This window comes from Aotus nancymaae, unplaced genomic scaffold (assembly GCF_030222135.1).
Source record: "Aotus nancymaae isolate 86718 unplaced genomic scaffold, 86718_ANA_hifiasm-v0.15.2.pri h1tg000095l, whole genome shotgun sequence".
In the NCBI taxonomy this organism is placed as follows: Eukaryota; Metazoa; Chordata; class Mammalia; order Primates; family Aotidae; genus Aotus; species Aotus nancymaae.
Window position 1 is genome coordinate 2,654,841 of NW_026988510.1, and position 285,783 is coordinate 2,940,623.

Genomic DNA, 285,783 nt, shown 5'->3' on the forward strand with positions numbered 1-285,783 from the left:
AAAATAAATAGATTGCAAAATATGGAGTAGTAGCCTATTTTTGTGTTATACACTATTTTTTTGTAAAAGTATGTGTGCCTAAATATATTTGAATACAAAAGTGTCTAGAAGAGAATCTTTTGGAGTTGGTTATGGCTGAGAAGTAAGATTATTTGTGGTCTTTTGTATTGTTTTTTAGCGAGGTATAATCTGTTCACGAGGAACATGCATTGCATCATAATCAGACAAAACAACACAGTCATTTACATGTTTTTTTAAAATCCTCTATTTGCTTGAAAATACTCCAGAAAGAACACGTGTGTATGTCAGGGGTGGGGTGAGAGAAATGGATGAAACAAGGACGGCAAAATGTCATCTTTGCTGAAGTCGGCCAAAGGGGACTATGAGGAATCACCATACGATTCTCCCGACTTTTCAGTATCTTTGCACATTTTCACAATAAAAGGTGAGAACAAACAAATAAAACCAAGGTCGGCAGTGAATTCATCCTTGGCTTTCAGAGGATATCACAACTGCAGTGCCAGAAACACAGAAATGTCAGAAACAAAAATCCAACAGAAATAAGGCTGCAAAACTTTATGCTAAGCACCAACACAGGAGCCAACAACTGTGTGACCTCAGGTCAGTAACGGCCTTATGAGGCCTCAGGTTTCCCATCTGTAAAACGGGAGGAAACCCGTGTTGGGCAGCAGGCATGTGTTTCAGACTGAAAACTCTAATAACTACTGTGGTTGCTGTTGTTCAATCCACAGGCCCGGGAAGCAAGAACTCCACACCCCAACAGTAATTTCAAACTTTGGTGTGTGCTGGGATGACCAGCGTTACTGGCAAAAATGCAAATTCCTGGCCAGGCACCGTGGCTCACACCTGTAATCCCAGCACTTTGGGAGGCCAAGGCGGGCGTATGGCTTGAGGTCAGGAGTTCGAGACCAGCCTGGCCAACACAGTGAAACCCCATCTCTACTAAATATACAAAAAATTAGCCGGGCGTGGTGGTGCATGCCTGTAATCCCAGCTACTCGAGAGGCCAAAGCAAGAGAATCATTTAAACTCAGGAGATAGAGGTTGCAGGGAGCCGAGATCGCATCACTGCACTCTATCCTGGGCAACAGAGTGAGACCCTGTCTCAAAAAAGAAAAAAAATGCAGATTCCAAGGTCCTACCCCCAGGGATCTTGGCTCCATATGTGGGGCTAGGCCTAGGATCCTCCACTTTTGTTTTGTTTTATTTTATTTTATTTTTTAAAGACAGGGTTTCACCATATTGGTCAGGCTGGTCTTGAATTCCTGACCCCAGGTGATCCACCTGCCTCCCAAACTGCTGAGATTACAGGTGTGAGCCACCGCGCCCGGCTAGGACCCTCCACTTTAAATGAGACCTCAGGCCATTCCCACTGGGGAAATACGCATCTAGCCCCACACCAAAGATAGCCGGGTAAGCAGGTCTGCCACGGACAAAAACGTCTGGCTGTGCAGAAACCGGGGCTGGACGTTGCTCGGGGCTGATTGCCCATTTATGACTCTAGGTGGACTTTGCAGTCATGGCAGGAAAAGCTGGCAAGCAACAGACACCTCTGCAAAAATAGTGAATCAACAGTATGTCACATTTGTGGTTTCTTCCTGGGAGGGGCAGAGTCTATGGGCAATTGACTTAGGTCAGAATCCAATTCCAACGTGAACCCACTGTGTGGCCCAGGCTGATGCCCTCGCCCATTCAGTACCTGTATAATGGGATGTTGACAGCAATATCAGAAACAGCCCCACGGGGTTTCAGCAATTCCATGAGGCTGTCTGGGAACCGGTCCTGGAGCCAGGACCCCGTCAGGAAGTGGAGGGACCCACTGGATTTACGGCCTCCGTGCTCAGAGTGTCGGGTCCCAAACCTTCTCAATCACAGGTTAGCAGAACTCGGGCCAAGGGAAGGAAGTGCACATCCCAGCTGGAGACCGCACACACCCTGGCAACTCCCCAGAGAGACAATTCCCTGCCATGCCAGGCTTCTCTGTGCACCTGCAGCCCCGATCACTTAAGGAGCCCTGTCCCAGTCAGAGTCTTCTGAGTTTTCTGTTTGTGTTGTTCTGCTCCCGGCCTGGCCTCCAGATCCCTCCTCTCGGTGGGGGGTTCCGAGGTCTTCAGGAAAAGCAAGATGGTGACAGTATGGTGGAAGAGCATGTGCTTGGGGTCCCTGTGGCCCATTTCTGGGCTCGGCCTAGTCACCTGCTATAGTCAGTATCACTAATTCAGACCTAAGCAGTAACCCCAGGCATGTTATGTTCTCCTCGTAAAATTGTTTGTTTGGGGAATTTGTGGTGAACTCCAAGTCTCTCTCTCTCTCTTAAAAATAATACTATTAGAGTCATTTGTGCTTGATTGCAGCCCCGTGGAAGGGACAGTCCCCACTTCTCCCCTCGACTCTTTGTGGTTATTTCTAGGGCAGTCACAGGAAACCAATACAACGGCATTTCCCTCTAAACATCAGTGTGGCTCTCAGTGCAATCCACCTCACAACAAATATTCAATCCCTGACCTACAGGACCAGGCCTCAGGACGAGCTTGGGGGCCTTAGAGGCAAATGACAATCAGCCCTTCAGCCCTGCAGAACTACGGCTCTCACACCCAGTGGTAACCAATCGGGCTGAACAACACCCTAGACTGTGAGCTCCCCCAGTTCTGGGCCCCCTCACAAGGAGGCACAGCCTATCTCCTGACCTGGCCTGAGCCCCCGAGTCCTCTCCCAACCTCCTCCCAGGGATCCTGGCCCCTCCAGCAAGGCTTGGGGCCTGTGTCCTTCAGCTGCCTCACTCTCCAGAGGAGGAGAGGGTGACAGATGTCGAGGCAGAAGTGGAGAAAAGCTCCAGGCATGCTTGCAGCCGGGGTCACCTTGTGCATGGGCAGAGTCTAGGAAGCGGGAGACAGTAGGTGCCCAGGGTGGAAAACCAGAATCTCAGGGCCAGGACCCAGAGAATGCTGGCGGGCCCGGGAGGTCAGCGTCTGCCCTCTCCCCAGGAGTTAGGCCCCCTCCCTCAGGCAGCCTGCCTGCTTCAGAGTGGGGAGTCCAGGCTGTCAGTTCTGCAGGGCTGAAGGGCTGAGTCTCATTTGCCTCTGAGGCCTCCAAGCCCTTCCTGAGGCTTGGTGCTGCAGGGCAGGGATTCAATATTTGCTGTGAACTGGATTGAGCTGAGCCACACTGATGTCTAGGGGGAAACAACATTGTTTCGGTTTCCCTGGCTGCCCTACAAATAACCACAAGGCATGGGAGCGTGTGTGTGGGGGAGGCGGGTGGGACGGCTGAAAACAATAGCAACTTGCCCTGTCTCAGTTCTGGAGGCCAGGAGTCCAAAGTCAAGGTGTGGACAGGGCGCTGCTCCCTCTGGAGGCTCTAGGGGAGGGTCCTTTCTGTGTCCTGCAGTCTGGCGGGCCCAGGCGTTCCTAGGCTCCAATCTCTGCCATCCTCGCACTTACTCTCCTCTCCCCCCAATGTCTCCGTGTGTTCTTTTCTGTTTCTTATAAGGACAGTCTCATTGCACTTAGGGCCCACTCTAATTCAGTATAATTTTATCTTGACTATTATTATATCTGCAAACACCCTTTTTCCAAATAAGGTCACATTCTGATATTTGGGGTGGAGATGAACTTTGAGGGGACACGACTCAACCTACTAAGCCGTTAAAACGCAAAGAGTATGGCAAGAAGGACCGAAAAGGCAGCGGGAAGTGGGGAGGACCTTGATCGAGGGACTTCCACAGCTCAGGCCTCCCTTGTTCCAGCCAGCAAGGGCTTTCCATGAGCATCTTTGACCTCCACTGCCAGCCAGGATGACGGGTTCCTGGCTCCCTTCTACAGATGAGAAAACTGAGGCTCAGAGGCCTTTGAATGCACAGCCAAGCTCGCACAGTCAGCCAGACCTGGGACTGGAGCTCCCTCGGCATTGGAGCCTGGGGATTTCACTGACAACTCCGGCTGGATTGGAGAAGCACCCCTAGCACTGATGAGGTTCCAAGATCTTTCTCCAGGGATCTTGCTTTATCAATCAGAAATGAAGGTATTGAACTATCTTTTTTATTTTTTATTTTTTTTGAGACAGAGGGTCATTCTGTCGCCCAGGCTGGAGTGCAGTGGCGAGATCCCATTCACTGCAACCTCCATCTCCTGGGCTAGGCCGATCCTTCCACCGCAGTCTCCCAAGTAACTGGGACTACAGGCATATGCCACCACACTCGGCTAATTTTCCTATTTTTTTGTAGAGATGGGGTTTTGCAATTTGCCCAGGCTGGTCTCGATCCCAGGCTAAAGGGATCTGCCCACCTTGGCCTCCCAAGGTGTTGGAATTACAGATGTGAGCCACTGAGCCCAGCCAAACTGTCTTGATGTTCATGTTCTTTCACTACGTCAGATTATGGATTTTGGAATGTAGCCAGTTCCTTGGAATCCCATTAAGAAGTGAGGGCCAGGAGAACAATGATTAATTTAATTCCTAATAGAAATCAGCCTAGACCTGGGAAATAAGATGAGGAGACCCAACTGTCCCCAGCCTCGCCCTGTGCCCACGTGGCTTCATTTAGATTTTTTCTTCTTCCTACACTGACCGAGAACACTAGGGTGGCTTCAGGGAAACGTGCCCAAGGTGTGGAGGGGGCTGTGGGAGGGGACAGCAAATCTTTTTGTTCCCAACCGCGCCTTTCTGCAATGTCTGCTCATCCTTGAAGATCTAAGACTGGAGAATGTGGGTTTGTTTGTTTTGGAGAGACTGGGGGTGGGGTCTCACTGTGTTGACAGGCTAGCCTTGAACTCCTGGCCTCAAGTGATCCTCCTGCCTTGGTCTCCACAGTAGCTGGGACTACAGGCAGGCCAGGTTCAGCCAGAGAGTTTTGTTAGAAAGTTTTCAGCACCTTGGACCATATCCTGCAGATGTTCATTCATTGAGTCAACCAATCTCTATTGCGCACTGCCCAGAACCAGAGTGTAAGCTCCACAGGGTAGGGAGGGTGCCAGTTTTGCTCTCAGCTGCCCCTGGGCGCTTGGGACCTGGAACCCATGAATGAACAGATCCCGTTCTAGATCCACATACGTCCAAAGCAGCGATTTAGGGGAAGGGGAGGGGAGGAATGAACGAGTAGTCCCCATGTCTCTGCTTCTTCGCCTGAGTGGAAGTGGTGGGGATTTAAAGGTGGTTCGGTGCACGGGCCCTTCCCCCACCTGCAATCCGGTGCCAATGCAAATGCCAGGGGAAGGTGGCGTTTCTGTTTACTTCCAGCCAGGTCAGCTCCTTTGCCGCCACCCCCACCACCCGTGTTTGCATTTTCTCGGTTTGGCAAGCTGGGGAAGTAGCCGCGGAAACAAGGCGGATTTAAAGGCTCCATTTGGACGAGGCTTTTGGAGAAAGCTTGCACCTCCCATCACACCCCCAGACCAGGCCAGTCGCCTCGAGTGCGGGTGCCCGCCCTCTGAGCTCATCACCTTCTCACAAGCCCCCGGGGAGGTTATTATTACCCTCATTTTTCCGGGGAGGCGCCTGGGGCTCAGAGATGCCAAGTGACTCGCCCAAGGTCACACAGCTTAACAGTGGCCGACCCGGGATTGGAACCCGGGGCTCTGGACCCCGCGGCGGCTGTTTCCCGAAGACACCCGCTACCTGCCTCTTACACCGCTCAGGAATAAAGCAGGAAGGCCGAACGCCCCGCTTTCGCCCAAAAACAATGCTCCACGCAAATTTGCGGGAACAAAAGCAACCAGAAATCCAGAAATCCAGCCCTGGTTTTCCGCCTCTCTGATCTTCGCGAACCAATCGCGTCCCGACGGCCGCCGAAGGACGGGAAGCGGGGGCTCTACCGTGATCGACAGCTCCCGGGGAGGCGTGGCCGCGGCATGGGCGAATGGGATTGGGGACCCGGAACAATCACGGGGAGAGAACAGGCCGCCAGAGCCAATCAGCGCAGTGGGGGCGGGCCCGGCCTGTCCGGACTGTCGCGAGAGGCGGCCACCCCGCCCACTTCGCTGGTCCGGGCCGCCCGTCAGCCGTGAGCGCGACGATCCCTCCGCTCCTCGGACGGCACCGCCACCACCGCCGCCGCCACCACCGTCGCCACCACCGCCGCCGCTGCGCTCGGACCCGGATCCGTCCGCCGCGCGAGAGCTGCAAGGCCGGCGAGTCCCGGCCGGATCCCTCCGCGCCGTCCGCCGCGCGTCCCTCCCCCGCCAGCGCCCGTTCCGCCGCCGCGGCCCCCAGCGCTCCCCAGGCGGCGACGCCGCGCCCGCGGCCCGGGGTAACGGCCGGCCTGGGTGGAGGCGCGGGCGGCGGCGACGGCATGGCCGGGGCGGCTCCGTCGGGGGGCGGCCCGCAGTGACAGACCCTGCGGCGCGGGGGGAGATGGGGGCGGCCGCCTCCCGGGCGACGACGACGACGACGAGGAGCAGCCGCCGCCGCCGCCGCGCACCGGCCGCCGCTGGGCACGGGCGCGGGGAAGGCGCCTCCCCGTGAGCGGGGGGCCCGAGGCCGCTCGCCGCCCCCGGCCGCCCCGGCCGCCCCGGGCCCCCCCGGCGCCCAGCGCGCGCCCGCCCGCCGGCCCCTGACGGGAGCCTTGTCCGGTCCCGGTCCCCGCCCCCGCCCCGGCGCCCGCCCGGCCCGCGGCGCCCGCGCGCCGTCGCCCGGCCCCGGCCCCGGCCCGCGCGCCCCCGGCCCCGGCGCGCCCCGGTCGCGGCCCCCGGCGCCCCCCGGCCGCCCCCGCGCGGCCTCCGGCCCCGGGTCGCGGCGCGGCGCGGGCGGCAGCATGGTGGAGAAGCGCTGCCCGCTGCAGAGGGACGGCGTGTACCGCTGGTTCTCGGAGCTGCCGTCGCCGCAGCGCGTGGAGTTCCTGTGCGGCCTGCTGGACCTGTGCATCCCGCTCGAGCTGCGCTTTCTCGGCTCGTGCCTGGAGGACCTGGCCCGCAAGGACTACCACTCGCTGCGCGACTCGGAGATCAAGGCCAACAACCCGGCCGACCTGGGCAGCCTCACCAACCTGACGGACGAGGTGGTGCGCAGCAAGCTGCTGGTGTCGCTGGCGCTGCTGGGCTCGGAGCAGCGCGAGGCGGCCGGCGTGCTCTACCGCACGCTCACGCACATCGACTCCATCATCCACAACTACGGGCTGCAGCTCAACGAGGGCCGCACGGGCGATGAGTTCCTGCTGCTGTTCACCATGGCCTCCAATCACCCGGCCTTCAGCTTCCACCAGAAGCAGGTGCTGCGCCAGGAGCTCACGCAGATCCAGAGCAGCCTGAACGGCGGCGGGGGCCACGGCGGCAAGGGCGCGCCCGGGCCTGGCGGCGTGCTGCCCACCTGCCCGGCCTGCCACAAGGTGCGTGCCTGCCCCGAGCTCTGCCCCGCACCCCAGCTCTGCGCCCCCGTCTCTGTACGCCAAACTTCCATCCTGCACCGCGAGCCCCCAGCTCGTGTCCCAAGCCAGTACCACGCACCCGAAATGTGTACCCCACCTCTCCACTCCAAGCCTCTACCCTATACCCCAAGTCCCCACCCCGTGTCCCAAAGCCCCACCCCAAGCTTCCACCCCTTGTCCCAAGCCCCCATTCCAAGCCTTCACTCCGCACCTCAAGTCTGCATCCTAAGACCGGGGCGCTGAGCCCACACTCAGTCACCTCCCCGTGTCCCTAAGCCTCCACCTCGCTCCCTTCGGGCAGGAGTGGCTGCGGGGGCTCTGGGTCGGAGGTTCCGCGGGAGCGGTGCGGGAGACGTCGGTGGTCAGAGCTCATGGCCCCAGGTGTTTTCACTTCCCGGCTGGAAACGCGATAAGGCTTTTGTTCCCTTAATGGATGACCGATAACACACATTGCGTCGTTTTGGTTTCTCCAAATCTGGTATTTACTACCAGAAAAGGAAGGAGCCGGGGCCACAGAAGCCGCCAGTGAGGTGAACATTCGGAGGCGCTGGGCTTCGCGGTCCTGGCCACTCCCTCAGCACAGGTGTCTGGGGCACCGCGTGGGGCCTGTGTCGCTGGGGACCTGCACGCGGGACGTGGCTGTCCGTGTGAGCGCATTTATGGACACGTGTATGCTGTATGATGTACGCGTGTGTCGCATGTGGGCATATGTGTGCACACGTGTGTGTATAAATGTTCATATGCTTGTGAACGTTGTGTGTGTGTGTGATCGTTTTTAAGAGCCAGGCCACCTGTAACAGAAAAAGACTCAGAGCCTTAAATGCCCGTGAAACAGCTGTCTATTGACGACCCTTAGAGACAAAACCCAGGCTGACTGAGTGGGAGGGAGGGCACTGGTGCCTTGAGGAATGTTAGGTTAAGTTAAAGATCTCCAGTCTCCTAACTGAACTGGAAGGGCATCGTGGCCATCCACTTAGCGATGTGAACTTTTGTCTAAGTGTTTCAGAACTGAAAACGCAAAGTGTTTGGGGCTCAAGTTATTTTTAACAGCCCCCTGCAATCCAGGGCCAAAAGTTTGCTGTGAGAAGAGATTATTTTGACCGGATGTGGTGTGTATTTAGATTACAAACCGATTTTCTTTGGGAGAGAATAGGTTGCAGTCAGGACTAGTCCTGCTGAGTGCCTCTTTGCAGTGTCTTTAAACTCTTTGAAGTTAAAACTTTGATAAGATTTTGCTTTCGTGAGTGGCTGAGAAGGTTTGCTAGGTTTTGTGTCTGTGTTTTAAAGCTATCTTTCAATCCTAGATTGTGGCTTTTCTTTTTTAATGTCTTCCTCTAAGAAGTGGTTGCGGTACATACATTGGTTTTTTTGATTGATTTGTGTGTGTGTGTATGTGTGACATTTGCCTCCCAGACTATGGTTTTCTTTTTAAGGTCAGTTCCCACCCTAGATTCCAGGTTGTGTGCTGCGCAGAGGGTCCTAGGAAGTGTAGTTGCTTGTAGTAATCTATGTAAGCCTTGACATGCCAGCAAATTGTCATCTGTTCAGTCATTTATGGTCAGTTTCATGTGCCGTTACTCCTCTGTGTAGATTCCACCCACTAATAATTTCTATGACTGTTGCTACAGTAACGTCAGCTCTTTAACAGGATTCTTAATGTGTGAGCACGGGTGCATCACTTTATGCAGACAGTGGTGATGATTATTTTGGTTGGGCAGTGAGCTAAATCTAGAACAAAAATGCCTTTTATAGGAGAGCCTTTCTGTCAAGCAGAAATCCCTTTGATGAGATGAAGGGGCTGATCTCTTCCTCCCAGTTTACCCCTGCACCCACCTCCCAGCCCCAAGGCCATGGGCGCTGAATTTACCGGGCGTGCAACCTTGGCCAGAATCCTCCTTCCTCTCAGTGCGTCCCTATTGCAACAGGAGGGATGTGACCTCCCTCATAGGCTTGTTTTGAGGATTCCATAGGTAATATACGTGAGTCTCCAGCAGATGTGCAGTAGATGCTGCTTTCTCCTTTATGGCCTCTCTGGCTTTTAACATTTATTTTTATAGAGGTATGCAAACTTAAAGCAAGGCATGTTTTACAGAATGAATTATTTACATCTTGGCCATGAGTGTTTATGTGTTCTAAATTGGTTTTTTGTATAGTTACTTGGAGCTGACGTGTTTTTTGTTTCATCTTTGGAAAACTGGAAAATTCTGTGACCCTTAATGAGAGGATTATTATAAGGAGTAACCTTGGGCTGTCGTTTGCATTTTTCAAAACAACCATGGTTTCTAGTTTTCCCTACATTCTCAGTGTCACTGCTAAGCTAATTTCAGCCCCATTCATTTAACTTTCTTTCTGTTTCTGCTTCAAAGCTAAGCCTGACATTGATGAACCCTTTGTTGCTTGGAGCAGGCAATTCAGATGAAATTTAGCACTTAAGTATTTTGCCTTCTTAGTTTCTAAATGTAATGTTTGGTGTAATCCTGAAAAAGCAGCCCCTTTAAAGCAGTTTGCATTCTCTTGTAAGCTGTTGTATTTTGTTTTGAACTCTTTTAGCATAGAGACTTTGTATTTTTCTTTTAAAGATACAAATGTCAATTGCTTTTTAAATTCTTTATCGAATTTAAATTTTTATTTCTTGGCCCAGTGAGGTGGCTCACGCCTGTAGTCCCAAAAGTTTGGGAGGCCAAGGTAGGCAGATCGATTGAGGCCAGAAATTCAGCACCAGCATGGGCAACACAGCAGAATCCTGTCTCTACAAAAAAATACAAACATTAGCCAGGAGTAGTGGTACACACCCATAGTCCCTGCTACTTGGGAGGCCAAGGTGGGAGGATTGCCTGGTCCTAGAAGATAGAGTCCGTAGGTGAGCTATGATTGTGCCTCGCACTCCAGCCTGGGTGACAGAGTGAGACTCTGTCTCAAAAATTTTAAAAAAAATTTGTTTTAACTGTATTTTCTGAAATAGTCATTATTTGCAATTGCTTGTCCAAACCCTGTGTTTTTATTTAAAAATTCTTATTATTCTGAGGACTTCCAGAGGTGTAAAAATGTGGAGAGTATAAGGTAGACATACCTGTATTTTACTTTCAGAAAGAAAAATCCTCGCAGTAGCCACACTAACGGTAGACTGAATGAGTTTTTCTCTGCCTGGTAGCCTGTCAGGCAGCTGCTTGCTGTGCCTGCAGTCGCCTGTTCCAGGGTGCCAACCGCGGGGAGAGTTGGCTTAGACTTTCCGCTGTCTGTTTATTTTACTTTACGTAAATATAAAACCATAGTTTTGGAAATAGTTAAATCCTTTGCAGTCTTTTTCTTTATGTCAGTGATAATATGCTATGGTATATGCACTTGTTTATTCTTGTCTTAAAAATAACAGCTTTATTGAAAGAGAATTTATATACTGTATATATTTCACCTGTTTAAAGGGTAGAAGTCAGTGGTTTTGGTATAGTCATACAGCTGTGCAAGCACGACCACCACTACCACTAATTTCATAATGTTTTCATCACCCCCAAAAAACCACTGTTAGCAGTCGCTGCCCGTTCCCCCTCCCCTCCAACCCTTGACCACCACCCGTTTTTTTCTATGGTTGTTGTTTTTGGACATTGCATGTAAGGGGACCACACAGCTTTTGTGGCCTTTTGTGACTGCTTTCCTTCACTCGCTGTCGTGTTCTCAGGGCTGTGGGTGTGTCAGCATTTCCTCCTTTTTCACGACCGAGTGGCATTCCCCTGTGTGAAGAGTCCAAGTTGTGTTCACCTGTTCCTCAGCGGGTGGATCCTGGGGTTGCTTCACATGCTTGCTTTTAGACCTTGTTCTTCGTGGCTTATGGCTCTTTGTCTTCACCCCGTACGCTGTGCCTAACACTTATCGCATCCTCCGTGGGCCACTGGCACCTGTGTCTGCACAGGGCTGTCTTGAGGGCTCCTGTTCCACCTAGTGGATGGCCAGGTGCTGTGTGCAGAGCTGTGTGGGTGTGGCCTTGGCCGGCCTGGGGAACTGCCGCTGGAAGTGGCAGGGAACACTGCTATAGGGACAGAGCCTTTGGGCTGGTGCATTAGGTCACCTACAGGTGTGGAGGAGCAGGGCCTGATGGGCTGGGGCAGGGCCCCACTTGAGGCTTTGAGAGTCCTGCCCTTTGTGTTTCAGCATTCTTGGGGTATGGATAATGAACTGCTTCATGGGCCTCATTTTTTTAAGGGGGTGCTAAAATGATGTTTTTAAAGTGCTTGGAGCAGGGGTACGGTGGGGTAGTGGTCTTCCTAATTAGGAGTATGTTGTGTGGAACAGTTCTGGAACTCTCCTCTGTGGCTTGCATCATAAGTGCCAGAGGATCAGCACCGTAGAAACTTTATACAGATACTGTGAATAAACCTGCTGGAAATCTCTGCCCAAAGATAAGCAACAACTTTGCTTCCTTGGTTTTCATAAGCTGTTGAAAATCATTGCATTCAGAGGTGAACCGTGGGCTACTTCATCCTCTGGTTATCAGGCAAAGTGTAAGTGGCTTCTTTTGGTTTCTCCTTTAGCCCTAAACTCTGGGCCTGTTGCCGCGAAGAGTCATCTAGCATTCCACTAGAATGGACTCTCTGGAGCAGCTGGTGTCACTGCTGGTTAAAGGAATAACTGTGACCTAAAGACACTGTTTTGTCTCTTTAACATTTAACAAATCTTTAACATTTGTTTTGGGCAGCTGGGAACCGCCTTATCTGTGAACTAAGTCTTCTGGCTGTCTTTGTATACATTGCTTTGCTTTTTACACTGAAGGAGATAATATCCTAACACATAGTGGTTTTTTTTCTGGCCAGCTGTTATAAAGTACAGTACATGATATAGGAATCGAGACATACAGTCTTGTGCTGCCTAAAGATACAGATACATTCTGAGAAAAGCGTCATGAGCCGATCTTGTTGTGTGAACATCGCAGAGTGCACTTACAGAAACCTAGGTGGCAGAACCCGCTACCCCGAGGCCACATTGTAGAGCCTGTTGCCTCTCAGCTGTAACCCTGTACAACATGCTGCTGTGCTGAATACTATAGCTGTAACCCATTGGTATTTGTGTATCCAAACACAGAATAGGTACAGTAGACATGCAGGATTACAATCTTCCAGGGCCGCTGTGGGCTGTGCGGTCTGTCCGTGATGGAAGCGTCGTTGCGCGGCGCGCGACTGTGCCGGGATGCAGTTGTGATTGCTTTGTCGGTGGTGGCATTTTTGTTGATGCTGTGATGGAGCTGCAGTAGCGCTGCCATCTACTGTGTAATGGCTTGGATTATATGGTACTTTAATTACTGTCCTTTGTCCTCTCATTAAGTTAAGGCCATTTACTTTGACATGAGCTAGTTCACATTTGCCTTGTTCAATTCAACACACATTTGAATTCCTGTTTTATACTATGTTCCAGAGTACAGTTGTAGAAACTGGAAATTCTGTGTCATATTTGGGTGTGATGAGTAATATGATGGTGTCATTTGTCCAAGTTAGAAAAGCATTGGAGATAACCATCCACGTTCATCTTGTTGCTGCAGGTTCAAAGCATGTTGTTTACTTAGGCTTGATTTTGCCCGTTTTCTCTTTAGTCCTATAAACGTCATTTGCCTTTTAGATTAGAGCATTTTTAGATGCTCTAATCTGCTTTTCCAACAAATCTACATGAGTCTTAAAACTTCACAGTCGAGCTAGTACCATAGAATAGTAAAAGGTACTCGTGCTGGGGCATTTTTGTTTGTTGAATTGATGACAAAGAAATTTTTGTTATGCTGGAAAAATGTCTCCTTTAGTATCCCCCCACCTCCCACCTTAGAGGGATTCGATTTTAGAAAAAGATCCTTCGGTTTTTTTTTTTTTTTTTTTTTAAACTGCCAGTTGGAACAGTAGTTATCTCATCAGCTTAAGTAAGAACTGTTGCTGCAAGTTACCTAATTAGAGAACATTATTGAAGAGTTTTTGGTTTTGGACTTTAGTCTTGACATACGCAGTTTAGAAATTAGTTTTAGCAAGGTAATTTTTTTTTCAGTCTCTTTAGATGTTTTTATTGTAGAGAGACCTGACACATTGTAGAAACATTTCCTAACAAAGGTAAAAAGAGATAATCCAGAACTAAGAAAATAGGTTAATTCTTAGCAGTTTGTTTTGTTGTGGGTTAAAAGACCTGAAGCTACTTAAAGTGAGGAGAAGATGAAGCAAGACAGAGTATCTTTCGAATAACTGCTCTTCTAACAGCTGTGGGCCGTGTATGATCAGGGCATGCTTAAGCAGGACAGGACTTCATATGCAGGCCACAAAGCCCTGGACCTGGCTGCTCACCCACGTACAGGGGCGCTGCGGACTCCGCCTGCCGTTCACCACCCAGCCTGCCAGTGGGCTGGGTGCTTTGCAGGCTCTCAGAAAAATCACTCACCCTTGAAATGTCTTATCTGGGCCTGGATGCCCTAGTTAAGGCTGGCCCCTCACCTAGCTAAGGTGGGTCCCTCACTGCTGATTTAGTCACACCTCTCTGTTTCCTCTGGGTCACTGGTAGGTCAGCGTTTGGACTTGGTAATTTCTGTCTCCCTCCGTCAGTATTTGACCTCCAGTATTTTCCCACCTGACCCATAAACAGAACCATAATTTGTGTTTTAAACAAAACCCCACCTTTAACACCGCTCACCTCTACCAGCCCCACTTCTCTTGGTTGCTTCAGCCCTGAGGTCTCCCCAGAGCAGCCAGCAGAAAAGCCCTCCCATCCTGGTGGCCAGCCCTGGTCCACGTGAATAGGTTGGCATGTGTCTTTCTAGACATGTTTGTGCACGTGTATGTTCACACATCAGATGTGCACAAACACATTAAGCATGTGTGTATGATGTGCTTTCAAGACATCATACACACATGCTTCAATGCACGTAGGATCTTACATACATGCTATTCTTGATACTCTATCTCTAACATAGCTACACTTCCTGAAGTCATTCCTGCTGTCTCTAGTTCCTCACCTTCAGTTATTCCTCGCTTCCTGTGACCTGCCTTTTGCCTTGAACCTCTTTGACAAAAACAATTTTTATGGAAGAGTATTAAGCAATCTCTTCAGTGAAGGAAAATTTTAAAAAGATAATGTAACCAGAGGTAAGAAATGGAAAAGTGCCAAAGGCTGCTGCATGGAAAGTCCCTTCCACAGATGGCAGCAAAGGGCACCCAGGACGTTTAAAGGATCAGGCAAGGTTCTGTTCCTTTCCCTGGGTGTTGATAACTTTTATTTCACGTGTAAAAAACATGTTTCTTACCCTCTTCCCAGCCGTCCAGTTCCCCTCTTTGCAGATAGCACACTTCCTCGTAGAACCTTCCAGAGAAACTGTATGTATTTACGAGTAGATACCTGATGTTCCGCTGTACACACAGGTGCCTCCTCTTCTTGGCAGTCTTTCCAGATGACGCTTTTCTGTCCGTAAAGAGCAGGTTTAGTGGCACGAATGTGTCATTTAATCAGGCCCTATTGATGACATTTTGTTCCCGTCTTATTATTACAAACCAGTGCCGTGTCATTTACATATTATACACATATCACCTACGTATTACAGACTGCAGATGGGACGTTTCACATTCAAGTAAGTACACCTGTGGAGGAGAAATCTGGAAGTAGAGTTCGGTCAAATGGTCTGTGCTTTTGTAATTATTTTGCAAAATCTGTTGCCAGTATCTGCTTTTGGAATTCCCACAGCCATGTACAAGACCTGTATCCCTGACCTTTAACGAGGCTGATCAGTTAGCCACTTGCTGGTCTCTGCTGTTCGGTTAGGTGGAGACTTACCCTGGTGTGGTGTGGTTTCAGGAATGAGGTTGAACATTGTTTCAAATAAACTATTTCACTGATTTTTGGTGAGCTGTTTGTCTCCTTTGCTCATCTCTGTTGGATTGGTGGTCTTTTCTTTTTTAAATTTTTACTTTATTTGAGATGGAGTCTCACTCTGTCACTCAGGCGGGAGTGCAGTGGTGTGATCTCGGTTCACTGCAACCTCTGCCTCCCACGTTCCAGCAATTCTCCTACCTCAGCCACCAAGCCCGGCTAATTTATTTTTATTTGTATTTTTAGTAGAGATGGAGTTTCACCATGTTGGCCAGGCTGGTCTCAAGCTCCTAACCTCAAGTGATCCATCCACCTTGGCCTCCCAAAGTGCTAGGATTTACAGGCATGAGCCACCACGCCTGGCTAGGTTATTAGTTTTTAGAAACTCTTTTAAGTTTCAGGGAAATCATCTTTAGTAGGAATTGCATGTATTTGTTTTCTGGTTTTTTAATCTTGTTTTTTGACTTTGCCATGCAATTTTCTTTTCTTTTTTTTTTTGATGCTATATTTATCAGTCCTTTTTGGTATGGCTTCTGGGTTTTGTGTCATAATGCATAATGTGTAATGAGTTTTTTAGAATACATATTATACACATGTGTATATTGTGCATACATCCACATGATGCCCCGTACATTGTAAAGTCCCCTGCAGTGTTGCCTGGCATGGAACTTGTGTCATTCTCTTTTTATATCAAAATGATCCATCTGGAATTTATTTGGTATAAGTTACAAAGTTAGTTTTATATTTTCCAGATGACAGCCCGTTTGTCCCAGTGCCATCTGTTAGTAGTCTCTGCTCTCCCTCCCAGATCTGAGCTGTCACCATCATATACTCCCACATCTATTTGGGTTCACTTCTGGACCCTGCAGTCTGCCTCATGGATGTCTCCATCCAGATGACCTCATGTTGGCCAGGGTCATGGGGTACTCTCGGTTATGTTTGTTACCTTTTGTTCGTTTTTTGTGGGTTTCCTACACAGAGCAATCCCTAGGGAAGGGTTTTTTGGGGGTTTTGTTTGAAATAAATATGGCTGTGAGGCGCTTCCCCCAATGGTGGCTTCTGCAGCCTGGGTGTGCCGGGCCAGCTGGGATCTGCGTTGCCTCCACCAGTTCTGGCACTCCTGGTTTTCCTCTTCTGTGGATATTTGTTTTCAGTATCTCCTCTGCTTTCCTGCACTTTGAGGATGCCATCTCTCATATAATTCGTGAGCTTTACAGCTGTGGTTTTTCCAGTTTCACTGATGAATCCAAAAAACCTAAAGGCTTAACCAGACCTCCAGCTCCCAGTGAAGGTTCCCAATAGGTTAGAGTGTGCAAAAGGGGTTTTCTCTCTTCCTACCTGCCATGGTTCCAATGTTTCCCCCAAAGTTTGCATCTTAGAAACTTAATCCTCAATGTAGCAATGTTGGGAGGTGCGTAGGTCACGAGGGCTCTGCCACTGCCATTACAATGGGGTAATATCCTTGTCACCTGACAGTGCTGTTGTCAAGGCCAGTGTGGGACTCCTCTTGCTGGCTTGCTCTGGGGCGCTCTCGCCTGTCCTGCTTCTGCCTTCCACCAAGGGATGTTCCAGCAGGAAGGGCCTCAGCACATGCAGGCTCTTGCTGTTGGACTCTGCAGCCTCCAGAACTGTAAGAAATAACATTTCTTTTTTTCATAGATAACCTACTCTGTGGTATTCTGTTACAGGAATACAAAACAGACCAAGATACCATCCCCTGACCTGCTCTGTCCTTCCTTCTAATTCCCCTCCAGTCAGAGGCCCGTGCCTGTTGTAGATATGCCCTTTTTGATCCCCTCCAACTGGTTGATGACCAAGTCCTAAATATCTGCAGATTTGTCTCCAGTGACACTGTCACAGCCCCGGTTCATTGTTTCCTCAGGGTCTCCCTTTCTTCCCACCTGTACTTTCCTTTCTTCCTCTCCTTTCTTTCTCCTCCATTTCTCTCTTGATCACTTGTCATGGTGGTCACATACATGGCACACTTCTCAGGAGCCAGGCTTAGGTTGGAGGCAGTATGCCAGGGAGACGGGACACAGATTGAGTAGTCTTGAGGAAACCAGGTTTCTCATGGCCCCAGCCTAGTCCAGCTCCACTTTGCCTCCAGTCAGAAATACGTGTTAAAATGCAAGTCAGCGATGATCTCCTTTTAAAATTAAGCTGATGTCATTGTTTAAAGTCTACAAGAAACAACTTCATAGCTGCTCCATTTTATTTTCTAATTAAATAGTTCAGAAACGTTGGTACCTTAGCTCTTTTAAGAAATAACAGTGATGTACCCAGCTCTGACCTTGACCTAGATCTAGCCTCATTAACATTCTAGTCTCCTTGGCCTGGGTCTGCCTCCGTAACCCCCTCTGGTCTCACTGGCCCCCTCTTAGTCTCTAGCACTAGTTTCCTTGTGTCAATGGAATGGTCTGGGTAAAATGCATGCAGGAGCCTCATTTCTGGCGTACGGGTCTTAGCGTGCTGTGCCATGCGATCTGTCCCCTGCCTGTCCACATGCACCTCTGACTGTGGGTGCAGTTCCTCTTGTTCACTGTGCTTTCTCTCTCCTGCGTCCTTGGAGAGGCTGTTCTCTCAGACTGGATACTTGTTACCTGTGGAACCCCCATCCCCACTCAATAATGGGGATAAGGTCTCCTTATCCTAGACCTTACGTGTTTTGTTCTACTTCTGCCCAAGACTTTGACTTTGGCAGAAACTGACTTTTTAAATCACTAGAGCCTAGCAATTCCTACCACCTACTATGGGCTCACCTGCGGAGCATCTCTTAAACCTAGGGGCAGGAGGGGTGCTGGATGGATGAAAAACCGCTATAGTACAAGTGCTTTTTTCCCTTCAGGTTTTTCAATGGCCACAGTAGTAACTCTTGTTACCAATTGATAATTGTTAGGTTTTTAATTTTTGCCTTTATCCAGTGACTACCTCTCATATATTATGTAGCTGTAGATTCTAGTGAAACTTGAATTTTAACATCTGCATTCTACTTTCTTAATTTTTAACATCTGCATTCTACTTTCTTAATTTTTAACTTTATATTTTTCAAAAGCAAGCGCACCTACAAGGCCAGGTGTGCTGGCTCACACCTGTAATCCCAGCACTTAGGGAGGCCCAGGCAGGTGGATCAGTTGAGGCCAGGAGTTCAAGACCAGCCTGGCCAACATGATAAAACCCCGTCTCTATGAAAAAAAAGAAAGCTGGCATGCAAAAGATTTCATCCAGAGAAACTTTGACAGGAGAGTTGGGCTTGAGGTTATCTGGGTTGCATGCACACAAGGTTTATCAATGCGTCAGCTGAGAGTAGGAAGAAACCACGTGGCATCATGATGCTTTGCTGGACTCGTCCCCTATGGAGGTGTGTATATGGATTAGTTCATTTCCATGGAGTAACGTTTTTAGTTCTGCAAGTAAGTTTGTCTGGATTGTATTTTCTTTAATGCCTTTAAAACTTTAAATCATGCTAAGCCTAGATGTTTTAGTTTGCTATATAATGTCAATAAATTGTTATTCTAATTAAAGTTTCATTTGTATTTCTTTTATACTTTCAACATTGACATCCCATTAAGAAGGGAGCATTATATAATCATTTGTCTAATTATTTGAGACATTTACATAAAAGCATCAATAGAATTATTGGAAGGAAATTATGTATCCTTAGATTTCTTACTGATTCCAGTTAAAACATGTATATATAGGAACTAGTTCTAGAAATATTGTAGTCTAGACTTGAAAAAGAAGATTCAACTGTTTGAAATAGGAGAAGATTGAATGTTTGGAGAAGAGGAATAACCCTCACCCCTGCTCTATTTTGGGTATTTTAATAAAACGTAAAAGCTTGAGAATAATGCTAACAACCTAGTTATAGTAGAATCAGTAAAATCAGTGAGATGCTTTGAAAGCAGGGAGTATTGAGGCTGTGTGGGAAGCGCTGTGTGGTGTGTAGCCTCCACCCGGCCACAGATAGATACTCACAGAACTCGTACGCCACCTCTGGGAGGTTGTCTGGCTCCAGGCTTCTGGTAGAGTATCTTTCAAATGTGAGAACTTACGCCATTTCCAGTCGGTTCCACCTTCAACCCACCTGGACTCCCAGGCCTTTTTTCTGATCTTTTCCTGGATTCTGTTTCTTTTCCACCACTGATCATTTTTAATGCCTTTTAAGCAGAATCATGGAATTCCGTTTTATCTGTTGGCTTCCTTTGCCGCATGATTTTAGTGGCCAGTCTAGGGATGATAGTGTCCCCATTTTAGCAGTAAGAAAACAGAGGTTAAGTCTAAATAATTTGACAAAGGTGACATTAGTAAGTGGCTATTTTTATTATGTGAAGTTAACATTGTGTGTTGGAAGGAAGGCCGGGCGCGGTGGCTCACGCCTGTAATCCCAGCACTTTGGGAGGCCAAGACGGGTGGATCATGAGGTCAAGAGATCGAGACCATCCTGGTCAACATGGTGAAACCCCGTCTTTTCTAAAAATACAAAAATTAGCTAGGCATGGTGGTGCACGCCTGTAGTCCCAGCTACTCAGGAGGCTGAGGCAGGAGAATTGCTTGAACCCAGGAGGCGGAGGTTGCGGTGAGCCGAGATCGCACCATTGCACTCCAGCCTGGGTAACGAGCAAAACTCTGTCTAAAAAAAAAAAAAAAGTGAGAGGAGAAACCTGAAGAATATGAAATGAGATAAGAAAAAGAGTCCCAGACTCTGCGGCTGGTAGAAATAGGGAGTGTGATGTCATCCCGGGCTTCCTCCAGCTCTGCCGATGCCCAGGGCTGCTCCAGGCGTGTGGCTGACCCTGGGTGGGATCCATGGTCTTGGTGACAAAGTTCCTCCCCCTGCCTTCATCCCAGCGCTCATTTCTATTCATTCAGCACAGAATATCTAACTGATAGTACTCAGTACTGCAGTCCAATATTTTGTCGGGGTTCCTTTTTTTTTTTCATTTAAAGGTAAAACCTGGATTTAGTGAAATGCTTGTATTTTAAGTGTGTCATCTGAATGTTTTCACCATTTCAGGTTTGTTTTGTTTTGTTTTTGAGACAGAGCCTTGTTCTGTCACCAAAGCTGGAGTGCAATGGCATGACCTTGACTCATTGCAATGTCCACCTCCCAGGTTCAAGCGATTCTCTTGCCTCAGCCTCCTGAGTAGGTGGGATTACAGGCATGTGCCACCACACCTGGCTAATTTTTGTATTTTTAGTAGAGATGGGGTTTCACCATGTTGGTCAGGCTGAATTCCAGACCTTGTGATCCGCCCACCCTGGCCTCTCAAAGTGCTGGGATTACAGGTGTGAGCCACCATGCCCGGCCCACCACCTCTTCAGTTTTGACAGATGCTTAAGCCTTGATGGGGGTTTGTGCAGTATCTCTGTCAGCCCAGAGAATTCCCGCATGCCATTTTCCAGTCAGTTCCCAGCCCCTACCTCCGGCCTTAACAAATCTTTTCCCCCTCTATTCTGTTTCTTTGCCACCATTGATTAGTTTTGCCATTTCTAAAACTTCATTTAAGCAGATTCATGGTATTCCGTTTTATCTGTTAGCTTCCTGTGTGGCATGATTTTAGTGGCTGGTCTAGGGATGACAGTGTAGATTCTGACCTTTCCACCGTCTGGTTAGAGTTAATATCATAACACGCCTCGTGCAGTGTGAGAAGCTGGCCGCCGTCTGCCTAGAGTTAATACCGTGCTGCGCCTTGTGCAGCGTGAGAAGCCGGCCACTGTCTTGCAGCCAGGTCCTTCCTGTGGCAAGTGTACATATTGTCTCTCTGCTTAGACCTCATGATATATACAGTATTGTTTTCAATATGAATGTACCTTTTAAAAATTACAAGGAAAATACTGTCTTTTCTGTTTACTCACATACTTATCTTTTTATCCCCAGGCCCTAGGTGGAACCAGGCCTGTCTACCATTTGGGTGCTTTTCATTCCTTCCTGAGGATCCAGTTTGTTACCACATCCTTTCAGTCTGGGAAACTCGCTTTAGTATTTTCTGGAGTGTAGGTGTGCTGGCAGAAAGTCTCCAAGTTTTCTTTTATCAGAACGTGTTTGGCTTTTGAAAGTACTATTGAAGGATATTTTCACTGGACGTGAGATTCTTTGTTGGCAGCTTTCTTCTTCTGGTACTTTGAGAAAAGTGGAGACCCTGTCTCTCCTCCAGGGCTCCGCTGGTGGTTGCTCCCTTCTGTCCACGTGTTGTTTTCTCTAGCTGGCTTTAAAATTGTCTATGTCTTTGGGCTTTGAGCAGCCTGACTATGATGTGTCCAAGTGTTTCATTGAATTTATCTTATTTGGTGTCCTGAACTTCCTGGATCTGTAAATTTACTCCTTCTACCAAACGTGGGAAATTTTCAGCCGTAATTTCTCTAAAATGTTTTTCTGCCTCAGTCTCTCTCTCCTTTTGGGACTCTAGCTCTGGGTATGTTAGACTGTGTGATATTGTCCCTGGAGCTTTGTTTATTTGTTTTTCTTTCATATCTTTTTTCTCTCTCTGTTCTTGAGGTTGGATACTTTTTATTGATCCATCTTCAGATTCACCGAGTCTTCTGTTATCTCCGGTCTGCTGATAAATCTCGTCCACAGGATTTTTCTTAGTTTAAAGTAGCATTTTTTAGTTCTGGAATTAACTTTTTTTTTTTTTTTTTTTTTGAGACAGAGTCTCACACTGTCACCAAGGCTGGAGTACAGTGACACACTCCTGGCTCACTGCAACCCTCACCTTCTGGGTTCAAGTGATTCTCCTGTCTCAGCCTCCCAAGTAGCTAGGATCATAGGCACCCACAGCCACACTCAGCTAATTTTTGTATGTTTTGTAGAGACGGAGTTTCACCATGTTGGCCAGGCTGGTCTTGAACTCCTGACCCCAGGTAATCTGCCTGCCTTGGCCTACCGAAGTACTGGGATTACAGGCGTGAGCCACCACGCCTGGCCCTGGAATTTCCATTTTTAAAAAAATGTTTCTTTCTTGAGACCCATTTAGCTGGTCCAGCCCGAGTCCCTTATCCTTTCTGTTCCTGAGCCCTGTTGTAAGGGCTGCTGAGTTCCCACCTGCTGCTGCTGCCAGCATGGGACTGTCCTGTGCTTGTTCTCCAGAGCTTACAGGTTATGTTTTTGTTTCTTTCCATGTCTAATAATTGTGGATAGCTTCTTGGATTTTGTGAGGGATGCATTGTAGAAACTCTGGACTTCATTCTATTCTCCTGAAGAATATTGATGATGTTTTGTTTCAGCAGGCAGTACCTTTGGCTGGACTAAAACTCCAGATTCTCTTCCTCTGCAGTCAGCAGCTAAAACCTCTGCTCAGTTGCCATAGTGTGACCTTGATGTCCCAGACCTGCCTGTTTCAGGGCTCACAGAGAGCCAGAGGTGGAGTTTATGTGCAGAGCAAGGTGTTCCCTCCCAGGGTGCTCTCCCTTCTGGGGTTTCCCCCATCACTTTCCAGCTGCGATCGTCTACCAGAATTCTCCTCTTTGGTTTTTCAAGTCAGACTGGGGGGTTCTCTCTGAGCTTTAGCTGCCCCTCCTCTCTGATGAGGACCAGGTTCTGCCCCAGGACAGGAAACCCATGCAGTGCTCAGCTCACTTTGGCCACAGGCCCCCTCCAGTTTCTGCTTGTTCTTGGTCCTGTTCAGTTTGTTGTTTTTTTTGCTTTGTCCAGAGTTTATAGTTATCAGAAGAGGAGTGGTCCAATGTCTCAGCCATTACTGAAAGTAGAACCACCTGCTTTTTATATTCTAAGGGTTGTGGTAATAAATGTGAACCATGTGTTCTAGGAAGGATTCATTGTCTCTGAGGAAGAGTGGCTCTGAAGTGGGGGTTTTATACTAACTCGAACATGTGCTGTTATAAAGGATGAGGTACTGTGCAGAGAAAAGGCTAGGATGGCCCAGTGCCTTGAAGTTCATGGGTCCATTTGGAGGATGTCAGTGAAATGGTTGTCTACATGCTCTGGCTTTGGTGGTGGTCAGCCATGGGAAGGAGAGTTGGGTGCGTGGTGAACTCACTAGAGAAGCGTGCCTAGGCCAGGCTTTACCAAATTAACTTCAAATGAAGTTCATTTGGGCAGATACCAGGTGCCTGGGGGATGAGGGTCTGGTCAAGCTGCAGTGGGAGGCAAATCTGAAACTTTTTGGCCTAAATGTCTTCTGTGATCAATTCACCTGAGCCCTTTCTGGTCTGATTTTTGTTACATGGCTGACAGTAAGAGATTGGGCCTCTTGCTCTGAAGCAGGGATGCCTTGTTTATAGTAGAGTGTCCCGAGAAGATTTATAGTAGGGTGTCCCGAGAAGACTTATGGAATAGAGTTTGTGGCACGTGCAGATACAAAGCCCGCAAGCTGATTTTACTGACACTTTCTGGACCTTGGATGCGCTCTTGTTTTCAACCAGGTGCTTCTCGTTCCTTATAGGTTCTTCAAGTCCAGTTCTTTCTTGTCCTAGATGCCTGAATGTTCGGAAACTGAACTTACACTGTGGCTAGTATCCCCAAAGGACTATAACGCGGCCACGTTAACATGCTCACTGCTTTGAATGGTCCATCTCAGGGAGTTGAATATTATATTGGGAACCAAAATGGTCATTATAGTGTGGTTTATTTACTGTGATTAGACATTTAGCCAGCTTCTCTAAGAAAACCCTAGTATTTAAGCATATTTCTGGCCAAATATTCACAATAACAATATTGTGTGTAGTATGTACTTAATGTAAAAAGTCCTGAAGATAGGCCGGGCGTGGTGGTTCATGCCTGTAATCCCAGCACTTTGGGAGACGGAGGCAGGTGGATCACCTGAGGGCAGGAGTTCGAGACCAGCCTGGCCAACATGGTGAAACCCTGTCTCTAGTAATAATACAAACATTAGCTGGGCATGGTGGCACCTGCCTATAATCCCAGCTACTTGGGAGGCTGGGACAGGAGAATCGCTTTAATCTAGGAGGCAGAGGTGTTGCAGTGAGCCGAGATTGCGCCATTGCACTCCACCCTGGGGGACAAGAGCGAAACTTGGTCTCAAAAAAAAAAAAAAGTTCTGAAGGTAAAGGTAACCTGCAGGGAATGTCTCATCTGCTGCCCTCTTGGATGTGGCGTCAGTGGAATTAGATGATACATATACCTGCAATGTACAGGATGCTAGTGGCAGCCTCTGCACCTGAAGCTGTTGCAACTCACTGTTTCTAACATTATAAGTGTCACGTAATTTAAACGTCTTATGCCGGGTGTGGTGGTTCATGCCTGTCATCCCTCTCAGCACTTTGGGAGGCCAAGTTGGGAGGATCTCTTAAGGCCAGTAGTTCAAGATTAGCTTGGGCAACCCCCTTCCATACAAAAAATAAAAAATTAGCCAGGCACAGTGGTACCCGGCTGTAGTTGCAGCTACTCAGGAGGTTGAGGTGGAAGATTGCACTGAGCCGTGATTGTGCCACTGTGCTCCAGCCTGGGTGACAGAGCAAGACCCTATTTCAAAAATAAAAAGTACATTTGTCTTGAGGGGAAAGGGAGCATCATGGTGACTGTATTGCTTCACTTTCTGCTGGTGTTGTCACGAGAGGTGATTAAGATGGAGTTTTTGTTCCCACATGGTCCTGCCCTGTCTGTGTTGCTTCTGTGTGTTCCCTTGATGTCACGTATTGCTCCTAACTGCTGACACTGGACCTTTCTCAAGCAGCCTCTGATTGGTTTCTGCCCTTTCCTTGCCATATCAGTGCTGCTGGTGGTCTGCTCTGTGGGGCCATGTGGAGAGGGAGGCTCTGAGGGAGAGACTTTGCATGCGTGCGTCCGTGCACTGTGCCAACCTGGATCCTGTGACTGCGGTTTGGGTGCTCACTGTGTGCCAGGCTCCACTCTGAGAGCCACACTTGGTGGGGCTGGCCAGTTCAGTCCTTGCACCAACCCTGGGAAGTCAATATGGTGACTGTCCCCACTTTACAGATGGGGACATAAGCCGGGAAAGGTCACATCACTTGTGTCGCACGGCTAGTGGTAGAGGCCTGTCCTCCCGAGGGGCTGACTCTAGGGCGAGCATTTTGCATCACTACAGGAAGTTGACACTTTTTCACTGTTATACTCCTCCTAGTTCAGTTCCCCCCACCCCGACCTCAGTTTTATTGGCACTTGTACTTGTCATTGCAAGTATTTTCTCTCCTGTTGCATGAAGTCATTTTAATAGTGGAGGATAGTAGTTGCTTGGAAACACTAGAAGACAGAAGTGGTCAGAGCCTGGTCATCAGTGAAGGTCAGCATTATTGCCAGTCTCCCACTGTAGTGGTGAGTAGGTCGCTGCTAGACAGGAAGGTGAGGAGGGGCCGGGAAGACAGAAATGAGTTGTTCATGAGTACAAGCAAGATGCTGGTGCTCTCTCTGAATTCAGTAAATCTGTTAAGATGCCCGTTTGACCCTGTTTTACAGGACTACAGGACTAGGAAGTATGTCTCAAGCCCACCTAGGGCTCTCGACTTCAGATTCTGTGCCGTTTCTACACGGAAGTCTCTGGAGCAGGGATTCGGAGTGTGTTGGAGGCCAGCTGTAGGCAAGCCCTACCCCAGAGGTCCAATGTGGTTGGCCCCTGGTGGGGTGTCTTGGCACCTGGAGGTCTGCGGGCAGTTAGGGTGGGTGTTCCTGTTGGAGGCTTTACTGCCCTGTGGCTATTTGTGGGAGAGATTTGCATCTGGGCACTCTGGGGCCCTGTCTGGTTAAGTACTGGTTCCCTGTGCTGAGATTTTGAGCAGTAATCTTTTTTCTTTCTCTTTTTAATGAGTAGAGCTCTGGGGTAAGACATATTAAAAGGAATGTTTTTACATGGAAAATGTTTTTTTGGTTAGCGTTGGCTTTCACTTGGCCTAAGTCAGCAAATAGCTTTTACTCTTAAACTATCTTCTTGTTCTGGTTTTTAGGAGACACGTAATGACTATTTTAGTAAAATGCTTACAAATCAGTTTTCTTTTTATGTTTTATGTTTTTTACATTGACTTAAAGGTATTTAACAGACATTATTTTCTGTATAGAGGAAGGTAATTGGAAAGCAAACTGAAGATAAACTGTTTTTCCTAGTCATGTTTACTATGCTTTGTTTGTGGGGGTAGACATGTTGGAGTTCATGTTGGCCCCTGATGTGCCAGGCCCTCGAGATATGTGTGGAAGGAAAAGTGCAGTTATGGTTTTAGAAGCTTGCTTTTTTATATTCTTCATATCATTCATAGCTTGCAGGGAGGTATTTATATTTACGCTTAATATCTGTTAACTTTTTTAAATTCTGAAAGTAGTGACTGCTCCTCACAGAAAAATTGGAAAACAAAAAAATAAAAATCACCCAGAGATAAATACTATTAATATTTCGGTGTACCTGTCTTTTTTCAGTGCCTGTTTGTGTACACACAAGTGATGTATGTTCTGCCCGTTTTCACATTATCTGTGAGCATCCTGCATGCCTTTTAAGACTGCGTAATATTCAGTCATATGGACATACACATTTAGTGACTAAATAATAATCTGTTGTTGGATGTTTATGTTTGTTGTACTTTTTTTGCTCAAGCTGAGATAAATCTCTTTATACACAAACCTTTCACTATGTCACTGATTGCCTATATCCTTCAGATTCCTCCACGTGGGATTAGTGAGTGAAAAGGTACAGATGGAAAAAAAGTTCATCACATCCTGCCTTGTTGCTGTCCAGACAGTGGCCCCAGTTTACACTCAGCTGAGGATGAGGCCACTCCTAAGGATGAGGCCACTCCCCTGCAGCTTTCTGAGCATTTGACTCCTGAGAGCATTTTGTTTCACTTTAGTCCAGGTTTTTAAGTATTTATTCAAGCTGTCATGCGCTTGTTTTCATTATTTATTTTTATTTTTTCGAGTTGGGGTCTCTCACTGTCTCCCAGGTTGGAGTGCAGTGATGCAATCACAGCTCATTGCAGCCTCAACTTCCCAGGTTCAAGTGATCCTCCTGCCTCAGCCTCCTGAGTAGCTACGTATAGGCACATACCACCATGCCCAGGTAATCTGTAAATTTTTGTAGAGAAGAGGTCTCACTGTGTTGCCCAGGCTGGTCTTGAACTCCTAACCTCAGGTGATCCACCTGCCTCAGCCTCCCAAAATGCTGGGACTACAGGTGTGAGCTTCCGTATCCAGCCCCAGGCTGGTTTTGAACTCCTGGCTCAAGTGCTTCTCCTGCCTCAGCCCCACAAAATGCTGGGATCGCAGGCGTGATCCACTGTGCCTGGCAAAGCGCGCTGGTTTTAGAACAGATAATCACGTGTCATGGTAGAATCTGTTTTTAAGTGGAATCTCTATTTGAAGGAGAAGATGGGCCCTGGCCCCCAGTGCAGGGAACACAGAACTGGGGTGGCTGTGGGTGGCTCTGTCCTCATACCCAGTGCTTCTAGGGGTGTGCTGCCCACAGGGGTGCAGCAGATGCTGCAGACACAGGGAGTCCCGCCCTCGGGGAGGCCCAGTTCCCAGTGCCCCTCCTGGATCCTCCCGGAGCTTTGAGTCTCTGTCACAGCAGTGAGGCAATTTAATTGCCCTCCAGCTACACTGTGAGCACCACAGTAATAATAATGGCAACTAACATTTTGAATGCTAACATTTTTCCAGTTCGCTAAGTACTGTGAATGCATTTTACTTAATTCTCACGTAAGCATTATGAGGTAGGTGCCATTATTTCCATCCCTGGTGGAGGAAACGGGGGCTGCCCTGTGTGGATCCAGCACTGCCGCCACCTGGATGGCTCCTGACCGCCGTGCTCCGCTCGCCTCCTTGGATTTAATCTGTACAAATCACAGACCTCTGTAATTTACAGGACCTGAAGTCTGCACTTGATTCTGCTCCCTACTGGCCAGATGACCTTGGAGAAGGCATTTGGGAACTGACATTCCTTTTTTCTTTTTTTGACATGGAGATAATTTGATCTGTATACCTCACACTGACTGCAAGGATCAGATAGATGATCACATATGCCTGCATAATGGATACATGGGAAGAACTGTATAAAACGTGGTTATAGCCAGGTGCATTGCCTCACGCCTATGTTCCCAGCTACTCGGGAGGCTGAGGCAGGAGGATGACTTGAGGCTGGCAGTCTGAGACCAGCATGGGCAACATAGAACATGATACCAAAAAAAAAAAAAAAAAACACGAGTACTTTTCGTTCTCTTATTTTCTGTGGCCTCTTGCAGTGTGTCTTTACATCTGAGGTATTCCATTGGCACCTGGCTTTTGAAACTGACCGTATTCTTTTTAAACATTTCGAGACCTGGCTTTCTCAGCCTGTGTGGTTTGCCTGCTCCTGGGCATTCCACATGCAGACGCAGTATTCAGTATTAGGGAAAATAAATTGTATCAAGGAGGGCCTCTCAGCCTCACTACTGAGGCCTGGGGACGGGTACTTCCTTGCTCTGGAGCTGCCCTGGGCGCTGCAGGATGTTTCACATCATCGCTGGTCTTCATCAGCTACAAAAATTTACAGATTACCTGGGCATGGTGGTATGTGCCTATACCTAGCTACTTAGGAGGCTGAGGCAGGAGGATCACTTGAACCTGGGAAGTTGAGGCTGCAATGAGCTGTGATTGCATCACTGCACTCCAACCTGGGAGACAGTGCGAGACCCCAACAAGAATCCCCACCCCGGTTCACAGAAAATGTTTTCAGAAATGGTCAGATGTTCCCCGGGGATAAAACTGCCCCCAATTGAGAACCCCTAGGTTAGAGAAATAAGACTTTATAAGTTAGGAAAAATAGCCGACAGTGTCCTAAAAAATGGGGAAAGGGATTTGAAGTTGATGCAGTAAATGGTAAGGAGCTGTTTGTAGGTTAAGCCTGACATGGCGGCACGTGCCTCCCGTAGTCCCAGCTTCTCTGGAGGCTGAAGTGGAGGACCACTTTTGAGGCCAGGAGAGGTCAGACTGGGCAACATAGCGAGACCCTGTCTCTTTAGTAAAAAACACACACACAATTTTTATTTTCATGAAAAACACCTGACCTCTAAAGTAATTGTGAGGATTTTCCAGGGCTTGTTTTTATGTGGCATGCTTATATTAATCTGTTCAGGTCCTTCGTGAAAGTGAGGAGGGCGGTGGCCAGCTGCACCTCTGGTGGGCACAGTTAGATGGGACTGTCCCAGTAGGGGCTCCTAGCCATGGGAGAATGGGAGCCGTCACAGCTTTACTTTCTCCAGCTTCTAACTGGAGTGCAATGATGCAGTCATAGCTCATTGCAGCCTCAACTTCCCAGGTTCAAGTGATTTTCCTGCCTCAGCCAACTGAGTAGCTAGTTACAGGCACTGAGGATTGCCTGGGAATTAAGCATTCCCTGCCTTATGGAAATAGGCGGGAATCCACAGTAATAGGAATAGTACCTGTGACTTGGTCACAAATGGAGCCACAGATAACTTTCATTTCGCAGTTGTAGAAAGCATCTTAAAGTCTCCTTCATGCTCAGCACTCCTGTGAAGTGATCTCAGACCCACCTACTTTGTTGGAGAAGCCCATTTGTCGACTAACACTTCGGTAACGGTTTTCAATATAATTGGCATTGTTTGCAGTCTGTGTATTTTATGCATTTAAAATATGTTTTCTTAGAAGGGCTCAGTAGGTGTCAGCAAACTGCCAGAGAGATGGCTGGCACAAAGAAAAGGTTAAAACCTGCTCTAGAAGCTCACTGCTGCTTTTCTGATCAGTTTTTTTTTCTTTTTTTTTTTTCTAGTCTAAGGTATTTTGTTATCTGAGCAGTTTTCAAATGCCAGCTATTGGGGTGCAGCAAGCCTTCTGGAGACCCAGTGTTGGGGGGAGCTCTGCTTCCATCCTACGGCGTCAGCACGTCCTATATGCATGACTTTGAAGGAGCTTTCAGGAAATAGATTTTTAGAAATTAATTCTCTTCTAAAGAAAATTATGGTCTGGTCTATGAGCATTAAAGTGAGTTTTAGGCACAAAGCTTTAAAGAAGCCTGTGTAATGTTAGGCTTTTTCTGTTAGGTGCAATGAACTGAGGAAAAACTCTTTAAAAAAAAAAGCGTAAATACTTGAGGAGGACAGTTAGCAGGAGTCATGACCCACAGCCAGCGTCAACTCTTCATGCAGTCTGCAGGTGTAGGTCTTCACCCTTGCCTGGAAGGGCCTTTGAGTTCCTCTGGTCTAATTGCGCAGTGCAGGGATTCCTTTTTCCATCCCATCTAAAGGAACGTTGCGTAGGCTGGGCTCGGTAGTTCACACCTGTAATCCCAGCCAAGGCGGGAGGATGGCTTGAGCCCAGGAGTTTCAAATCCACCTGGGTAACATAGTGAGACCCCATCTCTGTTTATTTTCTTAAATAAAATAAGAGGAGGCTGTTGAGCCTTTTACTGTTTTGATCAGGGTGAAGATTTCTTTTGAAATACTCGTGCAGCATCATCATCATCTGGGAGCTGGTTAGAAATGCAAGATTCTCAGGCCCACCCGAGACCTTATGAATCAAACTTCCGTTTCAGCCAGATCCGGAGGCATTTTGTACATGGGAGTTTGGAAGCAGAGGCCTCGTCTATTTAAACCAGAATAATAAGGCGAATTGCATAAGACCCGGATGTGAGCTGCCTGAGTCTAGGTGCCCCTAGATGTGCAGCCAGTGTGGAGCCTCAGTCAGCTTTCCTGGAAGAGCCACAGAGCCGGGTGTGCCCCATGACTACCCGTAGTTTGCTTCAGAGTCGTATTTCATTCCTGGGTTAGCGCTTTGTAGAGCTGGTGGAACACTCTGATTGTTACGTAATGTAGATGGCAGAAATTTTTCTTTGAAACAGAAGTATTTTTCAATGTGTGTGATTCTGAATGTCATTAAAATTTGGTGATATAATGATGCATTTTACAGAGCCTTATTAAGGGCCTACTTCATGCCACGCCCGGTTAGAATCACAAAGGAACATTGGTGAACAAAGCAGACCAGAAACACCCCTGCCTTGCTGAGCATTGAGGAGTCTTGCTAAGGAAGACATTTGAGGATAGATGGGAAGGCGCAGGGGTCACTTCCCGGCAGAGGGGACAGCCAGTGCAAGGGCCGCAGGCCAGTGTGACTGCACTGCCCAGGGCGGCAGGGCATGGAGTGAAGGGTTGGGGTAGGACTGGACATCAGGCTGCAGGGGCCGGGCAGAGGGTCTTTATGGGTCACGGGAAGGGGCTGGCTGTGGAGGAGAGCGAGCAGTGTCTCTTCCCCTTCCTAGCAGTAGCAGAAGGCAGCATTTGCAGTCGGTCAGTCTTCCCTCTCGTGCACATCAGGGCAGATGACAAGTCCTGTGGGTGAGCCTGAGTCAGAGAGCATTTGAGTCAAACATAGGTCACGTGGAGCAAATTAACTTCACCAAAAATAACCCCAAAACAGCATTTCTGGGAAACACAAGTAAAGACAGCTTTCAATGTAAACAAAGGAGCAAAGTTATGATAAAGGCTCGGTTGGAAAAAGTGAACATTTGGAAAACTAAGAAGAAATGCCTTGGGAAAATATACCGAGGAAAACAGGTCTTTCTTTTCCAGCAGTTGCCATTTTAAGGAGTTTTCCTTCCTGTCTCGATGTCAGATGCAGTGGTGCCTGTGTTTTGCTAGGATGGCTCATGGGCTTTCCCCATCCACTTGTGGTTGTGGCAGACAGACCTACAGCCTTTAGCTTTCCTGCCTGTGTGGGGAAAGGACTTCCTGTTTTCTCTGGGTCTCCTCTTTGTCCTTGCCAGGAATTGACCGGATGATGGGTGCAGTATAAAACCTGGACTTGGGGTCATGGCTAGTTCTCAGCCTGGCTGCAAATTAGAATCACCAGAGAGCTTCAGGCACATAACCAAAGGAGCCCTGTTTCCAGAAACTGTGATTTTGAGGGGAGTGTGGCATGTTGTCTTCTCAGGGCTTGGGGTTCCAGTGTGCTGTTGAGGCTGAGAAGCACTAATCAGTACCGCTCTCTTCCTCTCCAAGGCTGTGCTCTCCTCTGCTCAGCCCTCCTCTCCCCCTCCACCCGAGCAGGCTGAGAGTTGCGAGGCTGGCTTTCCTTTGGAACTCTTTGGAGTCTTTCAGGGCGGGCAGGCGGTATCTGTGTGCGAGAACGCACTAATCACACACGTTTCTTTTGGGGCAAGGAGGTTCACTGCTAGCTAGCAAAGTTGGAACTGCTAATGATGGTTGTCAAGACAGCTTACTCTCAGCTGTGCGTGGTGGTATGCCCCTGTGGTCCCAGTTACTCAGGAGGCTGAGGTAGGTCACTTGAGCCCAGGAGGTCCTAGCTGCTGTGAGCTATGATTGTGCCAATGCATTCCAGCCTGAGTGACAGAAGAGACTCTGTCTCTCTTTTTTTGCCATTTCCCCCCCCCGAGATGGAGTCTCTCACCCAGGCTGGAGTTGCAGTGACACGATCTTGGCTCACTTTAACTTCTGCCTCCCCGGTTCAAGCAATTCTCCTGCCTCAGCCTACCGAGTACCTGGGATTACAGGTGCACGCCTCTATACCCGGCTAATTTTTGTATTTTTAGTAGAGATGGGGTTTCACTATTTTGGCCAGGCTCGTCTCAAATTCCTGACCTCGTGATCCGCCCACCTTTGCCTCCCAAAGTGCTGGGATTACAGGCCTGAGCCACTGTGCCCAGCCAAGACAAGTCTCTTAAAAAAAAGAAAAGGCAGCTCATTTTTCCTTCTTAGAACTAGGACTTAGAATAGGTACTAAAGCAGCTAAGCGAATGTGGAGGTTCGTGCATCAGGCATCAGACAAAATCGAATGGGCTCTGCTGTGGTCCTGTTACTTTTGTTTCTTTGAGGCAGGGTCTCACTGTCTCCCAGGCTGGAGTGCAGTGGTGCGATCATACCTCACTGCAGCTTCAAACTCCTGGGCTCAAGCAGTTCTCCCACCTTAGCCTCCCAAGTAGCTGGGATTGCAGGCGCACGCCACGACACACAGCTAACTTTTGTGTTTTTGTAGAGATGGGGTCTCGATATGTTGCCCAGGCTGATCTTGAACTCCTTGCCTCAAGTGATCCTCCTGCTTTGGCCTCCCAAAGTGCTGGAGTTACAGGTGTGAACCACTGTACCCAGCTGTGTGTGTGTGTGTTTCCTTCCTTCTCTTCTCTCCTCCCCTTGTCTCCTGCTTTTTGATGGAGTTTGGCTCTTGTTGCCCAGGCTAAAGTGCAGTGGCGTAGTCTGGGCTCACTGCAACCTCTACCTCCTGGGTTCAAGCGATTCTCCTGCCTCAGCCTCCTGAGTAGCTGGGATTACAGGCATGCACCACCACGTCTGGCTAATTTTGCATTTTTAATAGAGAGGAGATTTCACCATGTTGGTCAGGCTGGTCTGGAACTCCTGACCTCAGGTGATCCACCCTCCTTGGCCTCCCAAAGTACTGGGATTATAGGTGTGAGCCACTGTGCCCAGTCTCAGCTGTGTTTCTTATGTAGTTAACGTGTTACCCTCCTGGGTTGTCTCTCAAAGTAATATTTACTATTTGGGACTAAAAATCTCCTTGTGTAAGATTTATATTTTGTATCAGTTCTATTATCTTTAATGGGAAAGGAGTTCATTTCTGGGATCTCCTACCATTGAATAATGAAAGAGACTTTGTTAAATCAGAAGGACATCAACCAATATAAGTTACAAATATAAATATTCTCAAAAGTTTAATTTTCTTGATAACATGTAATGTTATCCAAAGAATTGACTTTCTGGAGCAGTTACTGGATGGCTAGGTTTTTTTTTTTCTTTTCTAAAAATTTAAATAGAGACAGGGTCTCACTGTGTTACCCAGGACAATGTTAAACTCCTAGCCTCAAGCAGTCCTCCTGCCTCAGCCTCCCAAAGTGCTGGGATTACAGCCGTGAGCCGTTGTGCCCGGCCTTATTTTCTCGAGTTATATAAACTTCCCAATTATGTAGCCTTGTGACGAGTTGCTTTTCTTGGAAGGCATCTGTTGAGTTGCGTGGGATCTGTTAGTCCCTCTCCCTACATGAACAGCCCAGGAGGGCTTCCTGCTGGGGGGCAGGGATCTTGCTGTGGACTTGGGTGTGGCTCCTGCAGCTCGCTGTCTGTGGGATACAGCAGGTGCTGGTCCTGCTGGAGTGGCGGCAGTCTCCATCCTTTCCTCCCAACTCGGCCCTCACCTCTGCTTTCATCACGTCTGAGGGTGCTGCCCCGCCTGCCGGCCAGGCCTCTGCGAAGCGGGTGCCGGGATCTGTACTTGCAGGTGAACTTAGGGGATGTCTTTGTCAACTGCCACCTACCGTCCAGGTATGAGATGAAAGAACAAGTGGAGGCTGGAGAGGTCAGGCCGTTTTTGAGGCTGCTTGTCTGTCCTGTACACTTTCCTGTACTGCGAATGAAGCAATGCTTATTGTCTCTTCTGACGGACTTTAAAATCTTACACCCCTCTCTCATATCCTCTGAAATTGTGCAATACATCCAGACTGCAAAGAAGTTCCAGCAATGGCCATTTTTATTCTTCTAAACCCTGTAAGTTATAACTGTATTTTGGCTGTGAAATTGTAAAATACTGATGGAGGGATTAAAGTTACTGCTGCCCTCCTCATCTCACCCCCCTGGGCCCCTTCCAGCTTATTCACACACTCACATCGTCACTCACCCAGGAAACGGGAGGGGTGGGACAAGCCTGGCCAGCCCTCAGGTTGTTTCAGCACTTGGTGTGTGTTGGAAGCGCTGGTGGTCAGGAGGGCCTCCCCCACCTACAGCTTGCGGGTGGCCTCATCTGCAGGTGCACTGTCTGTGCTTAGTGGGTCTCTGTCAGTGGGGACTGAAGGTGTGCCCTGCTTTCCCTATCACAGGCACTACAGCAGTGGGCACACCCCATCAGATCTTTTTCTCATGTGTGAGGACTTTGTATGATGAATTTCTAGAAATGGAATTGTGATGTAATTTTAAGATACACTTTTTCAAACTGTACCCCAAATAGATGCAGTTGTATTCTGTTCTTTGCAGTTGTTTTTAGAGCATTTTATGATTTAGTCAAGATTTATAGGAGGAAAGTGTTAAGTCCTGCTGTATAAGTTTTATAGGTAATATTTGATTTGAAGAAATATGAAAATAAGTTTTTGTCTCAAATAGAAATACATAATTCCACACCACCTTGGTTAACATAGTTTTTTTTTTTTTTTTCTTGGAGTCAAATCTCACTCTGTTGCCCAGGCTGGAGTGCAGTGTCGCCATCTCAGCTCACTGCAACCTCCACCTCCTGGGTTCTAGTGATCTTCCATCTCCGCCTCCCGAGGAGCTGGGACTGCAGGCACTTGCCACCACACCCGTTGTATTTTTAGTAGAGATGGGGTTTCACCGTGTTGGCCAGGCTGGTCTCGAACTCTTGAACTCAAGAGATCTACCCACCTCAGCCTCCCCAAGTGCTGGGATTACAGATGTGAGGCACCACACCAGGCCTCTTTGGCTAACATAGTTTCTCTGCACCCCAGTGAATCCCAGCCACAAGACATATGCTCCTGTGTCTGGCTCAAGTTATCTGAGCTCTTTTACACTTTCAGTGGAGAGTAGTAGGTAAAATTTTCTTGTGGAATGCTTATTATTACACTAGTAATATGTGTCTTGTAGAAAAATTGAAACCGAAGTAATTACGAAAGACTTAATTAACAAATAAAATTGTCCCCTATTAACTCTGTGGGAGAAAATAAGATGATTCTGCTTCTGTTCCCGCAGATCACTCCAAGAACCGAGGCCCCTGTCAGCAGCGTCAGTAATAGTTTGGAGAATGCCCTGCACACATCAGCACATTCCACGGAGGAGTCGCTGCCCAAGAGGCCCTTGGGAAAACACAGCAAAGGTGAGTGCGCACATGTGCTTCGGGAGGACACTCGACGGATGGAGGGTGGGCACTCCCCAGATCCCCGGGAGGACATTGTTAAAGGCTTTCAGATCCTTCGTAAATGCTAATCTTATGTGTATTTTTCTAAATTCTACAAGCAATACATGAATATACTTTGGCTTTAAAAATCTCAACTATTGATGTTTATTAGGGAGAAATCCAGGTGTGGTGGCTCACGCCTGTAATTCCAGCACTTTGGGAGGCTGAGGTGGGCAGATCACTTGAGGTCAGGAGTTCTAGACCTGCCTGGACAACATGGTGAAACCCTGTCTCTACTAAAAATACAAAAATTAGCAGGGTGTGGTGGCGGATGCCTGTAATTTCAGCACTTTGGGAGGCCAAGGCGGGTGGATCACCTGTGGTTGGGAGTTCGAGAGCAGCATGACCAACTAGTAGAGATGGGGTATATCCATCTCTACTAAAAATACAAAATTAGCCAGGCATGGTGGTACATGCCTGTAATCCCAGCTACTCGGGAGGCTGAGGCAGGCAAATTGCTTGAACCCAGGAGATGGAGTTTGCAGTGAACCAAGGTCATGCCATTGCATTCCAGCCTGGGTGACAGAGCCAGACTCTATCTCAAAAAAAAAAAAAAGTTAGATGGGCCTGGTGGCGCACACCTGTAATCCCAGCTACTTGGGAGGCTGAGGCAGGAGAATCTCTTGAACCCAGGAGGTGGAGGTTGCAGTGAGCCAAGATTGTGCCGTTACATTTCGGTCTGGGCAGTGAGACTCCATCTCAAAAAAAAAAAAAAAAAAAAGGGTGGGAGGAATACGTTTTACACCCTCATCCCCACCCCACATGGAAATCAGCCTCAATCACTAGAGTGATGTTGTCGTGAAAAGTTCTCTGCAGTGACAGAGTGTTTTCGGTCTGCACTGACTTGGTCGTCACCAGCCACACCTGCCTTCTGCGCACTTGAAACTTGGCTAATGTGCCTGAGGACCCGAGTCTTTATTTTTCTCTAATGTAAAATGTGGACAGCTCACTGTGGGTGGTGAGGCATGACCTTGAGCCCCTGTGACTCTGCATGTCAGCCTCTGCAGTGTTGTGATCAGCTTCAAAGTTGCTAACCATGCCATGGTAGAGGAGGCTTTGGGGAAGGGAGAGCAAGGTGGTTTTAAGACTAGATGGACTAGATAATGCATTCCCAGTGAAATCAATGCTGGTGAGGTTTGCAGAGTCGTCAGTAGTGGGGAGAGAGAGACTAGGGTGCTGCTTTTCAGCGGGGTCACTTGCCCTGAGGCCCAATGGTATGGAGGCACCGAGGCCGGCTGTGTCCACATCTACTGGCCTCTTCTCTCTCCGTGTTATTTACAAAGAAATTTGTCTCCTAGCAGGTGCCTCACGTGAGGCCTAGAGCCATACTCACCTCACCTGTGCGCTTGCCCCGTCCCCTGTCTCTGGCACGACGCTTCATGCCTTCCACAGGCCTGATAACTGCTTCATTTCTAAAGTCCCATTCTCACAAAGCCATCGAGAGCCACTTGTCTCTACTTTAGATCGTAACTCAGGAAGGACCCATTTCCCCAGCAGCTGCGGCCTGTGTTCATGTGTGTAAGCACAGTATGGTATGGAGACAGTAACTTGTACTGCCGCCCTGCGAGGGCTCCTGTCCCCGCTTGACCCTCGCAGCAACCCGCTGAGGTCGCACCAGTTCTTTATTTTATCCGCCTCTCTTGGGAGAGTCTGTGGCTCTTGGTTCAACATCTTTACCTCATCCTGAAGACGCTGACACCGCGGTCCTGTGACTCCAGAGTGGACACTTGGCACCGGAATTACAGGGAGTCCATCCGCTGCAGGAAGGCTCCTCCTCTTCCTTCCCCACGCCATCCCAGGAGAAGGGCCTCCCCTGGAAGGCCACTTCCTTTGTCCCCAGGCAGTCCAGCCTAGGAACCTGGGCCCTGCACACCCTGTGAATCTTAAGGGACCAACTGTTGCTTTTTCTTCAAGACATAATTATTGACACCCCCATTCTTTTTTTTTTTTTCCTGTATAATTTCAAAATAGTGCATATCTGTCATTGTCTTGTCTGCATGCTTTGGTCCCCAGAGAGACAGAGGATGAGCTGACTCTCATGTGAGCTGTGGCAAAGCTGGCATAGGCCGGTGGGTCGGCTGTGAGGCCACGAGTAGCCATTCTCATTTGAAGTGCCACAGTGCTTCAGATACCACCGCAAGCAGATGCCCATAATTCCATAATTATCTGCAGCATTCTCCATTGATTGGTCATAGTCATGGTTTCTTTGTTCAGAAATTGGCAAGCAAGTTAACTTGGTTTTATTAGTCACTTTCCTTGCGAATCCTTTTAATATTCTGTTGGGTATAGGTTATTGCTCTTCAGAAAGTCTAAAGTCCCTCTAAGTTGTATACTTGTATTACTATAAAATTTTTCATCTGTCTTTTCTGTATCCTGCTTCTGTTTTGGTTTTTCTCTGCTTCTTCAGAAGTTTTACAGTGATACAATTTAGTTTATAGAGTGGTCAGACATTTAAAAAATTTCTTAGTATGTGAAAGCTCAGGGAATAGCCGTCCAAGCACATGGCAGATACTAACTTCTATAATCCTCAGAACAGCCCTGCAAGGGTTTGGTTATACCTGTTTAACTCTAACTGACCTTGGTGATGATTTTCACCCCATTTTACAGATGGGAGAAATGAGTCACAGATAAGAAACTTTCCTGAGGTCAGCGGGGATTCAAAGCCAGAGCTGATGCTCTTATCCCTGTGACTGGCAGAAGAAAATAGCAAAGGAAAATAAAGATGGGACTGTGCTGAAGTGGAAAACACAGCAGTGGTATGGGCAGTGCCTAAAAGGACACGCTAAGGAGTGAAATCATCCCTCTTTTTCCTCTCCTGTTTATTGCGAAATGTTTCCAGTTCAGGAGTAGAGATTGTAGCCCAGTAAACCCCCTGTACCTGGTGTCTGGCTGCAGCTCCCGGTTACTATGTGTGAAAATTTTCTTTTTTGAGACAATGAAGGAGCTTTAGTTTCATTAAACTTGTTTATATACCAGCAGTTCTCAACCTTTTTGGTCTTAGGACCCCTTTGCACTCTTAAAATTTATAGATTCCAAAGAATCCATGTTTATGTGGGTCATATCTATAGGTGTTCACCATATTATCAATTAAAACTCAGCCTTTTTTTTTAACTGTGTGCCCCTAGGGTTGTGGTTGCCATGCAGCGTTGTTATAACTGAAGAGAGCTAAAAATCAAACCCCGAAGTCTTGTACTTTTTGTAAAAATAAAAATGTATCCCAAACAATTAGAACATGAATTCGAAGAAGATGAGAATTTACATAAAATGTAAATTCTAAATTGCCCACAGTCTCTGTCGTTTTCCTGGGTTGTGCTGGGATGCCAGTGTGCAGCTGGAGTTGAGAAGCATTGACGGTTTTAATTTCTTTATTGGCTCTTTGTCCAGCATTTTATTATGAGGACTTTCAAACACACAGTAGAGTTTAAAAGATTTCACAGTGAGTGAGTATCCTCTACCTAGATTAGACAGTTTCATTTTACTGTATAGATGCTTTTTGACATACAGTGGCGGTTGCAAGTTGAAAATGCCATAAGTTGCAATGCATTGAATATACCTTAACCCGCTAAACATCATGGCCTAGCCTACCTTAAGTGTGCTCCGAACACCTGCATGAGCCTACAGGTGGGCAGAATTGTCTAACATAAAGCCTACTTTATAATAAAGTGCTGAATCTCTCATGCAATCTATTGAATCTGTACTGAAGGTGAGAAGCAGAATGGTTGTATGGGCACTCAGAGCAGTTTCTACTGAATGTGTGTTGCTTTTGCACTGTTGTAAAGTCAAAAAATCATGAAGTCCAGCCATCTTCAGTCAGGGACCATCTGTGCTTATTATTTTTAAGCTGGTTGCCTGTAGCATTCCTCAGCCAGGGATTCTGATTTGAACCTCAGGGCACAGAGAGTCATTTGAGTGACTGTTTTCTCAATTTCCCTAAAGAAAATACGATTAGAGACTTAGGAGTGACTGTTCTCTGGCTGCTTTGAAGATTTGCTCTTTATTTTTGGTTTGGAATGGTTTGCCTATGATGTGCCTTGGTGTAGTTTTCTTGTATTTATTTCACTTCTTGTTTACTGAACTACTGCTTTTTTGCCTTTTTTCTGAGATGGAGTCTAGCTCTGTCGTCCATTTCTTCATTGTATAAGAGCTTCCGTAGGACAATAATACTTTGCTCTCTCTATGAGCCCTCCAGTTAAGAGAGGCAACAGAAATGCAATGCACATGTTTACCTTTTCAGGCTCTACTCTGAGTTAATGTTGAGCCACTGCATGTGATACAGAAGCCTCTTGTCACTGTGTCATTCAGTGGGGTGCCGAGACCAGCTCATGGCATCTCCTGAGAGCCCGTTATGCAGTTTCCAGGAATTCTTAAAACCCACTGATGTTGCATTGGTGGCTGATGGTGGCATGTCGTCAGCCTTGTGGATTGGCAGATGCCCCAGAGCAGGGGTTGCCCCATCCTCACCAGTTGCAGCCATTGAGCAGGCATTGTTGGTGCCATTCTGCCCCGTCCTGTAGGGGTCACATGGGTCCAGCTACAACGTAAGACAAGGTTAGGATTTTTATCCATTTTATTTACTATTTGCACTGCTCTTCATTTTATCCTGAAAATTGGAATTTCCATCTTGTCTCATTTTCCATCAGCCTAAAGAACTTCCTTTCACATTTCTTTCAGGATAGTTCTGCTGACAGTGGATTTCAGTTTTCATTTATCTGAAAATATCTTTGTTTCGCCTTCATTCTGGCTAATCATGGAATTCTTCATTGAGTGTTTTTGTTTTAACTTTAACAATGTCATTCTGCTATATTCTGGCTCTTGTTTTTCTAATGGAAAGTCCTCTAGCATTTGTATCGTTGTATGCCATGGGCCATTTTTCTCTGGCTGCTTTGAGGATTTTCTCTTTATCTTTGGTTTAGAATGATTTGTCTATGATGTGCCTTGGTGTAATTTTCTTGTATTTATTTCACTTCTTGTTTACTGAGCTACTGCTTTTTTTTGTTGATGTTTTTTTGAGATGGAATCTTTCTCTGTTGCCCAAGCTGGAGTGCAGTGGTGCCATCACGGCTCACTGCAACCTCTGCCTCCCAGATTCAAGCAATTCTCCTGCCTCAGCCTCCTAAGTATCTGGGATTGTAGGCATGCCACCATGCCTGGATAATTTTTTTGTATTTTTGGTAGAGACGGGGTTTCATCATGTTGACCAGGCTGGTCTTGAACTCCCGACCTCATGATCCGCCCGTCTTGGCCTCTCAGAGTGCTGGGGGTGTGAGCCACTGTGCCTGGCCTGTTTTTTTTTAATCTTTTAATTTTTTTTAAATGTTGTGGGTCGGGCGCGGTGGCTCACGCCTGTAATCCCAGCACTTTGGGAGGCCAAGGCGGGTGGATCACGAGGTCAAGAGATCGAGACTGTCCCAGTCAACATGGTGAAACCCCGTCTCTACTAAAAATACAAAAAATTAGCTGGGCACAGTGGCGCGTGCCTGTAATCCCAGCTACTCAGGAGGCTGAGGCAGGAGAATTGCCTGAACCCAGGAGGCGGAGGTTGCGGTAAGCCAAGATTGCGCCATTGCACTCCAGCCTGGGTAACAAGAGCGAAACTCCGTCTCAAAAAAAAAAAAAATGTTGTCTGGGCTTGTCTAAGCTTATGTTTTTCACTACAACATAAAACATAAACTTTTCAGCCAGTTTTGAAGTATTCTTTCTTCCTCATTCTCCCTCTCTTCTCCATCTGAGACTGCAGTTTTCACGTATGAGAAACTTGTGGTCTTGTCCCACAGATCTGAGCTGAAGCTCAGTTTATTTTTCAGATTCTGTTCTCTCCTTCAGATGGGACACTTTCTTTTGATCTGTCTTCAAGCTTTCATACCCTTCTGTCATTTTAAGTCTGCTGGTACGGCAGGCTAACTGATGTTTTCATACCAGAAATATTTTATCTGCATTTTTAGTTTTAGATTTTCTATGTGGTTCTTTTCTATAATTTCTTTATCTCTGCTGAGATTCTGTCCATTCATTTATTGTGAGCATTTTTGTTTTTACATCTTTGAACATCGTGATAATAGCTACTTTCAGATCCTGGTCTGCCAGTTTCAGCATCTGGGTCTCTTAGGGCTGGTGTCCATTCATAACCTTTTCTCTTGAGTATTCCTCACATTTCCCTATTTTTATGAATGTCTAATTTTAGATTGTGTCATTGTGCGTGAGTATAGAGATTCCAGCTTTTCTCGTATTCAGAAGAGTGTTGTTTCTCTCCTGCAATAGGGAATATTGTCTGAACAAGGTTGAGGCTTCTGCTGGTGGGGCGGGCAGCAGATGGAGGCACTCTGGTGCCTTAGTACACCAGCTGCGTGGAGGTGGCCTCCACCCATGGCTGGGGCAGCAGGTGTGTGGGGCACGTGCAGAGCCCGGGCTTTGTCTGGGACCCTCAGTTTGGTGCACAGCTGCCCTCAACCCAGCGCTGTGCCCGTTCCCAGGGCTGGGCACTGACAGGGGCACTGACTGGGCCTGCCCTGAGGTGAAAAGCACGAACCGGCACCCTCTCCTGTTCTACAGCCTTCCTCCAGGTTCTGCCTGCCCTCGCTGCTCTGCAGGGACTTCAGAGGCGTGTTTTGTTCTGTAAATACATTTTTTCCCAGGGTTCTTAAGTATGGCATGATATGTCCTAAAAAGATGTAGGGAAGAAGGAGCAGTTTAATCAGTGTGATAGTGAATATTCAGGTTCTAACAATAGCTAAAAGAAATAATGCTTCTAAAAGTTAGCCCATTAACACAGACAAGTAAACGAAATTGAGAAAGTTGATATTTTAGGAAAATTATTACTCAACTATGACTTAAGAATACAGTTTTCCAATTTTTAAATGAAAACTGGCTTTTGGTAATAAAATTTTAAAGCAGGAAGTATCTGCGGTGTGATTGTGGTACAGCTGTTAGTTCAAGTGTGAGGCCATTGAGTTGTATAGGACTTAGAAGGGGTGTCTGCTAGAAAACAATCCTGTTTTTTAAATTTGTTTTTTTTGTTTTTGTTTTTTGAGACAGAGTCTCACTCTGTTGCCCAGGCTGGAGTGCAGTGGGTCAATCTTAGCTCACTGCAGCCTCCACCTCTGGGGCTTAAACAATCCTCCTGCCTCAGCCTCCTGAGTAACTGAGTAACAGACACACACCACCACACCCAGCTAATTTTCTTACTTTTCATAGAGACGGGGTTTTGCCATATTGCTCACGCTGGTCCTGAACTCCTGGGCTCAAGCCATCTGCCCAAAGTGCTGGGATCATAAGTGTGAGCCCCCATGTCCAGCTTATCCTGGGTCATTTTTTAAACTCTCCCCTGTGTCATAAATGATATTCCCTTTACTGTGATTTTTTAAGCATGATTTTGGTAATTATTGAAATGGTTTCTTGTTTGGAATGTAGATTAAATCACTTGATAGAGATAACTTGAAAGCAAATTAAAGACATTTGGCAGAAAAGAACTCTTTTTCTTCTCTAGGTCTCTGTCCACCTAAAGAGAGGGGGTTTGAGGTTTTCTCTCCTCTTGGTGGTGCTGCTGAGTGGAGGCAGGTCTGTCACTGCTCCCTCTGCGCCTGTGTGGTGGCTTGCTGCATGCTCTTCTCTCCTCCCTTGTGATCATGGACAGACAGCCAAGGAGCCCAGGAACTGTGGTGCCCTTCCCCCTCACACTCTCTTCCCTGCATCCATCCCTTCCTACTTCTCTTTGGAGTTTTAAGCATATGAACAGTAAAGTGTGCCCAGTTATTTTTATGAGGTTTTGTTCTAGAGAAGGGATTTAAGGAAGCTTGTAAAGACACTCAGACCACAACAGGGTTAAGGAGATGCCTGGGATGTGTTGGTCAGCTACAGCTGTGTAACAGCCCAGCAGCAGCGCTCAGGAGCACCTGAGATGAGCACCTTCCTTACAGATCCGTGGGCTGGCTGGTGTCAGCTGGGCTCTGCTGGGTGACTGTTAAGGCTGTAGTGGCTGGGGAGTCTCTGCCTCATACTCCTTGAACTGGTGACCAAGGGCATATGGGAGCCATGAGGACGTGTAAGGCTAAGCTTGGGCCGGTACATGGTCACTTCTGCCTTTTTGTGATGTCCACAGCGAGTCTCATGACACACCGCCGAATTCAGGGATAGGAAAATCTCCACCACCATGCTGAGCCAGCTACAGCATGGGTTTCAATGTGATGAAGGGTTAAGAACTGTGGCAGAGAATTTAGACCACTGCAATGTACACAGATAATTCAGGGAACTGAGGCTGATCTTTTTGATTAAGCATCCTTCTTAGGGAAACTCCAATTAACATTCTCTGGAAGGCTGAGGGGATATTGCGTTTGTAAAATGAAAGCTGAGGGCCACGGAAAAAGAAAAAAATGAAGACCAAGTAAGAGTTGTTGGGATGTAAAAGTGAGCACCAGAACAAAACATTAAGTAGTGTTTGAGGATTGACAGGTCTTCCAGAACATGGAGGAACAAGGTAGAGAGAAGGTGAGTTGTGCAGACCGGCAGCTAAGCTCAGCCTCTGAGACGCAGGGTGTTTGGAAGAGAAGATGAAAGGAAGGAGCACTTTCAGTGCGCATGGGAAGAAAACGGCCTTGTGAGTCTTCACACAAAAGGGCAGACTGAATACTGAGAGAGGTGAATTCAAAACACCCATGTCGAGACGCACTGTTGTCTTTTTTGATAAGGGATCAAGAAATGATCTTACACGTTTTCAAAGGAGAACAACAAAACAGACTTTACCTGCGAAGAGACCAGAGTCACGCTAACTCTGGACTTGCCATTTGCAACAGTGGGTGCCAGAGGACTGTGGAAAGCCAGGTTGTTTTCATTAAAAATAACTCAAAATGTTTCAGATCTGAGAGCATTTTGGATTTCACATTTTTGGATTATGATTACAACCTGTATATGGAAATGGAAGAAGTTAATGACTCTTAAGAAGATGATCTTCCTGTAGAAGAATGGTATGCATTCCAAGCAGTAGATTACAGATAATATTAGTGCAATTAGGGTTTTTCTACCAACAGAAAAAAGAAAGGCAATTAACTCCAGAGAAACACATACCTGCATGCTTATACACACAGATTGTCCAGGGATGCCATGATTCAAGTCATTAGTCATCAGGGAAATGCACATCAAAGCCACAGTCGAGTGTCATTTATATTCACCAAGGTGATGAAAGACAAAAGGACAGAATAGCAAGTGTTAGGATCAGAAGCAGCTGGAGCTTTCATCCACAGCTGATAGGAGAATAAAATGGTACATCCATTAAGAAAACAATTTGGCATTTTTTATGAAGTTATAAATGTATCTTATTATTCCTGCAGTTCTCGTCCTAGGGAATTTATCCCAAAGAAATGAAAGCATACATCCACAACAGTGCTTATGGATGAAGGCTTATGGCAGCTTATGCAGAATAGCCCTAAACTGGAAACAACCCAGATGTCCATGAGTAGGAGAATGGATAAACAAACTATGGTGTATTTATACAATGGAAGATAACTCAGTCATTTCAAAACTAATACATGTAACCACGTAGTTGAATCTCAAAAATACAGCGTTGAATGAAAACAGGACCCATGTATGGTCCTGTTTATATGATGTTCAAGACTTTTTAGAGAATTAAAAGCACTCCATATTGATTCAAGGATTAGTGATCACATGGGCATATAAATTTACCCAAACTCATTGAATTACACACTTCAGATCGCTGCATTTTGCTCTATGTAAATTTTGCCTCAAATTAAAGCAAAACACCTGACCCCCTCGCAGTTTTCACACAGGCCTTTTGCATTTTGGCAGGTCTCCAGGCTGCCTGCTTTGTTCCCCCCGCCCAAAATATGTGTGGGTGGAGGGGTGAGGTCTGTTTCTTCTCATATGTATGTTTCTTATAAGGCTCCACCCCAAAAGAGCTTTACTGGAATGTCTTTTCCTTGTCTACTAGCAGAATTCTGTCTTCCTCTTGAGTCTTAGATAACATTCAGTGTATTTTGAATGTGAAAATTCTTCCCATATAGAATGTCGGTTTGCTGGCCAGGCACGGTGGCTCACGCCTGTAATCCCAGCACTTCAGGAGGCTGAGGCAGGTGGATTACCCGAGGTCAGGAGTTCGAGACCAGCCTGACCAACATAGCAAAACCCCATCTCTACTAAAAATACAAAAAAACTAGCCAGGCATGGGAGACAGGAGAATTGCTTGAACCTGGGAGGTGAAGATTGCAGTGAGCCGAGATCACACCACTGCACTCCAGTCTGGGCAACAGAGTGAGACTCCATCTCAAAAAAAAAAAAAAAAAAAGGTTGGTTTACTGACCTCGGCTGTAAACCAAGGAAAACAAAGCCACTTTTTCATCATCTCATTTTCTCAAAAGGTAGAGTTTGTTGTCAGCATTTCCACTGATACTCTGATTCAGAAGCTGGCAAAGTATTTCTGTAAAGGGCCAGGTAATTCATGTTTTTGTATTTGTGGGTCACGTATAGTCTCTGTCTCATAATTTTTTTTTTTGAGATGGAGTCTCCCTCCATCGCCCAGGATGGAGTGCAGTGGCACAACTCGGCTCACTGTAACCTCCACCTCCTGGGTTCAAGCAATTCTCTTACCTCAGTCTCCTGAATAGCTGAGATTACAGGCACATGCCACCACACCCAGCTAATATTTGTATTTTTAGTAGAGACAGGGTTTTGCCATGTTGGCCAGGCTGGTCTCAAGCTTCTGACCTCAAGTGGTCCACCTGCCTCGGCCTCCCAAAGTGCTGGGATTATAGGCGTGAGCCACTGCAACTGTCCAGTTTTTCTTTCTTTTTTTTTTGAAATGGAGTTTCACCAGTCTTGTTGCCCAGGCTGGAGTGCAGTGGCACAACCTCAGCTCACTGCAACTTCCGCCTCCCAGGTTCGTGATTATTCTACCTCAGCCACCAAAGTAGCTGGGACTACAGGCACACGCCACCAGTCTTGGCTAATTTTGTATTTTTAGTAGATATGGGGTTTCATCATGTTGCCCAGGCTGGTCTTGAAATCCTGACCTCAGATGATCCTCCCACCTTGGCCTCCCAAAGTTCTGGGATTATGGGTGTCAGCCACCCCGCCTGGCCTTAAAATAACTCTTTAAGAATGTACAAGCCAAAACAGGCCAGTTTGGTCTGGGGAATAATAGTTTGACAACCTCTCTTATTTACATTGGTTTTGTTTGTTTTTGGGATGGAGTTTTGCTCTTGTTGTCCAGGCTGGAATGCAATGGAGTGATCTCAGCTCACTGCAGCCTCTGTCTCCTGAGTTCAAACGATTTTCCTGCCTCAGCCTCCCAAGTAGCCCGGCTAATTTTTGCATTTTTAGTAGAGACAGGGTTTCACCATGTTGGTCAGGCTGTTCTCGACCTCCTGATCTCGGTGATCCACCATACCCAGCCTTGTTTGTTTTGAGACAGTCTCCCTCTGTTGCTCAGGCTGGTTGAGTGCAGTGGTGCAATCTCAGCTCACTGCAACCTCCACCTCCTGGGTTCAAGGGATTCTCTTGCCTCAGCTGCCCCAGTAGCTGGGAATACAGGCGTGCACCACCACACCCTGTTAATTTTTTTATTTTTAATAGAGACAGAGTTTCACCATGTTGGCCAGGCTGGTCTCGAACTCCTGACCTCAGGTGATCCACTCACCTCAGCCTCCCAAAGTGCTGGGATTACAGACGTGAGCCACCGTGCCTGGCCAAAATTGTTTGAAATTTAAGAAAAATACTGTTGATGTTTAGATTAAGCAGTACGTAAACCTATTTTTAATATCAATTGATGAGGAAGATGATAGGACCTAGAAAAATAAGGTAAAATAGGTTGATTTCCAATCAGTATCAGTAATTAGATAGCACGTTTTTTAATGAGAAATAATGTTTTCTTCAGCAATCATTATTTAGTTTGCTTTAAGATTTGACATCACGCCTGTAATCCCAGCACTTTGGGAGGCCAAGGCGGATGGATCACGAGGTCAGGAGTTCAAGACCAGACTGGCCAACATGGTGAAACCCCATCTCTACTAAAAAATACAAACATTAGCTGGGCGTGGTGGCTCATGCCTGTAACCCCAGCTACTTGGGAGACTGAGGTAGGAGAATTGCTTGAACCAGGACCTGGGAGGCGGAGGTTGCAGTGAGCCAAAATCGCACCACTGCACTCCAGCTTGGGCTACAGAGTGAGATTCTATCTGAAAAAAAAAAAAAAAAAAAGATTTGACATCAAAAGAGATGGTACAACTCTGTCCTGGAAGAATGTTTGTGATGTGCTCTGATTTTGCCCTGGTCTTCAGTTTTTGGCCAGATGGTCAGCATGTGTGTTTCTCAGGTCAGCATGTCATCACATAGTCGTAGTGGCAGAGCCCACACGCCGTGGCTTGAAGGACTATCTGGTAATAAAATATCAAAGAACACTTCAAAGGAATGTTTGATCACATGGTGGCCTGTTGGAACCTATACCAACTAATTCCTGACAATTTGGAAGAATGGATTATGATCTTTCAGAGTAAAAACAAAATACAGGAAGATGACACAGCAATCATAATTCACTTGAAAAAAAATAAAAATAAATTCACATATAAATACACATATAAAGGAACAGCCAGTATCAGCCTTTCCAAAAATATATCAAAAAGTAAAGAGCATCAACATAATGAAGAATTTACAACTAATGGGCAAAACAGCCAGCTAGCATCAAATGGCAGTATTAAACTCATATATATTATTATTCAAATTGGATAAAAAGCCAAAACCCTTCGATATGCTGCATCCAGACCCATCTCACATGCAACGATACACAAAGACTCAAAACAAAGGGATGGAGGAAAAATTACCAACCAACCAGAGAGCAAAAATAAATAAATAAATAAATAAAAAGCAGGAGTTGCAATTCTCACCTCTGATAAAATAGACTTTAAAGCAACAAAGATCAAAAGAGGCAAAGAAGGACATTACATAATGGTAAAAGGATCAATGCAACAAGAAGAGCTAACCATCCTAAATATACACTTACCCAATACAGGAGCACCCAGATACATAAGACAAGTTACTTATAAAGAGACTTAGCCTCCCACACAATAATAGTGGGAGACTGTAACATCACATTGTCAATATTAGACAGATCAACGAGACAGAAAATTAACAAGGATATCCAGGACTTGAACTCAGACCCGGAACAAGTAGATTTAATAAACATTTATAGAACTCTCCACTTCAAATACACAAAACATACATTCTTATCAGTACCACATCACACCTATTCCAAAAGTGACTACATAATTGGAAGTAAATCACTCCTCAGGAATTGCATACCATTTCATAGGCTTAAATGAAATATTGGTTGGCTGCTTGTTTGTTATTTTCTTCCCTTATTCCTTCCTGTCTCCAATGTTAAGCACGATTATTGGCATAAAAGAGGTTTTCAAATCCCATTTCTAGACTGCATTCTAGCCTGGGCAATAAAGCAATACTCCCGTTCTCTCTCCCTCTTTCTCTTCCTTTTTCTTCCTCTCCTTCATTCTTTTTTTTTTCTTTCTCTCTTTCTTTCTTACAAAAAAAAAAAAAAAGACATACATATTGTGACCTAGGTCCCAAATGACACGGCCATGGAGGTACAAAAAAAAAGAAAGAAAATAAATAAATTCAACCTCTCTAACCAAAACAAAAATAAGAAGCACGGGCAGACGATGCCTTTCTACTAACGGTACATGCTGAGGGAATGAGGGAATATATCTCTGTCTTTAAAAATAGTTCATTTTGAAAAACAAAATAACATGTTGACGGAAAAGTTTTAACTACAATAAAAAGAACTTTTCCTGAAACATTGGGAGCAAATTGTGGATCTGATCCCCCAGTACCCCCAAATCTTGACCATGCATTTTCTGCAAACAGTGGCTTTCTTGTACATCACTACAGCACTGCCATCAGGATCAGGAGGTTGGTGTTGACATGTCACCGCCCTCTAATTCTCAGGCTTATTCCTGTTCAATCCATTGTCTCAGTAATGCCTTTTATAGCCAGATGATCAAGTTCTGAATCCCAGGGTGCTCTGGCCTGCTTCATACCCTTCAGTGGCATCTCCTCCATCTTTCCTTGTCTTTCATGACCCAGATACTCTAGAAAAGTATGAACCACTGGTCTGTCGACCGTCCCTCAATCTGGGTTTGTTTGATGCTTCTCATGACTAGATTCAGGCTGTACATCTTTGCCAGGAACATGCTACGCTGCTCTCACTGCGTCCTGTCGGGTGGTACAAGCTCTCAATTTGTTCCATTACCGATGACAGTCACTTTATTAATTTTCATGCTATCTTCCAGGATTCTGCTGTGTAAAAATTACTTTCTAACTAGATAAGTAGGCTGTTTCTTATCAGACTTTCAGCTTAATCATTTATTTAAGTGTGTATTGAATCATTGTTTCTGGTTTTATTCAGTGAGTTATAATCCATTACTGTTATTTATTCTGATGTTAAAGCTGTACTAAATTTGGCTGGTGGGAGCCCCTGAAAACAGGTATTTTGTGTCTTTTTAATATGTCCCGTCATTCTGTGAGCACATCTTTGCTTTCTGGCATAACAAGATGTTCAAGGCTTGGCTTTCTCTTCCCTAGCCCTTAAATCAACAGTTTAATGGAAAATGGGTTTTAGAAAACAAAATCTGATGCTGTATGTGCACCCTGCTAATGGAGTGGGCTGCTCCCAGGCCTTCTCAGTGACGGTCTAGCACCACAGGGCCCTTTCTAGTTTTTTTCCTTCTCTCTCTTTTTTTTTTTTTTGGTGACATAGAATTTTACTCTGTCACCCAGGCTGGAGTGCACTGATGCAATCTCAGTTCACTGCAATCTCTGCTTCCCAGGTTCAAGCTATTCTCATGCCTCCACCTCCTGAGGAGCTGGGACTACAGGCATGAGCCACCACACCCAGTTAATTTTTGTATTTTTGTAGAGATCAGGTTTTGCCATGTTGGCCAGGCTGGTCTTAAACTCCTGGCCTCAAGTGGGTGGTCTGCCTGTCTCAGCCTCCCGAAGTGCTGGGATTACAGGCATGAATTACAGCTCCCGGCTTTTTTGTTTTTGAGACAATATCACTCTTTCAGCCAGGCTAGAGTGCAGTGGTATGATCACTGCTCAAAACCCTAACAGCTTTATCTAAGAATGCCTTTTTAATGCATTAGAATACATGGTTATTTATTGACGAATTATTTTTAATCTCAGAGTTGTCAGTTATACCTTTAAGAAAAATGTCTTTTTCTATCATAGGGCCTCTAACTTTATTTGCTAAACTCAGAGTTCTAGTTCAGATTTTGTTTTATGTTCTTCCTCTGGAGGCACAAATGGAGTAACACCGGTATGTTTATGTTGGAGAGGAGTTTTGTGTTGCCTTTCAAAGTTGAATCCAATAGAACAAATCAGAGTTAAACAACAAATGTGAGTGGGAGGCTGGGCGCAGTGGCACATGCCTGTAGTCCCAGCCACTTGGGAGGCTGATGCTGGAGGATCGCTTGAGCCCAGGAGTTCTGGGCTGTAGTGCACTATGCTGATCAGGTGTCTACACTACGTGCAGCATCAATATGGTGACCTCCCGGGAGCGGGAGACCACCAGGTTGCCTAAGGAGGGGTGAACCCACCCAGGTCAGAAATGGAGCAGGTGAAAACTGCCATGCTGATCAGTAGTGGGATCTCGCCTGTGAATAGCTACTTCACTCTAGCCTGGGTAACATAGTGAGACCCCGTCTCTAAGGAAAAAAAACTATGCATGGGAAATGAGAAAAATCAAAGACAAAAAAAAGAAATGGACTTAATAAAAGATTTTTTTACATAAATCTTCTGACCCCCAAGACAAAAACCAGGAAAAGATGAAGCATATTTTCTGTTATTTGAAATTAAGATAATAAAGGTGACTAAGTAATCAGCTTGAGCATTTATATGAAAGTGTATAGGAACAGTCACATATATATCATAGCTGATAGAAGACTGACTTTAGAGAGTATTTCTGTTCTTTCATTTGAAACTGAAGGGCAGGGCCGGGCATGAAGGTGCAGGCCTGTAATCCCAGCACTTTGGGAGGCCAAGACAGGCAGATCACTTGAGCCCAGGAGTTCCAGACCAGCCTGGGTGACATGGCAAAACCCCATCTTTATAAAAACACACACAAAAATTGACTGGGCATGGTGGTGCATGCCTGTAGATGCCACTACTCAGGAGGCTGAGGTGGGTGGATCACTTGAGCCCAGGAGATCGAGACTGCAGTGAGCCAACATCATGCGTCTGCACTTCAGCCTGGGTGACAGAGTGAGACTCTGTCAAAAAGAAAATGATGGGCGTTCCCTGGAATCTTCCCTCACTGCTATCCTTCTGTACTTCCAGTTCCCAAGGGCTCCTGTTTTTGGTTCTCCAGCCAGAAAGCTGGCCGGAGGAATCAGTTTACATGTAGTCCGGGATGTAGCCAGTGTCCTCTGGATACTTGCCTGTTTAGTGCCTTCCTGAAACATTGCAAATTCTGTTTTATAAAACGTCTCATCTCTTTGTCTAAAACTTTAAAATTGGCTGGGCACGGTAGCTTATGCCTCTAATCCCAGCACTTTAGGAGCCAAGATGGGTGGGTCACTTGAGGTCAGAAGTTCAAGACCAGCCTGGCCAACATGGTGAAACCCTTTGTCTACTAAAAATACAAAAATTAGCCAGGCATGGTGGTGGGCGCCTGTAATCCCAGCTACTTAGGAGGCTGAGGCACAAAAATCACTTGAACTCAGGAGATGGAGGTTGCAGTGAGCTGAGATTGTGCCACTTCACTCCAGCCTGGGTATTGTCAATTTAAAAGCATAGTGCTACATGCATTTCAGTCAGTGAATTTAAAGTGTTTGTTAGGCTGGGCACAGTGGCTTTCGCCTGTAGTCTTGGCTACATGGAAGGCTGAGGCAGGAGGATTGCTGGAGCCCTGGAGTTGGAGTGCAGCCTGGTTAATGTAGCCAAGCCCCATCTCTAAAATAAATAAAATTTTAAAAATGCTTGTTAGTAGGATAAAACTGTGTGGGAAAATGTTTGGTTCCTTTTAATTAAAGGATGTAGAGAGCTGCTGGTAGACAGCAAAATAATCTACAACTATTGTGCAGATTGTCCTGTGGTTTGATTTACCAAACTAGTCGTTGTAGAATTAGATATGTAAGATACAGTATTGATGTGGCTTCCTGTATTTTGACTTTGGGACACGTTAATCATGCTCTAAGATCTTGTTTGTTTAAGTTATATGTTGGTTTTTAATCTAACTTGTAAGATGTATTTATTTTATATGGATATCTCATAGTTGTACATATATCTTTTGGAGGTACATGTGATATTTGATATATGTATATAATGTGTAGTGGTCAAATCAGAGTAACTGAGGTGTCTGTCTCAAGCTTTAATCTTTTTATTTTTATTTTTTAATTTATAGGAATACCATAGGTTTTTCCTTCAGTTTTGCTTTACTTGGGAAATCACACTTGGTCATTAAGGCAGAATTCCAAGTGGGAGACTGTTTAGCAAAGTTAGGAGTAAGAACTTGTGGCCGGGGCCAGGCGTGGTGGCTCACGCCTGTAATCCCAGCACTTTGGGAGGCCGAGGCGGGTGAATCACGAGGTCAGGAGTTTGAGACCAGCCTGGCCAATATGGTGAAACCTCGTCTCTAGTGAAATACAAAAATTAGCTGGGTGTGGTGGTGCACACCTGTGATCCCAGCTGCTTGGGAGGCTGCGGCAGGAGAATCGCTTGAACTTGGGAGGCGGAGGTTGCAGTGAGCTGAGATCGTACCACACTGCACTGCAGCCTGGTGACAGAGCGAGACTCCATCTCAAAAAAAAGAACATGTATGTGGGTCGTCCTTTCTCCCAGGCCGTTTGGAGTCCTGTAAAGAGGTTCCATACCCAGGGCACTCCAGAAGGGAAACTTAGTCATATCCATGGCTTGTCTTAGCTTGTTTAAATAGCAGGATGGTGGGAGATTTAGCTGCTAGGTTTTTGAGTCCCCTACAAACCAGAAATACATCTTAACTAAATAATATAATTTACTCGTTAGTGACAAAGGGAAGGCAGGACACAGGCTCTGGAGCCATCGGCTCCTTGGAGATAAATCCGTCGCATTTCAGGGACTCCACTATAGGGCCCTTTGCTGTTCCTCACTGGCAGGAAGATGACCAGCGCAGTGCTGACAGTGGTCCTGGGCCCTGTGTGAACGCCCGGCACAGCCCTTCATTTCTTGGGGATTTTATATCTTTATACTTAGCGGGGCCATTTCCTGTTCTTATTCATATTTGGTCACAAACTACTGGCCCTTTTAAGCTACTATCCCCATTAAACAAATGAGGAAGCAGATGCAAAATTGACCATAGTTACTGAATGAATATTCGAACTCAGCTCTTGGGAGGCATAATTTAGTCTCCTTCCCTTGTGTCATTAACTGTGACATTAACTGTGAGATGCTGCTGGTCGGAAGACTCTCTGTATCTGAAAAAGGCAACGTGCTGTACCTGCTTTGTGGGTGGGTTGCTGGCTCTTTCCTCATTTTCTGCATAGGTTGCAGGCTGTCATAACCTTCTTATTCCTGCCACCTGGGCAGCAGCAGGGGCGAGATGCCCTTGGCATCTGATTGTACAGGTATTGAAGTGTAAAAGGAGAAAACCAGAAACCGCACTTTGGGATGGAAACGCCGTGGTGTGGTGCAGTCTCGCCAAATGGAAGCCTGAGTTCTGACATCACCTTCTTATTCCAGCTTCCCCGCTTTTTCAGTTACATTAGGGTACTGGTTTCTAAGTGTAGGTATTGATTCAATTATAAAATGATAGTCTGTGCGATCATACGTTTTATCAAAGGCTACGTGATCTAACTTGTAATATTTGAGGAAAATGCCTGTTGTGTACCTGGAATGACAAAAGAAGAAAGGTTTGAACAGACAAACATTACAAAGGGAAAAGTGTATCATCCTTTGTGTTCTCATTTCAGAAGGAGGGCGCAGGCCCGGCCCCGCCTCGGCTCTCTCTGTCCCAGCCCTGTTTGTCCCTACACAGGCCTGCCTGGGCGTGGCGCTGACTGGCCTCTGCGCTCCAGGAGAGCCTCCTCATGGCCTTGGCTGCCACGTGCTGTGGCCGCATTGCCATGCGTGTCGGACAGTTTCCTCACGGAGGCTCTCTGGCCAGTGTGGATTCTGTCTTCATAGTCCCTCTGGCTCTGGTCTGTCCTGTCAGGTGATGGGGTGATGTTTGCCTCTGAATTTATCTAGGCATTTGCTTACGCTCCACTGAAGGCCGTGGGGCTGACCACGGAGGGAGGGAAGGTGGCCGTGCTGGGAGCAGGATGGAAGTGGGTTGTAACGGGTGTCTGCATGCAGATAGGTATTCACTTTGAGATGGCGAAACCACATTACAGCAATGTGGGGGAAAGCTACCCTTTCACTTCGCCAGCGAACACAGCTGTTCCCATCACTTTCCATCATTTAGTTTGAGTGTTTTTCATTTCCATTTTAAACAAAACTGTTCTCATGTTATGCATAGAATTTGTAATTTTCTAGTTAATGTCTAAGCCTTTTTTCTTTGAAGTTCTGGGATACACGTGCAGGATGTGCTGGTTTGTTACATAGGTAAATGTGTGCCGTGGTGGTTTGCTGCACCTGTCAACCCACCACCTAGGTATTAAGCCTGGCATGCGTAAGCTGTTTATCCCAATGCTCTATACACCTTTTTTCTTGTTGTGGTTTTTAGAATTATGATGTCTAATGGCTCCAGAGTTGAGAGCGTGCTTAAATCCTTCCTGACCTAACTGAGGCCTGTCACCCAGCCCCTGCACTCGCCCGGCCCCTCACTCCTTGTGCCTGGCCTTCCCTCTCTCTCAGGCTCCTCTCAGCCTTCAGACCGCAGAGCGTACAAGGTAGGAGTAGAGGCGTCCTAGATAGAAGTAGAGGGAGCCTCGCTGTGTCCCTCCTGGGCCCACGACTGCCCTGGCTGGGGTGGCCACTGCCCAGGCTGGTCATTCTGCAGAGGGATGTGCCAGCATTTTGGGCCTAGAGTTGAAAATGCCTCTTTAATTTGAAAACAGCTGAATACCATTCATCCGCTTTTCCCTTTTCCTGTCCAGATATGAGATATGAGTGAGTCACTTCCTACTCTCAGTCCAGATGGGGTTTGTTCTTTTTACTTTTTTCATAAACCCTAATATTATCCAGCCCTGGGACATGAGGTACACATTGGTGTTTGTGGCCAGGGAGAATGCTGACTACATGTTTCTGTATTTATTGACATTATATGTTGCTTAAAAAAGTAAGAGATATGGATTGGAGTGATGTCATTGTGGGGAAGTTTTAGAAATACTGCTTTGGAAAAACATAAAAGCTATGTATTTGCTGACGATCTGACTGAGGAAGTCAGGCAGGAACAGCGCGTAGCTAACTGAGTGAACATCAGCAGGACTGTGCAGCCTCTACATGTGCTGTGCTGCTTGTTTTGCCAGAAAGGAAATAAACATTTGTATTTTTTGGAGTAATTCCTTCCTGTGAGATGCTATTTTAAGCTTACAGAACTCTAAACCGAGTGGACTCCCGCATCCCCAAGAGGCATGAGGGTCCCTGGCAGAGCGGGTGGTGCTGCTGGAAGCGCAGCACCCGCTGCCTCGTTCTCCACCACACTCGCAGCACCTGGAGGGTGACCCGAGTGGCCGGCTGTCGATGGCACATGCTGGGGAGCGAACGCAGGGGCCAGCTGACTCATTCTGCAGAGACACAGAGAGTGAATATCACTGGCTCCGGGAGCAGGGTGGTGTCTGACACAACTCCTCAGCCGTGCCGTCATGGGGTGGCCACAGAGGATGTGCAGATGAGGGGTGTGGTGGGGACCCACAGAGCTGCGCGTGGATGGGCAGGTGTTGGTTTAGACAGCACTGGCCGGGAGCGCTCAGCTCCGTGTCCGCACAGCCCAGCGTGGCAGCCACTAGCCTCCTGTGGCCTCAGAACCCTCAGCGTGGTTCTTCAGGACAACTGGGGTTGGTGGGGAGGGTTGCATGTTTAATTTTATTCCATCTTAATTAACTTGTCATGGGTGATTCGGGCAGTGCAGGCTTAGAACCGTCCCCAGGTCTGTGCACAGAGCAGGTCCTCCGTCTAGGGGAGGTTCGTGTGTTTGGAGGAGAAAGTTGTGTGGATAAAAAATGTGGGGAATCATTTAAAAAATTATTACGTACTGCAGGACTTCTCAGAGCCCTTAATATTCTAATGTACATTAACAGCTTACAAGGAGTATCTGAGATTTTTTTTTCACAAAAACTTTTTTTTTTTTTTTGAGACAGAGTCTTACTCTTGCCCAGGCTGGGGTGCAATGGCGCGATCTTGGCTCACTGCAACCTCCACCTCCCAGGTTCAAGCAATTTTCCTGCCTCAGCCTCCCAAGTAGCTGGAATTACAGGTGCCTGCCACTATGCCCAGCTAATTTTTTGTATTTTTAGTAGAGACCGGTATTCACCATGTTGGCCAGGCTGGTCTTGACCTCCTGACCTCATGATTCGCCTACCTCGGCTTTCCAAAGTGCTGGGATTACAAGCATGAGCCACCGTGCCCGGCTGCCGCCAGAAGCTTTTTGACCATACAGTTTTTTTGAGGTTGCCCTGATCCTGTGGAAGCACTGGCGTCCGTGGAGAGGGCTCTGGAGAAGGTTAGTGCAGGAGACCAGGAGGTCTTTGGGTGCCTGCAGGAAGTGTCACATTCATAGTTCTGAAAAGTTATGTTGAGTATTTCACATTGGACAGAGTTAGATTCTACAAATTAGCAGACATCCCCATCGCAGACAGCCAGGTGACCTCTAGACCCAGAGAAGGCTGGTGGAGGAAGGCGGGAGAATGCCTTGAAGTGTCTCTCCCAGTTGTGCATGAGGCTGCGGCGGCGTGTGGCTGTGGGCGCCTGGGAGGTGTGAAAGCTGGCAGAGCCAGGTGTGTCGGGCAGCGAGAAACATCAGCGCTGGATCAGCAGGGCAGGCCTGCCTTGACGCAGCTGAGTCAGAAACCACAGTGTTTGATACGCAGCTGTTATATGTTGAACAGATATTTGGGCTTATTTAAAAACAGTGCTTAAAACCTAATTGTATCATCTTATTTTTGAGGAGAAAAACACCCACCAATTTATGTGGAAAACTGGGGACAAGTAAGTAGGCTGATGGCTCCTGGGCCTCCTGGTGAGGTCCCTCGTCCCCATCTCTCTCCATCCTGTGCTCTCCATCTTCCTGATTCCCCTAGTACTGCTGTTCTGGTCTCCTTAACCTTGCCCTGGCAGAGAAGGATGAGAGTGAATTCTGGTGAAAAGAAAGGCCGGGCATGGTGGCTCACGTCTGTAATCCTAGCACTTTGGGAGGCTGAGATGGGTGGATCGCCTGAGGTCAGGAGTTTGAGACCACTTTGGCCAACATGGAGAAACCCTGTGTCTTCTAAAATTACAAAAATCAGCTGGGCATTGTGGTGCACTCCTATAACCCCAGCTACTTGGGAGGCTGGGTCACGAGAATCGCTTGAACCTGGGAGGCAGAGGCTGCATCGAGCCACCGAGACAGAGTAAGACTCTGTCTCAAAAAAAAGAAGAAAAAGAAACAGGAGACGCTCCCCAGGTGACCACGTCCTTGGAGAAATACTGTCTAAAACAGTCACCGTTGAAAATACTGAGCGTTAGCTTGGGACAGATTGGTCACAGTTTTGAGGGTTAACCCGGGAGGCTGCACAGATACTCAGTCGTAGCTACAGCTGGGCTTTTGCTCGGTCGGTAAGCGCGTGTCTGTGCTCTAGCGCTGTTTCCTGCGCTTCCATTTCCACGTGTGGCTTTGCTTTAATCTCCTTTCTGTTGCAAATGTGCCCTGCGTCTGTGCTGCCACCCGCCTTCCTCTCTGGGCTCCGGTTCTAGGTGAGACAGGATAGCGCTGGGCGCTGAGAGCCTCGTTTGGAAAATGCTAAATATCAAATGCTAAATAATTGTGTATATACTTCAAGCCCTTATTTCATTTTTGTTTTTTGTTTTACTTTTACAGTGAGTGTTGAAAAGATAGACCTGAAGGGATTATCACACACAAAAAATGACAGAAATGTTGAATGTTCCTTTGAGGTAAGATGCTAAGTTTTTTCCCCTCTCTCCTGTAAGGGTAGGAAGAAAACACTCACCCTGGAGACTCTTTTCTTTACCTAGACAAGGCTGTGCCTTGTACAAAGTCCTGTGCCAGTGCTGTATAGGAAGCTGGCCCTAGGCCTGGGTGGGCCATCTCGGGGGTGGAAGGTTATTGTCTGCGGGGCCTCTACAGGCGGGAGGGGTGAGGGCTCGGGCAGGGCTGGGGTTGTCAGTTCGGGTGTGAAAGGTTCATATCTCAGGGGTCTCCGGCAGGGTCTGGGGCTGTCAGTTCAGGTGTGAATGGCGCATACCTCAGGGGTCTCCGGCAGGGCTTGGAGTTGTCAGTTCTGGTGTGAATGGCGCATACCTCAGGGGGCTCAGGCAGGGCTTGGAGTTGTCAGTTCAGGTGAGAATGGTGCATTCCTCAGGGGGCTCGGGCAGGGCTTGGAGTTGTCAGTTCTGGTGTGAATGGTGCATTCCTCAGGGGAGCTCGGGCAGGGCTTGGAGTTGTCAGTTCTGGTGTGAATGGTACATTCCTCAGGGGGCTCGGGCAGGGCTTGGAGTTGTCAGTTCTGGTGTGAATGGTGCATTCCTCAGGGGGGCTCGGGCAGGGCTTGGAGTTGTCAGTTCTGGTGTGAATGGTGCATTCCTCAGGGGGGCTCAGGCAGGGCTTGGAGTTGTCAGTTCAGGTGTGAATGGTGCATTCCTCAGGGGGCTTGGGCAGGGCTTGGAGTTGTCAGTTCTGGTGTGAATGGCGCATTCCTCAGGGGGGCTCCGGCAGGGCTTGGAGTTGTCAGTTCAGGTGTGAATGGTGCATTCCTCAGGGGGCTCGGGCAGGGCTTGGAGTTGTCAGTTCAGGTGTGAATGGTGCATTCCTCAGGGGGCTGGGGCAGAACTGGATGAGGCAGCCCGCAGAGCAGCACACAGACAACCCGGGTGGGTGCGCGGTGCCTGCAGGGACGAGCTGCTCCTCTTACGCACCACCTGGTGAGGAAAGCTCCTTGGTCTGGGCAGGGAACGCTCCCTGAACTGACACGCTCAGGTGCTGGGAGCTGGTCACCAAAGTTGGGTACCATGAAGACTCTGGAGAGTTGAGCAATGTTGTGTTTCTGGGTTTGAGACCCATGGTGACCAGGAACGAGATGGCCGGAAGCCCATTTCCGTCTCATAGCAGGGCAAGCGGGAGGCCGCCCCGCTCCCTGGTCGCTGTGCCCCATCAGAACCTGAGGGTGCCCTTAGGGTTACAGGCGCCCTCTGGCTACTCGGTGACATCCCTAGGATGTGGCCTCCTGCTCCCGGCCCAAGGTGGCAGGCAGGATGCCAGTCCTCACGTGTTCATCCTGGGCAGCAGGCTGCAGGAGGAAGAAAGGGAGGCTCTAAATCTTTCTCTTAAGGAACATTCCTGAAAGCAACCTCTAGACACTTCACTTCTATTTGGTTGGCCAGATTTAGTTTCTTGGTCCCACCTGAATGCCAGAGAAGTTGGGAAATGTATCCTGGCTGGCAGTGCGGAGCTCCCAGTCAGGGCTCTGTTACAAACCCTGGCGGGGGGACATTCTCCCTGAACCACCTGTGTCAAGTGCTGACTGCTTGTGGAGGTCGGCTTCCAGCGTCGTTGGAGAGTGCTCTCTGGACAAAACTTGTGTGAGCACCTGGCATTACTAATTTGTGCAGCTTACTAGTTTTTTGAAGAGTGTAGCTACACCAAAATACTTTAAGTCCTTTTTCCACTAAAGGGACAAGCCTCCCCTTTGGGGAGACTGTTGAGATAGGCAGTTGCCACGCTATGCATTTTTCTTTTAAAAATGTAAGGAAAATCCTCAGCTGCTGAGGTGTGGAGGTTGCTGGTGCTTGTGGTGGGAGTGCCGGAGTCTCGGCACCCATGGAGTTCCTGGGGCCCACGTTGTGCAGCCCTGACAGAGCCCAGGGAGAGACCACATGGGCCCTCCAAGTGCCCTGGAACCCAGCAGTGGTCCCAGTGACCCTGGGTGTTTGCTGACATTTTGCAGTGGTCCTTCCTTCATTCCCTGCATTGCGGTGTCAGGCCTCCTCAGACACCGGTGGGGACTGTGCCCTGAGAAGGTGCTGTGCACAGAGGAGTCTTTGAGTGTGGTCACAGCACAGTGGGCTTTGATTTGCTTCCAATCCTTAGTCCAGTTATTTGTGGTGAGGAAATTGGAAGTCAGGTCCACCCGGTGTAAGGTGTGGGAACTTCATACAACCTGACCACCCATAGCTTTTCTTTTCTTTTTTTAAGACATTGTCTTGCTCTGTCACCAGGCTGGAGTGTAGTGGCGTGATCTTGGCTCACTACAGCCTTGACTTCCCGGTCTTAAGTAATCCCCCCACTGTAGCCTCCCAGTAGTAGGAACCACAGGCACATGCCACCACACGCAGCTAATTTTTGTACTTTTGTGGAGATGGGGTTTCACCATGTTGCTCAGGCTGATCTCGTATTCCTGAGCTCAAGCGATCTGCCCCTCTCAGCCTTCCAGAGTGCTGGGATTACAGGCATGAGCCATCACACCTGGCCAGATTTTTCTATTTTAGAAATCAAGTTGATTCTGAAAGTTAGGGCGGCATGGTGGCTCATGCCTGTAATCCCAGCACTTTGGGAGGCAGAGGTAGATGGATCACTTGGGGTCAGGAGTTCAAGATCAGCCTGACCAACATGGTGAAACCCCATCTTTACTAAAAATACAAAAATTAGCCAGATGTGGTGGCAGGCACCTGTAGTCCCAGCTACTCAGGAGGCTGTGGTGGTGGAATCCTTGAACCCGGGAGGCAGAGGTTGCAGTGCTGAGATCACAGCACTGCACTGCAGCCTGGGCAACAGAGTGAGACTCTGTCTCAAAAAAAAAAAAAAAGTTGTTTCTGAAAGTTATATAAAAGAAATAGAGTAATTAAAATAACTTTGAAAAGAAAAAAATTGGAAGACTGGCAGTACCTGATTTCAAGACTTCCCAAACAGAAGGATCACGACACTGTGGGGCAGCTGAAGGGAGAGTAGCACAGGTGAGTGGGACAGAATAGGCTGCAAACAGACACATACACACACACACACACACACACACACACACACACACACAGTAGTGTGAAGGAGGGCCATGAGGAAAGGATGCTCTTCAGCAGACACCCGGACCCGACATCCATCTGCAGAAAAAGGGAGCCTTAACTCCATCTGCAGCCCTTACACCAAATTAACTCAAAAGTGATCGGAGACCTAAATGTAAACACAAAACAAAAACTTCTAGGAGAAAACAAACTTTGTGATTTAAATCAGTTAAAGATTTCTGAGACACAGTGCCAAAAACGTCCGTAAAAGACAAAATTAATTAGAATATATTAAAACTTAAAATTTTCTCTTTAAGAGACATTGAAGAGAATGAAAAAGCACAGATTAGGAGAAAATATTTGCAAGTCATGTAGCTGTTGAAGGATTTATATATTCAAAATGTATAAAGAATTCTCAAAACTAGCCAGGCACGGTGGCTCACCCCTGTAATCCCAGAACTTTGGGAAGCTGAGGCAGGTGGATCACAAGGTTAGGATTTCAAGACTAGTCTGGCTAACATAGTGAAACCCCATCTCTATTAAAAATACAAAAAATTAGCCAGGTGTGGTGGTGGGTGCCTGTAATCCCAGCTACTTGGGAGGCTGAGGCAGGAGAATTGCTTGAACCTGGGAGGTGGAGGTTGCATTGAGCTGAGATTGTGCCATTGCACTCCAGCCCGAGTGACTGTCCAAGACTCCATCTCAAAAAAAAAAAAAAAAATTATCAAAACTTTTTTTAAGAGATGGGGTCTCTGGCTGGGCACGGTGGTTCATGCCTGTAATCCCACAACTTTGAGAGGCCGAGGAGGGCGATCACCTGAGGTCAGGAGTTTGAGACCAGCCTGCCCAAGATGGCAAAACCCTGTCTCTACTAAAAATACAAAAAATTAGCTGGGTGTGGTGGCGGGCACCTATAATCCCAGCTACTCAGGAGGCTGAGGCAGGAGAATCGCTTAAAACCAGGAGGTGGAGGTTGCAGTGAGTCAGGATCATGCCACTGCACTCCAGCCTGGACGACAAGAGTGAAACTCTGTCTCAATTTTTAAAAAAAGAGAGAGGGGGTCTCTTTCTGTCACCCAGGCTGGTCTTGAGCTCTTGCCTCAAGGGATCCTCCTATCTTGGCCTCCTAGGTTGCTGGGATCACAGGCGTGAGCCACCATGCCCAACAAGTTGCTTCTTACTAAGTTCTGAGAGTTCTGCCAGGTGCAGTGGCACATGTCTGCAGTTGCAGCTACTTGGGAGGCCGAGACAAGTATATCCCTTGAGGCCAGGAGTTCAAGACCAGCCTGAGCAACAGTGAGACCCTGTTTTCACAAAGAAGAAAAAGAAAACAACCCATTAAAAAATGGATGAAAGATTTGAAAAGATGATTTGCCAAGGAAGATAGGAAGGTCCATGGGTGGCAAATAAACGCATGTGAAAAGATATTCACCATTGCTTAACATTAGGAAAATGCCAGTTAAACCACAGTGAGAGAGCACTGCACACCTCTTAAAATACTCAAGTGAAAACCAGCGACCCCACCCACCTCAGGCTGCAGTGTGGAGGAGCTGGAATCTCATGCATTGAAGGTGGGATGTGAAATGGTGCCACCACTTTGGAAAACAGTTTGGCAGTTTTTTAAAAAATATGACCTGTAAGTTCCAGCCTAGGTTTACCCAGGAGGGATTAAGCACATGTTCATAAAAGATTCGCACATGAGTGTTTATAGCAGCTTTGTTTGTAACATTCTAAGACTGTGAACAGCCGAGATACCGTTCACAGGAGCGTGGATAGGCCAACCCTGGTGTTAACGTCCACGCAGTGGAATTCCACTTGGCAGTAATGGTGAATGGTCTCAGAATGGACGACTGAGATACTCAGCCATATGCATGAATCTCATGTTGTGTGAAAGAAACTAGACAACTCCTTCAAAAAAAAAGAGTATATACTCAATAAGTCCATTTATGAGTCTAGTTACATAAAATTCTAGAAAACGCAAACTCATCTGTAGCGGTGGAAGCAGTCAGTGGTTCCCTGAGGAGGGGCTGGAGGACACCTCAGGGGTGATGCTCACTGTCATGGTAGGACGTGGCTCACAGGTGCTCTGGGGTCAGCACAGCAGATGCAGCCCCTAAATATATGCAGGTCATTGTCAGTTATAATTCATTCAGACTCCTTTTGTTAAAAAAAAAACTGGAAGATTCAAGCTTTTCCTTTTGTCCATAGAACCTTGACTAATGAAAATCAAATTGTCCTTTAAATTTTTAAAGTTGTCCTTTGTAAGTGGAAATAAATATTGATTATACTGTGACCAGAGCATAGAACAGCACTCTTAGGAGTGTCTGCCATACTTCAGTGAGGCAGAACAGTCTGTTGCTAACAGTATGGCAAGATTCAAATAAATATTTTCTTCTGAAAACTTTCAGGGAGAAATAAATAACTTCTCCCTGCCTCACTGATTTTCTCAGTCTTGTTTCTTGTTTTAATTTGTATGTATCGTTGTGCTCCAGGATACAGATGAAAGGTTACTGTTTTATAGGGTGATATAAGTCACTGGATTAAGATGACTTCAGGATGTACAAGCTTTTTATCTGTGGAGTTAGTTTTGGTTTTGCCGAAATTGTTAGTTCCTAGTTTCTGAGGAAATCAAGTCAATACACAGGACGCAAATGGTGGAACCTTTTTGATATAAAAGCAGCATTTCAGAGGCTGAGGCAGGAACATCACCAGAGGCAAGGAGATTGTGACCAGCCTGGGCGACAACGAGACCTGTCTCTTAAAAAAAAAAATTATAGGGGCCAGGCACAGTGGCACGTGCCTGTAATCCCAGCACTTTGGGATGCCGAGGCAGGCGGATCGCTTGAGCTAGCCTGGGCAATATGGTGATCCTGTCACTACAAAAAAAAATAAAAAATTAGTTGGTCATAGTGGCACTCACCTGTCGTCCTAGCTACTGACGAGGCTGAAGTGGGAGGATCACTTGAGCCTGGGAGGTCAAGGTTGCAGTGAGTCAAGATCACGCCACTGCACTCCAACTTGGGCAACAGACTGACACGTTGTCTCAAAAAAGAAAAAATTATAAAACAATACTAATAAACAACTCTTACTAAACCATTCTTTAAAGCTACCCAGAGATTATTTTAGTGTTGTATCTTTTCTTTAAAAGTTTATTTTTCACTTGGGTGGCTGAGGCACGAGGATCGCTTGAACCTGATAGGTGGAGGTTGCAGTGAGCCGAAATTGCGCCACTGTGCTCCAGCCTGGGCGACAGAGCAAGACTCTGTCTTAAAAAAAAAAAAAAAAGAAAAGAAAAGAAAAAAATTGTTTTTCATTCTCCAAACAACATTAACTGTTCTGAGTTTGCTGTCACTATTAGCAAAGAGAGAGTCCTGGCGAGTGAGGTTTCCCTGAGTCTTTGTTTCTATCACGTGTACGTGTGTACAGTAGAAGGCCCGAGATGCCACAGGCGTTGCCAGAGCAGCAGGCACTGGGGAGACCCTGCCCTCCGAGGTTGGGGATCCTGTGGTGATGAGCGTGGCTGCAGAAGGTGAGCCCTGGCGGAGCCGAGTCCTGGTGGAGCCGAATGGTACATTCTGGGTGTCTTCATGTCTCACCCAGTGTCCAACACTGTGTTTCTCCTCGAGATGTTTTGTGTTTGTTTGCTTGTTTTTTGACAAGGGTTTAGAAAACTGTTCCTTCCCCCACACCTTTCTCCATTGGCTGGAAACCATCTGGCGTGCACGAGAACCCACAGCCTGCCGGGTGTTTGCTCCGCTCTGTAGAATGCTGCCTCATCTTCCTGTCTTTAGTTGAGTGTTTCATTCCTACTGGACTAGTTTTCATTTAAGAGAACTCTTGTGCTCTGATAGTTCTTTTTCCTTTTTTTTTTTTTTGAGACGGAGTTTCGCTCTTGTTACCCAGGCTGGAGTGCAATGGCGCGATCTCGGCTCACCGCAACCTCCGCCTCCTGGGTTCAGGCGATTCTCCTGCCTCAGCCTCCTGAGTAGCTGGGATTACAGGCATGTGCCACCATGCCCAGCTAAAGTTTTGTATTTTTAGTAGAGATGGGGTTTCACCATGTTGACCAGGATGGTCTCGATCTCTTGACCTCGTGATCCACCTGCCTCGGCCTCCCAAAGTGCTGGGATTACAGGTGTGAGCCACAGCGCCCGGCCTCTTTTTTCTTTTTTAAGACAAAGTTTCGCTCTTGTTGCCCAGGCTGGAGTGTAATGGCGTGATCTCAGGTCACTGTAACCTCTGCCTCCCAGGTTCACATGATTCTCCTGCCTCAGCCTCCCCAGTAGCTGGGATTACAGGTGTGTCCCACCACGCCTGGCTAATTTTTTGTTTTTGTAGTAGAAACGGGGTTTCTCCTTGTTGGCCAGGCTGGTCTGGAACTCCTGACCTTGGTGATCTGCCCACCTCGGCCTCCCAAAGTGCTGGGCTTACAGGTGTGAGCCACCACACCCGACCCCGTTCTTTTTTCTTAACATCCTGTTCTCGGATATGCTTTCTTCTCTTAGCTTAGTAACAGTACTGTTGAAAGTTTTTTAGTTTTCTTAAAATCAGTCTGTGCTTTCCCTTGGCTGCTGTGTTCTTGCTGGCTTTGCCTGTCTCTGTGCTGGGCCTTGGTTCGTTCCTGGGCTGCCTGTCCCCTCAGGGGTGTGGCTGGGCCCGCCCCCAGGGATGCCTGGTTGGGCCTTTTCTTGTGCACGATGGGGCTGTGTAGCTCCAGGAGCTCTGGAGGGAGGCTGTATGGAGAAATTGGGACGTTCCGAGCCAGTCCACAGTGAGTCAGAGGAGCTGGACTCCGCATGTGAAGCCGTCCTGAGCGTGCACGGGCTCTGTGCACATTTGGCTTTGGGGCATGATTAAGATGCCTGAAAATTTGTCCAGATAAGTCTAAGTAGCTCTTTGAAGACATAGTAGAAAATACTGTGCCAGAATCTTATTGGCAGCTCTTTTTCTTGGTGAAATGTAAAGTAATGGGGTAGCAGGCTGTGGATACTTGTGGGCTTGGTCGGACACATGTCCCCATAGCATGGGGCAGGCAGGCATGACAAGAGGACGTTGCTCCCACTCCCATGACCCTCCGGCAGCCAGTTCCCCTCCTGGTGCTGCAGGGCAAGTGGGCAGGTGAGATAGAGGGCTTGGCCAGCTCTGTATCGAAGCTCCTGCAGCTTAGAAGTCAGCCAGCATCACCTGCAGAGGGAGACGGGCTGGTCTCTGCCTGCCCTTGTGGTCTGTTTCCAGTGCTCACTTTCTGACAGTCTTAGAGAGAAATGTGAGCTGCACCTGTGAGAGAAGAGTGTATCCGAACACAAAGTAGAAGACTCATGCATAAAGTGGATAACTGTTGGAAAAGTGAGTTGTCTGTTGCAACATAAGATGATCAGTCCACGCCATGTTTTATCTTTGGGCCATTGGATTTCACATCTTTCTTGGGTTAGGGCACAGTAGGAAAGATCATCCTAGAAGCAGGTGTGAGAGCTGTGCAGAGGAGAAGTTCTCTATGACACGCTTTACCTCCAAAGGTACACCCTGCCAGCAGCGCAGGGGGTCAGGCATCTTCATGGCAGGAGTTTGCACCTGTTGTCTGTGGTGGTCTTGGAGTTCTGTGTGGGGAAGCAGCTTTGGAGCCTCTCCCAAAGCTTTTTAGTGTTAGCAGATTTTGATATTTCAGGCACAGATCTAGCTCAACTTTTTTTTTTTCCGAGATGTAGTTTCACTCTTATCACCTAGGCTGGAGTGCAGGGGCGCAGTCTCAGCTCACCGCAACCTTTGCCTACTGATTTCAAGCGATTCTTCTGCCTCAGCCTCCCAAGTAGCTGGGATTACAGGCACGTGCCACCACTCCCAGCTAATTTTGTATTTTTAGTAGAAACGGGGTTTCTCCATGTTAGTCAGGCTGGTCTTGAACTCCTGACCTCAGGTGATCCACCTACCTTGACCTCCCAAAGTGCTGGGATTATGGGCGTGAGCCACCATGCCTAGCCTCAAGTATTTTCATTTTAGATGTGGAAGATTCTAGGTGGCAAGGTGAGCTCCTTGCAGCCGCTAGTTCCAAGGACACCGGTGCTTCCTTGATGTAGGCACTAGGCTTCAAGTGAAGAGGTGGCCCCTTGCCTTGACTGGCCTGTGTGTTATGAGAGCGTGATGAAACAGACCCAGGAGTGGCTGCTGCGTAGTGTGACAATGACTGAAGACAGAGACTGGCCTGAGTTTCAGCAGACAGGAGGGCGGACGCTGAGGGCTAGACTCTGCAGGTGCATGTGTGTGGGTCGGGGAGCAGAGGTGGTTTGGGTGCCGCTGAGCTCTCTTTGCTCTAAATCAGTGTTAATACCACTTTTTCTTACACAATGTATTTGGTCATTTTATTTGCCAACTTGAAATCCCCTGGCTTCCTGAGGACTTGAGTGCAGTTTGCATTTGGTGCTTGTCCCTTCCTGACCTGGTCTCCTCCCTGTCATCTCAGGCCATCCCCTCTGTCCATCTCATTCCTGTAGCTAACTTCTTATTTGTCTTTCAGAAGTCATCCCAAGCGCCTCTCCATGCAGAAACTCCCTCTAACTCTAATGTGCAAAAGCCCACTCTCTTTCCCCCTCAGTCGGGTTTAGTTAGCACCTCATGTGACGACCATTGTGATACCTGGGGGAAGCTGAGCAAAAAGACAGCGACCCTTTGCCCCTGGAGCTTAGCGTGCATCTGGGGAGATGGACATCCCTAAAGCTCTGCAGTGACACTGCCCGCTGCTGCCTGCGGGGAAGGAAACGACATGCTCCTGCTGGGGCTGGGCATGCCAGGCGTTGAAGAACCTCCGGAAAACCCTTGCCATGCCCTTTCCCGGGTCCCTCTTCTGCGGCTCTGGTGTTCACTGCCCTGTCGTGTGGCTGTTGATGGACTCACGCTGCCCCAACAGCTCTGCGGTGTCCTGAGAGCAGGGCCTGGGCTCACTGTGTGCCCACAGTGCCTGGCGCACCACGGGCCCTCACTGCGGGTTGAAGAGCTGCTCTCTGGGAATGTGTCGGTCCTGCCTCTGAGGCACACAGGCTCACCTAAGAATAGGAGGTTCCCTGAGGAAAGTGCATAGGGCACACACAAGCAATTAAGATTGTCAGGGATTTTCTAGAACTTAGAATTGGCAGCTGTAGACCCTACACTGGAGTAGTTTGGTGATAATCTGAGTAACTGCACAAAACAGGTTCAACTTGAGAGGACTGGAGCTGTGTGACTGTTGTTTCTGTAACAAGTCAAGGAATGCATAGGTGCTTCCCACAGCAGCTGCATAGCCCACCGGGCTCAGCTGCCAACTGAACCTGTGCCCCAGTCGCACCAGGACTCGTGTGCTGAGAACCAAGTATGTGGCGTCTGTTTCTAAGGTTTGTTTATTTGTTTTTAAGGTCTTATGGTCTGATTCTTCAATAACATCAGTAACCAAATCTTCCTCTGAAGTGACTGAATTTATTTCAAAGGTAAGGTGATCAAGGGCTCTTATAAAAATGAAAAGAATCTCATTCCCCAGTGGCTGATGACACCACAGAGTAATTTCACTGGTCACTCCCTTTAGCCAGTGAGCGAGCGCAGGGCCAGGTCTCCTGCCCATCCACAGTGGGTTCCCCGGCCCGCTGCTAACATGAGTGCAGCCGTGAGCACAGGATCCTGACATCGCGGGTCCCCTCCTTCAGCTGTTGAGACTCAGAGGAGGCTCCCCTCCTCCCCTCCCCTCCTTTCTTTTGGTCTCAGCTATGTTCTCCCCTCCCCTCCCCTGCCTCTTTTTTCTTTTCTGCCATCGAAGCTCACTGCAGCCTTGACCTCCTGGGCTCAGGTAATCCTCCCACCTCAGCCTCCCCAGTAGCTGAGGCCATAGGCATACACCACCCTTATCTTTACAAATACCTGGTTCAGATGTTTAGGGCCCACTGGCCTGTGCTGTAGCGTGAACCACTGTCTCAGCAAGATGAGGCATCTCAGACAGTCACCTCTGTGAATGGGATAGCACATGTAAATGTCTCCAAAGAGAGTCTTACGTTTCATTATAAAGCCAAGAGCCCCGTCCTGCAGGAGAACGTGGAGTGAGGACAATCTCTGATCACACTTACCTTTTTGGCCTCTCAGGCATTGAAGAACAGTACAGGCCATGCCTTCGAGGGTAACAGACATCCCTCTGAGAATCTGCTTTTCCCTCTGCAGTGTTTAAAATACTCAGTTTCCTCACCTCTGTGTGTAGTTTCTCATTTTGTTAAACACATCGTCCCTGGACTCCACTAATGCTGGCTGGAACTTCAGCCTTTCATTGGGCTTTTGTCTCAGTGTTTTTGTTGTCTTTTTTTTTTTCTTTTTGAGACAGAGACTCACTCTGTTGCCCAGGCTGGAGTACAGTGACAGGATCTTGGCTCACTGCAGCCTCCGCCTCCCAGGTTCAAGTGATTCTTCTGCCTCAGCCTCCCGAGTAGCTGGGATTACAGGCATGTGCCACTGTGCCTGGCTAATTTTGTAGTTTTAGTAGAGTCGGGGTTTCTCCACATTGGTCAGGCTGATCTTGAACTCCCGACGTCAGGTGATCTGCCTGCCTCAGCCTCCCAAAGTGCTGGGATTACAGGCATGAGCCACCGCGCCTGGCACCATTTTATCCTCAAGTATTTCTTCTGCCCCATCCTCCCCTCTCCTGGGACTCCGGGTACTGCCACCCCACCACTCTCTATGCTTGTGCGTTTCTCGGTGTGTGTGTCTAGGTGCTTCCTGTGCCCGTCTCCATACCAGCTGATTCCCTCAGCTCTGCCCAGGCTGTTGTGGAGCCCGTGCATGTACTCGAGTCCTCATCTCTGGTGCTAGGGGTTTCTTTTGTCCTCACTCTGCTGCCAGGGGTTTCTTTTGTGTCTTCTCTCCCTGGTTTTTCCATTTGACATGTCTTATGAAGTTTCCGTCTCGTCCCCGGGCGTGGTGGCTCACGCCTGTAATCCCAGCACTTTAGGAAGCTGAGGAGGGTGGATCATGAGGTCAGGAGTTTGAGACCAGCCTGACCAACGTGGTGAAACTCAGTCTCTACTAAAAATACAAAAATTAGCCTGGCGTGGTAGCGTGAGGCAGGAGAATTGCTTGAACTTGGAAGGCGGAGGTTGCAGTAAGCCAAGATTGCACCACTGCACTCCAGCCTGGGCAACAGAGCAAGGCTCTATCTCAAGAAAGAAGCATTTTCCATCTCTCTGCTGAAAGTTCTCATTTGTTCGTGCATGCTGTCGTTTTCTCTAGCTTCTTTAGCATGTCCATCGTAGCTGTTGGAAGCCCCTGTCAGATAGGTCCCACATCTGGGTTATTTCTGAATCTGGTTCTAATGATGCCCTTATCTCTTGACAATAGTTTTTCCCTCCCCTTTATTTATTTATTTTTTTTTGGTATGTCTTGCAAATGTTGACTGAATGGCAGACATGTTTAGATGCCCGTAGAGCCAGAGGAGAGTAGTATTTATGCCTGGAAGGGGTCAACACCTCTTCTGCCAGGCCCTTAGTGGGGTTCTGGAGGCCATCTGGGCAGGACGGAACTGGCGCTGGGCTCTCTTGCTGCCAATTACCTGCAGGGCCTCTCCAGTGGAGGCAGCTGCTGCCTGAGCCTGGAGGGTTCTTGTTCAGCATCCTGCTTTGCTCCCAGCTTTCAGCCATCCCTGCAGGCCTGTGGTACGCAGCGGGGTACTCTCTACCCTCTGAACCCTTTTTTGGGGGTAGACTGCTACTGTTTGTTTGCTACCTGGTGCTGGGTTTGTGGGGGCGAGGGGCTTCTCCACTCCTCAGCCCAGCCTGGTCCCAGGCAGGCCCATGGGCTTTGGGGCGGCTCTTCCTCAGCGTCTTGCCTCCCCAGCGGGAGCTGACCTCCTCCATCGCCAGAGCGTTTGTGCTTTTCCGTCTTCCAGGAGCAGTGGGTCTTCTTGTGACTGGTGGCAGAGGAAGGGAAGCATTGCCCCTGCCCCACCCCTAGAAATGGGGCTTTTGCTTGGGCTCTGGGGCCAGGAGCAGTTTTTGTCCCTCCTCCAACGTCTTAAGGGCTTTGCCTCAGATCCAGTGAGTGGTCCCGGGAATGGCACAAGGCCTGGTGCCCGGTCCCCAGGTGTCACCCATGGGGCTCTCTCTGGCTCCTCCTGAAGAAGAGAACTTGCAGAGAAGGGCCCACTTGTCCCTCCTGGGACTCCAGCACTTCTCTTGGCTGCGTCAGCCTGTGGCCGTGTGTCCTTCTCTCTCCAGGCCTGCTGGTGTGGTGGCCACCTGGGCCTTATGCCCTTCTGGCTCCTCACGGGGGCAGGTTGTGTTTGAAAGTAAGTTCACCTGGTGGCCCAGCAACTCTCACATGAGCTCAGGGAATGTTGTGATTACGTAGATTGTCAAGCTTTTCCTGATGCTGCTGTGAGAGCGATGTTCTTTTGTGGCTTTCTATACCCTACATGAATGCGGGCACCAGAATAGCTCTGACTGGTGGTGTAAATCACAGCAGACCAGCAGGCGGCACCATGAACCACCTGCCCTGGGTTTTCCTGCAGTGGCGGAATTCTGCTTATGTAGGATGGATCTGACACACCTCCTATGCTTTGTCCTCTCTTTCAGCTGTCTCAGCTCTACCCTGAGGAGAACTTGGAGAAACTCATTCCTTGCTTAGCTGGTCCGGATGCATTTTACATGGAGCGAAACCACGTGGATCTGGACTCAGGCCTGAGGTGAGTCCCTCACCGGGGCAGTGCTGTCCGGCATGTCTGCAGTTTGCAGGGACAGGCTGGTCCCATCGTCAACATCACGGTCCACCGAGGACCTCCGGGAGGACGCGCAGACACCTGGACCTGAGTCTCTACTTGGCCTGTAGGATTTCCATCAGTTGTGGAGGATTTGGGAGCCCTCAGTGAGCTGAGGGTGGTTCTGAGCATGTGAAGAAGGGAATTCCACATGATCCAACCATGTCATGGGCTTTGGCAGTCCTGTGAAATAATCCTGTGCTGCTGTTTCCATCCTGTGGTCCAAGGTTGAGACTCTTCCCAGATAAAACTGGCATCTCTTAAACCCTTTCTCTGGACCTTAGATTGTTTCTTGGCTCACGTGGCATGTGCAGTAATATGGCCTACCATTTCCGTAAACGTGCTCAGCCAGGGCCATGGGGACTGATGTCCGAGTCCCTTTCTGGCTAATGGTGGGTGGCACTGATGTCACGCATGTCATGGGGCATGACTCCTGTCATCGGCCTTGATGAGACCATGAACACAGTGTGGAAGGGAATGGCTCGAAGAAGCATGGCAATTGGGCAAGAACTCAGTTGACTTACGCAGGAAGAATATGAGGCTGTGACGCTTCTGGGTTTTTTCCTCTAATACATATTTCTCTTGATTAAAAATTAAATTTTTTCTTCCAGTTTGTCAGCAGGAATGCCATTTTAATGCTGATAAGACCACTTGTTTGCTTTTTAGGTACCTGGCCTCATTACCTTCTCATGTGTTGAAAAATGACCACGTCAGGAGGTTTCTCAGCACTTCCTCTCCGCCCCAGCAGCTTCAGAGTCCAAGTGAGTTTGTAAAATATGATTAAATGAAAGTATATATGTATATGTGTGTGTATGTATATGTGTGTGTGTGTGTGTGTGTGTAAAATCCCTGGTACTCTAGTGGTTAGGATTTAAAAACAAAAAAAAAGTCCGGGCATGGTAACTCACGCTTATAATCCCAGCACTTTGGGAGGCCAAGGTGGGCAGATTACCTGAGGTTGGGAGTTCGAGACCAGCCTGACCAACATGGAGAAACCCCATCTCTACTAAAAATACAAAATTAGCCTGTAATCCCAGCTACTCAGGAGGCTGAGGTAGGAGAATCGCTTGAGCCAGGAGGCAGAGGTTGTGGTGAGCCGAGATTGCACCACTGTATTCCAGCCTGGGCAACGAGAGCAAAACTCTGAAAAATAAGAAGAAGGAGAAGAAGAAGAAGAAATAAATTGCATAAATAAAAGTATTTTCATTGTCTGTAAATTTTTATGGTATTTATTTTTAAATTCATAGGTCCTGGCAACCCCTCCCTTTCTAAAGTAGGTACAGTGATGGGCGTGTCTGGAAGGTAAGAAATCTTCTGGGTAACCAGCACATTCCAGTTAAGCATGTTACATTTACTTTGAGTCCTGTGTAAAGTTGTTTCTAGAGTGAAGTCATTCTCAAGTTGAGTCTTGGATGATATTGAGAAGAATTGGGGAGAGATATTTGAATTTATGATTTCCAAAAAAAGTTCTCTGAGCTACTGGAACCAGAATTCCCAGGGACTCCTCCCCAGTGTAAGCTCCCAGGACCCATCCCAGACCTAGGAAACTAGAATTTTTGAGAATCCGGCTGTGAGAAGCCTGCTTCCGGAAACACAGGGTCGTGCTGCTGACGAGCGTCCTGTCTTAGTGTAAGCCCTGGGTAGCTGCAGTTGTGCTCCGGCAACACAGAGGCTCCCCTTCTTCGCTCCAGTGAGGTGGGCTGTCACAGATCAATGCACACACACCCCTACGGGGAGCCTCATGGAGATGTAGTCTGGGCGTGAGGCCTCAAGGAGCGGACTGGTGTCCTCCTGGTGTCGGGCCGGGTGAGCACTCAGTCAGTGGGTGTGACTTTGCAGTTAAGGAGCAAGGCCAGAGTGGAGTGCTGGTCACACCTTCTAGCCTTCTACATTTTATTTTACTAAAAAAATTGTATTCGAATATTCAAGACGTAGTAGTCTATTTTAATTTATGATTTATCAGTGTCGTTCTTTGACTTAGAAGTAACAGAAATATTTATCAGAGGAGCATGTTTTTAAAAAATATAAGTAACAGAAACTTAGCATATAAACCAGAAATCTGGCTGTGACAGATACGTACACATACATAATACACGTGTGTACACACAAGTAGGTACATACTCCTAAGCACGGCAGAGGCATGTGAGAGTATCTGCACAGCCACCTGTATGCACATGTGTGCACAGGCGTGCACTACAGAAATCTTAGCTGCAGAAGGGTGGTTGGGGAGGGAGGGCAGTAATCCACGCTTGTGTTGGCAGTTCAGAGTAGCCCGTGATACTAGGGCAGGCCAGAAGGCAGAGGCTGGCACAGGAAGGCCTAGAAGGGAGGTCTGTAGTGGAATCTGTGGTTGTGGAAACTGCAGTTTCTCTGTGCTCCTTCTGCTCCTGTCCCACAGGCCTGTGTGTGGAGTGGCTGGCATTCCATCCTCGCAGAGCGGAGCCCAGCACCATGGGCAGCACCCGGCTGGCTCAGCTGCCCCCTTGCCCCACTGCTCCCACACGGGCGGCGCGGGCTCAGCCCTGGCCTACCGGACCCAGATGGACACATCGCCCGCCATCCTCATGCCTTCCAGTCTGCAGACCCCTCAGACCCAGGAGCAGAATGGGATTCTAGACTGGCTTAGGAAACTGCGTTTGCACAAGTATTACCCCGTCTTTAAGCAGCTCACCATGGAGAAGGTATGTCGGTTGCCTAGCTGGCCAGACAAAATTGCTGGACTGTTTTCTCAAGACCTCCCTGGGGAAATTGAGTTCAGTTTCCAAAATAAACACAAGGTGGAAGAAGTAGGGAGGCTGAGGCATACCGCCTGTTCTTACAGGGGACAGTGGGCTTTGCAGAGGCCACGTGCAGCTGAAGCCAGACAGAAACAGGGTATGTTATAGACAAACAGCTTTTCTAGGTGCTTCCAGATCTTTACAAACTAGACACTGCATGATGGGAGGGACAGTGTGTCCCCAGAGCCCTACTGTGGACAGAAACGGTGAGCTCTGGTGCCTCACCTTGTTTTAGACATCTCTCCATGTAGTTAGTGCAGACAACTGAGGTGGGTCAGATCTCGAGGAATGTGGGGGGATTTTACATCTTCCGAGAAGTCATACCTAGAGGATTTTTATGAGGAACACTTTTTTATTGTTAAAAAAATTCTGAAATTTCTTAAGTCTCGATGTCACTGATAAAAGTAGATGAAACCTATACAATGTATTTGAGCTGTGGGCTCCCTCTGCTGGGCAAACCAGCTTGGTGGCTTTTATCTATGTAAAAATTTAATTTCTGGAAAAATCTACAATTGAATCTAGAAATAAAGCTTTTTTTTTTTTTTTTGAGACGGAGTTTCACTCTTGTTACCCAGGCTGGAGTGCAATGGCACAATCTCAGCTCACCGCAACCTCCACCTCCTGGGTTCAGGCAATTCTCCCGCCTCAGCCTCCTGAGTAGCTGGGATTACAGGCACGTGCCACCATGCCCAGCTAATTTTTTTTGTATTTTTAGTAGAGATGGGGTTTCACCGTATTGACCAGGATGGTCTCGATCTCTTGACCTCATGATCCACCCGCCTCGGCCTCCCAAAGTGCTGGGATTACAGGCGTGAGCCACAGCGCCCGGCCGAAATAAAGCTTTTACTACATAGTTAAGTCAAAATTCTAAGTCTATTTGTAACACCCTCTGTTTAGGATTTGTGAATCTTAAAAAGTTTTAAATATTTTATTCTTATATTTTCACTGAGATGGCCTAAATCACAAATTGTGTTAGGAAATAACGTGAAAACTAGAGGCTGCTGTGTGTGCATAGCACCAGCCGACACAGTGCAGTAGCCACACACCATTCAGTGTGGATGGCGTCTGCTTTTCTGGATCACTTGCTACCTGACAGAGTTGCTGTCATCTTTGAAGTGATGGTGATTTTGTAAGCAAAGAGCCATTATAAGAAGACCATTCCAGCTGGGCACGGTGGCTCATGCCTGTTATCCCAGCACTTTGGGAGGCCGAGGCGGGTGGATCACTTGAGGTCAGTAGTTCTAGACCAGCCTGGCCAACATGGTGAAACCCCATCTCTACTAAAAATACAAAAACTAGCTGGGCATGGTGGTGGGTACCTGTAGTCCCAGCTACTTGGGAGGCTGAGGTAGGAGAATCACTTGAACCTGGGAAGCGGGGGTTGCAGTGAGCTGAGATCCTGCCACTGTGCTCCTGTGCAACAAGAGCAAGACTTCATCTCAAAAAAAAATACCGTCCAGCAGAGGGTGGCGAGTTCTAAAGGAATTGCATTCTGATGGGGCTGTCCTGGGGAGGGTGGGGCACTATCATAAATCCCATCTCCATGGCGGTTGAAACTGTGACTTACACAGATGTTTTCTTTAGTCACCTGCCCCACAGCATTTAACTGCTGTGACTTACAGAGCAGAGAGCAAGTGGGTACCTTTGACAGTGGTGCGCTCATCCACTCAGCCTCCACGGAAGGTGCCACGGAGGGGCCGGGGACTTTCCTGCTCAGAACCGCGTCTCAGAGTTGAACCGTTGACACCAAGTCATTTAGCAAGCAAGGGCTCTGGTACTCCCCAGCCTGTAATTGCCTAGTTCAGTTGGGTCTGTTTGCTTATCCCAGAGGTGGAATAAATTTATCCTAAATTCAACTCCAACTTCTTTGTTCTCAGAATCCTAACTACTGTCTCAGTAACTTTGTCATTTGTTTTTTCTGTGAAAGTTTTTGAGCCTTACTGAAGAAGATCTGAATAAATTCGAGTCCCTCACCATGGGCGCAAAGAAGAAGCTCAAGACCCAGCTGGAGCTGGAGAAGTGAGTTTGAAACTGGGTTTGTTTCTGTTCCTCATGTGCTGAATGGAGTGCTGGGGCTTCCAGTGTAAATACCAGTGACTGGACCACTTTCTGTTGCTTCTCCAGTCCTTAGTCATGCTTGCATTCATTCATTCAGTTGGAGTCTTGCTCTGTGTCTTCCAGGCTGGAGTGCAGTGGCACATCTCAGCTCACTACAATCTCTGCCTCCCAGTTCAAGCGATTCTCCTGCCTCAGTCTCCCAAGTAGCTGGGATTATAGGTGCCCGCCACCACACCCAGCTCATTTTTTGTATTTTTACTAGAAACAAAGTTTTGTCATGTTGGCCACACTGGTTTCCAATCCCGACCTCAGGTGATCCACGTGCCTTGGCCTCCCAAAGTACTGGGATTACAGGTGTGAGCCACTGCACCCGGCCGAGTCATTCTTTTAAAGTTCTACAAATGTGGCTTTGGTTTGACAGGAAGGGCCCTTTATAGTGAATGTGAGCAATCAGAATTACTTCCTGCCTGGATGATCTGGGGGAGCACCCTGTGGAGTAGATGCATCTGGAAGCCACGTGTGAGGCAGCCCACGGAGGCAGGGCTCACTTGTTCCTGTGCTTGATGGTTTCACAGGGAGAAGTCAGAGAGACGGTGCCTGAACCCCTCGGCCCCGTCGCTGGTCACCAGCAGTGGTGTGGCTCGAGTGCCCCCCACCAGCCACGTCGGGCCCGTGCAGTCGGGGCGGGGCAGCCACGCAGCAGGTGAGCGAGGGTGTGTCGGGCAGACGGGTTACTCGCTCGCAGAGAGGACCGGTGTGTCGGGCAGGCAGGTTACTTGTATGCAGAGAGGACCTTGTGTTCTTTTGGATGATCATTATACTTCAGATCACAGTCATTAGATTTTTACATTTTTAAATCTTTATACTCATTTTTCATTATTTTAACTGTTACAGTCTCCGCTGTAAGAAAATAGAATGGACAGTTGGCTTAGGAGCTAGAGGGCAGCCACTTCCCTGAAGTTGCTGGGGCAACACGGTCAGGATCAGGTCCAGAAACTGCCACGGTGAGAGCGAGCGCGTGAGGGTGAGCAGAAATGAGATGGGAGCACCTTCCTCCCCAGGACTGGTGCCCAGAGGCATGTCTCAGTCAGTGCCTTTAATGCTGGCCCATCAGTGATGGCGGCTCTCCGTGGACCTTCCTGCTCTGGGGGACCTGCAGTCTCAGTAATTTGCTTTTCATCCTCTCCCCGTCTCAGAAAGGGTAGGACACCTAGTGCTCTTGCTCCATGATGTCACAAGATGAGCCAGGTTTTCTTCACAGTAGAAATGGTAGGAGGAGCAGTGGCTCAGGAAGAAAAAATCCTGCCAGGATGGATTTTAAGTGGTGATTTAACTGGAAAGATCCATGTGACTTGGCCAGCCTCTGGATGGGGCGCTGCGCAGTGTTGTGATGGTTTCTGGTGGTGCCGGGGGTTCCACCCTTCACGGCAGTGTTCTGGAGTTGGTGGTGGAGGCGGGCAGGGCCCTGGCAGAAGGGGTGTTGACTAGCGCTGCCATTTGAACCTGCCATATCCATCACCATGAGGCCTGGGCCGGCGTGTTTTGTTTTCTGACTCTGAGAGCCCTGCCTGCCCCTGGAAGGAGCACCTGCGGATGATGTGATGCAGGTGCATGGGGCGGGGCTGAGCCTTTGGGGGCGCTAGCTGATGGCCACTCCTCTGTGCCTCTTCTGCAGAGCTTCGGGTGGAAGTGGAGCAGCCCCATCACCAGCTGCCCCGGGAAGGCAGCTCCTCAGAGTACTCTAGCTCCTCCTCCAGCCCCATGGGGGTGCAGGCCCGGGAAGAGAGCTCAGACAGCGCCGAGGAGAACGACAGACGTAAGGGCATGTGCATGGCGCTGGCTCAACCTGGCCCAGCTGTGAGACGGCCCTGACCACTCTATTTTCCTCTCTAGGTGTGGAGATTCACTTGGAGAGCACCGACAAGGAGAAGCCGGTGATGCTACTGAACCACTTCACTTCCAGTTCCGCCAGACCCACAGCCCAGGTTCTCCCTGTGCAGAATGAGGCCAGCTCCAGCCCGTCGGGCCACCACCCCTTGCCCCCGCAGATGATGTCCGCAGCCTCACACATAGCACCCATCCGCATGCTGAATTCTGTGCACAAGTCGGAACGGGGAGGCGCGGACATGAAGCTCCTCTCATCTTCTGTGCACTCACTTTTGTCTCTAGAAGAAAGGAATAAAGGATCTGGACCAAGAAGCAGCATGAAAGTGGACAAGAGCTTTGCCAGTGCCATGATGGATGTGCTGCCCACGTCCGCACCCCACCAGCCTGTGCAGGTTCTCTCTGGGCTTTCGGAGAGCAGCTCCATGTCACCCACGGTCTCCTTCGGTCCCCGGGCCAAAGTCGTGCATGCGTCCACGCTGGACAGGGTGCTGAAGACGGCACAGCAGCCGGCCCTGGTTGTGGAGACCAGCACAGCCGCCGCGGGCACGCCCAGCACAGTCCTCCACGCCGCCCGCCCGCCCATCAAACTGCTACTGTCATCATCTGTTCCTGCTGATTCTGCCATTTCTGGGCAAACTTCCTGTCCTAATAATGTGCAAATGAGTGTGCCCCCTGCAATAATAAATCCCCGGACTGCTCTGTACACAGCCAACACCAAAGTTGCCTTTTCTGCAATGAGCAGTATGCCAGTGGGCCCCCTGCAGGGTGGCTTCTGTGCGAACAGCAACACTGCCTCTCCCAGCAGCCACCCCTCCACATCCTTTGCAAACATGGCCACGTTGCCCAGCTGCCCAGCCCCCAGCTCCAGCCCGGCGCTGTCCTCCGTCCCTGAAAGCAGTTTCTATAGCAGCAGTGGCGGTGGCGGCTCCACAGGAAACATTCCTGCCTCGAATCCAAACCACCACCACCACCACCACCATCAGCAGCCCCCGGCACCTCCACAGCCCGCACCCCCGCCGCCGGGCTGCATCGTCTGCACGTCCTGCGGCTGCAGCGGCAGCTGCGGCTCGAGTGGCCTGACCGTAAGCTACGCCAACTACTTCCAGCACCCGTTCTCCGGGCCGTCCATGTTCACCTTCCCGTTCTTGCCCTTCAGTCCCATGTGCAGCAGCGGCTACGTCAGCGCCCAGCAGTATGGCGGCGGCTCCACCTTCCCCGTCGTGCACGCCCCCTACAGCAGCAGTGGGACCCCAGACCCCGTCCTGAGTGGGCAGTCCACGTTTGCAGTGCCACCCATGCAGAACTTCATGACGGGGACGGCTGGGGTGTACCAGACCCAGGGGCTGGTGGGCAGTAGCAATGGTTCCAGTCACAAAAAGAGCGGGAACCTATCTTGTTACAACTGTGGGGCCACTGGGCACCGTGCTCAGGACTGCAAACAGCCGTCCATGGACTTCAACCGGCCAGGTAAGCGCGCGCCATGGCCGCGCCAGCCAGCCTCCCGTGGGACCAAGGCACACAAAGGCTTGGCTTTTATGAAGAGTAAACTTATTTCTTTGTAAAGCAAATGATTTTTCGAATGCTCTTTGAAAGCGCGTGGAAATCTTACTGATAGGTTATGAGGTCCCCGGAAGGGCTGCAGTTGGGTCTAAAACTGGCATCATGAGTGCAGACAACCTCTGGGTCTAGAAGGCGCTTAGCAGGTGTGGACAGGGCTTCCCTCGCTGTCAGGTCTTGCTTCGAGCCCAGAGCGGCCAGTGTGAGGGGTTCAGTGCTGCCCCCTGGCTTACAGTGGGGCCCTCAGGCTGTGGCGCATGTCAGTCTGGACCCTCCGGGGTAGGGCTCGCCGTCCCCTCTGCACCCCTCCCGCCAGTGTGGCTGTGGGTGTGGTGGCTGTTGTCCCTCGGCTGTGCGGCATCTTACATTCCCTCGTGTTTGAGCTCCACGCTTCTTTTTATCTCCTTTAGTCAAATCCCAGTGGATGTCTGATGTATTTATAATAGGTTTCTTGTTTGTTTTGAAAACTGGGGACTGGGAAAGTGAGTCCCAACTCTCACAACTCACTGTGCTACCTTACAAAAGTCACTTGATCTCTACAGACTTCCAGTCGCTTCTAAGGGTTGCACTAGATCTGTGATTCTCAGACCTGTCTGTACATCACTGTCACCTGGAGAGTTTTTAGAAATAAACACCCCCTGACTCAGCAGGTCTGCAGGTGAGGTGGGCTGATGGCGCTCTGCCATGCGAGCTCGGGTGGGTCTGTGCCTCCCTTCATAGAGTTGGCTGCATCTCCAGAGGCACGGGCACTCGCCAGCCCTCACCTGCCCTCACCCAGTGCCAGGACACACGTTAGAGCAGCCCGCTTACCGTGTGCAAAGCCTGACTCCCGAGAAAACTCAAGAAAAAGATTGGTAACTTTTCCTGAGTCTTCACCCCAGTCTGATTTTATAAACTTGTAAAATTAGGTCCCGTTTTGCAGGGGCAGGAAGGGAGTGGAAACAGGATGGGTGGTCTAGGTTTCCAGCACCAGAATCTTGCCCAGTGGCTCTGGAAATGACTGGACAGATTGGTGGTTGGTGGTGATTCTACACTCATTCAAATTTGACCTCTTTTTCCCCCTCTCTCTAGGTACTTTTAGGTTGAAATACGCCCCTCCAGCAGAAAGTCTGGACTCCACAGATTGATATTTTTCTCTGGCAACAGAACATTATTAAGCCATGGAGACATAAGGAAAATTAAATACACAACTGAGAAGTCTAGTTGCTGTTGAGCTTAATATTTTTAATCCAAAGGTGCTTTACTTTTCCTAGACTGGATAGAAAATCTAGCGTAGACGTGCATCATACTCGATTTATTGCCAAAACCCTAGATTGGAGCTTGGTGTCAGACTTGCCTAGTGGGCATTTCTGTGGCCGGCGCAATCCGCCACCGACACTTTTGGTTGCAGTGCAGAGACCCCGTGTCTCCCGAAGAGCATTGCCGTCATTGGCCCTCCTAGGCTCACACGTCAATTCCAGGGCAGCTACACGTGGTCTGAATCGAGAACTGAGCTTGGGGTTCTCCAAGTGGAGTTCCACCCGTCGGACTCTTGACACCCCTGGGCTAGGGAAAATGTCGACTTTGTTTTGTTTTGTTCCTAAAGTGATTAGGCACTAATCTCTGGGATTTTTAAGGATTGCACTACAGAAGAATGTACCCTGATGTAAATCTCTGCAGTTCTGGGAGACAAACTCCTCTGAGAACAGTCAGTGCAAGAGACTCCAATAATCCAGATTAAAGAGTCAGCACCAGCAGGCTACTGGACTTAGGACACAACAGAGATTTTAGTATTCCTTCCCTCCTCCAAGCACTTGTAGCAGTTTCAGGTTTTTAAATTTTTCTGCAAATAAATTTAAACTACATTATTAAATAGAAATAGTTTACTCGCAACAACTTAATTTCTAAGGGTCCAAGTCCCAGAGAATCCATAGCCGTCAGAGCTTTGAGAGTACCTTCCTTCCCAGCCGGTCAGGGGCTCTGAGCCCTGTCTTCCACTGCAGATGACCTCTTTCGGGGGCACGGTGACAGCGCGGCTCTGTGAGTGGCTGTGAGGATGCTGCATGTCCTTAGCAGAGTTTGCAAGTTGCTTTCTCTCCCACGGGCTCCCCAAGAACCTCCAACCCCGAGGCTTACTGCTAGCGGATTCACACCTGAGACAGACATTTCAACAGTGATACAGTCCTGTCACTTATCAGCAAAAGATTGGGAATTTTCTCCTGTCAACTTCTTTTGTATTAGGCTGTGTATTGGTAGTTAATTCCGTTAAAAATTACTTGGAAAACAGTGGAAAGTGGTAGGACTCTGGAAGCGGCCACACACCCGAGAGCGACGGGATCTGTACAAGTCTGGTTTTTGTAAGGTAGGAATAAAAGTCCTCACTGTAGGTCTCTCAGTTTCAACCCACGGAAACGAAAACCTTTTGTCTGAAATTTACAGACTTAAATCTTCACGGTTAAAGGGAATTTTCTGCTAAAATACTACTATGATCTAAAATGCAGAAGTCTTCAGTGTTAAAATGTTGATTGGTAAGATCGTGCCAGGGATTTTGCAGTCGAATACTTTTTTTAAAAATTGACAATATTCAGACCATTCTTAAAATGGGACAATCAGCCTCATGAAAAATTGATGTAAATCAAAAGAATACCCTAGAGTGAGGCATGACGTGAGGGTTGAATTGTAAGAGCAGTTCCTAACTTCATAGAAACTAAAGCAGAAAGATGTTACATTTTTTTATGACAGGCTTTTAGAATTTTTTAGTTTTAGTTGAATTTTATTTCTATGCAATGCAGAATTAACAGACCTCTGTATTCTCTCTCCTCATGGTACACAGTATTACAGTGTTGAAGTAATGGTGATGCTTATTACAACAGCTATTTAGGGGAATGTTACGTTGATCTCTTAAATTATAAACACTACAAAATGTCAAAATAATGAGAACTGACACAACTTTGCCTTAAAGAGTACTAGACTGGACCTTGTCATATTACGTTAAAGGAAGACTTAGAGTGTTCATTGATGTTTACGATTTTAATATTTCTGAAGGCCATTACAGTGGCCTGGATATGTGCTGAAAGCCAAACTTAAATTTTTTGGTTTTTTTAAACAAAGAAATATTTTAAATAAATCCTATTTCAACACTGAAATTGTTGAAAACTGTCTCATAACAAAAGGAAAAAAAATTTACATTTTTGTTTTAGTGGTCAGTATAGGGGAATGAAAGCATCTGTTGTTACCCTTGTAACTATTTTGATAAGTATTAGAGGTGTTTAAACTTAAATACAGCAAAGCATTAAAACCGAAAGTTTTCAACTCGAAGCCTGGCATTCAGCGCTAAGGTAAACGAGTTCCGACACCGTCACAGCTACGTTCCCGGCAGCGAAGGTCTCTGCGGAGCTTCCAGTCATTTTGAACGTGCGTGGGCAGCAGTACGACATCTCCGGGGAGGCTGTCCGAAGTCGAGACTCGTGAGATGTAAATAGGACCTACACAGTGCAGAGAAAATGGAACCACCAGTCCGTGAGGCCTCTCCCTGAGGGAGTCGCAGGCTTGGACTTGAGAGTATTTGCCAGCCAGCAGTGAGCGCTGATGAATCTCTCCAGAGGCAGCCAAGGTCGGCGCACTTCAAGAGCATTTTGCATTCATCGGAAGACTTCCTCATCTGAAAACACAGAACATACTGACCCTTTCGAGTACTTAGTCATTTTCCTGAAATTGTGATCTGTATCAGAGTGCTGTGGCAACCAGGTAGGTGTGGCACTGGCCACGCGCCATGTCTTTGCCCTTTGTAGTCTGTCAGATACTAAAGTTTCTAACCCTGTTTTTTAATCTCCAAGAATGGGGAAAGTGGAATGTAGAGATGGAAGTAGAATGTGATGTTGGGATACAACAGCTATTTAATCCTACGTTTTATTTTTTAAGCAAAACACTCAGTTTTCTACCTTATTTTCTAATGTTGATTTCATGGTAATCTTGACAGTTGGAAGTGTTTAACATAACTCATTGCTAAAGAGCACTGAGGAAATGGGAGCTATTAGCACTTGTAATAAAAATAAACACAAGAAACTTTCTCGAATGCATATATGTGATTGGGTATTTCAGAAACCAGCATCATATGTCATCTCCAGGTTATTACAGGAGTCAGCTTGTTAATACAGTAGTGTTAGCCGGTTCCGTATTTTTAATTCAGTACTTAGAATTCTAGGTCCTGTATTGCCCGAAGTCAGCACAGTTAGTTTCTACCACAGACTGTCTTGGGGCACAGTGGTGGCGGTAGTGACTTTGCCTAAACATCACCCAGCTGGACAGAGGCTGAGCGGGGCTGCACCTCACTGTAGGCACTTGGCCAGTGGGAACTGGGTTGCACCCTCCTCGCTCCCTGTCATTTTCTCGTCACTCTCCTGCTTCCCAGCATTTTGTTTTATGCCTTGCTCGTTGTACATCCTGATGACTGATAGTACCGCATGCCGAGGTCTTCAGATTGTGAGGAAAGCCGTCTCCCTGCTTGACTCAACTGCTGTCCCAGAGGAGACTCCTGTGTGAACTGAGCAGGGTTGGCTGTGATTTCCAGCATGGAGGTGACTCCCAAAGAATGAGTCAGGTAACACTGAAAGCCATGGGTTCTGAAGAGGCTAATTTGTTGAAAAGTCCCAAGGGTCTGAATGAAAGCATCTTTAATTAACACTCAACACTTGCAATATTCTAGAAAACCATATACTGTGCTGGTTGAGGCCAAAGGTCAACATTGCTCCACTGTTCACCAATGAGGGGGAGCTGTGGCCATGAGCCACGGCCTCTCGTGTCTTGTAACAAGCCCTCATCACATGTATGAGTCTTACATGCACAAAAAAGAGAAGGCTTTGGTCCTGAAACTGAACACCTTGTGTACTCAATCTTCACAGCTTCTATTGGACATATTTTCTTTTTAGGAATGAAGGAAAATTCTCCCATTTTTGAGCCATTCTTTTGTCAATTCTACGAAATTGCATGTAACTTTATAAATATTTTTAAAAGATATAGTTTTGTAAATATTTAATATTCCGCTAATTTGATTTTGAATTGTAAATGTCAAGTATTCTGTTTTTGGGGTTTTTATGTTTTATTATACTTTGTTAAAAAGGACAAATTGTACATTTTTAGAATGTTTTTATGAGTAAATTTAATGTACTGAAAATAAAAATTTTAAAAAAGGCTCTGTGTTTTATTTCACTAGCTATCTGTCTCAGAATATGAAGCACACACCTTTTCAAGTCAGTCTGAATCTCCAAACTAGGGATTCCATCCTTTCTACCTTCTCAGAGAAATAAAAAGGATAACTGATTTTAAACCCATTCATTCTCTAACAAGGTACCAAGTTTTTTTTTCTTTTTTTGAGGCAACATAGTTTGGCTCTTGTTGCCCAGGCTGGAGTGCAGTGGCACGATTCCTGCTCACTGCCATCTCTACCTCCCAGGTTCAAGTGATTCTCCTGCCTCAGCCTCCTGAGTAGCTGGGATTACAGGCATGCACCACCATGCCCGGTGAATTTTTTATTTTTTAGTAGAGACGGGGTTTCTCTATGTTGGGTCAGGCTGGTCTCAAACTCTTGACCTCAGGTGATCCACCCACCTTGGCCACTCAGAGTCCTGGGATTATAGGCATGAGCCACCATGCCCAGCCAAGTTTTGTACTTTTTTTTTTTAAGTGTCCCTGGAATTGGTGGCTCAAGCCTGTAATCCCAGCACTCTGGGAGGCCGAGGCAGGTGGATCACAAAGTCAAGAGATCGAGACCATCCTGGTCAACATGGTGAAACCCCGTCTCTACTAAAACTACAAAAAAATAAGCTGGGCATGGTGGTGCGTGCCTGTAATCCCAGCTACTCAGGAGGCTGAGGCAGGAGAATTGCCTGAACCCAGGAGGCGGAGGTTGTGGTGAGCCAAGATCGCGCCATTGCACTCCAGCCTGGGTAACAAGAGCGAAACTCCGTCTCAAAAAAAAAAAAAGTTCTAGCACGAGTTTCCATAAAAATCAAAGTTGGCAGGAATGAATCAGATACCTAGGGATGTGGCCCTATTCTGAAGTGGCTCTTACCCAGGGAGGGAGCGGGCCTGCTGTGGAGGGGGTGACACAGTGACAAGCCACCAGCTGCCACACCAGCCTGTGACTAACGTATAGGATCATGCTCCCATGGCATCTAAGACCACACCCTTCTGGATTGGGGAGGTGGCAACATACTGAGCGTGTGCTCTCGGAAGTGAGTAGGGACACAGCACCCATGGGGAGCTTTGAAGTCAGGACAAAGGGGACACAGGTGCTTTTGCTGAGCGGCTGGCCTGGGAAGGCAGTTTTATCAGCTGACTTCCTTGTATTTTTCAACAGACTTTTAGGTGCCTACTTAAACCGGAGCTGGGCTCAGAGTTCCCTAGATAATGAGGCTGACCACTGGTCTGATTGCTGAAGTGTGTTTATGCTGCATCTGTACAGTGCCAGCAGCTCCCCACTGGGTCTCCCGAGGTTACCCTTTCTTGACCACATACACCTAACTTTGGTGGTTAGTTTACAGCAGATTATTGGGTATTTATTCCCAGAAATCACGTGGGTCTCACCATCCATCCATCATATCCTGTGGCATGTGAGTTCTCAAGAGAACTTTGAAAGTCCAGACTTGGTGGCAGGGCCTTGGCCAAGGCGAGAAGGGCGACCTTGACAAGGCAGAAGCCGTCAGAGAGCAGAGTCCCTCTATGTGAGTGCCCCCTCAGCACAACACAACCAGCCTGGATGCCCCTCTTGGGAATACAAGGACCCGCTTGGCTTTGGCAAGTACAAACAGTGTGGGATCCAAGTCTCAAATACTGATCCCATTAAACTGAGCTTTAATGACTGTTTTTAATTGTGCCTTTATTCAACTTAGTTCATTAAAAACGTACGTTTTAAAGATCCTACAAATAAAGTGACCACTCGTGGAATATAGGTCACCCCTCAGCATGTTATTTTTTTTAAAAAGCAGTATTTCTTATAGGAATCTTAGTGATCACACAGTAGTTACAATAATGTCAGATATGATGTATACAGTCTAAACGAGACAGGCCAGTTAAGAATTTACATAATGTAAAAATATACATACTAAAAGGTAGCCAAGTGGACAAACGCATGCAGCGGGAAAGCAGGTGACAGGAACTCCTTTAACATCAGTAGAGGGCCCAGATGGAAGGAATCTAGTTTCCCCACTGCAGTAAACAGCTTTCACTAACATACACAGGTTTTCCATACACATCTAAACACACAAGGTTAAGTTGTGACCTGCTACACGGACGGTCTAAAGTGGTGTAACTGTGACCTTCCTATGATACTCCCAAGAAAACTGTAAATACTGAACCCCATGCAGGTAATGGGAAGCACTGGTCTTTTATCATAGGTTGAACCTGAAGAGATTTAACTTCTGACATTAACATTTAAAAGCGTATGGCTCCTTTTGCTGTTTTCTCCACAACTGACATGCACATAGTGTGGGAGAATTCTGATGACTGACCTAACAGTGATAACTACTATTAAAAATGTGGAAACCTTTTCAGTAATATTGAGTTACACATTTAAACATTTAAAAAAAACAAAATGAAAACAAGGATCATCTATAGCTTTAAGCCAGATGATGGAAGGGAGTGTCTGAATTTGAATGCTTTTAGTTACACTATCCTGTGGTTTCTACCGCTGTCCTGAAGAATGACACAGGCGCACTGCTCCTTTCCATACCAACACAGGCACTAGTTTGAAGTCAGACAAAACCTGAAATAATAGAAAAAATGTCACTCTTTCTCCTAGGTCTTTTAAGAAACTAGACCAAAATTATATTCAAATTTCCTTTTGAGGAGTCTTTATGTGTGTAACTCTCTAGAGCACAAACCAAATAGGAAATGTCTACCCCTGCAAGAGTGTGGACTTTGGGTATAGTTCTGTTAGGAGTCAGGCACCATGAGCAGCAGTTGTCAGGGCTGTTTTCTTGCACCCCATTTACCCTGCATTTGTGCCAACTAGCATGGCAAATGTGTTTTGTGGGGGTTATGCTTCACAACTCAGGCCTAAAGATCCTCTTAGGGAGATCTCTCTAGCTGAGTAGAAAACTTCTACCCGAAAAGTCGGTGGGTTCTGTGAACCTGAAGAGAAGACTCAGAGTCTCTGAGAGCCTTTCAATTACTGCTGGAATTGCAAGTTCCTATTAGTGAGAAAAGAGCATTAAAATAACTTGAAGGTCTATTTTATTGGCAACTTAGAATGCAAAGTATTTTATTTTTAAACTTTTAGAATTCGAAAACAAGCTAGCCTACATTAAATAATATAGTTTCCAAAGCTGAACTTGCTCACTTGGAGCTCAGTTTTTCTGCTTCAAATACAAACAACTTCCTAACACTCCTAGGTGGAAACACTACTGTTTGATGATCTGTGATTAGATGAACTGATCGATCTCAGTTGGTAACATCCCTTTTTCTCCCTTGGTAAGGGTTTAAAAAAATTCTAGAATAGATGCATTTTTCTAGTTTTACACTGCCAGTTTCATCCCAAACGTCTCCTGGGAGGCATAGACCATGTACAGGAACCCATCTTCATCCTTCTCACTCTCATACACCTCTGAGATCGGTGTGGAGACGCTCACCATGCTGTGTCCATTCACCAACAGGAAGAAGGCTTGATTAGCATTGAGCTGTAAGCGCCTTCTATTGAAAGAAAAGGTGAAGAAATACTGACAATAATACAAGAAGTGTGAAGCATGTGTTAAAATATCACCCACTCTGATCAATAAAATGAGAATTTTCTAAATGCTTTTGAATCCAATACTTAACAAAAGCACAGGACATTTCCTTTGATTACACTGGTATGAGCGATAATCACTGAAAGATTATACATTACGCTAATTTTAAACTAGTATGCTGTCTGAATAGCCGTTAAGTGTCTAATGTGAGAAACAGTTCTAAACAGTTTTCAAACTCTTCTAAGATCTAAGCCTGTGCCATTTATTGCCACTCACTAAGTCTACATTCTCTTTAACTAAATAGCTTTGTTGTACAAAACCTTAATAACTTGTAACATTTATTTTACAGAGGAAATACCTACACTACGATGTCGATGTTTCTATTTCTTACTTGCTAGACTTCAGATCCCTCTGTTTCTTACGATGAAAGAACGGATCTGAGGTCTAGCAAGTAAGAAATATAAAACCTCAGGCCAGGCACGGTGGCTCACGCCTGTAATCCCAGCACTTTGAGAGGCCAAGACGGGTGGTTCACGAGGTCAGGAGATTGAGACCATCCTGGCTAATGTGGTGAAACCCCATCTCTACTATAAATACAAAAAATTAGCTGAGCATGGTGGCATGTGCCTGTAGTCCTAGCTACTCGGGAAGCTGAGGCAGGAGAATCGCTTCAACCCAGGAGGCGCAGGTTGCAGTGAGCTGAGATCGTGCCACTGCACTCCAGCTTGGGTGACAGCAAGACTCTGTCTCAAAAAAAAAAAAAAAAAAATACATATATATATATATACATATATACACACAAAATCTCAAAAAAAGAAACAGTTTACAGTTTTATTAAGTTGAAATGGTTTTAATCAGAACTGAATCTTAAATTCGGCTGAAAAAGATTTTTTTTTTTTTTGAGACGGAGTTTCGCTCTTGTTACCCAGGCTGGAATGCAATGGCACGATCTCGGCTCACCACAACCTCCGCCTCCTGGGTTCAGGCAATTCTCCTGCCTCAGCCTCCTGAGTAGCTGGGATTACAGGCACGCGCCACCATGCCCAGCTAATTTTTTGTATTAGTAGAGACGGGGTTTCACCATGTTGACCAGGATGGTCTTGATCTCTTGACCTCGTGATCCACCCGCCTCAGCCTCCCAAAGTGCTGGGATTACAGGCTTGAGCCACCGTGCCCGGCCCTGAAAAAGATTTTTTTAAGGATTTCAACCAGAACTAAAGATTTATCTGTAAGTTTCATAAAGAATGAGAAGTGCTCCCTTCAGCAGCACATATACTAAAATTGGAACGATACAGAGAAGATTAGCAAATTTAAACAGAAAAAAAAGAATGAGAAGTTACTCAAAGGAAATATAAAACAAAGGTGACTGAATACCTAATTATCTTGATGAGCTCACTCATGTTGACATGGTCAGGTACAAGGAACTTCGTTTTATCCAGGACAGGAAGCTGCTTCTCACCCTTGTATCGTTCTATTATCACCTAGAAAAGAAGGCAGAAGTGAATTTTAAAATAGTCATCAGGCCAGGCACAGTGGCACACATCTGTAATCCCAGCACTTTGAGAGGCTGAGTGAGGCGAACAGACGACCTGAGGTCAGTAGTTTGAGACCAGCCTGGTCAACATGGTGAAACCCTGTGTCTACTAAAAATACAAAAATTAGCCAGGTGTGGCAGCAGCTGCCTGTAATTCTAGCTACTCCAGATGCTGAGACAGGAGAATCGCTTGAACCTGGGAGATCGCACCACTGCACTCCAGCCTGGGGGATAGAGTGAGACTGTCTTCAAAAAATAAAATAGTCATCAACAATGAAAAATATAGATAAAATGCCTCCTATGTTCTAACTGGCACATGCCAAAATGGGCTTTTTTTTTTTTTTGAGACGAAGTCTCGCTCTATTGCCCAGGGTGGAGTGCAGTGGCGTGATCTCGGCTCACTGCAACCTCGGCCTCCCAGGTTCAAGTGATTCTCCTGCCTCATCCTCCTGAGTAACTGGAACTACAGGTATGTGCCACCACGCCCAGCTAATTTTTGTATTTTTAGTAGAGAGGGGGTTTCACCATATTGGTCAAGCTGGTCTTGAACTCCTGACCTTGTGATCCACCCGCCTCAGCATCCCAAAGTGCGGGATTACAGGCATGAGCCACCATGCCCGGCCCAAAATGGGCTTTAAAACAGCATTCATTAGTTTCCTCAAAGCTCTCCTGTGAAGAGCAACCATTTGCTAGCTTAGACATTTACCATTTACAAAATATGGAAGAGAGATGATATGGCTGCCACCAGGTAGGAAGAGGGGGAAGATACTTTGCTATGTATCCTTTCATTGTGTTTGATTTTGGAACCATGAAAAATATATACCTAGTCAGAAAAAGACCTCAAGCTTTACAGAGGCAGAGAGGCTGGGGGCCAGGTTCAAGCACAAAACATCTGAAACTCTGTCAATTCCAGTACTACCATTTCCTGAGACGTGGCTGACGTTCTAAGGAAAGTAAATGCCTGTGTTTTAATAAATGTGTAAGTTGTTAATGACGGTAATATGCTTAATGTTTTTCAAAACTAGAGACTTGTCTACTTGACATGAAAAAAATTTTAAGTATTTGACAAGGCAAGCAGAGATCATTATTAGCTGGTTCTAGGGACAAAGTTTGTGCATAATGACCTGGTACTTTCATTTTGATACAATATTTCTTTAAATCAGGTTAAAAATACAAGTATTTGAACTATACAGGGAACGAAAATAGTTCCATATTATGAATTTTAAAAAATCCATTAGCTCCTCACCATACTTCCTTTCCATGGAGCAAAATTTTTTGTTTTTTCAGTTCTAAGCTGCTGTAATAACTGACCACAGATGGGCCTTTGAGTCTCATTAGCTTCTGTGTTTACTGAGCACTGTAGACACCTTTATATACAGTAATTCTACCCTGTCACAACAAAGAGAAGTTGAATGCCAGGAATGAGAAATCTTTACATGCTTCTTTGGGAAATAAAAATCTGTATCTGTACATTGTTCCATTGTGTGAGACCTACATAAGGTTCTGTGTAAGGCTGAATCAAGCTGTCATCACCTTCCCTGCTAAGTTTGAGAGCTTTATCTAGTGGGCATGTTCAGAAGTGTGATATCCACAAGGAAATATCAGTGTGTATACTCCACCTACTTGAATTTAAGTGGCAGCAGAAATTAGATGCAGTATGGGAAATCTTGGATCCTGAGGCCAGCCAGTGGCGCATCCTAGAATCCCAACAGTCTGAGAGACCAAGGTGGAGGATCACTTGAGCCCAGGAGTTTGAGATCAGCCTGGGTAACATAGCAAGACCCTGTCTCTACAAAAAAAATTAGCCATGTGTGGTGACCTGCGCCTCTAGTCCCAGCTACTTAAGGGGCTGAGGAAGGAGGATTGCTTAAGTACAAGGTGGCTGAGACTGCAGTGAGCTATGATCTCACCACTGTACTCCAGCCTCGGAAACAGAGCGAGGCCCTGTCTCTTAAAACAAGGATACCTCCCTCTAGGTTGCGAAACTTACACCCTGAGTTTGACTGCCTGAGTTTGACGGGGGTAGAAACCCCCGTCAAGTGGATGTACTTACGCAGTGCTCTCCTCTGCGTACATTCTTGACTAAAACCAAGGCCTGAGTACCTACCGGGATTTTGGTTGGATGCTGCTCTCGAATAAGTCGGACATCTTCTACTCTTTGTTCTGCAATGAAAGGAAGAGATAGAAGCCATTAATTATTAAGGGCCAGACAGCTTCTTACCAGCGCTACTGCTGGCCTTACATCCGAGTTCAGCTGTCCTTAGCTGTGGCATAGCAGAACAGTGAAGACACCTTTCCTAGAACTTAAAGAAACACAAACACTTCACATCTGATAAAGGTTTGTATCTAAGGCCAAAAGCAACATAACAAACACAGCTCTATCAGGTGATAGGACAGAGACCAGGAATATGGGACTAGTTTAAAGGAACTGGGAGCCCAAGTTTGCAGTCATACAAGGCAGATTCATGCATAAGATTCCCAATCCTTCCTCCAAAGACCAAATACCACCTGTAATAGTCACTTCAATTTGTGTTAATTTTCCATAGTTTAAGTTGGAAATGGAAGCTATTATATCCATTACAAACCAGGAAATGCAATTTTCTCTTATAACTTCCAGCTTTTTAATGATATGGGCCTAAGAGAGAAGAAACTGCTCAAGACAATGGAATATGAGGCTGGGCACAATGACTCACACCTGTAATCCCAGCACTTTGGGAGGTTGAGGTGGGCAGAGTCAGGAATTCAATACCAGCCTGGCCAACACTGGCCATCTCTACTAAAAAAAAAAACAAAAATTAAGCTGGGTACAATGGCACATGCCTGTAATCCCAGCTACTTGGGAGGCTGAGGCAGAAGAATTGCTTGATCCTGGGACACGGAGGTTGCAGTGAGCAGAGATCATGCCACTGCACTCCAGCCTGGTGACAAAGCAAGACTCCGTCTCAAAAAAAAAAAAAAAAAAAAAAAAAAAAAAAATATATATATATATATATATATATATATATATATATATATATATATATGGAAAGAAAAAATACTCTGAGTTTTAGTTTTGCTCAGTACTTAAATCAGGGCTTAAGGCACAAAGTCTATTGCTGAATACTTTTCTAAGAATATATATATCTAATTCTCCCTTTTAACAGAATCACTTGTTGATAATTTCAACAACTGTACTTGACTCTGGGCAATATAGGAAAAAAAACAAGCCAAGTCCAGTTCTCAAAAACCCAAACATATAGTTGGAGAGATGTCATTTACAAAGCAATATATGCATATAAAAAAGAAAGGCAGCCAAGCGCGGTGACTCACGCCTGTAATCCCAGGACTTGGGAGGCCGAGGCGGGTAGATCACCTGAGGTCAGGAGTTCGAGGTCAGCCTGACCAAAAGAGAAAAACCCCGTCTCTACTAAAAATACAAAAAATTAGCCGAGTGTGGTGGCGGATGCCTGTAATCCCAGCTATTTGGGAGGCTGAGGTAGGAGAATCGCTTGAAACTGCGAGGCAGAGGTTGCGGTAAGCTGAGATCATACCACTGTACTCCAGCCTGAGCAACAATAGTGAAACTCCGTCTCAAAAAAAAAGGCAATATATGAACATATGATTCAGATGGCATTATTTAAAACCTCTAAAAAAATCAGCAAAATCACCTTAATTTACTATGGTAGAATTCATTCTTGTGGTAAAGGAAATAAATTATCAATGTCATGAACTTCCTGAGACAGGCTCCAGAAAAAAGATGGTGTGACATATATAAATATGGTTACACTAATATCATTGCCAATCTCATTTAGATTTTTTAAAATTTAATATTAATTAAAAAAAATTAATATTACTGTGTTCAAGTAAACCTATAAGTTCGACTTCTTTTCCCATCCAAAATTTTAAAATCTGCTTCTAAGATACATTACTAAATCTAAACATCTTCGCCACAAAGATTGAAAACTCATGGACTTCCACCAGTGCCTATTCCTATTGAATAAATATGCGAACAATGATAAATTTAGCTTCTGTTAATAGTAAAATTAACCTAGTGGCTCTTATCATTTGACTCCCCTACTTCCCAGCAAGGGTCTCAGTGACCCCAAATCATCACCTCTCCTATAAGACCTCTTCCTATTCTTGTCCTACTCCAGACTCTCCTCACAATAAAAACCTCCATTTTGTCAGTGTAGATTATTTCAGTGTATAGGATAAATCATGATTTAATGCACTCCAGCAAATAAATGATACCTCTTTCATGTATCCTGGAATGTTTCACATTTAAAAGCTTATCCTAATAAATCTAAAAGTAGTGGAAACATTCAGCCGGAGGGGAAAGATTTTTTTAATATAAGAAAATTAGTTTGGCCACGTGCTGTGGCTCATGCCTGTAATCCCAGGACTTTGGGAGGCCGATGTAGGCAGATCACCTGTGGTCAGGAGTTTGAGACCAGCCTGGCCACCATGGTGAAACCCTGTCTCTACTAAAAATACAAAAAATAGCAGGGCATGGTGGTGGGTGCTTGTAATCCCAGCTACTCAGGAGGCCAAGGCAGGAGAATCACTTGAACCCAGGAGGTGGAGGTTGCAGTGATACAAGATCATGCCACTGTACTCTAACTCTAGCCTGGGTGATAGCATTGAGACTGTCTCAAAAAAAAAAGGGAAAGAAAAAACAGAAAGGCTCTATGAAGTTTCAAAGTCAGGTGTTTAAAGTTATCTTTGTCCTGATTTATTCCCAAAATATGACCTAAAAACATAAAAATGATTATTTTCATTAAAGGTGGGAAATATATAGAAAACAAGTTACTTCCTTAAGGTGTAAAGAACAGCATCAAAGTCCCATAGGAGTATTTTAGCATCTTGTCCAGAGGCAATGAGCCTGGAGTAATGGGGTGTACATGGTACGCACTGCTGCTCCACTCTCATTCTTCAGTAGACAGCTGTTTTGGAGGCCAAGTATATATTTAACAAAAGCATTCTCAACGCCACAGGACAGCAAGTATCTCACTCCCTTAGTTTCCTACTGCTGTAATGATCTGTTTTTGTCTTCCTCAACAGACTGCCCCCCTGGCAGTGAAGGACCCAGCTCCAGTCCAATCTGTGTTCCCCCCGGGTTCAGGCTTGTTCACAGATGATGGTTAATCAACAACTGAACGAAAGCTGTAAAACAGAAATGAACACTCTTCCAAACGGACACCGAAATCCAAGCTACTTCCCTAGATTCCTTTCTTCTAAAATAAAACTGAAAAAGAATCCTTCGAATCTTTTACAAACATTAAAAGGGTAGGAGCCTAAGGTGTCTCATTTTTATGAACATGTTATTTGCAAAGTTATTTTCTGATATCCCCATTTAAGTAAAATTTCAGTTACACATACTTTCCAGGATTTACTTCTCAGAGAGAAATTGAAGCACTTCCTCCCCTCAGGCCAGGTGTGGTGGGTCACACCTGTAATCCCAGCAGCTGGGAAACCAAGGCAGGAGGCTCACTTGAGGCCAGGAGTTCAAGACCAGCCTGAGCAACACAGCAAGAACTTGATTTTTTTTGTGTGTTTTCTTTTTTTTTTGCTAGAAATGAGGTCTCACTATGTTGCCCAGGCTGGTCTTGAACTCCTGAACTCAAGCGATCCTGCCCTGGCCTCTCAAAAGTGCTGGGATTACAGGTGTGAGCCACTACTCCCTACTCAATTTTAGTTTTTTGAAGTTCTTTACATTTTTACAGTACATCTATGTCTCCTGACTCACAGTCTGGGTCCACTTAATATGCTGGAAACCATGGCTACCTACTGGAGACTGGAGAATTCATGCCAGGTTAAAGGTACCAGTCCAGACTCTGCCACTAGGTGGACCATGATCATCACTGCCAGGCCCCACCCAGTTTCTTTAGCTACAAAAGGAAAGGGATGTTTTCAGCGAGCCTTAAAATCCATTTCAACTTTGAAAACCCTCTCAATCCTAGTAGACATTATCAGTAGCGCTATATTCAGTTTTAACCTGAAACTCACTCACTTGGAAAAAGAAAGCCCCACTCAAGCTGACTGGGGGTAATCTCAGGCTCCATAAAGAGCTTCTTTCCAAGGATTCATTTCCCTCATATACTGTGCTACACATCTCTGAAAACTGTCAGTGCTCATGGTCAAAATTACCAAAATAATCATGAACTACAAAGAATTTTTTTTTAAATTATCAAAATCAGAAGCAAGAAAAGGTAACAGCTGTTAAACGATATTTGGCACATTTCTATAAAATGACTATTAAATAGATATTTAAAGGGAGGGGGCAAAATAAAAGTGAGCCAAGGGAAAAACCCTGAAAATACAGTGTATATGAAGTACATACACCAATGGGAAAAAAATGGGGCCTTATTGCTGGTCTACCCTCAGGGCAGCTTTTAGGTTCTAGGCAATTCCTTGTTCTATTGGATGTGTTAATCTCACATTTCCTACCCTTACTACCCACTCTTCCGCAGAGATTTTTCCAGAATAACCCAAAAGTACTATAAGCAAAAAAGAAAATAACTAGAGTTTCTGTGATGAGAAAAAGGGCATCTTTCCTACACAAATGTTCCCAGTTAACTTTTTTCACTGGTGAAAACAGAAGCCAGATCTGAGGTGGGTAGGTCCAGGCTGCAGCAAGCTGTGATTGCACCACTGCACTCCAGCCCAGGTGACAGAGTGAGACCCTGTCAAGCAAGCAAGGAAAGAAAGAAAAGAAAGAGAAAGAGGCCGGGTGTGGTGGCTCATGCCTGTAATCCAAGCACTTTGGAGGCCAAGGCAGGAGGATCACTTGAGGTCGGGAGTTCAAGACCAGCCTGACCAACAAGATGAAACCCCATCCTAAAAAAAAAAGAAAGAAAGAAAGAAAAGAAAGAGAGAGAAAAGAAAGGAAATAAAGAAAGAAAATCTGCCTTTTATATATGCTACTCTCAGGGCTCAATAAGCCTAGATGCTAGTGAGAGTTTATTAAGGTCACTAACAAGAAAACTTCTAACAAAAAAGACCCGTCTAAGTCTTGCTAACCAATGGACCAAGAGGCTTTTTGACAAGATATGCTTGGCAAGCCAACGTCCATTTTCATTTACTGAAGTATCTCAGGCAAAAGAAATCAAATAATGGGCAATAATGAGACCTACAAAACTATATCCAAACAAATTAATGCTAAGCTCTTTCTAGTCTCCGGGAAACTAGGCAAAACAGACAAACAGCATCACTGTGTGAGTTCCTGATGAGGATGGCGGCAGGCGTTCACTGTTCACTGGGATGAACACGGTGCTTCTCTACCATACCTGTGCCTGGAACTAAGGCAAAAACAGGTATCTGGATCTCTGCCTTCTCTTGATCAAGCTGGGAAATAATCGCTTTGCATCATCTGTGTGGAGCAAACATTATGATGGGGACACGTGCACGTTTACCCAAAGCCGGGACACAGTCAGAACGGGCGGAAAAGGGCTGTGTTCCTGGTGTTCTGGTGTCAAGGTGAGAGCGTAGTCGCGAGCCTAGGAGAAGCTACCCACCCCAGCTCCGGGCTACAGACAGGAACTGTCAACATTGCCATGGGCTGTCCCGGGCGCGGCGGGCCGGGGGCCGGTCCCTCCTCTCGACAGAAGCACCGGGGTCTGCAAGGAACACTCGCACCCGGGCGGGCTTCCTCGCCGGAAAAACTCGCCCCGAAGGTGACGCGCTGGGACGCGGCGCAGACCTGCTTCAGAGCCGACCTGCCCAGCGCGGCCCGGGGACCCATGGGCCCCAGAAACGCGACCCTCGCCGGGCAGCAAGCTCCCGGGGACGGCGGGGCCGGGGTGTGACACGGACCTAGCCACGGGGGGCGCGGGGTGATTCAGCAGGCCCGGGAGCCCCGGCCCCCGCCTGCCCCCCAGGGCCTGCTTCCTCCCGGGCCTCTGAGGGGTCCGCGAGCCGCCCCGGCCCAGCGACCAGCCCCCGGTCCCTGGCCCCGGCCCCTCACAGCGTCCTGGATTCTCGGCCACGGCCTCGGCCCCTCACGGCGCCCCGGGCTCCGCGTCCCTCGGCCTCGCTGGCCGGCAGCCCCAGACCTCGCTCGGCCCCGGCCCCTCAGAGCGTCCCAGGCCCTGCCGCCCTCCACAGCTCGGACCCCGGCCCCGCCACCCCCACCACCCTCGCGGCGACACTCACCGAAGGTGCGGCGCTGCTTGAAGGTCTTCTCCGACGGCATGGTGCGGGGATCTGGGTGGTGGCGGCAACGACGCGAGGGCCCGGCGGCTCCTGAGGGCGGCGGCAGCGGCGGCGGCGGATCCGACTCTGGCGATAGCGACTTCCCTTGTGTCTCCTCAGCCCGCAGCCTGGTCAGGTGACTCGCGGCGCGTCACTGAGGGGCGGGGCCAAAGACGGCCGGGGCCGCCGCCATGATGGGCGTGGCGGAACCCGAGAGTGGCACGCAGCGTCGGCGGCGGTACACGGACGTGCGCATGCGCGACAGGGAAAAAAAAAAAAAAAAAAAAACGCTCGCTGTGCGCATGTGTGTGGTCGTACCCCTGACCCTCACGGCACGGGTGGGCGCCTGAGGTGACGACTGCTGTCGGCTGGGTCGCACCCCGGGGCTGTGGGCGCTCTGGAGCCTCCTGCCCAGCCCTGAGGAGAGGGCAGCGCGAGGCGGGGAAAGCCGAGCCACTGGCGAGATGTCCCGGGGCGTTCTTGAGAGAGCGGTCAGAGGAAGGGACGTGATGCAAACCCGACCACCCCTTCCCTTCAGGAGAGAGACTTGGGAGTGCGGCCGGAGACGCCCGCGCCCGGGGCTGAGGCGCCTCTCCAGGAGGCAGGGTCGTCCCGGGGTCGGGGCTTGGGGTCCCCGCTAGCCCTTGGGAGTCCCAGCCTCCTCTGCGTGCAGGGGCATGCGCGCTCCGTGGGTGGCTTCGGGCGAGCGGCCGCTGGTGGCCTTCATCCTGGACGCAGCCCCCTCCCCGTCCCGCCGCCGCCACCCTCGGGGATGCTCCTGGTAGCTGTGAGGTCTTCCTGCCGTCAGGTGGCCTGCGGCGACGGCCAGGCCTGCCTCACGTCGTTAGCCGCCCTGTGTACCCCTAAACTCGCTGGACAACCTTACGCTAGTGGCAGTTTTTGAGTCTCGGACGCATTTGCAAAAGGGCGGTGATATTTGAGGACTCAGAATGGGCTGCGGAGCGAAGATCGCCATGCGATTTTTGGTTGCTGTTGCCCATGGCTGTGTCTCTGTAGGAACAGCACTAAATTCTTGGGGTTTTTTTTGAGACAGGGTCTTGCTCTGTTTGCGGTGGCTTCAGCCTCCTGGGCACAAGGGATCCTCCTGCCTCAGCCTCCCGAGAAGCTTGAGTAGAGCCTGGGTCTCGCTGTGTTGCCCAGGCTTGTCTTGAACTCCTGGCTTTAAGCAGCCATCCCGCTTTAGGCTCCTTAAGAGTTGGGATTACAGGCATCAGCCAGTGCTCACAGCTATTTGGCTGTTTTTGTTCTTTAATATCTAATACTTTGAAAGATCCCCGTAGTTCCAGGATTTCTTCTTTTGACTTTGTAAAAAACTTTCCTTCTATGCCAATTGGATAAAGTAATTGGATTAGGCTAATGTACTCTACACTCTGAGCTTGAAACAGATGAAACATACGAAAATAGCCAGGGGCTGCGGTTCACGCCTATAATCCCAGCTCCTAGGGAGGCAGAAGAGGCTAGGAGGAAAGCTTGAGCCCTGGAGTTCGAGACCTGCCTGGGCCAACAGCCAGACCCCATTTGCCACAGAAAGGATTTTATTTTATTTATTTGTTTATTTATTTATTTTTTAACAGAGATGGGGTTTCACCAAGTTGGTCAGGCTGTTCTTGAACTCCTGACCTCAGGTGATCCACCCGCCTCGGCCTCCCAAAGTGCTGGGATTACAGGCGTGAGCCACCACGCCCAGCCCACAAAAAGGATTTTTTAAAAAGTATGAAAATATATTTCTTGGCTGGGAGTGGTGGCTCACACTTGTAATCCCAGCACTTTGGGAGGCCTAGGTGGGCAGATCACAAGATCAGGAGTTTAAGACCAGCCTAGCTAACATGGTGAAACCCCGTCTCTACTAAAAATACAAAAATTATCCGGGCGTGGTGGCGGGCCCCTGTAATCCCATCTACTTAGGAGGCTGAGCCAGGAGAATCGCTTGAAACCAGAAGGCAGAAGTTGCAGTGAGCCGAGATCGCCCACTGCACTCCAGCTTGAGTGAAAGAGCAAAACTCCGTCTCAAAAAATATATGTATTTCTCAAAGTGGTTTGATACAGTTGGGATTTCTTCTAGAGAAGCCAAGTACTGTCATAGATACTTGTATAATTATTCCCACCATCAGAAGAATGATGTTGGCTGTAGTTTTTTATTCTGCCACTGTTTGTTTGTTTATTTATTTGTTTATTTTTTGGGACAGAGTCTCCCTCTGTCACCTAGGCTGGAGTGCAGTGGGCGATCTCGGCTCACTGCAACCTCTGCCTTTCTGTTTCAAGTGATTCTCCTGCTTCAGCCTCCTGAGTAGCTGGGATTACAGGCACCTGGCACCATGCCTGGCTGATTTTGTATTTTTAGTAGTGTTTTTTTTTTTTTTTTAGACGGAGTCTCGCTTCGTCGCTAGGTGCCAGGCTGGAATGCAGTGGCACAATCTCGGCTCACTGCAACCTCCGCCTCCTGGGTTCAAGCAATTCTCCTGCCTCAGCCTCACAAGTAGCTGGGACTACCGGTGTGCGCCACCACGCCCAGCTAATTTTTGTATTTTTAGTAGACACGGGGTTTCACCATGTTGGTCAGTATAGTCTCGATCTGTTGACCTTGTGATCCACCCACCTTGACCTCCCAAAGTGCTGGGATCACAGGCGTGAGCCACGGTGCCTGGCCAATTCTACTACTCTGTGAAATAACAGTGCATTTGTGCAGGTGGCACTTTCTGTCCCTGATTTGTTTTTTTCTTTTTTTGTCATAGTTCTTTACCTCAGACATCTCTAATAGTCATACAATTAATAAAGAAGAGTACTTAAATGTTCTCTCTGGTTTCCAGATTTCCAAAGGAAGGTTTTTAACCTCTACAGCTGTGGCTTCACGTGATCTAGGACAGAGTTCAAAAGATGTCTATAGTCTGTTGTTTTGTACTCTGTGAAAACAGAGGTCGGGCATGGTAGCTCCTGCTTGTAATTGCAGCACTTTGGGAGGCCGAGTCGGGTGGATTATCTGAGATCAGGAGTTCAAGACCACCTTGGTCAAGATGGTGAAACCGTGTCTCTACTAAATATACAAAAATTAGCTGGGCGTGGTGGTGGGCGCCTCTAATCCCACCTACTTGGGAGGCTGAGGCAAGAGAATTGCTTGAACCCAGGAAGGGGAGGTTGCAGTGAGCCGAGATCGATTGCGCCATTGCACTCCAGCCTGGGTGACAGAGCAAAACTCCGTCTCAAAAAGAAGAAGAAGAAAAAAAAGAAAATAGAAAAAAAATCCAGTAAGCGCATATTATGTACCTACCTTCTGCCAAACACAGAATTAACAGTTTCAAGTCTTAAAAGAGAGTGGACTACGTGTTGCTTTCTTTCCTGGATTTTTATGATACTAAGTATTGACTGGTGAGTGCTTTCTTGGCTGAATTGCAGCTTTGTAAGAAATGGGCTTTTTCCTTTCTCTTGCTGGACAACTGTTCCAAATGCAAGAATAGGGGAAAAATCGATATCTGGCATATGGAGATGGGGGAGGGGAAGGAAAGTCTCATATTTTCCTACCCTTGGGCATCCGTAAAGCTTTACCAAATTACTCCAGGCCTTGGGTTCATCATCAGAGGAAGTAGCATTGAGGATTGTGGTAGTAATGGGCTGGGGTTGCTCTGCGTGTTTTTGAAATACGGGACCAAAGTTCACATTTGCAAAGCTGTTAGACTTCTACGGCCTAACTTCTAATTCCAACTTGAATCTAAAGCCACTTATCCTTCCATGGCTCTCAGAAAAGCATCCAAAGCAATTGGGGTGTAAAGGTGGCTCATAGGTTTCATCCCCGTGTAAGAAGAATACATTTAGTTAAATAATATATAAATTATAATTAACCATGTATATTCATATACAAATAAATATAAATGAAGAAACAACTTCATGTGAACTTTTGGAAGCATGAGTGTGCTTGAGTATGAAACATTTTATGTGACCCAAAAGACTGCAGTTTAGTAGAAATTTAATGTAGTGAATAATATTCAGAGTGGTAAATTATTACTCATGAATTATTTTAAGCTAGTTAATATAATATAAACATTACTGTTCCCTGAAATAATCCACATAAAGCAGAAAAGCAAGAACATGTCTTTCATTTTAATTTACTTGATGTTTTCTCTATGAATTTCATGGCGCCTTTAACCTACCTAATAATCATTCATTCTAGAAAGCCCAGCAGTGGCACCCTATTCCTTTTTTCACATATTGAAATGACCATAACCGTGGGGGAAATGATGTAACTGCTAAAAATGGAATGTGATGGCCCAGCATGAGTGATGAGTGGCTGTAAATCACGCTGCCTAGCTGTGTATGAGAACCTGTGAAATGAAGCACAAAACATGAACCTGCCCTACGGAAGGCATCGGGGTTATTTTTGCCACACTCAATATGGATGGCAAGTAATGTGGAGAATTTGCTTGGGGCCGCAGGCCTGCTGGGCCTCTCCCTCCTCTCCTCTTTCTGATTGGAGGAGAGAGGCCACCGGCTTTGTTGTCTGCACCACTATAGGCCTAGTGTCCTATCCATCGTAGTGTCATCGATTTGCTCTTGAGAGCAAGTAAACAAACAAGTATTGCTCAAGAGGAGTGCAGAGAGCTATTCTCAGAAAGGATTTGGTCAGGAGGATTTAGAGGTTGACACTGAATAGACTGCAGTCTTCAGGAATGTCTTCCCTGGAATCTCCGGGGAATGTTAAGTAGCCAGAGCAGGCTGTGTGTCCCCTCCCCCGGGAAGTTTGGCCTCTGTTCACCTTCAGGAATCCGCAAACTGGAACGCGTGGTAAAGCACTGACAAATCAGTCACATGACCCGAAGCTGTTGCTTTAATGAGTGTGTAATACCTGGTGGAACGGGCTGAGGTTCCATCATGTCTTTGTTTGCCTGTTTGCTTACTTCTTAAACAGACTCTGTGTGACTGCTGTGTTTACAGCTTTTGCTCCTTTCTGGGACTGTTAAGGTGTACAACGGCGGAGGCTCCATCAGCCCTCTTATTTTAAACTTCGATCCTCTTGTTTAGCATTTGAGTATTTTCCCTTCCTTCTGGTTAGTGTCACTAGTTCTGAGCAGTGGATAAGATCCCATTTTTTTCACATCCGGATTTTGAGAACTCATTGGGATACAGTTAACATGGTTTTCTTCCGTCCAAGAAATATTTCTTGTGACCTTTGAGGCAACCAATTGAAATATGTGCGGCCCTATATTCGACTATTTCTTTAGATGTTATCAGTTCTCACTAACAAAGAGTTCATTATTGTAAAGCCTCATCATAGTGTTAAACAAATGATCTCTTCTATCTAGTTCTTCCTCATTTTAGAATGCATACACCCTCCTCCTTTAAAGGATACATTTCTACATAAGGGATTGTAAAAGTGCCTCAAGGATTCAATGTGTAGTAGTTTTCTGCTGGCACTGTCTTTCCCCTTGGGTTCCTTCTCACCAACAGGTATTGCTGAAGCTCTCACAGTTATTCTTTTCTATTATTATTATTATTATTATTTTGGAGAGATGGGGTTTCACTTTGTTGCCCAATCTAGTCTCCTGGGCTCAAGCAATCCTCCTCCCTCAGCCTCCCAAAGCGTTGGGATTATGGGTGTGAGCCACTACTCCCAGACTTTTCTTTCTATTCCCATGGTCAGTGTGAATTCAGTTCTTCCATAGCTTTGGGTACACAGCCTTCCATTATTCTTGCTGTCTTTTGTCCCTCAATCCTGTGCTTTTCAACCTTGGTTATTTATATATCACCAACCATCTTTTATGGTTACCATATTCTTTCAAACAGCTCATTTTTTTATTGAAGGTATATTAAAATAGCTTTGCCATAAGCACATACACATAAATATTTTTATCTCTTTTTCTTGTCATTTTCATTTCCATCCTATATTTTCACCTTCTGCTCAGACCATACCCTGGACTGAACCAGCCTCCTGTTCCCCTTCGACCTCCTGAGTCCCTGATCCCCAGCAAGTGATGCTCCTTCCCACCACTGTACCATTGCCTTGAAAACTCCCTGTCCTGGCCTCACCCACTAAGTGAGCCAGGAACAACCAGCTGTCCTTTCTTTTCTTTCTTTTTGAGATGGAGTCTTGCTCTGTCACCTAGGCTGGAGTGCAGTGGCGTGATCTTGGCTCACTGCAACCTCCACTTCCTGGGTTCAAGTGATTCTCCTGTCTTAGCCTCCCGAATAGCTGGGACTACAGGTGCATACCACCATGCCTGGCTAATTTTTACATATTTTTTAGCAGCGATGGGGTTTCACCATGTTGGTCAGGCTGGTCTAGAACTTCTGACCTTATGATCCACCTGCCATGGCTTCCCAGAGTGCTGGGATTACAGGCGTGAGCCACTGCCCCCTGCTGTCCTTTTTTTCTAGAACTTTCTCTTATCAAGTGTTTTCCTGGATAAAAACTCCAGATTTTCCTTTGATTTATAAATGTCATTTCCTTAAAGAACCTTTGTCTGATCATCTAAAGTCTGGTCTCTAAGATCTTGTTAGTTTTACTTTTTGTTAGAGAATTACAATGTATAATTATGTATTTATCTGTGTGGTTACTCGTTTAATGGCTGATCTCCCTGGTAGATAGCAGGATGTTATTAGTTGGAATTTTTTTTTTTTTTTGAGATGTAGTCTCCGTCACACAGGCTGGAGTGCACTGGCACAATTTCGGCTCACTGCGACCTTTATCTCCTGGGTTCAAGTGATTCATCTGGCTTAGCCTCCCGAGTAGCTGAGACAACAGGTGCACACCACTACATCCAGCTAATTTTCCTATTTTTAATAGAGATGGTTTTTCACCATGTTAGCCAGACTAGTCTGGAACTCCTGACCTCAAGTGATCTGCCCGCCTTGGCCTCCCAAAGTGCTGGGATTACAGGTATGAGCTACCGCACCCAGCCTAATTGGAACTATTATACTATTAATAATTATCTTAGCCACAGACACAGCATAGTGCTTAGTACATAGTAGTTGCATAATTTATAATTGTCGGATGAATCAGTAACAACCAACATTTACTCAATGCATATATTCTGTATATATGTGTGTCAGGTGACTTTACTGGTTTTATTTACTGCTACCAATTTAATACTTCAACATCATTATACTTTCTTTCTCACCTTTTTAGATGAAGTCTCGCTCTGTCACCCAGGCTGGAGTGCAGTGGCACAATCTCGGCTCACCGAAACTTCCGCCTCCTGGATTCAAGCAATTCTCCTGCCTCAGCCTCCCGAGTAGCTGGGACTACAGGTGCGCACTACCATGCCTGGCTAATTTTTTTTGTATTTTTAGTAAAGACGGGGTTTCACCATGTTAGCCAGGATGGTCTTGACCTCCTGACCTCATGATCTGCCTGTCTCAGCCTCCCAAAGTGCTGGGATTACAGGTGTGAGCCACTGTGCCCAGCTTTTTTTTTTTTTTTTAATACAGGTCTTGCTCGTCACCCGTGGTCTGAAGTGTAGTGGTACAGTCTCAGATTACTGCATCCTTGACCTCCTGAGCTCAGGTGATCCTCCCACCTCAGCCTCCTGAGCTAGGACTATAGGCAAGTACCACCAAGGCTAATTTTTTTGTATTGTTTTGTAGAGATGGGTTTTTGGTTTTTGCCGTATTGTCCAGGCTGGTCTGGAACTCCTGGACTCAAGTGATCCACCTACCTCCTGCCTCTCAAAGTGTTGAGATTACAGGTGTGCACCACCATGCCCCACTAATTTTTGTATTTTTAGTAGACACGGAGTTGTAGAGACAAGGTTTCACCATATTGGCCAGGCTGGTCTCCAACTCCTGACCTCAAGTGGTCTGCCCACATCAGCCCCCCAAAGTGCTGGGATTACAGGCACTTGCCACCACGCCTGGTTTTGTTCTTTATTGTACAAATAATATGCAAATGTTTCCTCACTGTTAAGATAAACACTACAGAGAAAACAAAAGTTTCTGTTGATCACCATTCGAACCCCTCACATCCTTAGAGACAATCACTGTTAGCAATTTGGAATATTCTCTTCCTGAACATAAGCTCCATGTACACTCATCTTCAGAAATTATATATATATAAAAGACATACATTTGAATATATATAAATATATGTATTTCTGTAGATGAAATATATATATATTCAAATGTATGTCTTTTTAAAATGTAGGCTGGGCGTGGTGTCTCATGCCTGTAATCCTAGCACTTTGGGAGGCCGAGGCAGGTGGATCACCTGAGGTGAGGAATTTGAGACCAGCCTGGCCAACATGGTGAAACTCTGTCTCTACTAAAAATACAAAATTAGCCAGGTGTGGTAGTGGGCACCTGTAATTCCGGGTACTCAGGAGGCTGAGGCAGGAGAATCACTTGAATCCTGTAGGTGGAGGTTGCAGTGAGCTGAGATTGCGCCATTGCACTCCAGCCTGGGGAAAAAGAGTGAAACTCCACTCAAAAAAAAAAAAAAAAGAAAGAAAAAAACGCTGGGCGCAGTGGCTCATGCCTGTATTCCCAGCAGTTTGGGAGGCCAAGGCAGGTAGATCACTTGACGTCAGGAATTTGAGTCCAGCCTGGCCACCATAGTGAAACCCCATCTCTGCTAAAAATACAAAATTAGCCAGGCATGGTAGCAGATGCTTGTAGTCCCAGCTACTCAGGAGGCTGAAGCAGGAGAATTGCTTGAACCCCGGAGGCAGAGGTTTCAGTGGGCTGAAATCATGCCATTGCACTCCAGCTTGGGCAAAAAAATTTTTAAAAAGGTATATATTTTGAGGGGACAGGGGTCTTACTATGTTGCCTGTGCTGGCCTGGAACTCCTGGGCGCAAGGGATCCTTCCGTCTCAGTTTCCCAAGTAGCTGAGACTCCAGATACAAGCCACTGCAGCAGGCTGTATCTTTTTAACTGTGTAGTTGTATAATTCAAATTATGAACATAGACTAGTATAATAACCATTCTTCTAAAGATGGAAATCTAACCAAATTATGTTGCATATTTCAACAGGGAAAAAATGTGTTTTATTCCTCTTTTTATACCCAGCTCCTAGTACAAGACCTACTAATGGGTAGATCCGTTTTTGGAAAAAAAAAAAAAAATACTCAACCTCATAAACTGATTAATAAAACCAAAAATAAAAAAATAAACTGAATTACAACAGTGGCAAAGATTATATTTAGAACCTGTGGATACACACAGAGCATAGCACGTAGGCTAGTCAGCCATTCTGTATTAAATCTGTTCATGCGATTCTTCTTGCTTAGACACTTCCTAGCATGCGTTTCTATGACTGATCCACCAGTCTTCTCTACATCTGTTTGGTTCCTGTTCCTTATTTTTTGGACTTTTAGCCTGTCATTTTTATTTTATTTTTTCCTTTTTCTTTTCTTTTTTTCTTTTAGCATTTGCTCCTGAAATTTATTTTTGAGACAGAGTCTTAATCTGTCGCCCAGGCTGCGAGTGCAGTGGTGTGATCTTGGCTCTCTGCAACCTCCACCTCCCAGGTTCAAGTGATTTCTCTTGCGTGAGCCTCCCGAGTACCTGAAAACACCAGTGCCCGCCACTACGCCTGCTTAATTTTTGTATTTTTAGTAGAGACGGGGTTTCACCGTAATGGCCAAGCTGGTCTCAAACTCCTGACCTCAGGTGATCCACGTTCCTCAGCCTCCCAAAGTGCTGGAATTATAAGCGTGAGCCACCGCGCCCGGCCTATTTTTTTTTTTCTTTTTTCTTTCTTTACTTTTTTAAAGACAGGGTTTCACCATGTCGGCCAGGCTGGTCTTGAACTCCTGACCTCAGGTGTTCCACCCGCCTCAGCCTCCCAAAGTGCTGAGATTACAGGCGTGAGCCACCGCGCCCGGCCTTTTTTTTTTTTTTTTTTTTTTTTTTTTAATTTAACTATTTGGTCAGTGAACGTTAATTGATCATGTGATGTTCTTCCGCACCTCATGTGAGGGGGCTATAGCTGGTGAGTGTAGTCCAGAAGGAAACTAATATTTGTAATAAAACAGTACGATGGCCCTGTGATAAAGGCACCATTCTCCCCTGGGGAAAATGTGGGGAAGCTTCCTAGAAGAGGGCTCCTTTTGAGGGCAAGCAGGCAAGGGTGTCGGTTAAGGGCAGGACCAGGAGGTGGGCGGAGACCTCGGGCAGGGCTGATGGGCTGGGAAGTGGGCAGACCTGGTGGGAGGTCTAGGGGTGGATGCGGGTCCAGGTGTGAGGGCTCTGTGGGACCCCATGAGGGGTCAGTGCGGGCCATTACATACGTGTGAAGATGTGGGTCCTACTTCTTGTGAAAGGAGTTTGCTTTCGGATTACTTATTAATGGTCACTGGAAGGAAGAGCATTCTGACAGCGGGGAATGGACCGAAAAACAAGGAACCTGAGGTCAGGGTAATCAATCAGTCAGGTGCTGATTTTCAATAGTGTGGGCCTGAAAAGCTCAAGGTTTGGACGTAGGCACATCTGTATGGATTTTTTCCCCCCTTTGGTCTTGTTTTTTTTTTTTTGAGAAGGGTCTTGATCTGTTGCCCAGGTTGGAGTGCAGTGGTGTGATCACCGCTCACTGGAACCCCCACTCCTGGGTTCCAGCGATCCTCCCGCCTTAGCCTCCCGAGTAGGCACCACCATGCTCAGCTAATTTTTAAAATTACTATTATTTTTTGAGACAGTGTTTCACTATGTTGGTCTGGCTGGTTGGTCTCAAACTTAAGACCTCAGGTGATCCATCCTCCTCGGCCTCTCAAAGTGCTGGGATTACAAACCTGAGCCACTGCGCCCTGCCGTTTATGGCTTTTCGATTTTTTGTTTGTTTTGGAGACAGGGTCTCTCTGTGTTGCAGAGGCTGGAGTGCAATGCCGCCATCACGGGTCACTGCAGCCTCGGTCTCCCGGGCTCAAGAGATCCTCCCGCTTCAGCCTCTGTTTTTTTATTTTTATTTTTGTAAACCGAGGAGGGGGGCGGTGTCTCGCTGTTTTGCCCAGCCTGGTCTCGAACTCCTGGTCTCGAGCGATCCTCCCGCCTGGGCCTCCAAGCAATGGGATCCGAGGCGGGTCCCACAGCGCCGTGAGCGGCTGCTCTGGTCAGAGGACGCCTTCGCGGTCACCACCCGCGGACCTGGGAGACGCCCCCGGCCCGCGGCATCGGCGGGTCGCAGTGGGAGCGGGCGTGCGCGGCTCCCGGTAGCGGCAGGAACTCGAGCCGTTTGTGGGGGCCGCGCGGTAGGACCTCCCTTTCAAGACCGGTCGAGCATCCCCGAATCCCTTGGGCCGCGCCGGCCGCCGCCCCTGCGATCCCTCCCCGGGGCTTCCAGAGAGCTTGGGACCCCAGAGGGAGCCCGCAGAGCCACGCAACGCGGGCCGTTTCCTTACCATAAAGCGGACACGATGGAACGCCCGTTGTTTCGAAGGACAAAAGGGTTTCTAGGCGCCCTTTGGGGTTCGGGCTGCCGTCTTTGTATCTGGAGCTGTGAAGAGTATCTTTCCACTCGCGGGTCGGCGGAGCAGAGTTTCGGGCGTCCGAAGTGGGGTCGCGGGCGCGGGAGCGACCAGTGTCTCCACAAAGGATGCGGCGCGGAGGGGGCCACCGAGCAGCCTCGTTAGCGCAGTAGGCAGCGCGTCAGTCTCATAATCTGAAGGTCGTGAGTTCGAGCCTCACACGGGGCAGCTTCTTGTTTTGCGCCCAGCACCGCCACTTTCTTTTCCCGTGCCCTCCGCGAGCGGCGCCCTCACGCGGGAGGGGATGGTAGCTGCGCGGGGTCTCGGAGGTCGAAGTTGGGGGTGCGGCCGGGGCGGGGCTCCAGGCAGGGGCGGGACTGGGCTCTCCAGGGGGCGTGGCGGGCTCTGCGGCGGGAGCGTGGCTTGGCGCTGGCTGAGCGGTGCCGCGCTGGCGCGTGCGCAGAAACGACGGCATCGGCCGTCACTGGGCGGCATGGCGGTGTGTGCTCGCCTATGCGGCGTGGGCCCGTCGCGCGGATGCCGGCGCCGCCAGCAACGCCGGGGCCCGGCCGAGACGGCGGCTGCCGACAGCGAACCGGACACCGATCCCGAGGAAGAGCGCATCGAGGCGGGCGCGGCGGTGCTGGCCGGGGTGGGAGGCGGCTTGTGCACTGGCCCCTCGCCGCCGCCCCCGCGCTGCTCGCTGCTGGAGCTGCCGCCCGAGCTGCTGGTGGAGATCTTCGCGTCGCTGCCCGGCACAGACCTGCCCAGCCTGGCCCAGGTCTGCACCAAGTTCCGGCGCATCCTACACACCGACACCATCTGGAGGAGGCGCTGCCGCGAAGGTGAGCGCGCGGAGGCGGCGGGGCCGGGAGGGTCGGGGGTCCCGGCCGGGTGGGGGCCTCGGACCTGGGACGGGAGGGGGCGGTGGCCCCGGGTCGGGGACACCAGATGGGCTCGGGGCCGGGCATGTGGTGTTTCGGGTGGAGGTCCCCCAGGAGCGACCGCGGTGCTGCCACGTTGAAGGGGGCCGGGAAAGGATTGAGGGGGTCTGGGAGGGTTTGAGGGGTCCAGGGAGAGGCAGACGGAGTTAGGGAGGGGTAGAGGGCGTCAGGGAGGCTTTGAGGAGGCCCAGCCGCGGGGCACAGCACGCTACGGGGCCGAGGTAGTACCGGGAGCTGGGGCTGGGGTACCCCGAGGTCTGGGCGGGGCCTAAGCTGACACTTGGGGGCCGCCTCCTCTTTCCCTGCCTTGGGGGCGAAACGAGGGTGCCTCGCTGGCCCCAACCGAGCCGAGGTGAACTTGAAGAAATCCGGAACAGGCCAGGAGCGGTGGTTCACGCCTGTAAGTAATCCCAGAAGGCGTGGGAGGCCGAGGCAGGCGAAACTCCTGAGGTCAGGAGCTCGAAACCAGCCTAGCTAACATGGTGAAACCCCGTCTCTACTTAAAAAAAAAAAAAAAAAAAAATATATATATATATATATATATATATATATATATGTATAGCTGGGCGCGGTGGCGGGCGCCTGGAATCCCAACTACCCGGGAGGGTGAGACAAGACTCGCTTGAACCTGGGAGGTGGAGATTGCAGTGAGCCGAGATCGTGCTGTTGCCCTCCTAGGGGAGCAAAGAAGCCCTGTGTGTGGGGCTCCTAATAGTGGGGGCATACAGAGACTGGCTCCTGGACTTTTCCCCTCGGCAGTATTGGGTGTAACAGATCACAGGAGGAGAGGTTTATTTAATAGGGAGTTCAAGGCTCTCTCTGTTTAAAGATCGACAGCTCTTTGATGTTCAAGCAGCTCATATTTAGGTAAAAAGGGTAGGTTAGAAAGTATCCAAACACTGCAGAACAGCAAAAGGAACAAAGTCAAAACCATCAGAGACCCTAGCAAAGATAAATCGCTCAACATTTTAAAGAAACTCTCTGTCTCCGTATTCACACGCAGAGTCATATGTACCCTCTTCCCTACAGGATAGCATGCCATATATATTCTTTTAGTGTAGTATAAACAGTGCTACGTAATATCTCACTGCCTGCATATAGCACAGACTCGTCCCTAACCGATAAGCTTTGAAGTCTGCGTCTTTTCCATGCATAAACAGTGCTTTGAGACTGCTTTGTGCGTTTTATAGAAATTCAGGAGATTTGCATGTATCCTTGGGAACGTCTTAGATTGTCTTGGTAGGGTGCACTTCCTCAAGTGGGATTGTGAGTTAGCAGTACTGCACATTGATAAAACCGTTGCACCCCAAAGAGGTCTGCATGAGAAGGTCCCTTTCTCCAAGCCCTCGCCAGCAGTAGAGTTATTTATTATATACATAAAATCCACACATTTTATTTTTGTTGCTTATTGGTCAAGGCCCCAGATTTGGAGTCAGCCAACTTGGGCCCCAGCCCAGGCTCTGTTTATCTGCTGTGAGATCCTGGACAAGCTGCTTCACCTTCCCGAGTCCTGTTGGGAGCATGAGTGGGCAGTGCTGCTCCCAGAGTCACTTGGAGGGTGAATGAGGCGATAAGTGTGAAGCCCTCACCCCTAAATGGCAGCTCGTGGGTGTTGATGATTCTTGGCCATTTTTATTGTGCCTCTTGCAAATTCCGTATTTGTGGCTTTTTTTGGTCTTTTTTTCACTTAAGGTGTCTATTTTTGTCTTTTTCTCTTAGAGTGTCTATTTTTGTCTTACAAATTGTGAGAATTGAGTATTATTAATATTAAACTTTTGTCACATACATGGAAAGTAAAGTTCTTTTTAGATTTTCAAGTTGAGACAAAAGCAGTTCCCTTTCTTTTTCCCTGTGAAGTCTACTCATTTGCTCGGATTTGCACTCTGTAGCTGTAAGACTCAGATTCCCCACAGATGTGTCATTGCGCTTTGAAGTTTCTCCATGAGGCAGCCAGACCTATGTGGCGATCTCTGTGGGGTTTGTCTGGGAAACCGTAAGGTATATATGGCTCAGCAGAGGAATAATAGAAGGTTTTTTTTTTGTGTGTGTGTAATCAAAAAAATTCAAAGGTATACCATAGAGTACAGCAACTGGAATTACAGCTCAGAATAAATTCTTAGAATTGCTAAGAGAAATATGAAAAGTCCTGATGGGGTTGTAGAAAGCAACTGGGGACAGACATAGGACTCTTCAGTCCTTTCTTTCCCATTGCTGCTGTTCTCAGAGCAGCTGTCCTGGGACCCCAGACACCGTAATATAGAATGAAAGCATCTTATTCACCCAGGTGACCTTTTCACAGATGTTGAATACTGTCTATAATTTAATAATTGAGCCAGGCGTGGTGCCTCACACCTGTAATCCCAATACTTTGGGAGGCCAAGGTGGGCAGATCACTTGAGGCCAGGAGTTCAAGACCAGTGTGGGCAACACAGTGAGACCCCAGCTCTACAAAATAATACAAAAAAATTAGCTAGTATGGTGGCATATGCCTGTACTCCCAGCTTCTTGGGAGGCTGAGGTGGGAGAATCACTTCAGCCAAGGAGATTGAGGCTGTAGTGAGCTGTGACTGTACCACTACATTCCAACCTGGGTGACAGAGGGAGACCCCATCTCAAAAAAAAAAAAAAAAAGGATAAAAGAAAAAAATGCATATATAAAAAACAGAAATCTATCCAGACTATATAAATAAAATCCACACATCAAAGAAACAGTAATAGGAAAAAAAGGAGCAAAAATGAAAGATACATAAGTAAAAAAAATCCAAGTGGTCGGTCGGTCTCTCTTTCTCTCTCTCTCTCTCTCTCTCTCTCTATATATATATATATATATATATATATATATATTTATTTACGAGGTTTCTCCATGTTGGCCAGGCTGGTCTCGAACTCCTGACCTCAGGTGATCCGCCCACCCGCCCACCTTGGCCTCCCAAAGTGCTGGGATTACAGACGTGAGCTACCATGCCTGGCCAATATATATATTTTTTAAATGTTCACCCTCACTAGTTATCAGGCAGATGCAAAATAAAATGATACACTGTTTTTCACCCAAATTAGCATCAGTTCTCTTTTTTATTGAGATGGAGTCTAGCTCTCGTTGCCTAGGCTGGAATGCAGTGACACACCTCAGCTCACCACAACCTCTGCCTCCCAGGTTCAAGCCATTGTCCTGCTCAGCCTCCTGAGTAGCGGGGATGATAGGCATGCGCCACCACACCCAGCCAATTTTTGTATTTTTTTTTAGTAGAGATGGGGTTTCTCTATGTTGCTCAGGTTGGTCTTGAACTCTTGACCTCAAGTGATCTGCCCTTTTCTTGGCATCCCAAAGTGCTGGGATTACAGGTGTGAGCCACCCTACCTGGCCCAGTTTTTAAAGAGGAATCATTAAATCATTAAAATTAGAGAGAATGTAGCAGAATTAGATAATTCATTGGATTAAATGAGAAATCCCAAGTGCTGGGAGGACACATGGCAGCTACTTTGTGACTCTGCATCTGGGCAGTTAAGATTTTCCTTCTGTGACTTGCCCATACATGACCTGGTGACAGATGTACAAAGAAGGGAAATTACTCTGGGCAGCATCTAGCAGAACCACTTATCTGACCCCCCTGTTCTAGCAACACCACTTCTGGATATAATCCTCAGAGAAACATTCAAATTCATATGCATCCGAAGATATGAGGGTGTTCACTGATGAAAAAATAAAAATAAGTAAAAGAACTCTGTGACCATTCAGTTATGAACCACCGCATAACTTTTTTTTTTTTTTTTTTGAGACAGAATCTCACTCTTGTCGCTCAGGCTGGAATGTAATGGCATCATCTCAGCCTCCTGGGTTCAAGTGATTCTCCTGGCTCAGCCTCCAGAGTAGCTGGGATTGCAGATGCCTGCTACCACGCCCGGCTAATTTTTGTATTTTTAGTAGAGACTGGGTTTCAACCTGTTGGCCAGGCTGATCGTGACCTGCTGACCTCAGGTGCTGCACACCTGTAATCCCAGCTACTTGGGAGGCTGAGGCAGAAGAACCATTTGAGCCCGGGAGGCAGAGGTTGCAGTGAGCCAAGATTGCACCACTGCACTCCGGCCTGGTGACAGAGCAAGACTCTGTCTCAAAAAAACAAATTGAATTTCCTAGAACAGGAAACAAGCAACAACAATGGGAGTGGGAGAAAGGAAGCCTCTGCCTGTCTTTTAATGCTTCAAAGAATTTCGTTCCATGGCTGACTTTCAGGCTGTGGGTGAGGCTGGCGTGTTTAAGGACTCTTTCTAAAGTGATAGGATGCTTTGGCGGGGGGGTGGGCAGAGGGACTACACTGGCAACTGAAAAGGAGGTGGTTCTTTATAATATGTTTGCTCAATGAGAAGCTGAAGATTTCCAGTGTCCTGCTGGCCATAGGAAGTTGGTTATTTTTATACTACTGTGGCCTCTCTGGCCCCTGCATGTGGGAAAGTGGAGTGACTCAGGCTGACGGTAGTTGGGGGCAGCATGGAGCTGGTGGGTTAAGTGTTTTCTAATAGTGTTTCTCTGCAGAGGTGAAGGAAGTTCCCACTGAAAGCCTTCCCTGTGCTTCTGATGTTGGGGGCAGGCAGATCACAAATAAGGGCTCCTTCCCCTGGATAGGAAGCAAAAGCAAACCCGCTCCAGCCTGCAGGGCCTGGCAGGGCGGGTGCGGGACCCTTCCTTAATGTGTCACTCCCTTGGCTGTGGACCTCCTGTCCAGCCTGCAGGGCCTGGCAGGGCGGGTGCGGGACCCTTCCTTAATGTGTCACTCCCTCGACTGTGGACCTCCTGTCCAGCCTGCAGGGCCTGGCAGGGCGGGTGCGGGACCCTTCCTTAATGTGTCACTCCCTCGGCTGTGGACCTCCTGTCCAGCCTGCAGGGCCTGGCAGGGCGGGTGCGGGACCCTTCCTGATGTGTCACTCCCTTGGCCTCTGACAGTTGGCCTGAGTGCTATAAAGAAAGCCTCGCTTTCTGGCGTGCTGGTGGCAGGCGTCGGCTGCCTATCTTGCTTTGGCCCCTCCCGGGCTTTTTTTGGTTGCTTGTTGACTGGTTAGTTTGTGAGTTGTGAAATGCCAGCCCATTTTGGCACTGTTTTTTTTTTTTTTTTGAGACAGAGTCTCGCTCTTTTGCCCGGGCTGGAAGGCAATGGCATGATCTTGGCTCACTGCAACCTCCACCTCCCAGGTTCAAGTGATTCTCTGCTTCAGCCTCCCAAGTAGCTGGGATGACAAGCTGGCACCACCACACCCAGCTAATTTTTGTATTTTTTGTAGAGACAGGGTTTCACCATGTTGGCCAGGCTGGTCTCAAACTCCTGACCTCAGGTGCTCTGTCCGTTTTGGCCTCCCAAAGTGTTGGGATTACAGGCGTGAACCACTACGCCCAGCCAGCACTGCTCATTTATGAGCTACTTCATGAAGTCTGCTTAAAGCTGATGTGCTCTGAAAATTCAGAGTATCATTCTGAATCAAAATATTCAAATAATGACAAAAGATTACATTTAAAAACAGGAATGACTCAGGTGCGTACTCCTCCCTGAACTCCAGAGAGCGAGGCACCCACGGCCTTGTTCCTGCAGTACCCAGTTTTGAACTTAGAATTCATAACTTGCTGTTTCCTCCCTCAATGGTAAATGCTTTAATGTTATGTAGAATAATATTTGTACAACATTTGTGTCCATTGTAAGTCTAAGGTGAGTCTAAATTTCATCATCGCTAGAAATACCCTTTTCCTATACAGACAGTTTGGTCTTACGAGGATTTTTCGACTGGTGTGAAAGCAACACACGTTCGGCAGAAACTGCCGCGAGTGCCTGTGCAGCCATTCTGTTTTCCACGTTCAGTGCGGTACTCAGTAATTACATGAGATATTCAGTGCTTTATTATACAGTAAAGTGACTTTGGATGATTTTGTGCAGCCGTAGGCTAACTGAGGCGTTCTGAGCTCATTGAAGGTAGGCTAGGCTAAGCTATGATGTTCCATAGGTTAAGGGTAGTCAAGTAGTCAGTGCATTTTCAACTTTTCACATTTTCCTCTCTCTTTTTTTCTTTTTGTTTGAGACAGAGCCTCACTCTGTTGCTCAGGCTGGCATGTAGTGGAACAATCACGGCTCACAGCACCTTTGACCTCCTGGGATCAGTGAATCCTCCTGCCTCAGCCTCTCAAGTAGCTGGGACTATAGGCATGTGCCACCACGCCTGGCTAAATTTTTTGTATTTTTTCTAGAAATGGGGTCTCACTGTGTTGCCCAGGCTGGTCTGGAACTCCTGGCCTCCAGGGACCTCCTGCCTTGGCCTCCCAAAGTGCTGGCATTACAGGCATGAACCACTGTGCCTGGCCTTCATATTTATAATGGGTTTATTGGGGTGAAATCCTGTCACAAGTTGAAAAGCATCTCTACTCTGTGATCTTTATGATAAAAAAGGGAAATTAAAAGCCCGTATTTAATGTTGTTTTTGAACGCAGAAGAAAGTGCTGTTTCTGTTCGCTGTTGGTTTGCGGATGCACAATATGAGACCTGTGGCTTTGGTTAGACTTGGCTGAAACTGGAGGGGTCATCTCGGGAAGAAGTGAAACCAGCAAGTTGGTGGTTTAAAAGTTGGCTTTAGGGAATGGAGGCACACACCTGTAGTCCCAGCTACTGTGGAGGCTGAGGTGGGAGAATCACTTGAGCCCAGGAGGTTGAGGCTGCAGTGAGCTGTGATCATACCACCAGTCTGAGTGACAGAGTGAGACCCTCTCTCTAAAAAAAACAAAAAGAAATACTTCATTATTCTTGTTAGCAGACACTTGTCGAGCCTACTGGTTTTGATGGAATGGGTGGCAGGTGGGCAGCTGGCTGAACGCACTGTCCAGGTGGTGGCAACACCGTGACCGAGCCAGGAGATGGGAACACTGGCCCACGTCCTGTCATGCAACGGGGTCTCAGCACTGTAGGGAAAGCCCTTTTCCTTGTCCTCTGCCTTTCCACTGGGAAGGAGTGCAGTTCTCTCTATTTTTGCAAGTTGAATCTCACACGCAGCTGTATAGAGAAACGTCTTTTCACTTAGCAAAGCACAAGAAGAATGAAAGAAAATGGTACTCATTAGGGAATATTTTATTTTTCCCTGCTCTGTTGCCCAGGCTGCAGTGCAATGGCACGATCTTGGCTCCCTGAACCTCCATATCCTGGGCTCAAATGATCCTCCTTCCTCAGTCTCCCAAGTAGCTAGGACTACATGCATGCACTACCATGCCTGGCTAATTTTTGTATTTTTGGTAGAAATGGGGTTTCGCCATGTTGTCCAGGCTGGTCTTGAACTCCTGAGCTCAAGCAGTCTGCCTGCCTTGGCCTCCCAAAGTGCTGGGATTACAGACATGAGCCACCACACCTGGCCCTAACATTTTTTAAGACTTTTTTTTTTTAACTTAAAAAAAAAATTTAAAAAGAAAGTGAATCTGGCACCCAGAAGGTGTTGAGTCGAGGTTTCCCCTTCCCCACATCTCACGGGACACGTCCTGGGACTTGCCCAGGAGAACTGATTGGTTGGCAGAGGTCCTGGTACTGCACGCTCACCGATTCTGTTTGTAATGCAATGATGTAATGCATCTGAGGGACTGGGGTTTGTCTTTCTGTCTGGAAAGGCTATGTACACATAGGGCATCTTGGGATCTTGGAGCGGAACAAGTGTCCTCTCAAAAAACAAGTGTGTCGCTGCTGTCTCTCCCCTTTCTGGGTCAGGGTCCTTTGTCAGTGTGATGCCGTCCCTGGCCACTGGGGTGATGGAGACATTAGCCAGGACTCACCAGGCCTGCTGGGCATGGGTGGAAGAACAGGACGCATCTGAAATCTTGAGAAGGTCCTGGGTGATAGGATTGTAGCGTCCGACTCACAGAAGGGTCGTGAACAGCTTCACAGAGTGATTCTTTGTGCCCTGTGGGAAGGAGTGGTATCGGATGACCACTGCACTTTAGCGAGAGGGTGCTCCCTTGGCCAGTGGGTGCCTGTCATGGGTGCCGGAGGAGGGGCGGAAGTCCTGGCTGGAGCAGCCAGGCTTCTCAAGGCTCCTGTCCACACTGAGACTGTCATTGCAGGGATGAGACTGTTTGAGCATGAGGCATGCCGGTGGTCACCTCATTGCTTAGCACCCACATATTGTGGTGTTTGACAGGAGGCGCCTGGGGGCTGTGCCCAGGCTTTGGTTTTTCCATTTTCCATTTTCCATCCTGAGGGGACACTGGCTGTGGGAGTGTTTACAGATCTGCTGCATTATTTAAAAACAAGTTTCCATGCAGTAAGGCTGGTGGCTGCAGAGTGGGGTGTGTTGGGGAGTGCTGGCCGCAGCTGGGGTGTCCTTGTGCCTTAACTTCCTTTTTAGCCTCAGAAGCAGAAGCGTTTTAGCCATATTTCCTACGGATTGTAATTATCCCCTAATCTAGTGCAAACACAAACGCAGTCTTTCCAGTCAGTGTTCCCTTTTGGTTTTATTGGGAAAGCTGAGTGTAAAGTGGGCAGGGCACCAGCCACCGGGTTCCTCAGCACTCACTGCCCTGTTTGCTCCCTCCCAGCTGCTGTCTGCTCCAGGGAGGCTGAGGCCCAGCAGTGTCCCAGGGGCCACAGTGTCTGCTTCTGCCTGTCTCACCTGGGGGTACAGGGCCATCTTCCTCGGGTTCCCTACCTGCATGCCCAGGGTCACTCTGCTGCCTCCCCAGTCGCGCCCACCGACAGGCACCTGTTCCCCTGGATCTGGCGGCTGGCGCGGCCCTTCCCTCTGAGCTCTGCAGTGCTGACTGCAGTCCCTGGCGTCGAATGCCCTGGGGCTGGGCGAAGCTCTCTTTCCACACGCAGGCACTACCAGCTTGCCCCAGACAGCGTCTTAACGTGGTGCCTTTCTCAAGTGGTGCTTTTGGGAGGATGATGCCAATGCCTTCTTACTGCGGTCCCCCGCAGTGCCAATGCTATGCACACAATAGTGACTCTGCCTCCCTGCCCCTCCAGGCCCAATATGCTGAGTGCAGGGTGCCAGGGTGCCACCTCCTGCCTTCTTCATCTTCCCTTCGCACGCGGATGAGGCGGGGGGGTCTCGCAAAGTGGATGAGTCTTCCCTGGGCCCCTGAGAGAGAGGAGAGAGTGGGACGGGGACAGTAAGGGCTCTTCCAGACCTCTCCCATGAGAGGTGGGATGCAGAGATGCAGGCTGTGCCTATTTAGGTCTGTGCTGCATGGACGGGGTTTCCAGTAAGCGCCACCACTCAGCGATTAGCTCTGTTGGACAAGAAGTCCGTGTGCAGAGATTGGTGGCTCCTGACAGTTGAGTCACAAGAGGACACAGCTTCAGTGTAGCCGGATTCAGGTCACTGGCTGTTCTGTTCCTCTTGGCAAACAGTTTTTAAATAGCTTTTTTTTTTTTTTTTTTTGGAATTTTCTTATTTATTTTTGAAACAGTTTTACTCTGTCACCTGTGTGACAGAAATTGAGACCCTGTCTCAAGAGCCAGAGAAACGTATGAAAAATAGTCACGCTGTAGAAAACAGTGTTGTAGTTCCTCAAAAATTTAAACTTAGAATTACCATGTGATGCAGCAATTATGCTTCTGGGTATATACCCGCCAAAAGGAAGGAAGGCGCTCAGACATCTTTACCGCTACGTCCGTAGCAGTTTTATTCACAGTGGCCAAAAGGGGAAGATGTTCCAACTGTCTATGAACAAACAGATGAACACAATGTGGTCCCGCACGGTAGAATACTATCCATTCTGAAAAAGGAAGGAAATCCTGATGATGCACGGACCTTAGGGACATTATGCTAAGTAATAAACAGTCACCGAAGGACAAGTACAGTATGTGTCCACTCGTGTGGGTGCCTTAGCGTAGTCAAAATCAGAGAGGCAGACAGTAGAATGGTGGGTGCAGGGGGCAGGGGCTGGTGAAGTGGGGAGTGGCTTGGCTGTTCAGTGGGGCAGAGTGTGTTTGGGAAGATGAGAAGGTTTTGGGCCGGGCACGGTGGTGCGTGCCTGTAGTCCCAGCTACAGGGGAGGCTGAGGTGGGAGGATCGCTTGAGCCCAGGAGTTCTGGGCTGTAGTGCACTATGCCGATCGGGTGTCTGCACTGAGTTCGGCATCAGTATGGTGACCTCCCGGGAGCAGGGGACCACCAGGTTGCCTAAGGAGGGGTGAAGCGACCCAGGTGGGAAACGGAGCAGGTGAAAACTCCCGTGTTGATCAGTAGTGGGATCGCGCCTGTGAATAGCTACTTCACTCCAGCCTGGGCAACATAGTGAGACTCCGTCTCTAAAAAAAAAGGAGGTTTTGGACGTGGTTAGTGTAGATGGCAGCACAGCGATGTGAAGGTACTTAGTTCCCCTGAACTGTACAGTCCACGGTGGGTAAAATGGCTTTCATGTTTATTTTTACCACGATAACAAAACTAAATTGCCACTTCAAATATGCCAATCAGAAAACTTACTCTTAATGAACAAGTGAAAAAAATTAAAAAAATAAAGGCTGGGTGCAGTGGTTCACACCTGTAATCCTAGTACTTGGGAGGCCAACACGGGCAGGTCACTTGAGGTCAGGAGATTGAGACATGGTGAAACCAGTCTCTACTAAAAATATAAAAATTAGCTGGGCGTGGTGGTGCATGCCTGTAATCCCAGCTACTTGGAAGGCTGAGGCAGTCATTACTTGAACCCGGGAGGCGGAGGATTCAGTGAGCCGAGATTGTGCCACTGCACTCCAGCCTGGGCAACAGGAGTGAGACTAAGCGTCCAGATTAAATCCTTAGCAATCAGAACAGTTGCTTCACTAGATTTTGCCAACTGCCAGTATGTTGGACTGAGGTTATCTGTTCCTCTTTCTGAAACTATTAAGATAAATAATTACCAATAACACTTCCTCTTATAAAGGCAAAACAAAGAAACAGATTAGCAAGGAAACTTAGCAAGTACGCTTTGTGCATTAACAGCCTGCAACACTGAGCCAGTTGCCTGGAAGCAGGTGAGCAGCAGAGGTCATGCTGGCTGTCTGGATTCGTGGGTTGGATCTGTGCAGCAGGGTGGGAGTTAACACTCGCCAGTCTTTCTGGAAAGAATGGTGCATGGTTGCTGGAAAGTACGCCGGCCTGAAAGCTGTGTTAAGGACAGTTTCCCTTGATGACTCATATGAGGAGGTTTATGGAACAATAAAAGGATGTATAATTTTTTTAACCCCTATTTTTAAAAAGACTTTTTCCATCATATGGAATACATTGAACATTTCTAGTAGGAGGAGTTGGGTCAGAATGACATTTATTCTTCTCTGGTACGTTTGTTATGACCTTTTGGTGACAGTAGGAAAAACACACTAAGGATTGTTGTATTTATTAGCACTATGCCACCATTTTGCTTTCCTTCTGAATTTTTTTTTTAGACGGAGTTTTGCTCTTGTTGCCCAGGCTGGAGTGCAGTGGCGCGATCCTGGCTCACTGCAACCCCTGCCTCCCGGGTTCAAGTAATTCTCCTGCTTCAGCCTCCCAAGTGGCTGGGATTACAGGCATGTGACACCGTGCCTTGCTATTCTTCTATTTTTAGTAGAGACAGGGATTCTCCATGTTGGTCAGGCTGGTCTCGAACTCCCGACCTCAGGTGATCCACCTGCCTTGGCCTCCCAAAGTGATGGGATTGCAGGCATGAGCCACCGTGCCCAGCCTCTTCTGAATTTTAATGGAATTTTTGTGGATGCTTTATCAAGTTGTTGAGTTCATCTCCTACTTGGTATTAGCAATACATTTGCTGGTGAAGTGTACAGAGAATTATGGTTGCCTTGGGCTCTGTCGATGTGGTTATCCTAGCTAAAAACCTTGGAATCATTCAGAAGTCAAAGCAGTTAAAAGGCTATGTACATTGTTTCTGTCAAGTTAGAGGATACATTGGGCTTAGTGAAGATTCATCAGCCTTTTTCATCAGACTTATTTGAAAGGTCACAGCCGTCAGCAATCTGAGCAAAGATAAACTGCCTGAGGAACAACATTGATGCCTTGCGGAGGACTGTCTTATGACTTCAGGTACCATAAAACAAGCACAAATGGATGCTTTTCCGTGTCTGCCCATCTAACCATTGGCGCAGGGCATTAGAGCATCTTGCCTGCAGCATTAATGCAACCATGAAAACGCGAAAACTGGAGGAGAAGCACCCGCAGTCCAGACTGCTTTGTCAGTGAGGTGTCACGGGCACTGGTGGCATCTGGAACCTGGAAAGGGACTGTCTTTTAAACCACACAGCGAACTGAAGCTCCAGTCTCATTATGCAGTAACTAGCAATTTTGAAATGCATCATTTGTGTAAGAAGAGGACAGAGTATTTATGGAGTCAGAGGAAATAGTGACAGCTGGAGCCACTTGACCATCAGGGCACTGGCAGAGCCCCCGGGAATCTTGTTTCAGTTGGGGGCGGGGCTCTGCTCAGTGAAAGCAGGTAGGCCAGTTCTTATTATTTCCTGACTTAAGTGGGTGTGGCCCACTGAGCTGCTCCAAGAGTGAGTGGTCTGCACTGACAACCCGTAGTCCCTCAGATTGATAACCCATTACATGCAAGTATCATTTTATCCCTGCTTTGGATTCACAAACACCATATTTCTTTCTTTCTTTCTTTTTCTTTGAGACAGGGTCTTACTCTTATTGCCCAGGCTGGAGTGCAGTGGCTTGATCATCACTCACAGCAGCCTTGAACTCCTGGGTTCAAGAAATCCTCCCACCTCAGCCTCCCAAAGTGCTGGTGTTACAGGTGTGCCACTGTGCCTGGCTAATTTTAAAAAAAAAATTTATAGAGACAGAGTCTCACGATGTTGCCCAGGTTGGTCTTGAACTCCTGGGTTCAAGCAAGCCTCCTGCCTTGGCCTCCCAAAGTGCTGGGATTACAAGTGTGAGCCATCGTGCCCGTTGTGTTGGTTCTTCTTTATTTTCCACATTGATATTTTGGATGTTGCCAGGGAGTGCTCCATCTGCCCCTGGACGTGTGTACCCCTTTCGTTGCAGAGGAGTGGAGGTCGCACTCCCAGCAGCCAGCCCGTCTGCCCTCTGCCTCCCCTCTCTCCATGCGACAGCCCGTGATGGATGATCCTGTTGGCTGGAGTTCTTTCATCCAGTTTTTTTTCAAGCCACTATGGTGCATAAATATTTTCCCGTTTGTCCTCAGCGGCAGCGTCCGGGCCCGCTCCTTTCCTGAAAGCTGGCTTTGCAGTTCTGCTCCCTGGCTCTTTCCAGGTGACCCTCCCAGCTCTGCCCTCCCAGTTCTGCCACGCCTGGAGTCCTCAGGGCCCTTACCACTCTGTCTGGGCATTTCCAGGACTCTACTCTGCCCTGATCCTGCCCGTTCTTTTCACCTCTGCCTGGGCCCTTGCTACCACAGCCCTGGGTGTTCTCTCTTAGGAGGTGTTTTATTATAAGGAGCCTCTGATTTTTGTTTTTTTCCTAAATTAAATATTATAGGATTTATTAAAAAATTGTAAGGAAGGGCAGAGAGTTTCCATATGCTCTGGTTTCCCCAGTTGTTATCATCTTCTGTTAGTATGACATGTTTGTCACAGTTAATGAACCACTAGTGATCGGTTATCATTAACCAAGCCTGCACTTTATTCACATTGCAGCAGTTTCCACTCACACCCTTTTCTTCTCCCAGAATCCCATGTCGGAGCCCCCATACCATTTAGTCCTCATGTCTCCTCTGGCTCCTCTGGGCTGTGACAATCTGTTAGACTCTGCTTGGTTTTGGTGATGTTGACAGATTTGTTTTTTGTTTTGTTTTGTTTTGTTTTGTTTTGAGAAGGAGTCTTGCTCTGTTGCCAGGCTGGAGTGCAGTGGCACAGTCTTGGCTCACTGCAACCTCTGCCGCCTGGGTTCAATTGATTCTCCTGACTCAACCTCCCAAGCAACTGGGATTACAGGTGCACGCCACCATGCCTGGCTAATTTTTGCATTTTTAGTAGAGATGGAGTTTCACCATATTGGTCAGGCTGGTTTTGAACTTTTGACCTCAAGTGATCATCTGCCCGCCTTGGGCTCCTAAAGTGCGAGGATTACAGGCGTGAGCCACCGAGCCCAGCCTATACCCAGGGTTTTTCATACAGTTTGTTTCATATACTGTTAACTAAGAAAAAAGCGCATTTTGCTCAGAACTTTTCCGGAAACTGTTTGGAAATGCATGTTGCTGTGGCAGTGCTGCATATGGTGGGCCACAAGGGCAGAGGTGTTAACAGCCAGAGCAGGGCTCCTCCCAGAGCAGCCAGGCTCTGGTGAAGTCTGACCTGAGCATTGCATATCAAAACGCACCTTGATGGAGTTCTGTGATTTCTTTCTGTTACAATTAGGGCAGTATTAACTGTTTAGAATTGTGTATAGAATAGTTCCTTTGCTTTCATGGAGGATCTATGAGGCGTTAGTAAATCTTTGTTTTAAGGAATGGGATTGGTCTGAGTGGGTTGAGAGCCACTGCCTTGCCAGGGAGGTCGCTGCCCCTGCTCAGGAGCCTTCTGTGGCTCCCCTCTGCCTGCAGCAGAAGTCCTGACCCCTTGGCTTGGCCCAGAGGCTCATTCCAGCTGCCTCTGTTTACTTTGCTCTACTCCCAGTTTGAATCTCGCCTGATAGCCAATTGGTTTTCTCTTCCTGTCATCACTACAAAGACCTTTATATCCTCACAGAAAATGCAGGTGGCCTGCCTGATATCTACACACACAGACATATATATATAATATATATGTTTAAGGAATGGGGCCTTGCTTTGTCCCCCAGGCTGGAGTTCAGTGGTGTGATCTTGGCTCACTGCAGCCTCAACCTCCTGGACTCAGATGATCTTCCCACCTCAGCCTCCCAGGTAGCTGGGACCACTGGTGTGTGCCACCATGACTGACTAATTTTTGTATTTTTTGTAGAGATGGGATCTCGCCATGTTGCCCAGGCTAGTCTCAAACGCCTGAGCTCAGGTAATCTGCCTGCCTTGGCCTCCCAAACTGCTGGGATTATAGGCCTGAGCTACCAGATAATTTTTTAAATGTTTTTAATCTGCAGAGTTAAACTAAATGATGGTATTAGTGGTGGGATTTCCTCCCAGAGTTCACTGTAGCTGAGAAGTCATATCTAGTGGTTGTACTGCATTCTGGCGGGCTGTGGCCTGGGGTGACACGTCCCTTGGTCTGATGGGTGGGAACTGAAATGCCCCCCAAGCCTCTGGTTCAACCTGAATAGTTGGTTGATCTTGGTATTTGGCCTGATCATTCCGACTTCCACACTGACAGGCGCTCCCTGGACCTCTGGAGTTGAAAGGAGTCTGCGTTAACTGGCCCAGGCCTAGCCGCATCCAGGTGCAGCCCTTGCACCTCCCCGCTGCACACCTGGCCATCTAGGGCCTTCTGGCTGCTGCTGCGCTCACCGGAGTGCCCTGTGATTTTCCAGGGCAGAGTCTGGCAGCTGCACAGAGCAGGCAGGCCCCTGTTGAGCTTCACGCTCTGTCCTGGTGTCGAGTTTCCCTGGGGTCAGCCCTCCTGTGCGGTCAGGCGTCTTGCGGGATGAGCTCCGCGGCCTGGTGTAGTCCTGCTGCTGCACTTTGTCTGCAGCCCCTTTCCGGATGGCTGACTTGACAGAAATAACTGGACTCCAGTGATCACTTGGAAGGACAGATTGTGTTGTGTCAACATAACCGAAATAAGATTGTAATGGAACAGGAGGTGGGGCGGCTGCCAGCCTGCGGCCATGGCTCTCACCCCGCAAGCCCTGTCCTTCCCGTCCTTGCTCTTCATCAGTGTCTTTCCCCTACCCCTTCCCATTTGTAAACATTTGCTGGTGAATTTTCTTTTCTCTCCATCTAGAATCGTAGGATGTTGAGAGCTCAGAATGGGGAATTTGCATATGATCCAGTCCAATTCCTTTAACTTACAGATAAAAATTGCAGATGCTGCTCCAGTTATTTGTAACACAAACTGAGTTTCTTATCATGGTTTGCCTTTTTCCTTCACAGCTCAGGCAGTGTTGGTTTTGCTGAGAGTCCCTCTCAGAGAGACTCTCACAGAGTCCCTGTGCGTTTCTCTGATCGTGTTTTGATTTCCCCATAGCATGTAACCATATAGCAAGACATTTTCCTTAAAAACCTATTTATTCCTGCCATTCTAGGTGGTCACCCTGGACAATGGGAGAGCTCGTCTAAAGAAACAAAATTCTCTGGAGGAAACTGTAGAATTTTCCTCATTATTATTGTATCATTGACAGATTTTCACTTAAGAAATTCTGACCAGTCCTTGGTCCTGCCTGGCAGGCAAGCGTCAAATGTCCCAACTCACTCCGGAGGCCCATAGACCGTGAGGCAAAGGAGATGAGCCGGTGTTGGGTTTTTCTTCTGTTTTTGGCTCCTACCCCCGCTGCTGGTTTTTTCTCTGTCATTATTAGTAGGAGTCCCTGGGCTGCTTCATGCTGCATGTCAGCTCCTCATCCCTGGCCCTGACTGAAAGGAGGACAAAGGTCCTTGTCCCCTAGGCCCATTTGCAGTGAAGACAGGTGTTCCTGACTCTACTGGTCATAATGACAAAGTAATTGATAAATCAGTGTTTTTAACTCTGGCCAGGCATGGTGGCTCATGCCTGTAATCCCAACACTTTGGAAGGCCGAGGTGGGCGAATCGCTTGAGGTCAGGAGTTGGAGACCAGCCTGGCCAATGTGGTGAAACTCGTCTCTACTAAAAATACATAAATTAGCCCAGCATAGTGGTGTGCACCCGTAGTCCCAGCTACTCAGGAGGCTGAGGCAGGAGAATCGCTTGAACTGGGACGCAGAGACTGCAATGACCTGAGATTGTCCACTGCACTTCAGCCTGGGCAATAGAGTAAGACTCCATCTCGAAAAAATAAAAATAAATAAATCCATGTTTTAACTGTAGCCACTACACTACAGCCTGGGCAACATAGTGAGACCCCATCTCTTAAAAAAAAATAAGCCAGTAATGAGTATATGTTGAAATAATAGTTATTTATATTGAGTTAAATAAAATATTAACATGAATTTTACCTGTTTAATTTTACTTTTTTTTGATGTGGCTACTAGAAAATTTAAATGCTGTTTGCAGCTTCCATTGTGCTTCCATCAGGGCAGCCCTAGCCTAGATCTGGAATCAGCAGCTCCCTGGGCGCAGCTCTGCAGGAGATCTCCAGTGACTCACTCGTCTCATTCCTGTTTTTTTCTCCAAAGAACTAAAATACGTCTCCTTGCTGGTTGTGTTCGTGAGTGGAGCCACGCTGGGCACTCCTCTCTGGAGTATGCTGGATTTAGGATGCGATTTGCCCACTAGTGGGGGATCCTTGGCCCACAGCTGAGAGGAGATGCAGGCGTTCCAGTACCGCGGGGGTTCAGAAGTGGAGGCAGGGAGCACGCCAAGGCTGGAGCCTGCACAGCCCCACTGGAAAGAGCTTTGCCAAGTAGCAGCTACCTTCCCTCAGCTGGTGTCTCCACCCTGTCTGCTTCTTGAGCTTCACTTTGAGTAACTTCAGTGCTTCCAGTTAGAGAAGCATTTGGGGTAACAGCATCCCTGTTATTGAAAAGAAGGGATGAGGCCTCCTGATGAGTAGGGCTTGTCAAAAGGCATGTGATGACGGAGCAGCCCTTTGGAGCCACCTGGCTAGCCCGGCCGCGTTGTATCCCCGTTCCTGTATCGTGACTGCTGTGAGCTCTGATGGCCACCAACCTCACTGGGCCTCAGTTTCCCTCTCTGCCACAGGGTAGGGTCCTGACCTTTAAGGTCACTGTCAAGCTCTCACGCCCGCACAGGGCATAACACAGTCAGTGTGAACTGCAGTGGTCAGCGTGGAGGCCCAGGCCCCCCGTCCTGTCTCCTGTGTTGTGCCCCTGCCACATCCTCACTGCAAAGGAAGCTTTTTCCTCTAGGCTTCAGTTCTTGGTCCCAGCTGACTGCAAGCTCCAGTTCCTTTGTGGAGTCACATCACGTCTGCACCTGTTTTCTCTGTTAAAGTGGATACCACAGTAGTGGCTCTCTTCTGGGGCTGCTGTAGGATGCAGTGAGGTGACGCCCAGCATGGCTCGGCATGGTACATAGTACACGGAAAGCTGAGAACGCAGGCGTCGCCGGTAGCAGCTCTTGGCCACCTGCAGTTGTGTGGTCGTGTGGATTAGTCCCCGTCAGTCTTTCCTTTCAGAGGCTGGCGAAGACCCGAGCCAGAGGACCCAGGGTTTTGGTTGGGACGTGGTTAGTGGTGGGGATGGTGATTGTGAGAAGTGGAGCTGTGGTGGGGTGGGAGTAGGGGACAGAGAGGAGGGTGCTATCAGCGGGTGAGGGTGTGAGGACTGGACGGCAGGGAGGTGTGAGCCCTGCACTGGTCCCTGGCCAAGGCCAGCCAGTGTCGAAGGGCCAGTGTTCACCCCTTCCCCTGTGTCTTGCACAATCCCCTCCTGGCTTCTGGGTGAGATGAACACGGCACAGGCAGGTACATGGGGTGGACTGGCCTCTGGCATTGTCTGGACCCTAAAACCCATGGTGACTTTGTTTCCATGGAAATACGGCACTGTGTCCAGACAGCTGAATTCTACCTCACCTTATTCATAAACTAGGGATTGTCTGATTTTGGTTTGTGTGGTTAGGCTTCGAAGTTTATTAGAATAGACAATGCAGATTATTATTTTATAAAGGGTGACATTGACTAGAATAGAATAATGTCTTCATTGATGAACAAGGGTATTGGCTGAATGTGGAGAAGTCAGTGAAATCTCCACAATGACAGACGCCCTCTGGAGATGGGGCCAAGGCTAGGTGTGCACCTCCCCTGCCAGCCATCAGCAACCTGCCCGTCTGTCGCTTTGTTACTTCTTGATTTTAAATTTCTGCCAATGTTTCTTGTTACAGAGTATGGTGTTTGTGAAAACTTGCGGAAGCTGGAGATCACGGGCGTGTCTTGTCGGGACGTCTACGCGAAGTGTGAGTGAATCTGTTTGTCATCATCTGTGATTAACTTTGTACCAAAAGCAGACAGTGCACGTCAATCATAAATAATAAAAGTGATTTAGTCCACACTTTTGTTTTCTCAGACACTGTCTTACAGTCACATTTTGAATACAGCACCTGTAGTAGCAGCACTAAAATTGAGGGAGGGGGTTCTCTGTTCTCCCATTCTGGGCATCGTCAATACAAGTGTGTTTTTTTTTTTTTTTTTATAAGGACGGGGTTTCACCATGTTGGTCAGGCTGCTCTTGAACTCCCGACCTCAGGTGATCCACCCGCCTTGGCCTCCAAAGTGCTTGGATTACAGGCGTGAGCCACCACGCCCGGCCTACAAGTGTCTTTTATTAGGCATCTTGAGGCTCTTTAGATCCGAGAAATGTGGGCTGCACCAGAGCGATCTGGGTGGTCCTGGAGCTGCCTGTTTCTCTCGCTTCTGGGCCTCCAGCTTTCAGGATGGGACTGCCGTGGTAATTGGGAAATTAAGCTGTGGTGCCTTCCGTCCAAGCCCCCAGGTATGGAGAGGCGGCCCCCCTGCTGGAGTTCTCCTTCCCGTCAGTGTTCTGTGAGCAGGATGAGCCCCCCAGCCCTGTTTCATGTTTCTCCGGTTCCCTGCTTTACAGAGTCACCTGCAACACTCACCGAACAGGCAGAGGCTGCTTGGCCCCAGGCTGTCTTTCTGAGGGCATTTCCTCAGTGCCAGGGACTTTCCCATTTCTCACTCATTGGACAAAGCTCTTGGTTTTTTGAATGGTCAGAGGGTTTCTATGAGTGTCTTATACCACAAGTTTTCATCTTCTGACTATTCTCTGAGTTTTTCTTTTTTCTTTTTCTTTTCTACAAGGCAGATGGTCTTTGAGTTTCTTAGGCCATTTGGCCCATATCATTTCAAAGTGACATGAAGACATACTTCTAAGAGTTGTAAGCACCAGAAGTCACATCCCGGTAGGGACACAGGTGTTAGGGTTTTCTTTAACACCCAGAGGAGTGTGCACATGGATGCTCCTCTCAGCTGCGGGGGGTCGGGGGTGTTGCCTGGTCACTGCATCCTGCTGTCCTGTGGGAGAGGCCATCTGAGCACAGGTGAGCAGGAGGTGGTGTGGCTGAGGGCAGGGCAGGGGGGTGGGCACAGAAGGAGAGGATAGGAGGACAGGACATTGGGAGACTTTTCACTGATGATTCTTAACTCCTTGAAGGTGTCTGCAAAATGCAGAGAATTCACATCATCTGTTATTTAGTTTCCCTTGGTGTTTATCGCCCCCAATTAGTTTAGGCTGCATTGGCCAAAGCAAATTTCAGGTTCATTTTCACAACACAGGAATTATGTTTCTATGAATTTGCTTTAAGGCTTATCCAGGAGAAAATTACTTAGTTTTGGGAACAGGTGGTGGAAGAAAATCACTCTTAGCTCCATAAATGGGTGGCGTAGTTGGCCAGCCTTGGTTGAGCTGTGTGAGGCTGGCCTGAGTTAGCAGGCTGGGAAGTGCCAGGTGGGTGCTGGGCAAGGTGAGTGTCTTAGCTGGAGAAGGGTTCTCTAGACGGTCATCCAGATACTTACTGGCCAGGACACCTGCCCTCCTACCTCCTGAGCCCCGGTGAGCTGTGGCCGGGGGCCTGCGGAGAGTGTGCTGGCCACAGGAGGAGCATGATTGATCGGGTGTGGAATGAATTCCCAAGCTTGCTGCCACCATGAGTTTCTGGTGGGACCACTGTTGGAAGGAAAAAGTGTCACAGTGTTCTCTCCAGCAGGCTTCTCAGAGCCTGCCTCCCTGTGTCCTGAGTGGCTGCATAAACACAGGGGGATTATATCACACTGTTGAGGGGCGGGCACTGGGTCATATTAACACTGTTTGCACAGTCCTGAAAGAGCTATCCTTAGTCCTTTCCCTGCTGTGTCTGTTCAGGTATAAACCCTCGCGTGAAGTCGGGACGTTTTATGAAAATTCTCCCTGATTATGAGCACATGGCGTACAGAGACGTTTACACCTGCCGTATGTACCTCCCAGCACGGCCGAGAACTGCATGGGGAGGGCCCTCTAATTCACACACGGACAGCTTTGGTCCTGGGAGCGAGCAGACCTCGTGGCTTTTTGTTGTCCTTTCACGTTCACTTGCCACAGCGTGACTCTGGTTCTGCTGTGACAGAGATCACGCCTTTATGCTGGACTCCAAGCCATATTTGAGTCATCTTTCTGCAGTGGTTTCTGGGTAGTACCAGTCGAGATCACTTTAATGCACATTTTCACATTTATCGTTTATTGAGGAGCTACTGCGGAAATTCATGCAGAGGCAGAGAGGAGAAAGAACAGAGTAGAAGCTTTAAAACTTTATTCTAAAGTGAAATGTGAATAGTTGACTTCTGAGCTTTATTAATCACATCTTAATAGACCATTTGAATTAAAAATCACATATGCATATACCCTCAATAGACAAATGCAAGTAGCAACGGTTGATTCTTTTTTTATTTTTTTGAGACGTAGTCTCATCTGTTACCCAAGCTGCAGTGCAGTGTCACAATCTCAGCTCACTGCAACCGCCCCCTCCTGGGTTCAAGTAATACTACCACCTCAGCCTCCCAAGTAGCTAGGATCACAGGCATGCACCACCATGGCCGGTGAATTTTTTTTTGTATTTTTAGTAGAGACGGGTTTCACCGTGTTGCCCAGGCTGGTCTTGAACTCCTGACCTAAAGTTATCTGCCCACCTAAGCCTCCCAAGGTGCTGGGATTACAGGCGTGGGCCACTGTGCCCAGCCAACAGTTGACTCTTTAAAACTTAATTATTCTTTTCTGCTGGGTGTGGTGGCTCACACCTGTAATCCCAGTACTTTGGAAGGCTGAGGCAGTGGGAGGCTGAGGCAGGCAGGTCACCTGAGGTCAGGAGTTCGAGACCAGTCTGGCCAAGATGGTGAAACTCATCTCTAGTAATAAAGTACAAAAACTAGCTGGGTGTGGTGGCAGGTGCCTGTCATCCCAGCTACTCAGGAGGCTGATGCAGGGGAGTTGCCTGAACCTGGGAGGTAAAGATTTCAGTGAGCTGAGATCACTCCAGCCTGGGTGACAAGAGCGAGACTGTCTCCAAAAAAAAAAAAAACTTAATCCTTTCAAAGGAGCTCTGAAAATTTTTCTAAAACACATAGGAATTTAATGCTGTCTTCACTTTTTGAGACAGGATCTTGCTTGTCGCCCAGGTTGGAGTACAGTGCACAGTCATAGCTCATTGTATCCTTGAACTCCTGCCTCAGCCTCCCTAGTAGCTGGGACTAGAGGCATGTACCATCATGCCTGGTTAATTTTTCAGTTGTTATAGAGATAGGGGTCTCACTGTGTTGCCCAGGCTGGTCTTGTACTCCTGGGCTCAATCAGTCCTCCCACCTTGGCCTCTCAAAGTTTTGGGACTGCAGGCATAGCCATTGCACCTGGCCTGTTTCTGCTTTTATTAGCTCAGAGTGGTCGAGTGGTGATAGAGACAATGACTTTCAGCTGTCCAGAAAGACCAAAAACACCTGCCTGCTCTAAAAGCTGTGTAGCAGTTTCTAGAAGCATGCGGAGCCCATACTACTGCTTTCTTCAGCCCACCAGACTGCCCGTGAGTCAGCATTGCCTGTTGAGAGCAGACCTACATCTTCAGTTTCATAAATACCCGATTTCTAAAAACAACTACCGAAGGCAGAAAGAGTAAGAGTCGTTCCCAGAACTTCTAGTGTCCTGCCAAATCTCAGCAGATCGCTGCAGTAGGGGAACTGGGCCTCTCTTTACGAGGCGACCTTCCTGAGGTCGGGGAGGAGGTGCCTGGATTTGGTTAGCCCATGCTTCAGGGTGGTGTCTGAGTGCTTTACACACCTGCTAACAACACTGCCTTGTTGAGGTGAACTGTCTAGCTGAGTGGAGGTGGAGCCAAGGGACCTTTCAGGAGTCTGTGGACAGAGAACAAGGGGTGGGAAGGGAGGGGTGGGCAACGTTGCTGTTCTGGACTGACCAGCCCTTCCTCTGAGCAGTCAGTGAGCAGAGCCCTGGGAGGGAACAGTCAACTTAGCGCTGACAAGAACGATCTCTCCTTGGTGGTGACAGGAATGTGCTGGGCGAGGGTGTTTTATTTTTCTTGAGATGGAGTCTTGCTCTGTTGCCCAGGCTGGAGTGCAGTTGCGTGATATTGGCTCACTGCAAACTCTACCTCCTGGGTTCAAGTGATTCTCGTGCCTCAGCCTCCCAAGTAGCTGGGATTACAGGCACATGCCACCACACCTAGCTAATTTCTGTATTTTTAGTAGAGATGGAGTTTCACCATGTTGGCCAGGCTGGTTTTGAACTCCTGACCTCAGGTGATTGGGCAAGGGCTTTTCCATACAAGGGGACTAGCACTGAGAGGCTCCTCATGTTGTACGTCTGTCCCGCGACTTCTCTGGAATGTGCACTGTGGATATAGGATGGAATTCTGTTCCAGCTGGTCTGGAACTCCTGGGCTCAAGTGATTATCCCATCTCAGCTTCCCAAAGTGTTGAGATTACAGGCGTGAGCCACTGCGCCTGGCCAATGTTCTGTACTTTTTAAAATATGTAAAACACTGGTTCATTTTAGCCTTTACTGAGATATTAACAATGATATCTCCTAAAAATATAGAGTGCCTTTCTTAGAAATGTAGAATTCCTTGAAACATCTGGTCCTCTGAAGTTGGAGTTGAACTCGGAGCAGGCGAAAATGAGGAAGAATCTCATTCATTATATGGCTGTGGGAGTACAGCAGGGGCCGCAGAAGCATCTGCATCCTAGTTCCCAGAGTCTGTGGAGTTGTCACCTAATCTGTGTGGGGTCTCCCAGGGCAGCTGGAACAGGTGAGCACAAAGGGGGCCTGAAACAGCAGAAACCCACTTTCTCACAATCTGGAGGCCAGAGATTCAAGACAATGTGTCCTGGGGTCCTGCTCCCTCCGAGGGTCCTTGGGGAGCCAGCCTCCTTCCTGCCTCTTCCTGCTCTGGTTGGATGGCTGCAGCCCCTGCCTCTGTCTCCACTTGGCCCCCTCCATCTCTGTCTGAGTATCCCATCTCCTCGGAAAGGCAGCAGTCAGTGGACATCTGGCCTTGTTTGCGCCTGCGTTTCTTTATCCTAACGTGTTGATTACTTCCACATAGGGCCACATTCTGAGGTTCCAGGGGACATGAATTTTGGGGAACACCACTCAGCCCAGCCCCCGTCGTAATGGGGACTTGGTGGGTAAAGGTGCGGGTCCTGAGGCAAAGGGGCATCCTGGATCACCTAGGCAGGCTTTGTGCCATCACAGGGTCTTTGAATGAGGGGGGCCCATGGCGGAAGCAGGAGTGAGAGGTAAGAGAGTCTGCATGTAGTTCTAAAGGTGGAGGAGGGCCCAGGAGCTGAGGAGGGCAGGGGCCTTGGAAGCCAGAAGGCAGGGAGTGGACCCCTGAAGCCTCTAGGAGGCTGTGGCCCTGTCCATGCCTCGGCTGACAGAAAGGCAGCTCACGTTAATCCATTTTCTTCCAGACTCCCCTGAGCAACACAGGCCAAACCTTTAGCTAGGGGCATCCACCCACAAAATCTCCATCCCTGCCAGTCTCCTGGCATGGAGCCCACCTGTGGTGTGTGGGCCGAAGTTTGAGGACTGTGAGTCAGGACAGGTGTGGCTCTTCCAGATGTGCCAGCACCTGGGCTGGTGCTGGCGGGAGAAAGTGTAACCCCACTTTTCATGGTCCTTTCCCATTTGGCTTCATTTTGAATTCATTTCGGGAGCATTTATGTAGGGGCTCCCAGGGCGGATCGGTGCCTACTTTCAATACCTGGAATTAGAGGAATGTGTTCATCTCAAAAGAGTATTCTGACGTTTTTTCAGTCTCTACTGTCAGGCCAGATCTGTACTCAGAATGGGGTCCTGGACAGTGGCGTCCATGTCTTCTGGGAACTTGTTTGACGCAGCTTCCCTGTTCTCTTCCTGTGGCTGTCATGTCTGGAACTTCTGGCGATGCTCAAGTTTGTGGACTTATGACCTGGACTATTTCCTCCCTCCCTTTAGTAAGGGTTAAAATCTTAAAGGTCGCGGCATCTGGTAATTTATTACCAGATGTTAAAACAACATTTAATAAGAGGTAGCGATGTCCTTATTCACATTCTCATCTTTAATGTATTTAATTTTTGGTACTGAAAAACGGCATAACCTTCGAGGCAGAAATAAGGTGGTTTTTTTTTTATGTAGTTGTTTAGCCTCCTAGATGGTCAGAGAAGCATTTATTTCTTTAACTGACAGGTAAGGATTGTATATATTATGTGTTTATGGGGCACAGTGTGATGTGTTGTGGAGTGCTTCTCAGCCTGGCCACACATTACCACCTCCCTCCCTGTCCCCTTGCTGATTGACTTGGCTGCCATGGGGCCTGGAGTTGGCGTTTTACCATGTTCCCTCTGATTTTGATGCTCAGTTAGGGTGGAGAGCCACTGCAAACAAAGGAAGATGATCTTTTCTCTGTGTGAAGCCGATGTGTATGTATATATATTTGTTGTTGAGATAGAGTCTCACTCTGTCGCCCAGGCTGGAGTGCAGTGGTGTGATCTTGGCTCACTCCAATCTCTTGTCTCCTAGGTTCAAGCGATTCTACTGCCTCAGCCTTCCAAGTAGCTGGGATTATAGGCACGTGCCACTATTTCTGGCTAATTTTTGTACTTTTAGTAGAGATGGGGTTTCATCATGTTGGCCAGGCTGGTCTCGAACTCCTGACCTCAAGTGATCTGCCTGCCTCAGCCTCCCAAAGTGCTGGGATTACAGGCGTGAGCCACCACGCCCGGCCCTGTTACTTGCTGTTTCATATGGGAAGATAATGTGGCAGCTGCCCAAGAGTGAGCCTTTGAAGTGGCCTGGTCTTGTGGGAAGGCTTGATCACCTGCTGCCCTTGACTGAGACACTGCGGAGCTTGTGAGGAACTGAAGTACAGGGTACATTTTTCCTGGGTTCTTTTTTTTTCCCCCAGAGCCCACTTTAGGAAGGACTGGGTCCTTTGAATTTAGAAAGATAGGTGGCTAGAAGACATGTTTATAATAAAAATGGTGAGGCATTAGGGTTTACAGATAACATTCACGCTCATCTGGGTCCATCTCTGCTCTTGACTGTCTGAATGGGAGCTGAATTCCTGTTGAAATCTATGGATTCATCTCTTGAATAAATACATTTGCTTTTGCAATAGCTATGCTTTGTAAGGATGCTTTTTAAAGTGCATGTTCTCAGACATGGGCTTTGCGATTCCATGAGGAAGCTTGTGTCCCTGGATCTGCATGCTGGCAGCCCATCTGGCCACATGGTTTCTCTGACTCATCTCTTGGGATGGTTTTGGTGGGCTGTCGCAGACTAAAGGAGTTGATACCTGTTCAGCAGAGGCTGTTGCTTCCAAAGTACAGCAGAGTCACCGCTTTGAGCAACATGCAGAGCTTAAAGATCCAGGGAGGATGTCGCTTTAGAACTGGATCCCAGGAGGCTGCTGTGTTTTTATTTCAGAAATGCTGCGTTGAGGCAAAAGAGGGAACTCCCCCTTTGTGATTGCCAGGTGTCTGAGGCAGGCTCTTTGGGCATTCTTCAAAGCGGGAGCTGAGGAGAGGGGAGGAGAGGAGAGTGCACCATGCTGACTAGTGTTATTTTTTTCCCCCAGTATTTCATGATGAAGTTTTGAAAATAGAAAAGTTGGAAGAATTGTCCAGTGAACCCCCATTTCGTTATCATCCAGCTGCCCAGCTGTCCATCCCTCTGTGGACTTATTTTCTGATGCATTTCACACTTGCAGGCATCAATACATTTCACCCCTAAACACTTCAGTGTCGAGATCAGTGTTTGTTACGGTTCTTGATCACACACCCATCACGATGTGACTGTAAAGCAGCAAGACCGGCTTGACTGTGTCCTGTAAACGGACTCGGAGGATTCCGTAAGGGGTGGCCGGCAGCAGCCTGCACACAGCCCAGGCTCACTTAGGAACTTCCTAAATGATGATCTGGGCTGAATCCTGGGAGCTGTTGGTGGAGTCCAGGCTCCTCTCCAAAGTCTCGAGAGGTTTCTCATTCCCTGTACCCTAGATCCAGGTGGGGGCCTCCTTGCTGCTGTCTGGCCTCTTGCCCTCCCTGCTCCATCTTCCTTCCTGTGGTCTGGAGGGGTCTTGCTGCTCCAGTGCTCAGAAACCCTGCATGTCCCCCATAACCTGCAGAGCCCCAAGACCCTGCCCATTCACTGAGTCACACGTGCTCACTCAGCAGACGGAAACCAGGTCTGCCAGCGTATTGACTGCGCTGTGGTCTCTGAGTGGTGGGATTACCAGTGAGCTTTAGGTTTCCTTTTCCAAATTGTCTTCAGTGACTATGTATGTGTTGCTTTTGAAATAGAGGGGATTATTATTTTATTTTATTTTATTTTTTGAGACAGGGTCTTGCTCTGTTGCCCAGGCTGGAGTGCAGTGGCATAATCATAGCTCACTACAGCCTCCGCCTCCCCGGCTCAAGTGATCCTCTTACCTCAGCCTCCTGGGTAGCTGGGACCACAGTGCATGCCACCACACCTGGCTAATGGAAATTTATTTTTAAAAAAGAGGTAAGGAGGCTGAGGCAGGAGAATTGCCTGAACCCAGGAGGCGGAGGTTGCGGTGAGCCGAGATCGCGCCATTGCACTCCAGCCTGGGTAACAAGAGCGAAACTCCGTCTCAAAAAAAAAAAAAAAAAAAAAAAAAAAGAGGTGACCCAGCTGAAATTTTAAGCTGAAATTTTAGTCCTGTGACATTTTGTCCTCTGCTCCAACCTGTTCCACAATCCCTGACTTCCGTGGTTGTGTCAGATGCCACTGGGGCTTCCCAGGGACTGTATTTTATTTTCTTCATCTCGCTTTCTGTTCTTGTTTTGACTGCTCTAGTTAGAATAGTTCATTTTCATAGTACTCGTCCTTTGAAATTTGGAGTGTCACTGGGTGCTCTCACCTCTTCATATGGACTTTGGAATCATTTTGTTAAGTTACTGTTTAAAACCTGTGGGTTTGGGCCGGGCACGGTGGCTCAGGCCTGTAATCCTAGCACTTTGGGAGGCCGAGGTGAGTGGATCACCTGAGGTCAGGAGTTCAAGACCAGCCTGGCCATCATGGTGAAACCCCGTCTTATAAAAACAAACAAACAAACAAACAAAAAACCTGTGGGTTTGAGTTGGGGCAACATTATGTGTGATTAGCTGGGGGAGTTTTTGTCTTCAGTGTTTTCTCCCCTTGTACGAATGTTTCTCGTCTCTGTCTTTACTGAAGTCTTGTAAAGCTGAGTGGACTTAGTGCCTCCTGTTGCCGATGGCGGGTCTGCTACTCCTCCCAACAAGCGAACGATGCTTCTGCTGGATTTCTGTGCAAGTCCTTGTTACTTGTCTTGCTGAGCGCTCAGTCATTCTGCGGGACCCAGGGTTTGTGGGAGCTTTCCAGGTACACAGGCGCCAGGCGTGCTTCTCTGCCCTGCGCTGGTCTTGCTTGCTGCTCTGGTGGGTGTCCCGGGTGAGCGCGGGGCCCCCTCTCATAGGCAGCCCTCACGTGATGGTTCCCAGCACTTTCTGTCCCACCGTCAGGAGACCTGGGACCTGTGCTAGGCCCAGCGACCCGGATGGGTGAGGCTGTAACAGCCCGGGCTGGTCGCCTATGGTGACCATGATGGGGAGATGTCTGCAAAGCACCCTGTATATTCTGTATATATAGAATATATATACAGGTCTGTACTCTCCTGCCAGGTCTGTACTCTCTACTTGCTCACCCCTTCTCCACCTGCCAGATGAGCTTCTACGCCCAGGATCCACTGTCAGGGAACCCAGGCCTGGGCAGGGGAAGTCACTGGGAGCCACCTTCCCCATGATCACACTCACTGCTTTCTCTTGCTGGGTAAGGCTTCCCAAATGATGGGAACTGGCAGTGGTGGTGAAGTGTGCGAGGCAGGCTTTATCAGGCATTTAGCAGCCAAGGGGTGGCTTGTAAATGCCAACACAATGCAGGGGCTAGAGGGGCTGGGCTGGGCTGACCTGGGAGGCTGATGGAGAGCGGGCATGTGAGGTGGAGAGGCAGGAAGGTTGGTGGCAGCCACATGGCAGAGGGCCTAGGGCCTGACCAGGGAGCCGTAGAGAGAGGCAGTAGGTGGGCCGGGGGTTCAGGACGGCCTGAGGGGAGGCAGCTGGCACAGTGGCCCATATGCCATGTGGTAAAGGCCTAGGGAGGGCCTGGGGGCAGCTTCAGGGATGACCTGAAGCTGCTCAGGAAGTGAGATGGCCCAGCCTGACCTGGCCATTGGCTGGCAAGGAATGGGACAGAGATGTTTTGTCCTGGGCCTCCGGCAAGTGTGACATTGTCATTATTGGGATAGCTTTAAAGAGCTGATTGTGTACGACATGCCTTGTAGTGGTGCCAGCATCTCAGCATTTGGCAGGTCTGATCCAGCTCTCTGTTTGCACCCCTTCTGTCTTATTCCTAGAAAAGAGATTTACTGGCCTTGCTTGATTTCCCCCCACTGATGCGGAGGCTCATCACTTTACGAGAGGCTCATTTTACTCAGGCTTTCTGAGGATCGTTTCATTCTGATACAGCTTCAGAGGCTTGGTGTGCATGTGTTTGCAGGGCTCTCCTGCAAGTCTTTTGTGAGTCCTCATGGTTCCTTCCTACCTCTTGGGGCTCCCTGGCTCCCTGTGGCATGCTGGGTCTAACACAGAGACTTGCTTTTTCTCTTCTATAGTGCTTCACCGATACAGACACATTTTGGGATTGTGGCAGCCAGATATCGGGCCATACGGAGGACTGCTGAACGTGGTGGTAAGTCCCAGAGCCTTGCGACGGGGTCTGTGCATGGGCAGGGGTGATGCCTTAAGTGGAGGAATTCGAGGGCCTCTTCCACCTGGGTGCAAGCTGGCCCACATGTGTGTTGGAAGTAATTACCAAAAACTTCTTGCTGGGTCACTTTTCAGGACCCCTATTTTATTTTCCAAATGAGCAAAGATTCGCTTAGAGTACCACTTTGGCCTTTTGGCCCATCCTTGGACTTCCTGGTCTTAGGGGGTGGCTGCGAGGGCCTTTGCTTCCTGGATGCCAAGGCCCAGTGTGCACATGCTGGGGTGGTCTGGAGCCTGCCCTCAGCCAGGTCCTTCCTTTCTGGGTCTTTGCCCTACATGATCTAGCCATGTTGTGCTCTGACGTCTGTTTCCTCATGTTCTGTAGATCCCCTCTGACCCCATGGTCTGGAAAGTGCTAGAATGGTGCAGGTGGAAGTCCAGGCTGGTGGCAGAGTCGCCTCCGTTTCCCGTCTCCTGCCAGCCTGGTGTCGGGGTCTGAGGACCTGTGAGGACATTACTTTTCTGTTTCCTGGGTCTGCTGTGGCAGTGTCTGTCTAGTCCCAGGTACTTGATCATGGCCAGAGATGGAAGTCTGACTTCTTTTTTATTAAATTCTCATGTTCTGTTGATGTTTTCCTTCTCTTTGTCCATCTTTTTGGGTACAGTAGTGAAAGTTTGTTTCAAGTCTAGCCCTTGCCTTTTCTCCTGATCTCCAGGTGTGCCAGTCGTCACTCACCCCTCACCCCTCACCATGTGCCTGGGTGCTTGTCTGGGTGCCGTGGCCTGGTCTTCCCAAGAGGCCCTGGCCCTGGCCTGCAGGCAGAGCTGAGTCAAGAGCAGCTGCTCTGCGCAGGCCTAGGGTGTGCGCACGTCTCAGGCTTGGGGAGGTGTCTCATTCTCATTCCTGGTTGCTCTCCTTCCTCTGTAGGGCCCAGGTAGAGGCCCTGGGTGCACTCTTTCCCCAGGCCCTGAGAAAAGGTCCTTCTGCCTTTTTTCTTCTTGGCTTTGTAAGCCACGCTCCACTCAGCCCCTTTGCCTCTCAGCAGCCACGCTGCTTCCCTCCTCCACCTCCCACCCCTCACTCAGTATTCCTCATGTGCCTCGTGCAGCCGCCTGTGCAGTGTGGGGCTGTGTTCTCTGGTTACCATCTTCAGCATTTGGCCGCGGTAGTCCTGGCCCCTGTGTGGCCCTGGCCTCCGTGTGCGCCTCTCCAGCCTGCAGGTGCCAGGCATGGGCCTTTCTCCCCAGTCAGTGTTCAGTGGCCTCTGGAAGTGGGGAGAAAGCCCTGCCCCTCGGCCCCCCAGCCTCTTCAGGGCCTTGGGTCCTCGTCTCTGGGCTACTTTCATTGCTCTCTGATGTGTTCAGTCTTTTTTTCTGTTTTCTTTTTTCTTCCTCCTGGAATTAGGAGACAGTCTTCAGTCTTCATGGCTATTCTTGGCAAGAGGGTAGGTTTGATATGAGCTCTGTGGTCAGGGCAAGGAGCAGATGTCTGCTTATAGTCTTAGTTTCTATGCTACCTGGCCACCTGCCAATTGATGTTGAACAGTAGCTGCTCATTCAATACAGTGGGGTCTGACTTTTCTTGGTACTTGAAGGTGTCTCTGTGGAGTGAGGATGTGGTGCTCTGCAGCGTCCACAGGGCTTCCAGTCTGTCCTCCCATCCTCTCCCCCTTCCTCCCTCCCTCCCTCTCTCTCTCCTTCCTGCCCTTACACCCTCCTGCTGGAGCCTCTTGAAGGGAAGGCCCTGCCATGACTTTGTTGAGCTCTGGGCTGGCACCTGGCCCCTGAGATGTCACTGTTGCCATTGCTTTTGCCATGGTGGAAATCTAGCGCTGGCGTTCGGCTTGTGCTCTGCTCCCTTTTGTGCACTTGGACCAGGGACTGAGCCCAGTGAGGGCGGGTGTGTCTGTCTCCCCGTGGCCTCTGCACAGGGTCTTCTGGGCCTGGTGTGCACAGCCCCTGGGCAAATGGCTACTCTGCGACTCTGGCCTTTGCTCCCCAGGTGGGGTTTGGGACCGGGATACACATTCTCCTTTGTCACCTGGTGGGAGCGGCCATGGAGAAGCAAGCTCTGCGTTTGTGGTGTTGGGCACTGCGTCCAGCTTTGCTTTTAGGATGTCTCCTCCAGGAGACCAGCCTGGCAGCTCACAGCATGGGCAGGTTGCTTTCCTTTCTTTTAGTGTAGAGAGAATGGTAATTGTTTTTCTTACTGGCAGTGAGTAACAGAGTAAAAAAAAACCCCAAAAAACAAAAAGCAGCTTCTGAAAACCAGGGAATAATTGGGGAAAGTGGAGTCCAGGAGAGAATAGCACCAGCTCACGCTTGACCTGGGCTCATTAGCCTCAGAAATGATGGAATTCTTTCCTTGGTTGCTGGAGCTGGAAGTCTCGTTGGTTTCATCTCTCCCAGAAGGGGATGATGCTAGGCCGTCTTTCCTTATAAGCATGTGGCCACTGTGCCCAGAGCATGCTGGGGCCACCCCGCTTCTGCCTTTGCACAGTCAGTGCTCAGACACGTGAGGACACACGGGCAGTGCACTCCCTCAGCTCTTTCTGCTCCTGAGGACCTGTTCTTGGGGTCCTGGCATGTCTCTCTTCCCTTGTACTTTAGTTTTGAAGCAAATCCCAGGCCTGTGGCATTTCAGCTGTCCCTCCCTCCATGCAGCGCCCTAATAAAGGGGGTGTTTCCTGCATCTCCATGTCACTGCCACACCTGACAAAAGTGGCAATCGTTCCTTCCTTCCCCTGATGCCCAGACCATGGCACCCTTCCAGATCATCTCAAAGCCGCCTTTGAACCGCAGTTTGTTCACCTCAGGATGCGAACGAGGCCCTTGTGCTGCCATTGTTCACTTTCTCCTATTAGGAGATGCACTTCTGTTCCCTCTGTCCGGTTGAGCATCTAACCCCATCTCACTTTCTGGATTATTCTGCCTCCTCCTGGTGTCTACCCCCATCTTAGAGTTGGAAGATAGTGCCGGGCACTGGCTCGCATTCGAGGCAGCTTGAGGGTGGGCATGCACGTCCCAGGTGCTGGCCTGGTGGGAGCATCTCTGCGCGATTGCAGTGCGGCGCATGGGGGCAGGGGAGGGGTGGCTGTGCAGGGCTGCCTTCACTCTGGCCCAGGAGCTGCTTGTGGACCTTTGCTTATTTCCTCCTGCAGGTGGACGGCTTGTTCATCATTGGGTGGATGTACCTGCCTCCCCACGACCCCCACGTCAATGACCCCATGAGATTCAAGCCTCTGTTCAGGATTCACTTGATGGAGAGGAAGTCCGCCACAGTGGAGTGCATGTACGGCCACAAAGGGCCCCACCACGGCCACATCCAGGTGTGTGCAGTGGCAGGGCTGGTCCTCACCGTCCCAGTGCCATCCTGCATGGGCTCCAGCCAGGCCTGCTTTGGTATTCTCAGCTGCAGACCTAGGCTATAGCAGATCAGCAGGTGGGAGGGAGGCTGTGCCCTGCCCCACTGTGCATTGTTCACGCCCCTGTGGCGCGGTGGACTCCAGAGGTCACTTGCCAGAGCCCTCTGTTGATTCCATTCTCAGAGCTGCTGGTTCTTTGCAACTTCAGTTCCTCCGTTTCTTTTTTTCCTGTTTGCAAGAATATCAGTGTGGAACTGAGTGTGCTCTCTGCTGTCTGATCTTGTCTGGCAGTGGTCCCCATGATGAGCACGGCGTGTCATCTGTCACACCGTGCATGTGAGATGCAGCCCTTTTGCTGTTCCATGTCACACTGGGAAATGCAAACACCCCTCTCTGGGATGTGCCACCACTTCCTGCTCTGTGGGGAGTGTTTCTCAGGGAGACTCCATTCCCTCTGCTGGCCCTGCATCAGTTGCATCTTGGGTGCCTACAGATGGGTTTGGTGGGTGTGGTGAGGGAGGGGTCGTGGCCACCTGCCTGGCGTAGGGGATGCTGTGGCGGACTCTGTGTTTCTCACTCTCCTCTTTCCTTGCATTGCTGACACTGAAGATTGTGAAAAAGGATGAGTTCTCCACCAAGTGCAACCAGACGGACCACCACAGGATGTCTGGCGGGAGGCAGGAGGTGAGTCCACGAGCTGGCCCTGTGTTCACATGATGCAGACCTACCATTTCCCCACGGGGAAAGTTGAGACCCACGCGGGAGGGAAGTCAGCCACGTGCGACCTGCATGGTGGCCATTTAACGTGGTTCAGCCCAGTATTGTCAGTGCAGACAGTGCATCTAGCACACTTGAGAAACAGCATCGTGTGGGCTTGTGTGCAGGCAGGCAAGTCGCCAGTCCCCTCCACCCGCAGAATGATGAACCACACAGGTCGTTTCTTTAGTTAGCTGTGCCTTGCTGCTTTGGCGGGCATATCCACTTGCTGAGGATTTGCTGGGAGGCTGCTTCTAGGATGGGGGTACAGGAGACCCCAGGGCCACACCCAGGACTCCTGTGTTTTCAACCCTCGAGCAGACCGTGCAGAGGCTTCTGGATTGTGCCAGTGCAGTGGGGAGGCCTGTGTGTGATTGCTGGCCTGAGTCTTTTATTTATTTATTTATTTTTATTTATTTATTTTGAGACGGAGTTTCGCTCTTGTTACTCAGGCTGGAGTGCAATGGCACAATCTCGGCTCACCGCAACCTCCGCCTCCTGGGTTCAGGCAATTCTCCTGCCTCAGCCTCCTGAGTAGCTGGGACTACAGGCATGCGCCACCATGCCCAGCTAATTTTTTTTGTATTAGTAGAGACGGGGTTTCACTGTGTTGATCGGGATGGTCTCGATCTCTTGACCTTGTGATCCACCCGCCTCGGCCTCCCAAAGTGCTGGGATTACAGGCTTGAGCCACCACGCCCGGCTGGCCTAAGTATTTTAATACCGTCCTTGAGTTTTAGTATTCAAGGATCTAAGTCTTACTGCCATTTCAAAATATTCTTAAGAAGGAAGGTGCAGTGGCTCACACCTGTAATCCCAGCACTTCGGGAGGCTGAGGCAGGAGGATCACTTGAAGTCTGAAGTTCAAAACCAGTCTGGGTAACATAGTGAGACCCTGTCTCTACAAAAAACAAAAAAATTAGCCTGGCATGGTGGCATGACAGCTACTCAGGAGGCTGATGTGGGAGGATCGTATGAGCCTAGGAGGTCGAGGCTGCAGTGAACTATGATTGCACCACTGCACTCCAGAGTGAGACCTTGTCTCAAAAGAAAAAACAAAAAATTAATCAGGCACGCTCCATGACTGGCTAATTTTCTTTGTATTTTTAGTAGAGACAGGTTTATGCCATGTTGCCCATACTGGTCACAAACTCCTGGGCTCAAGCCATCTTCCTGCCTTGGCCTCCCAAAGTGCTGGGATTACAGGTGTGAACCACCATGCCTGGCAGGGTTTGCATTTCTTAGCCCGTTTGAATTTCTCGTGGTTTCCCTATCAGCCTGAGGACTGCAGAGAGGGTTAAGATGAACCAAATGTACTGTTTCTTGGGATCCTTTGCAGGTAAGTGAGGTTCCTGTTTTCTCAAATAGATGGCACGTGAAGATGATAAATAACGGAAAAATTTTTTTCATTTATTATGCTGTCATTTTAATTTGATTTTATATACAGAAACATATAACATATGTGTGATTGCTGTGGCTCACATTTTTGTTTTTTGAGACAGAGTCTTGCTCTGTCACCTAGGCTGGAGTGCAGTGGCACAATCTCAGCTCACTGCAACCACCACCTCCTGGGTTCAAGCAGTTCTCCTGCCTCAGCCTCCCAAGTAGCTGGGATTACAGGCACCCGCCACCAAGCCCAGCTCATTTTTGTATTTTTAGTAGACACAGGGATTTACCATGTTGTCCCGACTGGTCTCGAACTCCTGACCTCAGGCGATTCACCTGTCTCGGCCTCCAGAGTGCTGGGATTACAGGCATGAGCCACTGCACCCAGCCTTGTGGTGTCACATTTAAGTGAAAAATGTCAACAGATTTTTCAAGAATAGAAACTCCTCAGCTGTTGAGCCCGTAAAAAAAAAAAAAACCATATTCTATTTCTGGTACTATATACATTGGGATTAAGAAAAGTTCCTGTAAGCTGACTTCTGTGTGTGGGTCACTGATTTTGAACTGTAGTAGTATTTTTCCTGACTTTAAATATAACAACATTATGCTCCTTGTGGAAACGAGAGAAACCCCCAGGAGTGAAGGTGAAAGCGAATGCTTTGCTGGACTCTTGATGGTGGTGTGAGTTGATGTTTCCCTTATTCTTAGTGAGGCCAGCCTAGTGTCTTGGGGTCAAGAGCTGTCTGGGGCTCTTTTTCATGAACTGTCTATCTTGTCATAGCCCATGCCTCTCTTTCTCTTTGGTGTTGGCGGGTTTCAAGTGGGTTTGTAGGAGCTCATTAACTATTTGGAAATTGAAGCCCGTCCAGATAGGAGTTGCCAGATTTTTTTCTTTTTTGTCTTTGGATTTGTCTTACAATGTGTTTTCATCCAGGGAACTTTTTAATGTTAAGAGATGGCGGGGGTGTCTCACTTTGTTGCTCAGGCTGGTCTCAAACTCCTGGGTTCAAGTGATCTTCTCGCTGGCCTCCCAAAGTGCTGGGGTTATGGGTGTGAGCTACCGCACCCAGCCATATTTAAAATTTTTACAAAAGCAGATGTATCTATCTTTCCTTAAAAGCCTCTTGGTTTAGTGCCCGAGATCTCTCCCCACCCTGATATGTTTACAAATGAGCTTCTGCTTTCATTCTTCTCTTGTGTCTGTATCTGGTTCTGTTGGATTTATTCTGATGTGAAATGTAAGGCTTAGCCCCAGCCTTGGTTCTGTGCATCCTGCTCCATTATCTCCACACTGGATGTGGAATAACCATACTTTCTCCATCAATTTGAAGTGTGCCTTTGTCCTAGGTTACCCTGTATATTCCATTCATTTCTGGACTTGATATTCTGATCCTTATATCTGTTTACACGTCAGTACCACACTATTCTAATTCTTGTAGTTTTATCACTACATTTTAATTTTATTTTACTTATGACTTAGTGACAGGGTCTCACTGTGTTGCCCAGGCTGGGCTCAAATGATCTTTCTACCTCAGCCTCCCAACGTGTTGGGATTACAGCTGGGAGCCACTGCATCCAGCCTATCACTTTAATTGCCTGTGTTCCCCTTCTATTCTGGAATGTTCCTGGCTTATCTTGCTCATTTGCTATATGAACTCCAGAAGTAGCTATTTCCCAGAAACATCCCCTTGTCTCTTCTTGTGATTTGAATCGCAGCATGCTTACTTACGGTCAGTGTATGGGGCGCTGCCGTCTGTGTGATGTCCACATCCCTGTCCAACGCACTCCCTTGGCTCTTGCCGCTCCTGAGCTCTCCCTCCCAGAGTCGACAGGGTGAGGGTGCCACTGTCCCAGGCAGAGCAGACGCTCACGCTGGTGACAGTGCCGTACCAACCATTCTAGAGTGACACCAGCCTTTCTTCTCCTGCAGGGGTCCATGCCTTCCTGTGGGGCTTGTCACCTGGTCCCACACTTACTTTATCTTGAGGCCTGCAGTGTCCTCACTGCTTTTCCTTTAGGTTGTGTGGGGGTTCAGGAGGGTAGGGCTGTCTGTGGATTTATGCATCGGCTAGGAGCTCCTCTCCACTTTCTAGCTAAGTCTTTCAGGCCAGAGAGCAGGTAGGTTACCGGAAGAGCTGGGTTCCAGAAAAAGGATGTGCCAGGAGATCTGGACATGGTGACACATCCCGATAATTTTCACAACTGAGGTAAAAGATTGGGCACAGGAATTTGGGACTTCCCTGTGCTCTGCTGGTTAAGAACTTCTGGATCAGCGGTGTATGTCCATTTTCACACTACTGATAAAGACATTCCCAAGACTGGATAATTTATAAAGGAAAGAGGTTTAATGGACTCAGTTCCATGTGGCTAGGGAGGCCTCACAATCATGGTGGAAGGCAAAAAAAAGAGAGCACTTGTGCAGGGGAAGTCCCCTTTATAAAACCATCAGGTCGTGAGACTTACTCATTAGCATGACAGCAGCATGGAAAAGACCCACCCCACGATTCAGTTACCTCCCACGGGATCCCGTCCATGACGTGGGAATTGAAAGAGCGACACAAGATGAGATTTGGGTAGGGACGCAGCCAAACCTTTGTCAAGCATATTCCAAGGGAGTGAAGTCTTGTCTGCCCAGGGAGGTTGGAGGGGCTGGGCTGTGGACAGGGGAGGCTGCAAGGGCAGTGCTGTCCCTTTGGCATCCCTACGCCTCTATGTGAGTCACCTCCGCTCTGTGAGGTTGTTCCTTGCACCCAGGCTGCCTCACTGGCATGATCTGATGATATTACTGCGGTTGCGGGTTCCCTCAACCCTGGGTCCTTGTGAGAAATACAACCCTCAGGCCCACTCAGACCTGGCCTTTTCTGTATGGGTGCTGGGCCAGGCCAAGCTACCATCTCCCTTCCCACCCCTGTGTTTCAGACCCCTCCCTTCAGACAGAGGCTTTTGGAAATCTAGAGCCTGTGAAAGCAACAGAGAGAGGGGAGAATGGGCCATGCCTCTGTCCCAGGCAGCTTTTGGAAATCTAGGGCCTGTGAAAGGGGCAGAGAGAGGGGAGAATGGGCCATGCCCCTGTCCCAAGCAGCCATCCCTGTCACCTTCAGCCCCCTCTGCCAGGGCTGCTGTGAGGGTTGCGAGGACAGCGTGTTTAGTGAGCAGGCTCTGGGTAAATGTGAAATTGATCAGTGTCATGCATGTCCTGGGCTGCCTGATTTTTTTTCTTGGTGCCTGTACGTGTTGCCCTGATAAGTAGTTTCATAATAAACATGCTTGGGAGGACCTTGTTCTGGTTAACAGGGCCTGGTTGGTAGTCCCGTTGCTTGGACCTCTTTATGCAAAGTGACGTTGTGGCTTATCTTCCTGATGGTGTTGAGTTGAAGTCTCATTACCCACGGTGGTAACATTGAAATCTTTGTTCATTACATTCAGTTTTTTGTTTCTATCCGTTATTTGAAGAGCCTTTCCTCCTTAAGTTCAGCCATTTTAATGGAAGGTTTTAATTTTCATGAAGTCTAATTTGTGAAATATTTTTCTTTTATGGTTATTTTTTGAGTCCTAAAAAAGTCCTAAAAATTGAGTCCCAAGAAACTCAGTTTGCAAAGATAGGTGCCATTTCTTTTTTTTAAACATGTAAGTTTGGTAGCTTCACTTTAGGTTCTGCATTTGTGTGGAGGCCTGTGGCCCATCTTGAATGATCCTGTGTGTGGTGTGAGGTGGGGTCAGGGTTCCTTCTTCTCTATATGAAAACCCAGCTGATGAAGAACCCTGCTGAAACCCTTTCTTTCCTCAGGGGCAGGCGTGGGCACCTCTGATACAATCAGGCAGCCGCGCCAATATTTCTGGGCTCCTGGCTCTGTTGGCACCTGTGTGAGGCCTGAGGTTGGTGGCCATCTCATGACGGGAGCTTTGTATTGGGCAAGTCCTGAGAGCTGCCCGGTTCTCCCACTTTGGTTTTGATTTTCCTGATTGCCTGTCTGTCAGGGTTCTTTGCTTTTCCACAGGAATTTCAGCCTCGGCGAGTTCACTTTGCTGTAGTGCCTAGTGGGCTTGCGGTTGGCATGTCAGATCCATAGATCAGTCTGGAGAGAACTGCTCTTGGAACGGGGCCGAGATGGCTCCCAGGCCACACACATGGCATCTCTGTGTACCCAGTCGCCATGATGTCAGATGTGTAGATCAGTCTGGAGAGAACTGCGCTTGGAATGGGGCTGAGATGGTGCTTAGGCCACACACATGGTGTGTCTATGTACCCAGGCGGTTTTTTCTTTCAGCAGTGTTTTGTGGTTTTCAGAATAGATCTTCCACCTATTTTGTGACATGTATTCCCAAGCCTTAAGTTTTTTGAGGATTCTGTACATAGAGTTTTTGAAAGTTTCATTTTTATATTTTGTGGTGTTAAGACATGAAAATCCAGGAGGCTTCTGTGTTGACTCTGTGATCCTGCCAGGTGCTCAGCACAGGCCCTGCAGTGATTGCTGTTTTTTGTTGGGAGGTTGGAGCAGTGGCGTTTGAAAGTGATTGACCTTAGTGTTTGCTCTTTTTTGTGAGTTGCTCATGCATCCCTTTGCAGAGTTAAGTCTAGATCATGACTCGAAATACTGTATTGAGCTAGGACCTTGGAAGTTTGGATGAATTCTGTAAGTTTTGTAGAATTGAACCATTAAGGATGAAATATCCTTAGCACTGCATGATGGCAGAATGTAGGATAGATTGGTGAGGCTGCAGAGTTTTTGGGAGCCCCCTTAAACCCACTTTTGCTTTGAAAAGTCATTGGCTGAGGGGTCAGCACTTCATCCTTGGCTGACTCTCATGGCTCAGGGTTGGTGATAAGGGGTCCCGGAACACTCAGGCTCCCAGGAGCTAGAGAGGCAGGCCAAGGGGCTGGGCTGTGCAGAGATAGTCTGTGTAGATGCTGTTCCTGCCCCATTGGTGGGCACAAAAGGGAATCCCACCTGGAGTTCTGGTTTCACCTGGGCTCCCCATGGCCCATGCTGCCTCCTGCCTAGCTGCCTAAGGGCTCAGGACCCTCATTTTGTGTTAGCAGGCACCTCTGACATGGGGTCAAACCTGGCAGCTCCCCTTTCTCTTCCTAGCACCAAGTCAATTCTGCCCCACCAGGAGGGCTCTGCAGGTGCAGGTTCGCTGACAAAGAATGAAGCACTGTGTCCACTCAGCAGCGCATCCTCTTCATGGCATCCTGTCATATGGATACTCATAACCTGTGTTCTTTTGGAAGGAATTTCGGACATGGCTGAGGGAGGAATGGGGGCGCACACTGGAGGACATCTTCCATGAGCACATGCAGGAGCTCATCCTGATGAAGTTTATCTACACCAGTCAGTACGAGTGAGTGCGGCGGCCTCCCACTTGGTGCTGGGTTGGCCCCTTCCTGGTGGGTGTTGGGGCACAGTCCTGTCTCCCCCTCAGTGGGTGCTAGTATGCAGTCCTCTCTCCTGCTGTGGGCTGGGAGTGGGGCCCCTCTCTCTGTGGTGCTGAGAGCATAGTTCTTTCTATGGATGCTAGGTTACAGTCTTCCCTCTCTCACTGGGTGCTCGAACACAGCCTCTCTCTCAGTGGGTGCTAGGTCGCAGTCTTCTCTCCTTGTAGTGCTGGGAGCACAGCTCTCTTGGTAGGTGCTGGGTGCATAGTCCCTCTATCTGTGAGTGCTGGGACACAGTCCTCTCTCCTGATGGTGCTGGAAACAGCCCTTTCCTGGTGGTTGCTGTGGTGCAGCCTCTCTCTCTGGGTACTAGGACCAGACATCTCTCTCTGTCAGTGCTGGGAGTGCAGTCCTTTCTCTATGGGTGGAGAGCATAGCTCTATGGGTGAAGCAGCACAGCCCCTCTCTCCTGGTGGTGCTGGGAGTACACGCTCTCTCTGTCTCTCAATGCTGGGAGTGCAGGCTTCCCTGTAGCTGCTGTGGCACAGCCCCAGACCCCTTCCTTCACCTGGGTGTCTGTTTTTGTCTGATTTCTTGTCACCCCTGCCAACACTCATGCTCTAGAGGGTGGCGCTGCTCAGCCTGGTGACTTGGGCTCTTTCCCCCCGGTAATGAGAGCAAAGGGGCACTTCCTTTCCCCTCCCGCCTGAAGCTCTGCACTGGCACTGATGCCTCCTTTCCCCTCAGAAGCCCTGTTGAAAGCATGCATGCAGGTGGGTGGGGGTGAGGACTCCCCCAGGGGCGTTGCTGCCCACAGCTTGGTGGATGCCTGGCCCTGGTTGAGCTGAGCTGCCCGCCCTACCCTGCCCTGCAAAGCTTGGCCTTGGTGCCTTGTGCATCCGCAGTCCTGCTGCCCAGCCCTCCTGTGCTGACATACCTGCTTCCCACAGCAACTGCCTGACCTACCGCCGCATCTACCTGCCACCAAGCCGCCCTGATGACCTCATCAAGCCAGGCCTCTTCAAAGGCACCTATGGCAGCCACGGACTGGAGATTGTGATGCTCAGCTTCCATGGCCGGCGTGCCAGGGGCACCAAGATCACGGTGAGTGGTGGCTACCCTGGCCAGCTGGGCTGTGGAGTCATGGAACTTGGGCAGACATAGATCCCTGGTGCCCTTGCTCCTCAGAGTGGGCTTGTACTCACAGCCCTGGGAGTTTGGGAATGCAGATTCTAGGGCCCCAGCCAGCCCCACTGAACTAGAATCACATTTCTATGAAACCCTCAGGGAGTCTGTGTGCTTCCACAACAGCGTTCAGCTCTGGCCACCCTAGCAGCCCTGGGAGGTCTCAGCGGCATGGAGACCCTTGTACTCACAGACAGCTCCCACCCTGTCGGGGCTTCGGCAGCTCCTCTCCTGGGAGCGACCTGAGGATGGGCTGTGTGGTGAGCCCCAGTATTGCTCCTCTCCCATGACTGTGAACAGGGCTGTTGTGAGCAGAGGGTCATTCCCCATGCCAGGGCTGCTGGCACATGCTGCCTGCTTGCCCTGCGTGATTATTAGGGATCCTGGAAAACAATGCCTGAAGGGTTAGAGCCTCTTCCTTGAGCCTCCAGGGATCAGGGTCACATCTGACATGATGAGGCATTCCCTGGACTCCAGTGTTTTGGCTCCTGGACTCCTCATGGAGTTTCGGGGCTGAAGGATGTTCCTGGGGTTTGGCTCCTAAGCTGTGCCTTTCAGGCAGACAGATCTGGGCTGTCCCTTAGGCTGCTGCCTGGCTCTGGGATGTTCCTTGAACTGGGGGTGTGGTTGAGCCGGTGTGAGCCAGCTGCTGTCCTCGGGCACTCATAGGTGTCGCTGGCCCCCACCACTTTCTAAGGGATTCTGAGACTTCTTCCTCTGTAAAGGATGCTGCTAAGTCAGCAGGAGGGCTGGTGCCAGCTCATTCAGCCACTGGGCTGGATCCCACACAGTGGTGCTGCCGCTGCTGGCCCTAGCCCTGCTGACCACCACCCGCTCCACAGGGTGACCCCAACATCCCCGCCGGGCAGCAGACGGTAGAGATCGACCTGAGACACCAGATCCAGCTGCCTGACCTCGAGAACCAGCGCAACTTCAACGAGCTGTCCCGCATCGTCCTGGAGGTGCGAGAGCGGGTGCGTCAGGAGCAGCAGCAGGAAGGCGGGTACGAGGCAGGCGAGGGGCGTGGCCGACAGGGCCTCCGGGAGTCCCAGCCAAGTCCTGCTCAGCCCAGGGCAGAGGCACCCAGCAGGGGCCCAGACGGGACACCTGCTGAGGATGGCGGTGAGCCTGAGGATGCCGCGGCTGTGGCCGAACAGCCTGCCCAGAGTGGGCAGGGGCAGCCATTTGTGCTGCCTGTGGGCGTGAGCTCCAGGAATGAAGACTACCCCCGTACCTGCAGGATGTGGTAAGGATGTGGTGGGCACTGGGGCCGGAGGGCAGGCCAGCATGGGCTTCAGAGAGGGCCCCACACCCACACCCAGCATGGGCAGAGAGGGCCTGTGACCTCACAGAGGGTAGCAGCTGGGGCTTTGGGACACGAGTGGGTCTGGCCTCTGACCCCTTGGAGCATGTCCCTTAGCACTTGAGTAAGCGGCCGCACAGCTGTGTCCTATCCTTCCACCCCTTCTGGGGGACCTCAGAGCTGCAGGGCACAAGGCCTCCTAATGCCCCATATCCCTGCAATAGTGCTGCCCCACTAGTGGCTTCTAAATCTACTTGTTTCCAGTCAATCGAGTGAAAAATCAGGTGAAGTATCCAACAGCTTTGAAAGCAGGAAACAAAGTCCCCTTCCCTACCTACCCACCCACCCTGTGGAAAGCCCACTTTGGTTTGCCTGGGTGTTGTCCTGGGTGGCATCTTTCTGGGCACCTTTGGCCATCTCCCCATGCATGCGGTTCAGATGTGGGTACTGCTTTCCTCCTCTCCCTCCTCCATGCCTTCCCGCCTCTGCTGGGCCAGGCCAGTGCCTGGGTAGCCAGTGGAGTGGACACCAACTAAGACTGCATGGCAGGTGCTGGCACTGCCGCTGGCCCTGCAGGGCTTGGGCTGCTGACTTGGGATGAGGCCTGCACAGCTGCCAGCCGCTATCTTACTGACTTTTTTTTACACAGTTGTCTGGGCCACTGCCTTCAGTGGCCCGGTCTCCTTCCATTCAGGCTGCTCCTCATAGATGAACAAGGCCCTTGTCCTGTGTTCTTAGCCTTTAGGGCCGTTAAAGTTTAAATGAACTGAAATGGAATAAAATGAAAAATCCAGGCCCTCAGCCACCCAGGCCATGTTTCAAGTATTTCCTGGCCACATATGGCTGATGGACCATATGTGCAGCTCTAGAACATTCCATCAGCACAGAGGGTTCTGCTGGACAGTGGCCTTGGGGGTCATTTTGAGGGTCTGCCTGTCAGTCTCCTGGCATCAAAGTTTTTCTGCCATTGTCACGTTATGAGTTATTTTCCTTTTACCTGCAAGCCATGTCACCATGTGTCTGCACTTCCCACTAAACTTCCCATCATGGAGGGAGGTGCCACCGGCCCAGCTCCCAGATGGGGTTTGGATGTCTGGGTGGGGCTTTCTTCATGTTCACATGTATAATGGTGACTGAGGAGTTTACAGAGAGGCATACAAATAGTGTTGTAGTGTTGTTTTAGCTGGTGTAAATGTTTGAATAGCTATAAAAAGAAAAATCTCTGCTACCCTTCAAAAATGTCAAAATTCGTAATACCTCACAACTGGCTCAGAGCCAGTTTGCAGGTCACAGCATGTGCTGCGGCCACTGGCCAGAGAGCCCTCCAGCCCCTCTTTCCAGCTAACCTGCAGGACAGTCCACCCCATGCTGAATATGGGAGCTCCTGGGCCTTCCCTTCTGGTTTATGGGTCTGAAGGGCCTGGACACAGCATCTGTACAGGGAATGCCTCTTGGTTTTTTTGCGAGCACAGTGCTGATGACTGTACCTGCCTCTCGGCCCTGGAGCTTCTCCCTCCACCTGAGAAGACCTCTGAGGCCCAGGCCCTGGTCGAAGTGGGTACTCACCCGCCAGGCCTTTGGAGCCTTTGTGGCTGGATGATTCTCATCATCTGTTGGAAGAATTTAGCTGCTTACAAGACAGCCATAAATGTCTTGATGTTGACCTCAAAGCCATAAATGGATGTTTGTGAGTTCTTCCCCCTGAGTGAATGTCAGCTGCAGGCTATCTATATTGTATCTCATTGTTTGTATGGGGACATAACTCCCAGAAATGAAGACTTTTTCATTTTGGGCCTGCAGAGACCTCTTGTTTTAGTTTGGTGACGCAGCACAGTGTGCAGTGAGTGAGTGAATCCCTCTCACAGGTGCTACACATCAGTGCCCCTGCCCCAAGCAGCCTGGAGGTCTGGCCTCTGCATCCATCATCAGGTGGGCTTGACCTGTGCCCTTAGCTACCCTTGCAGAGTTTCAGCCCGCACCCCCAGCTGCCCCTGTAGAGACAGGCTGGCTCTGGGAGTCAGCTTGTGGCTGATGAATAGTGGATATGGCTCTTGTGGCACGGAGGGGCATCCCAGAATGCCAGACTTGAGGTGCACTTGACTCAGCCCTCCCCCAACTCACACTTACCCTCTTGTCTCTGTTCAGTTTTTATGGCACAGGCCTTATTGCGGGCCATGGCTTCACCAGCCCTGAACGCACCCCTGGGGTATTCATCCTCTTCGACGAGGACCGCTTCGGGTTTGTCTGGCTGGAGCTGAAATCCTTCAGCCTGTACAGCCGGGTCCAGGCCACCTTCCGGAATGCAGATGCGCCATCCCCACAGGCCTTTGACGAAATGCTCAAGAACATTCAGTCCCTCACCTCCTGACCAGCCACATCCTTGCTGCCACATCCCGGGTAGCTTTGGGGCTCTGGACTCTGACCTGTGAATAGAAGCAGCATGCACTTTGGAAATACAGCCTTTTGACCAGAACGCACACCTCGTTGGGGGTCCCAGCCCAGCCACACCCCAGCACTTTATGCAGAGAGTATGACAGACCTGCATATTTGTCAGTGCCATGATGGAGGAAGCTGAGCATGTCTTACCAAAAAGGAGAATGAGCTGAAATACAGTGGATCTAGGGGGCCAGCTGTGGGACCGTGTGAGAAATGAAGCGCTGGGGTTACCGCACCCTGGGCTAGCTTGCGGTTTTCTTGGGAAACAGGACTCTCCTCTGGCGCACTTTTCTCGTGAGAGGATAGAATGATAGAATGGGTCGTGTATGAGACACATGTGCTCCACCCCACTCCTGCTGGGGGAAGCTAGGCAGAAGTGGCCTCTGGGGAGGGGGTCAGGAAGAGAACACCCAGGCAGTGCAGGTGTGATGGGCACAGCGTGTGGAGAGCAAGCTTGGGAAGTTGGTGGGATGTCAGGGTTGGGGGCAGACTCTGGATTGAATCCCATCTCTCTCTCAGCTCAGTCGAGTTTGGACAGAAGCATTTCACCTCTGATTTCAGCTTCCTCTCCTGTGGAGTGGGTGTAGTGACCTGAGTCACTGGAGTGTCAATGTGAGTGCACAGCCCAGCCGACACACCTGCCCCGGCCCCTCTCCTCCAACTTTGGAGCTGAGGCCATCGTTCCAGCCACTTGACTGTCCCCGTCAGCCTGTTCCAGACAGGGCGTTTTGTCCTTGCTTTCCTCCATGCACGCACGCGTTGTCAAAACCAAGCTGCCAGCCATTTTCTCCAGAACTCAAGGCTCCAGGCTCGCATTTCTGAAGCAGTCCTTGCATTTCTCTCCTGTGAGTGGTTTGCTCAGGTGCCAGGAGTGCTCATACGAGATGATGAGGAAAGCCCTTTGCAGTTGAGGGGACAGCTTTCTTGAAAAGCCACACCTACGTCTGGGGACACATTTTGGAAAGCAGGACCCCTTGAGTACCCTCCAGCTTGGAGACCCCATGCACTGATGCCTTCACTGCTGTGTGCCCCATGTCGTGTTAACGCCTCCGTGTGGGGACCCCATCGAAAATCTTGGCTGAGGTTGGCATCTCCTGAAGAACAGGGAGCACGGTGCCCAGAGCTGGCTGTTGCCCTAGCCCACAGCCAGCTCTGTGCCCGAGTGTGTGTCCCTGGTGAGTCTTCCCTTTCTGCCACTAGTCCTTGTGCTGGGTGTCCTGGACACATCCTGCTGGTGAGGGACCTTGGGAAGGTGACAGTCTGTGTGCCTTTGTCTGGAGACCAACCTGAGAATATCCTGGGAAACATTTTCCTGATGAACTTCTGACTGGCCTTTAAAAAAAAAAAAAAAAATTCCCACTGCCTGGCCTCAGTGCATTTGGCATATTCTTACTTTGCTTCCCACAATCAGAAAATTGGCAAGGTCCTTAAATGTTAATCTGGCCCGCCTGGGAAAAAGACTGAGGAGAAAAGCCATTGGAGAAGGTGGCAGTAGGGCTGCCCACCCAGGAGCCATGCAGATCCCGAGGCACACCGGCCGGCTCTCCATGTGGCCAGTCTCTAGTAGCTTTTGCAGCATTAGTCTACACGCTTTGTCACTCCTTGCCCTCTGTGGTGGTCACTATTTTTCTTTCATGCCAAATGATGCAGTCCCTGAGGGACAGTGACTTGTGGCCCTGAAGACTGGGGGACCCTCGGGCATGTAGACTGGCACCCTTCAGGGTTCACCATTGTTTCAAGAAAATGCATTTTTACCAAGAGCCTGAGGCTTGCTCTAAGGGACCCAGTCCATCAGAGGCATGCCCTTTGGGGCTTGAAGAGCACACTGATGGGAGACAAGCACTTCTGATTAAAGGAATCTTAAATCTCAACTATGCTTCCAGTGTTTGGGTGCATAAATGGTTTCCACTCAGAATGTCTCAAATAGCTAAGGGCTGTAAGTCAGTTCATGTGGCTTCTGGTTCTGGTGTGTGTGTGTTGCTGGGGTTTGTCCATGGTGGTGACCTGTGGTGATGCCAGGCAGGGCTGGAGCCATGTAGCCTGGAAGGGGAGGCCTTCTTGGCCGCACAGTCAATCCCTCCCAGTCATGACTACAGGTCTTGTTTTTTTCCACTCTGCTGTGTCCTTAGCCAGTTCTTGGCTCCGGTTCTGTAGGGACAGGCACAGTCTGTGTGCCTCCAAACATGGCAGCTTCGCTTACTGGGGAAAGCATCCACCCTCTCAGAGGAACCTGCAGTTGGTCCATTCCCTGCAGGTGAGGACTCGGAAGGGCTGATGATGTCATCATCAGAGGCCTAAGGGCAGCTGAGATTCAGATAAAACTGTTTTTAAGGAGGCTGAGTAACCCAGTTTGGGACAGCCAAGCACATTGGAGCTTAACTGGGAAGGTGGCCGGCGGAGCTGGGAGGTTGGTGCTCTCCATCTTTTGCCCACGGATGCTTTTCCTCACCATCTCACTCCTCTGGGGCAGGATCGAGTCTGCTGTCTGGATGGAATGTGGCTGCCTGCAGTGCAGCTCTGTGCACCTGAATGTGCTCTTTGTCACTCGTTTGGAAATTATGTGATTGAAGATTTGAGACAGGTCACTGGGGACTTTTCTGTACCAGCACTGAATGTTTGCATGAGGAAGCTGCAAACAACATCTGTAGGCTGAGATTCAGGGCAGGTGGTATTGGAGTCCCTCAGCCCATCTGACCTGGGCCCTGACCTCCAGGTCTGCTGCTGAATGTAAGTGGCTTTGTAGGCCTGGTGGTGGGAGAGCCTTAGGCTCCCTTCTTTCTCATTCCTGACCATGCCCTGGGCCCCTTCGGCCTGGTTGTGGCTCTGTGACATCCCTGCCCTGACACTGGCACCTGTTTCCCTAGCAAGCCCACCTGGAATATGAGTAGGGAGGGGTGGGCGGTCTTGGCTTTCCTCTAGCCACATGCCCTGCTGGCCACTCCATTCCCAGCTTTGTGCAGAACCAGGTGAAAACTGGAGTTTTTTCTTTGAGAACTTGGAGTTGTGCTGCAGCCATATGCGAGGGCCTTCCAGCTGCTGGCTCTGACTTCCCTTAGAGGTTTGTTCACTCCCAGGCTTTCTTGCCCGCACATGGTTAGGCCATTTGCAGTGCCTGTGGGCAGTCATAGACAGCAGCAGAACCTCCTCAGCCCCTTCATTACTTCAGAACGCCCATCCACGTGCATCTCCTGAGCTCCTGTTGTCCTCCTCCTCATGGCTGTGGGGGTCTCGAGTGTGAACAGGAGACACCGAGCTGCGGTCCACCATCCAAGGCTCTGCTGAAAGCTGCTAGGCTCTTCTAGGATTTTTCTATTCTGATTGCCACCTTCATGGTGTAACTTTTAAGAATACTTATGGGAATGGGCTCATAGAACTGCCACCTGCCCTGAGAATAGAACTCTTTGAATCACGATGAAGTCCAGTGTTAACATAGACTGACCTGTCTTTGTTTCTGGGGAGAGATCAGGAACATCACTTACTACACATCCTCAGCATTTTTTTTTTTTTTTGAGATGGAGTTTTGCTTTTGTTGCCCACGCTGGAGTGCACTGGCGTGATCTCGGCTCACCGTAACCTCTGCCTCCCTGGTTCAAGCGATTCTCCTGCCTCAGCCTCCTGAGTAGCTGGGATTACAAGCATGCACCACCATGCCTGGGTAATTTCTCCATGTTGGTCAGGCTGGTCTTGAACTCCCAACTTCAGGTGATTTGCCTGCCTTGGCCTACCACAGTGCTAGGATTACAGGCGTGAGTTGCTGCACCCACCTCAGAATATTTAGAGTAGAAGAAAGCAGATGATGATTTCCGTTTGGCTGATACTTTTTTGAGACAGGTTCTCACTCTGTTACCTGGGCTGGAGTGCAGTGGCACGATCATGGCTTACTGAGGTCTTAACCTCCTAGGCTGAAGCGATCTACTTGCCTTAGCCTCCCAACAAGCTGGGACCAGAGGCACCCATCACCATGCCCAGCTAATTTGTTTTTGTAGAGATGGGGTTTTGCCATGTTGCTCAGGCTGGTCTTGAACTCCTGGATTCAAGCAATTCACCTGCCTCAGCCTCCCAAAGTGTTGTGATTACAGGCGTGAGCCACTGCACCCAGCCTTGGCCTGTACTTTGAATGGGAATGAGACTGTGCAAACCGTGGAATACCCTGTGTTACCCACAGCTCAGTGGCCTGCATGCCAGGAGACCAGCCAGAGCACATGAGGTCAGAGCTGTGTGGGTTTTGGGCTGATTCTGTATTTGGTTGTTCCTGGAGGTGACATAACCTGCCTGCAGAAGGAGAGTGCTTTGCCATCTGATTGTGAGCTCCTTCGCTAGTGAGGTGACCTTGAAGCAGGAGCTGTGCTCTGCCTGGGTAGGCGCCCACTAGGCAGGACCAGAGCAAGCCCAGCAGCTGCCACCTGCACCCATGCACTTGTATTTCTCCTCATCATTTTAAGTAAATCTGTTTTTCAAGCCTTGTGTGTTTTGTAATTTGTTTCTTTGGGAATATGATTCAGATGTAGGCAGAGCCCTAAGCCATGCAAGCTGTCAGTCCAGGAGCCCAGACTTCCCAGCCTCTTCTTTCAAAGTGTCCAATTTCCTGCACTGACAGAAGGGAGCATTGAAGGGATGCCTTGGAATCCAGACAGTGGTTGTCCCTGTGTCCTTCCCTTTGACCTGGCATCAGAAGGGAGGACCCCATTCCCTTCGGGTCCTCATTCCCTACCCAGAGACCCGAAGGGACTGGGGGCCCCAGTGGGCTTAGATTTAAGCCGAAGTGAGTTGCATTATCTGAAACCAGGATAAGAAAAGGACAGATATGGGAGGGACTGTGCTCGGAGCCATGCAGACGAACTGAGGCTCTCATAGATCTTTCTTTTCTATTTTCTAAAGTAATATGTTATTGTAAACAGTTCAAGTCTTTAGCATAGACAGTGGTACCTCCTGTTCTTATCCCAGCCACCCCGTGAATCACTGCTGCTAATTAATGCTGTTAGCTTGGAATTGAGAAAAAGGATGTTTTCATGGAAATGCACTCAAAGTACACCATCGACTGGCGGAAATTGGCAAGTGTGATTTTCCAAATGTTGGCAGTGATGCAGGGGAACAAATGCAGGTGGGGCAGCTGTTTGGGGACAGCTCAGCTGGTACTAGCTCATGGCACTAAGGACATGGGCCCAGGAACTGGCAACTGCGTCCTGAGATGTGTACCTTGGGGAAACACAAGAGCCCAGGTGTGGGCCACACAGGGATGTTCACTGCTACACTGTGACCACAGTCACTGGCTGGAAGGAGGTGGGTGGACTATGGTGGAGCCACCCTTGGTGTCACACGGCAGGCGGACACACAGCGTTGTTCCATTGCAAAATGAGTAAAGTGAGAGATGGTATTTGTGTAACATGTAAAAATGCAAATACTTAATTTTTATCAACTGACGTGGTGAAAAGCTGAAGATAGTGTGGGAATGGTATGGTCACATCTAGGGGTGTTAAAGGGCAGAACCTCAACTCTGTTTTGCTTTAAAAAATGAGGCTTGTATGGCAGAACTAGCATCTGTTCGCCTGTTGATCCTGACATCACTGATTATGAGATCTCCCTCTTTTCTGCGTAGTTCAGAGACCAGCCCCTCAGGCAGGACACAGTGTCAGAACAGTGACCTGCAGGTCCACTCACTGCCATCCCCGCTGGCCTGCCAGCTGCGGCTGCTTCCTGGGCACTGAGCACTTTCCTGGGAGAATAGGGGATTGTGGGTCCCTGGTGGTGGGTGCTTCATTCTCCGGGGAGAGCAGCAGGTTGTGGGTCCCTGGCGGTGGGCGCTTCATTCTCCGGGGAGTGTAGTGGGTCGTGGGTCCCTGGTGGTGGGCGCTTCCTTCTCTGGGGAGAGTGGGGGATCATCCATCCCTGGCAGTGGGCGCTTCCTTCTCCGGAGCAGGGGATCTTGGGTCCCTGGTGGTGGGTGCTTCCTTCTCCGGGGAGAGCAGGGATATTGGGTCCCTTGGCGGTAGGCGCCTCCTTCTCTACTCACAGGTTTGCTGTTGTTTCCAGGCCTTTCTTTGGGGTCTGGGTCCTAGCCATGGGGTCATCCTCAGCTGTGTGGGCCATGCCAACCACATACGAATCACTTGCTACAAGCAGCACCACACAACCTCCTGTCTGGACAAGACCCTGCACCCCGCAGACTGAAGATGCACCCCGATTTTCCAGGTCACACGGGGAAGTGTGGATCTGATAATGGACTAAGTGCGACATCTTTAACACATCTCATGTGTTTTATTTTAAAATGAAAAATATCAAGTCATGGGGAAGGAGTAAAACACTGCTGCCTGCTACAGTTCCCCTCTTGCTCCAAGGGCATGGACGACCCAGACGGGGGGACCTGCTCCTGGCCTGGGTGCCACAGCCTCACCTAGATGCAAGAGCACAGGCTTTGTTCTCCAGGGATCTGTCCAACACCAGCATCACCGCAGGGGCACGGGCCCTGGGCTTTTCTGTTTGCTGCTGGGGCTGAGGGGACAGCAGATAGGCAGCAAGGCTGGTGGCTGCCCAGGCTGGCCGTGTCCAACACCAGAGGGTGAGGCAGAGTCTGAGAGGGGGTCGTGGCTGGGTCACCTGGTCCCAGATGGAGCTCACTTCTCCCTCTGGGGGCTGCTTGGCTGCACTGCCCTTGGAGGCATGGAGGTTTGCCCACCCAATGGATGGCATGGCTTTGTGCTTCCTCCCCTTGCAGGAGGCAACGTGCCCGGGGTCCTCCCTTTGTCCCTGCTCCTTAGAGGAGGTCCCTTTTTGCTGTGTGACCTTTAGTGGGCACTTAGGGTCATTGCTGAGGGCTTGCCCCCAGCCAGCAATGTGAAACGAAGAGTGCCATTTGGATAGTTTCCAAACTTACCCTCGCACCCTCCCCATTTTGACTTGAAAATTCCTGAGGACAGGATCCAAGATGGCTGAATAGCAAGAGCTCTGGATTGCAGTTCCCAGCGAAAAGGCAGAGGCCACTGCAGGTGATCCCCAGGCAAGCAGGGTCTGGAGTGGACCTCCAGCAGTCCTACAGCAGAGGGGCCTGACTGTTAGAAGGAAAACTAAGAAACAGAAAGAAATAACTTCATCATCAACAAACAGGATGTCCACTCAGAGACCTCATCTGAAAGTCACCAACTACAAAGACCACAGGGAGATAAATCCACAAAGATGGGGAGAAACCAGCATAAAAAGGATGAAAACACCCAAAATCAGAATGCCTCTCCTCCTCCAAGGGATCACAACTCCTCACCAGCAAGGGAACAAGACTGGATGGAGAATGAGTCTGATGAATTGACAAACAGGCTTCAGAAGGTGGGTAATAAGAAACTTGTCTGAGCTAAAGGAACATGTTTTAGGCCAATGCAAAGAAACTAAGAACCTGTAAAAAAGGTTTGACGAAATGCTAATGAGAATAAACCGCTTAGAGAGGACTATAAATGAATTGATGGAGCTGAAAAACACAACACGAGAACTTCGCGAAGCATACACAAGTTTCAATAGCTGAAATGACCAAGCAGAAGAAAGGATATCAGAGACTGAAGATCAACTCAATGAAATAAAACGATAAGGCAAGATTAGAGAAAAAAGAATAAAAAGAAAGGAACAAAGCCTCCAAGAAATATGGGATTATGTGAAAAGACCTAATCTACGTTTGACAGGTGTACCTGAATGTGATGGAGAGAATGAATCCAATCTGGAAAGCACTCTTCAGGATATTATCCAGGAAAACTTCCCCAACCTAGCAAGCAGGCCAATATGCAAGTCCAGGAAATACTGAGAACACCACAAAGATATTCCTCAAGAAGAGCAAACCCAAGGCACATAATCGTCAGATTCACCAGGGTTGAAATGAAGGAAAAAATGCTAAGGGCAGCCAGAGAGAAAGGTTGGGTTACCCACAAAGGGAAGCCCAGCCAGAAGAGAGTGGGGGCCAATATTCAACATCCTTAAAGAAAAGAACTTTCAACCTAGAATTTCATATCCAGCCAAACTAAGCTTCATAAGCAAAGGAGAAATAAAATCCTTTACGAACAAGCAATTGCTCAGAGATTTCATCACTACCAGGCCTGCTTTACAAGACCTCCTGAAAGAAGCACTAAACAGAAAGGAACAACCAGTACCAGCCACTCCAAAAATGTACCAAATGGTAAAGAGCATCAACACAATGAAGAAACTGCATCAACTAACGGGCAAAACAACCAGCTAGCATCAAAATGGCAGGATCAAATTCACACATAACAATATTAACCTTCAATGTAAATGGGCTAAATGCCCCAATCAAAAGAAACAGACTGGCAAATTGGATAAAAAGTCAAAACCCATCGGTGTGCTGTATCCAGGAAATCCATCTCACATGCAAGGATACACATAGGCTCAAAATAAAGGGATGGAGGAAGATTTACCAAGCAAATGGAGAGCAAAAAGAAGCAGGAATTGCAATCCTAGTCTCTGATAAAATAGACTTTAAACCAACAAAGATCAAAAGAGACAAAGAAGGACATTACATAATGGTAAAAGGATCAACGCAACAAGAAGAGCTAACAATCCTAAATATTTTTGCACCCAATACAGGAGCACCCAGATACATAAAGCAGTTCTTAATGACTTAACAAAGAGACTTAGACTCCCACACAATAATAGTGGGAGACTTTAACACTCCACTGTCAATATTAGATCAACAAGACAGAAAATAAACAAGGATATCCAGGACTTGAACTCAGACCTGGACCAAGCAAACCTAATAGACATTTAGGTTTGAATAAGAACTAATAGAAATCTCCACCCCAAATCCACAGCATTCTTCTCAGCACCACACCACACCTACTCTAAAACTGACCACATAATTGGAAGTAAATCACTCCTCAGGCAAATGCAAAAGAACAGAAATCATAACAGTCTTTCAGATCACAGTGCAATCAAGTTAGAACTCGGAACTCAGAAACTAACTCAGAACCGTACAACTTCATGGAAACTGAACAACTGGCTCTTGAATGTTGACTGGATAGACAATGAAATGAAGGCAGAAATAAAGATGTTCTTGAAACCAACGAGAATGAAGACACGACATACCAGAATCTCTGGGATACATTTAAAGCAGTGTCTAGAAGAAAATATATAGTAATAAATGCCCACATCAGAAGGAAAGATCTAAAATCGACACCCTATCGTGAAAATTGAAAGAGCTAGAGGAGCAAGATCCAAAAAACTCAAAAGCTAGCAGAAGACAAGAAATAACTAAGCTCAGAGCAGAACTGAAGGAGATAGAGACACAAAAAACCCTTCAAAAAAATCAATAAATCCAGGAGCTGGTTTTTTGAAAAGATCAACAAAATAGACCACTAGCCAGATTAATAAAAAAGAAAAGAGAAAATGATCAAATAGATGCAATAAAAAATGATAAAGGGGATATCACCACAGATTCCACAGAAATACAAACCACCATCAGAGATGACTACAAACAACTCTATGCACATAAACCAGTAAACCTGGAAGAAATGGATAAATTCTTGAACACTTGCATCCTCCCAAGCCTAAACCAGGAAGAAGTTGAAACCCTGAATAGATCAATAACAAGGGCTGAAGTTGAGGCAGCAATTAGTAGCCTACCAACCAAAAAAAGCCCAGGTCCAGATGGGTTCACAGCTGAATTCTACCAGACATATAAAGAGGAGCTGGTACCACCCTTTCTGTAACTATTCCAAACAATTCAAAAAGAGGGAATCCTTCCCAAATCATTTTATGAGACCAACATCATCCTGATACCAAAATCTGGCAGAGACTCAACAAGAAAAGAAAACTTCAGGCCAATATCCATGATGAACATAGATGCAAAAATCTTCAATAAAATACTGGCAAACCAATTGCAACAGCACATCAAAAACCTTATCCATCACAATCAAGTAGGCTTCATCTCGGGGATGCAAGGCTGGTTCAACATACTCATATATAAATGTAATTCACCACATAAACAGAACCAAAGACAAAAACCACATGATTATCTCAGTAAATACAGAGAAGGCCTTTGACAAAATTCAACAGCCCTTTATGCTAAAAACTCTCAATAAACTAGGTATTGACAGAACGTATCTCAAAATAATGAAAGCTATTTACGACAAACCCACAGCCAGTATCGTACAGAAAGGGCAAAAACTGGAAGCATTCCCTTTGAAATCTGGCACTAGATAAGGATACCCTCTCTCACCACTCCTATTCAATATAGTATAGGAGGTTCTAGCCAGAGCAGTCAGGCCAGAAAAAGAAATAACGGATATTCAATTAGGAAAGGAGGAAGTCAAATTGTCTCTATTTGCAGACAATATGATTGTATATTTAGAAGACCCCATCGTCTGAGCCCACAATCTCCTGAAACTGGTAAGTAACTTCAGCAAAGTCTCAGGATACAAAATCAATGTGCAAAAATCACAAGCATTCCTATACACTAATAACAGACTTAAAGACAGCCAAATCAAGAACGAACTGCCATTCACAATTGCTACAAAGAGAATAAAATACCCAGGAATACAACTAACAAAGGATGTAAAGGACCTCTTCAAGGAAAACTACAAAACAGTGCTCAACGAAATAAGAGAGGACACAAACAGATGGAAAAACATTCCACGTTCATGGTTGGGAAGAATCAATATTGTGAAAATGGCCATACTGCCCAAAGTAATTTATAGATTCAATGCTATCCCCATCAAGCTACCAATGACCTTTTTCACAGATCTGGAAAAAGCCAACTTAAACTTCATTTGGAACCAAGAGAGAGCCCGCATAGCCAAGTCAATTCTAAGCAAAAAGTACAAGGCTGGAAGCATCATGCTACCTGACTTCAAACTATACGAGTCTACGGTAATCAAAACAGCATGGTACTGGTACCAGAACAGAGGCCTTGGAGGCAATGCCACACATCTACAACCATATTATCTTTGACAAACCTGATAAAAACAAGCAATGGAGAAAGGATTCTGTTCAGTAAATGGTGTTGGGAAAACTGGCTAGCCATGTGCAGAAAGCAGAAACTGGACCCCTTCCTGACACCTTACACTAAAATTAACTCCAGATAGATTAAAGACTTAAACATAAGACCTAACACCATAAAACCCCTAGAAGAAAACCTAGGCAAAACCATTCAGGACATAGGCATAGGCAAGGACTTCATGACTAAAACACCAGAAGCACTGGCAACAAAAGCCAAAATAGACAAATGGGATCTAATTAAACTCCAGAGCTTCTGCACAGCAAAAGAAACAATCATTAGAGTGAACTGGCAACCAACAGAATGGGAAAAAATTTTTGCAATCTGCCCATCTGACAAAAGGTTAATATCCAGAATCTACAAAGAACTAAAACAGATTTACAAGAAAAAAACAAACAAACCCATTCAAAAGTGGGCAATGGAATGAACAGACATTTTTCAAAAGAAGACATATGTGAGGCAACAAACATGAAAAAATGCTCATCATCACTGGTCATCAGAGAAATGCAAATCAAAACCACATTGAAATACCATCTCACACCAGTTAGAATGGCAATCATTAAAAAATCTGGAGACAACAGATGCTGGAGAAGATGCAGGAGAGAAATAGGAACACTTGTACACTGTTGGTGGGAGCGTAAATTAGTTCAACCATTGTGGAAGACAGTGTGTCGCTTCCTCAAGGACCTAGAAATAGAAATTCCATTTGACCCAGCAATCCTATTACTGGGTATATATCCAAAGGATTATAAATTGTTTTATTATAAGGACACATGCTCACGAATGTTCACTGCAGCACTGTTTACAATAGCAAAGACCTGGAAGCAACCCAAATGCCCATTGATGACAGACTGGACAGGGAAAATGTGGCACATATACACCATGGAATACTATGCAGCCATAAAAAATGATGAGTTAGTGTCCTTTGTAGGGACATGGATGAACCTGGAAACCATCATTCTCAGCAAACTGACATAAGAACAGAAAATCAAACACCGCATGTTCTCACTCATAGGCGGGTGCTGAACAATGAGAACACGTGGACACAGGAAGGGAGCATCACACACTGAGGTCTGTGGGGGTGAACTAGGGGAGGGACAGTGGCGGGTGGGGAGTTGGGGAGGGATAACATGGGGAGAAATGCCAGATATAGGTGATGGGGAGGAAGGCAGCAAACCACATTGCCATGTATGTACCTATGCAACAATCCTGCATGTTCTTCATATGTATCCCAAAACCTAAAACGCGATAAAATATAAAATAAATAAATAAATAAAAAATTCCCAAGTGACAGAAGGCAGCAATGTGTGTCCTTCCTATATTTGCCTTTGTCCCTCTTATTCCTGAGCGGGGAGATCCATGGGGCCTTTCCTTCTTCCCTGTGTGCTGGCATGGGCCCTCCTGGCCACCTGCATTGCCTCTGAGCCGTGGAGGTCCTGGCCGCGCCCACCTTGGGCTTCTCTGGGCATTTGGAGTTGCTGCTTCCTGGCTCCTTCCAGAATTTTTACAGAAACTGCAGATCTCTAGAGGACAGACGGCTCTGCCCACAGGGAGGACAGGCACCTGGTGCCTGTTCCCACACATGCCTACTCTGCTGACCCCAGGTCTGGCTGACCTGGGCTCTCCTTGCCTGGCCGTGGTGATGAACAAGCCTGTTCCAAGGAGTAGAGTTGGTGGAAAGAGGCAATGGACCTACTCAGGGTGTGAAGATACTTCTCAGAGTGAGGCCTAAGCAGCACTTTCTGGCCCCAGGGCTAATCATGAGGAACTGACAAGGCACTGAGGGTCCACCTGTGTGCACAGCTAAGCTGCAAACCCAAGGTCATCCATCCTGTGAGAGCCCTACCCAGTGCCGCCTCAAGGGAAGAAAATGGCTTGGCTCTAGGAGTCAGGCCTGTGGTAGGGCCCAGACAGCCTCTCACTGGCTGAGACTCTTGCAGTGTCTACGATGCTCAAGCCTTGTCTGCTTCCCTTGGGACAGGACTTCACCCCCAGGCACAGGTGGTGTTTGGGGCCAGGTGAGTCTGTGTGCTAGGCCACTCTGTGCGTTGTGTGAGGTTGACCAACATTCTTGGCCCCAACAATGGATGGCAGTCCCTCCCACATGTCAGTCAACAGGCTCCAGACAGGCCAGGTGTCTCTTGGGGCAAAGTCGCCCATTGGGCACTACTGAGTTGATGCCTGCACCTCCTATGTGGCAAACGGTGCTAAGCATTGAGGGCACAGCAGTGAACACTGAGGGGCTCTGTCCCCACACAGGCCACAACACACAATCTCCTAGAATATGTGCTCTTATGACCACCTCTGAACACAGACACATCAGGAGGCAGTGGACTCCCAGGTGTAGGGAGGCTCAGGGCTGAGGTGGAAGTGGGCATGGGTGGTAATGTGCTGCTTGGCTCCGGTGACAGCTATCCTAGCACCTGCTGGGTGAGGAAGGGCAGGTGAGGTGCTGTGTCCTCAGCCGTCTTCCTCTCCACCTGGTAGGCACATAATTCCCCGAAACCTCAGTGAGGACCAACTCCTCACTGGCCAGAGCCAGCCCCATGCCACCCAGGAAGCAACTCTGACTCAGGGAAAGGGGTTTCCATGAGGGCGGAGTCAGTCCTGACTCCCCTGCAGTTCTGGGGCTACCTTTCCTGGGCACGTTCCACCTGGTTCCTGAGCAAAGCAGGAGGCAGGAAGAGGCAATGGCCACTGCGTCAGCATCTGCCACAGGGGCCCGTCAGATGGCTCCCGTGGGGTGGGTGGGTGTGAAGCAGTGTCACTAGGGAGCTGTCGGGAGAGATGTCCACTCCAGTTCCTGCACGCTGAGCTGTGGTTTCTGGGGAGAGGATTTGAGCATTTGTAGCTTGCAAGGCCCCCAGAGGATACCCACAGAGCAGCTGTCCTGTGGCTATCATCTGCCCCCGCCACACTAAACAAAGCACCTCTGTTTCAACATCTCTGGGGAAGAGGATTCCAGAGAACACACTTCAGGGAAATGCACAATTTTACATGACCAGCTAGCAGTCCTTTACCCCTTAGTGAGAAAGGGTTGAGCTGTCCCTTTTCCTTCCTTTTAAAAAGCATTTGGGCTGGATGCGGTGCCTCATGCCTGTAGTCCCAGCATTTTGGGAGGCCGAAGCAGGGGAGATCACTTGAAGTTGAGGCCAGCCTGGCTATCTCTACCAAAAAATACAAAAATTAGCCGGGCACAGTGGTGCACACCTGTAATCTCATCTACTCTGGAGGCTGATGGGAGAAGTGCTTGAACCTGAGAGGTGGAGGTTGTAGTAAACCGAGATTATGCCATTGCACTCCAGCCTGGGCAACAGAATGATATTCTGTCTCAAAAAAATAAATAGCTGAGCATGGTGGCGGGTGCCTATAATCCCAGCTACTTGGGAAGGTGAGGCAGGAGGATCACTTGAACCCAGAAGGCAGAGAATGCAGTGAGCTGAGATTGTAACACTGCACCCCAACCTGGGCGATAATGAGAGACTCCATCTTAAAACAACAACAACAAAACAACAAATAAATAAATAAAAAGGGTTTGGTTAGGTTTTTGAGGTGTAGTCTATTTACAGTTAAATTTTACTGTGTTTGCAGTTCTGAGTTGACAGATGGTTGTAAATAATCACTATCAGGACAGAGTGCTCCAGCATCCGTCAAAATCCCTTTGTGCTGACCCTGCACAGTCCCTGCCTCCCTAGATCTCCAGCCCCTGGCACCCCTGATCTACTCTCCACCCTACTTCCACTTTTCCCAAAACGCCTGGGGAGTAGGCTTTGCCAGCAGGGGTCTGTCTGGCTTTCTCCTTTGGCAGGGTGCAGCTCAGCCTTTGTGCATTATTACTCCTCCAAGGAGCCTCATCAGATACTTTTCCAATACCCTCATGAACTTTTACCACCACAGACATACTGTTTGTGTACTGTGTGTATACCTGTGCTTTGTACTTCAAGGGAGGAAGACAGTTCCAGCTACTCAGGAGAAGGCAGGAGGACTGAACCCGGGAGGAAGAGGCTGCAGTGAGCCACTATCGCACCACTGCACTCCAGCCTGGGCGACAGTGAGACACCCTGTCTTTCTTTTTTTTTTTTCTTAGAGCCAATTCTGTAAAAGGGAGACACCCTGTCTCTAAAAAAAAAGCAAGATGTGTTTTCCCCTACCCCAGAAAGACCAGTGTGTGCCAGTTTGTGGGTAATAGCACTGTGTTGAGAACGCAGGACTTCGGCCTGATGCCCTGAGATCCATCCACGATGATGCCTCAATCAACCACTCATCCCTCTGACTGCTGAGCAGGACTCATGTGGTGCAGGTGCCACAATGTATCTGTCTCCCCATAAAGGATATTTGCACTTTCCAGTGGGACACTTTATGAATAAAATCACTATAAACATCTGTGTGATTTTTTTGTGAGGACATGAGTATTCATTCCTTTAAATACCTAAAAGTGGGATTGCTGTGTCACACGGTAAGCACATGTTCAATCAGAGGAGAAACTGCCACATATTCCAGAGTGTAGGGAGGAGTCCCCTTGTGCCACATTCTCGCTATCCCTTCTGATCTACTCAGTGTTCTTTATTTTGGCCATTCTGACAGGTGTGTGTGGTGAAAACTCATCATGGGTTTAGTCTGCACTTCCCTAGGCACTGAAAATGCTCAGCCTCTCTCTATGTGCTCAGCTGCCATTCATGTTTGGAAGCATGTCTGTTCAAAACTTTTTGTGTGTGTGTGAATACTTCTGATTATTGTATGTTCAAAACTTTTGCACAGTGTGCCTGTAGTCCCTGCTACTCAGGAGGCTGAGGTGGGAGGATCTCTTGAACCCAGGAGTTCCAGGCTGCAGTGAGCCATGATTGCACCACTGTGCTCCAGCCTGGGTGACACCAGCGAGACACTGTCGCAAAAAACAAAAAAACCAAACCAAACAAAACAAAAACAAAAAAAAACAAGACTTTAGCACATTCCTTGATAGAAAATATGAATTAGGGGAGGAAAAGGGAGACAGAGCAGGAAGACACAAAGAGTTGGAGGGTGAAAGAGAAAAATGAGGGACAGGGTGGGGAGCTTGGGAGACTGAGGACAAGCCCTTACACTCATGAGCTGGTTGGGGGAACTGGAAACTGATGGGCAATTCTGCAGAGAGTACAGGAGCTTTTCCTAAAATTCACAACAGCCCAATAAATATTTCTTGCCTCTCAAGTATCCTTAGGAGCACAGTCTGGGTACTAAGAAAAAAGCCCTTTAGTGAGTTTCACTTGCCCAAGACAAGGAAGTCTTAGTTTCCTCATCTGTAAGATGGTGACAGTAACCTGCCTCGTAGGTTACTGTGAGGAGTAAATGAGTTAAATACAGAAAGCATGCAGACTAGTACCTGATACATAAGAAACTTTTGCAATATTAACTACCATCACCATCACAATCATAATCACTACCACCATCATCATCATCACCACCCCAATCACACCACTATCATCATCACCACCATTACCATCATTACCACCATCACCATCACCACCCCCACCCCCACCCCCACCCCCATCACCATCATCACCATTACCATCATATCACCACCACCACCACTACCTGAAAACTCTAAATCTGCTTTGCCCAAAGTCTACTCTCGGCGACACACTATTGTGTGGACCTTAAATAGGGAACTCAGTCAAAGCTTCCTTGAGAAGATGACACTGAGACCTAGATGTAGTGAGGCAGCCCTGAGCCACTTGGGGAAGAGCAATTCAGGCAGAGGGAGCAGAGGTAAGTGTAAGACCATGGAGGTATAAGAAAGCAGCACTGAGCACCGTGGCTGGAACAAGGAGGAATGCAGTAGGAAATGAACGCAGGGCAGGAACCGGGGCAAAAGTGCATCAGTGTGCGGGTGTGTGAACGTGAGAGCATGCATGCATGTGTGCACATATGTGTGGGTGCATGTGTGTGCTTTTATTAGCTAGCCACAGATCTCATAGTGCCTTGTGGGTCACAGCAAGGACTGTGGCTCTCTAGGCCCCACAGGAGCCCCTGGAGGCTCTGTGTTGAGAATGGCCTGCTGGTGAGGAGGGTGAAGGTGGGAGACGCCCACTGAGGAAGCTGCTTCGTGCATTCTGGTCTGAACCCAAGTGGAGTCGTGGGAGTCCTGGGAAGTGACGAACTCTGGGTGGAGTTGGGGACTCTGGTGATTTCAGACACAGTGGTAGGAGGCGGGTCTTCAGTGTCCTGTGGTGGGGGTCGGGGGATGAGATGGTAACAGAGATATTTGGAAATTAGCCAACTCAGAGTGTGGCTGTTCTGTGTAGCTGTGCCCTTTTTCATGCTGCTCTGGTAACAGCAAGGAGGGTGATGATGATGTTGTGTCTGCCTCAGCAGACGGCACAAAGATGAAGTAAAGGAAGACCCAGATGGCCCTTGGAAGAGAGATGTGTAAACTGTCACGATTGGAGAGACTAGGAGAATAAGGGGAGATGATAAAGCCAGCAACCCCTAGAGGAACAGGTAAGGGTTTACACCAGCAGAAGCGCTCAGAACGACGTTTGCAGTGGGCATCAGTCACATGACACAGGGCATTAAGGGGCGCTGAACACAAAATGCAAACAGACACAAGTCAGAGGCACCTGGGTGACCCTGACCTCATCACTCTGGGATCCAGCCTGGGAAGGGACTGCTCAACTTCAGAGAGATCCCAAAATTGTCCCCAATGAAAGGCCTGAGATTTTTATTTTCTTTTTTTTTTAGACGGAATCTCGCTCTGTTGCCAGGCTGGAGTGCAGTGGTGCAATCTTGGCTCACTGCAACCTCCACTTCCCGGATTCAAGTGATTCCCCTGCCTCAGCCTCCCAAGTAGCTGGGATGACAGGCGCACACCGCCATGCTTGGCTAATTTTTGTATTTTAGTAGAGACCAGGTTTCACCATGTTGGCTAGGACTTTTCTTTCCTTTTCTTTTTTTTGAGGCTGACAATACCTGGTTTGTTGAGGATCCAGGCAGCTGGATCCCCTCATACATTGCTCATGAAACTGATAAAACCACACTGGCAAACTGGCAGTATTTACAAAATCTAAACATATGAATACCCGATGACCAACTAATTCCTTGCCTCACCGAAGAGAAATGAGAGCTTATGTGTACCAGAAGACAAGAACAAAACTATCCACAGCAGCTTTCTTCCTGATGGCCCCAAACTGGAAATGGCCCAGATGTCCATTCATAGGAGAAATTTTTTTTTTTTTGCTTTTTTTAAAAAAATTTTTTGATAAACTTTTATTCCCAGAAGATTTAGAATTGAAGGAGAAAAGATTTTTAAAACATTAGCTGAAATATAGATTTTAAAAATATGGATTAAAAAAACAAAAAAATGTGTGGCATGTTCACAGAGAGGAATTCTGTAGAACAATGGAGTTTCCTTCGCATCCCCAGCCTGTGTCATGATGGATTTACTTTCCTGGTTTTGAACGTCACACATGTAGAATTATCTGTACATTTTGGGGTCTGACTTCATTGTACGCATCATCCTCACTGTTGTGGGTTGTGGTTGTGTGTTTTTTGCCATTGTGGTACACAGTAGGTATTTTGTCAGTTGATTTTGATTTTGTCAGTTTTTAAAATTTTAGCCATTCTTGGGTGGGTGAAGAGCTATTCTTGACATGGAACGACAAGACTTGGTGTGCCAAAGGTTAAGGCCTGAGCATCCAGGGGAGCACAAGCCTGTCTTCCATGCCCTGCTGTGGTATAACAATGTTTCGGTGTGCTCAGGAGGAAAACAGAGACAGCAGAGAAGCTGAGCGCTTCAAAGTGGGCAGAAATGAGACAGGTATTAAAAAAAGGAGCTAGGCTAACGGTGAGACTCTTGGATAATTTTGTCATTAGTTACAAAGGGCAGTGACAACATGATTTACACACACACACACACACACACACACACGGTGGGATATCTGAAATATTAAGCAGATACCCCACCTTAGTATAGCAGGGGCACTGCCTAATGAGCATGGATGCTGGTCAGGAGAGCATGTGTGTACGTGCTGGCTGGAAACTCGGTCCTGTTCACAGGTCATGATCGTAACGGTCAAACAGCAAAGCCAAGAAATCCGACAGGGCAGTGCCTGGGAGCCCCGGTTTGCTCTGTGGCTAGAACGCGGCACGCTGAAGTATCGCCCATCGGGGCTAGTGGTGCTCGTGATGGTTTGGGCAAATACAAGTAGTAATCCAGAGTATTCGAGTCACATGGAAACACTGGAAGTGGGAGAAGACCCAACCGTTTCCAGGAAATACAAATTGGAACTGGCGGTAACTTAAAGAACATAATTAGGGAGAAAGCACTGGGTTTCACTAAAATATGAAGACACGTCCTGTCTTCCGGTCAGCAACTGCCCAAAGTACATGCGTTCCAGAGAAAAGAGCGGGTAGGGTGGGGAGGCTAACGGCCCGCCAGAACCCGCGCTCGCACGCCCAGGCCTCCGGGTGACAGCTGCTTCCAATTTCGCCATCTTTAAACCCAAGGTTGTTAAGAAAAAAAAAAAAAAAAAACTTACTTTTCTAAAAGTTACGATTCGAGCCGCACCTGAGGACGCTTCGGGTGAAATCATTCCTTTACGTAAACTCAGATACAGGAGTTGGCGATCCAGCGCCGGCTCCTTTACCTCAGATACAGGAGTTGGCGGTCCAGCGCGGGCTTCATCTGAGGTAAAGGAGTGATTTAACCCGAAGCGCCTATGCAAGACGCAGGACCGCGCGCGGGCTGCTCTCACCTTTTTTTCTCCTTGCAGGGTATCGAGACCCTGGCTAGGGCGGCAGGCGGCCCCGACCCATCTGTCGGAAATGATGAGTGGCTCCCTTCGCTGAGGGCTGCAGGACCAACACCAGCGGGAATGGCAGGTGTCCCGGAGCCCCACACAGCCGCGCTCTAACCCGCTAACCTCGCGTCCCTGCGCGAGGGGCCAATCAGCCGCCAGCTAAGTTCACATGCCTAGAAGGCCGCTTTTGATTGGCTGGGCTTGGGCCAGTCAGCGGGACGGGCGGGCGCGGGCGCGCGCGGCTTGTCAGGCTGTTCCAGTGGGTTAAGGTTGGGGTTGCGGTTGGGCTCGGACTGGGGCTGAAGGGAGAGGCAGAAGCCGGGGCGGCCGGGCCTGAGGAATATGTGTGTGAAAGGGCGCGTCAGCCCTAAGAAGGCACACGTGTGCGAGCCGGTCCCCACTGCCCCCGAGGCGTTGTCACCATCATCCTACGGCCACTCCAGCGGCCTCGGGCGCTGCTGCCTGGAACCCGAGCCCGGTGTGCGTCGGGCTCTGCAGGCTGGCGCTCAGACCCAGCGCGCAGGATGGCAGGCAAGTACGTCCTGAGTCCTACCCGCGGGTACCCAACACCGCGCCTGTGAGTGCCAGGACCGGCATTGTGCCATGACCTATGCCTAGGCAGAACCCTTGACCGGGACCCACACAGAAACCTCACTTACATTGGCACGAGGACAGAAACGCAGCTGATCGTTTCACATAACTGAAAAGGCCAGGAGTAGGCCTTCGGGCGTGGGTGTATCCGGGTGCACACCGACCATGGTCCTGGAAAGTTTCTCTCCATCTCTCAGCTTCTTTCCTTTTTACTGGCTTCTCTTGTGAAGGCAAGACGATCGCCAGGACCTCCTGAGGTTTACACATTATAAGATTATCATCCTCAACAAAAAGGAGATTCTTTTTCCCCAGGGTAGTGGTGAGTTGGGCCCACCTGAACTACAAGGACTGAGATGGGTGTGGGTCCCCCCAGGAATATAGCAGTGCTGTAATGACCAGAAGGGGCCTCGGAGGCTGTGCATGGCAATGCCCCCGTCCTCTGTGTTTTCAGGCATCAGCTGGGAGAGTTGATGCTTGACTCTATTACTCTAACAAAATATAACAATAATAATAACGGTTATTATGACGGTGAAACACAAAAACATTTGTATGGCTCTTACAGTTTCCACACTACAAAGCACTTTGACCCATCACTGTCAGGGAAACAGGGCTTTGCACTCACTGGAGATGCTCTATAGCCCAACATTCAAGCAGTTTGTTGTGGGGTGGATCAGGGAAGAGTAACACAGGCTGTGTAACCTCGAATGCTTTGTCATCCCAGAGACAAGACACCCAGGTTTCTATAGTAGAAGGAGGTTATTTAATGGACAGTTTGACAATGTTTTCCTTCAGTATTTCAGTAAGTTGGGTGTGTCTGTCTGACAAACCATCATAGGTGATGTGATTGGCAGCTCCCTGTCCTGGGAAGTTCTCACCAGGTTGCAACGTGCCCATCTTTCCTGATGCTCCAAGCACAAGTTTAGCTTGAGTCAGCTTGAAGCTGGTTGGCTTGGGAATGCAGGATTCCACCACAGCCAGCCCCCAGGAACCCCTAGACATTGACACATGAGCACACAGCTGCTTCTAGTGTCACCCTCTCACTCTTCTTAGGCTCACAGGATGGCCCCCTGCCCCGCTACCCCTGGGCTTTATTGTTGAGAGTCAGTTCTGAGAAGGCAGGCCTGGGCCTGTGCCCTAGCATCCCTGCCCACCAGTTTACACAAACCCTGAAACTTCTAAGCTTTCCTGTTCTTCTTTTCTAGGAATAGTACATTTCAAACCTACAAGAAAGAAGTGTGCCTCCCAGGTCATTCGGTAAGGAAAGCAAATCCTCAGCCACTTGGCCCTGACCCCAACATGCCCCTGTGGGGTGAGGAGAGCAGAGAATGTGGGTCCAGAAGCTGCATCCCATGAGAGGATACTCCAAACACAAAAGTATGGTTGCAGGAGCCATCCCTGGGCCTCCAGAAAAGAGCCCCTTTCAACTCTCAGGCCCTCACAGCACCGCGCTGAGTTCAGGAGCCTTGGGAGAACCAGCGGGCCACATAATGTACCTGCTCTGGGCATCAGCTTCTCCATCTGCTCCTGGAGGTGATGGCAGCCCCTCTCCTTCCTGCCTAAGCATGTTACGAAGTTCCCGGGGGATGAATGTGAAAGCTCTTGTAGACCAGAGTGAGACAGATGGTGACAAAGGCAGCACTCACGTGTCCATAAGCTCTAGAGCTGGTTGTACATCCCCGTTTTCAGAGGAGGACCACGACACTTTCTCATAGTAGCATGGCAGTAAGCAGCTGAGAATCCCAGCACACCTGGTTTTCAGGCTCTGGCAGATCCCCCTCCAAATGATCTTGGAGGCCTCAGAGCGAGCTATGGTAGCTTGCCTCTTTCCAAGCTGCAGTAGGAGCTGCGGACCCTGTCCCTGGACACTGTTTTCCTGAGCATGGATCTGCTGTGCCTGAGAGCCTCCTGTGTTTCCTGCAAATGCAACATCAAGTTCACTTCAGTCTCTTCTGGATCTCATTCAAATATACTCTGGCCCCTGGGCCATTCTCCAAGATCCCATCTGCTGTGAGTGCCAGACCAGATTCGGGGGCTGCCTACCTGTATCTAGGGCAGAAGCAGCACTGCCTTACTGGGTTCCTCTGTCCCTGAGACCCCGAAAGCAGGTAGGGGACTTGAACCAGGAGGTATTCACCTAGGGTCCAGGGTAAATGTCAGGGGACCAGACACCCTTCAGAATTAGAAGTATTATATGAAATTTTAAGATTTCATGGGGACAGTTTGTGATTATTTTAGTGTCAGACGGGTAATGTGCTGACATTGTAGCAATGTCTGAGGGAGGCATACTTTACACATGTGCATGAGCACCCAGTTATCGTGTTTGTGAACTACGAAAGGATCTGTGATTTTTGAACAGATTTTTCTAAAAACTAGACTCCTGGAGGTTTGACTGGCATCTGATAAACTGCGTGTATGTAAAACGTACAGTGTGGTAAGTTTTGACATAGGTATTCCCCCCTGAACCCACCACCACCATCAAGATAATGAACATATACACAACCCTTAACCTGTCCTTGGGCTCCTTTGTAACTTTACCTAACATACCATACCCTGACATCCCCAGGCAACAACTGACCTGCTTTCTGTCACTGTAGATTAGTTTGCATTTCTGAGAATTTTATATAAATGGAGTGATAGACTATATACTTTTTTTTCTGGCTTCTTTCACTTAGCATACTTATTTTGAGATTTTTCTGTGTGATCCTGGGCATCAGTAGTCATTCTTTTTATTATTGAGTAATGCTGCATTCTATGAATAGACCACAGTTCATTCATTCACCCAGAAGGACATTTGGGTTGTTTCTACTTATCTGTTACACACAAAGCTGCTATGAACATTTGTGTACAAGGCTTTGTATGAATATATGCCTTCATTCTTCTTGGGTAAATACCGAGGAGTGGAATTCCTGAATCAAGGTAGGTGTATGTTTAACTTAAAAAAAAAAAACTGTTGACTGTTTTCCACCATTTTACATTTGTACCAGGAGTATCTACAGTTCCAGTTCCTCCACATAGTCACCAACACTTGGTTTAGCTGATCTTTTTAATTTGAGCCATCTTAATGGGTATCTATCTCATGGTAGTTTTCATTTATATGCCTGTGACAATTGGTGATGTCAAGGATCTCTTCACGTGCTTTTGCCGTCTGCATGTTTTACTCGATGAAGCATCTGTTTGTTTTGCCCTTCTAAAAGAATTGCTTTTTAAAATTACTGAGTTTTAATTGTTCTTTATATATTCTAGATACAAATTCTAGATACAAGTACTTGATCAGAGATTCAATTTGTAAATATCTTTCCATGTCTTTAGCTTGCCTTTTTTTTTGAGACCAGGTCTCACTCTGTTGCCCAAACTGGAGTGTTTAATCACGACTCACTACAAACTTGAACTCCCCAGCTCAAGCAATACCTCTACCTCAGCCTCCCAAGTAGCTGGGACCACAGATGTGCACCACCATAGGAGGCTAATTTTGTTTATTTTTTATGGAGATGGGGTCTCACCATGTTGCCCGGGCTAGTCTTAAACTCCTGGGCTCAAGTGATCCACCTGTATTGGCCTCCCAAGGTGCTGGAATTAAGGTGCGAGCCACCATGCCTGACCTGGCTTGTCTTTTTATTCTCTTACCAGTATCTTTCAGAGAGAGTTTTACCTTTTGATGAAGTTAGTTTATCGGTTACGTATTTCCCAGATCTTACCTAGGCGTGCCCATCCCCAGCACGGCAGTGGATTACGCTTTAAGTGTTGTAGCTAAAGATCTTTGCCAAACCTGAGGTCAAAAAAGGTTTTTCCCACGTTTTCTTTTGGGAGTTTATTGTTGTAAGGGCTGTATTTTCTCTACTGACTCACCTTGATACCTTTGTCAAAGATCAGTCGTTGCTGTAGTTTAGATGTTTGTCCCCTCAAGCCTCATGATAAAATTTGGTCCCCATTGTTGGAGTTGGGGATGGCCAGTGTTGGAGATATTTGGGTCATGATGGGGAGGTCCCTCATGAATGGATTGGTGCTGTCCTTGTGGTAGTGACTCAGTTCTCTCTCTACTAGTTCCCAAGAGAGCTGGCTGTTAAAAAAAGCTTACCATCTCCTCCCCTCTTTCTTGCTTCTTCTCTCATATGTGATCTCAACCTATGTATGTGGGCTCCCCTTCTCCTTCTACCATGAGAAGAAGCAGACACCCAATCTTGAACTTTCCAGCCATCAGGATCATGAGTCAAATAAACCTCTTTTCTTTTTCCTTTTTTTTTTTTTTTTTTTTGAGATGGAGTCTCGCTCTGTTGTCCACACAGGAGTGCAGTGGCATGATCGATCTCAGCTCACTCTGCTGCCCAGGCTGGAGTGCAGTGGCATGATTTTGGCTCACTGCAGCCTCCGTCTCCCAGGTTCAAGTGATTCTCCTGCCTCAGCCTCCCAGGTAGCTGGGATTACAGGTGCTTGCCACTACGCCTAGCTGATTTTTATATTTTTATTAGAGATGGGGTTTCACTATATTGGTCAGGCTGGTCTCGAACTTCTGACCTCCAGTGATCCTCCTGCCTCAGCCTCCCAAAGTGCTGGGATTACAGGCATGAGCCACCGTGCCCAGCCTTTCACCTATGTCTAATAGCCCCTACCACTACGTGCAGAGCTGGGCCGTGGTATAACCTCCTCCTCATCCTGTTGCCCAAACCATGTGCCTGGTCCAACTTGCAGCTGACAGGTGGGACCACCCTGTCTTTCTGCTGGAGAAGCTGCAAGGTCACAGTGCCAAGGGTGGGCTGTAGGGAGTGTGAGGAACTGAGGCAAGAGTGTGATTCACTATAATTCACATACATGCGATTACATGCACATTCTTTTTTGAAAAATGCAAATGATAGTGTACTGAACTCACAGTGCTGCACTTTCTTCACTTTACATCTGCCTCAGAGTTTATTCCATGTTAGTCCAGACAGCTCTGTCCCATTCTTCCCAAGGCTGCCCATACCCTGTTGCCCGGTGTCTGTCATTTATTGTCTCCTACTGAAAGGCATTCAGGCTGTCCAGTCACTCTTGACAATGGTGCAATGAATATTTCTGTGCATAGGATACTTTGCAGATGTGAAAGTATTCTCATAGGAAACATTCCTGCAAGTGGAATTACCACATCAAAGGCTGTCCATTTTAGAACCTGGTAAAATTTGTTAAGATGCCAGCAGAGCCCTCTTCATAGCTGAGATCACTGAGGGACAGGGATGCTAAGTGTCGTGCCCAAGGGCCCCAGCTGGAGACCACCAGGCCAGGACAGAACCAGGTCTCCCAATAACAACCTGTGTTCTCTGCCAGGGGACAGGTGCAGATGGTGGGTAGGGAGGCCAGGTGAGCCACGGAGGTCCCGTGTCTTCCAACAGTGGGAATGTAGAGGGCAGACCACACTCCCTTATCTGGAGTGGCTGGGGTGTGCTTGTGGGTGGAAACAGCTCTCCAGGAACTTCCCTGATACTAAGGCTGATCCAGAGGGTCTTCTGGGGGATGATTCCATAGGAGATTCATTGGGGACATGGCTTCATCCCCTTCTGAACCTTCTCTTCCCTTCCTCTCTGTTAGAGACAAAAGATAGTTCAATTTTATATCCACCAAATGACCAAGATGTGCCCCTGCCCATTCCACCACTTTGGGGCCATCTCCCGAAGCCTAGGGACCAGGTATTGATGCCCTACTGGGTGCCCCAGGTCCTGAGGTCTCAGCAGCAGGTAAGGAGGAGGAGCATACTGCAGTGAGGACTGAAGAGTGAGGTGGGGGCCAGGTGAAGGGGAGATGAGAGGAAGATGGGAAAGAGGGGTGCCTGGGCTTTGCTCCCACAAAGGTCTCTGCTGGTGTCCAGAGAAGATCCCCTAGCAGCTGTGGCCATGGGCCCAGGAGCACAGAGGGCAGGTGTGGCTCAGGGAGGGCCGGGCCCGGTCTCCTGGTGGGCAATGGAAGGGCAGGGCTGCACTGTTCTCTGCAGAGGGGTGGTTGTTCTGGCACTCACTGCTGTTGCTGCTGTCTTTCCTTCTTCTCTTCCTGCCCCTCTGCACTCTCCCTGACCTCTCTTACCTCCATGCCTCCTCCTTCCCACATCTCTTTCCTTCCTTGGCCTGGCCCCTCCTCTGACTCTCTCCCCTGGCCCTGCCTGGATGGAGAGAGGTGGGAAGGAGGGTACCTGGGATGGACCACTACCAGATGGCCTGTCCTCTCTGCTCTTGCTGTCCGCCTCCACAGCACTAATTCTGGGCAGCAGCTGCAGGCCTCCTGCTAGCCCCCAGGTCTCTCACTCCCCTGCTTTCCCTGTGTCCTGGTTGGTAGACAGGGGCTTCCTTCCCCATGACTTCTAGTTGCTGGTTTTCCATTATTGTGTGGCAGGCTGTCCCCAGAGAGAAGAGCCCACAGGCCTCATAAGGAGAAGCCCATGACTTGTATCCTGAGCTGGCCAGTGCCCCTCCTGGAGATTCAGAGTCCTGGTCACTGGGCTCTCCACCTTGGAGGATTACTGGGCTGACATGCTTGCCCTCATTCTTGTCTTTTAGGTAGTGAGGAGACAGGAGAGTTTGAAAGGCATCCAAGGTGTGCGTGTGTCTCCTGTCATCCCCCTCCCCAGAAAGGTCCATGAATGTCATAGTGGGGGGCGGATCTCTCATCCCCAGACACCTGCCCACAGTGTGACAGTGACATACATGCAGCTTCCCCTCCCCTGCTCACCAGCCATCCCTGGTCACCTACTACCTTTCCCCAGTGAGCCCAGAGAAGCCTCTGCTCTACAGGCAGACCCCACGCATCTGCCAGCATCTGCTCTCTGGATGAAACCAGCTCCCAGCCTGGACTTAGATGAGACTTCAAGTGGTTTTTTTAAGCTCTAATCTGCTATAATTTATGATGTAGTATGTGTGTGTATACATATTTATGACATAGTACATATTCCTACATATATCTTATTATATACTCATACATTCATATATTCATGGCACATTGTATATTCAAAACACAATACTTACCTATCTATTCATTACCTAGTATGCTCATACATTCATATATTTGTGACCTAGTGTATATACATTCACATGTTCATGATCGACATAGTATATACTCACATTCATGCATTCACAATACACTTTGTATTCATATGAGGGGGCTTGAAAAAGTTCATGGAAAATGCATATAATATGCCAGGCACAGTGGCTCACAGCTGTAATCTGAGGACTTTGGGAGGCTGAGGAGGCTGGATCACCTGAGCTCAGGAGTTTGAGACCAGCCTGGGCAACGTAGTGAAACCTTGTCTCTACTAAAATACAAAAAATTAGCTGGGCATGGTGGCACATGCCTGTAGTCCCAGCTCCTTGGGAGACTGAGGCATGAGAATTGCTTGAACCTGGGAGGCAGAGATTACAGTGAACTGAGATCACACCATTGCACTCCAGCCTGGGCAATAGAGTGAGACTCTGTCTCCAAAAAAAAAAAATGTGTATAATAAAAAAAATGAAACAATGTATGGATTCCAATTTTTTTTTGCACCAAACTAAACTCATACTAACTTATTATAACGTACCTGAACAGGATTTGGTTTGAGATGCTAAGAAGGAAAAGACATCAGTTTAAAAAGAGCCCCTACTGGCCAGGCATGGTAGCTCACGCCTGTAATCCCAGCACTTTGAGAGGCCGAGGTGGGCGGATCACGAGGTCAAGAGATTGAGACCATCCTGGCCAACATGGTGAAACCCTGTCTCTACTAAAATACAAAAATTAGCTGGGCATGGTGGCACACACCTGTAGTCTCAGCTACTTGTGAGGCTGAGGCAGGAGAATTGCTTGAACCTGGGAGGCAGAGGTTGCAGTGAGCCGAGATCATGCCACTGCACTCCAATCTGGCGACAGAGTGAGACTCTGTCTCAACAAAAACCAAAAAACAAAAATTAGCTGGGTGTGGTGGCCCGCACCTATAGTGCCAGCTACTTAGGAGGCTGAGGCAGGAGAATTGCTTGAACCTGGGAGGCAGAGGTTGCAGTGAGCCGAGATGGTGCCACTGCACTCCAGTCTGAGTGACAGAGCGAGACTAGACTTCATCTAAAAAAAAAAAAACCCTATCGGAGCAACATGAATTCTGGTAAAATTGAAGCCAGAACAAACATCACATTTACGGTGACGTTTGGGTGGAACAATGGTAAAATCATTGATGCTTTATGACAAGTTTATGAGGACAATGCACCACAGAAATCAGTAGTTTCCAGATGGGTAACTCATTTTAAAAAGTGATGAGATGATGTTGAAGGTGCAGCCTGCAGTGGCAGACCATCCACATCCATTTATGAGAAAAAACATTCATCCTGTTCATGCCCTAACTCAAAGAGGACTGATGATTACTGAAATAAACTCTAGCCAACACCATAGACATCTCCACTGGTTCAGCTTACACAATTCTGCAAAATCAAAGTTGAGCAAAACCTTCCACTCAGAGGGCGTCAAAACCATTGTGTCCAGATCAGCTGCAGACAAGGACAGAGCTTTCAGTGGAAATTTTAAAGAAGCAGGATCAAGATCCTGAAATTTTTTTGAAGAATTGTAACAGGAGATGAAACATGGCTTCACCAGTACCACCCTGAAGACAAAGCACAACTGAAGCAATGGCTACCGAGAGCTGAATGTGGTCTCATCCCAGTAAGAGTGGCTAGGTCAAGAGCAGGGATCATGACAACAGGTTTTTGGAATTCTCAAGGCATTTTGCTTGTTGACTTTCTAGAGGGTCAAAGAACAATAACATCTGCCTGTTATGGGAGTGTTTTGAGGAAGTTAGCCAAAACTCTAGCAGAAAAATACTCTGGAAAGTGCCAGGAGAGTCCCTCTCTCCCACAGCAAGGCTCCCGCTCATTCCTTTTGCCAAACAAGGGCAACTTTGTGAGAGTTTTGATGGGAAATTATTAGGTATCCACCTTACAGCCAAATTACAGTCCTGATTTGGCTCTTTCTGATTTGTTTCCTAATCTTAAAAAATCTTTAGCAGGCACCCATTTTCTTCAGTTAATAATGTAAAAAAAGACTGCATTGATGTGGTTAACTTCCCAGGACCCTCAGGTCTTTCAAGATGGACTAAATGACTGGTGTCATCACTGTCAAAAGTGTCTTGAGCTTGTGGTGCTTATGTTGAGAAACAAAGTTGATTTTTTTTTCTTTTTTTTTTAAAAAAATTTTTCTGCTTTCCCTTTTTTTTTTTTTTTTAGATATTTTTCATTTTCGTTTTATTTATTTATCTTTATTTATTTTTTGGAGATATTTAAAATTTTTATTTATTTATTTATTTTTGAGACAGAGACTCACTCTGTCACCCAGGCTGGAGTGCAGTGGTATAATCTTGGCTCACTGCAATGTCTGCCTTCTGGGTTCAAGTGATACTCCTTCTTCATCCTCCCGAGTAGCTGGGACTACAGACATATGCCACCATGCCCAGCTAATTTTTTGTATTTTTAGTAGAGGGGGGGTTTTATTGTATTAGCCAGGATGGTCTCGATCTCTAAACCTCGTGATCCACCTGCTTCAGCCTCCCAAAATGCTGGGATTACAGGTGTGAACTACTGTGCCTGGCTTATTTTTTAATTTTAATTTTCTTTTTGGGATGGAGTCTTACTCTGTCACACAGGCTAGAGTGCAATGGCATGATCTTGGCTCACTGCAACCTCCACCTCTTGGGTTCAAGCGATTCTCTTGTCTCAGCCTCCCAAGTAGCTGGGACTATAGGACCGTACCACCACGCCTGGCTAATTTTTGTATTTTTATTAGAGATGGGGTTTTATCATGTTGACCAGGCTGGTGTTGAACTCCTGAGCTCAGGTGATCCACCTGCCTTAGCCTCCCAAAGTGTTGGGATTACAGGCTTGAGCCACCGCACCCAGCCTATTTTTACCTTTTAATTCCATTTTCTTTGAACTTTCTGCAGTCCCCTTATGTATTCTTAGTTAAGTGTATTTATATATGAATGTGCCTATGACCTGGTATGTAGATTGCTCTGTGACTTGGCACGTATGTGTATTCCTGCTCTCATGACGGTATATGGGGAGATCAGGACCTCCACCCCCACCATTACTTTCTTTGTAAAAGGAGTGGGTTGGACTTGATCTTGAAGGTGTTTTCTGGTGCGGAGGGCTGCCATGTCTGTGTTTTCTGGGCTGGCATCATGTCGTTCCCTTGGTGCACGAGTTCTTCGTAGTGAGTTTGCCTTGATGGAATCTATGAATGAGTAAATCTGAATGGAGTTGGGTTCCTGGAAAAGGTGAGTGATTTGAGTAGAACCCCCAGAGGCTGGGGTCGGGGAATGCTTGGGAAATGAATAATCACCAAGTAACCACTCACCTCTTAAGGCTCTTTGAACCGCGTAATCACACATTTGTGGGTTTACTTTTATTGATTATTTTTGGCTTTGAAAACTTTGCATCTTTTAAGAAAAGCTAAAAGCTTAGTTGACATGTATCATCTGATAACTGATACTTTAAAAAAAACAGCATTAATTTTTACTATAATAATTGTTTTGTAGTTTAGGTAATTTTTATAAGTAATGTTTTAAGCCTCAAACCCATTCGTGCCAGAAGATTTCCCAGCAAAGGATTAAGAGAGCAGGTCTCATTGCTGCCAGGAGAATTATGATCGTTCTTCCCTCTGGCCGCAAGTACAGAGTGATTTAAAAATGTGAGACATTTTCTTTGGCCTCAAATCTGACTGATTTCCATTTTAACGAGAAAGTTCACATTTCTGATCTTACATTTTTTTTTGTAAAGACAGACTTAGGTGCTTTTCTCCTCTATGTTTTTGTGGCATAATTTTTCATAAGGAGAGTATATTTATGATATTTACATTAATATCATTAGTGTATATTTTATATTAGTAGCATATTAACAGTGTAATAAAAAATAAAAACAAACTCTAGTATCCAGAGGATCACATGCTGGCCAGAGCCCGTCTGGAAAGTGCTGAAGAGCATCAAGGAAATGGAAACACCAGATTCCATCTGTGCTTGTGGCTTTCCTTCAATTTTTACTACGGAAAATTTCAAATACTCCCCAAAGTGGAGATTGGCTTAAATCAACCCCGTGTGCCCATCACTCAGCTCCAGTCATTATCCTGTGTGGTTCCTCTGATCTTCATCACCTGCTCCTGCTCCAGAAAAAAGAGGATTTGGAAGCAAGTCCCAGCTGGACATTGTGCATGCTCCTTATGAGATTCTAAAAGAGAAAGACTCTTGAAAAATATCTCCAAGGCTGCTGTCACCCAGGAAATCATAAACTCACAAGATGGCCTTTATCTTGTGAGCTCGGGGTCAGTGTTTCCAGGCTGTGGCTGGGTCCTGGAAGTCCCTGTTTCCCAGAGACTCTGGGGCTGGTGTTGCAGCCTCCTCATGGCTCACAGAGACCCAGGGAACGTGCCCTGTCCTCACCCCACCTTTTCTTTGCCTAGCACCCCCGCTGGATGCATGTTCCTGGCACAACTGCTGGCGGATCTGTGGTGACGGGCACCTGCTGCCCTAATGGCTGCTCCAGGCCCCCTACCAGGACGAGCTGCTGGCTTCTCCAGCATACCTGCTGCCTCTCAGCCTCCAGACCCTCCTCCAGGCCATCCCGAGGGTCATCGTGGCCTTTCAGTGAGCAGGTGGGGGATGGGGGACAGCGGGTGGCCCTGGCATAGAGACACCCACATGAGGGAGGCTTGGTGGCCATCAGGGACATGGGAGAGTGGGGGGCGGGGGTTAGCTTGACAGGTGCCAGAGGCCTGGCACTGTGAATGTGTCCTGTGGCGTTCTGCACAGCACAGTCTCTGTCCTATCTCACCTAGAGATGCCAGGGCAGCCTGGGAGCAGTGGGGGCCTCGTGGGGCATTTCCAGGTTTCTCCTTTCACCCCTTACCTGTTCCCAAGTTCTGAAATGGCCCTGCTCCCAGAAGGACAGGGCCCCAGTTTCCATACATTTCCATTGTTACGTTGGGATCGGCTGTGCATCTTAACGGCTACTCGCCCTCCAGCCTCTGAGGTCTGAGCACCCCCTCAGGCACGGGGACCTCCTGCCTATCCCCAGCTCGAGCCCTGGCTGCCAGGCTCCATACTAGAAGGCCCCTTTCCCAGGTCTCTAGTCCCTGCCCTCACCCAGGCTTCGAGTTTTGCCCCTGACACCTTTGCTGCCCATAGCCATAGCTTCCTGCTGGGATACCTCCCCCAGAAAGCCTCCAGGGCCACTCCTCTGATCAAGAGGCATCTGTGACAGCTGCTGTTTTCTCATATAACATAATCCACACCCAGAATTCAACCCAAATTATTTATCATTAGGCGATTCTTGGTTGTAGTGGCATTCATGTGAATGTGGGTGAGATTCTGTTATGAGTGTGGTCAATAGATGTTATTTGTGAAACTCTAAATTGGCCAACTCTTAAATGATAACCTCTGATTTTCCTTCATTAAGCAGGGACTTGTCCCCATCTCTGTGTCCCTGGGAGAGAGCAGCTGTTTCCAAGTGTCTCTTCCCTCTGCCAATGGACAGCAGACCAGCTGGATGACAGTCTGAAAATGGCTTCAGCATCTGTGTGAGGTGGGTCTCATTTTGTATAATATTGTATGTGAATTGAATTTTAAAATCTGAGATATCATTTACATGTCATAAAATTCACTCTTTTAGAGTATGCAATTCAGTGGTTTTTAATATATTTACAGTGTTGTGTAACCATCATCACTCATTCTAGAACATTCACTGCAAAAAATTCCATACCATTAAGCAGTCACTCTTTTCCATCTCCCCAACCCCTGGTGACCTCTGATCTACTTTCTGTCTCTGGATTTGCCAGTTCTGGGACATTTCATCTCAATGCTGTTATCCGATGTGTGGTATCTTATGACTGGCTTCTTTCACTCAGCATTAAGCTTCTTCCATATTGAGGCATACGTCAGTATGTCATTTCTTTTGACGGTTGGATTTTAAGTTGTTTCTGCTTTTTGGTGATTCTACTTTGTGAATAATGCGGTTATGAACATTTGTGTACAAGTGTTTGTGTGGACAGAGGTTTGCATTTCTCTGGGGTGTATACCTGGGAGTGGAATTGCTGGATCATATGTTACTCCATGTTTCATGTTTTGAGAAACTGCCAAGCTCTTGTCCACAGCAGCTGCACCATTTTCTACACCCACCAGCAGTGCACGAGGGTTCCCATTTCCCTGTGTCCTCATGACACTTGTTTCATCTGTGACTTTGCTGATAGCCATCCTAGCAGGTATGGAGTGGTATCTCATTGTGGTTTCCATTTGCGTTTTTCTAATGACTACTTATGTTGAATGTCTTTCCATGTGCTTATTGGACATTTGTATGGCTTCTTTGGAGAAATGTCTATTCAAATACTTTGTCTATATATAGATACAAACACATATATACATACACACACAGACATATACATATACCTATATATAGATATGCCCCCCCACATATACATATTTTTGAGAGAGGGTCTCACTCTGTCACCCAGGGTGGAATGCAGTGGTGCAGTCATAACTCACCAGAACTTACCTCCTGTGCTTAAGCAATCCTTCTGCCTCAGTCTCTCATATAGTTGGGACCACAGACACATGCCACAATACTCCGCTATTAATAGTTTTTTATTTTTGTAGAGATGGGGTCTTGCTTTGTTGCCTAGGCTGGTCTTGAACTCCTGGGCTCAAACAATCTTCCTGCCTCTGCCTCCCGCAGTGCTAGGATTACAGGCACGAGCTACCATGTCCTGCCCTTTGTCTACATTTTAATTTGGTTGTCTACCGATCATTTTGTTATTGAGTTGTAAGTGTTCTGTGTATATTCTAGATGCTAGACCCCTATCAGATATATGATTTGCAAGTATTTTCTCCTATCATGTGAGTTGTCTTTTCATTTTCTTGATGATGTTCTTTGAAGTCGTCGTAAGTTTTTACTTTTTCCTAGGTTGCATGGACTTTAGGTGATACGCTCATATCTAAGAAACCACTGCTGGATTCAAGGTCTCAGGAATTGAACTTGCACTCGTATTTTCTTCTTTTTTTTGAGTTGGAGTCTCGCTCTGTCGCCCAGGCTTGAGTGCAGTGGTGTGATCTCGGCTCACTGCAACTTCCACCTTGTAGGTTCAAGTGATTCTTCTGCCTCTGCCTCCTATGTAGCTGGGATTACAGGTGCCTGCCACCATGCCTGGCAATTTTTTTTTTTTTTTTTTGAGATGGAGTCTTGCTCTATTGCCCAGGTTGGAGTGCAATAGCACAATCTCGGCTCACTGCAACCTCCACCTCCCAGGTTTAAGTGATTCTCTTGCCTCAGCCCCCGAGTAGTTGGGATTACTGGCATGTGCCACCACACCCGGCTAAGTTTGTATTTTTAGTAGAGACGGGGTTTCACCATGTTGGTCAGGCTGGTCTCTGACTCCTGACCTCATGATTTGCCCACATTGGCCTCCCAAGGTGCTGGGGTTACAGGCGTCAGTCACCATGCTTGGCCCTGTGTTTTCTTCTAAAAGTGTTATCATTCTAGCTTTTACATTTAGGTTTTTTTTTTTTTTTTTTTTTTTTTTTTGGGAGACGGAGTTTCGCTCTTGTTACCCAGGCCGGAGTGCAATGGTGCAATCTCGGCTCACTGCAACCTCCGCCTCCCGGGTTCAGGCAATTCTCCTGCCTCAGGCTCTCGAGTAGCTGGGATTACAGGCATGCGCCACCATGCCCAGCTAATTTTTTGTATTTTTAGTAGAGACGGGGTTTCACTATGTTGACCAGGATGGTCTCGATCTCTTGACCTCGTGATCCACCCGCCTCGGCCTCCCAAAGTGCTGGGATTACAGGCGTGAGCTACCGCGCCCGGTCTTACATTTAGGTTTTTAAAATCTATTTTGAGTTTAATTTCTGTATATGACCTAAGGTGGGGGTCCAGCTTCATTCTTTTGCTTGTGGATATCCAGTTGTCCTGCATACCACCATGAAATGATAAAATTACAGAAATGAAGAGCAGATTAGTGGTTTCCGGGTGCTCAGGAGGGGTCTGGGTCTGGTGGGACGGAAGGGCCTGTGGGTATAGAGGGGCAGTGAGAGGTATTCTTGTGGCTGGAAATGCGTCAGTGTCAGTGTTCTGGTTGCAGTATTGTACTATGGTTTTACCATGTGTTACCAATCGGGGCAAACTGAATAAAGGATAACATGGGGCTTCTCTGTATTGTCTCTCTCTTTTTATTTTTTTGAGGCTGGGTCTCACTCCATTGCCCTGGCTGGAAGGCAGTGGCTCGATCTTGGCTCACTGCAACCTCCGCCCTGGGGCTCAAGCGTTCCTCCTACCTTAGCCTCCTGAGTAGCTGAGATTACAGGCACATGCCACCACGCCTGGATAATTTTTGTATTTTTAGTAGAGATGGGGTTTCTTCATGTTGGCCTGGCTGGTTTCAAACTCCTGACTTCAAGTGATCTGCCTGCCTTGGCCTCCCAAAGTGCTGGGATTTACAGGTGTGATCACCGCTCCCCACCTCTCTGTATTATTTATTGTATGTGTATGTGAGTCTGTAGTTATCTCAAAATGAGAAGTTTAATTGTAGAAGCAACACAATTCACTGTGAAAGATTTTAAGGATACAGAAAACTACAAAGAAGAAAATAAAACTACTCAGGTTCTGTCCCTGAGCAGATCTCTGTTATTACTGCCCAGGCAGGAAGGAAAGGACACATTCCCACTGAGGTGACCAAAGGGAGGACCTAAAGGTGACAAACAGGCTTGGACAGTGGCTCACATCTGTAATCTCAGCTTATTATGAGGCTGGGGAGGAATGCTCGAGGCCAGGAGTTTGAGACCAGATTGGGCAACATAGCAAGACCCTGTCTCTACAAAAATATAAAAATTAACCACGCATAGTGGTGACCCAACTACTTGGGAGGCTGAGGTGGGAGGATCTCTTAAGCCCAGGAGTTTAAGGCTACAATGAGCTATGATTACACCACTGCACTCCAGCCTGGGCAATACAGCAAGATCCTGTTTCTCTTTAAAAAGTGTCCAACAGGAACCAGACTCTGGGATGCTTGAACTGGGAGGTCCACCTTAGTGACAGAAGGAAGAAAGAGGTAGAAGTCTCAGATATACAGAACAAACAGGGCTACAGTCAGTGGCCCAGGGCCTCATGGAGTATCTTGGGCATATCCATATCTCTGCAGTGGAGGGCCTCTCTCATCTTCCCTGGGGGAATGGAAGCTGTGTTCTCTTGGAGCACATCTTCAGTGGCCCTAGGGCAACATTAAGCATCATTTATTCAATCAGCAGATATTTATTGGGTGCTTATTATATGCCAGGCACCAGGGAGCCAGCATAAGAGGACATGCCCTGCCCCCAAGATGCCACTGGGCTGCTGGGGCATTGTAATTGAGGCGGGGGTCATTGCCATCATGAGCGAGGCACACAGTAACAAAGGGATGGCCCAGGAGCTCTGTCAGTGACCTGCTAACCATTCCCACTTGCAAAGTGGGACCATAAGCCTCTCTCTGGGGTGTTCTCACTGTGGGAGCCTCTGCAGGGACAATAGGCTGGATGTACAGTGGAGGTGATGCCCCAGGAGCAGCCATTGGCCAGCGATGGGTGGGAAGTGTGGATCAGCACTTCAGTCCCCTCGCCCTTCAATGGGGATGACTCTGGGCCATGTTCCCAATGGGACTGAACCGCTACCACCCACAGGAGCCACCTTCTTGCTAGCATCCTTCATGCCGGCTCTCCTTCCTTGTCTCACCTCCCCACCCCCTCACAGGGCTCCCTGAATCACCTCCCCCAAAATACACTTGCACTCAATTCTTGCCTCAGGCTCTGCTTTTGGGGTGAACTCAAGACAAGGTGAGCAGACCCCATCTCACCAGTCACGGAGCAAGGGCCATCGGAGCAGAGACCCGAGGAGAGTTCCAGGTAGCCTAGCAATGAAAGATGAGGCCAGAGTGCCAGGGCACAGGCACAGCAGTTGTGATAGTCTGGAGGTGACAGATGGAGGCATTCTGGCCACGTAAGCCACTCGGGGTGGCTGGGTTGTGGCATGGGCAAAGCCTGCACTGGAGGATGAAACAGAAAGCACAGGAGGCTTCGGGAGGCGGCCAGGGCATCATACGTGCATGGGCAAAGCCTGCACCACAGCCAGGTTCAGGGCACATTTGATAAGGCTGTGAAGCCTTGGGCTCCCTGGCCCTGTCAGTGGCTGGAGAGGACAGGTCAAGGGAGTGGCCATAGCAGCCCGACCACAGGCTGCATTTTGGAGACACCATTCCAGCTGAAGTGTGTTGGACATAATAGAGTGGGGACAGTGGACACAGGAGGCCGGCTTGGAGGCTGCAGCAGGAAACCTGGTGGGGGGTGATGATGTCTGGACCTCAGTGGTGGTGGCAGTGGCTATGTTCCAGGTGCATGGAGGCATTTGGCTCCACTGTCTACATCTGTGCAGGTGTGCTTCTGGGTAGTGGTACCCAGGGCTGTACCGTGTGTTCTGATTAACCCAAGGACGATATCACTGCAGCCCACACAGTACCACGGCTTCCACAGATGGACCCCGGGTGGCCCTCCACTTGCAGGTGTCATCATGAAGCTTGGAATTAGGAGTCACAGGAGGGCACTGTTGAGAGACTTTCTCATAGAAGCCCCAGAAGGCCAGGACTGGAGGGGCTTCAGTTGCCCAGGTCAGTCAGCCTTTGGTTTGTGGGAGCTGGGGTCCTGTACAGCTGTAGGAGGTCAGTTTGCATCCGAGGGACCTGGGGAGGGGGTCTTGTGGGAGCGGTGGGCAGCCTGCAGACAGCCAGAATGTTCCTCCTCCCCCAAAACCCTGTCTTGCACCTACTCCGCTTCCCACCTGGCTTCCTAGGACTCTGGGCTGACCTGGGACAGCCAGGCCACCATGGCAGGGGGAGGCATGAAGTCTGCCCAGCCCAGCCCAGCCCAGGCCTTGGTGGCTGCTCAGGCTGCTCCTGGCAGTACCTGGCCCCACCTTCTGAGAGCTCTCTGGTGACTTGTGCTGACACTTGGGGCCTAGGAGGGGCCATGGGGACACTGGTCCAATCACCTCATTCACAGATGGGGACGCTGAGGCCCAGAGAGGGCCATGCCCTGTCACAGGCTGCACAGAAACTTGGCCTTGGCTCTCCTGCAGTCCATCCAGGCCACCTTTCCCTTGGCTGCCTCCTGGTTCCAGGTGCTGCCTCTGCCAGGTGTAGCCAGATGGGAGATTCTTTCCAAGCCTCCCCATTAGAAGAATTGCAAATGGGTTGTGTTGCCTGAGCACTGTGGCAAAGATTTCCGAGCTCACCCAGGCCCTTGAAGAAGCAGCTCTGTGATCGCTTAGTGATGTCTGGCCCAGGCTGGGCTGCGGCTCAGTGGTATGAGTGTCATGGAGCTTTTGTAGTCCCAGGGATTCTTGCTGTGCTTGGCACACAATAGATGCTACATAAGTACTTGTTGATTTTGGACACCTGCTGTTTTCTCTGGTGGGCATTGCAATGGGGGTCCTGGAAGCCCATCTGGGCACTTGGAAGCTTCCTGTTTTTACTTTCCTCATTTCCAAGAGAGACAATGCTGTTTGAGGCCCTGTTTTTATGTTAAAACAACAAACCTTTGGGCCAACCGAGGAGCAGTAGAAGGGGCGGCATTCCAGAGGAGGCCAGCTTGACATTCCAGAGGTAGGGGATGTCTTCTCAGCACCACCCAGGCAAGTGTGTCCTTCCCAGCACACTCAAAGGGTGGGGGATTCCAGAAATCAGAGGACACCAGCTCCCTGGTCCCCGGTGGGGAGCAGGAGGTGGCGGGGAACAGGTGACCTCGTGTGTCTTCGGCCACTCTACCCTGGCTGCCGGGGTTTGCCCCTCACATCACTGACAGCATGGGCTTTGGGAGATGGGAGATCCTGGGCTCTGGGGTACTTGCAGGGCCAGGCAGAGTCCTCTAGGAGGTGATTGTGAAGCACAGCTCCTCAAGCACTTGAGCTTCAGGAGCCTCAGCCTCTGCCCTGCACCCCCAGCTGACCTCTGCTCTCTGTCTGAGCAAGTACCCTCCCTGCCCCACTGCCTTTCTTCCTACCTTCTCTCCTTCCTTCCAGAAACCATTCTGCATATAAAAACAGGTATGTGAATCTGAAGTTTATAAAAGGGGCGGATTAATAAATGAAATCTAACCACATTGCATTTTCCCTCTTCTCTGCTCACTGTTTCCTGTAAACTTGTAGTCGACCTAAAGGTTTGATAGACTGGCCTGTCATATTTTCTGTAAGGTGGCAAAGACTGATCAGGAGGCCCCAGAAAGTTAGCCTGAGCCCAGTAGACCTTGCCCATGACTTTAGCATCCCTTTGTGATAATGGACTAGATTCACTGTTTCACTGGGGTCTACAGAATAGGACTCAAAAGCTTTAGAGCTGGGCACAGTGGCTCATACCTATCATTCCAGCTCTTAGGGAGGCAGAGAAGGGAGGATTACTTGAGCCCAGGAGTTTGAGAACTGCCTGGGGATATACAGAGACCTGGTTCTCCACAAAAAAGTGTGTAAACTCTTGTGGTGTAATGAACCTTCAGCAGGCTCCGCCCCTTAGATAAGGGAGTGTGTGTAAACCCTTGTGGTGTAATGAACCTTCAGCTGGCTCCTCCCCTTGGATAAGGGAGTGTGTGTAAACTCCTGTGGTGTAATGAACCTTCATCAGGCTCCTCCCCTTAGATAAGGGAGTGTGTATAAACCCCTGTGGTGTAATGAAACTTCACCAGGCTCCTCCCTTTTAGATAAGGGAGTGTGTGTAAACTCCTGTGGTGTAATGAACCTTCAGCTGGTTTCTCCCCTTGGATAAGGGAGTGTGTGTAAACTCCTGTGGTGTAATGAACCTTCAGCTAGTTTCTTCCCTTAGATAAGGGAGTGTGTGTAAATTCCTGTGGTGTAATGAACCTTCAGCTGGTTTCTCCCCTTAGATAAGGGAGTGTGTGTAAACTCCTGTGGTGTAATGAACCTTCACCAGGCTCCTCCCCTTAGACAAGGGAGTGTGTGTAAACTCCTGTGGTGTAATGAATCTTCAGCAGGCTCCTCCCCTTAAATAAGGGAGTGTGTATAAACTCCTGTGGTGTAATGAACCTTCAGCAGGCTCCTCCTTAGACAAGGTTCCTTAGATAAGGGAGTGTGTGTAAATTCCTGTGGTATAATGAACCTTCAGCAGCCTCCTCCACTTAGATAAGGGAGTGTGTGTAAACTCTTGTGGTGTAATAAACCTTCATCAGGCTCCTCCCCTTAGATAAAGGAGTGTGTGTAACACCTGTGGTGTAATAAATCTTCACCAGGCTCCTCCTCTTTGCTGTCTGTTTGATTCATACACGGACTGTGAGCTGAATAGTCTTTGTTCACATCCTGATTCCATAGCTTACTGTGTATTGGATCTCTGTGCCTCAGTTTCCTCTTATTTAAAATGGGAATAATGATGACTCCTACTTTGTAAGGTTGCTGTGATTATATGAATTAACAATTATAAAGCACTTTTAACAGTGCCTGGCAGGCAAGTACTCAGGAAGTGTTTGATAAATCAATGACTAAATCATTGGTATTTACCATTGTGTGCATTGTTTGCTCTGTGCGTTCACAAATGGTCCTGGACTCTAGCGTTGTGGTCCATGTCACACACGGCCCAGGGGATGGTGAAGGGCAGCATCCTGGACAGCCCCATCGTTGGACCTGCCAATCTGACTCTCTTGTTTTGCTTTATGCATTTTACGAGGTGCCTACTATGTGCTAGGGGACGTTCCAGCCCCTTGTGGGCTGCTGACAACCAGTGTGAGGCCTCTTAATTGGCTTCTAACATAACTGCACTCTTCCTGAGCTGTTTAATGGCCTTGGGTAACGAGCTCTCCCCATCTCAGTATTTGTTTAATGCTGTATTCATGGTCATAAATAGTGGCACCATTACTTTCAGGAGAACTGTAATGATGTATGTGTTTGGTGAAATTTCCAGCTCCTGACCCTTAGGTGCTAGATCTGTTTGGGGCCATGTGAAATGTTTTACATCACTTGCAAGAAAGAAAAAGGAGGTGCTGTTTTTCCTCAGAAAAGGAAGAGACAGTTTATAGTCAAATCTTGTTTGACTGTAGAACATTTGTCAAAGACTGCAGAAAACAAAAGTGGAAATTTCTAGTTCTTCTCCTATAGGAAAGAGTTGGCCTTCTTACAACCAGAACAATGATTCTGTTTCTCCATTTGCTAATCTGTTCATCAGTCCCCTCATCCACTCATGTGTCCATCCATCCACCCACCTATCGATCTGTTCATCATTCATCTACCTATCCCCCCATTAACTCATCCATCCATTCATTCATTCATCCATCCACTGACTTATCCACTCAGCCATTCACCCAGCCAGCCAGACACCCACTATGCATTCATCTGTCATTCATCCATCCACCCACTCATCTACTCAACAATTCATCCACCATCCTTTCATTTACCCCTCCATTTACCCACCTACTCACCCACACATCTACTCACTCATCCATTCATCCATTTACTCACCCACACTCTCATTCACCCACCTACTTATCTGTTCATTCATTAATCCATCCATCCATCCATCCATCCATCCATCCACCCAGCCACCCATCCACATACTCAGCCATCCACCCAACCACTCATTCATCTGTTATCTGTCTATCCATACACCCACCCATTGACTCATCCACCCATCTACATAAAGTCAAAACATGGTTAGGCCCAGCCATTGTAACCCAGGGCTGCCTGTGTGTTTTTTTCATTTGTGCATCTTGCATCCCATGTGTCTCCTTGCACTGGAGTGTCAGCACCCAGAGACTGGGAACCACAGCTGATTTGCTCATCCTGTAAGGGACACAGGTGGGGACAAGGTCGGGGAGGGGCAGATGGGGCAGTGTGGGAGAGGGGCAGGGGCAGAGGAGTGGAGGAGGGGCTCTGAAGCACCTAGGGGTGACACTGGCTCGCTGATTGGAGGAAGAGTAACACTGAGCTGCCCAGGCTGAGATGCAGTCTAGGGTCCAAAAGTCCTGGGGGCTACTGGTGAATGTAGCCCTCTGGGCAAGGCCAGTGACTTCAACTTTCTGGATGTTCACTTTTTCACCTGCTAAGTGAGGTAGTGCTGGCGACACGCTCAGCCAGTGCCAGGCACAGAGTTAGCCACAGGTATTAAATGTGTCCTCCATAGTAATGTCATACACTGAAGCAGGCACCACCGGCATCCCTATTTTCCAGATGAGGAAATGGAGGCACAGAGCTTGGACTCTGGCTCTGCTGCCTCTCACAGTGTAAATGTGAAGTATGCAGGGGCCTGGGAGAGCTGGAGCTCTGGAACTGCCCTTTGCTACCCAAGTTACTGTGACTTCCTTCTGGATCCCTGGGGTCCCTTAGGGCCCTGGTTCCAAGGACTTGCTTGGAAGGAAACCAAGAGGCTGTAATTTTCTACCTCTGGAAACAGTGAAAGGATTAAAAACCAAAAGATTATCATGTCATCATTTCTTTTCTATGGAAATAGTTATTTTCCTTCCCGCCCGCCCCACTCTCAGCTGCTCTAAATGAGTTTTCTTTTGCTTTTGTCCTCTCAGGTGAGAGAGTAGCCGATTACGATCAGGTCTGCACAGAAAGCCCCTGTTTGTGCAATCCCGCATTCTTCCTTTTTAAATAAAATTTAAGACCATCTGAAACGACTTGCCAGCTTGACCTTCCGGCTCTGGTTCTCACTTGAGTTTCTGAAATGTGTATGAGTCCAGCCTGCTAATGTGCTGAAATGACTGTGCTTGCCTTAGGGAGGTGTTAATGCCTTGAACATTTTCCCACCAGTTGTCTTGCAGCTGGTAAGAAACAGATGCACCAACCTCTCCCATGGACTGTCAGGTCACAGCCTTCCATCCTTTTCAGGAGATGCCATCTCAGCTCTTGATTCGAATGGATGGCAGCCACGCTTGAAGATATACCAGAGGCAGATGTAGGTACTCCCATCTGTGTTCCCAGATAACCAGCAGCTTTATGGCCAGGGCACATGATAAGGAGTTGAAATCTCAGCAGCCACACGAGTGAGCTCAGCAGTGGATCCTTCAGACCCCATCATGCAATCCTGGACTGCAGCCCTGGGTGTCCACTTAACTGCAGGACCGAGCAGGAACCACCCAGATGAGCTGCTCCTGGATTCCCAACTCTCAAAAAATGTATGAGATTTTCAACATTGGTTGTTTGAAACTGCCGAGTCTCAGGATGATTTGTTATGCAGCACTAGCTAACTCATACACATGTCATGTTTCTGCAGCAAAATACCTTGGACCTGGGGAGAGCTGGAGATAGTCACTCATTACCACCCAGTACATGGGAAAGTGATTACTGACAGTCTTAGAAATGGAAGAAGATGCTTAAAAGAAATGGGCCAGTGAGTCTTCTTTGCTGAGGGCATTAATTACTAGATCTGAATGTTTTGCGTTTCTGTGATGGAAAAGGTGAAAAAAATGGGGTTTTCTTTTTCTTTTTAAGAGATGGGGTCTCCTTCTGTCCCTCAGGCTGAAGTGCAGTGGTTCAATCATAGCTCACTGCAGCCTCAAACTCCTGGGCTCAGGCAAAGTTCTGATATTTTTTGAGCACCAACAATACTCAATGGTTACTATTTACTGTTTTCTCCCTGTCAGGTGTTCCACAGACATCCTACATGCCTGACCTTAATTCACTCTTACATTTGACAGGTGAGAAGACCAAGGCTCGGACAACGATTCCATGGGGTTTGTGGGGCCAGAGTAGGACTGAGTACAGCTTCATGGAGGCAGACCATGGGGAGGGCAGGACCCCTGCATGCCTGAGAGAATCTCTGCAGGATGCAAGAGTTCAGAAACTAGCTACTTAAAGGGGTAATGTTGATCTGTGTCAGGGGTGCTAATTAAAATTTGGGGTTTTAAAGAAAAACTTCTGGCTAGGTGCAGTGGCTCATGCCTGTAATCCCAACACTTTGGGAGGCCAAGGAAGGTGGATCACTTGAGGTCAGGAGTTTGAGACCAGCCTGGCCAACATGATGAAACCTCATTTCTTCTAAAAATACAAAAATTAGCCGGGCGTGGTGGCATGCACCTGTAATCCCAGCTACTCGGGAGGCTGAGGCAGAAGAATTGCTTGGACCTGGGAGGCGGAGGTTGTAGTGAACCAATATCATGCCAATACACTCCAGCCTGGGGGACAGAGTGAGACCCCATCTCAAAAAAAAAAAGAAAAAGAAAAAAGAAAAAGTTTCCAGTTCACTAAAGGAGTGCCTGCACTGATTGCCAGAACAGCTTTTCCCTCTTGGTATGTTAAGTTCTTGGCCATTTGGCCTTCTCTGCCAGGAGAGCCCTTCCTGCCCTGTTTCTGCCCCTTTGGGCTCCTCTTTCTGGAGAGTCTGCTCCCTGGTGCCGTCCTGCACTCCTGGCCCGTCTTCCTTCAGGGTCCAGGCCCAAAGCCTCTGGGGGCAGTGTTGGGGCTCTGCATGCATCCAGTGCTCAGCCCAGTGCTGGGGCAGAGGTGGTCAGGAAAGATCTTGAAAAATGAGCAGGTCTCCAGCTGAGGGGAATCTCACACCTTCCAGCAGTTTCCTCAGGACTTCGGAGCTCCACAGACAAGATCTGTGGCAACAGTAACAATAAAAGCATCCCATGTGGACCAAACTCCTGCTGCAGTAAGAGCTAAACATCTGGCGTCTTACTTTGCCCTCGTTACTATCCCCTAGGGCAGACGGAGTTAGAAACCCCTCCTTATAGGGGAGGCTATGGAAGCCCCAGTGCCATCAGGAATCGGAGGTGATGCCTAAAGCTGGCAGTGGCCAGAGCAGGGCTCCCAACTTTGCAGGATTGTTAGGGCAAGAGGGTGGGGGTGTCGCCCACTGCCCCTTCAGCATCAGCAGGCCAGGCCGCTGTGTGTGCCGAGTCCCCTGTACACCTTTCTCCTTTTGCTGAGGAAATGCTATTAAGAAGACAAAATAGGAATTAGTTACCTAGGGGCCAGGTGCGGTGGCTCACGTCTGTACTCCCAGAGCTTTGGAAGGCCAAGGAAGGCAGATCACTTGAGCCCAGAAGTTTGAGACCAGCCTGGGCAACATAGTGAGATCCTGTTTCTACAAAGATTAAGAAATTAGCCAGGCATGGTGGCACATGCCTGTAGTCCCAGCTACTCAGGAGGCTGAGGAGGATGACTTGAACCTGGGAGGTCAAGGCTGCGGGTAGCTATGGTTGTGCCACTGCACTCCAGCTTGAGTGACAAAGTGAGACCCTGTCTCAAAAATAAGCCCCACCCCCCAAAAAACCCAGTTACTTAGAGCTTTGCAGAAATCTTCAAAATCTATCAAAACCATCCCATCCAATATAAATTACTGCATACATTATAACGAGCTAAAATAAATGCATTTTTGGTAAATTATTAAATTTGGTAAATCCCGCAAGTTGGTCTTCCAGCAGAATGCTCCTGTGGCAGGAGGAGAAGCAGCACCACCAGGGCTGCTGCTTGTGCTGGTGGGCAGCTGGGACTCGGTTCTGTCAGGGGCTTTCTGAGGACGTGTGCAGGCTGCGCCTAGGAAACTCGGGAGTTACTGCTCTCTCCCGCACTGGTGCCGGCTGTCTTTGGCATTTCTGTGGCTGGATGGCTTCTGCAGGTGTCCCATGAGGTGGTGCCAGAGAGGCTGGGTTGAAAGCAAGATGTATATGGTGCAGCCAGGCAGGGTGATGGCTTCACCTGTGCACAGCTGGTTGGTGCAGAAATTGCTGGAGCAAAATGGCATCAAGGGCATGGAGTGTCCAACATGCCAACCTCAGAGATTGACCTCCTCCTCTCTGCCATGCCCTGGGCTTTCCCGCAAACCTCCTTTGCTCACACAACTCCCTTTCTATCCAAGTAGGATCACATTTCTCTTATGCAAAGTGGAAAATGGGCCATTCCATTGACCAACACCCCATTTGAACATCCTTCCATGGACTTTACTGACTGCTCCTAGGTCTAGGATTTGGGCATAAAGCCATTATGATTCATGGACACATTTACATGTCAAGGGCAGGTTGGAGAATATTTATTGGCTGGTTCTCTGTGAAATTTGTGTGTGGTTTATACATTTGTCTTCAAACCAGCCAGACTTCCTAGGGTCTTCCCAAGGTCAGACACAGAAGTGCAATTGCTCATCACAGGATAAATGTGGATTACAGATGTCAAGGAGATGAAAACATTCCTTTTCTCGACATAAGCTGTTTGTGGTTCTCTTTGTCCCTTTCTCTCGGCAAGTTTATTTTTCCTGACTGCCATTACTAACTAAACTGTCTGCCTCACTTACAAGCTCCGGGGAGGGAACAGAGTCTTGGGAGGTAAAATTGTTGATGGACTGTTTTCCAGACCAGGGCTTGAAGACACAACGCTTGTTGGCAGTTAACCAGCTTCCCGGTGAGCCCCATATAGGAAATCTCCATTCAGCTTTTTAGGGAGAAATCCTAACTCTCTTATAATGAATTAATGTATGACACTAAACAATTCACTTGTCGCTTTACAAATATTTACCAAGCACTCACCACACATCAGGTGCAGGGCTTGGTACTGTACATGTGTGAAGTCATTTAGTTTTTTCATAATCCTATGACATAGACTTTCTTCTCATTTTACAGGTGTGGTTGGCTGGTCAAAGAGAGAAGGGTAAAAATTTCTTCTTACGTTCCTTCTATTTTTTCATACATTTCACTTCTACATATATTATAAATGCCATAAGACATGATATTATATTTGTGTTGTCATTATTATTAGTATTATTTGAAGTGGAGTCTCACTCTGTCACCCAGGCTGGAGTGCAGAAGTGCAATCTCAACTCACTGCAACCTCTGCCTCCCAGATTCAAGCAATTCTTCTGCCTCAGCCTACTGAGTAGCTGGGATTACCAGCGCCCACTACCATGCATGGCTAATTTTTATATTTTTAGTAGAGATGGGGTTTCACTATATTGGTCAGGTTGGTCTCGACCTCCTGATCTCAAGTGATCCACCCGCCTCAGCCTCCCAAAGTTCTGGGATTACAGGCGTGAGCCACCGCACCCGAATTTAGTTCTTTTCATGATCCTATGACGTAGACTTTCCTCTCTTTTTACAGGTGTGGTTGGTTTGTCAAAGAGAGATGAGTAAAAACTTTTCTATCCTTACTTTCATGCTATTTCCTTATACATTTTCCTTCTACGTGTGTTACAAATGCCACAATACATTATTACACTTGTATTATTGTTGTTATTATTTTTATTGAGATGGGGTCTCACTCTGTCACTCAGGCCGGAGTGCAAAGGCGCGAACTTGGCTCACTGCAGCCTCCAGGTTCAAGCAAGTCTCCTGCCTCAGCCCCCCAAGTAGCCGGGATTACAGGCACCCACTTTCACACGTGGCTAATGTTTGTATTTTTTGTAGAGACAGGGTTTCACCGTATTGGTCAGTCTGGTCTTGAACTCCTGACTTCAGGTGATCTGCCCACCTCAGCCTCCCAAAATGCTGGAATTACAGACATGAGCCACTGCGCCTGGCCAGTATTGTTATTATCTTTGAAACCTGTTTAATTGTATCTGTATTCAACAGTTAATTATATCTCTTTGGCTATCCTAGGGTTTATAGCATACATCCGTCTTTAATTTTTCACTGTCTACCTGCAAATAAGTATTATACATGTATAATGTTAGAACTTCATAGTTCCAATTTCTCCCTTCCATTTTCTGTATATTGTCATACACGCACTTATGAATCCGTACTCCTTTGCTTCTAGTTTTGCTTTAGACCAGGGCTGTCCAATCTTTTGGCTTCTCTGGGCCAAAAGAAGAATTGTCTTGGGCCACACACAAAATACACTAACACTAACCATAGCTGATGGCTAAAAAAAAAGAAATCACAAAAAGTGTGTGATCATGTTTTAAGAAAGGTTACAAATTTGTGTTGGGCTGCATTCAAAGCCATCCTGGGCTGCGTGTGGCCTGTGGGCTGTGGGTTGGACAAGCTTGCTTTAGACGTTAAATATTTTAGAGTGATTTAAAAGTTTTTTCATACAAACTTTCGTTTGAACAGTTTCCGGAGCTCTTCATTTCTGTGTATAGAACCAAGTTTCTGGTTTCTTGTTCCTTCTACTGAAAAAGTTCCTTTAATTTATTGTTGCACAAGTCTACTGATAATTAGTCACCTCACATTTTATTTTTCTGCAATTAAGAAATTACTTTCACTTATGAAAGATACTTTTCACAGCGGTAGAAGTCTTTGCTGACATTTATCTCTCAGCACTTTAAAGATGACACTCTGTTTATCCTCTGGATTACATAGTTTCTGATGGGAAATCTGCTGTCATTCTTAACTTTGCTCTTTAATTTCTTGGGCTGCCCTAAATATGTTCTCTTTGTCTCTCTCTTTTTTTTGGAGATAGAGTCTCGCTCTATTCCTGGGCTGGTGTGCAGTGGTGTGATCTTGGCTCACTGCAACCTCTGCCTCCTGGTTTCAAGTGATTCTCCTGCTCAGTCTCCGAAGTAGATGGGACTACAGGTGCGTGCCACCATGCCCAGGTAATTTTTGTATTTTTAGAGAGTTGGGGTTTCATTATGTTGGCCAGGCTGGTCTTGTACTCCTGACCTCGTGATTCACCTGCCTCAGCCTCCCAAAGTGCTGGGATTACAGGCATGAGCCACCGCATCTGGCCTCTCTTTATTTTTTAGTAGTTTAAGTATTATGTGTCTTTAAAATCCTGCTAGGGGTTCTCTAATCTTTTTGGATATGTGACTTGATGTCCTTGATTAATTTTGTAAAATTCTCAGCTGTTGACTCTGCAAATATATCTTCCACCATTATTTCTCCCTCTTTTTCCTCCTGAGGTTCCAGTCACATGTGTGTTAGATTATTTACGTCATCCCAAGGGTTTTTAAAACGTCATCATTGTCATCATTGTTGCCCTCCTACCCCTCTCCCTCCTCTTCCCCTCCCATCCTCCCCTTCCCCCTCTTCTCTCCTCTTTTCCACCTCTTCCTCCTTCCCTCCTCCTCTTTCCCCACTCCTCCCCCTCCCCTCCTCTCCCGCTCCTTCCCCTCCCCTTCTCTTCTTCCTCCTCTTCTCCTTCCCCTCCTCCCCCATCCCCTTCCCCCACTCCTTCCTCCTTGTGTTTAGTTTGGATAGTTTCTATTATGCTGTCTTCGAGTTTGTTGGTCCTTTCCTCCACCGTGTGGAGTCTACTGATGTGCATGAGAAGGGCGTTCTCTATCTCTGTCACTACCTGTTTGATTTCACAGGGCTCACCTCTTTTGTTTCTCCTCCCTCAGGCATAATCTCTTGAACCGATGACCGTTTCATCTATTTCATTTTCTTAGCTGTATAGTATGGGAGGATGAGTCTGGTATTTATTATTCTAGCATTGCCAGAACCATGCTTTTATTTCAAGCTTGTCTATGCCTTTGACGTTTATTTCTTATAGGCAGCATATCAGTGGTCTCCTGCTTACTTGGATCAGAATGAGCAGGATTTTTCTGAGTCTAGGCCAGCATTGAGAACAATCTCTGATACATTCTTTATGTGCTCATAGAGACTACAGCTTGATGTTTCTGAGGTGAAAAGGGAGAGATCCATGTGGACAGTGTTAGGACTGCTGACTCTGGGATCAGACAGACCAGGTTCACATACCAGCTGGGCAGGACACTTAGCCTGTCTGAGACTTGGTTTCCTTGTGCATGAAAAAGAATGAAAAATGTTTGTCGTAAGAATTAACTGCAATGATCTTTATCACCCTCTCTCCTTTACCACAAGGCCTGGTGTTCAATAGATGCTTTATTTCTGAGATGGAGTCTCGCTCTGTCACCCAGGCTGGAGGCAGTGGCATGATCTCAGCTCACTGCAACCTCTGCCTCCTGGGTTAAAGGGATCCTCCTGCCTCAGCATCTTGAGGAGCTGGGATTATGGGTTATGCGCCACCATGCCTGGCTAATTTTTATATTTTTCATAGAGGCGGGTTTTCACCATGTTGGCCTGGCTGATCTTGAACTCCTGACCTCAGGTGATCCACCCGCCTTGGCCTCCCAAATTGCTAGGATTGTGGGCATATTATTTCTTTTTAAGAGATGGCATTTTGCTCTGTTGCCCAGGCTGGAGTGTAGTGGTGCAGTTGTAGTTGACTGCAGCCTCGACCTCACTGGCTCAAACTATCCTCCCGCCTCAACCTCCTGAGTAGCTGGTACTACAGGCATGTACCACCAAACCCAGCTAATTTAAAGAAAAAAAATTTTTTAGAGACAGAATCTTGCTCTGTTGCCCAGGTTGGTATCAAACTCCTGGGCTTAAGTGATCCTCTTGCCTTGGCCTCCAAAAGCATTGAGATAACAGGTGTGAGCCACTGCGCCCAGCCCATGTACTTGTTTTTGTATGGACAGAAGTTTGCATTTCTCTTGGGCATATACCTAAGCGTGGAATTGATGAACGATACGGTAAATCTACAGCTAACATTTTGAGGCACCAGCTCCACTGCGGCCTTCCTACCAGCATTGCTTGTGGATTACAATTTCTCCTTATCCTTACCAACTATTTCCTGTCTTTCTGATTCTGGCCACTCTTGCAGACGTGGTGTGGTGTCTCATTGTGACTGTGACTCGCATTTTCCTCGTGTGCTCTCATGTGCTTACTGGCATCTAACCACTTGTGAATCTTCTTTAGAGAAATATCTCTTCAATGCTTTGCCCATTTTATTTATTTATTTATTTATTTAGAGCCAGAGTCTCACTCTGTCTCCAAGGCTAGAGTGCAGTGGTGTCATCTTGACTCATTGCAACCTCTGCCTCCCGGGTTCAAGCGATTCTCCTACCTCAGCCTCCCGAGTAGCTGGGATTATAGGCACCTACCACCATGCCCGGCTAACTTCTGTAATTTTAGTAGAGACAGGGTTTCGCCATGTTTCCCAGACTGGTCCTGAACTCTTGACCTCAGGTACTCCACCTGCCTTGGCTTCCCAAAGTGCTGGGATTACAGGCATGAGCCACTGCACCCAGTCCTTTGCCCCATTTAAAATTAGTTATCATTTTATTTTTATATTGTAAGCATTCTTTTTATATCTTGAGTACAAGTCCTTTATTAGTTATATCTACATAATATTTTACAACCCAGTTTTTTCCCCCTACTACACAATATGCTATGACCAATTTCCATTTCAAAGTTCCTTTATGATTTCATCTTTGGAAGCACAGTATTCCGTGGCATGGTCTGGTGCACTGTGACACATTTAATCTCTAACTAACATGAGTCATTTGGGTTACATCCCATCTTCTGATATTATGAACATTGCTGCAAGAAACATCTCTGTCATCCAATCTTTATGTAAATCTGTGAATATCTCCTTGGTGTAGTTTCCTAGAAAAACTTGCCTGGGTAAAGGGATGTACCCAGGTTTAAGGCTTATGGTTGACAAATCACCCCCGGGAAAGATGGTTCCAATGTTCACTCCCCACCGAGGAGTGCATGAAAACGCTCATTTTGCTCATACTATAGTGAGTCTTGGGCCTAATGCTGGCAACTGTTGAGAGTCTTGGTGAGCAGCAAACTCCAGGTTTGGAATTTCCCAAGCTTTGTGCTATGAAAACACTAATCTGAAAGATGGTTGTTGTGGGGAAATCAATGCGGGTACAATATTAGTTTTCTCTCTTCAAGTGACTATTGTCTTGAATGTAAGCACCATAGTGTGTGTGAGAGAGTGTGTGTGTGGTTTTCATTAATTCATTTATTGAACAAGTGTTTATCAGGCACCTACTATGTATCAGATATTGTTCCAGGGACCAAGGAGTCAGCAGAGAACAAAGTAGGCACAGTCCCTCTCTTTTTGATGACACTGCTGAACTGAGGTTCAGTGTGGGTCAAGCAGGGCTTTGGGAAAGGAGCAGAGGGGCCAGGGAGCTGGGGGCTGTTGTGTGTGCAGGCCGCATCCCAGTGTGTGTGTGAATGAGTCTGTGTGTGAGCTTATAGGGACTGCTCCAGGAAGCGCTCTCTGATAAGGTGGCATTTGGGCAGAGCTGAAGGAATGGATGGAGCAAGCTGTGTGGCTATCTGGGAAAGGAGTGCCCTGGACAGAGGCAGCCATCTGTGCGGGGCAAGACCCAGGGCATGAGTGTGTGGGGTGCAAGGAACAGTGGGGCCAGTGTGGCTGTAGCAGAGTGGAGGGGGACAGGGGAGGGCCCAGGAGGAGGCAGGCCATGGCAGGAGCCTCAGCTTTGAGTGGGTAAGCTGGCAAGCCGTTGGCTGGTTTTACAGAAGGGTGACGACTTTTTTGTTGTTGTTGTTGGTAACAAATTTATTGAGATATAATACACGTAAAATATAATTCACCTATTTATCATGCGTGATTAAATGGTTTTAGTACATGCACAGAGTTGGGCAAGTATCACCACAATCCATTTTAGAACATTTCATCACCGCTGAGAGAAACCCCATGCCCTTAGCCATCACCACCCTCCGTTCTCTCCTCCCCCAGCCCCCTGCTTTCTGTCTCTACAGATTTACCTGTTCTGGACATTTCGTAGAAATAGAACCATACACTATGTGGCCTTTGGTGTCTGGCTTCTGTCACCCGGCACCATGTTTCTGAGGCTTATCCAGGTTGGAGCATGTCCTAGAACTCCATTCCTTTTTATGGCTCAGTAATGTTCCAGCGTGTGTGGATGGACCACATTTTGTTTACCCATTATCAGTTACTGGACATTATCAGTTGCTGAAAGGTTGCTTTCACCTTTCAGCTATAATGCTGCTGTGAACATTTGTGTGCAAGTGTTTGTGTGGCCAGAGGTTTGCATTTCCTGGGGGCACATGCCTGGGAGAGGTCAGATGCTGGGTCCAAGGGTCGCTCTATGTGTAACCTTCGGAAAAATGGCCAGGTGGTTTTCCAGCAGCTGCACTGCTTTATGTTCCCACCACCTTCCCCACGTCCTTAGTCCCAACTTGCTGTTGTCTGACTTTTGACTACAGCCAACCTAAGGGGTGGTGGCATCTCACTGATTACTGGTGATGATGAGCATTGTTTCATGTGCTTATTGGCCATTTGCTTATCGTTTTTTTGAGGAAATGTTTATTCAGATCCTTTGCCCTTTTTTTAACCTGGGTTATTTATCTTTTACTTATTGAGTTGTAAAAATTATTGATATATTCTAGGCCCAGATCTCATACTACATATATACAAGATGTTTCATACAAGATATTGCGAGTGTTTACTTCCATCAGTGCATTGTCTGGTCCCTCTTTGACAGTGTCCCCTGAAGCTTTTTAGGTTTGATCAGGTTTATGTTTTTTTCCTTTTGTTGCTTGTGGTTTTGGCACCATAGCTAAGAATGCTTTGGAAATCCCCAAAGTCATGAATATTCATCCCTGTGTTTTAAGAGCTTAAAGTTTGGGCTCTTACATTTAAGGGCTTGATCCACCTTAAGTTGATTTTTTGTGTATGGAGTGGGGTGGGGGTTCCCCCTTCACTCTCTTGCATGTGAAACAAAACATGTTTTGGCTTTCTTGTTTAGAAGCCCTCTCTGAGTATTGTGGGGAGACCGAATTGTAGGGACAGGAAGGATGCTGGGAGACAGATTTCTTCTATGAAAATCTGCCTTGAGGAAGGTCTGCTTCAGAGCTAACAAATGAAGAAAGGGAACGTGATTGGAAAACCACAGTTCGGCTGCCATCGTGGTCATGACTGGTGTTTGAAGGAGTCATCAGTAGATGCTAAAACTAGTGGGTGAAAATTTCGTGGGTGACAGAATTTTTACGTGGTCTCAAAGAACCTCCTCATAGGGTACTAACTACAAAGGGTGAGGTCTTAACTTTATAGTGAAGAAAACTGGCAGACACCACCTTGATCGATACCAGTGTCACCCATGCACGAACAGACAGACTTCATGGCCTTCTAACACGTGGCACCGAGAAGGACGCAACATCACTTCCGTGGATTTCCTGCCTGGAAGGCAAACCCTGGGTCTAACTATCGAGAGGTAGCAGGCAAACTCCAACTGAAGAACATTCTATAAAATAACTGGCCTGAGAGAAAGGCCAGAAAGACTGATCAATGTCCCAGAGGAAGGAGGCTAAAGAGATAAAAGAGATGTGACAACTGACTGCAACACAGAATTCGGTATTTTCTTTGGTATACAGGCCTTTATTGGGATAGCTGGTGAAATGGGAGTCAGATCTGCAGATTCAGTAGTAACGCTGTATCCAAGCAATCCTCCTGGTTTTGAGGATTGTGTTGTCTTGAGAAAGAGAATGTCTTTGTTTTCAGGAAATACACGTTGAAGTATTTAGGAGTACCAAGGCATCATGCCCTGCGTGTCAGATCTTTTTAAATTTTCACATCAACTTATTTTTATCCCATTTTCCAGATGAGAAAACTGAGGCTTAGAGCCATGAGACGTGAGCCAGGGTGGAGGCAGCTCTTGCCTCTGCTCAGCATCCAGCCTCCTTCCGGCCGCTTGTTCTCTTGCTGATCTGTGCATCTGCACCTTCCCTCTGCCCATGTGCTTGGTGTGGGCAGGTGCAGCTCTGTTCTAGCCCCTGGTGTAGCCCCTGAGACTGGCTCAACTGCCTGCCCTGTGACAGGAGCTCAGTAAATACCTTCTGCATGAAGGGAACTTAGCACGCTTCATACCTCGGCTTTGGGACTGAACCTTGGCTCAAATTCTGGCTCTCCTACTGAGAAGCTGTGTAACTTTGGATAAGTTAGTTAACCTCTCTGGGACACAATTTTTGTATCTGATTCCTATCGCATGGGGGTTATGCTGAAGATCTAATAACACAGGCTGGATGCGGTGGCTTATGCCTGTAGTCCCAGCACTTTGGGAGGCTGAGGTGGGTGGATCACCTGAGGTCAAGAGTTTGAGACCAGCCTGATCAACACTGTGAAACTCTGTCTCTACTAAAATTATGAAAGTTAGCTGGGTGTGGTGGCGTGCACCTGTAATCCCAACTACTTGGGAGGCTGAGATAGGAGAATTGCTTGAACCCAGGAGGTAGAGGTTGTATAGTGAGCTGAGATTACACCACTGCCCTCCAGCCTGGGTGACAGAGTGAGACGCCATCTCAAAAAATAAAAAAAAAAGATCTAATGACACAATGATGCTGATAAAGTGCTCACTGCAACACCTGGCCTGGCACAGAGGTGCAGTTCACATTTACTGAAAGAATGAGTGAGCAGGTGAATGAATGAAATGAAAGTTTCAAGTGGTCTCTACCTCCCGGGGACCCTAGCTTGTCCTTTAACAGTATTTATTGGAAGTGCCAGGGAGAGGTTCGCTTGGAAATTTAATTTAGCAAATGATGTGTCCCCATCTTGTATGTGCTTTCGTGTGTCCTTCCTGCTGTCTCTCCCACCCTGTGGAAGCTCTGGGCAGCAGGCCCTGTCTGCCTCATCCGTGCCTCTCCCAGCACACACACACTGTTGTGCATGGCCAGCACACATGCCTCCTTGCTGATGACTCGTCCTGTTTCCTTTGTGACATATTGGTGAGGTCTCTCCTGGTGCCAGTTCGCACCCAGGGCACTGAGCGTCTTTGGCCTCTGATTTTGTCTGCCCTGCACCTCCAAGTTCTTCCCTTGGGACCCCCCCAACCTTGCTCATGGATGGAGTTCCCTTGGCCTGGTCGTCCTCCTCCTGGAGCCACCCGGGGCTCCTCTCCAGGGTGCTCCCAGCCACAGGAGGCCTGCATCCTCTGGTTCATGGGCCAGGCTGGTGCCCGCCCTTTGACACATGCAGCACCTGTGTTCCTGCATCGCTGCCTGAGCCCAGGGACGCCAGCCCACCCTGCTTTCCTTATGAGCACCTTGTGCCCTGTTTACTTCCTTTGCTAACTGGGCCCGGAGAGGCTGGCCGCTGAGGACGTCAGAGGATGGCTGCTGGGTCCAGCAAGCCCGACACCAAGCGGGCGCCACATCCCTGCCGGCCAGGAGGTGGTGCTGTCCCCCGGTTTATGGCCCGAAGTGAAGGCGAGCACAGACTCCCCTGCTAGACCCGAAAATGCTGCCTTAAGATCAAGGAAAAACAACAGATATTTAGGCCAGTTATCTAGAAGGAAAAATAAAATAAACTCAGTGAGTTCAGGCCTCTATTCAGGTCCTGCACCCGATCTTTGAGGACCCATCTTAGAGTGAGGAAGGGGCTTCTTGGAGCCCTGCCTGGAAATCCTGTGGGAAAGGCTCGTGGGGCTGAGACCTAGGGCTGCTTTTCTGAGGGACGGAGACAGTAGCTCTGGGCTGTGCACAGTCCCTGCCTCTTGCCCTGTGCCCCTAGGAAAGTGACAGGGCGACCTGAGCCTCAGGTCCTCACCTGTGAAACGGAGATAAAAGTCCAGGTGCCGTGGTGTGATCGAGGGGCTGTAACTGAGCCTGTGAATGTGCATTGTGGCCCCGGCCTGCTGCCTGGGACACCCCCACTTCAACTGGGGTGTTGGTCCTGGCAGGTTGCTATGATCAGAGACTGTGGGGGCTCTGAGATATGCCTGCCACTGAGAGGGGCTTTGTTGAAGAATGCAGCCCTTTTGATTTCTAGGGGAATGGGCCTGACATTTCTGGAGCCCCTGCTGTGTTCAGGGGCCAAGTGCACACAGATGAATACCCAACCCTGTCTCTCAGACTCAGAGGGATAAGTGTATCCTGCTCCCTCTGGAGTTTCTGGGGAACACGGGCAGAGTGTGGTCTCTTCTGTCCTGGGTGTGCTGGAGGAAATGACTTTTGAGCTGGGTGTTGAAGGACAATTAGGATTTCTTTGGGGGAAGTCATGTGGGAAGGGCATTTGAGCAGAGGGAACAGTCTAGGTGGAGGTGTGAAGGCAAGAAAGTGTCCTCCGTGGCTCAGCAGCTGTGGGGCAGCCGGGAGGAGAAGGACAGGTGGTGCGTGGTGGGTCCCTGTGAGTGTGGCCATTACCCTAGGCCCATTAGTGCGGGGTGGACTGTTGGGGAGAACTTTAGGCCGGAGCAAAGAAATCCCTTACAATGAGAAACAAGCACAAACTGCACCAGTGTTTGCTGTCATCTGAAAAAGTGTGGAGGCCACTGCCAAGGTTCCGAGTGACTTTTCTCAGAGCCCAGAGATCTCAGCCTCAAAGCACAGAAAGGGAAAGAATCCTAGGATTCAGCAAATCTACTATTTATGTCTCTTCTCTTCCTGCTCCCCCCCCGCCCCCTCCCCGCCTGCTTTTTTGAGATGGGGTCTTGCTCTGTTGTCCAGGCTGGAGTGCAGTGGCGTGATCTCAGTTCACTGCAACCTCCACCTCCCAGGTTCAAGCAATCCTCTTGCCTCAGCCTCCTGAGTAGCTGGAATTACGGGTGGCCGCCACTGTGCCTGGCTAATTTTTTGTATTTTTAGTAGAGAAAGGTTTTGCCATGTTGGCCAGACTGGTTTCAAACTCTTGACCTCAAATGATCCACCTGCTTTGGCCTCCCAAAGTGCTGATTATAGGTGTGGGCCACCACACCCGGCCTCCTGCTCCTTTCTTTTCATTTTAACTTTTTTGTGGCGATGGAGTCTTGCTCTGTTAACCAGGCTGGAATGCAGTGGTGCAATCACAGTTCACTGCAGGCTCAGCCTCCTGGCCTCAAGCGGTCATCTGGCCTCAGCCTCCCGGCCTCAAGCAATCCTCTGGCCTCAGCCTCCCAAAGTGCTGGGAAGTACAGGCCTGAGTCACTGTACTTCCAAGGGGCCATTGCCTCTTGGTTTCTCCCTCTGGTCTCAAGGCTTGTATGTTTTTTCTTTTCCTCCTGCGCTCTCTGCAGCTTCAGGCTTGGGCAGGCGACTTGCAGAGCGATCTTTGCTCTGGGTACCTGGGCCTGGGGCCTGGGGTACCTTTGTCCCTCGGACACCCCAGTCTTATGTTCAGAGAACCACCCCTAGACTTTGGAGGCGGTCGTGGGAGGTGGTCTCAGGCCTCAGGCCCTTTCCAACGCCTCCTCTGAGCTTTCTCCCACCCACCTGCGCCCATCACCCCGGCAAGGTGAAGTTTGTAAAAGCCCCTTTTGAATCTCCCAGAGTTTTATCTGGAGGGCCGTCTAAATCACTTCGAAGGCTGTTGGCTGAACTCAGTAAATAAACACAGGGAGCCCTGGGGTTGCCGTGACTTATGGTCGCTCTGTCATTTCCCCCCAGAATGCGTACCAGTGAACAGTGGCTGCCATTCTAAGGGGCTCTTTGACTCCAAACACACACAGTCCCCTTCTGGGTTGATTCCCTGCATGCTGGCATTTGGCTTTCTATAGAGAGCCAGCGTCAGCCGTGGCCAGAGTTGATTCACTGCAGCGGGGACAGTGCCAGGGTTGTTTGGGCTCAGTACCCAGGGACGATGTAGCCGCCCCTCTGTGTCCATCTGTAGGGCAGGAGGGATCCTGTTGGTAGGAGCACCCTTGGATTTAAATGCTTCGAGGTGACACAGGGCAAGACGACTGTCCCCAATCATGAAACCATCTCACTGGATCGCCTCGGGGAGGGGCAGGGCTGAACATCCGCCTTGCCTCGCAGAACAACATTTTGGTTTTCACACTCAACACTGAAAAGTCATTAAATTGAAAGGAAACCTGTGCCCCATTCCCTCCGCAGTCACGCCAGCGCCGTCCCCAGGCACCTCACAGTGTAGCTTTTGTTCGGGGGTCCGGAGTGTAAAATTGGAGTGGCAGATTGTCGGTGTACACATTTAGAATTTCCTGGCTTTCATCAGTTGCGCCACTCAAATGACAATATTTAATCCCAAATGTTTCCTTCCCTTCCCCTATCCCCCCATTTCATAAGGCAGAGGGCTTTACCCCCACATTTACGAAGTAGACTTCTCTTCCATTTCTTCAACCATAATGAAAAGTGTATTTATGACTTTTCCCCCCATGTATTTGCGATTATACAAACTCTCTTGAACATTTTAAAGGGCCTTTCTTAGGAGAAGTTGACTTCCTGATTTTGAGTTTAATATAACTCTCCTTTGCTGACTTCTCTGTTCCCACCATTCATTTTATAAGGACAAGGTCATGCACATTTTAATTCTACAGGTCGGATCTCATAGCAGCAATCTCGTGCCATTTCATTCCATTGGATGTGGCTGAGGTGATATTGCTCATTGATTGGAGTCAGGCAGTTTTTCTGTTCTTTAGGGATTTTTCATTGCAGTCATTTTGACTAAAGAAAGGTTTGGTGGAGATGAGAGAATTAGCTGAAGTTTAAAACTTGAAGTTTTTGTTGCTTGGTCACATTGTATAATCCACTGTTTAGCAACCCAACAAAAAGATTTTAAACAACACATTGCATCTGGATCTTCTGATAAACAGGAGCATATGCATACAATCCCAGTTTACATTTTGCAGTGTGCTGGAGAGTCTCTCAAGTAACATTTCATATCAGAGAAAGCACGTGAGAGAATGTGTCTACAGGAAGCACTTTAGAGTGAGAAGCAGGTGTGACTCCTTGGTGTGTCAACCTGAGGGAGTTCTGATTCTCTGGTATCACTGGGTCCTGGGTTCTGACACTCGAGTGGGTTCTTATACACTGGTGGGTTCTGATACCTGGCTTAGATCCTGATAGGCTGATGGTTAGGTTTATATATCCTGTGACCAGGCTCCTGTGCCCAATGGTCGAATCGGACACCCATCTGGGTGCTGATGAGAAGGTGCTGGTGGACGTGGTCAGCCTCTCCCAGCAGCTGACCTCAAGGGAAGCAGATTACCCTTGACAGTGTGGGTGGGCCTCGTCCAATCAGGTGAAAGCCTTAAGAGCAAACTCTGAGATTTTCCTAGGATGGATGAATTCCGCCTCAAGACCACAGCATCAGCTCCTGCCTGGGTTTCCAGCCTGCTGGCCGGCCCTAACAATTTCAAACTTGCCAGCTTCCACAGCCATATGAGCAATTCCTAAAAATCTGTCTCTCTCCACACAGACGTGTGCACATGTATTAAACCTCCTGTGAGTTCTGTTTCTCTGGAGAGCTGTGGCTGACACAGGCCGAGAGGAGCAAGGGTTTCAGGCTAGAACTGCATAACAGTGGTCTCTGGCCACTGGCTGTCTGCGAAAATCAGAAATGTGCTTCTCCACACCTCTCTAGGTCTTCTAGGGATTTTGGATTGCTTTCCAGTACACGTGTTCGTGTGCACGCGTGTGTGTGGGCAGTGCCGTGTGCGTGTTCATTCAGGACACATGCCACTGCAGGTGAGTTCTCCGATGGACACACCCTCTTCAGTAGACACAGGCTGTAACGCCCACAGTCACGGTCTTGGGCAGGATCCTGGGAGAGGGCATCTCAGGCAGTGAACTTTTGAGTTGGCCATGATGACGTCTTATGGACCAAGGCTAAATCAATGGTGGCAAGCCTGGATATCCACCAGGGGTAGCTGGCATTGTACGTGGGCCAAATGCAGGTGTTGGGAGGCCATGCAGCCATCACCACATCCCCACCCAGCTCCTCAACATGTGAACTTGGACCTGAGCCAGCTGCTGACCCCTCACTCCCCAGTCTGCAGGTGTAAAAGGGGGGATGAAATTAGTAGTTGTCTCATCGGAGGGTGGGGAACAGGGGGTGGGGATGTGTTAATAAAGGTGATGCCCTCAGAAAGGTCCTCCACTTTGGGGACCACATAGGAAAAGTGCTTTCATTCTTAGGAGGACAAGCTCCTGCTTGGGGGTCGGGTGGGGGTCGGGTGGAGTTGGGCTCATGATCCAGGCTGGCCCCTCACATGCTCTGTGGCTTTAGGGAAGGTCCTAAGCCTCTCTGAGGCTCATCTGTAAGAGGGAAGTGCAGAAACATGTCTCATAAGCTTGCTGAGATGATTACGTTCCAAGAGGAAGAGGATCGTCTGGTGAGATGCCAGGCCTGGAGGGAGCTGTTGTTGGTGGCCTGCTGTGCTGGGCACTACTGTGTGTGCACACCTTGTCAGGGCCTAGCCAGAGCCAGGACAGTGAGGTACCCAGGTGTAAAATGAGGTGACACCTGTTCTCAGGCACCAACCCTGCATTATAGGGCTCTGAGAGTGAGTGCCTCCTGAAATTTTGCACCCACGGGTACCTCTCTTGCTTCACCCTAGTCTTGGCCCTGCACATTACCCTGTGGAAATGCTGTAACAGTTTTGCAAGGCCAGGGGATTGGCCCCATCGCAGATTAGGACAGAGGCTCAAAGAGATGGCAAAACTGACCCAAGCCCCCCACTCCTACCTCCCTGGTTACTGAGATCTTGGAAGGTGTTGACTGCACCTTATTTATCTCATATAATCGCATACAGCACCTGGTGTGTAGTGGGTGTCAGATAGATGTTTACATGTATTCAGTGAATGAAAGAGAAGAGACAGGACTCAAACTGGTACGGTTTCACAGGAACACGGCCGTCTACTCTACCCAGCTGCCTTAGCAAAGTGCCCTTGGTGAGGCTGAGGAATTGGGCAGCCAGGACTCCCCAGGGCACCTTGTCACGGGGGGAAACCGTCTCCCACTGAGTGGTGAGTACTGCTCCATGACTGCCCTAAAACTAGGTTTGAACAAAAGACCACATGCTGTATGACTCCATTGGAATGAAACATCTAGAAAGGCAAAGCCACAGAGGAAGGAAGCTGGTGAGTGTTTGCTGGGGGCTGGGAGAGAGGGGCCAGGAAGTGGCTGCTCAGGGAATGGGCTTCCTTTTGGGATGATGAAAGTGCTCTACAACTAGAGGGTGGCAATGGTGTCACAGCTTTGTAAATGGGCTACATGCCATGGAATTCTGCATGTTAAAAATAGTTAAAATGATAAATTTTTTTTTGAGACAGGGTCTTACTCTGTCTGGCAGGCTGGAGTGCAGTGGTGTGATCATGGCTCATTGCAGGCTCAACCTCCCTGGGCTCAGGTGATCCTCCTGCCTCAGCCTCCCGAGTAGCTGGGACAAGTGTGTGCCACTACATCCCAGGTCTTTTTTTTTTTTTCTTTCTTTGGTAGAGATGGGGTTTTCCTGTGTTGTCCAGGCTGGTCTTTTTTTTCCTTTTTTTCTTTTTTTGAGACAGAGTTTCACTCTTATAGCCCAGGCTGGGGTGCAAATAGGATGATCTTGGTTTACTGCAACCTCCGCCTCCCTGGCTTAAGCGATTCTCCTGCCTCAGCCTCCTAAGTAGCTGGAATTATAGATGCACCACCATGCCCAGCGAGTTTTTTATATATTTTTCTTTTTTAGTAAAGACAGGGTTTTGCCATGTTGCCCAGGCTGGTCTTGAACTCCTTATCTTAGGTGATCTGCCCACTTTGGCCTCCCAAAGTGCTGGGATTACAGGCATGAGCCACTGTGCCTGGCTCCAGGTTAGTCTTGAACTCTTGGGGTCAAGCAGTCCACCCACCTTGGCCTCCCAAACTGCTGAGATTACAGGTGTGAGCCACCATGCCCAGCCTAAATTTTGCATTATATTATTTTACCACAATAAAAACCCTAGAATCAACAGAACTCTTTGGGTGTAAGTGACAGAAACAAGATCCAGGGAGGGAAGTGAATAATTCCTGGAATGGAAGCTGAGGATGAGCAACCAGATTGCAGGAAGGTTCTCAGCATTGCCAGACTCTGTGACATCTCCACTCCTGCCTCATTTTCCTCCATCACCAGCTTCCTCAGGCCACTGACACCTCTGGAGCTGAGGCTGGCAGAACATGGTGGGGGCTTCTTTGAGAGCATGGCAGCTTCTGATGGACCCACATGGTTAGTTTGGGAGAAGTAGTCGCCAGAAGATAGCTGTGTGTGTCTGGGCTGGGGAGACCCAACATTTCAGAACCACCAACCATGCATCATTGACTGACGGGTGGGCACCGTGTCACCACTGTGTTCTGGGAAGAATCATTTCTCAGTGACATCTCAGCTTTCCATGGGAAGTCTCTGTCTGTGTTTTGTTCTGGCTCATTTAAAGCAATTATCATTTATCAAATATCCTCCCCTCCAAAGCATCCTGGATGCCTATAAAGGCTTGGACCAGATGGCGGAATTCACCAAAGATACAAAAGCCCCAACATGGGGATGCATTTGGAGAGGGAGAGGGATGAAGAGGTACATGTGGGGAAGGGGTCATACATGGGAGAGTTGGGATGGGAGAAGGAGAAGTTCCTTTTAAGGTCCAGTCGAGCTGGGGGTTTTCCAGCTCGAGGAGTGTTTGTGTCAAGGCAAGACAATGGAATAGATCCCCACAAGAACAGAAATAGTCCTCACACCCAGAAGCTGCGAGTCTCCAGGGAAAACTGGGCAGTTGGTGGATAAATTGGGGCCCTGCAGACTTGGAGCTCTGCTCACCTGCAGCGTGGTCCCAGGAATGTGTGGTGTGAGTGTGGGGTGTGGCTGTACCGGTTTGCAAATCTGCAGGTGCTTGTCTAACAACGGGTCTTGGTGGATGAGTCTGTTGCTGCTGGAATGTCTGTCTGCTCAGCTTTTGACTAAAAGTCAGTGGAAGATCTCCTTGCCTGATCCCCTAAAATAGTTTCACCCATTGTTCAGGAAAGAGATTGTAAGAGCTCTAAGAGAAACAAACAGAAAACCAACATTAAACATGAGTAGTGTCCTAGGGGATATTTCCTTCCTAACCTTGATTTTGGAATTAATCTGCTTTAGAAGTTCTTTGACTGGGGTGTGTGTGTGTGTGTGTGTGTGTAAGAAAAGAAGTACTGAGAATAAAATGTTCTTATTTATTGATTTATTTTGAGGCAGTCTCTCTCTGTCACCTAGGCTGGAGTGCTGTGGTCCAATCATGGTTGGCTGAAGCCTTGACTTCCAGTGATCTTCCCACCTCAGCCTCCTGAATAGCTGGTACCATAGGTGTATACCACTATGCCTGGCTAATTTTTGCATTTTTCGGTAGAGATGGCATTTTGCCATGTTGCCCAGGCTGGTCTCGAACTTCTGAGCTCAAGTGATCCTTCTGCCTTGGCCTCCTAAAGCACTGGGATTACAGGCATGAGCCACTGTGCCCAGCCTATCATGCTCTCATAAAGCCTTGTTGCTCGCTGGAGTTTCCTTGCTGTACCTTGGGGATACTTCTTGCTTGGGTAGAGAGGAGGGAAATTACTTTCTCTCTTACCTCTCCATTCTTCTTGTACAGACGCTTTGAAGGAATGAGGGAGAAGTGGGCCACTGCATCCTCGTTCCTGTAGGGCTCTGTGCCAGGACTCACCCCATCTGTATATTTTGAGCCTTTTATTATTAACCAAAGTGATTTTGGTTGATAACAATAGAAAGGCAAAGCTGGAAGGGCTTTGATTTCTAGCTTCAGCCCCTTATTCATTGATTCATTATTGATTATTGATTAATACGTAATTATTCTTTATTTTAGTTGCCTTATCAGTTTCTCACTCCTGGAAGGTTGGAGGAGAGAAGTGTGCTACACAAATTTCTTCTTGGAATTTTAAATCTTAGTTTCAAATTATGGGTCCTTAATGACCCTTTTTCTAATAACTCCTGAATTCTTGTGCTTCAACAGAGGGTATTAATCACAAATGCGTTTCTTTTTGTTTTGTTTTTTTTGGTGGGGGTGGAGTCTTTATTTCTCTATAGATTGTTTTATAGATTATACAAGCCATGCAGTAATATATCTTCAAGATTAAACATTCAAATAATTCCGAAGTTCAGAGAAAAAGATGATACCCTCTTTCCTCCCTAGATAATTGAAACCTGAATGGTTTAGATGGCTCTTTCCTGGGCACTTCCACATGTATATGGAGAGCAAGCCTTTTCTCATGGGTTGCCGCATCAGTAGGAAAATATCATACCTATTAATGGGTTCAGTGGCATTTCCCAGCCTCTGTTGTGTGTCAAGTATAAAGCTGGGAGCTGCAGATAGAATAATGAACAAAAATGGTCCCCCATTTCCACAGCTCACAGGCTCTGGGCATACAATGCTGGGACTTAGTTTTTCCCTTCCCATTTGACAAAATATCTAGGATTTCTCCCCATGTGTATCTGCCCTGCACTCTTTTTTTTAATTTTGAGATGGAGTTTCGCTCTTGTTACCCAGGCTGGAGTGCAATGGCGCAATCTCGGCTTACCGCAACCTCCGCCTCCTGGGTTCAGGCAATTCTCCTGCCTCAGCCTCCTGAGTAGCTGGGATTACAGGCACGTGCCACCGTGCCCAGCTAATTTTTTGTATTTTTAGTAGAGACGGGGTTTCACCATGTTGACCAGGATGGTCTCGATCTCTTGACCTCGTGATCCACCTGCCTCGGCCTCCCAAAGTGCTGGGATTATAGGCATGAGCCACTGCGCCCGGCCTGCCCTGTACTCTTTGTTGTTGTTGTTGTTGAGATGGAGTCTCGCTCCTGTCTCCCAGGCTGGAGTGCAGTGGAGTGATCTCTGCTCACTGCAAGCTCCACCTCCTGGGTTCAAGTGATCCTCCTTCCTCAGCCTCCCAAGTAGCTGGGATTACAAGTGTGTGCCACCATGCCCAGATAATTTTTGTATTTTTAGTAGAGATGGGTTTTGGTCATGTTGGCCAGGTTGGTCTCAAACTTCTGACCTTGGATGATCCACCCGCCTCCGCCTCCCAAAGTGCTAGGATTAGAGATGTGAGCCACCATGCTTGACCTGTCCTGTACTCTTTTGTGTCCAGAGGTAACATTGAATTTTGATGGACATCAAATTGGCTTCCAACTGATTTGCCATTATTAAAAAGCGAAGCAGCAGAAGTCTTTGTTTACATCTCTTTGAGAACCTGAGTGTTTGATAAAATTTAAGGATTTTGTTGATGGCAGGACATAATACCGTGGTAGGACAGGACGCTATTACTTATAGCTGCAAATGGGAGTGGCTGCCAGGCAGGGCCATGCAGGAGGCTGCACCCAGGGATGAATAACAGTGAGCAGCAGTAGCCAGCAGCTTATGTGTGGTCAGTGGAGTGGACTTAACCAGGTTTTGTGGGCTCCTGTGGACTAATTTGAAAAGTTTCATGGGCTCCAGAGCATAGGGCTGTCCCCAGCTGTCAGGTACCTGGCCCTTGGGAGATAGGTAAGGTGTGTAGGGGCTTAGGGCATGAGCCCTGATAGGGAGTGGACAGGACATGGGCTTGTTCAAGAGGGGACTTGACAGCATCTCAAACTGGGTCAGGACAGGATTTTTATTTTATTTTACTTAAAAAAGTATTTATTTATTTATTTATTTATTTATTTATTTATTTATTTATTTTTGAGATGGAGTCTCACTTGTGGCCCAGGCTGAAGTGTAGTGGCACGGTCTTGGCCCACTGCAACCTCCGCCTCCTGGATTCAAGCAATTCTTGTGCCTCAGTCTCCCGAGTAGCTGGGATTAAGTCGTGCCCCACTACACCTGGCTAATATTTGTATTTTTAGTAGAGACAGGCTGGTCTTAAACTCCTGACTGCAAGTGATTTGTGTGCCTCGGCCTCCCAAAGTGCTGGGATTACAGGCGTCAGCTACTGTGCCCGGACCGGACAGGATTCTAAAGGAACACTGTATTACACCTGGCCAAGGGACAGTAGACTTTAAGTCAGTCTCAAGCAGGGGGATCACTGCATAGATTTCTTTTCTTTTTCTTTTTGAAATGAAAGGTCTCACATATTTATTACTGGGTTCGTTGAACCCAGCCAACAAACACGTTCATAACAGATTCAGAGAAAAAAAATATATTTCCAATAAAACATGTCCAACTCTCCAGATAGTGGTGACATTTTCAGCTTGATGTGATAACATGATTGTGACCTTCAGACAGCATAAATATTTGTGCCATCTCATGTGCAATTCCTTATAAACCCGGCTTGGTTCTTCTCCAATGTCTCCTTTTGGAGTTGTAACTGATTTTATTACCAGTTTTCATCTGAATCACTGGGAAATGGGACGGTTTTGCTTCTGTTTCTTGGCCAGGAATCGCTTAATCCTGAAAGTCTTGTGAAAAGCCATGGCGAGAAGCAGACTCAAGCACATGCTGCGATGGCAGAGAAAGGAACGGGGGTGGTGGTGGGGCTCCTGAGTAGATTTCTGAGACTGACCTTCTTTCCTATGAAGCTTTACCTTCTACCCTCACAGTCAGCGAGTGACAAGTGGTATATTTGGGTCATTCCCGGGCATGAATGCCAAAAAAAAGAGAACGAACAAATCCATTTTCTGGGTAAGAACAATAATAGCTCCCATTTGAATATTGCATAACAATTTATAAAACATCTTCAAGTACAAGGTTTCACTGAATCTTCACTGCAAACCTGTAAGTGAGTAAGGCTATTTCTATCACTGAACAGGTAAGGAAATGGAGGCTCAGAGAAGTCAAGAAACTGGCCCAGGGTTACACAGCTCAGAAGTGGAGGGTGAGGCCTTGAATTGGGGTTTTGTGGTGCTTCATCCATGACCTTTCAGTTTCAGCCATCATGGGTTGTAGCTTCTATGCTCCATGTTTGATCTTTGCCCCACGTGGGTGTCTCTGACCATCTCCATGAGTCTGAAGAACATGACCACGGTCACATATTACAACCACAGTCTTCAACAGAAAGTGCTGTCTATCCACTTCATGCCTGTGGTTGATTTTATGTCTGAAACAAGGACACTTTCCTATTCTAGGGGTGCTAAGCCATGGCGACCTTGAAAGGTTATAATATCACAGTATGAACAATTTCCGAACGTCCCTTGTAAATGTCCACCACAGCCCTAACACCTGGAGAAGTGAAGAAGGTTCCAGAGGAGGAAGGACAGCCTTTGAATCATTTTGTCAGGCATATGTCACTCTACTTGGATTATTTTTCTTGAAGGCGAACACTTTTCAATCGTCCAAGGCAGGGGTCTGTCACTTTTAAGCGCACTTGATGTGTTGCTGTTTTAAAAATTAAATACGCAGAGTTTGCAGAATGGACACGGCCTTTCAGTTTTTTAATTTAAGGTTTAAAAAGTGCTTTCACGCTGTAATCCCTGGAGGGACAGGAAAGGCTGTTTGCTCCGGCCCTTGGCCTCCAGGAAATCTGGCCAGACCACCTACGGGAAATTAGCCTCCAGCACTCGGCTTAGCTGGGAGGTGACAGCAGCCCCCTCTCTCCACTGTGGCTCCGCAGTCCGAGCTACATAATCTAATCTTTCAAGATATTTTTCTCTGGAGAGGCAGGGAGCTGAGTAACTAAACAGACACAACGCTGCTAATCCCCTTTTCCTGAAGCTGAAGGGTTTAACTCCTTGCCTTCTGTGTTAAGGCAGTGAGCTCAAAATGAGCTGTTGGGATTGACATCAGAATTTTTTACAAAGCACTTGGTTTTGTGCTCTTTGTGCAAATGGAATAATCAGAGCGGACACTCCTCAACTTCCCTGGACCCACTGTGTGTCTGGCACTGCTCTAAGTGCTTTAAATAGAGCAACTCGGTTACTCCTACCTCAAGAAGTGGGCACTATTATAATGCAGAGATGTTAAGTAACTTGCTTAAGGTCACACAGTGGTGGAGAGTGGATTCAAAGCCAGGCCATTGCATGCGAGTCTGTGCTCTTCAACCCTGTGCTCCTTGTTAAATAGGAAGAGCTCCCAGAATGGCTCTGAACTGTCCACTAGTCAATTTTCTTTCTTTCACTCATTCATTCATTTAGTCATCCAGTTTGTATTCAGCACCTGCAGTATGCAAATGCCAAGATGGTTTAGATGAAGGTACTCACGGTCTTCCCAGGAGCTAACAGCCAGCTGTGGAAATGAATAAATCCATAAATAATTATGCTGCAGAGGGCAGAGGGCACCAACAGCTGTGCTGGAGCCAGTGGAGCAAGGGGAACATTTAGCCCAGAGGAAGCAGGAGAGTCAGGGAAGGCTTTTCTGTGGGGTCAGGAGGTGGGAGACCTGGCACATGCCAGGAGGGGGTGATGGGGTGGATTCAGAGCAATGCACTCTGCGAAACTCCATGGGCCCAGCTGGTATTGCCCCCTCCCTTGGAAGCTGCTGATCAGCATGGGGCATACAAGAGGGAGCAGAGCCAAGGCAGAGAGGAGCCTATGTTTTATTAGCTTGGCATAGGCAGGGTCTTAATCAGACTCTATTGAAAAAGCAGGCCAAGTGAAGGATTTCACCTGAACTTATAAGTCAGTGTCTTTAGAGCCAGCATACACAGGTGGTGTATGGTGCAGAGGGGTCCCTCCTGACACCATAGGATGTAGGGCTCTGTTTCTGCTTATCAAAGTATGCACAGACTGCTGCTGACAAAGGCTTCTCTAGACAGCTCAGAAGCTTTTGCTGTGAGGCTCAGCCGGCTTCATTTCCCTCCCCCTAGAAGACTCAGGGGCTCCATTAAAGCCCCTCCCCACTCCAGGACATAGGCTGGGGGCAGGTTCTCGACCCTCATCCATCACAATGCATCTACTCACTCGTGTAGGATGTGAGGATGTGAGTGGGTTCCAGCTGGTTCCATCCCAGTGGCGGCAGACAAACCATCCTTGCATTCTCTCTCCATGGTCCCAGTCTGGGGCGGCACGTGGAGGGACCCCAGTGGAATGCTCCTGTCTTCAAGCTTCAGGCTGAGATGTTTTCCTTTGGCTTGGCAGAGCTAATGCTGAAAGCTCCTCTCAGCCTGCTGGGTTCAGAGGCCAATAGGCTCTGCAACGGGGGAGCACAAAGATATTTGCAACTGGAAGTTGCTGTCTGTTGTTTTGAAAGGTGCAAAATGTTTAAATAATTACTTCCAAACATGGAGACCACTTTTCTCCCCCTTACCTGAGCCAGGGGCTCCTTCTTCCAGATTTGCCATCCATTTTGCTTTCTCCCTGCTTGATTCCCTTCCCCATCTTTGCAGCCCCTTTCTTCCACCTGGTTTCTCCTTTGCTCCCCTCTCTCCCACTTGGAACTTGGAATGATTTCTAAGGGTGCCTCATTAACAACTTGGATTTCTCTTGACTACTTCTTTCTTCTCTTGTTTGTTTTCACTGTTTCTCTTAAATAACCATGTGGAGGGGGCCCCGTTTGTTTTTCTTGCCTGGTGTCTCCCTGCCAGTCAGTTCTTCACCAAACAAAGGCTTTGTGAGTCCCCAGGGCTTGCCAAGATGAGAGGGAAGGAAAGAGCTTTTCCTAGAGGAGAGGATTCCATCAGACACACCTGGGGAAAGGGCTCATTTGGAAGCGCTTTTTTCCAGGTGGTGGAGCTGGCTGAACAGCTGTCATGTATAGATCAGGAAGCTGAGGGGCCAGTTGCCAAAGGTCACACAGTACATGATGCAAGCGGTTTGAATCCATGGTCTATCTACCCCAGCACTGTCCAATAGAAACATAATATATTCCACATGTGTGATTTACACTTTTTCAGCAGCCACATTCTAAAGAGTGAAAGTGAAATTAAATTTATTTATTTATTTAGTTAGTTAGTTAGTTAGAGACGGAGTCTTGCTCTGTCACCCAGGCTGGAGTGCAGTGCTATGATCTTGGCTCACTGAAACCTCCACTTCCCGGGTTCAAGTGATTCTCCTGCCTCAGCCTCCTGAGTAGCTGAGATTACAGGTTCCCACCACCATGCCCAGCTAATTTTTGTATTTTTTAGTAGAGATAGGGTTTCACCATGTTGCTCAGGCTGGTCTCAAACTCCTGGCCTCAAGTGATCTGCCCACCTCAGCCTCCCAAAGAGCTGGGATTATAGGCATGAGCTACTGCGCCCGGCCGAAATTAATTTTAATAATATATTTTATTTAACTCTTTATATAGAAAATATCCTTTCCACATGTAACCAACTGTAGAATATTAATGAGATATTTACATTTTCTTTATCATATGAAGCCTTTGAAATCCAGTGTGTAACTTACTCTGAAGGCGTCTGAGTTCTAGCCATGTTTCCAGTGTTCTGAAGTCACAGTACGAACCATTTTCTGCACCACGGTGTTTACAACGCCTTCTGTGCCCCTCATCCTTAGTTCCCGTGGAAGCCTATGTCTGTGTGGCTTAGTGGGGCTGGTGTTGACGCCAGGGCTGGACAGCGCCATTTGAATCCTGCATCGCCTCTGGTCGGTTTGGAGCTCTTTGAATCTCAGCCATGTGCTTCCCCTTTTTCTCTTACAACCTCCACAGTTCTGCAGTGGGCCTCTCTCTTTCACAAATGAGGTAACTGAGGCTCAGAGGGGAAGAGCTGCTGATTCACCCAAGGTCACACAGTACGTGGCAAGGTCGGGACAGAAAAAAAAAGCTCTTCCATTCCAGGTCATCTGACGCTAAGTCCTGCCCTCCTGACGACGTGTTTTGCAGTGTCAGACCCTAGAAGCTTTATGGGTTCCGGGATGCCTGATGCCCTTTGCACCCCCTTCTGAGACATTCTGGGCTTCCCGGGCTCAGGATGAGCAGCAGGACTTAGCCTTCCACTGAGGGCCACCTTTCGCCAAGCCCTGGAGATGGTCGTGCAGCTTCCCCTGTGCCCAGTCTCAAGGCATGCCCTGGCAGGCTGGTGGGGATAGTGCATGAGAATGCACCAGGGTATCAGATCTTTCCCCATGGGAGCAGTTACTATAGAATGGGTCACTGGCCAGTCACAGTGGCTCACACCTGTAATCCCAGTATGTTGGAAGGCTGAGGCAGGAGAATCCCTTGAACCCATGAGTTTGAGACCAGCCTGAGCAACACAGCAAGACCCATCTCTACAAAAAAATACAAAAATAAGCAGGACATGGTGGCACACACCTGTAGTTCCAGCTATTTGGGAGGCTGAGGTGGGAAGATCACTTGAGCCCAGGAGGTTGAGGCTGCAGTGAGCCATGATTGTGCCACTGCACTCCAGCCTGGGCAAGAGAGCAAGACCCTGTCTCAAAAAAAAAAAAAAAAAAAAAGAAAGAAAGAAAGAAAAGAAAAGAATAGGTAACCATCTAATGACAGAATCTAACATTTTTGGAGTGGGTACTGTGCACCATGAACCGGGCAGGAGAGTATACACCTCCTGACACGGCCTCTCTTTGATGCGTTCTGCCTGCAGCCTGGGAGCTCGCACAGGGTACCTCTGTGGAGTGTGTGCATCATGTCATGTCTGTGTAAAACCAGCCAGGCTGGTGGCATTTACACCACAGCAATTGGCAAACGCTGCGAATCAGGGTTCTTCCCTGAACTGAAGAGCCGGCTGTTAGACACTGGCCTGCATACCACTGCGTCTTCCCAGAGTAGGATCAGCTGAGCCTCTAGATTTTGTGGAAAGCTGAAGCAGTGTGACAAGTTCAGGTTCAATGTAAAGCCTGTCTATGACCATTTCAAGGTATTTTTTTAGATTGAGAAGGTAAAATTAATTTCAGACCCTTTCCTTGTCAAGGACAAAGAAAAAAAAGTAGTCATGTAAGTTCTTAGTTTTTCACTTTTATTTGCCTAGAGTGACCCTGGTTTTTTATTTTCTCGAGAACTTTATTATATATTTTAATAGCAGAAAATATTACTTTGGAACAATGGGGAAATATTGAAAGCATATCGTAAAAATAGTAAGTTGTCCTTAGAGGCAAATTTGCACACATGTGGATTAGTAGTTTTATAAAATGTATAATGTAACTATATTTTTTGATGCTAATTAAATACACCTGTCACTGAAAAATTTTTTAAATAAAGAGATTAGTCCTTTATGTGAACTCACTTTACGTTTCTAAATTTGGAAAACAAGAAAATGGGAAGATACAATAAGAGGAAAAAAAAAAACGGTGAAAACATTACTTTTCTAATGAGCTTCAATATCATCTTTAGAATCAGAGAATTCTGCTTGCACATATTGTTTTCTTTGTAGTCATTTATTGAACAAATACCTGAGTCAGACTCTGTCCTAGGAACTGGGGAAACCCCAGAGAATAAGACCAGTGTGGTCCCAGCTCACATGAGCCTGAGTCCAGGAGGGGAGATGGACAAATGCTGTAGGACCACAGTGTGGTTAGAATTATAAGGGGAAGGTGCAGGTGCATGGGAGTTTGTGAAAAGGAGCCTTAAGCTAGTAGAGGGTGGGATTGGTGTCTGTTCCCTGGGAAGTTGTCCCTGGAAAGTCATGCTTATGCTGAGACCAGAGGAAGGAAGGAGATGGCTGGTGAAGAGTAGAGGGATGGATGTTGCAGGTCAGGGGAACAGCATGTGCCAGTAGGAGGGATAGCATGTGCAAAGGCCCTGAGGCTGGAAGGCGCTTAGTGAGTTTGACTCAAGTCTTCCCCAGATGTAAGGTGATGGAGAAAGCCCTCCACCATGGGAGGCCCCAGCTGTGGAAGGAGGCATACTCTTCAGTGCCCCATTCGCACCCAACTGCCCAGGGGCCAGGCTCTGTGCTATGGTTTTCTGTGTTGTTAGATGCCAAGTTTCCATCCCAGAAGGAAGATTTGGAATTGGGTGTGTGGAAAATCCTGGGAACAGCATAGAGAGAGGGCATCTTCCCGTGACAGCCTCTCCTCCTCTCCTGTGAGCACCATGAACCCCTGGCAGGGGTCTTCCTCCACTGGGCAATGCCTGACTCTGGGTGTCTGCTATGCTGTGCAGATCCTGGCACATAGATGTAGCTTGGTGGTTGTGGCACATTCTGTTACTTCTTTACCCAGTATCCATCTGTCCTTTTCCTTTCTACCAGAACTGTGCCTCAGTCAAGGCACCCAGCCCCACTGATGGAACATGGTATGGTTTGGTCCCCAGCCAAACCTCATGTCAAACTGTAGTCCTCAGTGTTGGAGGAGGGGCCTGGTGGGAGGTGATTGGATCATAGGGGCGGACTTTCCCCTTGCTGTTCTCGTGATAGTGAGTTCTCATGAAATCTCATTGTTTGAAAGTGTGTAGCACCTCCCTCTTGTCTCTCTGTCTCCTGCTGCCATGTGTAGATGTGCCTGCTTTCCTTTCATCCTTCTGCCATGACTGTAAGTTTCCTGAGGCCTCCCCAGTCATGCTTCCTGTACAGCCTGTGGAACTGTGATCAGTTCAACCCCTTTTCTTCATAAATTGCCCAGTCTTGGGTAGTTTCTTATAGCAATGTGAGAACAAGCTAATACAGATCGTGACCTGTCTGACACTGCAGCCCCCATTCATAAATGAAGTTTTATTGGAATGCAGCCACCCCATTCATTGAGGGGTTGTCTGTGTCTGCTTTTGCATTACAGCAACAGGGATGAGTAGTTCCTGTTTGTTTGTTTGCTTAATTTGGAAAGGAGAGCTTCATTTCTTGTAAAGCGTTGCAGCCTGCATGGTGGCCATTCTGACGGGCTGGGAAGCAGAAACAGATACTTCAAGGGAGGGGAAAAGGGAACAGGAATTCATGCAGAGCAGGGAGGCCAAATATACATGTTCAGTAAGCTATAGGAGGAGTCATGAATATTTATGAAAGGAGAAACACACACATACACAGTTGAGCTTCATGCTCCTTCATGAGCCCCATGTCTAAAAAATGGCGGCCTTGGCATAATATGAGGGTGGGGTTTTCAGTGTTCTGACATCAAAGGTGAAGCAGAGGACAGGAAAACCCTCACTGTGCATCCTCCACACGCTGGCCAGAACCACTCCATGGCTGGTGGTCTCTTATCAGGCAAAAAGGAGGGGCAGTGTCAGGTGGTAGGTTGATGTTAGCGGTGGAGGCTTTTGCAAGGACTTCTTTCTCTTCAGCCCTTGGGGGAGAAAGTGTGATCATGGCTAGTGAGGGAGGGGTATAATGAGGGTGTCTGACTCCCTCCTCATTCCATCATGGGTGAGAACTCAAGGGTGAGTAGTTTTGACGGAGATGTTTACTTCCTTGTGGGGTCCGGGGTTGAGTAGTTTTGATGGAGATTTTTACTTCCTCTTCCCAAGTATTATTGTTATTTATTTATTTATTTAATTATTTTTTGAGATGTGGTCTTGCTCTGTTGTCTAGGCTGGAGTGCGGTGGCATGATCATGGCTCATGGCAGCCTGGAATTCCTGGGCTCCAGTGATCCTCATGCCTTGGTCTCCCAAAGTGCTGGTACCACAGGGCTTAGCTACTGTGACCAACCTCCAATTATTTTGAAGGCCCACAAAGTTCTACCATCTGGTCCTGTATGAAAAAGTTTGCTGCCCTTGGTCTAAGTCAACCATAATGACCCTATTCTCGGATTTCCTTGTGTCCCTGGTGGCTGTGGGCAGACTTGGAGTGTGAGACACTGAATGAGTTCAGTAGCTTCACTGACTCTCCATCTGGAGCTGTACACAGTCTGTATACGTTGTTTTAAATAATCTTCACAATGGCCCGTGAGGCAGGACTATTGTTATCTGGGAGCTGAGGAACAGGAGGAATAGAGAGGTCCAGTAACCTACCTAAGATCACACAGCTTGTGAATGGTAGCTGGGATTTTTTTTTTTTTTTTTTTTTTTTTTTTTAGACAAGGACTTGCTCTGCTGCTCAGGCTGGAGTACGGTGGTGCAGTCTCGCCTCACTGCAACCTCTGCCTCCTGGGTTCAAGTGATTCTCCTGCCTCAGCCTCTCAAGTAGCTAGGACTATAGGTGCGTGCCACCACACCTGGCTAATTTTTGTATTTTTAGTAGAGATGCGGTTTCGCCATGTTGGCCATGATGGTCTTAAACTCCTGACCTCAAGTGATCTGCCTGCCTTGGCCTCCCACAGTGCTGGGATTACAGGCATGAACTACTCTGCCTGGCTGGCAGCTGGGATTCAAATCCTGCCTAGCTTCTGAGTCAAGGTCTTAACCTCAGAACCCTGGAGTTGATGGCTGGGGGCAGTGGGCAGGGAGGTGGCAGTGTGGATTCCTACTGATCTCTGATAGGAATTAGAGTTCATGTTTAGAGAATGAGTTTGCCCAGGTCCCTGTTCCTGACCCGTCATGGAAGATCCATGTAGCATGGAGTAGGGGTTAAGCTCAGGGGCTTCAGGTCTAACCACCTGGGTTAAAATCCCAGTTCTACTGCTTACTGAGCCTCAGTCTCCCTATCTGTTGAATAGGGAAATAACATCAGGAACTCACAGGGCTCCTGAAAGGGTTAGGTGGCTGATAATAGGATAAACACTTGGTGTATAGTAAGTGCCCAGTAAAACCAGCCATGATCATTCACTCAAAACCAGCCTTTGCCAAAGAGAAAAATACAAGCTTAAACTCAACCATTTGGTGAGTCATTTATTAGGTAAGTGCAAAAGTAAAAGTAATCATGGTTTAAAAAATAATTGGAGGCTGGGCATGGTGGTTCACATGTGTAATCTCAGTACTTTGGGAAGCTGAGGTGGGCGGATCACTTGAGGCTAGGAGTTGGAGACTGCACCACTGCATTCCAGCCTGGGTGACGGAGCAAGAACCCATCTCTTAAAGGAAAAAAAAAAAAAGTAAAAAAAAAATTGGGGAGGAAGAAGTAAAAGCCATCGCATGGAGTCCAGTGTGGGGTAAACCCTTGTGTCAGTCCCAGTTTTATCAGTTTTTTCTTTTTTTTGAGACACAGTCTCACTTTGTTACCAGGTTGGAGTGCACTGGTGCAATCATAGATCACTACAGCCTCAACCTCCTGGGCTCAAGGGATCCTCCAATCTCAGCTTCCTGAATAGTTGGGACTGCAGGCACATGCCACCCTGCCCAGCTAATTTTTGTATTTTTTGTAGAGATGGGGTTTTGCCATGTTGCCCAGGCTAGTCTTGAGCCCCTGGGCTCAAGCATTCCTCCTGCCTCAACCTCCCAAGGTGCTGGGATTACAGGCATGAGCCACCACACCTGGTCCCCAGTTTTATCTTTTAAAAAAATTTTAAACTTTTCCTGGCTTTCCCGACCCACACACCAATCCCAGTTTGTCTGGTTCATTTTAATAAGAGGGGTGCTTTGTTACTCCCATTTTTCTGCAGAGGAAATTGAGGCTCGGGAAGTAACATTCTTTAGCTGGCAATCTTTAGTCTGTGAGTGGCAGGTGGGTGCTGTGTGTGGGGCCTCGACCTTGCCCTCTGTGCCCACAGAGGACAGCAGGTGGGCGCTATGTGTCCAGTCCCAGCCCCGCCAGCAGAATCCACAATGATTTTAATTCTCTCTGCAAAGAAGTGTAAAGCCAGGCCTGAGTCACCTGCCCAGGACCACAGGGGGAGTTAAATCTGAGCCCAGAGCTGCACTGGGAGCCACCGGCTTTGTGGTGTGAGGCCAAGGTTACCAGCTCAGGCCTCATGTTTTTGGCCTATGAATTTCTATGGATTCTGTTAATAAGCAAATGGATCTATTTAAGTGAAAACGCTTAGAGGCAGGGAATTTAGTTACTCAATGACTTTTTCTTTTCTATTACTGAAATTAATTAAAAAATAATTTTGAAATGTATGGCTGACACTTTGCCAGGAACATGCCATGTGTAAAATTATTCCTCTCTATATCACATATTCATAAATTCATATTCATGAATTCATGTATTCAGACTGGTCACCTGGTTCCATAGATCATTTGGAGCCTACCTTCAGGGATTATTTTTCCAAACAAATTAAGATTTGTGACTTTTCTTTGGGGGAATAAAATCCTGATTGACATCTATCTATCTACCTATCTATCTGGTATATATGTATAAATGTGCATATATGTATTCTTTATGCATGAGTATATACATTCCAATTATCTTGACATCTTCACATAGTTTTTTTTAAATTTTTTTTTTTTTATCAGCATGAGCTTGCTGACCTTTTACAAAATCCCTCTGAGGAAGGTCGTGTGCTCCCTGTGCTCCAGTGAGACCCTGCATCTGGGGGAGCTAAGTGAGCTGCTCATGGTCAGGTTCAGGGACTGAGCCAGATCCGAATCCACGTGCTTCACCACTGCTACTGGGCCTCCCGTTTGTTTACAACTTTGCATTTTATTTTTTAATTAATTTTTTTTTTCTGAGACTGGGTCTCACTCTGTCACTCAGACTGGAGAGCAATGGCATGATCCCAGCTCACTGCATCCTCCACCTTCCAGGCTTAAGCAATCCTTCTGCCATAACCCCATGAGCAGCTGAAGCTGCAGGTATGTGCCACTGTGCCCACCTAATTAAAGAAAAGCTTTTTTTAAATTGAGATGGGGTCTCACTATGTTGCCCAGGCTGGTCTCAAACTCCTGGCCTCAAGTGATCCTCCCATCTTGGCCTCCCAAAGTATTGAGATTATAGGCATGAGTCACTGCACCAGGCCCAGCTTTGCATTTTATGGAATGATTGAGGGTTGTAATTAGGAGCTGTGTTACTTCGGCCGTGAGGAGGGTCCTTCCCAGATGGCACTGCAGTAACAGAACAAGGCACCTGCTCAGCTGGACTAGGCCCCTCAGGTGGGGCCCTTCTTCTGAGTCGAGGTGGGGGTGTCTGCGTGTATCAGGGGTCCTTCTTCCGAACCGAGGTTGGGGTGTCTGTGTGTCTCAGGGGTCCTCCTTCTGAGCCAAGGTTGGGGTGTCTGTGCATCTCAGGGGTCTCTCTTCTGAGCCGAGATGGTGGTGTCTGCACCTATCAGGGGTCCTTCCTAGCCAAGGTTGGGGTGTCTGCGTGTCTCAGAGGTCCTTCTTCTGAGCCAAGGTTGGAGTGTCTGCACATCTTAGGGGTCCTTCCAAGCCGAGATTGGGGTGTCTGTGCGTCTCAGGGCTGCTATAGCAAAGTGCCATACACTGGAGGCTTAGAACAAGAGGAATTTATTGTCCCACAGTTCTGGGAACCAGAAGTCCAGAGTGGAGGTGTCAGTGGGGCCTGTTCCTGGTTGTTATAGCCCCTTTAACAATGTGGGCACATCTTAGGTTGTTCCCTACCCAGCTTTGGAGTGGTGACTCTGGTGAGACGCAGCTGTGATCTGGCTCCACATGCACAGAAATGCATCCGTCCTCTCTCTCCTTCCTCTCTGGTGCCTCCTCCTTCCCTTCCTTTCTCTTGAGCTTTTCAGGCACAAATGCATCAACCAGACAAGCAAGGGCCAGAGAGGGAAACATGTGAAAGGAAAGAAGGAAAAATGGGCCCTCTCTGCCTGCCTGCCAGAGGGAGAAGGTGCCACTCTGTGGCTTTGTGGTGCAGGGAGGGGGTGTGAGAACACCAACCTGGTGTGGGGCTCAGTGTGGAAGGACATGCCAGGAGGAGCAGGTGACCGCCTCTCATCACTGTTTCAAGACCCCCCAAATCCACCTCAAGGAGGACCCCCTGTGTTGTTCCGTAAAATACTGAACCGACCTCCTCTGAGAATCTACCCACTCAGCACATAATTATCAAGGCCCACTTGGTGCCAGGCCCATGGGGCCCAGCAGTGACCACAGCAGCCCCCAGCCCTGTTCCCATGGACCCCTGATCCTCAGCCAACAACCCCCATGGCGTGGATTCATGTCCGGTGGCTGCAGAAATGGGGGGCTTAGAATAACACAAATCTATTCTCTCTCAGTTCAGAAAGCCGGAAGTCACATTTGAAGGTGCCACATGTCCTCTGAAACCTGTGGGGAAAATCTGATCTGTGCCCTTTTCTCGGCTTCTTGTGTGGCCAGCAGTCCTTGATGCTCCTTGGGTGGTGGCTGCATCACTCAAGGCCTGTCTCTGTCTCTGTCTCCATGCAACATCTCCCTGGTGTCCTTTTTTATGAGAACAGCAGTCGTTAGATGCAGGCCCACCCTCCTCCAGCATGACCTTGTCTTCGCTGGATCACATCTGCAGAGACCCTCTTCCAAATAAGCCACATCACAGGTACCAAGGGTTTAGGACTTGGGCATATCTTTGGGGACATGATTAAGCCCACTGATGGAGAAAATGAAGTAACAGAGCAAGGCACCTGTTCAGCTGGGCTGGGCCCCTCAGGCAGGGTCCAAGCAGGGAGAGACAGTGCCAGGTTTGGAGGGGAGCATGATTTTGGGAGCCGGGCTGCTCCAAACATCTGCATGGTGTGGCTGAGGCACCAACTTCTTGACGTCCGTGGCCTTAAGGTCCAGGACAGCAGTGACCCACCTGCTTCTGACCCAATGAGTCCTGCTACCCATCTCCATCCCCTTTTCATTTTATTTTTTCCCTTTGAAGCTGAGATGAAAGCCCCCACGGGTGTCATTTGGTCACCGAGAACCCCCCTCTGCCTCCCACTTTCTTGCCCCTTCTCTGTGCCCCGACTCTTGTCTGGCTTTGCAGGGCAGAGCTCTTTTCAGCCTGGTGAAAAGCTGACACAGGTGAGAAGCTGACACATTTCCACTAAAGCTGCCTCATAAAAGCTGGAAATATATTGAGCAAAGGATTCCATCTCCTGCCCTCTGCCAGCGGCAGTGTGTACCCAGCTTTCATTCCTGGCCATGTACTCCAGGGAGGTAGCACTGCAAACCATGTTTCTGAATAAATGTTTGCCCTGTATAATTTTCCTTTGGTGTAAAGCATTGCGAGCACACGGCAAGAAAGGTAGAAATAAGACCGGTCTGACTGCACCAAGACAGTGAATCTACGAGACTGAGGAAGGAGGAAAGAGGGCGGACACTGAAGCAGTGAGGTTCAGTGGGGCAAACTGTGGCTGCTTTGGATGTCCCTTGAAGTTTCTTGTCCTTGCCCCGGAGCTGTGAAACAGGGCACACCAGGATGTATTTTAGGAGAGTGGAGAGAGTGACACATTTGTCCAGTTTCCCCTGTCCTATTTGTTACGAATGTTTCAGATAAATTTTTCACTTGTTACTGTTCCTTTTGTTTGAGATCATGAACTAGCTCTCAGACTTTATTTTTTTGTGTTAGTAGACTGTTTACTGGAACAGTTTGTAATTTGTAGAAAAATGAAGCCAACAATGGGGTTCCCATTGCACCCTCTCGCCCCAGCCTCCCGTATTGTTACCATCTTGCATTACTGTGGTGTATGTGTGACAGGTGATGAGCCAGCATTGACACATCGTTATTGAATGAAGTGCATAGTTTACGCGAGGCTTCCTTCTGTGTTGAACATGCTGTGGGTTTGGACGCATGCATCTTGATACGTCTCCAGCATCATAGTATCCTCAAAGGAGTTTCAGAGCCCTAAACATCCTCTGCACTCTGCCTATTCATCCCTCCCGTTCCCTTTCACTCTGCCAACCCTGATTTTTTTTTTTTTTTTTTGAGTTGGAGTCTCACTCTTGTCACCCAGGCTGGAGTGCAGTGGTGTGATCTCTGCTCACTGCAACCTCCACCTCCCGGGTTCAAGTGATTCTCCTGCCTCAGCCTCCTGAGTAGCTGGGATTACAGGCATATGCCACCATGCCCAGTTAATTTTGTATTTTTAGTACAGATGGGGTTTCTCCATATTGGTCAGGCAGGTCTCAAACTCCTAACCTCAGGTGATCCACCTGCCTTGGCCTCCCAAAGTCCCAACCCTGATCTTTTTACTGTCTCCATAGTTTGGCCTTTTCCAGAGTGCCCTAGAGCTGGGAATCATATAGCATGCAGCCTTTTCAGGCTGGCTTCCTTCTTATGCATTTTTATGCATTTAAGCTTCTTCCGTGTCTCTTGAAAAAACATTTTATGGAAGTAAAACATACATGCAGACATGTGCACCAATCATACTTGTCAGTGTACCAAATTTTCACAGCGTCACTCCACCCATGCAATCAGTCACAGATTCAGTGGCAGTCAGTGGCCAGCCCTGCGAAGGTCCCACGTGCACTCCCAATCACCTCCATTTCTTCTCACTAGGAGCATCCACTCTGGTGGTCACCACGGTTTTTCCTGTTTGCGCATCTTTCTGTGTCTGGCTTCTTGCACACAGCATCGTATCTGTGAGATGCGTGGGTGCCATTGGGCATGGCTACAGGTGGCTTCTTTTCACTGCTGTCTACTACTCCACAGCAAGCCTCTCCCTTGACTTTTTATCCATTCTATTGCTGATGGGCATTTGAATAATGTCTAGTTCGGGGGCATTATAAATCATGTTAGACCTGACTATGGGGGAATGCAGACATACAACCACTTTTGACCCACAAACATAGCAATTCCAGATGGCTCATCTAATACATGTCTTTTGGCGAGCACATGTCCACATTTATGTTGGGTGAGGGCAGGTTTTAATGACATCATGTTGCAGTGAGGAGGTGGCAAGGGGCTGGCTGCCACCATGCAGGCACTCTTATCTGCGCATCTATGAATGATACACAATTTGGCATCTCTTGAACTATGAGGAATACTAAGGGCAAGCTTTGGCTTACAAATATTTTTTCATTCTTTTGCCTATTGTCTTGGTTAATCTTTGAGTGTTATGAGGTATGTGGGTGGGCTGGCTTTGAGTGGGACTTCAATGCATGCCTTGATCAAGGAGGTTCTGGGGAACCCTAGATGTTTACCCCCGTATCCCTCCCCTTGTCCTCAGCTTATGTTTGGCTGTTGCTGGGTGCAGTGGCTCATGCCTGCAATCCCAGCACTTTGGGAGGCTGAGATGGACAGATCACTTGAGGTCAGGAGTTTGAGAACAGCCTGGCCAACATGGTGAAACCCCATCTCTACCAAAAATAAAAAAAATAGCTGGCTGTGGTGGTGTGTACCCATAGTCCCAGCTACTTGGGAGGCTGAGGTGGGAGAATTGCTTGAATTTGAGAGGCAGAGGCTGCAGTGAGCCAAGATTCTACCACTGCACTCTAGCCTGGGTGACAGAGCAAGACTCTGTCAAACAAACAAACAAACAAAAAAAAAAACAAGAATGTTGGGGAGTGCTGCTCCTCACCTGGTTATTTCATTTCACAGTTCAGCTTTGAGGGTCCTATCACTTGATTTTCAATTTGATGAAGAAGCCATCAGCATGTGGAAGGCTTGGAGTCCCCTTCACACCCAGAGCCATTCTCTCCAATGATCCAGTTGGAGGCATTGCTGCCTCCCACAAAGAGATGAGAAAGGGTGTCTTGGCAATAAAGTAACTACTGTTGATAGAGCACTGGCCATATTCCGGGCACCATGCTCAGGATGGTTGAGGCAGATGGTTGGCTCTGCAGCCCATGTGCTTAGTGTGTACCCTTCACAGGTTCTCAAAGCTTGTCAAAGGGCAGCTGGGACTTTCTCAGAGGACATTCTAGCTTCTCATTGGTCAGTTTCTTGTAGCAGTGTTTGCATTTTCTGATTCTTCTGATGACCTTAAAATTGTTCTTAGCATCTTCTCCATTCTACTGAAGATGCAGCCTCCTTGGAAATCAGAGGGAAGGTGCAGGCATCGTCCCATATGGCCTTCAGGTGAGGGTACCAAATCCTGGGGGGATCAGGTTGTCCTCGAGTTTGGGGAATTTTCCCCTCTTTTAGGTTCAGTGTTGGGTATGATTCCCAAAGACTGCTGTGTGCCTTGAGGGATCTCCCTCAGGGTTTTCCTCTTGGCTGGTTCCTGCCCTTCTCAGCTTCTAGAGTCAGCGATGTGTAGGGGACCTTTGTCTATTTCACTCTGCACTTGGCTGAACCCTTACAGCTCCATTATCTCAGTCAATTGAATCTTTTCTGCTGAAGTCCATGCAACTGTAATGATCCCTCCAGCCTCCTGTCCACGTTCACTGCTGGACTTGGCACTTCTGTGTGTTCACACACTCCTGAGTGTTCTTCATCCTTTCACATGAACTAATTTTGTTTGACTGAAGGAAGACGAACACATCCAAGAAGCCCAGTGATTCAAAATTGCCCAGATTATTAAGGGCTCAATCTCATAATATTTTTGGCATAGTATATACTTAAAATTAATTTTGGTTGAATGTCTCACTAGTAAAATCTGGACTTATCCATTGCATTAAATATAATCTAACTGGATATGTTAAGTATCCATTAGTGAGTGTTTAGTGAAATATGCTGATATCACGCCGGAGGGCGGGAATACAGAGATTACCTAGGGCCGGGCCTTGCTGTCGAGTCACTCACATACTCATGAGTAAATTCCATCTGCAGGGTGCTCACTGTGTGCAAATTCCGTGCTGTGACTCTACCTGTGTTAGTGCCAAGCTTAGTCCCACTATTCTCTAATTTTACAGGTGTTGAAGAAAGTGAGCCTTTTTGTTTTGGCATTGATGGTAAAAACCATTTCTTCCAAATCATTTTCTTCCAATGATTGCTTTTTCTTTCTTTTCGGTTATGTTGCTAGGATAGATCTCTCCAAATGCGGTTATATGGGCATGGCAACATCTTTTTTCTTCCTTAATATTTACAATTGTTTTAAAAATGTCATAATTTTTTTTTTAAACTTTTAGGTTTAGGGCACATGTGCAGCTTCATTATATAGTCAAGTTGCATGTCATGCGGGTTTGTTGTAAAGATTATTTCACCACCTGGTAATAAGCATAGCACCTGATAGGTAGTTTTTCAATACTCTCCCTCCTCTCGCCCTCTGTCCTCACATAGGCCCCAGCATCTATTATTCCTTTCTTTTTGTCCATACACAGTCAATATTATCTCCTACTTATAAGCAAGAACATGTGGTATTTGGTTTTCTCTTCCTGTGTTAGTTTGCTTAGGATAATGGCCTCCAGATCCATTCATGTTGCTGCAAAGGACATGATCTTATTCTTTTTTATGGCTGCATAGTATTCCACTGTGTATATGGGCCACATTTTCTTTATCCAGTCTACTGCTGATGGATACTGAGATTGAGTCCATGGCTTTGCTGTTGTGAATAATGCTGTGATGAACATATGTGTTCAAATGTCTTTTCTGTACAATGATTTCTGTTCCTTTGGGTATATACCCCTTTATGGGATTGCTGGATTGTATGGTGGTTCTGTTTTAAGTTCCTTGAGAAATTGCTGCACTTCTTTCCACAGTGGTGGAACTGAGTTACATCCCCACCAACAGTGTGTGAACGTTCCCTTTTTTCTGCCACCTCACATGGCAGCATCTTGAGGACACCAAATGCAGGTCTCTGGGCCACACTGTGGAGGAAGCACCCCATTCCTACCCTGGGAGCTGTAGGCAGATTCCTCCCCCGCCTTTTTTTTTTTTTTAGGACAGAGTCTTGCTCTATCACCTGGGCTAGAGTGCAGTGGCCTAATCTCAGCTCACTAAAACCTCCGCCTCCCAGGTTCAAGCAATTCTCCTGCCTCAGCCTCCTGAGTAGCTGGGATTACAGGCACCTGCTGTCACACCCGGCTAATTTTTGTATTTTTAGTAGAGAGGAGGTTTCATCATGTTGGCCAGGCTGGCCTCAAATTCCCGACCTCAAGTGATCCACCCACCTTAGCTTTCCAAAGTGCTGAGATTACAGGCCTGAGCCACTATGCCCAGCTGACAGCTTCCTTTTTAACAGAGTTGCTAGTCCACCCTGGCCAGCTGAACTAGAAGTTCACTGATTTGTCTGTAGTGACTCAGCTTATGTTGTTCACAAAGCCTCTGCTCCCTTTTCTCAGGGACAGTTTCTGGCATGTTGTCTAAACCTTCCTGGTGGCTTTCTTGAGTTTTGTCTTGCCATTGATCATCCATGGAGTTACCAGTGGGATGGTGGGTGACTGCTGTAAATGATGTATTCACTGAAATTTGATTGTGTCTGTCGGGTGCTCAGTTGAGTGGTAGGGCGGGCAATGCAGGAGTGAGTGCAGTCAGCGTGGCTCCTCACTCCGAGCATCCAATCTCATGGGTGAATCTTGGCAAGCCTCAGTTACTCCATTTGCAGAAAGGGCATGGGGTTATTTCCCAGCCTCTCTCCCAAACAAAACCTCTGAAAACACATTGGAAGCCCAGTCATTCCAGCCTCCTCATTGCCAATATAATTGTAGGTGTGTTACGAGTTACAAATAGTGCAACCCAAATTAACTGGCAAGAAATGTATTAGAATAGATGAAATTGTGGAAGGGATTTCATTTTTCACTTTTACTTTTGAAATGACTATAGCTTCATAGGAAATTGCAAAACTAGTACATAGGGTCTCCTGAGCCGTCCCACCAGCTTTTCCCAATGGGGGTGTCTTATGTAACTGCTGCAAAATAGCAGCCCCCAGGAAACTGACATTGGGACAATACTAGACTCCAGACCTTGTTCAGATTCCACTGGTTTTTACATGCATATGTGTGTGTGTGTGTGTGTGCGTGTGTGTGTGTGCATGTGTGCATGTGTGTGTGTGTGTGTCTGTGCTCTTGTTTTCTTGTATAGATTTGTGTAACCACCACCACCATCAGGATACAGGATAATTTCATCACCAGAAGGAGCTCCCTGGTGCTACATGGGGGATATTAAAAAAACTGACAAATACAAATTACATATATTTATGGTGGAAAACATGTTTTGAAATTTGTATACATGGTGAAATGGCTAAATCAAACTGAGTAACATGTATTACCTCACATAGTGGTTTTTTTTTTTTTTTTGGTGAGAACACAATCTACTCTTGTAAAAATTTTCACATATATGATACATTGTTATTAACTATAGTTACCATGTTACTTACAATAGATCTCTTGAACTTATTCTTCCTATGTAACTGAAACTTTGTATCTTTGACCAACATTTTCCCAATCTCTTTCCCCACTATCCCAGCTCCTGGTAACCACCATTCTGCTCTCTACTTCTATGAGTTCAGCTTCTTCAGATTCCACAGATAAGCAAGATCACGCAGAACTTGTCTTTCTATGCAACATTATGTTTATATTTTACTTAATGTAATGACCTCCAGGTTCATTGATGTTGTTGCAAATGATTGGATTTCCTTCTTTTTAAAGGCTGAATAGTATTCCATTGTATATATACAACACTACTTTTTCTTTGTCCATCCACTGATGAGCACCTATGTCGATCCTATATCTTGGCTATTATGAATAGCATTGCAATAGACATGACAGTGCAGATGTCTCTTGAACAGGCCAATTTCATTTCTTCTTCTTTTTTTTTCAATTTGAGATGAAGTCTTGCTCTGTTGCCCAGGCTGGAGTGCAGTGGTGTGATCTCGGCTCACTGCAACCTCCACCTCCGAGGTTCAAGTGATTCTCCTGCTTTAGCCTCCCAAGTAGCTGGTACTACAGGCATGCGCCACCATGCCCGGCTAATTTTTGTATTTTTAGTAAAGATGGGGTTTCACCATACCGGTCAGGCTGATCGTGAACTCCTGACCTCATGATCTGCCAGCATTGGCCTCCCAAAGTGCTAGGATTACAGGCCTGAGCCACTGTGCCCAGCCCAATTCAGTTTCTTTTGGATATATTCCCTGTAGTAGAATTCCTGGAGCATGTGGTAGTTCTATTTTTGATTTTTTAAGGAGTGTCCATACTGTTCTCCATAGTAGCTATACTTAATTTACATTCCCATCAACAATGTATGAGGGTTCTAAGGGGGAGAATTTTGAATGTTAAAAAATGTTATGTGATTAGAATATACTTATTATCAGAGAAAGACTTCTGATACACAACCTCCACCAGTCAGACATGGGGATGATCTCATTTTAGTTCTCTGCCAATTTTTGTTGATTTCTTCCTTTAATAACCATCTTGCTTTTTTTTCTAGTGATTTTCTTTAGAAACCTCTTCTCCATGGTTCCTTTCATAAAATTCTATTTGCATACTGACTTGCATATCCATACCGTCTTTGCTGGGCTTGTTTTAAGCAAGTTAGGGCAGAGGGCTTTGTCTCCTCCTATCGTCCATGGTGGCTAGGACTCTTGGTTGTTCAATAAATGCTTCAGTGAGTCTGTTCCTATGAGGACAGTGGGCCCACTGTTGTAGGGTGGAAGGTGCAGGGCTCTGAAGTCAGAACTGCTGGGTTCAATCCCCATTCCACCTGGTCATGGAGGGGAGGGCAATTTGCTTAGCTTTCCTGCGCCTTGCCTCACCCTTCTGAAAATGGAGGGAACATGCTTCCCAGTACCCGATCCTCAGAGGGTGCTCAGAAAAGGCTCAGCGGCTTCCTTCAAGAAAGGCTGTTGTGTCCAGGGCAGAAGGATCTAGGGCTTCTTGAAGCATAGTTCTCCCAAATCCAAGGGTGCCACCCTCACTATGTATTCCTCACAGAGTGGGAAGACGGAGAGAAGGACTATGGGAAATTAGATGGAGCCAATGATACCATCCCGAAGCAGAGGTGGCCCTGGCTGCGTGATGCACAGATGAGCACTGAGTGTCTTAACCTACGGAAATTCTGTGGATGTCTTACTGTTGGTCTCCTGTTTGCATGACCGATTGTGTCAACAAACAGTGGGCAATTAGCTGCCCTCATTTTCGGAACCGAGCCATTGGGGAGCTGGCTGAACAGCCTCCCACTGCTTTGATTAAAGAGGTGCAGTTGCTGAGCCTTTAGGCCTTATTTCTGAAAAATGGATATGGAAGCCGTGGCTGGAGCTGCTTTTTCTCTTGGGATTTTCACATAAAATCAGAGACTAATCCCTCATCTAATACCAATTTGGTAAGGGCTGGGTTAGAACATAGTCAACTCCACTTATGAACACCAGCTAAGATTTCTTTATAGAAAGCTATACTATTTTCAGAAGCATTTCAGACAAACATCCTAAGAAGACTTAGCAGGCTCAAGATGTTTACCTTGGATCTGAATCTTATTTCTAATTAACCAAGTCTTCAACAGTCCATCAGAGAATGCAGTTACCTGCCAAATTTCACACCTAAGGGGAAAAAATATTCCCAATAAAATTTTCCTTAAAAAAAAATCCACTCACTTTTACCACGAAGACATTCTCGGCATATTTAAATCAATCATTTTCCACTAACACACAGAAAACTAATGTTCTAGATCCCAAGCCTGTCTTTGTGGGTCACAGGTTTCCGGGAAGCCATTTTATTTGATGCTAAGTTTTCAGCAGACACTAAGGCAGGATTCAGCAGAGACCGAGGGGTGCAGTGTGTAAGCACAGCCCGTCCAAGCTTTCCCGGCTGCAAACGGACATTCCTCTGATACCACATATGTTGTGGGGGGAAAGTTTAAATGATCACATTGTTTTAATTCACCTTACAGAAACAACTGCTAATGGAAAGGCAAGCTTTCCTTTCTCTGTGTTGAAAAAGAAATTGATTTCTTTAAGAGGCTGGGGGTTTCTCTCTCGAGTCCACATCAAGCAGAATTTAGAGTTTATTTTGAGACATTCGGTGGGGCACAGTGTTTTTTTTCTCAGACGTAAGCTTCCTGGGGTTGACCTGTGAGCTCCCTGGGGGTCCCACAGTTCTCCGTTTTGTTTACTGCTCTCCACCTCTCTGGTGCTGGGTGGACTCTTGTTGAATATTTATCGAATAAAACTGAAGGTGTCCCAGCTTATTTTAGCATCAGTTTCCTATATTTTAGTTATAAAGATTTTACACACATACACCACACACACACACACACACACACACACAGAAAGAGAGAGAGAGAGAGAGAGAAAGAGCACACACAAGTTAAGTTTGTATATTGTCATGGACCAGTCAGTAGAAACAGTCTTTTTTCCTTTTACCTTTTAGGTTGGTCTGAAAAAACAAAAACAAAAACAAAACTACTCATGTCAGCGATGTAAATTCCTGAGTCTGTCTCACATGGTTGGTGGAATTAGGCACATTTAAGAAGGAGGGCATGATATTCTAGAAGGAACTCTCAGCTTCTTCCAAGCTGTGTGGCCGTCGAGAAGTTGCTTGCCTTCTCTGGGGTTTAGGTTCCTCATCTGAGAAATGGTGGAGCTGGAGTTGGTGCTCTCAGGGGTTTTCCAGCACTGACACCCTAAGCGCAGAGGGAGAAAGTGTACACGGGCTCATGGTTAAGAATCAGAGATGTGCTTTGCTGCCTCTGTGTGGTGGTCAACCATCAGAGTAGGACAGGAGGTTCACGGTGACAACTTTGGATTTTCTAAATGACTGGCCATTAACAAACATGTTGGATTTCTTTTGCTAGCTTTTTTTGTTGTTGTTGTTGCGCGCTGGGGGAGAGTTCTTTTTATAATTTCGTTTGAGTTTTCCTTGCAATTGGCTATCTAGAATTGAAGGATTTTGTCACTTATTTTGGTTTGAGAACTAAAAGAAAAAGTATTTATTTTTCATATTTATTCTTTATCCATTTTCAGAAAAAAATGGAGATGGCTTACTTAAAAATACAAAGCATGAAAAGCATTAACCCAGAATAAAAGATAAGTGAGAAGAGAGCAAAATGGCAAAGATAGAAGCCACATTAAAAAATCTAGACTGAGGAGGTCAGGTGTGGTGGCTCACGCCTGTAATCCCAGCACTTTGGCAGGCCCAAGGGGGCAGATCATGAGGTCAGGAGTTCAAGACCAGCCTGGCCAATGTGGTGAAACCCCGTCTCTACTAAATACACAAAAATTAGCCAGATGTAATGATGCCTGTCTGTAATGCCAGCTATTTGGGAGACTGAGGCAGGACAATTGATTGAACCTGGGAGGTGAAGGCTGCAGTGAGCTGAGATTGCACCATTGCACTTCAGCCTGGGTGACAAGAGCAAGACTCCATCTAAAAAAAAAAAAAAAAAAAAAAAAAAAAATCTGGACTGAGGAAAGCTATAGCAATTAAGGACAAAATTTGGTTTTGAGCTTTCTAGCAGCCAAAACAAAAAGTAAATCTAGGAAAATGTTGTTCTTGACATTAAATGCAGGGAAACAAAATCCAGAAGAGGATGATAGTCTTGGGTTGCTTCACCAAATGCGAGCCCTCAAAAGTTCCTGGAACCTTCTTGCTCCCGGTCGGAAAGGAGTATTTTGCAAGATGCTGAAAGTTATTGACCCTCAGTTCTAGGTAGTCAAGAAATGTTAAAATTTGCTGCCAATAGTGTAGATGACATTTGTTTCAGGAATTAAGAGTTGACAAAAACAAACTTTACTAAGAGGAGGCTCATGATAGGAGAAAAAAACAACCAAAACTTTGTGGGCAAAGAGGCCTAGATTTGAATGGCAGCTCTGCTGATTATCTTTATGTCTTAGGGTCAGCCCTGCAGCCGCTGTGAGCCTCAGCTTCATCATTTACAAAATAAGAAGGTTCAACCAGATCTCAAATAGGATAATGCTATGCATGGTCTATAGTGAGCATCAAAAGGGAGCTTTTTTATTTATTTTCTGCAACCAGACTTGCTGAGGGCACAACCCCCGCACAGCAGTGATTGCCTTCAGACCTTTGTATCCTGCTCCCTAGAAAGTAAGATGGCCTGCTTTTTATACCTGTTGAAAGAAAAATGATCTTTTCTCATCATGTGGAATTTCCCAACTGAAGCATATTTCTGTGATCTGAGGCGTACACATTTGACTGCAGGTGAAATAACCCTAGCACAGACAAGCATGTGGATGTATTCTCAGGCCCCAACACAGCTATCCCAAGGCTGGAACCTTGCAAAGATACTTCTCCAAGAAACTGTCCCTGGGCAAAAACATTGCCACTTTCACTGGGGGAAAATTGGTTTCAAATATTGGCTTTTGTTTTATGGAAAATGGTGAAAATTGGAGGGAAAAACCACAAAATCCCTTGCTTTTATTGAAACCACAAAAATTGATTAAGTTTTTATTCTAAAAAAACCATTTTTGCTGAGCACTGAACTTTCTTCTTTGAAAGGCTCTACTTTACTTTTTTTTTTTTTTGAAATATCTCCTGAGAGCCTAATGAAAGGTCTTTCTGTTAGCTTGGCTGAGCTGAGCCCAGGCGTTCCGAAGCTCAACACAGAAGTGTAGTTTTTGTGCCCAAATACAGCCTTGTGGGGATGTCTTCATGCACAGACCTCCAGACGCTGCTGAACTCTTCCCAAGGCTGTGAGCATTCCCTGGACAGCACCTTGGGCACTCACTATAGATGGCGACCCGAACCAAATCGGCTGGTTTGTCTTGTTGGGCATTGCCGCTGCCTCCTGAATAAACGGAAAACCGTGTGCACAGTTGCTGCCTTCGCTAGTGAGGGCCTTGCAAGCTGACTTCATGAATTAATTGGTCCCCTGCCTAGTGGCTGGGTTGGACTGTCCCTGGGCAGGAGACAAGCTGTCTGTCCAGGCTGAAATCTGTCTTTCACTTCATCCACAGTGGACACATCGCTAGCTTAGCCAGGGCACTGCTGTATTCATAAGGCATTTAATTTTTCTTAATAAAGGAAACTGGGAAATTCTTCTGTGCCACAGAGGAGGAGTTGGTTTCTGGCCACCAGAATAGATTGTTCTTAAGACAAGTTGGGAGGTTTAGGAACTGGAGGCTTCCCTGGGCATCTTTGCAGTGGGTGTGGGGGCCTAACTCAGCTCATAGGCAGTCATTCAGACCTGGTGTGCAGAAGGGCCTGTTCATGGCCCAGAGTCTCCATCTGTGTAGTGTTCCGTCTACCTTGTCACTCTTTACTGATGTGCACTTTACCAAAGGAACCTTCCATTCCTGGCGCCAGACCCTTGAGTGCGTGTTCCAATTGCTCACCGTCTCCTCCTGGCAGGTTCATTTATCCTTCTGGGTCGTGGCTTCCCCTTCTGTGAAATGGGGATCATGAGAGCACCTACCACATAGATTTATTGTGAGAGGTAAATGGAGCCATGCCCAGCATGTAGTAAGTGTTATGTTATTATTTTAATGTTGTAGAAATCATGATTCCTACCCTCCCTGCTGAATTCAAGTCTTACTTTATTTTACAACTGAAAAGAGTACAAAGTGACAAAATTCAAAACAGTTTTAAAGAAATAATTATCAATAATCTCTCACTATCCTGATGCAACAATCACATTCAACTTTTGCATTTTGCCTTAATACCATTTCTACTAATCATGATCACCATAGTGTTGGAGTGCCATTGACTAAGAGTTCCAGGTAAGCCTGGCATCACATAGCCCACTCCCTGGCCCTGGTGCTGGGAGACATTCACTCCCTTTCCAGATGAGAGACCAGAGGTTTGGAGGGTTGAGCCAACCCAAGATCAACAGACAGAAGTTGCGAGAATGTGATCCCTGACTTCAAGCTCTCCGTGTTTAATCACAATGCTATATAACTTCTGTTCCTCATATAAGAGTTTTAAACCAATGGGGTTGCATCGTTTAAAAGAGAAAAGCAAGGGGTTTAAGTCTGAAGCATTATTTTGATGTCTTCATAGTAGGTGCAAAGCTGGAGAGGATTCAGTCCCTTGTCCATCTAGGAAAATCTTTCAACCTCACGGAGGTCCAGAGGGAACGAAGCCAAGAACCCATCAGGTCTGGTGGATGCCCCTCCCCGGCCAACCCTGCATGCACTGGCCCCTGACACCAGTATCCCGGAGCCCATATCCAATGTCCAGGAAAAGCCTCTAAAATGCTTCCCTTCTCTTCCTCCTCGAGGTCACTTTAACACTGAAATGATCCTCGGATACTGGATCTTCCCACAAAGGCTCACACCTTCCCACTTCTGTCCTGGATTATTATTTTTCAAAACACACCCTGCCCATTTGTCCGGGTAAGAAGAGCACGTTCACAGGCAAAAACTGCTCTCCTGTTGGCTGATCTGTCATTTCATTTGCGTTTGAATTTAATGTAAATATTGCGCGATCACGGGCTTGGGTGCAGTTCAGAGCAAATCTCTCTTTTGCTTCCTTATCTGATTATCTTTTAAGAAAACACTTCATTGTTCAGATTCAAGAATAACAAGTTTCCCCACATCCAGCTCCTCACCTCTTCATTTTTCTTCATTTTTTTCTGCCCTGCTTAGCATCCTATAATTACAGAAACTTATCTGTCAGCGATTTGCACATCTGATAATCAGATTTTCTCTTGTTCCCAGGTCTCCCTCCATCCACACCCCACCCCCACCCCATTCTGCCACATCTGGAGCAGTCCCTTGCCACTCCATGCCCAACTGACTCCTGAGCTGTTTCCAGATCACATCTGTCTTTTCCGGTGCTGGCTTCCTGACATGCTTAATTGTAAAACAGTCAGACCCTAAATTCTGGTCATCGTGAATTCCTCTCCCTGTAGAAGATAACTGTGGAACAGAGACATTGTTTCATTTCTTCTGGTCTGGTGTGGCCATGCTAAACAGTTTTCAAAAGGTAAAATCAAGGCTTTTATACAAAAATGAAATGGACACATTTAAGAGATTTTACCTACATCATTTATAAGCGATTGAGGCATGAAAACTGATTCAAAGAATGTGAACCACAGGCATTAGGAAATCAGGAAGAACCGAAATGAATTCCTGAATAGCCACATGCCTAGTTTACACCTCTAGGGCTGAAGATGCAATGCTTGGAACCAAGTTTTCTATAGGGCAAATTAATTGTATCTCCATAGGATAGAAGTAATTTGCATTCCTAGGGGTGAGACTCTTGCATATTACTTTCTGTGTTCTATAATGTCCAAAGTGACTAGCTGGCCTGCTCCAGGACTGAGGTGCACAACTCTGCAGAAGCAGATGACTCTGCAGGGCTTGCTAGAGAATTCTCAGCATTCCTATTCATATCATTGGAATCAATAAAATTAACTTACTGAAGTATCCACTGATAATTGATTGTATATCATTGGAATCAATGAAATTAACTGAAGTATCCATTGATACTTTATTAGATATTAGAATCAATAAAATTAATAAAATTAATTTATATTAATTGAAGTATCATTCCAGTGATATCCAAAAACCTTTTGTTGCCCACTTCAAACTATTTTATATTTTTTCTTAACGGTCATTTTCTGTTTATATCAATTCTGAATATTCAGTTGGAAGAACTGCGGTGTCCAAACCTCATTTTAGGAGCAGCTTAGGAGAACACAGGCTGGCAAGGCGAGGGGGAGCGAAATCACTGGTTCTGTAAATCCTTTGAAAACAACAGTTTTGCTTAGGAATTTCTTGGCTCAAAACCTTCCATGGTTCCCTCCTCCTTCCATGATAATTTCAGATTCTTCACATGGCATTCAAGCTTCTCCATAACCTGGACATGATATGTGTTTGATCCTCAAAAACATTTGTTAAAATAATACTGGTGATGGCAAAACTTAGAGATGACAAAACTATATAAAATGAAGACCAAAAGGCTCCCTCACTTCTGAAATCTCAGCCTGGACACAAGAAAAAAGAATCGCTGGTTAATAATAATTTATTCTTGACCGAGGGTCAACTTGAAGTTTATCTGAAAATCACTAATGTGTTTTCTAGAAACACCCATTTCTTCCCAGAAGGAGGTTGTGAATGACATCAGTTCTTTCCCAGGCCAGGTTTGGGTCAACTTTCCATTGTCCTCTCTAGAGGAATATTCCACTCTTTTGAGGTTCTTTAATTTATTTATTCCTCACAAATTCTTCCAGCCTAATTTCTGACTATGTGATTTCTCCCATTGGAGATAAATTCATCCCCTTTCCTTAAAAACACCTTATTCAGGCTTGGCATGGCGCTCACGCCTGTAATCCCAGCACTTTGGGAGGCCGAGGCGGGCGGATCACTTGAGGTCAGACGTTCAAGACCAGGCTGGCCAACATGGGGAAACTTCATCTCTACTAAAAATACAAAAAAATTAGCCAGGCATGGTGGTGTGTGCCTGTAAACCCAGCTACTCTGGAGGCTGAGGCAGAATTGCTTGAACCTGGGAGGCGGAGTTTGCAGTTAGCCAAGATAGCACCACTGCACTCCAGCCTGGGTGATAGAGCGAGACTTTGTTTCAAAAAATCAAAAACAAAAAACAAAAAAACCCCAACTCATCCATTCCTGTGAATTTCCAATCCAGTGTTATTTTGCCCAATAGTAATATTCAAAATATAGGCACTGTTAAGGGCCCCACATTCCTATGTTGAAGCCCTGAGTCCCAACATGACGGTATTAGGAGCTGGTGTCTTTGGGAGGTGATTAGGCTTAGATGAGATTATGAAGGTGAGACCTTATAAGATATGTTAACCATGTGATTAATGTCCTTATATGATGAGGACGAGACCAGCACTTACTCTCTGTCTGCCTGGTGAGGACACAGGGAGAAGGTAGCTCTCTGCAGGCCAGGCAGAAAGCCCTCATCAGGAGCCAAATCTGCTGGCACCTTGATCTTGGACTTTGCAGTCTCCAGAACTATGAGAAATAATTCCTGTTCAAGTCACCCAAGTCATGGTATTTTGTTGTGGTAATCCAAGCTGACTACAACCAGCATCAGCCAAGTGGAACAGAATGATTGGCACAGGTGTGGCTCTGCTGGTGGAGACTGGAGTCCTGCCCCTGCCTGCCATACCTGCCCTACTCAGGTGCCTAAGCCATCTCTCCCTGCCAACTGAATCTAGACCTTCCTTAGGAAGCCATCCTTGATAATATTTTTTAAAGTATAGTATTAAAATTAAAACCATGACTCCACACAAATAGAGTATACAAACATGGCAGAGACTGATGGACGAACTCACTGGTGAGGGAAATGATGTGATGGCAAGACCGGAAACAGTAAGATGGCAAGATGCATTCAAGGAACAGGGTTTTATAGATTCCATCAGGAAAGGCTTTTAGAATAATGTGTGAGAAGATTAGCTAAAAAGCTAGTTAATGTCATATGGGGCAATAAACAATAACCTCTTGCAGGGTTCGGTGGCTCACACCTGTAATCCCAGCACTTTGGAAGGCCGAGGCAGGCAGATCACCTGAGGTTAGGAGTTCAAGACCAGCCTGGCCAACATGGTGAAACCCCGTCTCTACTGAAAATACAAAAATTAGCTGGGCGTGGCGGGTGCCTATTATCTCAGCTACTCGGGAGGCTGAGGAGGAAGAAGAGCTTGAACCCAGGAGGCGGAGTTTACAGTGAGCAGAGACCATGCCACTGCACTCCAGCCTGGATGATAAAGCACAAATCTGTCTCAAAAAACCAAAAAAATTAGCTGGGAATACTGCCTGATATGTATTCCCACCCAAATCTCATCCTAAATTGTAATCCCATAATCCCCATGTCATGGGAGGGACCCAGTGGGAGGTAGTTGAATCATGGGGCAGTTTCCCTCATGCTGTTCTTGTGATAGTGAGTGAATTCTCACAAAATCTGACGGTTTTATAAGCATCTGGCATTTCCCCTGCTGGCACTCTTTCTGTCTTCTGCCACCCTGTAAAGAGTGAGACTCTGTCTCAAAAACAAACAAACAAAAGAACAAAAAACAAAACCGAGTAACCTCTGTTTTTTTCTACCAACTAGGTTCATTTGCACTGCTACCCAGATAAAGCTTATGTTAGTTTCTGTCAGTGTCTTTCAAGTTAGATGCCTCCCTTCCAAGAAGAGGGGCTTCTCTCAAGTGAGGGGCAACTGGACCCCGGTACCCACACCTCTTCAGCCAAGGGACAGGCTTCTCAAACAGCCTTTAGAAGCCCCCCACCCGCCCACTTCCTTCAGAGAGCTAGATCCAGAGTCCCAGCACCTGCCTGGCCTGCCCCTGGGGGTCCCTCACCTGCCTGGGTGTAGCTGGAGGTGGGGGAGGGGATGAGGCTCAGGTCTGTGGCTGCCCCACTCTGAGGTTGGGGACCTTCCCTGAGCAGAGGCAGAGTGAGCTCCATTGTACCATCTAGGGGATTAGTGTTCCCCCAATACTTGTAGAAAATATGGGCATTCTGTAAGTGTTAAGTGGAAGGGGGGCAGGGGTAGAGGGCGTCCCCAGGGGACCTGGGGGATGGGCCCTATGGCCAGGGCAGGTGGGCGCATCTGAGTCAGTCAGGCTTCTTTGGGCCACGCCCACAAGTTTGGACTTGATTGGATGTTGAACTGGAGCACAATGCACAGACTCATAGTCTGACCTAACTGGGCTATAGTTTCAGGGTGTCTGTGGGGGGCCATAGGCTGACGTGGTTAAAATGGGAGCTCAGAAGGCTGGTTGTGAGTTCAGAACTAGCTGCACTGACCCTGGCCACGTGGCTGTGCTGAGGCTCCTCCCCTCTGTGCCTTTGCTTCTCTGTTGCTGAGATGGGCAAGATGACAGCCCTGATGCTCAGGGTGAGATGGGTCAGTCCTTGCCAATGAGCAGTGCGGCAGTACCCACCAAGTGTACCGCCACTGCTTTTGTCCTTACGTGGTCTTCCTCTGAAGACTTAAAGATGCAGGTATCTCCCTAGGCAGAGGGAGGGGTGGCACAGGTTTACCTGGAACTTGGCCGGCCTCTGCGGACAGTCCTTGTGCCAAGTCAGGCCCTGTGTTTCCCTGCAGGGTGCAGAGGATGTTAGTATCCAGTGGGGAGGTGGCAAAGCATGAGACACTTGTCTATGGCACAAGCTGCCCAGGCCAAAAATGGGAGACAGAGGCCGGACTACTGGGCAAGGAAGTTCTCAGATCCTCTGGAATGGAGTTCCTGGGTGGAGAGCACTGAGAGTGGAGGCATAGGGAGTGAAGCTGAACTCGATGGACCCAGGTGGGCTCGCCTTCCAGGGGACCCATCTGAAAACAGGCTGTGCCTGGAGGCCCCTGTATGCCTGAGTTGCTTCTCTGTTGCAGCCTCCCAATGGCTGCCTATGGCTGCTTTCGTAAGGGCTAACATTCTTCCTGTGGTCTTCGCAGCACTGCCAACCCTCTGCCCCACCCAGTCTCCCCTGCTGCCCCCACACCTGCCTTGCTCATCCAGAGGCTGCTGCCCACTGGTCTTCCCCACCCTCTGTACTGCATTCTATTGGCCAAGCAGGCCCAGCCTAGGGTCAAGGGCAGGGCCTTGGTCTGTGCTCTGTCCTCTGCCTGGAAGCTCTTTCTCCTTCACTTGCCTGGCTAATGTCTATGCAGTGTTTTGATTGTATCTCACACTCACTTTAGTTCCCAGGTCATCCCACCTCCACCTGCACTACAAGTTCTTGGCCTTGGGAATTTTCTCCCATGGGGCTTCCAGAGGCTGTATCTGCCCCTCTCACTGGGATAGCAACATCCTGAGGGCAAAGGCCAGTTCTCCTTCCTTCCTTCTTCCAGGACTGGGGTCCCCCTCTAACACCCTGGCTGGCACATTATAGGTGTTCAGTATATTCATTGACTGACAGGATGAGCATTGGCTCTAGGAGGAGAAAAAGGAACAGATAGTGACATTTTGTGTGACCCCCTTGGCCATTATTAGGCTGGGGATGGACATTTGACTCCAGGTTGGCCAACAAATTCTCTCACTTAGAAATTGGGGATTCGGAGACACTGCTCTCTGGGGGTGACCTGAATGGTGGGTGCATCACTTGGGGGCCATGGGGCATTCATATTCCACTGTGTAAACTCACAACCCCAGAAAGAGGGTCTGGAGTAGGAGAGAGGCAGGAGATAAACACCCAAGAACATGGGACACAGAGGTGAATGGTCAAGCGGAGAATGGACAGACAGACAGACCGTGCCTGCCTTACTTCCTGAAGGCCTCTGTCTGCCTGAGTGTCTTGTGAGCTTCCCAGGTCCCCTTACAGCAAAGCCCTCTCCTTGGCCCAAGCCAATTCAAGCTGCATCTGTCCCCTACTACCCCAAGAGGCTTTTCTAAGACCTCTATACTCCCTAAAGCCAGCTACTCAGGGAGCAGGCGAGGAGGCCAGAAACCCAGACAGCCTCACATGTAGCACAAGCTGTCTTCAGCCTCAGAGTGAAACCCTCCCTCCTTGAATGCTCCTAGGCAGCTGGGAGCAAAAGGGGCTCCATTCACCCTGAGCTCCAGAAAAGGATTTGCAGAATTCCATAAAGGGACATGTCAGCCCAAATGGGCAGGTCTTGACATGCATTCCACCCAGGGACATGCAGGCACTCACGGAGCTGTGCAGACCTCCTTCAGGATGCTGCCAGGGCCAGGACGCCAGACTGGCCCCAAGAGCTTTTATTGGCACTAACTTTCCATTTATACCCACGTGACTGCTCTAAGCTTCCCCCCAGGATGGCGCTGGCTCCCCCTCCACATTCACACCTTATAAAGGACCGTCGTGACCCAGCTGGGGTGCTTTTGGGAGGTGATGCACGGTCCCTGGTAACAGAGTAAATAACTCAGCAACATGGCCTTGTACTTTTCCAGCCCTCCTTCGGTCTCAGAAGAAATAAAACTACTTACTTAATGGTGTTCTTTAATCTTCTGCACCAGTGGCTTTCTTTACAAGGTGTTATACGGAGTCCGTGTAAATCCAAACTGTGCAATGGGGTCAGTGTTTCTCAACAGGTGTTGGGTGGGTTTGGGGTAAGAGATGCTCCCCCCATCGCCTGAAAAAATACAGAAGCAGAAGCTTGCTTTCCAGCACCACTCTCATTTACAAGTGAGAGAGTGGCTTGCGGCCAGCTGCTAGGACCTTTTCTTCCCTCACACCCTATTTCCACTCCAGCTCGATGGAATTCCAGACCGTGGAGAGGGCAGGAGTGGACCTGGGTCTCTGTGACAGTTCAACTAGGGAGCATGAAAAACGTCTTCTCGCCAACTCTTTGTTCTGTCTCCAAAAGAGGTTATTCCACATGGGGGCAGAAGTGCCTGCACCTGAACCAGGCATCTGCTGACTTCTGATGACCTCAGACTGTAGGGATGGCTCCTGCTCCCAAACCTGTGCAAAAAAAAAAAATCTCAGAGGAAGACTCTGATTGGATCATGTGGGTCATGTGAGTCTGCTGGACCAATCAGCTGTAACCATGGAGGCAGAGTCACAGGAGAATATGGCGGCCCCCACAAGAAAACAGACTTGGAGAAGGGAGAGAGAAGTAGTTTATATCAAGAAGTGGGGTCATGCCTAGATCTGGGTGACAAGATTGGAGAGGCCACTGCATGCCCCTAACGTGATCTTGCTCCTCCCTGCATCACTGGAGCCACAGCACTTTCAGCTGACAATGAGGGCATGGATGAAGGGGCCAAGGGTGGTAAACAATGTGTCCCCGTCCTTGCCTCAGCCTTCCTGAACTCCATTACTTCCCAGCCGTGCCCGCAATCCAAAAGATTATCCCAGCTTGGGGTCCCAGCATTCTCATTTATGAAAAAGCCCAGATGTCAGCAGGTCCTGATGGGTGAGTCACCCTGCTGCCCCCTGTACCCATACTTATACTGCTGGTCCACACGCTTTCATCTGCAGTGCCCAAATCTCAAAAGACCAGTACAGCAAAATAGTTTTTGTAGGTTTGCCTCAAACTAATTGGATGGCAAAACTTGACCTGAGCTGATATGAGTCTATTTAGATCTTCGTTTATCCCATTTAGTGAGGGATGCTTATATGTTTTCCTGAAGAACTATTAATGTGCTTGATTACAGGTGCTTCCCCAGGCTCTGGTGAGGTGTTAAGATATACCTTATTGACTTCTGAAGTCCCTGCACTCTAAACTCTAAAACACATCTGGCCCCAGAGATTAAGATAAAGGTTTGTGGACTGGGTAGGGTCCTGCCTCCTTGGCATAGTGCTGGAAACCTTATGTGGGGTAACAATAAAGCTGTCCTCTTAGGGTGTTTTGACATTAAATGCAAAGGAAGCACGGAGCAGATTGGAGCAAAGTGCTCCTCCCATAAACGTTAGCTGTTAGGCCGGGCGCGGTGGCTCCCGCCTATAATCCCAGCACTTTGGGAGGCCGAGGCGGGTGGATCACGACTTCAAGAGATCGAGACCATACTGGTCAACATGGTGAAACCCCGTCTCTACTAAAAATACAAAAAATTAGCTGGGCGTGGTGGTGCACGCCTGTAGTCCCAGCTCCTTGGGAGGCTGAGGCAGGAGAATTGCTTGAACCCAGGAGGCGGAGGTTGCGGTGAGCCGAGATCGTGCCATTGCACTCCAGCCTGGGTAACAAGAGTGAAACTCTGTCTCGAAAAAAAAAAAAAAATGTTAGCTGTTAGCATAACATGCTTTAGGTTGTTAAGACTTTGCAGTATCTCTCTGAGGCTTAGTCACAGTTCGTTTTACCCATGCAAAAGCTGAGGCTGGGAGAGGTTAAGTAACTTGCCTAAGCCAGCAAAGCTAGGAAGCAGCACCACCATGATGGCTGATTCCAGAACAAAGCACTTCTTAAATCACCATCCAAGAAGTTGCATGGTTGCTGGTCCATCATGTGCTCACTGGGATTCATTTGTAGGTGAAATCATCAAAGGTCATGTGATGGAAGTTGGCATGTGATGTGCTGGCCTTGTTCTAAGCAATTTATGCATGTTACCTAATCCAATTCTTGCTACCACTCTATTAAGTCACTGATCTTGTTATTATCATTTAACACAGGGAAACTGAGGCACAGAGAGGGCCACTAACTTGCCTTGGGTTATACAACCAGAAAGCAAGGGAGCCCTCATTAGAGCCCAGGTGGTCTTCCATTTTGCTCGAGGGTCTGCAAGCTTATCCATTCAACTGGGTTGCCTCAGTATGAGGAGTGAAACACCTGTGTAAATAAGACCTTCCTTCCACACTTCCCCACTGTGCTTCAGGCTTCAGTTTCCAAAGCACTTTCACAGGGTAAGTGCAAGGAGAGAGTGTTGTTCTGTGTTATGGAGGCTCAGACAGGTTGAGTGACTAGCAAGAGGCACACCGATGATGGGGTGTATGTGCCACCCCACACTCTTGGGGGCTGTCTGATCAAGCTGAAGTGATTTAAGAGCAAAGAACTCAAGCTGGTAAGAGTGGCTACCAAGGTGATTTCAGCACCACCTGCACCTGCTGTGTCAGCTTTTGCCCAGTGAAGAGACCCTGGTTTCATGCTGAATAGTGCATGGGAGTGATGTTTAACACATCTCCAGAATAAACCAGTGGCTTATCATGGAGCATCAGCACAGCTCACATCACAACATGAGAGACCAGAGACTCTTGATGACAAAGCACACCATGGCTCATGAAGCAGCCTTGCCCAGAACCTCAGCCCTGAACCTGATTGGGCCTCCTGATCCAACCACCAACTGTCAGGAAACATGTAGCACAGGTTAAATGACACCGTGGTGATGCAGCCAGCTGCACTTAGACCATGGGAGACCGTGTTGAACTAAAGGCCTAGTTTCTTTAACACTTCTCTCTCTCTCTCCAAATAAATATATATATATATATATATATATATATATACACACACACACACACACACCATGGTGATGCAGCCAGCTGCACTTAGACCATGGGAGATCGTGTTGAACCAAAGGCCTAGTTTCTTTAACACTTCTCTCTCTCTCTCCAAATAAATATATATATACACACACACACACATACAGACACACACAGAGATACACATGCACACACACACACACACACAGAGAATGAATAATCTGTATAAGAAAAAGACTCAGCAGTCATATCAAGCTATTATAACTTGGGGTCTTTATTTGGATTTTGATTCAAACTGTTAAAAATAATTCAAAATATGGGGACTGGAAATTAGAACACTGCCTAGATATTTGATAGTGTTAAGAAACTACTGTTGTGTTTGAGTGTGACAGTGGCACTGTAATCTGGGTGGATAGGGTAGGGGTGAAACAGGATTGGAGAGGAGTTCATCATTGTTGAGGCTGGAAGCTGGGGAGAGGTACACTGGGGTTCATTACACTGCTGTTTGTATGGTTGCATATATTTGAATTTTTCCATAAGAAAAAGTAAAGAAAGGATTTGTTTACTTGCCTAAAGCAATACTGCTCTTGGAAATGATTCAAGCAATATAAAAGCAAAGTAAAACATTAAAGTGTCTAATTCTTCCAGTTTGTTTCCCATTCAGGTAACCACTGTCTAGGAGTTTGATGTAAATCCTTCTAGACTTTCCATTGTCTATATAAACAATCACTTATCTTTATACTTTCTTTACACAAATCGGATTATACTATACACTCAGATCTGTAATGTGCTTTTTTCTCTCACCAAGGCCATGGCCAGTCCTTCATGTTCTAGCTGCATTTCTTTCTTTTTAACTTCACTGTATGTCTTTGTAAGGATGTACCATGATTTATTTCACCATTCCCTTTGGGTAAACTTTTAGATTGATTTGAGCCTTTTGCTATTACAAGCCATGCCTGAATGAATGTCCTTGCACATATACCTTGGTGCATTTTTGTGAGGATTTATGTCAAATGTGCTATTAGGAGAATTGTTCTGTTGGAACATGTGCTGCCAAAATGTCCTCTAAAAAATTGTCCTTTCTGATGCTGATGAAGTGGGCTATGTCCTTGCCCTGCCTTAAAAATAAGGTTGATTTTTTCCCCCCAACCGTGTAAGTAATATATGTATTTTGAAGGAATTTGGAAAATACAGAAAAGGAAAGGAGAAAGTAAACACCAACCAGTTGCTGTTCATTGAGATTCTTTCCAAATTTTTGCTATTGGAAGTCATGCTGCAAGAACAGCCTTGTGTACAAATCTTTATCTACATTCTGCTCGTTTCCTTAAGGGCTATTCTGCAGCAGGACTTATTGAGTACAACCTTTGGGCTAATTTTAGCATTCCTGTACCATCCAAGCAAATAGTAGGATGTTTGTATACATGTCGACTACCACAAGCAATGCAGTAGAGGGCCTGTCTTCGTGTATCTTGCCCGGTGTTTGGTATTACCACTAAACCGTTATGTTTTTCTTTATTACCTATTTGCAGTAAAATGTGCTCTTTCACTTTTTCTCCTTTTGATTTGTGATGATCAATCAAGGCCATAGGTTAATTACTAATATGGTTAGTGACACAGGCTCTGACCTTGGCCTACCTGAGCTCACATCCCAGCTTCATCTTGTGGCTCACCTTTTTGGAGCCTCCTCTTCTGCAGACTGGGGACATCATTTTATCTATTTTGAAATGAGGTAATCCACATGAAGCATGGGGCTGAGTGTCTGAACACAGGGCAGCTGCTGAGTTGTGATGATGGTGATATTGTCTGCAAGAAAAACGTGAGATAATGGGATTTTGGAGCTTGGGATATAGCTGAGAAAACAAAATTTAGAAAGATTAGAGACAGGAGGTTAGGGTTATATGAGCAGTATCTTAAGGTATCTTAATTGGATGGAAATGGGGAGGAGCTCCCCGAGGGCTTCCTGGCAGAAGGGGAAGCTGAACAGAGCCTTGAAGCGGGGCAGGGAGACAGCAGAATGGAACCAGCAGAAACAGGATGGATGGGGGCATGCTCGCTCCCCTCCTTCTCTCCTGCCTGTCATTGTTCACACTGGACATCCATCACCCTAATGAGGGCTGAGGGGAGAGCTGGGCCAACGACCAACCACTGCACAGCAGGAATAAAAACACTTGACCCTCTGGTGGGAGAAATTCAGTTGGACTGGGAAATTTTATTTTGAGTAATTAGCTAATATCACTGGGGAGACTTAATAACAAAGACAGAGAAATATGGAAAAGTACTTTGCAGGCAGAAAAAGAAATGAGCATTTCTCCCACCCCAATTCCGTTAGCACTGACGGGAATAAAGCTCCTGTATTATACAGTGCCTCAGTTTCTCAGAGGAAGCCTGCAGAGTGTGGAGCGCATCTGTAAGGCGTGAGGAATGGGCTTGGCTGACTACATGCTTGGTCTTCCACTTGGGCTGGATGGAGGCCCAGGAATAGCAGTGTCATCCTGAGAAGCCTCTCAGGAGCTGAACATGCTCAGAATTGGCACACAGTGGGGGCGGAAAGGGCTTTGCTGGGAGGAGGCCCGGTGGGGTGGGCAGAGTGACATTCCCCAAAGGCTGGAGGCATTGATAGCAGAGGTTACACTGGGCGACAGCAGTGGGTTTCTCACTTCCTTAGACAACTTGGGGCCAGCTTACATGGGTCCAAGAAGCTCTAATGGGCAGAAGGAGAAGGTTGACAAGATCACATGCAGAAATCCTGAGACACAGCCAGTGGTTTCTGGAGGTCTGATAAATGGTGGGGGGTCTGACAGTGAGGGTCCAAGGGGACTTGTGGCTTTATCTGTAAATTAGGATGTTTTAGGGGGCCAAGGTACTGGTTAGGCTGGTCTCGAGTATGTAGTATGGTTTTGGACAACATCCTTATTTGGAGTCTGTAAAATGGGTATCATGGTGTCCGCTTCATGGTTGTGGAGATGATAAAGAAGGAGATGTATATCAGGTGTTGTCTGGCCCTTTGTGCTGGGTGACAAGCCATTCTAAAACACAAAGGCTTACAACGACAACCTTAGATTGTGTCTGGTGATTCTGTGGGCCAGTGGGGCTTGGCTGGTGGTCCTTCCACTGTCTGTCTTGGGGTCTCTCATGAGATTGCTGTGAGGTGGTGGCTGTGGCTGTGGCAGGAGTGGCCTCTCTCTCCAGGGACAATCCATGTGGCCCTTCTGTCCAATGGGATGACCTGGATTTCTCGCCTGACTCTCCAAGAGAGAGGAAGCCGAAACTGCCAGGTCCTTTTAATACCTGCCGTGGAAGACCCAAAGGTCGCTTTCTCTGCATTCTGTTGGCCAAGCAGGCCCATCCCAGGGTCAAGAGTAGGGGTGCAAGCTCAGTTCTCGATGGGTGGCTGGGGCTCCTGTGTACAGGGTAGGTGGAGTCGTTGGGGGTGTTTGGAGATCACCTTGCACAGGTGCTTTACCCTGGGGCAGACACTTAGATGCAAGGCATCTAACCATGACTGTGGCTAAGACTGGATTTTGACACACTTGTTTGAATATAACCTCTGCCCTGAGGCCCTGAGCCTTCCTTTTGCAGCCACCACCTCCCAGTATCTCCCCTCCAGATGTCCTCATAATCCAGCAACTAAGGAGGTAACGCCTGGCATAGCCGGGGAGGGGGCTGCTGAGACCATTTCCAGTGTGTTCTGATCTGCTCTGCCTGTGGTTGTTAAATATTTTGAATATCACCTGCAGGACACTCTTTCTGCACAGTAGCTGCTCAATTAATGGGAGCAGCTTTCATTCCTACTAGTGTTGCTATTGTTAAGACAGGGGTTTAGACAGTGTGCTTTGGGAGCAAAAGAGAATATGCTATCAGCCTCCAGAAATTCTGCATGATTCAGTTTTCCTTTTGGAAAAAGCCCTAGGTGTCAAATAAGAAAATCAACTCTTTCAACTTGATTTTCTACTTGATCAAGGTAATGAAGGCCCCAAGCTGCAAACTGAGAGAGAGCAGGACGACATCAACACAAAATGGACCTCTGTCCTGGCAGTCTCTGGGCTCCCCCTCCCTGATGGCCTGTTCCAGGCATGTCTGCGCGCTGGCCCAGACCTGGGCCTCGGCCCAGCCTTCGGCCCCATTTCCTGAGCTTGCTGACTGAGCCGTCTCCTTAGCACTTGGTTGCACATTCCAGGGAATCTTGACGGCGAGGCCCTTTCTCCCAGCCCAATTTCAACAAACACAGACAGACCACCACAATCCGGCTCACGACGTGGGGCTGGCACCGCAGGCCTTGGCGGTGGCGAACACACATCTCCCGGGCCAGGGCAGCAGATGTGGGCCTTTCAGGCCACACCACCTCCAGGCAGAGCAGGAGGCCCTGGGGGTGGCCAAGAGGGGCACAGAGCTGTGCAGGGGCTGTGGCCTCTGGAAAGCTTGTCTGGCACTCCTCCCTCGCTGGGGCGAAGCCGTTCTGTTGGGGCAGCTCATCAGAATGTCCAAATGCACTCTGCGATTCCCATGGCTGTGGCTGTGGCCCAAAAGCAACCTCCAGGCAGATGGGAAAGTCTGCCTTTTTGTATGAAGGTGAAACATTCTTTGAAGGCTGCTCATCTTTGTGTCTTGTTTGGAAATGTCGGAGGCCTGAGAAAATGGAAACCGCCTGTTCCATTAGGGTCCCAGGTCTGGAGTTGGGAAGGCTGGAATTTGGACTTTTCTTAGAAAGTCCACAAGAAGTAAACCTGTTTAGAGAACATTTCCTGTTGGGAATGGCTAATGCCTGGAATATGTTACTGAAGGTCTCACATTTTGGAGATTTTTATAAGGAAAATAACCTCATAGTTCCGGGGGGGATGATCATATGCTGTTCTTGTGGGAGAGTTGACCTCATCTGTATAATCCAAGTACCCCGGCCTTTAACCACAGCAGACATGGCTGATGGATCTCAGAACTGTCCCACTGACCTTAGATTTAGCCTCAGAGTCCTTCTTAACACAGTTCTCCACTTTTAATCCATCCAATTTAAGTGGAGACCTTTTTATCATCTCTGGATTCCACTTTTGCTGTGTGCCTTACGATCGGGGAATGAACATTCTCAATATGACAACATCCTCAAACAACAACACAAGGCACCTGGAGAGCTCTGCCTTTTACACAGTCTCGTGCCAGGGCCGGTGTCTCCATTCTACACGTAGGAAAACCGACGGCTGGGTGCGGTGGCTCACACCTGTAATCCCACCACTTTGGGAGGCTGAGGTGGGTGGATCACCTGAGGTCGGGAGTTTAAGACCAGCCTGACCAACGTGGAGAAACCCTGTCTCTACTAAAAATACAAAATTAAGCTGGGTATGATGGTGCATGCCTGTACTCCTAGCTACTTGGAAGGCCGAGGCAGGAGAATTGCTTGAACTCAGGAGGCAGAGGTTACAGTGAGCCAAGATAGTGCCATTGCACTTCAGCCTGGGCAACAAGAGCAAAACTCTGTCTCAAAAAAAAAAAAGAGAAAAGAAAACTGATCACCAGAGAGTGGAATGCAGACAACTGGGACCTCTCGCCTTCCTAATCCATGATCTTGTCCCTTGGGGTAGTCTCTCTAGACTGTATTCTACCTGTCTTGTCTTGTCATTATACCAAAGGTAAGAATTTTTTTTTTTTTTTTTTTGAGACAGAGTTTCGCTCTTGTTACCCAGGCTGGAGTGCAATGATTCGATCTCGGCTCACCGCAACCTCCGCCTCCTGGGTTCAAGCAATTCTCCTGCCTCAGCCTCCCGAGTAGCTGGGACTACAGGTGTGTGCCACCATGCCCAGCTAATTTTTGTATTTTTAGTAGAGACGGGGTTTCACCATGTTGGCCAGAATGGTCTCGATCTCTTTCACTCGTGATCCACCCGCCTCAGCCTCCCAAAGTGCTGGGATTATAGGCGTGAGCCACCGCGCCTGGCCTTTTTTTGGTTTTGTGTATTATTAGCTGTAATTTATTATAAAATAAATAATTGGCTTTAAGGTATTGAATTTCATGTATTATAAAATAATGGTATTTTATTGGTTTTAATAATGGTTTGTGTGTTACTCACAGTTGCTCAGAACCTCAGGTCTATGATGGAAGGACATTTACTGAGATCTCCTGTCTTCCTTAGTTTCAACTCCTTGTCACTGGCTTGCTTCCAGTTTCAGAGTTAACTATTAGAACCCATGTTCCTAGGTGGATCATCTTCTCCTGGGCTCTGATATGAGCCCAGTCTATTAAGAAATTTAATGAGAGGAGGCTTAGGTTGCAGCTGAAAACCACCAAGGACTTGGTTGTACATTAACTTTCCTTTGTGGGCTTAAAAAGAATTACAGAAATATTGGAGTGTTGTCTCAGTAGCTCCAAGAATCAGAGGGAGATTTAGGGAAAAAGTTTATTTGTGTAATTCTTGTTCTTAGGTGTTCCATAGATGTGGGCATATTTCCAACCCAGGGATACACATGGGTGAAGTGATACATTGCATGCATTTGAGTTTATATAAGCCAAACTGAAGTACAGGTTGTTGCTGTCTCTGTGTATATTTATACAATAATAAAATGATAAAGGGAAGCTGCCATCTACTGCATGAGAAACATAGAGTAGAAGAAGGATCTTTGGGGTTGAACTTGGGCAGATGCGGGTTCAAATCCCACTTCTACCGTGAAACAGCCGTGTGGCTTTGAGAACGTTTACTTGTCTGAGCTTCGGTTTTCAAATTAGTGCAATGGAATGATGATATGGATTAAATGAGATAATAGCCACAAAAATGCCCAGCATGCTGTAGATTATACGTTAATAAAGCTGTTACTTAGAAAAGGGTGATGGGGTCCTCCTGAAAGGGAAAATGTTAAATGGAAGAACGTGTTTTCCTTTATACATGGTGATCCTTCCATTGGTGCGTTGAGTTGAGAAGGTGTTAAAACGCTTGGAGCATCTTAAGTTCTAGGCTCTGTTTCCATGAGAAACCAAATGCTGCGAATAGTGAGCAGCTATTCTGTTTATCATTTCTTTCAAAGGGCAGCAGATATGGTTTTTGTCCAATCAGGGCCACTGTCTTCGTCTGTTGCATGTTTCAGGAGCTGTGACTTGTCTGCTGCCAACTTTACCTATGACGTTTACAACATGGTTTTATTTTGACTAAATTACCCACTTTGGTTAGGAACAATTGCTGTGAAGTTCAAACACATCAGAGTTGGAATTGTCAGCTCTGCTTCTTAAAGGATGTGTGACTTTGGGCAAGGCTTGTTACCAGTCTGAGCCTCAGATTTCTTATCTGTGCAATGGGCACTACAGCACCTATAACAGAGGGTTGCCTGGAAGATCAGCGAGATTATGTCTATGCCCAACTGTATATAGGGAGGAAAAATGTCAAAGGGTTTCATAAACAGCTTTATATTTTCTATTATGGTCATTAAATTTGCAGTATTTGAAAATAGATGTGTAAAAGATACACAGTACAGATATCAAGTCATTTGATGCACCAATAACCCAGCCTTTCCCTGAATGGGCAGAGGGATGTGACATTTGGATGAAGTTTTAAGAAAACAAGTAAGAAAACTTGAATGGGAACCTCCATGGAGGGCAGGGTCTTTTAGGAACTGATGACATGGGTTGAGAAATCCTTCCCATCCCCCAGAAAAGAAATGTCCAGCCTCTCTTTTGCTGCCTGGTGGGTACCACTGAGAACAAGAAAGAGGAAGAGGTTGTTTGAATGGACAGATGAGAGCAATAACAGACATTTGCTGAGCACTTTCTAGAAACACTGAATTGTATTACCCTGCTGAATGCTGACAGTGACTGTAGGAGGTGTGACTCCAGGGACCACACTCCTAGCCTCTTGCTCGACTGTTACTTTTGTCATCTAGTTTTGCCCAGACACTGTCCAGACTGCGTTTGTTTTGACTTGGCTGAGGTTGGAGGGTAGGGCCATGATGTGTAATTATTCAGCTTGTGCACTGCACAACCCCAAGGGCTCCATTGACATCACAGATATAGATAGAAATGCTTATTATGACAATTTTCTGGCAGATGGTAGTAAAGTGACTTGTTCCAACAAAAAGTATATTGTGGCCATTTTCTGACAGATTGAAGAAGCAAAACCTTTCTTGAGTTCACACCAAAGTTCTGTATGGGCTGGTGGTAGCACAATCATTGGATGGAGTCACTGCTTCCTTCATCTGGAGGGAGGGAATTGTATTCTCATGGGAAACTGAGCTATCATGTTGTCTCTATGTCTGGTAGCAAAGTCCCTACAGTCAAGTACAGCCTTGCTATCGTAACAGAGGCATTCTCAAGAGGCAGGGGAGCAGGATGGTTAAGAGCAGAGTATAGAGATAGTGGCCGGGGTTCAAAGTCTGGCTCTGCCAACTATTGCTGTGTGTTTTTGGCAACTTGCTTAACCTCTCTGGGCCTCAGTGGCCACACCTGACATTGAATGACAATGACAGCACCTGTCTCACAGGTCTGTGCTGAGTCTTAAATGAGTTACTGTATATAAAGCAGTTAGAACAGTACCTGGCTTACATTAGGTGTTAGCTGGTTTTATTAAAGGTAGCCTAAGATTTTCTCACAGAAGTGTAGTTTTAAGAACATGAGCAGGTCCTTGGAATTTTTGTAGACTGGCTTTTATTCAAGTGCATCTGATCATTTGTAAGTTCCTGCGTTTCATGAAGAAGATGAGTTTACAACTGGGGCAACCTTAAGAAAGAAGACTCAGATATTAACTCATGGAGCTTGTTCAAAAGAGGACTGACTTAGTACATTTCAGGCTCCCCCGTCACTGCCTAACAGCAACGACAGCACATTTTTACCTCCTAGATTTTGCTGTAATTTTGTAGATGGAATTTCATAAAGGGTTTTATATATTCTATCGTGGTCATTAAGTTTGCAGTATTTAAAAATAGATGTGTAAAAGACACACAGTGCAGGCTATAAAACACCCTCAAATGACATTAAAATGGGAATGAATCCATTCATTTGGGTTTCAGCTGAGTTTATCTTGTATTACATATTTTTTAATATCCAAAAACCTGTAGAAATAGGTTATTGAGTAGGAAGTTGGCCAAGCCAGAGCTCTACACCATGTGGGCACTTGTGGGCACTGGCAAAGCCCTTGAAATTTGATCCTGATTGAATTGCAGTCATTTTCCACCTGCAAAAACAGTTTTCTCCAGCAAAACTAGGAGTAGGGGTGGGGTTTTATGCACTCCCACCTTCTCCAGCATGGATCTTTCACTTTCTGTTAAACTCAATGTCTTCACGTTGATGCTTATAAGATGGACCTCTTAGAAAATATTTAATACATGTTTGCATTTCTAAACTTAAAAAAAGTTTGCCCTGGTATTCGCCATGAGAATGTGATTAAATGAGCTGCATGAAATCAAACTCCATGTCTCTGGGGTCTTGAACAACCCTTAGGATCAAGTAGGTCTTAACAAACTTTTGTGAAATGTACAGATGAATGTATTTGGGCCCACATATGAAAAGGGTGGACTTGAAGGTGGCAGATCTGAAGTCATTTGGCAGAGAACTCAGCATGATAGGCATGAGCTAGGACCTAAAGAGGACAGAGGGTGTGGGTGTCACCAGTCCTGGTGTCAAACCTGTGATTTTCCAGCGGTGGGACCAGGGGCAGCTCTTATAACCTCTGTGAACCTCAGCTTCTCATCTACCAAATGGGAGCAATGATTCTACCTATGCCTATGAGGGTTTTTGTAATAAATGAGTGAATGAATGTAGATAAAGTGTGTAAAATTAAATGTGCATGATCAGTGCTCAGTGCACGTTAGTTGCTGCTATTTCTAGAAATGATGCTGATAGTGATGATGATGATGGTGAGGGTGATGATATGGTGATGATGATGGTGGTGATGATAATGGATGGTGATGGTTGTGGAGGTGGTGATGGCGATGATGATGGTGAGGATGATGATGATGATGGTGGTGGTGGTGGTGATGGTGGTGATGGTGATGGTGGTGATGATGATATTGGCAACGGTGATGATGACGATGAAGATAATATGGTAATGATTATGATGATGGTGATGATGATGGTGATAAGAGTTTCTTGGTAGGCTGAAGACTTTGACTGAATAGATTATTGCTTTCTAGGAGGATCTGAAGGAATTCGGCCATGCCAGATGTTTTCTCTGCTTACTGCTGAAATGCCACTATTGAGCCATTCATTGGGACTCAGTCTCATAACCCTCCTCACATCCCCAAATTTATTAATTTTTCCTTTATGATACTGTCTTTACCTCTTGTTTAAGAAATCTTTCTCAAAATTTATAAAGTTATTTCCTATGTTTTCCTCCAAATTTTTAATTTTTTGCCTTTCATATTTATTTTCTTTTTCTATGAGATGAACTAGGAATTTAATTTTTATTACTTTATAATGGAATTCCTACATCACCACATCTCCAAGTAGTCCCTTAGTGTTTTTTTTGTTGATCTGACCAATTTCCAGTTATTTTTTTTTTTATTTTTTTATTTTTGAGACAAAGTCTCACCATGTTATCTAGGCAGGAGTGCAATGGTGCAATCATGGCTCACTGCAGCCTCGACCTCCCAGGCTTAAGTGATTCTCCTATCTCAGCTTCCAGGTAGCTGGGACAACAGGCACTCATCACTAGGCCTGACTATTTTTTTTTTTTTACTTTTTGTAGAGATGGGATCTTGATGTGTTGCCAGGGCTGGTCTTGAACTCCTGCATGCAAGAGATCCTCCTACCTCAGCCTCCCAAAGTGCTGGGATTACAGACATGAGCCACCATGCTCAGCCCATTTGTGCTTTAAGACATTAAACGTGTGCCTCAGTATTGGAAAGGCAACTTGTATCCTTGTACTCTGCTGTGTGAGTTGTTTGAGTAACTTTGCTTCTCTGAGCCTCAATTTCCTCATCTGTAAATGGGGAAACTAATTTAGTCCTGTCTACCTTTCAGGACTACATTGAGGGCCATATGACATAATGTATGTGAATGTGCTTTGCAAAGTGCAAAGTATTTTGGATGCTTCTAAGTCATGTGCTGGTGACCTTTGGGGAACATTCTCTCTATCAGATATGTGTGTTTGGGGCTACTCATTGATCCCAAATGGCCAGAGGAGGGAGGCTTTGAGCTCCATAGGCTTTTAAATTCCTTTAAGAGTTCTGTGCACTTTGTTAGTTATAGGCTGGCTCATACTATGCAATGGTTGTGATGACTCCTATTTTTTTCTCATGGGCCTATGTGGAGACGGTGTGCAGAATCTCGAGTGATGTCATGTTGAGGGTTGCAGGAAAGATGTCTTACATGCTCCAGAATCTAATCCTTCATTTCCATGTTGAATTATAGTGACAGTGTCTGCCGTATGCTGAGTGCCCTTAGCGTCTTAGTCACTTTACATACATTAACTGCAAAGTAGCTACCTTTATCCCTGTTTCACAGATGAGGAACTTATGGCATGGAAATGTCAGTATGAAGGGGCTTTCTCATGATCACAGAGCTTGGAAAAGGCAGAGTTAGGAGTGGGATTTGTGCTCTCTGACCCCAAAGTCCTTGTTCTGTTTAGGGTACCACCGTGGTTTATCTGATTTTTGTTTTCAGCCAACCAACTAACATTACTACCAAACAACTAATGAACAGTGATCCACCCACCCAACCAACTAACCAACCAACCAATCAGCTAATCAACAACCAGCCACCAGCCACAACCATGTGTGTCACCATCAGTCATGTGCGCAGCACTGAGCTTCGGGAGGGAGAGGACATTCTGTCCCGGTCCTCAAGGAACTGTGGGTCTGTGCCTCTTGCACTGCATTCTAGAGATGCACTCAGCATCCTCGGCTGGAGTGTCACTTCTTTGGGGCGGGAGTTACACCCTGGTGGGCGTCTGTATTGTTAGTGCCCAGCACAGGGGAAGTGTGTGGCTGGCTGGGATGGGAGTGGGTGTGGGGCTCAGTAAATATCACACTCACACACATGCTCTCACACTCACCCTCTAACACACACATGCAGTCACACACACACCTATGTGCTCCACACATTCACACACATGCACTCACATTCACACATACACTCACACACGCTCTCACACACCCTCACATATACACTCGCACTCACACACTTATGCACTCTTCACACACTGTCACACACGTACTCACAGATACATATACACACACCTATGCACTGTCACACACTTATGCACTCTTCACATATACACACACATGCACTCACACACATGCACTCTTCACACATACACTATGTCACATGCATACAGACACACATGCACTATCACACACTTATGCACTCATCACATACACACACATGCACTCACACTTATGCACTCTTCACACACATATACTCACACATTTACACATACACACATGCACTCACACATTCACACACATACACACATGCACACACATACACACACTCACATATTCTCACACACATGCACTCACACTCTCAAAACACATTCACTCTCAAAACACTTGTTTGCATGCACACACTCATCCAGAGTCACTCTCATATATACTTGCATACTCCGTCTCATGCATTTTCACATGCACACATTCTCACAGTCTCACATACTCTCACACTCATGCACATACTCATGGACACTCTTTCACACATACTTTCTCTCTTCTCTCACACTGACACACATACACATCTTTCCTTGAGCATGAAACACAACACATAACACACTGTGGGAGGAAGGAGGGGGCCAAACAGCTTTCAGAGCCTTGATTGGATGTGCTCAGGAGTCAGATCCCTGCTGGGTGTCAGAGCTGCACTCTGACTGGGGGTCAGATCCAAGCTCGGGGTCAGATCTGTGTTCAGGCATCAGGTGCATGCCTCTGGATCAGATCTGTGTCCTGGGGTCAGATCCACACTCAGGGTTAGATCCAGTCTCAGGGTCAGATCCTTGCTCAGGGGTCAGGTTCGTGCTCTGGGTCAGATCCCAGCTCGGGGTCAGATATGTGCTCTGGGGTCAGTTCGATGCTCTGGGGTCAGATCTGTGCTGGGGGTCAGATCTGTGCTGGGGGTCAGATCCGTGCTTGGGGTCAGATCCGGGCTCTGGGGTTTGGTTCGAGCTCTGGGGTCAGATCCGTGCTCTGGGGTCAGATCTGTGCTCGGTTGTCAGCTTCGAGCTTGGGTCACATCTGAGCTCTGAGGTGAGGTCTCTGCTTTGGGGTCAGATCCACGCTGGTGGTCAGATCCATACCTGGGGGTCAGGTCCGCGCTCAGGGGTCAGGTCGGCCTTTGGGGGCCAGGTCCGCACCCTGAGGTCAGATCCGCGCCTGGGGGTCAGACCTGTGCTGGGGGTCAGGTCCATGCTGGGTGTCAGATCCGTGTTGGGATCAGATCTGTGCTCTGCTCTGTGGTGGGCTCCATGCTGGAGGGTCAGCTCTGCCTCAGGTGGCTGAGTGAAAAGCAGGTAGGATGGCACCCGCCTGGAGCTCTCCCCTCCTTAGGAGAGCAGAGCAGCTTCTCCAGGACCACTGCCTGGCTTGGGGAAGCTGTCAGAGGCTCTGCACAGGTATGGAGCTGGCCATAGCTGAAGGATCCCTGAATTGGGGTCAGGGGTCTGAGCACAGCTGTGCCACTCACATCTTGGATGGCCTAGGCTGGCCTCAGACACCTGGGCCTGGCCCTTATTTTCTGCACATGGCCACTGAGGCCCAGGGCCCGAGCACCTGCTCTCCAAAGCCCCTTCCTGGAAACTCTGGTGTTTCCCATCTTTTCTGGCTGCTCATTAACAGGACATTTTCATTTTCCAGTCCACACTCCAGCCTCCTCCCATGGACCTCACCCCCTGGCAGGGAAGCGGGCACTGTGCGATTCTCCGAAAGGCCCCAGGAAAGGGTGTGGGGTGGCAGGCGGCTTAAATGCCAGCCCTGAAGCAGGCACCAGGGACACTGCGCCTGGGTTCCGGGCCCCTCGGTCCCAGTCTGCTGGGAAACCGGGTGTTTTCTTACCCAAGCCTGAGTCACCACCGGTGAAGTGGACGGGCGGAAAGTCTGGGGCTCAGGGCAGACCACACAGCGAGTGTGTGCAGCTCACAGCTCAGCCCTGGCCTGGACAGCCCCTCCCAAGGCCCCACTGTGGGAAGGGCTGTGGGAGACCCGCGTGTCTTTCTTCTGTTACTGAGGCTTCTGTGAACTCCCTGGAGGCTGACAGATGCTGTGAGGCTCTGCTTCTCAGCCTGGCCTGGGGTCCTGGCATCAAGCCCAGGAGAGAATGAGAGACCCGCCCGCCTGTTGTGCGTGGCCAGTGGAGCCAGAGCCGGTGAAGAGGGCAGCCTGGCTGCAAGGTCTTGTGCCACATTCTGGGAGGCTGTTCCCCATCCAGCGCCGGCCCGGTTTCAATCAGCCTCCTTCACCCACACAGGCCAAGAAAAAGCTATAAAGTCAGAAGCCGCCCTGGCATCTGCTGCGTGCGAGAACAGAGCAGATATTGTCCCCGGTTTCCCGTTCTCGGCGGCTCTCATTCTTGTTGGCCACACAAATGGTTCTAATCAGTTTTCAGAGCTTCTCCATGGTGTTTTAAGATGTTTGCTCGCTGCATTCTTGGGCAAATTACCCTCCAGTCTTGAACGTCACCTTCCCACCCCCTTCCCCAGCTGAAACGAAAGGGAAGATGAGGTGTGAGTCAGACGTGTGTGTTTACACGCCCGTGTGCCATGCATGTTCTCAGTAGATTTTAACTTCTATGAGTTGAGGCCAATTGGAGGAGCTGCCACCCCTGCCGGGGAGAGGACGTGAGGCCTCCTGATTATCTGTGGGACATCCATGTGCATGTCTCTGTCCTTGGAATTTGGGCAGTGTGGTCCAGCACCTTCGAAACCACACCTCCCCTCTCAGGTGACCCTTACCTGTCTGTGGGGCCACCCCTAGCCTTGTCCCCAGGGGTTCAGGGCCACTCTGGTCTGAGCCTCCAGATTGCAGGTGATCATGGCTGTTTCAGCCACTCTCCTTCTGGTGAGGAAACAGGGCCTCAAGGGCTCTCTAACATTTTCCTCCTGCTACAGAGAGCTCAGGGGGTGGCTGTTGAAGCCAAAGGCCTTTTCTGGTTAGCTTTCAATGAAAAGATGAACCTGGTGGGAGGGACGAGGGTCTCCTTGTTACCAAGCAAAGTGGGATTTGTTGACTCAGCAGCAAGCCAGGAGTCAGGCCCTAAGACAGGAGATTGAGCTCTCTCCTAGCACCCGCAAAAAGGTGTGTGTTTAAGAGTGAGGTCGCGTACACATAAGGGTTACGGCCTGAAGTGCTTTCATCAGAAAATAGAAATAAACCTGGAAAACCCTCACGATGGAGCGAGAACAGCTGCTGCCACACAGAGACTGGGTGCCAGGCTCAGCGTTAAAGACCTCCTTGTTCCTGATCTTCTCTGGTCTTTAAGGCATTTTTCTTTTCAGTTGGGAAAAGGAGTGATAAACTGATTGCCTGTGGTGTGTTCAGTCAGGAGGGAACTGTTGAGTCTGGGGAGGTGCGGGCTTCTTCCCTCTCTTTCCCTCTCCCTCTTCCTCTTTCCTCCTCTTTTCTTCCCCCCTTTCTTCCTTCTTCCTTTTCATCTCCATCGTCAACCCACAGCTCTGACTCAGAGAACTGAAGGAGGATGTTTAACAAATACACCCATGATCCACCAGCCTTGAGATTGTATAACTGAGGGGGAAAAGGACAGAATTCTCCACTGCACCTGTCACAGGTTGGGCTCTCTGGAAATCGATTTTGAGACAGTTTGGGGCATAAGTTTTTTTTTGGATCAATACCTGTGAAAGGAAGGCAGAACAAACAGGATTGGGCAGAGGGAGAAGTCAGACTTCGATGTAATCTGATGGAACCTTGGCCAGTCTGGTGGGGTGCCTGGAGCAAGAACTATCTGTCCATCAGAGCATCTGCTTTAGACTAAATGCCAAGGCGCTTACACTTCTGCCTTTTAGACGCAAGATGTGGCTGCCCCAGGAAGGGTGCGGCTTGGGCTAGGTGGCTCTCTGAAGCTGGGATAGGCCCCCAAAGTGGCAGATGGCTAACTGACCACATGCACTGAGGACCTGGGTGGTGCAGCTTTATATCTGAACAATTTTATTCTAGATCAACACATCCCATACTGAGCCCTAGAACCCTGAGAGCTCTGTGAAGGTGATAAAGAAGGGCCCATGAATTGTTTCAAAATTCTAAAACATGTCTTTGTACTGACATAAAGCCACAACCAAGAGTTGTCTGTCTTGGGCAAGACATGATGAGCGCATGCTGGCAGCTGCGGGTTACACGATGGAGGATGTGTGAGGGTGGAATCCCAGTTCAGACATTCTCTAGCTGAGGGGCTTCTGGCAAGTCACTTAAGCCTGCTTTGTAAAATGGAGTTAAAACCACACAAGCCCATCAGAGCTATGTGAGTGAAACTGGAGTGAAATGGAGTGATACACGGGAGGCGCTCGGTATTGATCCTAAATGCACATGTCTTTCATTATTGTTACTTCTGTTGTCATCCCAACAGCTGGGACTACACTTCCCAGATTTTTGTGTCTGTGGTTCCAGGTCAGTAGAGGCCACAGGAGACCTTTCTTTACGCCCCGAATATGGCTACAGGGAAAGTGTTGTTGCAGCTTTCACGCATTGTCAGCAATCTTCTCTCTCACCTGGCCGGTGTGGGGTGGCAGTTGGTTGTGCTCCTCCAGCAAAATAGATTTCCCACTTTAGGTTTTGGAATCTAGGAATGGGGTGAAGGCAGCTTTGTGATGAAAGGTACCAGTTTTTCATGCGAGAGACCCGCATCAGCAAAATGTGAGAAGGAGATGTGGGGCCAACTCGTCTTTGCTCTCCCTCATTTCACATCCATCCTCCCGACCATCTGCCCTGCCGACTTCAGGTCCAGCACCAGCCACACCCCACAGCCTTCCATGGAGGTCTTGGGGGTTTAACCAGCTCCTATGAGTGAGTGACATTGAGTACCAATAACAAGTCCCTTGTTCTACAGTTCTCAGTGCTTCCGCTTCTGTGATTAAACCCTAACTGTCATAATATCACCATCACCACCACCATCATTATTGGCACCATCACCATCATCATCACCTCACCATCACTGTCATCACCACATCACGATCAACACCATCATCACTTTCACCCTCATCGTCACCATCACCATCACTAACGCCCTCACCATCATTATTACCATTCTTACCATAATCCTTACTGTCATTGCCACCATCCTTATTATCATGTAAGTTCTGCGCACTAACTGATTGCACCACTGGAGCTCCCATCCTTATCGTCACTTACCGTCATCACTGTCACCATTATCACCATCATCCTTCTTACCGTCACCATCCCCCATCCTCCTTCTCCTCACCATCATCATCATGACCAATGCTACCATCATCATAATCATGACCTTTTTCACCACCATCACCGAAACCATTGTCATTTTGCCACTGTCATCACTATCACCACCACCATCATGATCCTCATGATCATGGGAAAGATGAATTAGACAACGTCTAGGTACAGAAAGTAGAGCTATATCAAGGAGGGCAGAAATCGCAGTTCGCTTTTTTCTTTTGAGATGGGGTCTCACTCTGTCATCCAGGCTGGAGTGCAGTGGCATGATCTCCGCTCACTGCAGCCTCTGCCTCCTGGGTTCAAATAATTCTCTGCCTCAGCCTCCTGAGTAGCTGGAATTACAGGCATCGCAACCAGGCCTGGCTAATTTTTTTTGTATTTTTAGTAGAGACGGGGTTTCATCATGTTGGCCAGGCTGATCTTGAACTCCTGACCTCATGATCCACCCGCCTTGGCCTCCCAAAGTGCTGGGATTACAGGCATGAGCTACTGTGTCCGGCCTACAGTTCCCTTTTACAAAGAGCCACCTGACAATTAAGACTAACATTTGGTCATGAACTCTAACGCCTATAGTAGCCAGCCAGATAACATAAGTGATTGGAATTTGGGGGTACATGGAAATGTGGAATGGTGAGACTATGACAACTGTCAAGATAATCAAATCCAAGTTTTTACTAAATAGGGTGGTGGCCAAGCAGAAACCATCTGAGGAGTGAATCTAGCTGGAGTCCCCAGTATGCACCCACTGCACTGGAGGGTTGTTTTCTTTAGATTCAGTGATATTACTATTCCTAAATGAGGAGACAGAAGAAAACCAATTTACAGGTGGGGGGAGGCCACAGGATCTGGTGGGAGGACTGCGGTTTAGGAATCAGACATATTTGGGCTTCAGTCCCAGGTCCAGTTTGCAATGTTGGCCACTTTGGTCACATTTTCTGAGCAGCAGTCCCCTCATGTGAAAAAGACAACCACAGTACTCCATTCCTCACCCCATTTGGTAGCTGCGAGATCAAAGGAGACAAGATTCGGAGAGCACTCACTCCATGCCTAGCGCATAGGACGTGCTCAGTGAGTGCTAGCATTACCATAATTAGTTTTAGAGGATTCGTTTCTAGGATGACCTGAAGTCTCCCTCCACTCTCTCTCTCCCTACTCATATAATATCACACACACATACATAACACACACTCTCTCTTACTCACATTCACATACATACACATTCTCACAAATACACTCAAAGTAGACTGTTAATAATCCAGTGTGCTGAGTTAATGGATTACTGAGTAGGCATACAATTTATCTACTATGTAACTTAATAAAACTGATGTCAAGAACAGTATTTCATGCTAAAAGTCCACACTCAATTCTTTCTCCTTCTACAACACACACTCACACACGTTCACTCACACTTCACTTTCAGTTCTGCAGCTCCTATGATCTGCTTAATCTCAGAAACAACCTTTCGATTGCACATTCCTGGGGGAAATACTTTCTTTCCTCCTCCAGAAGAAAGATGTCTCATGATATCACTTGAGAAGAATGAACTCAAACCAAGGTCTCTCAGGGGACAAACTTTGACCCAGTGGTTTGCTGGCGCTGGCCTCTCTGAGTAACCAGACCCACCCAGCATACCTTGCCCTCAGGCCACCCAGTCTTTCCTGCTTTCCTACAGGAAGGCTTTGGTTAAACATCCACAGTCGTGGGTGGGCTCCCTCCCATTTCGCTGCCCAACTGGGCAGTTCCTCCCCTTCATTGTGAGTTCATTGCTGTAATGGAAGAATCAAGGAAAGGGATGTCCTCTGTCATCCAAGGCTGTGGCGACCTAAGCCTCTCTCTTGGGGGCTGCGGTAAGAAGCCCAGTTTCTTCAGTTCTTCCTGGGTCTGCTGCAGGAGATAGGCTGGTGAGCACAACACCCTTGCTTGTTATATTGCAAACAGTCTACAGGTAAATAGATGTTTTCTGTAATGAGCAGGCTTGTCCAAGCCATGAGCATCCAGTGCTCAGCTGTTGATTGTACACTCTTAGCACTCTTCTCTCCTATTACTAGCACCTGAGTTTCCCTTCAAAGAATCATATTCCCTCTACTTCCAGTCTATCTGGTTTGGAGTGGGCCTGTGACCCAGTATCAGCCATGAGAACACTTCATCCTAGGCTGGGTGTGGTGAATTATGCCTGTAATCCTAGCTGTTTAGGAAGCCAAGGCTGGAAGATCCCTTGAGACCAGGAGTTCCGGAATGCTCTACTTTTTCTGACCATTGTGATTGGTCCAGAGATGTTATTTGTCCCAAATGACTCTACTGAGAGCCCTTGAGGAGTCTTTTGCTGCAGCCCTGAAAAAGAGAAATTCTGTTTGTCCTGGGATTGCTGAACTGTGATGATTTGAGCTTGAGGATTCCAGAAGCTCCTAACCACCCCCAGAGAGAGCCTACCTAAAATGACACTGGCTCCGACAAAACCACCAGAGAGACAGAGAGAGACCAAGATTTGGAGACATTGTGTTGAGCCTCTTGGTCTATGTTAATGGAAGCTTGACTTTCTAGTTAAGAGAAGCAGTCAATTTCCCCGATAGGCATAAATCAGCTATTTACAAACTAAAGGGTCTTCGCTAATACAAGTCACACATTGAGAGATGCTTGTAAATAATCACAAAATTGCTTAGTCAGATTTAAAACCAGAATGTTATCGTGATAATAGTAGTCATCATAGCTGGCATTTGCTGAGGGCTTATTAGTGCCAAGAATTGTACAAAGCGTTTTAAATATTTTTTCTGAACAAGTCATTAAAACCATTCTGTGCCATGCATACTGTCACTGTCTCTATCATTGTCATCATCATCACTGTTATGGACTGAATGTTTATGCCCCCAACCTCAAATTTGCATGTTGAAGCCCTAACGTCCAATGTGATGGCATTTGGAGATGGGGCCTTTGACAGGTAATTAGGTTTAGATGAGGTCTTGAGGGTAGAGCCCCTATGATGCATTTAATGTCAGTGTAAGAAACACCAGAGTGTACGTGCCCCTTCTTTCTCTTTCTCTCCCCCGCTTCCCCTTCTCTCTCCCTCTCCCTCTCTCTCTTTCTCCCCACCGTGTGAAGACACAGGGAGATGTAGCTGTCTATAAGTCAGGAAGACAGCCTTCACCAGAACCTGACCATGTTGGCACGGTGATCTTGAACTTCCCAGCCTCCAGAACTGTAAGAAATATATTTCTGTTGTTTAAGCCACCCAGTCTATGGTATTTTGTTGTGACAGCCTGGGAAGACAGAAATAGTCACTGTCATCACCATCATCACCACCACCATCACCATCACCACCATCACCATCATAATTACCATCACCACCATTATCACCATCACCATCATCACCACCATCACCATCGTCGTTACCATCACCATCATCACTACCATCATCACCACCATCACCATATCATTACCATCACCATCATCACCACCATCATCACCATCATCATCACCATCACAACCATCACCATCATTACCATCACCATCATCACCACCATCATCACCATCATCACCATTATCATCACCACCATCACCATAATCACCACCATCACCACCATCATCACCATTATCACCATCACCATCATCACCATCACTAACATCACCACTATCATCACTATTATCACCATCATCACCATCATCACCATCACCATCCTCACCACCATCACCACCATCATCACCATCACCACCATTGCCATCATTATCACCATCACCAGATCATATCATCATTATCACCATCACCATTATCACTGTCACCACCATCACCATCATCATGATCATCATCTCCATGATGCAAGTTTTGCATATTTCTACGAACATGCATGTATTTTATTTCTCTGCTTCTTTGCTCAGGTGGTCTCTTTAGCCTGGTGAACTCTCTTCACCTGGTAGGTGGTAGAAGGAAGTGGATATGGTCTGGGGCTGTGGGATTAGGCTGCCCGGGTTCATGTATGAGGTATTAACTGTACCTCCTGGACAAGTGGTTTAGCTTCCCCAAGATTTGTTCATACAATGGGAATGAAACCAGGCTTGCAGTACAGATATTGACTCAGAATTTCTAAGTTAGGTGTGCACAAGTGTGTCTTTCCTTATTTCCAAATAATTAAACTAAATTCTTGAGGTTCTATTTTCACTCAGAGCTGTGAGACCAAATCTTTCTGTTCCAAGGAACTCAGTCACATCTGGTTTAAAATTCTGTCTTTTTTGTTGGGGGAGTCAATTTTTTCTGCACCCCTCGTCCTTCCCTTTTTGCCAGGGGATGTAAGTTCCTGCAGGGCTTCTGCATCCTTCTAGCACACAGGATGGGACACCTGGTCTGTGTCCTTCTCTGTCCTTGTTGGTGTTTCCTAAATGTAATTGCTGAGGAGGTATTTTAAAAATTGAAGTGATTTTCTTCTAAGTACACAAAATTAGCCATTTAAACGCATTCAATTTGGTGGATTTAGTACATTCACAATATCCCCCAGGACTTTGGTGGCACCCTTCCACATCGGGGCGGAGGAAGCAGTTGCTTCGGACTTAAGCATCACTCTCTTTTCCTGACCTCTTGAGCAGTCGTTAATTGGGGGTGGTAGCACCCACTTGGTTGTCATAGTGAGTAGAGGAGCTGCTGCATCTAGGCGCTGGGGCCAGGAGGGCAAACTTCCCTGCCACAAGTATGGCAGCTCTGCAGGGTCAAGAACCATCGGTGATGGCAGAGGTGTCCGGTAGAAACAATGTGGGGGATTTTATCCACAACGTCTGCCCTTTGCAGCAAATGTTTGCTGCAGACTGGGAGGCTCAGAGCTGCCTGCAGCCCCAGCACCCCAGGCTTCAACAGTGTCCTGGCCGACAACTTGCAGTCTTGAGAAAGAAAGCAGCTGCAAGACCCTGGTCAGGCTAACGTTTCCCAGTCCTGGTAGAACTTCTCCTTTGCTGGCTTTTGCTGGGGTTTCTCCTCCTTCTGTTCAGATTCCTCAGACTGCATAATTATTACCTCATTCGGAGGTTCAGGACCCAACTGTCTGAGCAAGAGAATTATGGTTATGCAACTTCCAGCAAATATGCAAACTTTCTCCAGTTTGCAAGGGGAGGAGCTTTCCCCTTTCCCTAGACATCACCTCATGCAGTCAGGGTCATACTGAGCTGGGCCTGACTCCCATGGTTTGGGGGACGTTTCTGTACATCAGCACTGGGTCTAGGGCGGGGGCCAGAGGAATGGGGAGCTGTGATGCTAATCATTCTCTTCTGCTTACTTTGTTTTGTTTGTTTAAAAAATGAACCGACAGGAACATTGACTTTCTTTTTGTTGTACATGTTAACACATGTGTAGATTTGTGCCGCTCTCATCACAGTCAGGACACAAAGCATTTTCATCACTCCAAAGATTCCCTTGGGCTATCCCTGTGAAGTTCCACCCTCCGCTCATCACTAACTCTCGGCGCCTACTAATCAGTTCTTCATCACAAGAGTTTTGTCTCTTCTAGAATGCCATTTAAATGGAACCCTAAGGATATGGAACCTTTTGAGCCTTGTGTCTTCCACTCAGCGTAAGGCCTCTGATCCATCCAGGTCATTGCGTGTATCACTGATTCATCCTTTTTCTGAGTAATATTTCATTGTTTGGACATATTACATTCTGTTAATCCATTCACCAGTTGAAGGACATTTGGGTTCCTTCCAATGTGGGATGATTATGAATAAAGCTGCAGGTTTTTGTGTGAACATTTGTCTTTATTTCTCTTGGGTAAATACCTAGGAGTGGAATTGCAGGGTCATATGGTAGGTATACATCCAACATTTTTTTTTTTTTTTTTTTTGAGACAGAGTCTTGCACTGTTGCTTGGGGCTGGAGTGCAATGGCACTATCTTGGCTCACTGCAACCTCCACCTCTTGGGTTCACGCAATTCTCCTGCCTCAGCCTCCCAAGTAGCTGGGATTACAGGTGCACACCACCACACCTGGATAATTTTTTTTGTATTTGTAGTAGAGACAGGGTTTCACTATGTTGGCCAGACTGGTCTCAAACTCCTGACCCCATGATCCACCTGCCTTGGCCTCCCAAAGTGCTGGGATTACAGGTGTGAGCCACCACACTCAGCCTATATTTAACTTTAAAAAAAAACCTGCCAAACTTTTCCAGGGTGGCTGCACCACTTTACATTCCTGTGAGCAGCATATGACTGTTCCTGTTTCTTCCTTTCTTCACCAGCACTTGGCATTGTTGCATTTTTTGTTTTAGCTATTTTAGTGAGCATGCGATAGTGTGTCATCATGGTCTTGATTTGCATTCCCTGACATCTGATGAGGGAGACATCTTATGCACTTACTCATTATCCATATATCCTCTTTGGTGAAGCAGCTGTTAAAGTTTCTTGTCCATTTTTAATTGGGTTATTTTTCTTCCTACTGAGTTTTTAAAAATGTCTTTGCATATAATGGACATACAATGAACTGCACCTGCACGTATTTGAACACGCCATCACTTCCAAAGTGTCCTGGTGCCCTTTTGTCTTCTCTCTCACCCTTCCCCTATCTCATTCCCGGGGAGCTATTATTAGTTTATTTATTTATTTTTGAGACAGAGTCTTGCTCTATCACCCAGGCTGGAGTGCAGTGGCACAATCTCGGCTTACTGCAACCTCCGCCTCCCAGGTTCAAGTGATTTTCCTGTCTCAGCCTCCTGAGTAGCTGGGACTACAAGTGCCCACTGCCATGCCTGACTAATTTTTGTATTTTTAATAGAGATGGAGTTTCACCACGTTGACCAGGCTGGTCTTGAACTCCTAAGCTCAGGCAATCTTCCTGTCTCAGCCTCCTAAAGTTCTGGGATTGCAGGTGTGAGCCACTGAAACTGGCCTAAACCACTTCTGTATAAACTACCCAGCCTCAGATATTTCTTTCTTAGCAATGTGAGAATGGACTAGCACAGTACTATTCACTTATTACCCCTTTAGTGTCTCAAGGTCTCGTTGAATGCTTTCTTGAATTTCTAGTATTGATAATATATGCCTTCTATTTGTCCTTGTCACTCTTGCTAGAATTTTATTAGTTATTTTGAGTCAGCTTTTTGTTTTATTGATTTTTCTCTATTATTTTTCTCTTTTCAGTCTCCTGGTTTCTGCTCTTTTTATTTATTTCCTTGGGCTCACCCTGGCTGTTTGCTCTGCTTTTTATAGTTTCTAAAGGTGGAAGCTGAGATGATCAGTTTAAGGCCTTTCTTCTTTTTTTAATGTAAGCATTTGATGATATAAATTTGTCTGTCAGCACTTGCTTTAGCTGAATTCCACACATTTTATATCTTGTAGTTTTACCCTCATTCAATTAAAAATATTTTCTGTCTTCCCCCTAGAGTTTCTCTTTGACCCATGAATAATTTAGAAGTGTTTTGTTTAATTTCCAAGGTTTTGGAAAATTTTTTATTTTTTCTGTAACTGACTTCTGTTTTAATTTCATTATTATCAGAGAACATACTTCATATTACTAGAATTTTAATTCTTTTAAATGACTTTAATTCTTTTAAATTAGTTGAAGTTTTGTTTTATGAACTAGAAAAATAGTTGTCTATTTTTGTAAATTTTTTTTTTTTTTTAGAGTCATGGTCTTGCTCTGTTGCCCAGGCTGGAGTGCAGTGGTATGAACATAACTCACTGCAGCCTCAATCTCCCAGGCTTATGCTACCCTCTTGCTTCAACCTCTTGAGTAGCTGGGACCACAAGCAGGTGTTGTCACACCAGGCTAACTTTTACAATTTTTGTAGAGACAGGATCTCACTATATTGCCCAGGCTGGTCTCAAACTCCTGGCCTCAAGTGATGCTCCTGCCTTGGCCTCCTAAAGTACTGAAATTAGGCTGGGTGTGGTAGTTCACACCTGTAATCCTGAGGTCCTCATCTCTACAAAACATTAAAAAACTAGCCAAATGTATTGGTATATGCCTGTAGTCCCAGCTACTCAGGAGGCTGAGGCAGGAGGATCTCTTCAGCCCAGAGGTCGAGGCTGCAGTGAGCCGAGATTGTGCCACTGCACTCAAGCCTGAGTGACAGAGAACTTGTCTCAAAAGAAAAAAAAAGTACTGGGATTACAGATGTGGGCCAGCATGCCCAGCCTTTGTAAATGTTCTATGTGTACTCAAAGAGAAAGTTTTTCTTTTTCTTCCTTTTTTTGCTGTTGGTAGTGTGGTGCCATTCCGTTCATTTTTATCATTG

At 47.7% G+C, this 285,783-nt stretch overlaps 4 protein-coding genes, 2 long non-coding RNA genes, 2 other non-coding genes and 1 pseudogene across 9 annotated transcripts; 6 read left to right on the top strand and 3 right to left on the bottom strand.

Annotated features, from left to right (window-relative positions):
- Nucleotides 1–5,987: 5,987 nt before the first annotated feature.
- ZCCHC14 (zinc finger CCHC-type containing 14) lies at nucleotides 5,988–84,156 on the top strand. The gene is made up of 13 exons (XM_012466079.3): nucleotides 5,988–7,336; nucleotides 35,822–35,945; nucleotides 59,032–59,105; nucleotides 69,542–69,613; nucleotides 72,731–72,840; nucleotides 73,579–73,673; nucleotides 74,160–74,214; nucleotides 75,311–75,593; nucleotides 77,617–77,708; nucleotides 78,323–78,450; nucleotides 79,423–79,563; nucleotides 79,641–81,101; nucleotides 82,263–84,156. The coding sequence occupies exons 1-13, from the start codon at nucleotides 6,767–6,769 to the stop codon at nucleotides 82,316–82,318; spliced, it is 3,261 nt and encodes a 1,086-aa protein (XP_012321502.2). The 5' UTR covers nucleotides 5,988–6,766; the 3' UTR covers nucleotides 82,319–84,156.
- A 3,874-nt stretch (nucleotides 84,157–88,030) lies between these two features.
- Nucleotides 88,031–99,688, bottom strand: MAP1LC3B (microtubule associated protein 1 light chain 3 beta). The gene is made up of 4 exons (XM_012466080.3): nucleotides 99,558–99,688; nucleotides 93,535–93,590; nucleotides 91,268–91,374; nucleotides 88,031–89,858 (listed from the first exon to the last, which is right to left on the bottom strand). Exons 1-4 carry the CDS (start codon nucleotides 99,595–99,597, stop codon nucleotides 89,684–89,686), a joined length of 378 nt encoding a protein of 125 aa, XP_012321503.1. The 5' UTR covers nucleotides 99,598–99,688; the 3' UTR covers nucleotides 88,031–89,683.
- LOC135271889 (U6 spliceosomal RNA) lies at nucleotides 91,145–91,200 on the top strand (annotated as a pseudogene).
- Nucleotides 99,689–111,157: 11,469 nt separating the features above from the next.
- Nucleotides 111,158–111,230, top strand: TRNAM-CAU (transfer RNA methionine (anticodon CAU)). Its single transcript has one exon. It is a non-coding gene; the product is annotated as a tRNA-Met (tRNA).
- Nucleotides 111,231–111,495: 265 nt separating this feature from the next.
- Nucleotides 111,496–161,964, top strand: FBXO31 (F-box protein 31). Of its 2 annotated transcripts, XM_012466084.2 has the most exons (10): nucleotides 111,720–111,847; nucleotides 130,793–130,864; nucleotides 132,790–132,876; nucleotides 141,605–141,681; nucleotides 144,860–145,027; nucleotides 145,673–145,747; nucleotides 152,439–152,548; nucleotides 153,533–153,686; nucleotides 154,610–155,013; nucleotides 157,216–161,964. In XM_012466084.2, exons 3-10 carry the CDS (start codon nucleotides 132,822–132,824, stop codon nucleotides 157,436–157,438), a joined length of 1,266 nt encoding a protein of 421 aa, XP_012321507.1. In that variant the 5' UTR covers nucleotides 111,720–111,847; nucleotides 130,793–130,864; nucleotides 132,790–132,821; the 3' UTR covers nucleotides 157,439–161,964. The 2 variants fall into 2 exon arrangements, with proteins under 2 accessions (XP_012321504.1, XP_012321507.1); XM_012466081.2 differs by lacking the exon at nucleotides 132,790–132,876 and having other exon boundaries at nucleotides 111,496–111,847.
- LOC135271882 (uncharacterized) lies at nucleotides 146,728–177,380 on the bottom strand. Its single transcript, XR_010340001.1, has 3 exons — nucleotides 177,217–177,380; nucleotides 157,198–157,493; nucleotides 146,728–153,000 (listed from the first exon to the last, which is right to left on the bottom strand). It is a non-coding gene; the product is annotated as an uncharacterized LOC135271882 (long non-coding RNA).
- Nucleotides 177,381–177,430: 50 nt separating this feature from the next.
- Nucleotides 177,431–189,461, top strand: CUNH16orf95 (chromosome unknown C16orf95 homolog). The gene is given in 8 exon segments (XM_012465960.2): nucleotides 177,431–177,520; nucleotides 177,617–177,792; nucleotides 179,055–179,106; nucleotides 179,796–179,957; nucleotides 183,409–183,475; nucleotides 183,478–183,554; nucleotides 184,368–184,404; nucleotides 189,274–189,461. Coding segments are annotated over 8 exon segments (849 nt in total).
- LOC135271891 (small nucleolar RNA U13) lies at nucleotides 180,088–180,191 on the bottom strand. Its single transcript, XR_010340017.1, has one exon. It is a non-coding gene; the product is annotated as a small nucleolar RNA U13 (small nucleolar RNA).
- A 12,002-nt stretch (nucleotides 189,462–201,463) lies between the features above and the next one.
- Nucleotides 201,464–220,601, top strand: LOC105726574 (uncharacterized). Its single transcript, XR_001109563.2, has 4 exons — nucleotides 201,464–201,517; nucleotides 202,399–202,476; nucleotides 219,117–219,352; nucleotides 220,363–220,601. It is a non-coding gene; the product is annotated as an uncharacterized LOC105726574 (long non-coding RNA).
- The last annotated feature ends 65,182 nt before the right edge of the window (nucleotides 220,602–285,783 follow it).

Excerpts from the sequence above, each read along its gene's own strand:
- ZCCHC14 (XM_012466079.3), top strand. The coding sequence starts at position 6,767 with ATGGTGGAGAAGCGCTGCCCGCTGCAGAGGGACGGCGTGTACCGCTGG. Across the intron at positions 73,674-74,159 it reads CCAGCAGCTTCAGAGTCCAA|GTCCTGGCAACCCCTCCCTT; the intron begins GTGAGTTTGTAA and ends TTAAATTCATAG. Across the intron at positions 81,102-82,262 it reads CATGGACTTCAACCGGCCAG|GTACTTTTAGGTTGAAATAC; the intron begins GTAAGCGCGCGC and ends CCCTCTCTCTAG.
- MAP1LC3B (XM_012466080.3), bottom strand. The coding sequence starts at position 99,597 with ATGCCGTCGGAGAAGACCTTCAAGCAGCGCCGCACCTTCG. Across the intron at positions 91,375-93,534 it reads AGCATCCAACCAAAATCCCG|GTGATAATAGAACGATACAA; the intron begins GTAGGTACTCAG and ends CTTCTTTTCTAG. Across the intron at positions 89,859-91,267 it reads GAGCTCATCAAGATAATTAG|AAGGCGCTTACAGCTCAATG; the intron begins GTATTCAGTCAC and ends TTCTTTCAATAG.
- FBXO31 (XM_012466081.2), top strand. The coding sequence starts at position 111,496 with ATGGCGGTGTGTGCTCGCCTATGCGGCGTGGGCCCGTCGCGCGGATGC. Across the intron at positions 141,682-144,859 it reads GAGGACTGCTGAACGTGGTG|GTGGACGGCTTGTTCATCAT; the intron begins GTAAGTCCCAGA and ends TTCCTCCTGCAG. Across the intron at positions 155,014-157,215 it reads CCCCGTACCTGCAGGATGTG|TTTTTATGGCACAGGCCTTA; the intron begins GTAAGGATGTGG and ends GTCTCTGTTCAG.